At 45.4% G+C, this 288,358-nt stretch overlaps 2 protein-coding genes across 5 annotated transcripts; one reads left to right on the top strand and one right to left on the bottom strand.

Annotated features, from left to right (window-relative positions):
• The first annotated feature begins 120,556 nt into the window (after positions 1-120,556).
• KDELR3 (KDEL endoplasmic reticulum protein retention receptor 3) lies at positions 120,557-140,134 on the top strand. The gene is made up of 5 exons (XM_040359523.1): positions 120,557-120,933; positions 131,519-131,619; positions 134,058-134,216; positions 135,958-136,210; positions 139,931-140,134. The coding sequence occupies exons 1-5, from the start codon at positions 120,843-120,845 to the stop codon at positions 139,969-139,971; spliced, it is 645 nt and encodes a 214-aa protein (XP_040215457.1). The 5' UTR covers positions 120,557-120,842; the 3' UTR covers positions 139,972-140,134.
• A 19,684-nt stretch (positions 140,135-159,818) lies between these two features.
• On the bottom strand, positions 159,819-278,405 carry LOC120945388 (probable endonuclease 4). 4 transcript variants are annotated; one of them, XM_040359520.1, is made up of 11 exons: positions 278,321-278,405; positions 272,774-272,871; positions 263,741-263,872; positions 259,160-259,240; positions 253,240-253,407; positions 250,193-250,402; positions 225,632-225,814; positions 219,898-220,029; positions 219,707-219,811; positions 211,195-211,324; positions 159,825-162,121 (listed from the first exon to the last, which is right to left on the bottom strand). In XM_040359520.1, exons 2-11 carry the CDS (start codon positions 272,862-272,864, stop codon positions 162,019-162,021), a joined length of 1,335 nt encoding a protein of 444 aa, XP_040215454.1. In that variant the 5' UTR covers positions 272,865-272,871; positions 278,321-278,405; the 3' UTR covers positions 159,825-162,018. The 4 variants fall into 4 exon arrangements, with proteins under 4 accessions (XP_040215456.1, XP_040215455.1, XP_040215454.1 ...); XM_040359519.1 differs by lacking the exon at positions 278,321-278,405 and adding an exon at positions 278,028-278,132; XM_040359522.1 differs by lacking the exons at positions 253,240-253,407; positions 278,321-278,405 and adding an exon at positions 278,028-278,132 and having other exon boundaries at positions 159,819-162,121.
• Between the last annotated feature and the right edge of the window lie 9,953 nt (positions 278,406-288,358).

Here is a 288,358-nt window from a genome sequence, read left to right as displayed (position 1 = left end):
TGTGGTAATACAGGAGAGGAGGCTGTGCCTGTGTACTGGTGGGCAGGTGATGAGTAGGGAGATGTAGCAGAGATTGGAGAAGTTCAGCACAGAAGCATGGCACTTCTCACTATATATATATACACTGTGTATGTATACAGTGCATGTACGTGTGTATACCAGGGGGCGGTCCATCCATTAAGGGCACCTCCCCCTCTATGTAGAATGTATAGATTCATGCATTGCATGAATCTATCCATGGCCACCCCCAATTCAGGTGTCCATCCCCTTTTAGGACGCTGGGTGCCTACTTTGCGGGGGGGGGGGGTTTGAAGCACCTGATTAGAGCCATAGGCTCTAATAGGCTTCACATTAGGGTGGGCTTGGAGCGCAGAGCACTCAGAGCCCATCCAGGTGGGTTTAGAAAAGCAAATTAATGTTTGCTTTTCTAACAATGAACCGGCACTCCGCCAATCAGGAAGTGCGGGTCTGATACCCATCATGTGATTGGCTGAAAGGACAGGCACTCCTATTGGACGCCTAGCAGGAGAAAAGAAGAGATGCAGGGAGTAAGCAGCTCGCCGCTGCCCGTCCCACATCTCACTGCCGTCACTCACTGCCTGACCTGCCACAAAGATGGGGCAAGTGTCGGTCAGACAACAGGGGGGGGTGCTGAGGGTCACAGTGGCTGCATTTAATGGCACGGTGGCTGCATCTGTGCCCCATCAAATGCAGCCAACTGTGCCCCATGTGGGGGGGGTGCTGAGGGTCACAGTGGCTGCATTTGATGGGACACAGTTGGCTGCATTTGATGGCATAGTTGGCTGCATTTTATGGGGCACAGTTGGCTGCATTTGATGGGGCACAGTGGCTGCATTTGATGGGGCACAGTAGCTGCATTTGATGGCACAGTTGGCTGCATTTGATGGGGCACAGTTGGCTGCATTTGATGGGGCACAGTTGGCTGCATTTGATGGGGCACAGTTGGCTGCATTAGATGGGGCACAGTTGGCTGAATTTGATGGGGCACAGTTGGCTGCATTTGATGGGGCACAGTGGCTGCATTTGATGGGGCACAGTTGGCTGCATTTGATGGGGCACAGTTGGCTGCATTAGATGGGGCACAGTTGGCTGCATTAGATGGGGCACAGTGGGCTGCATTTGATGGGGCACAGTTGGCTGCATTTGATGGGGCACAGTGGGCTGCATTTGATGGGGCACAGTGGGCTGCATTTGATGGGGCACAGTGGGCTGCATTTTATGGGGCACAGTGGGCTGCATTTGATGGGGCACAGTGGGCTGCATTTGATGGGGCACAGTTGGCTGCATTTGATGGGGCACAGTTGGCTGCATTTGATGGGGCACAGTGAGGCTGCAATTGTTTGCCCATGAGAGGCTTCTGGTGAATTTAGTGGGTCACCAACTCTAAGCCACTCGGCATGTCACGGAGCTTGGTGCCTCTCCGCATGGGTTTGCCCACATTCATGTTGCATCAAAAAAAGATGGCGGCCGTCTCTAAGCCTGGGGGCCCCATAATCTCCTATTGTCCGGGGGCCCCATGAGTTGTCAGTCCGCCCCTGGGGCCTACGATTACAAGGGGGATCCCAAGCTGTCTATCCAAGTGGGGGAAGCTACTTAATGAAGGGAAACGGGGGAGGACCTGCCCTGGAGGAGACCAAGCAAGGCAAGCTGACGTTATAAAGGGATCCACTATTCTATTTGTCTTACAGTCCGCCGGAGCAGCTTAAAGGCTCTTTTACTGTAAGGCTGGAAGTTCGGGACTTAAATCCTGTGGCAGAGGATTCCTGGCTATACATCTTTCATTCTCGGACAGTCTGTGGCAGAGAGGGGTCTATTTGGGTGAGCAATACCCACTCAAGAGAGAGTGGCGATTGTGAATACTGGAACTTAAGATATTTTTGTGTGCTCTGTACCGCGTACCTGAACCTTTCCCTTCTCTCCTTCTACCTTCTACTTTCTTTACAAGTTTTATGCAGCAAAAATAAAACCTTAGGCCCCTTTCACACGGACGGCTGTTCTGCCGCAGTTAAAAGCATGTTTATTTTCTGTTGAAATTCAAGACTCCAGGCACAGCGATCAGCTGCATTTGTAAAGTGCGATTAGCTGCGGTTGCGTTTAGCCGTGGCACAATATTGAACGGGGATCCGACCTGGATCCCTGCCAATACCAGGCACTGTGTATGGTATGAATCTTGAGGGGGAACTCCATGCCAAATTTTAAATAAAAAACCGGCATGGTTTCCCCCTCCAAGAGCATACCAGGCCCTTGGGTCTGGTATGGATTTTAAGGGGGACCCCGTACGCCAAAAAAACAGTGTGGGGGTACGCCAAAATCCATACCAGACCCTTATTCGAGCATGCAGCCCGGTTGGTCAGGAAAGGGGGTGGGGACAAGCGAGTGCCCCCCCTCCTGCACCGCACCAGGCCGCATGCCCTCAACATGGGGGGTAGGTACTTTGGGGCAGGGAGCGCCCTGCGGCCCCCCACTCCAAAGCACCATGTCCCCATGTTGATGGGGACAAGGGCCTCTTCCCGACAACCCTGGCTGTTGGTTGTCGGGGTCTGCGGGCAGGGAGCTTATCGGAATCCGGGAGCCCCCTTTAATAAGGGGGCCCCCAGATCCCGGCCCCCCCACCCTAGATGAATGAGTATGGGGTACATGGGGTACCCCTACCCATTCACCTGGAGGAAAAAAATGTAAAAAAAACACACTACACAGGTTTTAAAAGTCATTTATTTGGCAGCTCCGGGGGTCTTTCGACTTTGGGGGTCTCTTCTTCTGCTTTCAGGTGCCTTCTTCCTTCTGCCGGGCTTCTCCACTGTCTTATTGCATGCTGTGCCCTGGATGCGAGGGACTGATCATACAGATGCGCCCATTCGGACAATGCCTATCCTGTGGAGAATAACTGTTCGAGCTGAAACAACCCACTGTGCCACCCCGCGCCTATTGGGTGGACTGGATTACACGCACCGTAACTCTAGAGGAGGCCGCCTTTGCCCCTGTGGTGCAGCCTACACACACTGCATCTACTGTAACAAGTGAATCCAGAGTAGATGTCGCTGCCTCTATGAAGCCTCTAGCGGTCTTTGCAGCGGATACTACTGCCACGACATGTGCCCTCGTCCCACTCGTGAAATGGAAGGTAGGATACGGCAAGGCTTTCCGCGGACACGGTCAAGGCCTACCCCAGCGCCTGCCGGAACCGGACCTTGTGAGCAGTGATGTCCGTGGGAAGTCCAAGATAGGAAGGAGACTGGGGATGAAGTGATTGGGACTGGTTTCACCTACTTGCCGGGCGGGGAGAAGAAATTCATATTATATGATCTCCGGGCTGTAGGAAAGACCATGGTTCAGGAGTTGTTACAGAGCAAAAGTGAGGTTGTTGCTCCCACATGCAGCTTTGCGGAGTGGATGGCCATCAACTCCAGAGAAACACCCAGAGTGGAGACCCCGGGTGATGACATATGGACTTTGCCAGTTAAAAAAATGCCACGTAAACCTGCTAAGTCCTTGGCGAAGAGATCCCCAGGCTCATGCGTGTTGCCTGGGACAGGAAGTCGCCAGTCATTGCCTAAAATGGCCCTTTACAGAGAATGGCCCGTTTACAGAGAGTAACCAAAGAGTATGGTTTAGAGTTCCCGTATGTACCAAGAGATGTGATGCAGGAAATTGAAGAAAACAGGGAATTATGGCCGGCACATTTATGCTGATCGGGTGGTCATCTGCAGTGAATGGAAATAGGATGTTGTGTACTCTATCACCACCCTGGACATACAAGGAAACACCCTGACCTTTCCGGATCCCACGTTTTACCTGTAACTGTGAACAAGCAGATAGACTTTTTGGCCCAGATTCACAAAGAACTTACGCTGGCGTATCTCAAGATGCGTGGCGTAAGTGTAAAAATGCGCCGTCGTATCTATGCGCCGTACCCACAGAACCAGATACGCCTTAAAATAGGCTTCTTCCGACCGACATAACTTTTCTACGCCGGCGTAGCGTGGGCACATATTAACGCTGGACGCATCTGGCGCTCCCATTGTTTTTGTATTCAAATATGCAAATGAGGGAGATATGCCGATTCCCGAACGTACGTGCGCCCGACGCAGGCTACGCGGGTTGCGCGTAAGCTGTACGTCCGGCCTAAAGTTACCCCTCGAAAAGCAGGGGTAACTTTGCACGAGATGTGCGCAGGTCAGCTGGAGAACAGCTTCAGCAGCACCGTTATGGACGAGCTGAGCAACCACACTTGCAGGACAACACATCCATATGCCAACATGCCAGGGGCAGGCATGGTCATAGCACTACTAGTGTGTTCAGATGCGCGTAGAAGGAGGAGGGCACAGGAGAGGATATACCGAACGCGCATGAACGTCTTTGGCATGGGGGATTCGGAGGTGTATCGCATCTTCAGATTCAACACTGCTGCCATCCTGGAAATAGCCACAACCCTGCATGATGACATCACCAGCCCGACACACCACTCACATGCAGTGCAGCCACTGGTCAAGGTACTGGCAACACTGCATTTCCTCGCCAGTGGATCATTCCAGCGTACAAGTGGAGTAGTGGCTGGGATGTCACAAACCACCATGATGTGTGCACCAGGTTGTCCCCGCAATCCTCAGACGCATGTCCCACCACATCATCAGACCCACCCATGAGCATCTGCGGCAGAAGGCAAGGGGTAATTTTGTCAGAATTGCAGGATTCCCACGCACCGTGGGGGCCATTGATTGCACCCATGTTGCACTACGGCCCCCCCATGCCACAGAGCACCTATACCGCAATTGTAAGCACTGGCATTCCATCAACGTGCAGGTGATAGCCGATGCCCAATGCCTCATATGGCACGTCCGTGCCAAACACCCAGGGGCCAGCCACGACAGCTACATATACCGTCAAAGCAACATCCCAACAGAATTTGAACAGAACGTGTACGGGGACAGCTGGCTGGTTGGTGAGTGACATGGGAGTCAGGCATGACTGTCCTACCCCATGATGCAGACATCACGAGCGGCACATGCACGACTAACATCCTCCTGTTTTTTCCCTTCCAGGTGACTCTGTCTATGCACTTGGGCCCCATCTCATGACTCCATTCCAGAATCCCCCAAACCAGAGGAGAGAGAAGATATAATGATGCACACATACGTACCCGTGCAGTGGTGGAACGCACATTTGGCCCTCTGAAGTCCCGTTTCCCATGCCTGGATAATTCCGGGGGGACCCTGTTGTATTCCCCAAACTTTGTGTGCCAGATCATCGGTGCATGTTGCATGCTGCACAACTTCGCCATGAGAAAGGGCCTGGAGATTGACATATGTGATGACCTGACCCCCGAACCAGACATTCCCCCCCTGCCCGAGGCTACCCCGTCTGCTGAGGGAACAGCAGTCAGGAGTTGCCTCATGGAACGCATCTTTGCACGTTAAACACACACATTCATAATGGCACAAGGAGAATGCACGCATGCACACCACTGTGGTCCCTAGCTCACACACCACATCCACATCACATTGGATTAGCCCAAGTCCACCATGCAGGACTTGGGTGCAGCTACGCCACGCCAAGGCCCCAATTATGTCGCTGTCCATTCATTCCACATTCACACACCAGTCACACTATTGTCTACACGTGCAGTAATGAATAAATAAAAAAAACTCACCACCTGAGCAAAACACACAACACGGGCCCTTAATTGTCTGGTGGGAGCCTCGGGTGGGGGGGGGGGTGGGGCATCAGGTAGAGGAGCATTCCATGGTCCCTCCCTGGCTGGCTGCCTGCCCTCCAAAGCAACGACAATGCAGGTGAGTATGGCATTGGTCTCCGCCTGCACCAGCCGCTTCTGCCTTCCCTCCGCCTGGGACTTTACCTCTGCCACAAGGTTTTCCGTTGTGGCTTGCAGCTCCCCCAGGCAGGTGACCATCGCTGCACTGTTGCCACTGACATCCAGCAGTGCATCATTTATGTGGCCCGAGGAGGCCAGGCTGTCTGCCACCCGTTGCATCTCTACGGCAATATTACCCATATGGCGGGTCTGGCGGTCCTGTTCCCTCCTTAAATCTTCCGGCAGGAATTCAGGAACCCCCCTTGTCTTCCTGGTAGCCTTCTTGGGGCCAGGAGAGGCTTGGGGCCTTCTATATGGGAAGACCCTTGAGGGACTGGTTCTTATGGCGATGGACCCTGAGGGGCTCGAACTGATGGCGATGGACCCTGAGGGGCTTGACGAGATGGGAGTGGAAGTGTGCGACGGCCCAGCCAATAGGGAGGAATCCTCCAAATAGAGGCCCACCTCCTGATCCATATGGACCACATGCTCCTCAACCACCTCTTGGGTTGAGGTCTGGGCACTCCCCTCCACCAATGACTCTTTGTTTCTCAGGGGGTCAGGCTGAGGTACAGGATGTTCCGGGGATGATGGCGTGGGACGGGCACCGGCAGCAGATGGCCCCGCTCCCTCCTGCACATCTGTGGATGACACAAAACATTCACATGTTGGTGGACCCAGACACTTGTCACATGTTCCCTTCCACCCCCTCACATGCTACACACCAGATAGGAGATAAAACACACTTACCTGTCCTCAAGGCCGGTTAAATGGAGTCATAGCCCTCCACTCCCTCCACTCCCACCACTTGCTCCCTCTGAAGGCACCGGGCAACCACCTGCTCCTCAGGAGTCAGGCTAAGTGCAGAGGGTGGTCCACCTCTAGTGCCCCTGGCATGCTTCCTCATTGTGCCAAGTTTATCTTTGACCACACGACGCAGGTCATTCATTTTTTTTTTAAATGTCCTTGGGGGTCCTTACCTCATTCCCAAGGAATGACCTGTGTGGTGATCTTCATTAGAATCTCATCCCTCTTGGCCTTACTAGTTGATTTACTCTCTGCCCCATGGAGGCCCCATGGCCGAGATCACAATGGCCCTCTCTTGTAGGGAGAAGTTCTTCTTCCTGCTCTTATCCCTCCTAGACGCTGGAGCAGACATGGCACAATGCAAAAGTACTTACACCACCAAAAACCAAACGAGTGTACTTTTGCACTCGACGGGCGCATGTCTGGGCGTATTTATGCACTTGGCGTAAGCGGTGGGCCGGCGTATCTCAGGGGTTACGCCGGGTGTAGTTGTGAACATGCGCAGAGGGGGGCAGGACAAAGGACCACGTCACGGCGCATGCGCCGTTCGTTCGGCCCTTCATTTACATGGGGTCACGCTTCATTTAAATGGATCACGTCCACTTCCTTCCTACTTTGAATTACGCCAACGAATTTACGTTACGCCGGCGCAAGGTTGGGCGCATTTGCTCTGAGAATATGGTGCTTGCCTCTCTAAGTTACGTCAGCGTAGCGCATATGAGTTGCGCTACGCCGGCATAAAGATGCGCCGATCTACGTGAATCTGGGCCTTTGTTTTTGCTTCTGCTATTTTCCCACAAAGGAGAGAGGATGCTCTGGATATGGAGGAGTTTGTTTTTGTTGTTTCCCTCCTGTGCTATACTACTGGACTCTGGGGAATTGGATAGACAGAATAGGGTGATGAGAACGTCGGGTTCAAGATGTGTTTTTTTGTTTCAGCCCCTCCTTAAAGAACTTTTTGTACCTCTGACACTAGGTGGCAGTGGTCGTCAGAATAGAAATGAGACTCTCTACAGTTGATACATATGGCTAGATTCACAAAGAGTTACGCCGGCGTATCAGTAGATACGCCGTCGTAACTCGAAATCTAAGCCGTCGTAACTCGAAATCTAAGCCGTCGTAACTCGAAATCTAAGCCGTCGTATGTTTAAGTGTATTCTCAAACTGAGATACACTTAAACCTAGCTAAGATACGACGGCTTGTGCTGTCGTATCTTAGCTGTCTAGTTCCGCCGACCGCTAGGGGCGTGAACGCTGATTTACGCCTAGAATGCGTAAATCAGCGAGATACGCCGATTCACGAACGTACGCTTGCCCGTCGCAGTAAAGATATGCCATTTACGTAAGGCGATTCCCGGCATAAAGTTAGTCGAACAAATAGCTGGACTAGTCAATGTTAAGTATGGCCGTCGTTCCCGCGTCGAAATTTGAAACATTTACGTTGTTTGCATAAGTCGTCCATGAATGGGCCTGGATGTAATTTACGTTCAACGTCGAAACCAATATGTCCTTGCGGCGTACTTTGGAGCAATGCACACTGGGATATGTCCACGGACGGCGCATGCGCCGTTCGTAAAAAACATCAATCACATCAGGTCACAAGTAATTTACATAAAACACGCCCCCTCATCCTCATTTGAATTAGGCGCGCTTACGCCGGCCCATTCACGCTACGCCGCCGTAACTTAGGAGGCAAGTGCTTTGTGAATACAGCACTTGCCTCTCTGACTTACGGCGGCGTAGCATAAATACGATACACTACGCCGCCTCAAAGATGCGCCCAGCTACCTGAATCTAGCTAATAATCTCTAAGGAGGAAAGTTCCACCTCTCCGGAAGTGCAGCTCTGCTTCTATGTAAATATTATTGATGCTTTAAAAGTTTTTTTCTATGTATATTTGTGTTTTCTTTTAGGTACCAGATCTGCTGTCAAGACCATCGGAGAATGTTTTTTTTTTTTATGTATGTCATTGTAATTCTTTCTTTCTTTTCATTTCCCCATCCAAGTTTTTTTGTTCAGGTACCCAACCCTCAGGCTTGAGGTGTGTTTTTTTTTCAGACACTGAGGACAGTGTCTTTTTGTAGCAGGGGGTGTATGTAGTGCCCTGCTCCAAACGACTGGGGTGCTATTCTAAATTTAGAGGGCGTCTGAGCCAATAGTGGGCTCAGACTTTGTTGAATTCCATTGAAATTAGCCTCTGTTCTGGCTAATGCTTATGCTTGGTAGGATTTTCCCCTGTTGCCTGTAGGTGGCGTTACCACCTCAGGCCCATGTTGGAACACATGGTGTGTTAAGTGACCCTTCTCGGCAGCAGCCAGGGCCGGCCTTAGGCCTTTAGGCGCCTTGTGCGAGAAAGCATTACAGCGCCCCCTAGTGACCACGCCCCTCGGTAACCACGCCCCTCAGTAACCACATCCTTTCAGTGTCCACACCCATTTCTCCAATACCGGCTCCATTTAAAGCCTTCCATTCCGTTAACTTCCCAAAAAACTGATTACAAGCTATGATAAAAATACAACTTTTATTCACATGGTATAATAACGCCACCTATACTATAAATCACACGGTATAATAACACCACCTATACTGCAAATCACATGGTATAATAATGCCTCATATAAAGTAAATAGTGATGTCGCAAACCTAAAATTTCACGTTCGCGAACGGCGATTGCGAATTTGCGCATATGTACGCAAATGCGCAAACCGGGCAAACCGCCATAGACTTCAATGGGCAGGCGAATTTTAAAACCCACAGGGACTCTTTCCGGCCACAATAATGATGGAAAAGTTGTTTCAAGGAGACTAATGCCCCATACACACCATCACTTTATGTGATGAAAAAAAATGAAGTTTTTAAAAACGTCACTTTAAATGACCGTGTGTGGGGGAAAACGTTGTTTTATGTCTTGTAAAAAACGACAAAAATAATTGAAGCATGCTTCAATTTTATGTGTCGTTTTTCAAAACGTCATTTTTTACTTCACAGAAATTGACCGTGTGTAGCAAAAAACGTCGTTTAAAACGATGTTTTTTCACCCGCGCATGCCCAGAAGCTACTTATGAAGCAAGCTTCAATGGAAAAACGTGGTGAACGTAACCTCGCTTTGCTAGAACATTGTGAGAAAAACGATGGTGTGTAGGCAACTTCGTCTTTGAAAATTGAAGTTTCAAAAACTTCATTTTTTACTTCACAGAAAATGTCGTTTTTTTTCATCACATAAAGTGATGGTGTGTACGGGGCATGACACCTGGACTGTGGCATGCCAGAGGGGGATCCATGGCAAAGCTCCCATGGAAAATTACGTAGTTGTCGCAGAGTCCGTTTTTAATCCACAAAGGGCATAAATCACCTAACTTGTTTGGAATAACGTGCTTTAAAACATCAAGTATTATGTTATATCGATCAGGTAGTGTAAGGGTTAGGGTTAGGGTTACGGATAGGGTTAGGGTAGGGTTAGGGTAACAGATAGGGTTAGGGTTAGAGATAGGGTTAGGGTAACAGATAGCGTTAGGGTAGGGTTAGGGTTAGGGTTACAGACAGGGTGAGGGTTACAGATAGGGTTAGGGTTACAGTCTGTAACCCTAACCCTATCTGTAACCCTATCTGTAACCCTAACCTAACCCTAACCCTATCTGTAACCCTAACCCTGTCTGTAATAGGGTTAGGGTTCACAGTGACAGACCAAACTCTGACAGATCAAACTCCCCATTTAACGCACCGCAAACACCTGCAAACAGTCCATTTGCACAACCGCATACTCCCCATTTACACAAGGTTGGATACCAAGCTAGCCATGTCCCGTTCCTTGTCCTCACTGACGTCAATGAACGTTTTGGAGATTGCAGACGATGGGGGTTTTTCAAAGCCTATGGTCGTGCTGAGGTAGTTCAGTAACAGTTAAGTGACCCAGAAAACAATGATTCTGCAGTGTGGGCCCATAGTTGGCCTCGTAGGCTTTAATGATCACCTCAGATGATCACAAAGAAAATTAGTTTTTTCTATGCAAAATTATCCAGCCGATCGCTTTTGGTCTGATCACAATGAAGCAACGACCTTATCATCTGGGGTGTGCCAACATTGCCATTGCCAACACACTCATAGAGGTGGTCGCTTCATTGTGATACGCAAGCCACTTCACCACAACAAGGTATCGATCACGAAGGGGAATGTGCCTTTTTTTTGTTTTGTTTTTGCAGCCACAGTGCAGCACCAGAGGCCAGAAAAAATAGGCATGTACACATGCCTGAAAAAGTAGGTATTGTTGCAGCTGCTGCTGTAGCAGCGGCCAGAAAAATTTATGTTTTCCAGGCAGAAAGTGCACTAAAACATTGCGGCTTGAACCCTATTTGGTGGCGGATAAGTCACGCAAGTCATCTGGCATGCAGAGATAAAATACAGCAGCGTGTGGACCATTTGTAGCCCAAGGAAGCTCATCTCATCAGGCCTTTAGTCAAATGTATCGCCCACTGTCAGTCCCTTCGGGATCCATGCCTCATTCATCTTAATAAAGGTGAGGTAATCTAGACTTTTTTGACCTAGGCAACTTCTCTTCTCAGTGACAATACCTCCTGCTGCACTGAAGGTCCTTTCTGAAAGAACACTTGAAGCGGGGCAGGCCAGAAGTTCTATCGCAAATTGGGATAGCTCGGGCCACAGGTCAAGCCTGCACACCCAGTAGTCAAGGGGTTCATCGCTCCTCAGAGTGTCGATATCTGCAGTTAAGGCGAGGTAGTCTGCTACCTGTCGGTCGAGTCGTTCTCTGAGGGTGGACCCTGAAGGGCTGTGGCGACGCGTAGGACTGAAAAAGCTCCGCATGTCCTCCATCAACAACTTGTCTGTAAAGCGTCCTGTCCTTGCCGGCGTGGTCATGGTAGGAGGAGGAATACTTTCACCTCTTCCACTGTTAGATTCCCGTTGTGCTGTGACATCACCCTTGTATGCTGGGTAAAGCATACTTTTTAATTTATTTTGGAACTGCTGCATCCTTTCCGACTTCCGGTAATTTGGTAACATTTCAGGCACTTTCTTCTTATACCGGGGGTCTAGTAGCGTGGCCACCCAGTACAGGTCGTTCTCCTTCAGACTTTTTATACGAGGGTCCCTCAACAGGCACGACAGCATGAAAGACCCCATTTGCACAAGGTGTGATGCCGAGCTACTCATGTCCCGTTCCTCATCCTCACTGATCTCACTGTAGGTCTGTTCTTCCTCCAAGCCACGTACAACACCACGGGTACCAGATAGGTGACAACGAGCACACTGAGATGCCTGCTGTGGTTGGTCTTCCTCAAAGCCAAATTCCTCCTCTGACTCCTCTTCCTCACACACCTCTTCCAGCGTTTCTGCAGGTCCAGCAAGTGATGCTGATGAGGCTGTTTCTGGTGGTGATGGTGACCACAACTCTTCCCCTTCCTCTCGCTCATCTACGGCTTGATCCAGCACTCTTCGCAGGGCCTGTTCCAGGAAGAAAACAAATGGAATAATGTCGCTGATGCTGCCTTCAGTGCGACTGACTAGGTTTGTCACCTCCTCAAAAGGACGCATGAGCCTACAGGCATTGCGCATGAGCGGGCCAGTAACGTGGCAAAAAAATTCCCAGCTGCACAGAGGCTGTCCTAGCACCCACGGTCATACAAATACTCGTTGACGGCTTTTTCTTGTTGGAGCAGGTGGTCGAACATTAGGAGTGTTGAATTCCAACATGTCGGGCTGTCGCAAATTAGTCGCCTCACTGGCATGTTGTTTTGCCGCTGGATATCTGAAAAGTGCGCCATGGCCGTGTAGGAATGCCTGAAATGGCCACACACCTTCCTGGCCTGCTTGAGGACGTCCTGTAAGTCTGGGTACAAAGCGTTGTACAATCAGATTCATCACATGTGCCATGCACGGGACATGTGTCAACTTCAATGCCGCCAAAAAAAATTGCTTCCGTTGTCGCACACCACTTTGCCGATCTCCAGTTGGTGCGGAGTCAGCCACTGATCCACCTGTGTGTTCAGGGTGGACAGGAGTGCTGGTCCGGTGTGACTCTCTGCTTTCAGGCAAGTCAACCCCAAGACGGCGTGACACTGTCGTATCCTTGATGTGGAATAGCCCCTGGGGAGCTGGGGGGGTGCAGTTGATGTGGAGCAAGACGCAGCAGCAGAAGAGGACTCAGCCGAGGAGGTTATCGAGTAGGAGGAGTAGAGGAGGTGGCAGCAGACCTGCCTGCAAGTCGTGGCGGTGTCACCAACTCCTCTGCAGAGCCACGCATTACATGCTTGGCAGCCGTCAGCAGGTTTACCCAATGAGCAGTGTAGGTGATATACCTGCCCTGACCGTGCTTTGCAGACCAGGTATCAGTGGTCAGATGGACCCTTGCCCCAACACTGTGTGCCAGGGATGAGATGACTTCCTTTTGAACAATAGAGTACAGGTTGGGGATTGCCTTTTGTGAAAAGAAATTTCGGCCGGGTACCTTCCACTGCGGTGTCCCAATAGCTACAAATTTTTTGAAGGCCTCAGACTCCACCAGCTTGTATGGTAAAAGCTGGCGGGCTAAGAGTTCCGACAAGCCAGCTGTCAGACGCCGGGCAAGGGGGTGACTCTGTGACATTGTCTTTTTATGCTCAAACATGTCATTGACAGACACTTGACTGTGGGCAGATGAGCAGGAACTGCTCAAGGTGAGAGACGGAGTGGCGGATGGTTGAGAGGGGGCAAGGAGGACAGCAGTGGTTGACATGACTGAAGATGCTGCACCAGGAGGAGGATGGTGGCTTTGAGCTTGTGTGCTGCTTGTACTCTTCATCATGTGTTGATCCCATAGGCGTTTGTGATGTGCGATGCAGACAACTAACTGCTATTCTATTGCAGTCAAAATAGATTTTTTTCTTTTTAAATTTAATATGCTATGCCACCAGATATATGAGTGGTGGCACTGGGCAAGTGGGCACAGTTTACACTATGAGCCTGACACACGCTGGCAACTGACTACTATTCTATTGCAGTACAGTTTTTGGGGTTTTTAAATGTTATGTACTGTGCCACCAAGATAGATGAGTGGTGGGTGGCACTGGGCACAGTGTACGCTGTACCCCTGACACGCGCTGGCAGCCAGGCAACTGACTACAATTATATTGCAGTAATCATTTTTTTTTTTAAAGGTTATGTACTGTGCCACCAAGATAGATGAGTGGTGGGTGGCACTGGGCACAGTGTACGCTGTACCCCTGACACACGCTGGCAGCCAGGCAACTGACTACAATTATATTGCAGTAAGATATTTATTTTTTTATGTTATCTACTGTGCCACCAAGATAGATGAGTGGTGGGTGGCACTGGGCACAGTGTAAGCTGTACCCCTGACACACGCTGGCAGCCAGGCAACTGACTACAATTATATTGCAGTAATATATATATTTTTTAAATGTTATCTACTGTGCCACCAAGATAGATGAGTGGTGGGTGGCACTGGGCACAGTGTACGCTGTGATCCTGACACACATACACTGCCTTCCTAGCAGGCAACTGCAATTAGATTACAGAGAAAAAAAAAAAGCTGACTGATATACTAGCCCTAAAAGGGCTTTTTGGGGTTACTAGCCCTAAAAAGGGCTTTTTGGGGTGCTGTCCTTACAGCAGAGATCAGATGAGTCTTTCAGGACTGGAGTGGACACTGAAAACACTAGTCTAGCTATAGCTTTCCCTATCAATTCAGCAGCAGCAACACTATCCCTCCTCTCACTAAGAATGCAGGTTCTGAATGAATCTAAAATGGATGCTGGGAGGTGGGAGGGTCAGGGAGGGAGGGTATGCTGCTGATTGGCTGGAATGTGTCTGCTGACTGTGAGATAGAGGGTTAAAGTTTGCTCAATGGTAATTAATAGGAGGCGGATCGAACAGCGCATATGTTCGCGCGGATCAGCGAACGCGCAAAAATCGCCGCGAATTATTCGCCGGCGAACAGTTCTGTACATCTCTAAAAGTATAAAACACATGGTATAATACCACTACCTGTAAATTTACAATCAAATATCAAACATAATTACAATAAAGTATTTTTTAACTTTTGTATTTACTGTTCCTTTAAGGCCTCATACACACGACCGAACATGTCCACTGAAACTGGTCCGCTGACCAGTTTTAGCGGACATGTTCGGTCGTCTGTACGTCCGACCGGACAATTTTCCGGCGGATCGGACAGGTTTCCAGCGGACAAATGTTTCTTAGCATGCTAAGAAACATGTCCGCTGGAAGCCTGTCCATCGGACATGTTCGGTCATCTGTACAGACTCACCGGACATGTCCGATCGGCCGAAAGCCCTCGCATGCGTCGAAGTGATTCGACGCATGCGTGGAAGCATTCAACTTCCAGGGCCGCGCACGTCGCCGCGGCGACAGCGTATCGTGTCCGCGCGGATTTCTGTTTGATGGTGTGTACATCCATCAGACAGAAATCTCCGAGCGGACATGTCCGCTGAAAACGGTCTGGTGGACCGTTTTCAGCGGACAGTCCGTCCGTGTGTACAAGGCCTAAGAAACACCGGGCCAGATTCAGATAGATTAGTGGATCTTTAGATCCGCGTAATCTATCTGATTTACGATCCGCCGGTCCAATTTTGCGAGGCAAGTGCATGATTCACCAAGCACTTACCTCGAAAATTGCAACTCCCCCGACGGAATTCAAATTCTGCGGCTAGGGGGAGTGTACGATTTAAATCAGGCGCGTTCCCGCGCCGATTTAACTGCGCATGCGTCGCCGGCGAAATTTGCCAGTGCGCATGCTCCAAATGACGTCGCTAGGACGTAAATGTTTTCGGCGGCTACGTAAATTCCGGCCATCTGTATTCCCGATCGACTTACGCAAACGACTTAAAAATTTGAATCTCGGCACGGGAACGACGGCCATACTTAACATTAGCTACCCCTCATATAGCAGGGGTAACTATCCGCCGGAAAAAGCCGAACGCAAACGACGTAAAAAAAAAGCGACAGGCGGGCGTTCGGTCTTGAATCGGCGGTTCTCCTCATTTGCATATCCGACGCGTAAAAAACTGTGACGACACCTAGCGGCCGGTGGTAGATTGCAGCCTAAGATCCGACTGGTGTAAGTCCCTTACACCAGTCGGATCTAAGGGAGATCTATGCGGAACTGATTCATATGAATCAGTCGCATAGATCCGACCGTCGGATCTCAGAGATACGACGGCGGATCAGGAGATCCGCCGTCGTATCCCCTTGATGAATCTGGCCCACCCTATTTAACCACTTAAGGACCGCCTCCTGCACATATACGTCGGCAGAATGGCACGGCTGGGCACAAGCACGTATATATACGTCCTGTACTTGTACCCAGCCGTGGGTCGCGGGCGCGCGCTCCCGCGACCCGGTCCGAAGCTCCGGGACCGCGGGTCCCGCGGACCCGATCGCCGCTCGAGTGCGGCGATCGGTCCCCGGAGCTGAAGAACGGGGAGAGCCGTGTGTAAACACGGCTTCCCCATGCTTCACTGTGGCGGCGTATCGATCGCGTCATTCCCTTTATAGGGAAGACACGATCGATGACGTCACACCTACAGCCACACCCCCCTACAGTTGTAAACACTAACACAGTGAACCCTAACTCCTACAGCGCCCCCTGTTGTTAACTCCCAAACTGCAACTGTCATTTTCACAATAAAGAATGCAATTTAAATGCATTTTTTGCTGTGAAAATGACAATGGTCCCAAAAATGTGTCAAAATTGTCCGAAGTGTCCGCCATAATGTCGCAGTCACGAAAAAAATCGCTGATCGCTGCCATTAGTAGTAAAAAAAAAAAAAAAAAAAAAAAATGCAATAAAACTATCCCCTATTTTGTAAACGCTATAAATTTTGCACAAACCAACCGATAAACGATTATTGCGATTTTTTTTACCAAAAATAGGTAGAAGAATACGTATCGGCCTAAACTGAGGAAAAAAAAAAATATTATATATGTTTTTGGGGGATATTTATTATAGCAAAAAGTAAAAAATATTGCATTTTTTTCAAAATTGTCGCTCTATTTTTGTTTATAGCGCAAAAAATAAAAACCGCCGAGGTGATCAAATACCACCAAAAGAAAGCTCTATTTGTGGGGAAAAAAGGACGCCAATTTTGTTTGGGAGCCACATCGCACGACCGCGCAATTGTCTGTTAAAGCGACGCAGTCCCGAACTGTAAAAACACCTTTGGTCTTTAGCCAGCATATTGGTCCGGGGCTTAAGTGGTTAAATAAGAAAATACAAAACAGACATTAGGCAGTACACTGCATTTATAAAAAAAGAATTTACTTACAGAAAAAAGTTTTTACATCTGCTGTCTGCTTCTGTGGATTCTTGCCCTCCTTTGTCTTCTCAGTGTGCATGGCATATGAGCTCCTGCTCCTCATTCCTGCTCCTCATAGCAAGGCAGGGACAGCCGCCCACGCCGTCTTTCCGGCAGAATCCGCCTACAATACAGAACCCCCCCTCCTACAATACAGAACCCCTCCCTCCTACAATACAGACACCCCCCTACAATACAGACACCCCCTCCTACAATACAGACACCCCCTACAATACAGACCCCCCTACAATACAGAACCCCCTCCTACAATACAGACCCCCCCTACAATACAGAACCCCCCCCTCCTACAATACAGAACCCCCCTACAATACAGAACCCCCCCTAGTACAATACAGACCCTCCTACAATTACACAGCCCCCCACAGTTCTGTAGGAACAATACAGACCCCCCTGCAATACAGAAACCCCCCTCCTACAATACAGACCCCCCATACAATACAGAAACCCCCCTACAGTGCCGACCCCCCTACAATACAAACCTCCCTCCCTTCAGACTCGTAAAGCAGGCTCAGATAATGTGCTTGCCGCGTGCTGCACACAGTCACACACAGCACAGTGCAGAAAAGGGGGAGGCGGCTTCACTGCTCGGCTGCATGACTGTGAGACAGTCACAGGCAGCCAAGACTCATCAGACCTGTGGCGCTGTCACAGAGAAGGGGGATCATTGCGGCCGGGTCCCGGGTGTGCCGACGGCTCGCTCGGGTGCACCCCCCCCCGCAAAGCCAGGCATCTGTCATCACACCATGCCGCCCAAAGTCCTCTTCAGTCGCGGGGGGTGCCGGCACGCCCCCCCGCCCAGTGCCCACTTAGTACGCGGGCGATATTAAAGAATTTGTGCCGGTCGCCAGGCGCCCACCCGCCCCCCGCACACCCCAAAGGCCGGCCCTGGCAGCAGCCCAGGGGCCTACGATTACAAGGGGGAGCCCAAGCTGTCCATCCAAGTTGGGGAAGCTGCTTAATAAAAGAAAACCGGGGAAGGACCTGCCCTGGAGGAGACCAAGCAAGGCAAGATGATGTCTCGGGATAGGCCTGGTGCTTTCGTTATAAAGGGATCCACTATTCTATTTGTCTTACAGTCTGCCGGATCGGCTTAAAGGCTCTTTTACTGTTAGGCCACGTACACACCACTGTTCGTAAAAAAACGTCAAATACGTGGGGTCACACTAAATTTAAATAAAACACGCCCACATCATCCAAATTTGAATTAGGCGGGCTTACGCCGGAGCACATACGTTACGCCGCCGTAACTTAGGGCGCAAGTTCTTTCTGAATACGGAACTTGCGCCCTAATTTACGGTGGCGTAACGTATCGGAGATACGTTACGCCCGCACAATAATATGCAGGGCTACATGAATCCGGCCCTGTGTGTACAAACGGTCAAGTCCTCCCGACTAGGTTCGCCAAACCCTTGGCTTCATCAGGGGATTATGACGTGACCAAATCAGTAATTAGCTCTAAAGAAACAAAAGTTTAGACAAAAATTAACAATAAGCATTACAATAATATATACAGTATGGCTTAGATAGGTGGCAGAACCAAAACGCCAATGGCTCAAATAAATCCCAGAAAAGTGCACCACCCCAAACAAACCCCAAGGGGTGCATTAAATGCACCACTGCCCAACCTACCCCATGTCCCCGCAGGGATCAATCAGGAAAATGCAGACCCCATAGGGGCTGAAGACAGATCCACAAAGCCCAACGCGTGGCTGTAGAGGGCAATAAATAGGACCAGAGTTAAATTTTTGATGTTAAAGGTCCCTAAGGGAAAATAAAACCCATAACTTATTATCAAAACATCATCAAAGAGTCACAAACCAATATACGCCTAAAAACTGGCCACCCTAAGCCGACGTATCTTTCACACGCCGGCGTAGCGTGGGCGCAAATATGGGCTGGACGCATGTTGCTTCTCCCATTGATTAGGCATTTAAATATGCAAATGAAGGAAATACGGCCATTCACGAAGTGGGTGCGCCCGGCGCATGTTATGCGGGGCGCGCGTAAGTTGTACGTCCGGCACAAAGTTATTCCCCATAAAGGAGGTGCAACCCGGCAACAGACGTGCACAGGTCAGCTGGAGAGCAGCTGCAGCAGCAGCACCGTTATGGACGAGCTGAGCAACCACACTTGCAGGACCACATCTGTATGCCAACATGCCAGGGGCAGCCATGGTCATAGCACTACTGCATCCACAGGCACGGAGGAGGGCACAGGAGAGTATATACCGAACGCGCATGAACGTCTTTGGCATGGGGGAATGGGAGGTGTATCGCATCTTCAGATTCAGCCCTGATGCCATCCTGGAATTAGCCACAGCCCTGCATGATGAAATCACCAGCTAAACAGAACGCTCACATGCAGTGCAGCCACTGGTCAAGGTACTGGCAACCAGTGGCGGCTGGTGCTCAAAATATTTGGGGGGGCGCAAAGGAAAAAAAAAATTGCAGTCTCACTGTGCCCAAACGCAGCCACTGTTACATGCCATCAAACGCAGCCACTGTTACATGCCATCAAACGCAGCCACTGTGCCATCAATTTGCACCACTGTGCCATGCCATCAAATGCAGCCACTGTGCCATCAATTTGCACCACTGTGCCATGCCATCAAATGCAGCCACTGTGCCATCAATTCGCACCACTGTGCCATGCCATTAAACGCAGTCACTGTGCCATGCCATTAAACGCAGTCACTGTGCCATCAATTTGCACCACTGTGCCATGCCATTAAACGCAGTCACTGTGCCATCAATTTGCACCACTGTGCCATGCCATTAAACGCAGTCACTGTGCCATGCCATCAAACGCAGCCACTGTGCCATCAATTTGCACCACTGTGCCATGCCATCAAATGCAGCCACTGTGCCATCAGTTTGCACCACTGTGCCATGCCATCAAATGCAGCCACTGTGCCATCAATTCGCACCACTGTGCCATGCCATTAAACGCAGTCACTGTGCCATGCCATTAAACGCAGTCACTGTGCCATGCCATCAAATGCAGTCACTGTGCCATCAATTTGCACCACTGTGCCATGCCATTAAACGCAGTCACTGTGCCATGCCATCAAATGCAGTCACTGTGCCATCAATTTGCACCACTGTGCCATGCCATTAAACGCAGTCACTGTGCCATCCATTGTCACCACTGTGCCATGCCATTAAACGCAGCCACTGTGCCATCCTTTGTCACCACTGTGCCATACATTATCACCACTGTGCCATACATTGTCACCACTGTGCCATGCCATTAAACGCAGCCACTGTGCCATCCATTGTCACCACTGTGCCATGCCATTAAACGCAGCCACTGTGCCATACATTGTCACCACTGTGCCATACATTGTCACCACTATGCCCTTTAATGGTCGCCGCTGTGCCAATTGTCCCCACTGTGCCCTGTAAATTGCTTTCTTCCCCCCCCGCCCGGCACTTACCTTTACTGGAGTCAGGCATCCACGTCCCACGATGTCTTCTCCCGCCCTCGATGACTGACAGGCGTCTAAGTCAATCAGGTTACTGGTAGCCAGAACCGGCCAACCTGATTGGCTGAGGCGCCTGTCATCTTATTCAAGGGGCGTACAGTCTGTGCGCTCCGAGAATAAGCTTCCGGGACCCGAGGGCTGTATTGGGAAAGCCTATCAGAGCTGTTGGCTTTGATAGACATTTCCCTACAGCCAACCAGCTGGCGTTATTCAGATGGCCGGACATTGAGCGCCGACCATCTGAATAAAAGCGGCAGCGGCGAAAATAACATAGATTCGTGCAATGCATGAATCTATGTTATTTCACTCAGTGGCGGTGAGAGCCAGAGGGGGCGGCGCTCCAGCGCCCTCTATGGACGAACCGCCACTGGGGGGGAGGGATGGTGGGATGAGTGCCCGGGGGGGTGGTGGGATGAGTGCCTGGGGGGAGGGATGGTGGGATGAGTGCCCGGGGTGGGGGATGGTGGGATGAGTGCCCGGGGAGGATGGTGGGATGAGTGCCTGGGGGGAGGGATGGTGGGATGAGTGCCCGGGGGGAGGGATGGTGGGATGAGTGCCCGGGGGGAGGGATGGTGGGATGAGTGCCCGGGGGGGGATGGTGGGATGAGTGCCTGGGGGGAGGGATGGTGGGATGAGTGCCCGGGGGGGATGGTGGGATGAGTGCCTGGGGGGAGGGATGGTGGGATGAGTGCCCGGGGGGGATGGTGGGATGAGTGCCTGGGGGGAGGATGGTGGGATGAGTGCCTGGGGGGAGGGATGGTGGGATGAGTGCCCGGGGGGGGATGGTGGGATGAGTGCCTGGGGGGAGGGATGGTGGGATGAGTGCCCGGGGGGGATGGTGGGATGAGTGCCTGGGGGGAGGGATGGTGGGATGAGTGCCCGGGGGGGAGGGTGGGATGAGTGCCTGGGGGGAGGGATGGTGGGATGAGTGCCCGGGGGGGGATGGTGGGATGAGTGCCTGGGGGGAGGGATGTGGGATGAGTGCCCGGGGGGGATGGTGGGATGAGTGCCTGGGGGGAGGGATGGTGGGATGAGTGCCCGGGGGGGATGGTGGGATGAGTGCCTGGGGGGAGGGATGGTGGGATGAGTGCCCGGGGGGGGATGGTGGGATGAGTGCCTGGGGGGAGGGATGTGGGATGAGTGCCCGGGGGGGGATGGTGGGATGAGTGCCTGGGGGGAGGGATGGTGGGATGAGTGCCCGGGGGGAGGGATGGTGGGATGAGTGCCCGGGGGGGGATGGTGGGATGAGTGCCTGGGGGGAGGGATGGTGGGATGAGTGCCCGGGGGGAAGATGGTGGGATGAGTGCCTGGGGGGAGGGATGGTGGGATGAGTGCCCGGGGGGGGGATGGTGGGATGAGTGCCTGGGGGGAGGGATGGTGGGATGAGTGCCCGGGGGGATGGTGGGATGAGTGCCTGGGGGGAGGGATGGTGGGATGAGTGCCTGGGGGGGATGGTGGGATGAGTGCCTGGGGGGAGGGATGGTGGGATGAGTGCCCGGGGGGGATGGTGGGATGAGTGCCTGGGGGGAGGATGGTGGGATGAGTGCCTGGGGGGAGGATGGTGGGATGAGTGCCTGGGGGGAGGGATGGTGGGATGAGTGCCCGGGGGGGGGGATGGTGGGATGAGTGCCCGGGGGGGGGATGGTGGGATGAGTGCCTGGGGGGAGGGATGGTGGGATGAGTGCCCGGGGGGGATGGTGGGATGAGTGCCTGGGGGGAGGGATGGTGGGATGAGTGCTCGGGGGGGATGGTGGGATGAGTGCCTGGGGGGAGGGATGGTGGGATGAGTGCCCGGGGGGGGATGGTGGGATGAGTGCCTGGGGGGGGGGATGGTGGGATGAGTGCCCGGGGGGGAATGGTGGGATGAGTGCCTGGGGGGAGGGATGGTGGGATGAGTGCCCGGGGGAAGGGATGGTGGGATGAGTGCCCGGGGGGGAGGGATGGTGGGATGAGTGCCTGGGGGGAGGGATGGTGGGATGAGTGCCCGGGGGGGAATGGTGGGATGAGTGCCTGGGGGGAGGGATGGTGGGATGAGTGCTCGGGGGGGATGGTGGGATGAGTGCCCGGGGGAAGGGATGGTGGGATGAGTGCCCGGGGGGGAGGGATGGTGGGATGAGTGCCTGGGGGGAGGGATGGTGGGATGAGTGCCCGGGGGGGAATGGTGGGATGAGTGCCTGGGGGGAGGGATGGTGGGATGAGTGCCCGGGGGAAGGGATGGTGGGATGAGTGCCCGGGGGGGAGGGATGGTGGGATGAGTGCCCGGGGGGGTGGGATGAGTGCCGGGGGGGGAGGGATGGTGGGATGAGTGCCCGGGGGGGAGGGATGAGTGCCTGGGGGGAGGGATGGTGGGATGAGTGCCCGGGGGGATGGTGGGATGAGTGCCGGGGGGGAGGGATGGTGGGATGAGTGCCCGGGGGGTAGGGTGACCACGTGTCCCGGATTGCCCGGGACTGTCCCTTAATTAATGCTTGTGTCCCGTGTCCCGGACACACTCATTACGGGACAATACAGAGTCCCGGAATTGGCCTGGGCAGATCTAATGCCCCCTAAAATAGCCTTTGTATACATCATCTCTGTCTCAGCCTGTGGTGGACCCCTAGCTGACAGAGAGTGAGACCCCTTTTTCTTTATTCACCGCCCCTGGCTCAGTGCCCAAACTGGTTGCTACCTGGCTGCCTCCCGCTTGGCGTGTAGCAACCAGTGACGTCAGAGCAGGAGAGAGGCAGAAACCTATCACAGCGGAGGAGAGTTTAACTTCCTCCTCCGCGCCTTCTGTTCAGCTCCACCCACCTCCTCCTGTATGTTCTGGAGTCCAGCCAGCAGCCAGAAGAAACATCGGACTGTGAGACAGACTGCAGTGTACAGATGAGAGATGGTACAAACTAAGGCAAGTAACATTGCAAAGCACTGACCAGCAGATCCATCCGTGTTATAATCCTGTCGGCTCTCCCTCAGCAGTCAGAGTTCAGCACTTGTAAGAAGCTGGAGTGTCTGCACAGGACACTCAGAGGCTTGCTCCAGGCTGAGTAAGATAAGGCAGATAAGGGTCGGCAGGAGAGAACAGATTACACATGACACCCTGGATGGAAGGAGGAAACATCCTTAGATATCAGGGCAGGGTTCATGCTGGGACTTGTAATCCTTCACTTTTGGGGATGTGACCCCCCCCAAAAGTGAAGAACTACAGGTGCCAGCATGAACCCCTCAGAGCTGAAGATGTTTCCTGCACACATGATAACTCCTCACAGCCAGTCCTGTCCGGCTGCTCAATGTCTCTTCTCTCCCACTACTTGTTTGCCTCTCACTGCCCCCCCCTCCTCCCTCCCCCCTCAGCCTTTCATGTTCTGCCACCTTTTCACCTACTAGTATTGTTACCCCCCTCTGTTTACCAAGCAATCCTCTCAGGAGTGGCTCATCAGCGACTATCACAACCTCAGAATCCTGCCAGCATTCCATTCATTGCTCCTTCAAACTGCCAGAAATGTTTTAGTTACTCCACTGCAGCGGTGTAACTACAGGGGGCGCCATTGCAACCCAGCCTCATACTCCAGGATGGTCCATGCAGCTTCCCTCTAAACCTGGATAGGAGAGGCGGCATATAGAGGAACTGATGCCCCCCATGTTCTTCTTGCAGCCACTGAATGCCTGCAGGAGGTAAAGGAGGAAAAGCGGGCATTCAGTGGCTGCAAGAAGAACATGGGGGGCATCAGTTTCTCTATATGCCACCCCTCCTATCCAGGTTCCTTCTGCTGCCCACAGGTCCCTCAACACTCTCCTGGCTGATCTTCCCCAGTAACTTCTCTGCTCTCTCCCACCTCACCCCCCATTCGCCAACCCCCTGCTGTCCTCTGGTCCCACCCTGTGCTGTTCTTCAGTCCCCCCTCCTGTGCTGTCCTCTGGTCCCACCTGTGCTGTTCTTCAGTCCCCCCCCCTCCTGTGCTGTTCTTCAGTCCCCCCTCCTGTGCTGTCCTCTGCTCCCACCCTGTGCTGTTCTTCAGTCCCACCCTGTGCTGTTCTTCAGTCCCACCCTGTGCTGTTCTTCAGTCCCACCCTGTGCTGTTCTTCAGCCCCCCTCCTGTGCAGTCCTCTGGTCCCACCTGTGCAGTCCTCTGGTCCCACCTGTGCAGTCCTCCAGTCCCCCACCTGTGCTGTTCTCCAGTTCCCCACCTGTGCTGTTCTCCAGTCCCCCACCCCCTGCAGTTCATCAGTCCCCCCCTCCTGTGCTGTCCTCTGGTCCCACCTGTGCTGTTCTTCATCCCCCCTCTTGTGCTGTTCCTGATTTGGAGGAACTGTCCCTCATTTAGAGCATTGTCCCTCTACCCCTCTGTTCCTCTTTCCTCCTTGTGTGTCCCTCAAGGAGCCAATATAAAAGAATAGTAGTGGTAAAAAAGCACCTGTGGGTTTAACCAGTTTTTCTTTGTTTATAATTCTCCTACATATTTAATATTAATATTAATATTAATATTTTTGCTAATAGGTGTCCTTCATTTCCATCTCAGAAAGTTGGGAGGTGTGCCTCTATCCATCCCACTGCCCCTCTGACTACTCTGTGCCCCGACCACTCAGTTGTTTTTCTTGATGCCTAGGGCCCACTTTTGATCTCGCACATGGGCCCGCTGATTTCATACGCCCCTGCCCCAAAAATCTGCAAAAAAATGGGGGGGGGGGGGGGTGTCCCTGAATGGCAGTTTGGAAATGTGGTCACCCTACGGGGGGGTGGTGGGATGAGTGCCTGGGGGGAGGGATGGTGGGATGAGTGCCCGGGGGGGATGGTGGGATGAGTGCCCGGGGGGGGATGGTGGGATGAGTGCCTGGGGGGAGGGATGGTGGGATGAGTGCCCGGGGGGGGAGGGATGGTGGGATGAGTGCCTGGGGGGGAGGGATGAGTGCCGGGGGGGGGGATGGTGGGATGAGTGCCTGGGGGGAGGGATGGTGGGATGAGTGCCGGGGGGGAGGGATGGTGGGATGAGTGCCCGGGGGGGGGGTGGTGGGATGAGTGCCTGGGGGGAGGGATGGTGGGATGAGTGCCCAGGGGGGAGGGATGGTGGGATGAGTGCCCAGGGGGGAGGGATGGTGGGATGAGTGCCCGGGGGGAGGGATGGTGGGATGAGTGCCTGGGGGGAGGGATGGTGGGATGAGTGCCCGGGGGGGATGGTGGGATGAGTGCCCGGGAGGGATGGTGGGATGAGTGCCTGGGGGGAGGGATGGTGGGATGAGTGCCTGGGGGGGGGGGGGTGGGATGAGTGCCTGGGGGCTGAGTCCCTTAACATTAGCAGCCCCCTTTAGAGATCCCATTAGCTGAGTGAATATCAGTGCTGTGGCGGCAGGACTCTGAGTGAACTGCGGGGGGAGGGGGGGGGCCGCTGCTGGATTGTAGCTGAGAGCCCACGGCCAACACAAACACAGGTATGCTGCTGGAATCCCCCCCCCCTCCTCTCCCCCCGCAGTTCACTCAGAGTCCTGCCGCCACAGCACTCACCAGTCCGGAGCACAGTGCGTGCTTGAAATTCCCCCCTCCATCTCAATGTGCCGCTGCTGGAAGAGAGCTCACGGTTGGCCACAAACACAGCTATGCTGGTGGTGGCGGAGCTGGCTGGCAGTACTAGCGGCGGCGGGACTCGGGAGTGCTGATGCGGGGGATGGAGCCGGGAAGTAACACTTACCTTCTTGGCGCCGCTCCTCAATAATGCCCCCACACGCTACAGAGAGATGCCGCCGAAAGTCATGTGACGATCCGCCCACTGACCTCTGCTCCGGTCCTGCCAATCCCATGATAGCTAGCGGACATGCTAGCAAATCAAATGAAGTGGGAGTGTGTGCGGGCGCACAGCTTGCGCCCTGCACACGCCCTAAACACGGGCAAATCAGCTTCCCAGCCTGCGATCAGCTGATTGCAGGCTGGGAAGCTTCCCATAGACCGCCGCATGTCCGGCGCCTGGTCACTCTTAAAGTGACATTTAAAAAAAAAAAAAAAAAATGTTTTCCTTCCACAGCTTGGGGGGGCGGCGCCCGAGCGCCCCCTATGGGCGGGCCGCCACTGCTGGCAACACTGCATTTCCTTGCCAGTGGATCTTTCCAACGTACAAGTGGAGTCGTGTCTGGGATGTCACAATCCACCATGAGCAGATGTGTGCACCAGGTTGTCCCCGCAATCCTCACACGCATGTCCCACCACATCATCAAACCCACCCATGAGCATCTGCGGCAGATGGCAATGCAGGATTTCTACAGAATTGCCGGATTCCCACGGACCGTGGGGGCCATTGATTGCACACATGTGGCACTACGGCCCCCCCGTGCCACAGAGCACATATACCGTAATCGTAAGCAGTGGCATTCCATCAACGTACAGGTGATAGCCGATGCCCAATGCCTCATATGGCACATCCGTGCCAAACACCCCGGGGCCACGACGGCTACATATACTGTCAAAGCAACATCCCAACAGAATTCGAACAGAACGTGTACAGGGACAGCTGGCTGGTTGGTGAGTGACATGGGAGTCAGGCATGACTGTCCGACCCTATGATGCAGACATCACGAGGGGCACATGCACGACTAACATCCTCCTGTCTTTTCCCTTCCAGGTGACGCGGCATATGCACTTGGGCCCCATCTCCTGACTCCATACCGGAATCCCCAAACCAGAGGCGAGAGAAGATACAATTCTGCACACATGGTGGAGCGCACATTTGGCATCCTGAAGTCCCGTTTCCGATGCCTGGATAAGTCCGGGGGGGCCCTGTTGTATTCCCAAAACTTTGTGTGCCAGATCATCGGTAAATGTTGCGTGCTGCACAACTACGCCATGAGAAAGGGCCTGGAGATTGACATATGTGATGACCTGACCCCCGAGCCACACAGTCCCCCCCCTGCAGTTGTAGTCTGCGCTGCTGCACTGTTCCTGGTGGCAGTGGGTGGAACTGAGCAGCACAGCAAACTACAACTCCCAGGAGTCTCGGAGGCAGGCAGAGGCAAGGCATGGCAGGGGACGCATCCTGTGACTGGCTCAGGCTGGGGGCTGGCTGGACTGTGAAATTTTTGGCCGCGCCGTGAAAAAGGTCCCGCCCTCCTCCTAGAGCAGCTTGTGTGATAGACAGAAAACACTGTGTCTATCACACAAACTGGTCTAGGAGGAGGGCAGAACTTCCGTCACAACGCGGCCGAAAATTTCAGAATGCTCTGTGACACAGCGTGAGATGTGTAGTCCACGCACTGACTGGCACAGTGAGTGTGATGATGGTGATTTACAATGATAATGGTGAGGCTGCAATGAGGACACAGAAAGGTGGCAATAGGGCACAGTAAGGTGGCAATAAGGGCACAGTAAGGTGGCAATAAGGGCAGAGTAAGGTGGCAATAAGGGTACAGTAATGTGGCAATGATGGGCATAGTGAGGCGACAATGATGATCACAGTATGGATGCAATGATGGGCACAGGGAGGCTGCAATGAGGGAATGGTAAGGTGGCAATGATAGGCACGGTGAGGCGGCAATGATGGGCACGTTGAGGCTGCAATGATGGGCACAGTGAGCCGACCATGATGGGCACGGTGAGGCAGAAATGAGGACACAATGAGGCTGCAATGAGGGCACGGTAAGGCGGCAATGATGGGCACGGTGAGGCTGCAATGATGGGCACAGTAAAGCTGTAATAATGGGCACAATAAGGTTGCAATGATGGGCACAGTGAGGTGGCAATGAAGCCACAGTGAGGCTGCAATGATGGGCACAGTGAGGTGGCAATGATGGGCACAGTAAGGCTACAATGATGGGCACGGTGAGGCTGCAATGATGGGCACTGGTGAAGCTGCATTTATGTCCACTGGTGAAGCTGAATTTATGGCCACTGGTGAAGCTGCATTGATTGGCACTGGTCAGGCTACATTTATGGACACTGGTGAGGCTGCATTTATACACACTGGTGAGGCTGCATTGATGGACATTGGTGAGGCTGCATTTATACACACTGATGAGGCTGCATTGATGGGCACTGGGGAGGCTGCATTGGATGGGCACTGTTGAGGCTGCATTGAAAAAACAGGTGGGCATGAATGGTGAGCTGATTCGGAGGTTCAAAGGGCCACTTGACTTGGACTTGCCCCTCAGGCCTAAGGCTGCCAGCCCTCCCCTGTGTGTGAGCAATATATCATTTAGTGACAACTTTTTTTTGTCATTATTCAATCACTTGGGACAAAAAAAAATATTCAATGGGCTCAACATGCCTCTCAGCAATTTCCTTGGGGTGTCTACTTTCCAAAATGGGGTCATTTGGGGGGGGGGGGTTGTACTGCCCTGCCATTTTAGCACCTCAAGAAATGAGATAGCCAGTCATAAATTAAAAGCTGTGTAAATTCCAGAAAATGTACTTTAGTTTGTAGACGCTATAACTTTTGCGCAAACCAATAAATATACGCTTATTGACATTTTTATTACTAACATGTGGCTGAATACATTTTGTCCTAAACGTATGACTAAAATTTAGCTTGTTAGATTTTTCTTATAACAAAAAGTAGAAAATATCATTATTTTTCAAAATTTTCAGTCTTTTTCTGTTTATATCGCATAAAATAAAAATCGCAGAGCAATCAAATACCATCAAAAGAAAGCTGTATTTGTGGGGAAAAAAGGATGTAAATTTCGTTTGGGTACAACATTGCATGACCACGCAATTACCAGTTAAAGCAGCGCAGTGCCAAATTGTAAAAAGACCTCTGGTCCTTAGGCTGACAAATGGTCTGGGGCTGAAGTGGTTAAGGTGTTGATGATAAGTAGCAGCGACATCCTATTGTGGATAAGCCAAAATATATAATAAACCTGTTCCTGAGTGGAGGGACCAACCTTGAAGGAAAAAAGATAGATTCTCATAGAATGGATGAGAAATTTTGAAATCCTGTTGGAAAAAATTATAAGGAGACTGTGACGGTCACCACCGTTTACAATCCAACATCTTGCAGTATCTCAAAAGCCTGCAATATGAACTATCAGTGATGTCAAATCTCATGTAATACATGAATTATGATTCACTTGCCACTCCATGCCCAAAGGGCACAGAGTGGACTCAGACCCAAGAGTTATCAGTGACGCTGACACAGGAGTATCCTCCATCCTCACAAAGTCTTTGGGTGTCATGGGTCATTCCGTTACAGAGACAAAAATAGAAAAATAGAAAAATTCTGAAAGTTGAAGAAAAACTTTGAGTCGCCATGCAACTGTAGGGTGCACCAATTTACCATTTCCTTCCGGGGTAAAAGTTTCCCTGAAAACAGATAGGTTTGAGGGTTTAGCAATACCATAGTTATCCAGTGAGTTTAGGCATGACCAAGATGCTCTTCTTGTGCGATTTATATTGCAGATTAATTGCTCTGTGAGTTATCTTCTTCCATAGAGAGCAACCCCCGTTTCCCCAACAACTTCAGGCCATCATCCAGTGTATGGATATTGTAGGAAACATCATTACAATCGATAATCAATTTGGTGGGGAAACCCATCTATACTTGAGATTATGATTACGGAGTATCATAGTAATGGAATTCAGGTTTTTCCGTGCCAATAAAGTTGCTTGTTAAAGGTCTGAGTAGAAAAAAATACCTGCATATGGATAGGTAGTGGGACATGTTGTCGTGCGCTTTGCATCAGGAGATCTTTAATATGATAGAAATGAATCCTCGCAATAATCTCTCAGGAGTTTTTCTAGTATATGCAAAGATTTTGGCAATCGATGTGCCCTGTCAATTGTCAGCTCCTGATGCAAGATTTTGGGGAGTAAATCAGACATCATTTTTTTCAAAAATTCCTGCAATTCAGTTTTTTTGACAGTTTCTGGGATTACTCTGAATTTGATATTATTGCGTCTGGATCTGTCCTCGATAACTGGCACTTTCAGCTTAAGTTGCCTCAATTCTACTATTGGCTTAAATGGGAGTCTACCAATTTTATTTTCCATATCATCAATTCTTGCTCCTAGACCTTCTATTGCCACATTAGTTTTGTGCATATATGACTGCACATCTTGTTGAATCACTCCTCTCAGAGACAAAAGCATTTCTTTGATATCTGTATCAAGTATAGGCTGTCCAGATGTGGGGAAGGCAAGCAGTTTATCAGCACAGGGATTATTAACAGGTGGCTGGTCATAATCAGGCAGTGAATAGGGATGAGCTTTGTTTTCGAGTCGAACGTATGTTCGTACGTTCGACGAAATTCGAACAAAATTCGAACAAAACGGGTCGTTCGCGTCAAATTCGAGTGACGCGCAACGGCCCATAATTCACTGCGGCATTGCGCGCTGATGATTGGCCAAGCATGCACTATGACCCGCATGCTTGGCCAATCACAGCGCGCAAAAAACGGAGAGCCATAATTGGCCAAAGCCAGGGTGGCTTTGGCCAATTATGGCTCAGGGCTTTAGCACACGCCCCACACTATAAAAGGTTGCCTGCAAGGCGGCCGCGTGTAGTGTGTTGTGGCGTTGTTAATGAGAGAAGTCCTATGGAGAAAGATAGAGAGACAGTGTCTTTTCTACCAGATAGATAGATAGAGCAGGCAGGCTAGTCAGTTTAGTTAAATTTACAGTGTGTAAAGTATATATATACATCCTAGGAGTTGTACATATATTTATACACTGTATAGCTTAGCTAGATCAGCTATTCATATTTGTCAGGCAGTAGATTGTGCTAGCTGAAGTGTTCTAACGTGTTGTATTGCCTGTGTGCTGTTTAATTTACACCTAAACGTACTCGGTGTTACTGCACTTTTCCTGTTTATTTGCACCTAAACGTAGTTGCTGTTACTGCACGTGTGCTGTTTAATAGCACCTAAACGTAGCTGCTGTTACTGCACTTGTGGTGTTTAATAACACCTAAACGTATTTGCTGTTACTGCACGTGTGCTGTTCATTTGCACCTAAACGTAGTTGCTGTTACTGCAAGTGTGCTGTTTATTTGCACCTAACGTATTTGCTGTTACTGCACGTGTGCTGTTTAATAGCACCTAAACGTAGTTGCTGTTACTGCAAGTGTGCTGTTTATTTGCACCTAAACGTAGTTACTGTTACTGCACGTGTGCTGTTTAATAGCACCTAAACGTAGTTGCTGTTACTGCACGTGTGCTGTTCATTTGCACCTAAACGTAGTTGTTGTTACTGCAAGTGTGCTGTTTATTTGCACCTAGACGTAGTTGCTGTTACTGCATGTGTGCTTTTTAATAGCACCTAAACGTAGTTGCTGTTACTGCAAGTGTGCTGTTTATTTGCACCTAAACATAGTTGCTGTTACTGCAAGTGTGCTGTTTATTTGCACCTAAACGTAGTTGCTGTTACTGCACGTGTGCTATTCATTTGCACCTAAACGTAGTTGCTGTTACTGCAAGTGTGCTGTTTATTTGCACCTAAACATAGTTGCTTTTACTGCAAGTGTGCTGTTTATTTGCACCTAAACGTAGTTGCTGTTACTGCACATGTGCTGTTTAATAGCACCTAAACGTAGTTGCTGTTACTGCACGTGTGCTGTTCATTTGCACCTAAACGTAGTTGCTGTTACTGCACGTGTGCTGTTCATTTGCACCTAAACGTAGTTTCTGTTACTGCAAGTGTGCTGTTTATTTGCACCTAACGTATTTGCTGTTACTGCACGTGTGCTGTTTAATAGCACCTAAACGTAGTTGCTGTTACTGCAAGTGTGCTGTTTATTTGCACCTAAACGTAGTTACTGTTACTGCACGTGTGCTGTTTAATAGCACCTAAACGTAGTTGCTGTTACTGCACGTGTGCTGTTCATTTGCACCTAAACGTAGTTGTTGTTACTGCAAGTGTGCTGTTTATTTGCACCTAGACGTAGTTGCTGTTACTGCATGTGTGCTTTTTAATAGCACCTAAACGTAGTTGCTGTTACTGCAAGTGTGCTGTTTATTTGCATCTAAACATAGTTGCTGTTACTGCAAGTGTGCTGTTTATTTGCACCTAAACGTAGTTGCTGTTACTGCACGTGTGCTATTCATTTGCACCTAAACGTAGTTGCTGTTACTGCAAGTGTGCTGTTTATTTGCACCTAAACGTAGTTGCTGTTACTGCAAGTGTGCTGTTTATTTGCACCTAAACGTAGTTGCTGTTACTGCACATGTGCTGTTTAATAGCACCTAAACGTAGTTGCTGTTACTGCACGTGTGCTGTTCATTTGCACCTAAACGTAGTTGCTGTTACTGCACGTGTGCTGTTCATTTGCACCTAAACGTAGTTGCTGTTACTGCAAGTGTGCTGTTTATTTTCACCTTAACGTAGTTGCTGTTACTGCACGTGTGCTGTTCATTTGCACCTAAACGTAGTTGCTGTTACTGCAAGTGTGCTGTTTATTTGCACCTAAAAGTAGTTGCTGTTACTGCACGTGTGCTTTTTAATAGCACCTAAACGTAGTTGCTGTTACTGCAAGTGTGCTGTTCATTTGCACCTAAACGTAGTTGCTGTTACTGCAAGTGTGCTGTTCATTTGCACCTAAATATAGTTGCTGTTACTGCACTTGTAGGGGTAGATTCACATACCTACGCTGCGCCCGGCGCAGATGTCAAATACGCTACGCCGCTGTAACTTACTTTGAGTTGGTTTGAATCCTCAACGAATTTGCGCCGTAAGTTACGGCGGCGTAGTGTATCTCTCGCGGCATAAGGGCGCGGAAGTCAAATTGGACGGGTAGGGGCGTGTTTCATTTAAATGAAGCGCGTCCCCGCGCTGAACGAACTGCGCATGCGCCGTCCCTAAAATTTCCCGGCGTGCATTGCTCTAAATGACGTCGCAAGGACGTCATTGGTTTTGACGTGGACGGAAATTACGTCCAGCCCCATTCACGGACGACTTACGCAAACAACGTAAAATTCTCAAAATTATACGCGGGAACGACGGCCATACTTAACATTGAGTACGCCACCATAAAGCAGCTTTAACTATACGCCGGAAAAAGCCGTACGGAAACGACGTAAAAAAATGCGACGGCCGCTCGTACGTTCGTGGATCGTCGGAAATAGCTAATTTGCTTACTCGACGCGGAATACGACAGGAACGCCACCTAGTGGCCGCAGAAAAATTGCATCTAAGATCTGATGGCGTACTAAGGTGTACGCCTGTCGGATCTAACACAGATGCCGTCGTATCTTGTTTTGTAGATACCAAAACAAAGGTACGACGCGCAGCAAAATTTGAAATTACGCGGCGTATCAACAGATACGCCGGCGTAATTTCTTTGAGGATCTGCCCCGTGGTGTTTAATAGCACCTAAACATAGTTGCTGTTACTGCAAGTGTGCTGTTTACTTGCACCTAAACGTAGTTGCTGTTACTGCACGTGTGCTGTTCATTTGCACCTAAACGTAGTTGCTGTTACTGCAAGTGTGCTGTTTATTTGCACCTAAACGTAGTTGCTGTTACTGCACGTCTGCTTTTTAATAACACCTAAACGTAGTTGCTGTTACTGAACGTGTGCTGTTCATTTGCACCTAAACGTAGTTGCTGTTACTGCAAGTGTGCTGTTCATTTGCACCTAAACGTAGTTGCTGTTACTGCAAGTGTGCTGTTTATTTGCACCTAAACGTAGTTGCTGTTACTATACTTGTGGTGTTTAATAGCACCTAAACATAGTTGCTGTTACTGCACGTGTGCTGTTTATTTGCACCTAAACGTAGTTGCTGTTACTGCAAGTGTGCTGTTTATTTGCACCTAAACGTAGTTGCTGTTACTGCAAGTGTGCTGTTCATTTGCACCTAAACGTAGTTGCTGTTACTGCAAGTGTGCTGTTTATTTGCACCTAAACGTAGTTGCTGTTACTGCACTTGTGGTGTTTAATAGCACCTAAACGTAGTTGCTGTTACTGCACGTGTGCTGTTCATTTGCACATAAACGTAGTTGCTGTTACTGCACGTGTCCTCTCCAGTTTGCACCTAAAGGTACGAGGTGTGTGTATTGATTTTGTCCGGTGCAGGCCATTACAATGTCTGGAAGGACAACAAAGAGAGGCAGAGAGTCACGAGGGCAAGCAGGCTCTGCATCTAGAGGCAACGCTGGTGGTGGACACGGTGCATCCTCTTCAGCACGTGGCCATTTGACACGCTCGTCCTTTTCGAGAGCTGGCCGTGTTGAGCCTCAACATGCAGAGCAATTAGTAGAGTGGATGACCAAGCCATCCTCATCCTCTCTCACCCAGGCTGAGCTTAGTTTGTCTGCCAAAGCAGCTGCCAAGGCGTCCTCTTCCCTCTGCACAATGGCATCACTCACTCCTTCCCTAGTCCAACCATGTCCCCCTGAGGAGTCTCCCAAACTGTTTCAACACAGTGTTGGGTACATGCTGCTTGAAGATGCGCAGCGTTTTGAAGGCTCTGATGATGGAACACAGATAGAGGAAGGCAGTAATGTTAGCCCAGAGAGAGGGGGTGCCCGAGAGGGACAGCAATCTGGCAGTCATGTTCCCCCAGCTGCAGCATACTGCCAGGTTTTCGACAGTGATGAGGAGGGAGGGGATGATGAGTTCACTGACTCTACGTGGGTGCCTGATAGGAGAGAGGAGGAGGAAGAGGAGGTGGAGGAGGAGGAAGAGGCACAGGCACATCTCCAAAAAGGAAAGATGCCCTCCAGGGGCCAGCTTAAGGGCAGCACACCAACTGCATTACATCGCAGAGCTACGCCTGTGCAGGGCGCTGCTGTGTCTCAATGTTACTGCAAAAGTTCTTTGGTGTGGGCCTTTTTTGAGACATGTGCATCAGATCGCACCGTTGCTATTTGCAACATATGTCTCAAGCGTATCTCGCGTGGCCAAAACATCACCCGCTTGGGCACCACATGCTTGACCATACATATGTCGACCTGCCATGCAGTTCGTTGGCAAGCATACCTGAAAGACCCACACCAAAGAACAAGACGGACCTCCCCTTGCCCCTCATCAGCTGGGACCTCCAACCCCACTAGACCCTCAGTCCTCTCTGAAGCCTGCACTGATATGACTGAAGGTGAAGAAATAGGTGTGTCACAACCTAATAGTACAAGCGGGCAATCTACTGATGGTACCAGACAAATTTCCCTGCCCCAGCTGCTGCAGCACCGAAAGAAGTACTCTCCCAGCCATCCACATGCCCAGCGGTTGAATGCTAGCTTAGCGAAATTGCTAGCACTTCAACTGCTGCCTTTTCAGTTGGTAGATTCTGCCCCCTTCCGTGAGTTTGTGAAATGTGCGGTACCTCAGTGGCAAGTCCCCAAACGCCACTTTTTCTCACGGAAGGCGATTCCGGCTCTCTACCGCCATGTGGAAGGCAATGTCCATGCCTCGCTGGACAGGGCGGTCAGTGGTAAGGTGCATATTACCGATGACTCATGGTCCAGCAGGCATAGACAGGGACTTTACCTCTCTTTCACGGCGCATTGGGTGACTCTGCTGGCAGCTGGGAAGGACGCAGGGCAAGGTACAGTAGTGTTGGAGGTTGTTCCGCCACCACGCCTCCAAAACACTACTACTGGTTGTGACACACCTCTCTCCTCCACCCCCTCCTCTTCTTCTTCCTCTGTGGCTTCTTCCTGTGTTGATGTTTCCTCGGAACCAGCCGTGCTCCGTAGGCGTATGAGGGGCTATGCAGGAGGGCAGGCCAAGAGATGCCATGCGGTGCTAGAGCTGGTGTGCTTGGGAGACAGGAGCCACACTGGGGCAGAGGTTCTGTCAGCTCTACAGGGGCAGGCTCAGAGGTGGTTGACGCCACGCCAGCTTAAGCAAGGAATGGTGGTTAGCGACAATGGCACCAACCTCCTCTCTGCCCTGCGACAGGGACAACTGACCCATGTGCCCTGTTTTGCTCATGTTCTGAATTTGGTGGTGCAGCGGTTCTTGGGCAGGTACCCGGGCTTACAGGATGTCCTGAGGCAGGCCAGGAAAGTCTGTGTGCATTTCCGAAGGTCATATAATGCCAGCGCTCGGCTGACAGACCTCCAAATGGAATACAACCTGCCCAGGAACGGCCTAATCTGTGACATGCCCACCAGATGGAACTCTACATTGGCCATGCTGCAGCAGCTGCACACGCAGCAGAGGGCCATCAATGAGTACCTGTGCCAATATGGCAGCAGAACTGGGTCAGGGGAGCTTGTTTTTTTTCCCCACGCCAGTGGGCCTTGATCAGGGATGCATGCACTGTCTTGTCACCATTTGAGGAGGCCACGAGGATGGTGAGCAGTATCAGTGCATGCATCAGTGAGACTGTCCCTCTTATTCACCTGTTGGAGCACATGCTATGTGGAATAATGGACAGGGCCCTTGAGGCAGAACAGAGGGAGGAAGAGGAGGACTTCCTTACCTCTCAAGGCCCCCTTTATCCAGACAGTGGTCCTGCATGCCCGCCTACCACACAGGAAGAGGACGAGGAGGACGAAGTGGAGGAGGAGGAGGATGATTGTATCAGCAGCATGGAGGTGGAGCCTAGCACTCAGCAGCAGCAGTCTTCAAGGGATCACTTACAGTCCCAAGGAACCCATGGACTTTTACGTGGCTGGGACGAGGTGGCTGCGGATTCTGACCCAGAGGACTGTGCCCCGAATGCCTCAGCAAACCTACGCTGCATGGCCCCCCTGATCCTGCAAAGCCTGCGTAAAGATCCTCGTGTTCGTGGTATCAAGGAGAGGGATTATTACTGGCTGGCAACTCTCCTTGATCCACGTTACAAGAGTAAGGTTGCAGAGCTTATCTTGCCGTCGCAGAGGGAGCAGAAGATAAAACATCTTCGGGAGGCCTTGCAGAAAGATCTGTGCAACGCGTTCCCAGAACCTGGGGGATTACCAAATCCAGGTCCTGGACAACGTGTTGCTGAGGCTTCGGTGAGTCACAGAAGGAGCGGTGGAGAAGGTGGCCGTCTGACCAATGCGTTCAGACAATTTTTTAGTCCGCAGCCCCAAGGTATGACCGATTCCAGCAACCATTGCCAGTGCGGGAATACCTAGGGGAAAGATCAGACTTGGACACCTTCCCCACCGAAAATCCTCTGGCTTACTGGGTCTTGAGGATGGATCACTGGCCAGAGCTTGCACAGTACGCAATTGAGCTACTGGCTTGTCCTGCATCCAGCGTTTTTTCAGAACGCACATTCAGTGCTGCTGGAGGCTTTGTGACCGATCACAGGGTGCGCCTCTCCACCGACTCAGTCAATCGACTGACCTTCATAAAAATGAATCAGGCTTGGATCAACAACAGCTACCAAGCACCTGATGCTGATGTAACAGAATAATTTTGAAATGTCAGATCCCTTGTAGACTGCCTATGATGATGCTGAGTGACTGTCCTGTTATGCTGCTGACTCAAAATCCTTTTCCGCCTCAATGATCTTGCTGATAGCTAGTAAGAACATTGTTGGTTCTGTCCACCGCCACCAGTGCCTAAGGCCCAATTTTTCTGCCCCTGTTTAACAGGGGCGCATAATAACAATTTGTGATGCAATACTTTGCATGTGGCTCTTTGCTGTGCTCCAAAGACATTATCTGTGAGGGGTTGCAGTGTTGTGGCACCGCCACCAGTGCCTAAGGCCCAATTTTTCTGCCCCTGTTCTATATTTTTCTTTGATTCTTTTCTAATTTGAGTTCATTCTAGCTTTCTCCTACGTTATCATAGTGTCATGTTTATTTTCCTGTACTAAATACTCATCATTGTCAATGTAAACACCACAAATCTAGATTTGTTCTTTTAGGCAGCATTGATATAATAATAAGCCACACATTGTTGAGTATCCAAAAATATTTATTGTTTCACACTTAAAATGTGTCATTTTTATTTTTTCCAAAAATATCTTAACAGAAATTTTTTAATTTTTTATTTTTTTTGTCAAGAAATATATTTTTGCTTTGAAATACTTGTCTACATCTATTTTTTTTTATTTTATTTTAGTTAAGTTTTTTTTTTTTTAAACCCTCCCCATCAATCAGATTCTTGAGTTTTTGGTCCACCACTTGGGTTTTCTTTTTAAGCTGCCCTAAGGCGAGGTTTAGGTCCTCTATTTCTGCCCTGCAGGACAAGATCTCCCCAATTAAGACCTGGGCACTGTAGGTGTCCAATCCTCCCCCAACAGCACGAACACCTCCTGAAATTTGGGGGGAAAAAACATGTATTACAATTATGCAGGCCTACATCTATTACCTGAAGCTGTGCTGTATGACACTGACCTGATGTGGTGGCATTTTCCACTTCCTGCACATCCGGCGAGGGTGGGGCTTGGCTCTGTGTGGGGTTGGTAGGCTCCACTGCTGAAGCTTGATTGCGCCCTATGAGATTGTAAAAAAAGGGATACATGAATCAAAAAGATTAGAGGTCTAAAAGAGGAATATCAATCATTCTTTTTATAAAGTGTGGTACAATTGTCTGTTTTTACAATCCTTCAAAGCTTAACACAGGATTTTATCCATTACCAAAGCTGCTGCATTTCTCTATCTTTGGCCAAGTTTCCTACATGGAAAAACACCAAGTATCCACTATATGACCTCTGTGTGACACCCTAACTAGGTTGTTCTTGTGGCCAACACTCAGTGCCGATCCTGACCTCCCTGGGGCCCTAAGCAAAATTACATGGCACATTAAAAATGAGAAGCGGGGGGCGCTGACGACAGTGACATGTCACATTAAAGAAAGTTGAGAAGTGGGGGGAGGGGGTGTTCTGCTGTTGAAAATGACATCTTACATTAAATTGAGAAGCAAGGGGTGCTGACTTCTTGCCTCTTCTCCCATGCAGCCAGCGAGTTGAGAAGCGGGGTGAGGGGGCGAAAATGACCTCTCACCAGGTGGGGCCTCTAGTAATTTGGGGGGCCCTTCGCAGCTTTGCAGGGCCCTAAGCGTCTTGCATAGTGAGCCTATAGGGCGGATTGGCCATGACAACACTTGTGCTACTGAGTCCATATGTGTAACCAACTGCTGAGCTGAGCATACTCTCCTTTTACTGTATATTGACTTAAAGCGGTGGTTCACGCTGCTGAACAACATTTCAGCATACAATTCGGCATCATAGCGCGAGCTACAGTATGCCGGTCTTACATTTTTTATCCCCGTACTCACTGTTTAATCGTACCTAGACGATTCCGTCTGCCGCGGGGAATGGGCGTTCCTAGCAAGAGGGAGGGTGATTGACGGCCGACTCTGGCACGTCACGCTCCCCGAAGACAGCCGGAGTAGGTCTTGGCTCTTCACGGCGCCTGCACACAGGCTATGCGCAGGCGCCGTGAAGAGCCAAGCCTATTTCGGCTATTTCCGGAGAAGCGTGACGCGCCAGAGCCGGCCGTCAATCACTTTCCGTCTGGATTGGAACGCCCATTCCCCGTGGGCAGTCGGAATCGTCTAGGTAGGATTAAACAGTGAGTACGGGGATAAAAAATGTAAGACCGGCATACTGTAGCTCGCGCTACGATGCCGAATTTTTTTTTTTTAATAGGGTGAACCCCCGCTTTAAGTTGGATTATTTAAATCTAGTTAATAACACATCTACATTAAATAAAAAATTGGTCTCACATAAAAAGATCATAAATAGAATGAACAACCAATTACTATGCCCACAAACATGAACCTTGAGACATCTATTCTTGAACTGTATATATACACAACCTGAAAGAAAAAGCACATGCCGCAAAATAATAAAAACAAATAATCAGAGTACACATGAAAATTACTTACGTCTTCTGATGACTCTTCGAATCCTCTCCATCTGCTCCGGCTCTCTTCTTTTAAGGTCAGACCACCTTTTCCTTAATTACTCCCTTGACCTCTGCACCTTGAATTTCTGATGGATAGTCCTCTGAACCTTCTCCATTATCTGGGCCTTGACCTTCTTTGGGTTCTTGTAAGGCCCATTTTCATCTAAGAGTGTGTATTGAAGTGCCTTGTGGGTGGAGTTGATTAATTAGTCACTTGGTTTTTAAAACTGTAAATAAGAAAGCTAAGTTACCATTAAAAGTATTCATACGTTTTGACTCTTGAACACAGAGCGTATGCCTCGTCTTAATTCTGGGGGGAATTCTTATGGAAGGGATCGGGTCTGCTGGCTTAGCTGTCGGATAAGCTGTCATGGTTGGTGGAATGGGAGATCGTGAACGGTGTTAACCCCTGACCGTTACAATTGTTGGCTAGCAGTGAGATGATCCCACAGCCTTAAAGGACAGCTACAAGGACTTACTGGAGAACCGTGGCAGACCGGCCAGCAACTGTAAGAAGATGGACATGATCACAGAACTTGTCCAAATGGATGGAGCTGAAAGACCCAACCTAACGGAAAGGCCCAGCGTAACAGACAGGACACCCGAGGAGGAAAGTTTTGATTGGGCTGTTAAACTAAGACTGGCACACTATGGTCCTAACCCTCCACCGGAGATCATAGACCAAGTTATAGCAGCTGTGGACGCAAATTGGTTACAGCAAAGAGGTTCTGCAGCAGCAGAAGTCACAGCAGCACCAACTGAAAGGAGAAAGATACATTTTGCTGCTTTTAAGAATTTCATTGAAACTGAAGGGGAGATTGATGGGTACCTGGCTTCAGGGCCATCCCAGACAGGGATATTATGAACTATGGACTGGTAAAAGAAGCACTTTTGGCCAGGTATGCCGTCACACCAGAGGCATACCGGAGGCGGTTCCGAGAGATGAGCAAGCAGACTGGAGACTCATATACCGAGTGGGCATGCCGCCTACACCGCACTGCATCCCACTGGGTCGATGGATGCCAAGCAGAATCCGGGGAAGAGGTGCTGCAGATGTTCCTGCTGGAGCACTTCTTTGACAAACTGTCCCGGGAAGTCAGAGAGTGGGCCTGGGACAGAAACCCTTTCTCCTTGTCTGAAGCAGCTCTCCTGGCGGACGAATACACAGATGCCCGCAAACTGGATAACTCTGTGGTCAAGACAACAGCTCGGGTGGATTATCGATCGGCAGCACCCCCTCCGGCTATTGCCTACAAACCCCAGTCGGACCGTCCTACAGCACCACCTCCAGTGGCCACTTATCCTCAGAAGCCCAGGTTCAACTCCCAGGACTACTCACAGCCCATCAGGTGTTTTGGGTGTAAACAGCTAGGACACAAAAAGCTAGACTGTCCATTGAATCCACCCAGGCAGTCACAGTCAGGGAGACAGCCAGAAAGGGGGAACCCCCACACATCCATGCCTGCGGCCCACTGCGTTGAGGAGGATGAACATTGGGGCGTCCTGCACAAGGCAGATCCGATACAAGCAGCTAACCAGGACAACAGGCAGCAACACAGGCAGACAGTCTGGGTCAATGGAAAGGTAGCCAATGGGCTACGTGATACTGGGGCCACCATGACCCTGCTACAGAAGAAACTCATCCCAGAGAGCCAGCACACCGGAAGACACTGTAGCCGTAAGAGTAGCGGGAGGCACCGTCTTCCGGCTAACCGTTGCCCGGGTTCACCTGGATTGGGGGGTTGGTTCGGGACATGTGAATGTGGGGGTGATGAAGGATTTACCAGCGGATGTACTACTGGGGAATGATTTGGTCCCCCTTGTTTCTGCTTACGTCCCGATGTGCCCCGCTGAAGCCCACACAGTGACTACCTGTGCCCAGACCCGTGCTGCTAGAACCAACCCGCTTGCTGCAGAGACCCGGGTAAGACTATCTTCCCCGACAGGTACCGTAGATCCGGCACAATATCACAGTCTAAAATGTGAATGTGACAAGTTGGCCACAGGTTGTGTCTTATCTCTCCCAAGAGCATCAGCAACAGGTTTTGGGAGCCATTGAGGGAGCAAAGCAATTGACTGTTCCAGAAGTGAATTCCATTATTCACCTTCACCATCAGCTACCGACCTGGTAAGCAAGATGGCAATGCTGATGGGTTATCCCTGCAAACAAACGTCATCCCGGTCTCCTAGTTCCGGACATCCCCAAGTTGACATAAATAGGATCAAGTTGGGTCTGCCGGAGTGTCCCACAAGGAGGGAGCCATGTAACGGGAGTCCCTTTTTGGGCATAGGGTGACTGAGAACTGATATCTCGGATTACATGAGATGGGACATTAATGATAATTCATATATTGCAGGATATCTTGAGATATTACAAGTTGTTAAAGTCTGACTCCAAATGGAGTGTTTTCATTTAATGGGGGGACACATGCTTTTGAGGTGTTATTTGGGTCTGCTCCAAGACCTTTCATTATGTATGCTAATGTGTGCTAATGTATGCTGTGTGAAGATGCAATTGATGATAGATATGTGTTGTGAGTTAGCAGTCTAAAGGTCAGATGTCTCCTTTCAGGGGTAGGGAATTAGCATGTCAATTATGTTTAGTAAAGGAATGTGTTTGTGTAAAAAGTCTATTGATGATACTATGTGGTGAGAGTCATAACGTCTGACTTCTCAGCTGTAGTAATTAGGTCATGTTAAATCGGTGCCAAAATGTCTGACATAGAAATGTGTATTATGCAGGTGAATCACTTAGTATCGGAGTCCGGATGTCTGGGGATAATTAACTCAACTGAATGTCATTGTCTAAGAGTGTGTATTGAAGTGCCTTGTGGGTGGAGTTGATTCATTGTTCACTTGGTTTCTAAAACTGTATATAAGAAAGCTAAGGGCCTAATCCACAAAAGGGATACGCCGGCGTATCTACTGATACGCCGTCGTATCCCTGTTTCTATCTATGGAACTGATCCACAGAATCAGTTTCACATAGATAGGCAGAAGATCCGACATGTGTAAGGGACTTACACTGTCGGATCTTAGGATCTCGTCGAAATGCCGCTTCGGGTATGCAAATTAGCACTTACGGAGATCCACAAAGCTTTTACGCTTCGTTTTTTTCTCCGTAAGTATTAGTTTGCCGTCGCAAAATTAGGTCTGCTTTTACAAGGTGTAAAGTTAGTACACCATGTAAAAGTAGACCCTTCTTTCCCACGACGCTGTCAAATTTTTTTTTTTTTTTTCCGCCGCATCTCTTTTTTTTCCCGACGCAACTTTTTTTACCCGGCGCGATTTACAAAACTCGGCGTAATGTAATTTTGCGCAATGCACGTAGGGAAAATGATGTCGGGAGCATGCGCAGTACGTCCGGCGCGGGAGCGCGCCTAATTTAAATGGGACTCGCCCCATTAGATTAGGAACGCCTCTACTTAGGTAGAGATTTTGCGGCAGTGTAACTTAAATGGCAAAAGTTACGTTGCGCCGGGTTTTGTGGATTAGGCCCTAAGTTACCATTAAAAGTATTTATACATTTTGACTCGGAACACAGAGCGTATGTCTCGTCTCTCTGAGGGAATTCTTATGGATCGTGTCTGCTTCCTTGTCGGACAAGCTGTCGTAGGGGCGATGGAATGGGAATATCGTAAACGGTGGTGACCGTTACACTGGTTTTCAAATTTTCTGATGGGAAAAGTTCTTGTCGGAAATTCTGATCGTCTGTATGCAATTTCGACGCGCAAAAAACACGCATGCTCGTAATCAATTTGACGCATGCTCGGAATCATTGAACTTAATTTTTCTCGGCTCGTTGAAGTGTTGTACATCACTGTGTTCTTGACGGTCGGAATTTTGTGTGACCGTGTGTATGCAACACAAGTTTAAGCCAAATTCAGTCGGAAAAAAATACCACGGTTTTCTTGTTGGAATTTCCGATCATGTGTACGCGGCATAACAGGATGTGCACTTTCTACAGGATATATAAAGCTGAAGACAGCAGATATACAAGTAAAACTTATGTAGGGAGATGTATTTAATCTCTTTGTATCATCTGAGGCTGTTCACTTCACTGAGTATATGTGGGGGTTTACATATAACATTTTAATAGCACATCTCTGGTTGATTTTTTTTCTATCACTAACATACATCGCCTGTTGATCTTTGAATCAATAGTACATAGTTTAAGTTTACAAAAAGTTATTTAATTAAAAATCAGTGTATTATTTTAAAATACGGAGGCACTGAAATCACTAAAAGAATCCAGAGTTGCTGATATGCAGACCAAGCACCCTCTCAAACTATCAGAATCACTTATGAAAACAAATTCTCCCCATCTCAGTCTTTTCATCAAAGAACTCATACTCGTTACTCTGACCATCAAGAAAGCCTTCCGATAAAATACTTGACTTGTTCTGGCCCGGCAAAGCTTATAGGGCCAGATTCAGGTAGAATCGTGGCAGCGTAACGTATCGTAGATACGTTACACCGCCGCAATTTTTCATCGCAAGTGCCTGATTCACCAAGCACTTGCGTGAAAAATTACACCGGCGGACTCCGGCGTAAGCCCGCGGAATTTAAATGGGCGTGTACCATTTAAATTAGGCGCGCTCCCGCGCCGGACCTACTGCACATGCTCCGTTTCGAAATTCCCGCCGTGCTTTGTAAAGTTAAGGCACCCAAAACGACGACTAACTTTGCGACGGGAAACTAGACTAGCGGCGACGTAGCGAACACGAAAAACCGTTGTGGATCGCCGTAACTCCTAATTTGCATACCCGACGCTGGTTTACGATGCAAACTCCCCCCAGCAGCGGCCGCGGTACTGCATCCTAAGATCCGACAGTGTAAAACAATTACACCTGTCGGATCTTAGGGCTATCTATGCGTAACTGATTCTATGAATCAGTCGCATAGATACTCTGAGAGATACGACGGAGTATCTGAGATACTCCGTTGTATCTCCGCTGTGAATCTGGCCCATAGTTTCTGGCACAACATACTCCAATTTAAATACAAGGCATTACTTTTGCCATGAAGAAATCCTCCTTCTTATTTGAATACAGTGCTGCATCAATCTGAACATGGGCCATGCTATAATAATGCACATTTTATTAATCTAATGAATAATGATTTAGTCAACACATGCAATAGACTAAAGTCAGGGCCAGAACAGATTTCCATTGATCTCTATAGCCAGACCTGTACATAGTACCCTACCTGCTCACATAAACGAAAATAGTAAATAAACCCACCACACCATACATACAGTAAAGTATTTTATCAAAATAATAATATCTCACGATGTATAATAAGTAATGTCACACGATATTCAAGAATCGGGGATGTGTCATTGGCTGCTCTGACACTGACGGCTGCCAGTATCCTAGCAACCGCAGTCTTGAACAGGAAGCTGTCGTTCATTAGTGGCAATAGTAAAACCACCAATAATAAATGACTTCCTGCACAGCCAGAGATTCACACCAGAAGGGCGGTGAACAGGGCATTTAGTTAAATGTTGTAGCACAAACAGGTTAAGTTTATTGTGAACCTTGTCCTCCCCAAACTTTATCCTATCAATAGTCAAGAGTGCATCTCATCTTGGAACCAAATAATTGTCCCTGAATGATATGCTTTTCCTACAAAAAGATTTTCAGTTTGGGCCAGGATTTTTACAAGGTTCTTACATTTGAAGTGGTCTTGTCTGTCTATAAGGCCCCTTTCAGACTGGGGCGGGAGCCGCGGTGGCGGTATAACGCTGCTAAAAATAGCGGCGCTATACCGCCGGGATTGCCGCGGGAATCAGCCGCTAGCGGTGCGGTATTAACCCCCGCTAGCGGCCGATAAAGGGTTAATACCGCCCGCAATGCGCCTCTATAGAGGCGCATTGCGGGCGGTATTGCCGCGGTTTCCCATTGTTTTCAATGGGAAGGAGCGGTGAAGGAGCGGTATACATGCCGCTCCTCTCACCGCTCCAAAGATGCTGCTGACAGAATCATTTATATGGAGCACTTTAAAATCTCGAATCTCTCCACACACCCTATACCTCCCTAAACTTAAAGGAGGTTTAGGTTTCCCAAACTTTGCCACTTATTTTCATGCTGCGCAAATAGCAAATATTCCCAAATACCATGTAAGCCACGAAATTCCACTATGGGTAGTAATTGAAACCATTGATAGCGACCCAATCTCTATACCAAATCTCATATGGTCCACCTCCTCTAACCACAAAATAATCGACAATAAGATTACAAAACATACAATCACTATTTGGGAAAGATTTAAAATGACCCAGGGTTTACAATCCCCACATGTACCCCTTATATCTTTTATGAGAAACTCAAAGTTTTACCCAGCCCTCACATTTCCTAGAACCTTCACAAGATGGATTTCAGCGGGTCTAACACAATGTTGTGACTTTTTAAAACCTGCCTCATTTAAAACATTTCCAGAAATACGTGAAAGTCATAAACTTCCGGCATCAGAAATTTTTCGCTATTTACAAATTAAAAATTTCTTTGCACCATATTTACAAGGTATAAATAATTTGAGTGACATGACGCAGTTTGAACGAATATGTAAACGAGATCCTCATTCAAGAGGACTCATTTCAATACTATATAGCCAACTAAGTACTAAGCTTACCGCAAAATTACCTTCATATGCTGAAAAATGGATGAACGACCTTGGTTTCAATATAGATATATCTACCTGGAATAAAGTATGGTCAAATACTAAAACGTCCTCCCAAAATATACTTGCTATGGAAACAAATTATAAAGTTCTCATGTACTGGTATTTGGTTCCTGTTAGAATAGCAAAATTTGCTCCCCATTATTCCCCGCTTTGTTTTCGCGGCTGTGGTGATCCGGGAACACATTTACATATTTTCTGGGAGTGCCCTGTTACAAAAAATTACTGGAAAGAAATATTCCTCATGATTTCAGCAGTTTTCAAGAAATCCATTACTCCTGATCCAACTACCGCACTCCTAAATTTAAAACCGGATTGTATTTCCTATGCTCAATTTAAACTGTTCCTACAAATCACCACAGCCGCAAAGCAAACCATCTCCAAAGCTTGGAAAACAGCTACGCTTCTAGTTTCTGAAACCAGAAATAGAGTACATCAAGCCATGCTCCACTCAAAATCAGAAGCCATAACCAATGATTCCATAGACATATATGAAACAATATGGAACCCATGGGTGACCTATACTATCTCATCTAACCCAGATGATTCTCTATTGAGACCTTGGTAGGATATTGTAAGCCAGTAACATTCTGGATACAGTCCCTCTATATTATTACTATCTCTATTATGTAACGATCCCGGAGCCTTTCCTCTATCCTGTACTGCCTTTCCTATCCTATTGTTTTCATCACTTTCCACTTTTTATACTCCACATTCTGTCCTTTTTCTTTCTTTTATCTCTCACTTCTTAAAATATATAGCTCAAGCTATCTCATTATATAAAATGGTAAATGTGAATATGTAAATACGATATCTAATTTTGCTCCTATTGTTTTAATATTTAACATGAATAAGATCCTTCTCCCCCCTATTTCGGCCAGTTTTTGAACCGATTCATTGCTAAAATTACAATTACTCAATAGCTATAGTTCATATCATAATTATATCCAGTTCCATTTATATCACAATATTCTATAATATTTTATATGAGTTCAAATGCAATAGACTAACATGATTGGTTTGACTATAACCTGCTTTAATGATTCCTTTAATATTCCTCATAGGATCTACAAATATTTATTGGATTTGTCTATGTTTCAAATACTCTCTTATTACATGATACCATTTTTATTTTTCTGTAATCTTTTATTGTCAATTGTATCTACTGTTTTCTCTTTACTTTAAACCCAATAAACTAATTTGACAAAAAAAAAAAAAAAAAAAAAAATGCTGCTGACAGGAGATTTTTTTGTCTCCCGCCAGCGCATCGCCTCAGTGTGAAAGCTCTCGGGCTTTCACATTGAGTCTGCAGTGAAGGAGTTTTTCAGGCAGGATAGCAACGCTATTTTTAGTGCTGTACCGCCTGAAAAACTCCTCAATGTGAAAGGGGCCTTATGCACAAAAAGGGAAAGTCTTTCAAATGGACGACTTCAATGAGCGGTTAATCAAATGATGTAAAGCTGAAGGTTTGGGTTATTTTAGCTAGTGTGTTAGCGGATGGTTTAATATTGACATGTACAAAAGAGAATCTGCATCCTTTGCACAAGGGCACTGAGCTAGTTAGCATGAAATTTTTTTTTAGACATGCATATAAACTGAAAAGAATGAGATTTAAATGCTAAGGAATTTATTTTTGCCTCAGCAGGTAGAAACAAATGTAAGGACTTGGCTGATTGAGTGGTTAAAACAGTTAAAGAGTCTGTAACTAAAAAATACAAGAATAGTGTTTGTTACATCACCTGTACTAATGCCTGTAGTTTAGGTAACAGCTTGTACGTCTAAGGATACCCTTGAAACTCTCTGGGTCTGCCTAAAAACCAGATAGGGATCTTCCCTTTGAATTGGTGTACTATACAGGCCCACAGGATAGTCTGAAGACTATGATAACATGTTGAATAAAAAGATAACTCAAATGACAATGAAGGGAGATATTTTAATTATGGGTGACTTCCATATGCCAGACATTAGCTAGAGGTTTACAGTTAGGAGCAGAGATGAGTTGGAGGCATTAAATGGGGTTTCTCCAAAACTGTTTTATATTATAAGGTCAAAAGAGCTCCTCTTGTATTGAATTATATTGTAACTGTACAGCTTGCCCTCATGTTGTAAAGCACTGCCCAAACTGTTGGCCTTATAAAAATTCTGTATAATAATAATAATAATAATAATAATAATAATAATAATAATAATAATAATGCTAATAATAACAGTTAATAACTGACAAATGGGGATCTATTGTTTGATTTTGAGGTGGAAGAAAATTTGGGTTCTAATAATAACCAATGTCTTTGGTTTGAGATGAGAGCAAGAAATGATAAATCATTTGCAAAAACTAAAGTTCTAGATTTCAAAAAGGACATATTTTGCTGAAATGGGTGCACTTCTAAAAAAAGGTTGGTGTAAAACAATCAGTCAGTAATCAGTTGGCTCTGTTAAAGTCTACCTTTTGGAAGCAGCTAGATTATACTGTATGTCAAGCAACTTTGTAAGGGGAAATGTAAGAGAAAATCATCATTGTTTACTACAGAGGTAAGTAGGATAGTAACGGATAGGGATGAGCTCCGAGTTCGATTCGAACGTATGTTCGACTCGAACATCGTCTGTTCGAGCGTTCGTCGAAATACGAACAAAACGGGTCGCGCCACGACCCATAATTCACCCGCATGCTTGGCCAATCACAGCGTGCAAAAAACGGAGAGCCATAATTGGCCAAAGCCAGGGTGGCTTTGGCCAAATCCGCGTTGAGTATGCAAATTAGCTATTTACGGCGATCCACAAACGTACGTCGGCCCGGTGCATTTTTTTCCGTTGTTTGCGTTCGGCTTTTTCCGGCGTATAGTTAAAGCTGCTGTTCTGAGGCGTACTCAATGTTAAGTATGGCCGTCCTTCCCGCGTACAATTTTGAATTTTTTGCGTCGTTTGCGTAAGTCGTTTGCGAATAGGAATTTGCGTAGAATAACGTCACCGTCGTAAGCATTGGCTGGTTCCGGTTTAATTTCCAGCATGCGCACTGGGATACCCCCAGGGACGGCGCATGCGCAGTTCCAAAAAAACTTTGTTTACGTTGGGTCCTGATGTATTAACATAAAACACGCCCCCATCACTTCCATTTGAATTCCGCGCTCTTATGCCGCAACAGATACACTACGCCGCCCTAACTTACGGCGTAAATTCGTTGCGGATTCAAACCAAACAAAAGTATGTGGATCTGCCCCAGTGTCTTTTTTTCTAGAGAGCAGGCAGGCTAGTCAGTTTAGTTAACCACTTCCCTACCGCGTCATTGTGAAATGACGGCGGCAGGAACCCCTCCTCGATCCAGGAGGACGTCATATGACGTCCTGGGCTTTGCGGGTGGATATCTGAATGATGCCTGCAGCTAGAGGCATCATTCAGATATCCTTCTCTTGTGCCGGCGATTCTGCACAACGTAAGAATGATCATAGCGGCGATTCCGCCGCTAGATTGTTCTTACAGGCGCCGGGAGGGGACATCCCCCCCTCCCGCCGCCATCCGGTGCTTCTCCGGGCTCTCCCGTGCCATCGGGGGCCCGGAGAACGAATCGTCCGGCGCTGGCAGGAAGCATAGATATGACTGGTGACCAGATGGTCACCAGTCATCTCTATGATCGTCGGAGGACCCGGGCGTGATGTGATGACGTCACGCCCGGGTCCCCGTAAGTAAACAAAGCCGCAATTGCGGCTGCTAAGCAACAGCAAGCATGAGATCGGTTAATTTTTTTTCACCGATTTCATGCTTTCCAGCCTGGAGGAGAGATGTGGGGTCTTATTGACCCTGCATCTCTCCATAAAGAGTACCTGTCACACACATTCCTATTACAAGGGATGTTTACATTCCTTGTAATAGGAATAAAAGTGATAATAAATAAAAAAAAAAAGTGTAAAAAAAGAAATAAATATGTTAAAAAAAAAAAGAAATAAAAAAAATTTTTTTTAACGCCCCTGTCCCCAGTAGCTCGCGCGCAGAAGCGAACGCACACACAAGTCCCGCCGACATATGTAAACGCCGTTTAAACCACATATGTGAGGTATCGCCGCGTGCGTTAGAGTGCCAGCAACAATTCTAGCACTAGATCTCCTCTGTAAATCTAAACTGGTAACCTGTAAAAAATGTCAAAGCGTTGCCTATGGAGATTTTAAAGTACCGAAGTTTGGCGCCATTCCATGAGTGTGCGCAATTTTAAAGCGTTACATGTTAGGTATCTATTTACTCGGTGTAACATCATATTTCATATTTTACAAAAAAATTGGGTTAACTTTACTGTTTTGTTATTTTTTTAATTCATGAAACAATTTTTTCCCCAAAAAAAGGCGTTTGAAAAATTATTGCGCAAATAGCGTGCAAGATAAAACGTTTCAATGACCGTCTTTTTTTTCCCTAGGGTGTCTGCTAAAAAAACATATATAATGTTTGGGGGTTCTGCGTAATTTTCTAGCAAAAAAATTATGATTTGTACATGTAGGAGAGAAGTGCCAGAATAGGCCTGGTATGGATGTGTGTATAACTGCCCTGTATGGAAGTGGTTAAAGTTACAGGGCCAGATTCAGGTAGGGAGCGCGTAACTCTGTGCGGGCGTAGCATATCCTATTTACGCTACGCCTTAGCAACTTTGACAGGCAAGTGCATTATTCACAAAGCACTTGCTCCGTAAGGTGCGGCGGCGTAGCGTAAATTGGCCGGCGTAAGCCCACCTAATTCAAATGTGTAAGATGTGGGCGTGTTTTATGTAAAATCATTGTGACCCCACTTAAAAGACGCTTTTTACGAACGGCGCATGCGCCGTCCGTGAAAGTATCCCAGTGCGCATGCTCCAAATTAACCCTCAAAAAGCCAATGCTTTCGACGTGAACGTAAATTACGCACAGCCCTATTCGCAAACGACTTACGCAAAACGACGTAATCGACAGAAAATTTGACGCTGGCCCGACGTCCATACTTAACATTGGCTGCGCCTCATATAACAGGAGTAACTTTACGCCGGAAAAAGCCTTACGTAAACGGCGTATCTGTACTGCGACGGCCGGGCGTACGTTCGTGAATAGGCGTATCTAGCTGATTTACATATTCTAGGCATAAATCAGCGTACACGTCCCTAGCGGCCAGCGTAAATATGCAGTTAAGATACGACGGCGTAGGAGACTTACGCCGGTCGTATCTTAGCAACATTTAAGCGTATCTCAGTTTGAGCATACGCTTAAAATTGCGACGGCACGGATTCGGACTTACGACGGCGTATCTACTGATATGCCCATCGTAAGTCTTTCTGAATCAAGACCACAGTGTGTAGAGGATATATATACATCCCAGGTGTACATATATTTATACACTGTATAGTTTAGCTAGATCAGTTCTTCCTATCCTAATTTACTGTCTATCAGTTGATTGTGCTAGCTGCAGTATTCTCACGTGGTGTATTGCCCGTGTGCTCTGTAGTTTGCACCTAAAGTTACTTTGTGTGTACCAGTACTGCACTTGTGCTCTGTAGTTTGCACCTAAAGTTACTTTGTGTGTACCAGTACTGCACTTGTGCTCTGTAGTTTGCACCTAAAGTTACTTTGTGTGTACCAGTACTGCACTTGTGCTCTGTAGTTTGCACCTAAAGCTACTTGGTGTGTACCAGTACTGCACTTGTGTTCTGTAGTTTGCACCTAAAGTTACTTTGTGTGTACCAGTACTGCACTTGTGCTCTGTAGTTTGCACTTAAAGTTACTTTGTGTGTACCAGTACTGCACTTGTGCTCTGTAGTTTGCACCTAATGTTACTTGGTGTGTACTGCACTTGTGCTCTGTAGTTTGCACCTAAAGTTACTTTGTATGTACCAGTACTGCACTTGTGCCCTGTAGTTTGCACCTAAAGTTACTTGGTGTGTACTGCACTTGTGCTCTGTAGTTTGCACCTAAAGAAACCCATGCTACTTTTCTCAGTGATTTTCATCCATATTGCAGGGACCAGACATTACATTAAAGCCGCAAGCAGTCTTAAATTACTTTTTTCTTACAGTAATCTCATTGTAACGGGAGTCCCTTTTTGGGCATAGGGTGACTGAGAACTGATATCTTGGATTACATGAGATGGGGATAATTCATATATTGCAGGATATCTTGAGATATTACAAGTTGTTAAAGTCTGACTCCAAATGGAGTGTTTTCATTCAATGGGGGGACACATGCTTTTGAGGTGTTAATTGGGTCTGCTTCAAGACCTTTCATTATGTATGCTAATAACACCGTTTGTGTGAAGATGCTATTGATGATAGATATGTGTTGTGAGTTAGCAGTCTAAAGGTCAGATGTCTCCTTTCAGGGGTAGGGAATTAGCATGTCAATTATGTTTAGTAAAGGAATGTGTTTGTGGGAAAAGTCTATTGATGATATTATGTGGTGAGAGTCATAACGTCTGACTTCTCAGCTGTAGTAATTAGGTCATGTTAAATCGGTGCCAAAACGTCTGACATAGAAATGTGTATTATGCAGGTGAATCACTTAGTATCGGAGTCCGGATGTCTGGGGATAATTAACTCAACTGAATGTCATTGTCTAAGAGTGTGTATTGAAGTGCCTTGTGGGTGGAGTTGATTCATTGTTCACTTGGTTTCTAAAACTGTATATAAGAAAGCTAAGTTACCATTAAAAGTATTCATACATTGTGACTCAGAACACAGAGCGTATGTCTCGTCTCTCTGAGGGAATTCTTATGGATCGTGTCTGCTGCCTTGTCGGATAAGCTGTCGTAGGGGCGATGGAATGGGAATATCGTAAACGGTGGTGACCGTTACAACCAGCTTTCAAATTTTTGCTGTCGGGAATTCCGACAGAAAAATTCAGATGGGTTCTACACACGGTCGGAATATCCAACCAAAAGCTCACATCAAACTTTTCTTGTCGTAAATTCCAAACGTGTGTACGCGGCATTAGAATTTTCTCTTCCTGTTCCAGCAGGGGAGGGGAGTCTTACCATACACTGTGAGACAGCTGATTGGAGGAAAGCCACACACCCCCTCCCCTCAAAGGCAGAGACTTTCAGAGCTGTGCTGTAAATTGACCATCTGTCTGCTAATCTATTTATAGCACCCTCCCTGACACAAATTTCAGGCTGGTTTTATCTCCTGGCTGTGTCAGAGAACTTGTCAGAAGTTATCAGGCTGATAACAGAAGAACTGAGAAGGAGAAAGCCACAGGATTTAGGGGCCAAATCCACAAAAACCCTGCGTAACTTAACTTTTGACATTTAAGTTACACCGCCGCAAAATCTCTACCTAAGTGCCCGATCAACAAAGCACTTACCTAGAAATTTTGAGCGGTGTAACTTAAGTGCCTCCGTCGCAAGGCGGTCCTCCTCTCCGGGGGGCGTTTAAAATTTAAATGAGGCGCGCTCCCGCGCCGGCCGTACTGCGCATGCGTGTGACGTAATTTTCCCGACGTGCAGCGTGCGAACGTAATTTACGCCGGGCTTTGTGGATTGCGACGGGACACTAAAGTTGCGACGGATGAAAAAAAAAAAAAGCGCCGGGAAAACAAAAACAAAAAAGAAAAATTGTCAGCGTCGCTCGGCATGCATTCCTGAGAGGGAGAACTCCATGCCAATTTTCAAAGAAAAAACCGGCATGGGTTCCCCCCCCAGGAGCATACCAGGCCCTTAGGTCTGGTATGGGTTGTAAGGAGACCCCCCTACGCCGAAAAATCGACGTAGGGGGTCCCCCTACAATCCATACCAGACCCGTATCCAAAGCACGCTACCCGGCCGGCAAGGAATGGGAGTGGGGACGAGCGAGCGCCCCCCCCCCTCCTGAGCCGTGCCAGGCCGCATGCCCTCAACATGGGGGGGTTGGGTGCTCTGGGGCAGGGGGGCGCACTGCGGGCCCCCCCACCCCAGAGCACCCTGTCCCCATGTTGATGAGGACAGGACCTCTTCCCGACAACCCTTGCCGTTGGTTGTCGGGGTCTGCGGGCGGGGGCTTATCGGAATCTGGGAGTCCCCTTTAATAAGGGGGCCCCCAGATACCGGCCCCCACCCTAAGTGAATGGATATGGGGTACATCGTACCCCTATCCATTCACCTGGAGGCAAAAAGTTAAAGTTATTAAACACACAACACAAGGGTTTTTAAAATAATTTATTAGTCTGATCCGGAGGCCCCCCCTGTCTTCTTTATTAGCTCTAATACCAGGGGGGGCATCTTCTTCCACTCTCCGGGGGTCTTCTCCTCTCTCCGGGGGGGGGGGGTTTCTTCTTCCGCTCTCCGGGGGGGGTCTTCTCCACTCTCCGGGGGTCTTCTTCTATCTTCGCCGCTCTCCGCTGTTGACTCGGCGCACCCCGGTTCTTCTGCAGCTGTCCGGTGCCTTCTTCTTCAGCGCTAGCTGCCTGCTATCTTCGTGTGTTAGCTCAATTACTAGCAGGCAGCCAGCGCGGTCTTCTGTGACGTCAGGTTCTTCTTCTCCCTTCTTCCGATGTTGACACGTCGCCTCTTCTCACTGCAATGATGGAAGCGCGCCTTGCATCCCATTTATATAGGCATCACCATCCCATCATGCTCCGGTAGGTACCCACGTGGTGGGTGCCTACCCACGTGCACCCACCACGTGGGTACCTACCGGAGCATGATGGGACGGTGATGCCTATATAAATGGGATGCAAGGCGCGCTTCCATCATTGCAGTGAGAAGAGGCGACGTGTCAACATCGGAAGAAGGGAGAAGAAGAGAAGAAGATGATGTCACAGAAGACCGCGATGGCTGCCTGCTAGTAATTGAGCTAACACGCGAAGATAGCAGGCAGCCAGCGCTGAAGAAGAAGGCACCGGACAGCTGCAGAAGAACCGGGGTGCGCCGAGTCAACAGCGGAGAGCGGCGAAGATAGAAGAAGACCCCCGGAGAGCGGAGAAGACCCCCCCCCGGAGAGCGGAAGAAGAAACCCCCCCCCGGAGAGCGGAGAAGACCCCCCGGAGAGTGGAAGAAGAAGCCCCCCCTGGTATTAGAGCTAATAAAGAAGACAGGGGGGCCTCCGGAGCAGACTAATAAATTATTTTAAAAACCCTTGTGTTGTGTGTTTAATAACTTTAACTTTTTGCCTCCAGGTGAATGGATAGGGGTACGATGTACCCCATATCCATTCACTTAGGGTGGGGGGCCGGTATCTGGGGGCCCCCTTATTAAAGGGGACTCCCAGATTCCGATAAGCCCCCGCCCGCAGACCCCGACAACCAACGGCAAGGGTTGTCGGGAAGAGGTCCTGTCCTCATCAACATGGGGACAGGGTGCTCTGGGGTGGGGGGGCCCGCAGTGCGCCCCCCTGCCCCAGAGCACCCAACCCCCCCATGTTGAGGGCATGCGGCCTGGCACGGCTCAGGATGGGGGGGGGGGCGCTCGCTCGTCCCCACTCCCATTCCTGGCCGGCTGGGTAGCGTGCTTTGGATACGGGTCTGGTATGGATTGTAGGGGGACCCCCTACGTCGATTTTTCGGCGTAGGGGGTCTCCTTACAACCCATACCAGACCTAAGGGCCTGGTATGCTCCTGGGGGGGAACCCATGCCAGTTTTGATTTTACAAATTGGCGTGGAGTTCTCCCTCGGGAATGCATACCAAATGCCGTCGCTTGAATGTGCTTTTACATGGTGTTACTAACTTTACACCATGTAAAAGCAGCCCTAGTTTTACACTTGGCAAACTAAAACTTACGCCGAAAAAACGAAGCTGAAAAGCTTTGTGGATCGCCCTAAGTGCTAATTTGCATACCAGAAGCGGCATTTCGACTCGAAATGCCCCCAGCGGCGGATGCGGTACTGCATCCTAAGATCCGGCAGTGTAAGTCCCTTACAGATGTCGGATCTTCTGCCTAACTTTGGAAAACTGATTCTGTGGATCAGTTCCAAAGTTAGAACCAGGGATACGACGGCTTACGCCGGCGTATCTCTTTTGAGGATTAGGCCCTAGGTCTTTAACCTCCCTGGCGGTATGATTATTTCAGAAAAAAGGTGCTGAAAGCGGTACCATTATTTGCAAGGAAATTTGGCGTTTTATACTGTAGGCCTGTAATTCTTAGGAATAACTCACTTAACCACTTGCCGACCTCCTCATGTAGATATACGTCAGCAGAAAGGCACGGACAGGCACATCAACGTACCTGTACGTGCTCTGCTTGACGTGGGTGGGGGGTCCGATCGGGACCCCCCCCCCCCCGCTACATGCGGGGTAAGCCTCGGGGAGCGATCCGGGACGACGGCGCGGCTATTTGTTTTTAGCCGCTCCGTCGCGATCGCTCCCCGGAGCTGAAGAACGGGGAGAGCCGTGTGTAAACACGGCTTCCCCGTGCTTCACTATGGTGGCGCATCGATCGAGTGATCCCTTTTATAGGGGAGACTCGATCGATGATGTCAGTCCTACAGCCACACCCCCCTACAGTAGTAAACACACACTAAGTGAACACTAAATGTTACAGCGCCCCCTGTGTTTAACTCCCAAACTGCAACTGTCATTTTCACAATAAAGAATGCAATTTAAATGCATTTTTTGCTGTGAAAATGACAATGGTCCCAAAAATGTGTCAAAATTGTCCGAAGTGTCCGCCATAATGTCGCAGTCACGAAAAAAATCGCTGATCGCCGCCATTAGTAGTAAAAAAAATAAAAAAAATAAAAATGCAATAAAACTATCCCCTATTTTGTAAACGCTATAAATTTTGCGCAAACCAACCGATAAACGATTATTGCGATTTTTTTTACCAAAAATAGGTAGAAGAATACGTATCGGCCTAAACTGAGGGAAATTTTTTTTTTAATATATGTTTTTGGGGGATATTTATTATAGCAAAAAGTAAAAAATATTGCATTTTTTTCAAAATTATCGCTCTATTTTTGTTTATAGCGCAAAAAATAAAAACCGCAGAGGTCATCAAATACCACCAAAAGAAAGCTCTATTTGTGGGGAAAAAAGGACGCCAATTTTGTTTGGGAGCCGCGCAGTCCCGAACTGTAAAAACCCCTTGGGTCTTTAGACAGCATATTGGTCCGGGGCTTAAGTGGTTAAATCTGACCAAACAAGAGACTAGTAGGCATCCCGGGTATGACATTTTTTTAAAAACAAAATTATAAATTATAATATAATAAATAATTATAAATAATTATAACAAGTAATAATATAATTATAATAAAAATTATTCAATAATGTAATCAACTCAAAATCACTGAAATTTGCTCAGTTGCAGAATTGTCACTGTCATTACTTTTATTTTTTTTATGACGAATTTCCCCACAAATCGCTATCGCACAATTCTGCAAGTGATTATAATTTATTATCGCTGTTTTCTAGCTGCTCTAAAACCATTTTTGACATAAAGGGACACTTTTGGTTGCTATGGACAATCCAAAGTTTGCAGGGAGAAAGAACCTTTTTTATTATATAAAAGTACATGTAGGGCACTGGGCAGACCACTAGGGACAAGGGGTGTGTGTATTTTTTACATACAGTACTGTAATCTATAAGATTACAGTATACTGTATGTAATGTGTTTGTTTACGTTTTTGAATTTGGTGCCGTTCTCCGCTCCCGTGCGTCGTAACGTCGCAGGGAACGGAGATCGGCGGCACAGGAGGACACTGTGTGAATCGAGCGAGGTCCCGCTCGCTCACACAGCGCGGTGGCATCGCTGGATCCAGGGACAAGGTAAGTAACTTTGTCTGCTGCTGCAGCGAGGCAAGCCCGAGTCTGACTCGGGGTTACCGCTTTTGGTATAAAAATCTCACCCCGAGTCAGACTCGGGAATACCGCCAGGAGGGTTAAAGAGAGATAAGAAAACACTGCAGATATATGTGCCCAGCTCAAATTTCATGAATTGCGTTTACATCCACTTTAACACCATACTTGTATATACTGACAGCCATCTACTACAATTCTTTTTTTGTGTTTTAAAGTTATCGTTAACACATAGTACCCCTCATTAGTAACAGCTTTCAGTGCATTAAAAATTGCATGAAATTAATTTGTAGTAATGTAAAGTTAATCTAACTAGCCATTTGTTTTGTAGTTAGTATCACTACCTTTAAAAGGGTTAAATAACATGTTTAATATAACTCAAAAGAAAATGATCAATTTCAGAATCAATCTGTCAGAGAAATAAAAATAAATTATTTTTCTTTTACATATCTACTCAATTAGATAAAAAGCTATATTTAGCACCTAGAAAAAAATAAAATAGAGAAAAAAAACACAAGATCTTTTGCCAAATTCGGTCACTGTGGAAATAATTCTAAAGCAGGGCCTAGTTACCGTGGAAACGGAGGCGCTGCGTGGTGGGGAGAGAGGACCAATATAGATCGGGAGAAAATGTTGTCAAGTCCCCCCCCCCCTTTCACTTTCCTAAGTTTGAAATGTATAAATGACCCTTATGTAGAGAATGAAACTGGAAATAGGGCAGTATCTACTAAGCAGCATTGCACAATCATGTAATTTGCCTTGCATGACAACTATCTACTGGTGAATACAATGTGCTCACATAACGAAAATTAATGAGTGCAAACTATAGTACAGAAGTAGCGCTTTCCAAATGACATAGTATCAAAAATGCTTATCATTATATGGATACTATGATGCTTATGTAATTACAGTGCAGAGTATAGCATTTCATAGCTAACAATCAACACTCATAAATAATTTTTATGATTGTTCTGAACTGATAAGGCGTAGAATGTAATTGGTTTATATGGGTTACTGCACATTATTGCTCTTTTGCAATGCCTTATTACATTTCATATGCGACCACTAAAGAGTAGTTTCCTAATCTACGCCAACAGTAAATTTGACTGAGAGTTAAACGAGTTGGTGCTGTCAGGGTGCCCTACCAACAGTACACTTAGCAGGCAATCTGTTATCAAATCAAAGGTCACCATGCTCTGTATTGTACTAGGGAAGTTCAGATCTTCCATTGTTTACAAAGAATGGGGCAATTAGCGAGCATTCCTTATATAAAAAAAATGCTAAAAAGCAAAAATATGCTATAAAGCTAATATAATTTGTAGAAAAATAGTCCCCAAAATTATATTACAGCCTTATTTGTAAAGCATGATGTGAGATACCTTCAACTAAACACTGCAATTTTGCATTTGCATAGTGTAATCACGATCCCTGCCTTTGTGGGAAACTTTTGGCTCAATTTGTAAACACAGACAGAAATAAGATTTTTAAAACACCTAACCTGTGAAATCATTTTCTTGGAAGTACATCATGGGACACAGAGCACCATGGTCATTACTATGTGGTTTATGCGCCACCTTTAGGTGATTGGACACTGTCATAATCAAAGACAGGAAGTCCCCCTCTATATAACCCCTCCCATACAGGGAGTACCTCAGTTTTTGTAGCAAAGCAATATATATATATAAATAGCCCAAAAAAGAGAGGAGGGACTGTGTCCCGTGATGTACTTCCAAGAAAAGGATTTTACAGGTAAGAATCCTATTTTCTTTATTTTCTTACAGGTAAAAATCCTATTTTCTTTATCGTACATCACGGGACACAGAGCACCATAGTCATTACTATGTGGGATGTCCAAAAGCAATGCCATCTGAGGGGAGGGAGACACAAAAAAATAAAGCAGACCGCCATCAGACGCGATACCTATACTGATGCCTGCAGTACACTGCATCCTCTTGCTGACCTACATCTACCTGGTAGAATTTTGTGAATGAATGTACTGACCATGTTGCGGCCTTGCAAACCTGAGCCATGGAGGCCTGGTGACACACTGCCCATTAAGCACTTACTGCCCTGGTAGAGTGTGCTCTAGGTTGAAAGGGCAGGTTCTTCCCCTTTACATCATAAGCCTGAATAACAACCTGATGTATCCATCTCGAAATGGTCGATTTTGATGCGGGCCTGCCCTCTGCTGGGGCCTTCTGGCAGCACAAAAAAAGCGCCAGTCTTCCGTATCTGAGCAGTTGCTTCCAGATAAACCCTAACCACTCTCACTACATCGAGAGAATGTAATAACTTTTCTTCTTCAGAACAGGGTTCTGGAAAAAACGAAGGTAGGACAACATCCTGATTCATATGAAAACTGGATACTACCTTACGCAAAAAGGAAGGGCGAGGATGTAACACCACCTTATTCTTATTATTAATAAAGTATGGCTCTTTACAAGAGAAAGCTGCCAGCTCCGAAACTCTTGATGTGGTGGTTACCACAACCAAAAATACCAATTTCTTTGTCACAAGGACCAAAGGCACATGGCGCATCGGCTCAAAAGGCTGTCCTTGTAAAGCCGTCAAGACTAGATTCAAATCCCATGGGCACAAGGACGATTTGACCGGCGCATTTATACGTGCTACACCCTGTATAAAATAACGGACTAAAGAATGCAAGGCCCTTCATAGTACTCAAGGTTTGCTTCATTTCCACTCCTAATTGTAGGAAGGCAAGAACTCTACCTATTCCTTTACTTTCACACCAGGAAACATAGGCCCTCCAGACTATATAGTAAATGGCCCCAGGGGCCGGCTTCCTTGCATTAATCAGGGTAGTTACCACTGAACCTAAAATTTAGCATTTGTAAGGCAGGATGGAACACTGGCCTTTGTGAAAGCAGATCGGCCGGGATGGAAGAGTCCAAGGATCCCCTACCACCATCCTTAGGCTCTCCGCATACCAGGATCTCCTGGGCCAACCTGGGACAACTAGAATAACCAGCTTCCATTCCACCTTGATCCTGCGTAAAAGACATGGTAGCAACTGAACTGAAGGGAATGCATAAATCAGTGAGAGCTGACTCCAAGGAGTCATTAATGCATCCGTCCTGCAAGCGGGATACAAAGCTGTCCAACTTCTTGTTGAACCTGGATGCCAATAGGTCTACGTCCGGGGTACCCCATTTCTGGCAAATGGTCAGAAAGATGTCAAGATGCAGAGACCACTCTCTCGGGAACAATTGTTAGCGGCTTAAGAAGTCTGCCTGCCAATTCTCTACCCCTGGAATGAAAACCGCAGACAGGCAAGACACATGCTCTTCTGCCCAAGCCAGAATATGGTTCACCTCTTTCTGGGCTGCGTGACTTCTGGTGCCGCTTGGTGATTGATATAACTGCTGTGGCATTGTCGGATTGGATCCTGACAGGATAGTTCCGTATACTGTCTGTCCAGGCCCTTAGCGACAGACGTGCTGCCCAAATCTCCAGAATGTTGATGGGCAGGGTCTGGTGACACCAGACGCGCTGCCCGAGTCTCCAGAATGTTGATGGGCAGGGGCTGGTGACACCAGATGCACCTTACAAGACTTTCTGACCTTGATGAATGGGGACAATTTCTGCAATCCAGCAATTAAGCTGCTCATTGATCTTCATTTGCCAATAGCAGAAGCTGCAGCCAAGCTGAGAGAAAAAGCAGGAGGCGCAGACATCTTCCCTAACAACCTCATGCAAAGGCGGACAGAAGGGCCTTCCCTTGACCTGACCGCATGCACCAGATCTCTTAGAGTGCTGACCTTTGCCTGAGCTAAATAGACTCTTTTGTGGGCTGTGTGTATAACCAGACCCAAATACTCCAGCCTTTTTACTGGTCGTAGTGCATATTTCTCTAATTTGAGAATCCAACCTAGATGTTCCAGATACTTGATTGTTGGACCACACTTTGGTCTAACCATGTTACGGACTGATCTATCAGCAGCGGGGCGTCTAAGTATGCCATTACCGCTATACCCTGGGCCCTTAGCCTTGCCAGAAGCGGAGCTAGGAAATATTGAAACATGCAGATATGCATCCTTGATGTCTATTGACGCAAGAAGTTCTCCTCCCCGAAGGGTGGACACTACTGACGGAATTGATTCCATGCGAGAAGAGCGAATGTTCAAGAACCGATTCAGACCCATGAGATCTGACATCTCCATTCGTTTTGGAACCCGATGCCCTGCTCCTCTGAGGGGGTCTCTATGATCACCCCTTGAGACAACAACCGGTCTAGCGCTTGCAATAAAGACCCTCTTTTTATTGGGTCCTTGTGAACGCTCAATTTTAGGAAGTGAGATGGTAGAAACTCCCGGAATTCTAGCCTGTATCCCAGAAATACTGTGGAGATGACCCATCTGTCAGAGAAGTCGCCGTTCTAGACCTGGTATTGGCCATTTTGGCGCGCGTTTGCGCACGTCGGTGCGCACTCCTATGCACACTGTTGTGCATAGGAGCCGCGTACGGCTGCATGCGGTGGTGTGCCTGTGCGTGCGGATGCGTCACTTGGCACCAATCAGTCCATTTAAACGGTTGGAACCCTCCTAGCCGGTGCTGTCTGATCTGCAGCTTCCTGTTAAAACTGCTCTTGTTGTCTGCCTGAACCTTGACCCTCTGACCTATAGGCTTGTGTCTTCTGCCTGTACCTGACCACGGATTGCCTTCGTCCTTGAACCTGACTGCTCCCCTGTACTGCATTGCCCGACCGCTGCCAACCTTGCCTGTTACTTGACCACTCTGTTTGTTCCTGCTTAGCTTTACTCTCCAGTGGACCTACCTACCTGCCTTCTGCCTGAGTGGATCATCTGCCCTTCTGCATCAGGATCATGAGCCGCCCTTCTGCAACTTCTCACCAGGCTCTCATACCCTTCCGCATTCCTGTGCCTCCTGTCTCCACTACCAGGGACCGTGAGTCGGATCCGTAAGGGGGATCTTCCTCTGCTCTTTTGGGCTCACCGATCAGGTACGTGCAGTCTGACACCATCTGTCCTGAATTTCCTCCCGCCAGGCACCTGTAACTGCAGAAGATGGTGTCAGACTGCACGTACCTGACTCGATCGAGTGGGGGCGCCTCTTCCTAAGGAGGCCTTGGGACTCTGTTTTGCAGATTTCTGCCCCCAGGGCTCTTTCTGGCCCTAATCTTGGTTTTGAGGCCTCCCTCTCAGAGCTGAGGTTGTCGTGACTGCCTGGAGGCCATCGCCCGAGCAACAGAGAGGCAGAATGTTTAAAAAAAGGACGCCTATTCCTTCGTTTAACTGGAAGAAGAGTACTCTTTCCACCTGAAATTTTCTGGATGTACTTATCCAAGTCATCCCCAAACAAATGTTCCCCATGAAAGGGAAACCCAGCCAACAGCTTCTTACAAGGAAACTCAGTTGACCAATGCTTAAGCAACAAAACTCTTTGCAAGTGTACTAACAGGGCGCGGCGCGATGCCTGACGAATAAAATCTTTAATAGTATCAACTGCAAAACAAAGGACCCTTGCCAGCTCTGCTAGGTCCGGGACCTCTTCCCCTTTGACAACCTTGCTTAAGTTTGTCTTAAAGGGATTGACAAATGCCTATTGCTGCTACCGCAGGTTGTGCTACTGCCCCAGCCATAGTAAAGGAGGCTTTAAGCAACGATTCCAGCTTTTTATGAGCTGGATCCTTGAAGACCTGGACATTGTCTACGGAAAAGTGAGACTCTTATTCAGGGAAGAGACAGCAGCATCCCTTGCGGGCACACTCCATTTTTTAGTGAATTTCTCCCCCATAGGATAAAGTTGAGAAAACCTCTTAGGAGGAATAAAATGCCTGTCTGGATGATCCCAGTCAGCATATATAAGCTGTTCCAGCAATGGATGCATAGGGAAAGTATGAGAACCCTGAGGAGGCTTTAGAGAACCAACATCAGTGGCCCAGCCCACTCCTGGTCTGCAGATGATGGGCACGGGGCAGGGGAAGGGGCATACCAGCTATCTTCCCCTCCAAACCAGCTAATGCTGCAGCCAAATCTTCCTTAGTGACGTATGCAGAGGCTGGGATGTTGGAAGTTGCTACAATGCCTGATACTTCAGGTCCTTGTGGAAGCAAGACTAGGATCCTCCGACCCTGACTGCAGCGCCTTTGCTTTCCTCTTCCCTGTTTTTTTCTCTCTTTCGGGAATACACCATGCATCTATTGCTGAACTCAGTCCAGCAATGGTTAATATGCCGCTATCAATGCTTCAGCCAGATGCTGAGTAGATGTGCCTTGAAATGCCTGTACCCAACACCCACAGCTCTTACGTGCCCCTGGAAATGTGTCTGTGTCCCTCTGTCAGCCACCACATAAACACTGCTTGAGACTTTTAAACAAGCAGCGGGTTCGTGCCTGCGCTGTAAGAAAAACGTGCATGCTGGCACACATACAAGCCGGCGGCGCCGAGTCCCCCCCATGATGTCCTCTCTCTCTTCACAAAAGGAGGGTAACTCCCGCGCGCAAGCGTGCGGCAATTCCCTTTGTGGGAATCCCAGGGTGAGGGAGGGAGGGGAGAATGCAGAGGGGTCCCAGCCGTCATCGGAACTAGCCTCCCATGCTGCGGGTGGCAAGGTGGGCACCGCCAGCCTTGTCGGGGGTGGCCGCAGTGGACTCGAGAGGCAGGCAGGCCCGGGTCCCCCAAGTCTCCCCCCCTCCGCCAGGCGGCTGACAAGCAGAGTGAGGAAGTACTGTCCACAAGTGCTGCTGACACATTACATCAACCAGGCAAGGATGGAAAGTTGACACCAGGTATGTTATAAACTTACACCGTCTAGTGGTAAACCAAGGCAGGACATCATCTACTCATTGAAGAAGTTCAAAGAAAATTCACAGAATCTTCTAAACTCACCCTCTCCCACCGCAGGATACTGCTGGAAAATCACAGCAGACCCAATCTTAACCCATCATGGCGGGTTAGTGTCATGACAGACCTTCAATAACCAGGTCCCCTTTGCATATATGGTCCACTCCCTTGGACCTGTACAGTGCCCTGCCAGAGCAAACCTGTGGTATAGGAATGTGACCAAGGTGCTGGATCACAGGGCCCAGCTCTCAGAGAGAAACGTTACAGGAAAAACCTTGTTCTTCTGTTCCGAGCGACGGGTACTGTTGCAAGGAAATAATATCTGAGTTTTGAACATAGTCTGTTTCCAGTCCCAACGGTCAGATAAGCCCCCCCGCAGGAATGTAAGCTGTTACACCCGACCCAACAGTCTTTGATTAGCCCCTTGGCAGACAAAAGGGAAGTGCTACCATCAACATAGTTGCAATGATGAAAGGACCAGCAATCTATTGGAGATTATATGGGCAATATCGCCCCCCAGAGGCTAGGTATGGCATGACAATCAGGAACAAGGATGTGAATCATGGAAGTGCAACGATTGGTCGAACATCAGATGGGCGGGCAATGGGAGGGAGTTTGAATGAGTAATGAGTGAGTTTTTGTAAAAAGAGTTTGAAACACAGAGCTCAGCCTATTCTCTTTGACGCAAATTTGAGTGAGGACCACGGCTGGAGAAGACCTCCAGCATGTGCTTGGGCCTAACTGAGGCCCAGACTGGCCTGGGCCTAAGACATGTGGTCAAGGCCTAGGCTTTCCTCTTGGTACGTCTGAGCATAGCCAAGTGAGGACCCTAGCCGAAAGGAAGTGTTAAGTATCTTTCATTATTATTACCAGTATTGTTATAGGATGTATAGATGTCTGAATGTGATATTCCTATTTTGAAGGAAATAAATATAATGGCCCGGATTCTTAAAGCACTTACGCCGACCTATCTTTATATACGCCGCGTAAGTGCACAGATGCGCCGTCGTATCTATGTGCCTGATTCTTAATGCTAGATACGCCTGAAATGTAGCTTCATCCGGCCGACGTAAGTTTCCTACGCCGTCGGAGCCTGGGCGCATATTTACGCTGGCTGCAAGGGGTGCTTTCATTGATTTACGCGTCGAATATGCAAATGACCGAGATACGCCGATTCACAAACGTACTTGCGCCCGTCGCAGTAGTATACGCCGTTTATGTAAGGCGTATGTCCGGCGTAAAGTTATTCCACCTGTAGGAGGCGCATTCAATGCAAAGGTATGGACGACGGAACAGCCGTCGTATTTTACGTCGTTTACGTAAGTCGTACGTGAATGGGGCTGGGCGTAGGTTACGTTCACGTCGTAGGCATTGAGCCGTTGTATCTTAGGGAGTATATTTGACGTGATTGCATGCACCGTTCGTTCGGCCCTTCATTTGCATGGGGTCACGCTTCATTTAAATGGATCACGCCCACTTCCTTCCTACTTTGAATTAGGCGGGCTTACGCCGACCAATTTACGCTACGCCGGCGCAACGTAGGGAGCAAGTGCTTTGTGAATACTGTTCTTGCCTCTCTATGTTACGTTGACGTAGCGCATATGAGATGCGCTACGCCCGCACAAATGTACGCCGCTCTACTTGAATCCGGGCCTTTGTGTGTATCTAGCAATTGTGTCAGTCTTTATAACTAGCATTGTAGGATTAAGCCTAATACACTCTGGTCATATATATTAACAAACAAGGGACAAATACACATTAATACATTTATGCGATAGCTACGGTATATATATTATAGGTTACAATAGAGGGTATATATATTATTATATCACATTTTACAGGTACCATCCATTTTAGCCTTTGTTTTTGGCTCTTTGAATGGATCTGATGGCATTCTTGTACCAGAATAGGGAACCTCCTTCTTGACAAATAGGGATGAATCATTTGATCATTGAAATCCACCCCCCCATGTAAAGATTATAATCTTGGACACATGTTGGCTTTTCAATGGGACCTTGTCTTCTCTGAACTTCAACTGCATGTCATCATGTGCATGTTCCTGTTATCTTTCCATCTCAGTGCTGCTCTTTCCCCCCTTCGCAGCTTTTTGTTCACTAGAGATTGTGGAAAGCCCATCCAATTCTTTCTGAAGGTTCCGCCGGCAAGGGTTTTTGCGATGTATAAGTGTTTGAAAAGGGGCAGGCTGGTATAGAAGTTGTCAGGGTATATGCGATATCCTTTTTTCAGAAGTGGGTAAGCCAGGTCCCTATGATTTTTCCAGTGGTGCCCATGTAGGCCGGGCACTCAGGGGGCTGGAGCTGGGAATTTCTTCCTTCATATATGCGGAACGCATAAAGATATCCAGTGACTCTCTCACAGAGCTTGTAAAATTTTACTCAGTATCTGGCCCTTTTGCTAGGAAGGTATTGTTTAATTCCTAGCCGGGTACCAAGGACTCATCTACACATATATGCTTCTCGGGGACATAGAGTCCTGCAAATCATTGGTAAAAGAAATTTGTCAATGGGCAAATTTTATATAGCTTATCGTAATTTGGATGATTGCGGGGAGGGAACTGGGAGTTGTCGCTAAAATGAAGGAATCTCATAATCACCTGGACATTACGGCAGAATAAATGGGCATGTGGTGGATGGGTTTGGTGGACCAATAGGCATGTCCTTCATTTTTTTTTGTAAGCCCCATGTTTATGGTAAGGCTCATGAACAATTTGAACTCCTCCAAATTCAGATCTCTCCACTCAACGGATGGGCATATGATCACTGGGGGTTGTTGGCAATATACTGCTGGGCATATAAATTGGTCTGGTCCACAATAAATTGCAGCAAAGTGTTGGGCAAAAACAGATGAAAGCAATCGATCTCTGTGAAATTTTGGGTGTTGGCCTGCACACCTGGCTGTACTGTGAAAGGGGGAATAATTGATAATCCTGAGTCTGAAGGCAGCCATGTTGGGTTGGCAAGACCATCTGACATTTATGTAGCATCCCTGGCTCTTGGGGGATGTGACACTCCAGTAGTTGGGGAGTTGAATTTCCTTTCCTGGTACTCAGGAGTGATGTGGCAGCACTGGTACTGGGCCTGGGCATTTGTTTGTGGGGCCTATTGCAGAATTTGATTTGGGTGACAGGACACGGATGTGACGGGTGATGGGCGACAGGCCACAGTCACTGATGGGTGACGAGTGATGGGTGACAGGCCATGGTCACTGATGGGTGACGGGTGCACTGCTGACAGTCACTGATGGGTGGTAGGTGATGGATGACAGGCCACAGTCACTGATGGGTGACGGGTGCACCACTGACGGTCACTGATGGGTGATAGGTGACAGGGCACAGTCACTGATGGGTGACGGGTGCACCGCTGATGGTCATTGATGGGTGCCGGTTGATGGGTGACAGGGCACGGTCACTGATGGGTGACAGGCCATGGTCCCTGATGGGTGACGAGTGCACTGCTGACAGCTATGAGTAAGCACTGATCATCAGTGCGAAACATCAGCTGTGTATCCCTTTTCACATTTTGCTGTGGATTGTAGTGTATTCCATTTTACCATTAAAGGACAATTCAGGAATCTTTTCCAGGAGTGCGGCTGTCCAAATATTGTCTTTTTTGTTTTTTGCACCGCTGACAGTCACTGATGGGTGGTAGGCGATGAATGACAGGCCACGGTCACTGATGGGTGACGGGAGCACTGCTGACGGTCACTGATGGGTGATGGGTGATAGGGCACGGTCACTGATGGGTGAACCGCTGATGGTCATTGATGGGTGGCGGGTGATGGGTGACAGGCCATGGTCACTGATGAGTGACGGGTGATGGGTGACAGGCCACGGTCACTGATGGCTGACGGGTTATGGGTGACAGGCCATGGTCACTAATGGCTAACGGGTGCACCGCTGACAGTCACTGATGGGTGGTAGGTGATGGATGACAGGCCACGGTCACTGATGGGTGACGGGTGCACCGCTGATGGTCACTGATGGGTGACAGGGCACGGTCAGTGATGGGTGACGGGTGCACCGCTGATGGTCATTGATTGGTGGCGGGTGATGGGTGACAGGGCAGGTCACCGATGGGTGACGGGTGATGAGTGATAGGCCACGGTCAATGATGGGTGATGGGTCATGGTGACTGATGGGTGAGGGGTGATAGGGTACAGTCATAGATGGGTGATGGTTGCACCGCTGATGGTCACTGATGGGTGACGGGTGCATCACTGACAGTCACTGATGGCAGTCTCGTATGTGACAGGTGCACTTTATGGGGTGACTGTGTTAACTGTTGGGTGACAGATGGCAATTGGGGGGGCGATGGGACAGGTGTGGTGTTGGTGCAGACACTACTAAACATAGATCTGTAACTCACTGCTCCTAGCTCTTCTCTCCTCACACTGGAAACAGTGTGTGAGGAGAGAAGAGCTGGTAACAGTTAGTCACAGCTCTATGTTTACATTTAGTGATCAGCTGTGAATGGATCCCAGCCGATCACGTGGTACACAGCCGCCGGCCATTGGCTGTTTACTACCATTGGTGACAAGCAGTGTTCCTGGGAAACCCCCAGCTACTGATGGACACGCGCAGCGCACTCGCGATCGCGTGAATGCGCCCTGAAACCTGGGGAGTTACCATCTGTGATCGGCCGTGACTTCATCACGACCGATCACGCGGTAAACAGCCATGCCCAATGGTTGTTCACCCCGCGTCGGTGACGAGCGGTGACACGCCGCCACCAACAGTACAGGGCTGCACGGACGGATGTCATGATGCCCGACCAGAACGAGAGCCGCACCATCTAGCCATTATATGGCGGCCGGCGGACGGTAAGCCATTAAAAACTAATTTGGAACTAAACAAATTGCACATGTCTAATTTGCATTTGCCTCAACTTCTTTAAGAAACACTTTTAGTAAAGGATGTTGATGGGATGAGAATACCCTAAGAAAGTTGATGGGTTTCATGATTTCTGCAAACTTTTCTAAAAGAATGGCACACAGAACAGTCTGGTGAATGATGCAGTGATAAGCAATAAGTTTAGGGTTGCCCTCTTTTAGCCATGCCACAGCTCCTCTCTCCTTTCTTACCATGGCAGGGGCACCATCTGTGGTCACTGAGACCACTTTTTCAGACCTATCTTCCTCTTCCTCAGAATCTCCCTAAGTGTCTCATATATGTATTTGTCCTCTTGTATGTATCTCAAGTGGTGTTACACCTAACAGGTCCACAAAGAGTACATTTGTTTCTTTGTGAAAAAATCTTACATACACCAAAAGTTGGGCATTATCAGTTATATCTGTTGATTCATCAATGGCTAAAGAAATGTATACTGCAATCTAAATAGCTGCATCAAGTTGTGCCAGTACATCCTCTGTTAATATTTCAGTCTTTTTTGTTGTTTTTGACAGTGACAGTGGGATTTGGTTGATTTTTTTCACACAGTTCATCTTTTTGTTTACCCTTAAATAAAAGTTTCAGCAACAGCATTCAAGTACTCCTTTACAAATGTATCATCAGTAAATGGTCTTTTGTGTTGCTTCCTGAAGACACCAATATGGAGAAACATATGTTGAAGCAGAGGAACAGCCATTCCAGGTCCTCATCCTACATCCAATCTAGGCTTTGCCTTTAGGAGAGATGCGGACTCCACGCTATCCCTCTAGGACTAGCCAGCTTGCATATGCTGATTACACCTGGTGCCTGGTTCGGCACTCTAACATGTGAGTGTAATCGCCATTTGTTGTTGTGATATATTTTTATTTTGATGTGTCCGCCACAATGTCGCAGTCACAATAAAAATCGCAGATCGCCGATGTATTGGAACCCCAAATGGGACAGGGGTTAACGCCGTTTAAGATATTTCATCCCCGAACCCAAGACAGCTATCGACACTCCACAATCCGGCGAATACGAATTCCCCCATTAACGAGACACACACAGCTCTCTATGAAGTTCAAGCAGGTCTGACAATCTTTACTGAGACAGTGGGCTCTTATATACACAAAAAGAATACTGCAGTAATCAAATGAACAATGACCCAACTCCACCCAAAACATTATACAATGGTTCCTAACGAGCCCCCGCAATACACATTATTTTAGTAAACATAATTTACATGAGCTAATTAACTACAGCTGATAAGTCAGACATCTGACCTTTAGATTGTCTGTTAACTTGCAATACACATTCATCATCAATAGCTCTTTACACAATACGGGGTCAATTAGCACCACAAAATGGAAGATACTTCAGAAGCCATACTAGATTCATTTACATCACAACAGACAACATTAACACCTAACAGTCTGTGTTCCCACATTGAATGAGTCACTCTTTCAATTAACCTGTTGAGTTCAGAATCAACAACCTGTAAAAAGTTCTTCCAGATCTCCTGGGATATATTGTGAATTACCAGGGGCGGACTGACAACTCATGGGGCCCCCGGGCAATAGGAGATCCTGGGGCCCCCTGTCCCCGACCATGTGTTCCCACCCGTACTCAAGCCACACCCACACAAATCATATTGTACTGCCCACACTACATGCGTTCGTCACAGAATTTCTCTACACTATGTTCAAAATAAAATGGTAATTATAGAATATAAAGAAAAATAAACTTATATTAAAGAAAGTGCAACAACGATACATTTCCAAAATGAAAGTGATTGTAAAGGCTCTCTTTTTTTTAAAAAAAAATAACAAACATGTCATACTTACCTCCACTATTCAGTTCGTTTTGCACAGAATGGCCCTGAACCTGGTCTTCTGGGGTCCCCGCGTGGTTCTCATGGCTCCTCCCCCAATCAGATAACCCCCTAGGAGAAGCGCTCTCCCAGGGGTTACCTTGAGGGACATTCTTCCCACTGACCCCCAATGCAAGGAACATTATTCGCACAGACCACCAATGTAAGGAACATTCTTTCTGCTGACCCCCAATGCAAGGAACATTCTTTCTGCTGACCACCAATGTAAGAAACATTCTTTCTGCTGACCACCTATGTAAGGAACATTATTCGCACAGACCACCAATGCAAGGAACAATTTTTTCTGGTGACCCCCAATGCAAGGAACATTCTTTCTGCTGACCACCAATGTAAGAAACATTCTTTCTGCTGACCACCTATGTAAGAAATATTCTTTCTGGTGACCACCAATGTAACGAACATTATTTGCACAGACCACCAATGCAAGAAACAATTTTTTCTGGTGACCACCAATGTAAGGAACATTATTCGCACAGACCACCAATGCAAGAAACAATTTTTTCTGGTGACCACCAATGTAAGGAACATTATTCGCACAGACCACCAATGCAAGGAATATTCTTTCTGGTGACCACCAATGCAAGGGATATTCTTTCTGGTGACCACCAATGCAAGGAATATTCTTTCTGGTGACCACCAATGCAAGGAATATTCTTTCTGGTGACCACCAATGCAAGGAATATTCTTTCTGCTGACCACCAATGTAAGGAACATTCTTTCTGCTGACCACCAATGTAAGGAACATTCTTTCTGCTGACCACCAATGTAAGGAACATTCTTTCTGCTGACCACCAATGTAAGGAACATTCTTTCTGCTGACCACCAATGTAAGGAACATTCTTTCTGCTGACCACCAATGTAAGGAACATTCTTTCTGCTGACCACCAATGTAAGGAACATTCTTCCCACTGATGGTTCTTTTTGTCCAAGTGTACAGATATATCAGTGTTGTATACAAGGAAAAGCTCTCAATATACAGATATCAGTGTCAGGGAAAACACTCAGTGTATAGATGTCAGTTATACACCAAGTGCTATTCCTTATGTGTTACACTGACATCTATACACTGATTGTTTTCCCTGACACTGATATCTGTATATTGAGAGCTTTTCCTTTTATACAACACTGATATATCTGTACACTTGGACACTCAGTGTACAGATATCCGTGTGTCAGGGAATAGCTCCTGGTAGATGGGCACTGGGGAAGAAGGAACACTTAGCCTGGCTGATGATCACAGACACTAACCTGCTGCTGCAGACAACAAGGCAGGTCAGGTGACTGTCTCCGACATGATGACTGCACTGTGTCTTCCCTCTCCAGCCTCCAGCTCTCTCACTGGCTTTCCCCCGCGGCATGGATGTATACTGTGGCCCCGCCCCTCTGCTGAATTCCCTAGGAGGATAGGTGGCCAGAGCGCCTGTCATTGCAATAATCCTCATGGCTCCATGATCGCTCTGTAATCCTGGCCAGCATCTAGTCCTCTCATACAGCCTCATCATCTGCAGGCAGGGTTGACATCACTCACTACCTCTGCGGTGCACAAACTTAGCTAATCTTACATAATAAACTGTGGGCACATCCAGGGGCAGACTGAGCCAGCCCGGGCCCTCCCACCACCGGGGCCCTCGGGAACTGCCCGAATGACCGCATGGTCAGTCCGCCCCTGTGAATTACATACCCATGTTAAAGCAATCCAAGATATGTCCATTATTTCCTGGCTCATACTTTGTAAGAGCTTCTGGATTCCACGGGCCCTCCCGTTACATTTCTCCCCTTTCGGCAGGAGACTAACACAGGAGAAGACCCCAGACGGGTTGACTCCGAAGTTAGTCCATAGTTCCATTCCTCTAATGCCTGGACAACCCATCAGCATTGCCATTTTGCTTACAAGGTCGGTAGCTGATGGTGAAGTTGTAAGGTGGCAGGGTGAATAATGGAATTCAGTTCTGGAACAGTCACTTGCTTTGCTCTCTCAATGGCTCCCAAAACTTGTTGCTGATGCTCTTGGGAGAGATAAGGCACAACCTGGATGCAAATCCCATTTAACCTTTTGACAATTGCAGCCTGTTCGTGCATTTCAATGTTCAAGCCACGGGACATCTCATAATACATGACGTAGTGTCGTTGCATCTCCGATTTCTCACTGGCCAACTTGACACATTCCAATTTTAGACTGTGATATTGTGCCTGATCTAAGGTACATGTCGGGGAAGATAGTCTTACCCAGTTCTCAGCAGCAAGCGGGTTGGTTTCAGCAGCACGGGTCTGGGCACAGGTAGTCACTGGGTTGGCTCCAGCGGAGCACATCGGGGCGTAAGCAGAAACGAGGGGGGTCAAATAATTCCCCAGTAATACATCCGCTGGCAAATCCTTTATCACCCCCACATTCACGTGTCCCGAACCAACCCCCCAATCCAGGTGAACACGGGCAACGGGTAGCCAGAAGATGGTGCCTCCCGCTACTCATTACTAATAAAAAAATAATAATAAAAATGCCATAAATCTATCCCCTATTTTGTAGACAATATAACTTTTGCACAAAGCAATCAATATAGACTCATTGTGATTTTGTTTTACCAAAAATATGTAGAAGAATACATATCAGCCTAAACTGAGAAAGAAATGTGTTTTTTTTATATATATTTTTGGGGGATATTTATTATAGCAAAAAGTAAAAAATATTGCTTTTTTTTAAAAAAATGTTTGTTTATAGCATAAAAAATAAAAACCGCAGAGGTGATCAAATACCACCAAAAGAAAGCTCTATTTTTGGGACAAAAAGGACGTAAATTTTGATTGGGTGTAACGTCGCAGCTAAAGCGACGCAGTGCCGTATCGCAAAAAGTGCTCTGGTCAGGAAGGGGGTAAATCCTTCTGGGGCTGAAGTGGTTAAAATTACTACACTATGAGACCTATCTCTATGTCTCTTGTGAAGTAATTTTTCCTATCCTAGTTACATCTCGAGGGGCCAGGGGAGTGGAACTGGGCTGTTAGTGGAATCTGTTGTAATTCCAAAAGCGCTGTTTGACATTCCTGTAAAAAGGGGTAAAAATTTTCTGGTGCGTGGCCATCCATCTTTTGGGCACTCGTGGTGAAGAACTAGAAAACTAATTTGAGCATCACTACTTGGTGTTGGAATTCATCATTATGGACTTTTAGCTTGCTATTTATTTTTTATTTGTATCCATTTTGATTTACTGGACATTATTAGCGCCTCATCCTTTAATATATTTTTCCAAAATCCATGCTGCTTTAAATGAACATTCATTTGCATGCTGTTAGGTTGTATATGAATGTGAGAGGACCAGGCCTGGACTGGCCATAGGGGCCACAGTCCGATACTTGTTTATGACCGGGCCACACAGCGGGAGGTAAGCGGTGACCGCGGCCTGGAGAGGGTTAACACAGGCCGTGGTCACCGCTTACCTCCCTCTATGCAGCTGTGCCTGTGTCTCCTCTCCAGGCTCTCCTGCTCTGCCGACAATGTCATCTATCAGCAGAGCAGGGCTGGGAGAATCCAGAGACACTAGACAGCATGAGTGCAGGGATCCGTGGTTGCTAGGCAGCAGGTCAGATCCAATCAAAACAGCTATTGCTGTCCCCGCACACGCGCTGCTGCCTGCAGAAACTAGGCAACGCGGACGCTGCCAGGGCTGGGGCCGCTGATGACACGGAAACGTATGACGTCTGGAGACCCCGCCCACCCAGGCAGATTACGTCCATTCAAAAACCAACAGGAGAGAGGAAGACACGTGTGAAGTGAAGCCATCAGATCGGGAGACAAGTAAAGGAGACACAGAAGCAAAACAGGTAAACGAGAAAGGGGGTAATGGAGGACACAGGAAAGTGTAAATCGATAAAGATGAATGGCGGCAAAAAGGAGATAAGAAAGGGGGAAGAAGAGGGAAAAGAGGAAAGAACAGATAGAAAAAAAGAGGGCTATATAAAGAGAAAAATAAGGAAAACAGAAAAGGAGAGGAAAATAAGAGAAAAATACGAGTGAAAAATAAAAAGATGATAGAGAAATGAGAATAGGAAAAAAGGAAGAAATGAGTGGGAAAAGGAGACAAGTTAAGAGGATAAGGTACAACTGAGAAAAATGTATGAAAATAAACTTAAAAAAAAAAACGGTAAAGAAAATTACCTAAGTAATATAAAATAAAAATAAAGTGTGAAAAAATAATAAATATAAAAATAATAAAATATAAAAATAAATATAAAGAATAATAAAAAGAAAAGGGAAAAAAGGAGAAATAAAAAATAATAATAAAGGATAAAAATGAAAGAACACAAAGAGTAACAAACCCTAAAGAGGAAAAAAAGAAAAATGGGAAAACCTAAAATATTACAGGTGAAAAAGGAAGAGAACAAAGCCGGGGTGCAGAAGGACCTAATCAATGGTAATACAGATTCAATAAAGCAGCAGTCCTTTCATATCAACAAGCAGGTAATCACCCGTTTGTTAATATGATCCTGATCTACAGCTCCTCCCGCCCCCTACCCTGCTGACGGGGTGACATCGTTGGAAGGGTGGGAGAGACAGTAGAGGATACACAGGGTGAATCCTGCCTCTGCCCTGCCAAAGGTAGGACTGTGCAGGGGAGGCAGAGAGTAAAAGGGGCCACTGTGATTACTGAGAAAAAAGAGGGGGCATGACTGCAAGGGGCACTGTAATGGGGAGGTGTGATTGGTAGGGGCACTGTGATGAAAAGGGCACTGCACTGTAAAGGGGGACTGTAAACCTTACAGCTTCATTTACAGTGCAGTCTCCTTTCTATCACAGTGCCCAATGGAGTGCGGAGGAATGACTCCGTGATTATCCCGTCACCAATCACCCTCGCGAATGGGCGGTTGCTGAAAAATTGGCTGCTCAGTCTAAATTGCCTGGGCCTATTTTTTGTCCCAGTCCGGGCCTGGAGAGAACTTTGGTGGATCTGTCATACTGGGCTTTCAGTTCAGTTATTTAATGTGCCCTCACCCTGGAATGCTGTGGATATGTTTGCTCAAACGAACCGTGTTTTGTTTCGTAGTGGCGCTTCACATTGGTACTTTTTATTATCGCTCACGGTTTCACAACAAATGAGACAAACTGGTTTTAAACATATATTAGTCTGTCAATTCATCTTTGAAGGCCTGATTTTCACAATCTACCTTCCTTTTCTTGGCACATGCTCTCTCGCGCTTTGTTACAGTTTCCTCCACACACTCTGGTAATACTCTGTAAATGTCCCCATTAGTGTTCCCCATTACATCAGTTGCCCCTATCAGAGTAATTTATTACAATGGGTGCAGCCATCAGACTACCCCCATAAATCTGTCAGTGAGAGATGGTAGTCGCAAGCAGCATGGGAGTTGGGCTCGCAAGCAGCACATATGGGTATTATTTAGTGCAGTCTGCATGCAAATGTATTCTCTATTCTCTCCCCTTCCCTTATATAGCTGATGACCACTCATTTGCCATTTGGTTGTGACTGCTGGGTCCTTGGATTTTTTTTCAGAGAGTTGGTGGGTAGTAGGCCATTTATTTACAGCAAGGGACAATTTTTGAGGACTTTTCAAACGTTGGGTGTCTTTATTTTTAGATTACATTTTTTTTGTGTGTAAATAAGTAGGGGTGCTATGTATCTCTTACTCATCCACAAAGGAAGTAGGCCAATATCTGGAGGCCTCCTTATTTTTAAAGGTAGCTTCCAGATCCTTGTTCAAAGTATATAAAAATACATCACAAAAATCATTGTTCAGAAAAAAGAGATAGGATGCAAGATAACATTGTAGGCAGTAAACAAGCGTCTTCTGGTATAGAACAGCAAATATATAGTAACCTTCAGCTATGCCTAGCTAAAAGACAGACTTAGAAGGAAAAGCCTCAAGCAGAGAAGGTTAATCTAAAGTACAATTTAGGTTAAAAATATAGAGTAACAACAACTAAACCAGTCAAGAGAGAGACATTCTCAATAAATGGTTATGAAAAGAAGCTCTGCACAGGATGTTAGGAGTATAATACGGTCCCTTGACTGGGGGAGATGCTCAGTCACTGCCCAAGAGATATGGCCTTTGAGTTGATTTGAGGACCGTGGTGTCCCATGAGTCCCATAAAAAGGGGAAGATATGAGAAGAAGGAAGGAGGTCCGTGGCCTCTACTTACGCAAGCTAAGAAAAAAGGAAAACCAGAGGAATGCACAGACTGTGGGGGAAGGAGTAGTAGAGGACAAGAATGGGCAAGTTAGTCTAGAGAGAAAGTAGAGAAAAGGAGTCCAGGTGACAGACGCACACCGTTGGAGTCAGGAGTGCACTGCTAAGGTAGTGGACCCTACGGCTGACTGCTGCGGATGGAACTCTGGGTGGTTCAGTAAGGCAGGTCCACTGGAGCACCAACACAGATACCACTGGGAGCTAGAGCATAAGATTCCCCAGGGCGTGGAGCCAGCAGGTGTTCATCAGAGCCTCTAGTGGTGAGGATGGACTGCACTGCAACTGGTTCCAGGTCACGGCCCCCAGGGTCCCCCAGCTCATGCTCATGGTAGGCTACTGGAGGATAGAGGGGAAGCAGCAGTCCAGGACAACAAGGGATAGTCAGGAGATAAGCCAAAGGTCGGGGCAAATAGCAGACAAGGATAGAGACAGAGAACACGCCAAAGGTCAGGGTAAAAAGCAGGCAGGGATAGTCAAAGAACAAGCCAAGATCAGTAAACAGAAACAGACGTAGAGCACACAGCAAGAATCAAACAGGAAAGCAAGAGTGCGCATGCGCGCGGCGCCGACATCGGACATGTTCTGAGGAGCTCCGCACACCTCCGGCCCTGATAAGCTATAATTCGCATATAGAGCGAGCGGATCGATTCGTCCACGGCTTCCCCCTACGGACAATGCAGCGGAGGACAGCTGGGAACAAACATCACCAGCGTAGGTCCTCACAGTGCGCCCGGCAGACCCGATCTTCACAGGCCCAGAAGCCGTCCCCGCCAGGCAAGATGGCGCTGGGGAAGGGAGATACAGCGCGCGGCGGCTCTCAGGTCCAGCCTTCATCTCCTTGGACCGCTGGGATGCAGAACAGAGGGGACGGGGAGCAGGAGGGCTCTCATCTGCTTCCAGGCACCCAGTGGATGACACAGCAGCCGACGGAGATGGTGGAGGACTTCCCACACCTGCAGCCCCCCATGGCTCAGATGGCGCCGAAGGACTCAGGTACTGGGAGAGGGGGCAGCATGCATTCTGCAGCCGCAGCCACAGCGTGGGGCCCTGGCCCTGTGGTCTCTGTCCAGGCTGAGATCCACAGGGATCCCTTCTCCTCACAGTCTCAGGACCCGATCCCCTCCCCACAAAATGGCTGCTCACAGCATTCTCTATCCTCTAGCTCCCCTGACAGAACACTGCTGTTCTCTGCTTCCCCTGCCTCCTCCACTGATAGGCAAATGGCGGAACTTGTTGAACTGACCTATAGCCAGGCTAGCCAGGCTAGCTCTGTGCCTTCACAAGCCCCAGTGACTGCTGCAGCCCATTACTCAGGGGATACGGTGCTGCTGGCTAGATTCTCTGCCCTTTTACAACAAGAATTGACAAAAGCATGCACAATGATCACTTCCGGAATGAAGGCTGATTTTCAGAATATTGGAGTGCGTTTGGACAGTATTGAGACCAAAGTGGATGGCACTGTTAAGCGTGTGAATCAAAATTCCAGGATGATCACCTCCCTACAGGATCAACTGGACCAGGCCAATGCGAAGATCGAAGACTTAGAAAACAGGTCTAGGCGGTACAATTTCCGCGTGCGGGGTCTTCCGGAGACGGTCCTTGATCTGGAGGAGGCTGTCCATGCCTTGATGACACAGCTGATACCGGACATTTCCCCCCACCAGTTGGAGTTAGATAGGGTCCATCGTGCCTTGACGGCTCCCAGACCTGATGGCCTGCCACGCGATGTTATTGTCAAGCCACATTACTATAGAATTAAGGAGAAGGTGATGATGGCGGCTAGGTCGCAGGGAAACGTGCCTGTCCTGGAACATTCAGTTCAGATATTTGCGGACATCTCCCAATCGACGATTCAGAAGAGGAGGGCGCTAAAGCCTCTTTTGGGTCATCTAATCAATCATCGTATTAAATACCGCTGGTCGTTCCCGTTCAGACTCTCATTCTCGTACAAGGGGAAATCCCATTCCTTTTCTACTTTCCAGTCCGGTGAGGAGCTGCTTCGGGAATTGGGGCTGCTCTCGACGGATCTGAGGGCCCCCTCCGTCGCCTCTGAGATGAGAGACAGGCCGGTGTCCCCCCTCTGGTCCCAGCAAGGCCATTCTAAAAAGAGCAAGAAGCCCACCTTGAACACTTGATTGCCTGTGATTTAATTTGTTTTCTTTTACAGGCTGTGGGGGTTTGGCCCTCTTTGAACTGCGGCTGTGGTTCGGTTGGACAGGGGTGGCGACCGTTTCAGGATTGCATTTTGTGCCTAAACCTTTAATTTTTATACTTTATGTTTTTGGTTCTCAGTTTATAGCAATTTTTTAGCTTCTCGCTTAGGTGGTAGATCTGGATACGGCCTTTGGGCCTGGGTCCCCCCCTTGCTCTCCCTACGGAGTTCTATTGGCCGATTCAGCCCGCTCTTTCCATTCAGTGTCTGAATTGGGCTGAGGTGGAAACGCGTGCCACTCGGGGTGAACTTGCCTCCCTCTAGTTGGTGGAGGCAACTTTGCGTTGAGTGCTGGGAGTAGTTTGCTCCTAGGGACACACTGGGTCCACAGTGTGTTACAAAAACTACAAAACAAAAAAAAAAAAGAAGATGGAGAAAAACATTTTTTTTGGCTTCAGTTATTGTTTATGCTCTAGTGTCTTTTTTCTTCTCTTCTCTTTTTTCTTCTTTTTTCCTCTTGAGAGGGGAGGAAAGAGAGAAGAGAACACAATGTTGATTTTGATTTTGTCTTATTTGTACCTTTTTTTTTCTAACCTGTCCTCTTTTTCCTTCCTCCGAGCTTCTCTCTTCTGGGGTGCACTCCTACATCGAAACGAGATATGGTGGGGGCTTCGGGGGACTTCTGAAGTTCGCTCTCTGGGGCTTCTAAACCGTGAGTACAGCAGACCGAACCATTATGGCTCCTAGACATCTGGTAAATTACACTATTTTGACCCACAATGTCCAGGGTCTTAATTCCCCCACCAAACGATCTAAAGCATTCCAGCAATATTACAAAATGGGGGCGGACGTCCTGCTTTTACAGGAGACGCATTTTTCTAAGACCTCGGCCCCTAAATACTTAAACCCGAGATACACAACGTTTTTCCTGTCTAACGGCCCCGACAAAAAACGAGGTGTCGCGATCTGCTTCGCTAAGAAGGTTCCTTTCACGCCTTCGACTGTGATCAGAGACAAGGAAGGCCGCTATGTCATGGTGGTAGGGAAAGTTAATGATAGGGAGGTGACCTTCCTTTCCTACTACGCCCCTAATGTAGGCCAACTGCCCTTCTTTCGCTCCATGTTGGAAGTAATAATGCCTCATGTGGCGGGTCACGTAGTGTTTGGGGGGGATAGTAATACCTCATTAGACCGGATTCTTGACAAAACTAATCCTGGGAGAGCAGTATTAAAACATGTCCCTAGACGGAGTAGCGCTATGGCACGTCTCCTTCATAGCTATGATCTGATAGACGTGTGGAGGGACTTCCACCCTACTGCTAGGGACTTCACGTATTATTCCCATGTCCACAGAACATACTCGCGTATAGACCACCTGTTCACGCTCTCTCCTCTGCTTCCGTATGTCTCGTCGGCTAAAATATCCCCTGTGGCGTGGTCGGATCACTCGTCGGTTCAAATAGTGCTGACGGACCTTTGGTCTAAGTCAGGCCCGTCGCCGTGGAGATTAAATGAGTCGCTGTTGAGTGACCCTGTCCTCGAAAAGGAGGTGGAGAGGGCTATTCAACTTTACTTTCAGGAAAATTCTTCCCCGGGGGTTTCTCCGGGAACAATTTGGGCTGCGCATAAGGTCACCATTCGGGGTACATTACTGCAATTGGCCTCCAGGGCGAAACGCGAACGGGAGCAAACTATCCGGCGTCAGGAGGAGGAGCTGAATCGGCTTATGCACGACCAGACAGCTAATCCACATATGGATTTTAGAAATCGGATCGATGAGGCCCGGACAGCCCTGAACTTGAGTCTGACCACGAAGGCGGAAAAATCCGTCCGATGGGCCCGCCACCGGTATTACACCTTAGGCGATAAACCAAACACACTATTAGCGAGAAAGCTAACTCCTCGGCCGTTTAGTCCTGCTCTCCCTAAACTGAGGTTGAGGTCTGGACTGACCACCCAAAATCCCCAGTCCATACTCCGAGAATTCTCTGCGTTCTATTCAAAATTATATACACCCCCGAGGGCCTTCGATGTGGCTGAGGCGGAAGACTTTCTGCGAGACTTACCCCTCCCCATGTTGTCTACAGACCATGTCGAAATAATGGAGGCGGAGTTTACGACGGGTGAAATTGCAGCTGCTATCAAATCCCTGAATCCATCGAAATCGCCGGGTCCTGATGGCTTCACAGGTCATTACTACCGCAAGTATGCCGAGATATTGATCCCGCATATTTGTGCCTTTTTCAATGAACTGAGGAGTGGTTCTTCCCTTCCGCCACACGAAAATAGGGCCTTTATACACGTCATTCCCAAACCCAATAAGGATCTCGGCGATTGTGCGAACTACCGCCCTATATCGCTAATAAACGTCGACCTTAAATTACTGACGAAGGTATTAGCTACACGTATGAATTTGTTTTTGTCTAAATACATCCATCCGGATCAGGTGGGCTTCGTGCCTAATAGGCAAGCCTCAGATCAGACCAGACGCGTTATAGATATAATATCGGCCCTAAACTCTGGTTGGGATGGAGGGGGGAAACGGGGAGCCTTGCTATTGTCATTGGACTTGTGTAAGGCCTTCGATTCCCTGTCTTGGGACTACCTTTTTTTCATACTTGAACGTTATGGGTTTGGGTCAAATTTTTTGACGACGCTTCGCTCGGTTTACACGGCCCCTACTGCAAATCTTTCGGTTAAGGGCTACCGATCCCCGGATATACACATAGGTAGAGGTACCCGGCAGGGTTGCCCTCTATCCCCCCTGTTATTCATTATGGCCTTAGAACCTCTTGCTATTAAGATTAGAACTCACCCGGACATCCTGGGGGTCAGCTGTGGGGGCCGAGAGCATAAATGCGCGATGTTTGCGGATGACATTTTACTGCTCCTCTCCTCCCCAGTTACCTCCTTGCCTCATTTGAATCGCGTCTTAGGAAAATTCGCGGCATTTACGGGACTGTCTGTGAATCATTCTAAATCTCAGGCCCTCAATGTTTCCCTACCACCTCACATAGTTCGAGCCCTTCAGCAGTCATTTTCCTTTAGCTGGCAAGAGGATGCCCTGCCTTACCTGGGCATCTTCCTGACTCCGACCCTCTCCACGCTTTATAAGAGGAATTACCCCCCCCTGTTCCGAAAATTATTGGACGATCTCCAAAGATGGTCGAGAAATCCTCCGTCGTGGTTCGGTAGGCTGTATTCTATTAAAATGACAATTCTTCCCAAGGTGTTGTATTTATTTAGGACCCTTCCGATTGCAATAGTGGGTGCGGATCTAAAAAGATTTCAAGCTAAATTGCTGGATTTTGTGTGGGAACACAGGAGACCCAGGGTGAACAGACGGACATTGTACACTCCTAAATTGGGAGGGGGTTTGGGTGTGCCTGATCTTCTTCGGTACTATCATGCAGCTCAATTGGCTCATCTGATCCGCTTCCATACAGATCGACCTAAGCCGCTCTGGATGGAATTGGAATCCTCCATATGCCCGGATAGAGAGATCTCCCACTTAATGTGGCTTAGAGGGAGGGATAGACCGGCCATACTGTGTCCGTCTCTGTCGTTCTCTCTCAGCTTGTGGGACCGCCTAGCGGCCAAACATAAATTTAGGTCTCCGCATACGCCTTTGGCGCCACTGTTTCATAATCCTCTGTTTACCCCGGGTCTCCGTCCCCAGGACTTTTCCTGGTGGACCAATAAGGGTCTGTTGAGGATAGCGGACTACTGTGACCATAGAGGAGCTCTCTCAAGATCGGTCCTGCAGGAGAAGTATAAACTCCCAAATACCGAGTTTTTCCGCTATACTCAAATTGCCCATTTATTGGCATCACTGAGTCGTGCTTCTGATATTACTACTAGTACCCCTATGGAGCACCTTTGTACGACCCTTGACAAACATGCAGGCCATATATCCCTGATCTACGGTATCCTATCCTCCAGCTCTCAAAAGTTAGATTATATGTTGAAATGGGAACAGGATACTGGTGTGTCACTGGACCTTGCTGAGTGGGGTGCATTGTCACAAAGTGCCTCTAAGACTTATATTAATACCTCTTTGATAGAGGCAAACTATAAAGTACTACTGAGGTGGTACATGGTCCCTGTGCGAGTGGCAACCTTTGTCCCTGGGGCGTCCCCGCGGTGCTTCAGAGGTTGTACTGCGGATGGTACTATGTACCACGTTTGGTGGCAGTGTCCGAAGGTGAGACGGTTTTGGATTCGTACGTACAACTTTATATACTCACTAACCCATGTCAATCTCTGTAAGTCGCCTCTGAGTGCACTGCTGGGACACCCGGTCGATGGAGCACCGAAATACACGAAAAAGCTGATCGCCTACATATTTACAGCAGCCAGGATTTCTATAGCAAAGTCCTGGAGGTCCCCTACTGTTCCTTTTTATTTGCTGAAAGCTAAATTGTCTTGGATAATGGTGAATGAGAGACTATCTGCTATTCTGGCGGACAGGGTTGCTGTGTTCCACAGTGTTTGGGACCCTTGGATTGACTATCTCACTACTACGTGAGAGGTAGACTGCTATTGGAGGGTGGCCCCTTCAGATGGGAGTGCTCCCCCCTTCTTTCCTTCCTTCCTTCCTTCCTTTCCTTTTCTCTTCTAGTCTTTTCCCTTTCTTTTCCTCCTTTTGTGTTCTTCCTTATTTCTTATTATTATTTTGTTGCTAATATACATTATTCTGCTGAGTGACGGGTCCTTGAGGTTGGTTGGGCTCTCCGTTGAGAGGCCCCGTAGTGGTCCCGATTTAGCCCCTTTTCTATATGTCCGTTGACAGTTTGAAGTATAAATCCGGGAAAATGTCATATGAGAGTTATGTTGTTTTGTCCTTATTGACTTGCACCTGTAACTTGAATTTTATTGCATGGACAGATCATACCTGTCTTTCTATTGTATCTATTATTTTGAAATTCAATAAAAATATTGGAATACAAACAGGAAAGCAAACACACAATATTGCTCAGCAAGGCAGCTTGGAGAACACAGTGTTAAATAGTGGTTCCTGTTGAGGGTGAATCCATCCTGAGGGAAGATTACTTAAAGCGGAGGTTCACTCTAATAACATGTATATCTGACCAACTCCCTTAGGCTTCATTTCCATGGACGTTTTTGGACGTTTTTGCAGCCACTTTTCTGAGCTTTTTTTTCAGCTTAAAAACGGCTCTCCATGTTAGTCTATGGCCTCATGCCCACCATGACGTTTTTGAGCTGTAGATGGCTGAGCCGTTTTTAAACAGCAAAAAAAATAGGACCAGTGCATTCTGAAGCTCCAGCCTTAGAGCTGTAAAAACGGCAGACATTAAAAAACGCTCAAAAACCGCGCAAAAATGCTAAAAAACGCTACCGCTGCGTTTTTGAGCTCCAGCTAAAAAAAAAAAAAAAAAACATGGACAGGCATTTTTAAGCGGTAAAAAGGCTAGAAAAAGTGGCTGTAAAAACGTCCATGGAAATGAAGCCTTATAGTCGTAACAAGTACTGTCCGCAATTCAGTTTTTTTTATGCTTTACGTACCTTGTAAACCATTTTTTCAATCTACTTCTCCCCGCGGGAGTAGGCGTTTCTATGCCTAGGGGGATTGTCATCTGGGAGGTCGCCCAGATGATTGACGTCTGTTCGCCCTGGCAGATAAGGCCCCGCCCCCGTATTGCGTAGGCGCGCACGAGTTACGGGGCTTCCGAAAAAAGCCGAACATGCGGAGATGTGAGTCGGCCCTATACGGCGCCTGCGTCCTCCATGTTCGGCTTTTTTCGGAAGCCAGAATTTTTATTTTTGTCCTTGTAGAAAAAAATGGCAAAAAAAATAAAAAATCAGCAGTAATAGCAATGGTAAACGTCATACATTTATCTCTCTACAAACGTATTGAAGATTTCAAATACTGTGTCATTCCCACTATGTGAATCATATGTACGTTTTTTTTCAGGATTTACTGAAGTATGCTAGCCTAGTCATTTTAACCACTTCAGCCCCCCCTTCCTGACCAGAGCACGTTTTGCGATTCGGCACTGCGTTGCTTTAACTGACAATTGTGCAGTCGTGGGACGTTGCACCCAATTTTTTTTTATTTTTTTATTTATTATATGGTTATTTAAATTTTTGTTTTGCTGTTCAAAATTAATATAAGCTGTTGCTTGGGTACTGTGCCACATGAGTGTAGTAATGTGTTGTTCAATGGCATTAGTTCATTTTTTTTTGGAGGGGGGGGCCCCCATACAACATTTTGCTATGGGGCCCTGTGATTTCTAGTTACGCCCCTGACCCCGGAGATTGTTATTCCTGGTGGAAAGCCAGACCTTGTCTTAAGGCTGTAGAGAAGGCAGTTTACGCCTACAATGGATCGGCAAAACCTTTAAAATTATCAGCAGCTGCCCGGAGGGAATCATGAACATTACCCCAAATAGAATTGAATGATTGTTGAACGATAGCCAAAACTGGAATATCCGGAGAACTGGTCATAGGGATTCTGCCCATTGGAGTAGAGACAATCATCATGATGAGCAGAAACTAATGCCCGACCGTTTTTCGGGTTGTAAAAAATGAAGGTTTTTTTTTTTGTCATTAAAAACGATGGTGTGTGGGCTCCAGAACATTTTTCACGATGTAAAAAATGGCCATTAAAAATTTAGAAGATGCTCTAATTTTTCACAACGTTTTTAATGTTGTCGTTTTTAACGTCATAAAAAATGGTCGTGTGTGGGCTTTACCGACGTGAAAAAAACGCGCATGCTCAGAAGCAAGTTATGAGACGGGAGCGCTCGTTCTGGTAAAACTAGCGTTCGTAATGGAGTAAGCACATTCATCACGCTGTAACAGACTGAAAAGCGTGAATCGTCTTTTACTAGCACGAAATCAGCAAAAGCAGCCCCAAGAGTGGCGCCATCCGAATGGAACTTCCCCTTTATAGTGCCGTCGTACGTGTTGTACGTCACCACGCTTTGCTAGAGCATTTTTTTTTCACGATCGTGTGTAGGCATGGACGTTTTAACGATCGTGTTGAAAAAACGGTTGCGTGTACGCGCTATAAGGTGTGGAGAAAGACCTCTAACTCCTGATTAACCCTCTCAGTCTGTCCTTTGGATTGAGGATGGTACGAAGAGGAAAAATTCAAGACAATATTGTGGGATTTGCAGAAGGATCTCCGAAAACGAGATGTAATTTGAACAAATCTGTCAGAAACAATATGGGAAGGAACCCCATGGAGGTGGATCTCTTGAACAAAAAGGGTAACCAAAGCGGGAGCAGAAAGGACACCAGGAAGAGGAACAAAATTAGCAATCTTGGAGAACCGATCGATTACTACCCAAATAGATAGCGGTAGCAGCGCATTGGCACACACGAGTGCGCGCATGAGCAGTAGCGGCACATCGGCGCGCGATGATGCGTGTGTGCGTTATCGGCGCGCTGGCGCCATTTTGGTGCCGAACGGGGTTATTTGAAGGGACTGATGCCTGGGCTTCTTGCTGTTCGGTCTACAGCGTTCCTGAGACCCACCTGCTACTCGTTAACCTGTTTGCCTATCCGTTCCTGTGACCCGGCTTGTTCCTGACTTCTGCCTGCCTTTGACCTCGGCTTGTTTGACTATGCCTCTGCTTCTCTCTCTGGCCTGACTGCTGCCCGCCTGTTGCTGACCCGGCCTGAACCACAACTCTGTTTCTGCCTTTGAACCTGTCTGGACTTGCTTGTGTCCTATACTACAGAACACCTTCCCCGGACACCATCCTGTCTTCCGGGAACTTTCTGCTGCTACAAGGGGACCTACTGTCTCAGATCAGGCAAGCTTCTTCAGGAATTCCCCCTTTATCAGGTATGGATCTGCAATCTAAAGATGGACTGCTGTGGTACAAGGACAAAATCTTCGTACCAGAGGACTTACGGGTCAGTGTCCTTAGTTCTTGCCATGATCACGAACTGGCCTGCCACTTCGGGGTACTCAAAACCTCTGAACTCTTGCAACGCACATTTTGGTGGCCTCAGCTTTTATAGGACTGCAGGAGCTATGTGGAGTCGTGCACCACATGTATGCGAAATAAGGGGAGCAAGGCTAGAGCTTGGGGACTACTAAAACCATTGCCCGTACCGGAGAGACCATGGAGGATGATCTCCATGGATTTCATCGTAGAGCTCCCCCCTTCTGAGCGCTTCACCACTATCTTTGTGGTAGTAGACAGACTATCCAAGATGTCACACTTCTTGCCCATGAAGGGTAAACCCTCTGCTCCCGAAACAGCTAAAATCTTTATCAAAGAAATCGTGAGGCTCCATGGCATCCCTGCAAACATTGTATCGGATCAGGGGGTGCAATTTACTTCTAAGTTTTGGAGAGCACTCTGTGAATCCCTTAAGATTGGTCTGTCATTTTCATCCGCCTATCATCCACAATCAAACGGCAAGACTGAAAGAACAAACCAGACACTTGAACAATATATACGTTGCTTCTCATCTTTTTCACAAGGAGACTGGGTATCTCTTTCGCCTCTGGCTGAATTTGCATACAATAATTCAGTCCATTCCGCTACAAAGCAATGCCCATTCTATGGGAATTATGGCTTTCATCCGTTATTCATGTCCAACTGCGTCCCGGAGTGTGCGGTACCCGCTGTTCAGGAGACATTGAATTTCTTCAACAAAAATAATAAATTGTTACAGGAGACAATGACAAAGACACAGGAGTACAAGAAAGAAATATTTGACAAAAGAAGAGGAGAACTTAACCTAGCACCCAGAGATCAGGTGCGATTGTCCACCCTAAACTTAAGACTTGCCTGCCCTTTAAAGAAACTGGGCCCTAAATTCGTGGGTCCCTTTTCAATCAAGAGGAAAATCAACAGCGTAGCCTATGAACTAGAACTACCAGAATCATTTTGTATCCATCCGGTCTTTCACATCGCTCTTCTTAAGCCCAATGTTCTTGATCCCTTCCCTGGGCGAAACACCGGTCCTCCTGAACCAATCCTAGTTAACGACGAGGAGGAATTCGAAGTTGAGTCCATCTTGGAGTGTAGGAAAAGGCGCAATCAAGTTCAATTCCTAGTAAAGTGGAAAGGATATGGTCCCGACGAGAACTCATGGAAACTGGAGTGCAATATCCACGCCAAAAGATTGATCCAGTCCTTTAAAGACTCTCATCCAGTTAAGGTGGCCCAGTTGGGCATCAAGAGACTGTCCATTGGAGAGGGGCAATGTCAAGAAGGGCAAGCCAGTTTGCAAGATGGTGGTAGCAGCGCATTGGCGCACACGAGTGCGCGCATGAGCGGTAGCGGCCTGTTCGCGCGCAAGAGTGCGCGCATGAGCTATAGCGGCACATTAACCTGTTTGCCTATCCGTTCCTGTGACCCGGCTTGTTCCTGACTTCTGCGTGCCTTTGACCTCGGCTTGTTTGACTACGCCTCTGCTTCTCCCTCTGGCCTGACTGCTGCCTGCCTGTTGCTGACCCGGCCTGAACCACGACTCTGTTTCCGCCTTTGAACCTGTACCTGATCCGTCTGCCCGTGTATGACCCGGCCTGTCTGGACTTGCTTGTGTCCTGTACTACAGAACACCTTCCCCGCTGCTGCAGCTTCCAGCTTCCTGCACCTCTGCCTCCAGCGTGTCAGCTGTTCCAGTCATCACCTATACCACTGACATATCCCCGGAGTCCCCGGAAGTCCAGCTCAGCTCCAGCACCAGCGTTCCTGTGAGGCGCTTGTGCGACTCTGCACTCTCGAGTTCCCTGTCCGCACTACCAGGGGTTCTGGAGTCAGAGGAGTAAGAGTAGCCGCTCCCTGCATATCGGGCTCTACCATCAGGTACGTCCACTTAAAAAAAAATGGATTCCTAGGATCAGGTCGCCTCAACAAAGGTCCAGACATAAAGGCCTGTTTCAAATCATGAAAGGCAGAGACAGCTTCAGGGGGCCACTCCTTGGCATTAGCACCCTTCTTGGTCAAGACAATAATAGGTGCAGCAATAGAGGAGTAATTCCTAATGAACTGCCTGTAATAATTAGTGGACTCAAGAAAGCGCTGTGTGGCCTTGGGGCCGACAGGAAGAGGCCAGTTGGAAAATGGCCGAGACCTTTCCAGAATCTATATGAAGACCAAAGTTAGAGACAAAGCATCCCAGAAACAGGACCTCAGAACATTACAAATAACATTTCTCCAGCTTGGCATACAGATTATTTTCTCGAAGGCGCTGAAGTACAATCCGGACATGGTATCTGTGAACAAACAGAATTTCCGAAAAGATGAAAATGTCATCCAGGTAGATGGCAACAAACTGGTAAAGCAGATCCCTGAAGATTTTGTTAAAAAAGTTATTTGAACACCGCTGGGGGGATTACACCAACCAAAGGGCATGACCAAGTATTCATAATGCCCATCTCTAGTGTTAAATGCAGTTTTCCATTCATCACCCTCCCATATTCGGATCATATTGTATGCATCCCTGAGATGCCCCCACAATAGAGACACAGGCCCAGAGTACTGCGCCTAGCCTGTTTCTTGGGCGATAGCCTGATCCGGCCAAGCTGCATGGGTTCCTCAACTGGCAGGGGATGCTCCACAGGTCGAAGAGAGGGAATCTCAGGCTGACTAAGGACCAAGGAGTGCAAGGAAAGGCAACAAAGCTAATAAAGGGTCTGGATGATTTTAGTTATGAAGAAAGGTTGCAAGCACTGAACGTATTCTCTCTGGAGAAGAGAAGATTGAGAGGGGGTATGATTTCAATTTACAAATACCATACTGGTGACCCCACAATAGGGATACAACTTTTTCACAGAGTTTAATAAGACACGTGGCCACTCACTAAAATTAGAAGAAAAGAGGTTTAACCTTAAACTGCATAGAGGGTTCTTTACTGTAAGAGCGGCAAGGATGTGGAATTTCCTTCCACAGGCGGTGGTTTCAGCGGGGGGCCACGATAGTTTCAAAATCTATTAGATAAGCACCTGAACGTCCGCAACATACAGGGATATACAATGTAATACTGACATTTAATCACACACATAGGTTGGACTTGATGGACTTGTGTCTTTTCTCACCTCACCTACTATATAACTATGTAACTGTTATAATGTTGCAGAGAATCAAAAGAGAGGGTTCATTCGGAAATCGTCATCCCAGGCGGAAACATGTTTTTTTGACTATCGAGACTTATATGCTCTGACGATCAAAAACCGATACCGGTTGCTCTTAAAACTGGAACTGTTCGACAGATTGAAAGGCTCCTCCATTTTGACTAAGTTGGATCATAGGGGTACATACAATCTGATCTGGATACGGAGGTGTGATGAATGGAAAACCGCGTTCAACAACTAGAGATGGGCATTATGAATACTTGGTTATGCCATTATCAATTTGTTGTCATCTATCTGGATCACATTCACATCTTTTTGGAAAAACTGCTTGTTCACAATCCATGTCCGGATTGTACTTTAGCTCCTTGGAGAAAATAATCTGTATGCCAAGCTGGAGAAATATTCTTTCGAATGTTTCAAGGTTCTGTTTTTGGGATGCTTTGTCTCTAGCTCGGGTCTTCGTATGGATCCTGGAAAGGTCTCAGCCATTACCAACTAGCCTCTTTCTGCAATAGGGATGAGCCGAACACCCCCCGGTTCGCATCAGAACCTTCGAACGGACCAAACGTTTGCGCGAACTTAGAACCCCATTGAAGTCTATGGGACTCGAACGATCGAAATCAAACGTGCTAATTTTAATGGCTAATATGCAAGTTATTGTCCTAAAACAGGTTTGGGGACCCAGGTCTTGCCCCAGGGAACTTGTATCAATGCAAAAAAATGTTTTAAAAATTGACGTTTTTTCTGGGGGCAGTAATTTTAATGATGCTTAAAGTGAAAAAAAATTGAAACATTCCTTTAAATGTCGTACCTGCTGGGTGTCCATAGTATGCCTGTGAAGTGGCATGTGTTTAGAACTAGGGATGAGCTTCGTGTTCGAGTCAAACTCATGTTCGACCGTTCATCGAATTATGAACGTTATGGGCCGTTCGCGCCAAATTCGAGTGGCATGTCACAGCCCATTATTCACTGCGGCATCGCAGTGCATTGCTGGCTGATGAATGACCCGCATGCTTTGGCCAATCACAGCAGGAAAAAAACAGAGAGCCATAATTGGCTAAAGCCAGGGTGGCTTTGGCCAATTATGTGTCAGGGGGTTTAGTACACGCCCCACACTATATAAGGCCGCCTCCGTGGCGGCCTTGTGTAGTGTGTTGCGGTGGTTAAAGACAGATAGAGAGAGAGTGTCATTTATTTTGAGTTAGATAGAGCAGGCAGGCAGGCGGGTACGCCGTCGTATCTCTGAGTTCCGTCGGTCGGATCTATGCGCCTGATTCATAGAATCAGGTTCCGCATAGATCTCCCTAAGATCCGACAGGTGTAAGTGACTTACACCGTCGGATCTTAGGCTGCAATCTCACGCTGGCCGCTAGGTGGCGCTTCCGTTTGTATACGCGACAAATATGCAAATGAGGAGTTACGCCGATTCAGAAACGAACGACCGCCCGGCGTTTTTTTTTTTACGTCGTTTGCGTTCGGCTTTTTCCGGCGTATAGTTACCCCTGGGTCTATGAGGCGCAGCCAATGTTAAGTATGGCCGTCATTCTCGCGCTGAGTTTTGAAATTTTTACGTCGTTTGCGTAAGTCGTTTGCGAATACGGATGGACGTAATTTATGTTCACGACGAAAGCAATGACGTCATTTAGATCAATGCACACTGGGAGATTTTACGGATGGCGCATGCGCCGTTCAAGTAAAACGTAAAAAACGGGTCAAGGGAAATTTTTATAAAACACGCCCCCTACATCCCCATTTGAATTACGCGGCCTTACGCCGCAACACATACGCTACGCCGCTCTAACTAAGGGCGCAAGTTCTTTGTGAATAAAGAACTTGCGCCCAAAGTTAGAGTGGCGTAACGTATCGGAGATACGTTACGCGGGCCGGACAGATACGCCAATGTATCTGAATCTGGCCCATAGTGTGTAGAGGATATATATGCATCCCAGGTGTTGTACATATATTTATACACTGTATTGAGTTTAGCTAGATCAGTTCCTGTATGCTCTTCCTAATATACTGACAGGCAACCAGGTGATTGTGCTAGCTGCAGTATTCTCACTTGGTGTACTGTGTCCTCTGCACAGTGTGCACCTAAAGCTACGTGAATACATTTGCTGGTGTTCTCATATTAATACCACAGGCAGTGACTGATCAGCAAGTATTCTCACTTTGTGAACTGTGGGCCTAATCCTCAAAAGAGATACTCCGGCGTAAGCCGTCGTATCTCTGGTTCTAACTTTGGAACTGATCCTCAGAAGCAGTTTTCCTAAGTTAGGCAGAAGATCCGACATCTGTAAGGGACTTACACTGCCGGATCTTAGGATGCAGTACCGCATCCGCCACTGGGGGCATTTCGAGTCGAAATGCCTCTTCTGGTATGCAAATTAGCACTTAGGGCGATCCTCAAAGCTTTTGTGCTTAGTTTTTGCGCCGTAAGTGTTAGTTTGCCTGGTGTAAAACTAGGGCTGGTTTTACAAAGTGTAAAGTTAGTCACACCTTGTAAAGGCCCATTCGAGCGACGGCATTTGGTATGCATTCCCGAGGGAGAACTCCACGGCAATTTGAAAAATCCAAACCGGCATGGGTTCCCCCTCCAGGAGCATACCAGGCCCTTAGGTCTGTTATGGGTTGTAAGGAGACCCCCCCACGCCGAAAAATTGACGTAGGGGGTCCCCCTACAATCCATACCAGACCCGTATCCAAAGCACGCTACCCGGCCGGCCAGGAAGGGAGTGGGGACGAGCGAGCGCCCCCCCCCCTCCTGAGCCGTGCCAGGCCGCATGCCCTCAACATGGGGGGTTTGGGTGCTCTGGGGCAGGGGGGCGCACTGCGGGCCCCCCCCCACCCCAGAGCACCCTGTCCCCATGTTGATGAGGACAGGACCTCTTCCCGACAACCCTTGCCGTTGGTTGTCGGGGTCTGCGGGCGGGGGCTTATCGGAATCTGGGAGTCCCCTTTAATAAGGGGGCCTCCCAGATACCGGCCCCCCACCCTAAGTGAATGGATATGGGGTACATCGTACCCCTATCCATTCACCTGGAGGCAAAAAGTAAAAGTTAGTAAACACACAACACAAGGCTTTTTAAAATAATTTATTATTCTGCTCCGGATGCCCCCCCTGTCTTCGTTATTAGCTCAATTACCAGGGGGGGCTTCTTCTTCCGCTCTCCGGGGGTCTTCTCCACTCTCCGGGGGGGGGTTTCTTCTTCCGCTCTCCGGGGGGGGCTTCTCCGGACTCCGGGGGGCTTCTTCCATCTTCTCCCCTCTTCCGCTGTTGACTCGGCGAACCCCGGTTCTTCTCCAGCTGGCCGGTGCCTTCTTCTTCAGCGCTGGCTGCCTGCTATGTTTGTGTGTTAGCTCAATTAGTAACAGGCAGCCGGCGCGGTCTTCTGTGACGTCAGGGTCTTCTGTTCTTCTCCCCTCTTCCGATGTTGACTCGTCGCCTGTTGTCGCTGTAATGATGGAAGCGCGCCTTGCATCCCATTTATATAGGCATCACCGTCCCATCATGCTCCGGCAGGTACCCACGTGGTGGGTGCACGTGGGTAGGCACCCACCACGTGTGTACCTGCCGGAGCATGATGGGACGGTGATGCCTATATAAATGGGATGCAAGGCGCGCTTCCATCATTACAGCGACAACAGGCGACGAGTCAACATCGGAAGAGGGGAGAAGAACAGAAGACCGCGCCGGCTGCCTGTTACTAATTGAGCTAACACACAAACATAGCAGGCAGCCAGCGCTGAAGAAGAAGGCACCGGCCAGCTGGAGAAGAACCGGGGTTCGCCGAGTCAACAGCGGAAGAGGGGAGAAGATGGAAGAAGCCCCCCGGAGTCCGGAGAAGCCCCCCCCGGAGAGCGGAAGAAGAAACCCCCCCCCGGAGAGCGGAGAAGACCCCCGGAGAGCGGAAGAAGAAGCCCCCCCTGGTAATTGAGCTAATAACGAAGACAGGGGGGGCATCCGGAGCAGAATAATACATTATTTTAAAAAGCCTTGTGTTGTGTGTTTACTAACTTTTACTTTTTGCCTCCAGGTGAATGGATAGGGGTACGATGTACCCCATATCCATTCACTTAGGGTGGGGGGCCGGTATCTGGGGGGCCCCCTGATTAAAGGGGACTCCCAGATTCCGATAAGCCCCCGCCCGCAGACCCCGACAACCAACGGCAAGGGTTGTCGGGAAGAGGTCCTGTCCTCATCAACATGGGGACAGGGTGCTCTGGGGTGGGGGGGGCCCGCAGTGCGCCCCCCTGCCCCAGAGCACCCAAACCCCCCATGTTGAGGGCATGCGGCCTGGCACGGCTCAGGAGGGGGGGGGCGCTCGCTCGTCCCCACTCCCTTCCTGGCCGGCCGGGTAGCGTGCTTTGGATACGGGTCTGGTATGGATTGTAGGGGGACCCCCTACGTCAATTTTTCGGCGTGGGGGGTCTCCTTACAACCCATAACAGACCTAAGGGCCTGGTATGCTCCTGGGGGGGAACCCATGCCGTTTTTTTCTTTGAAAATTGGCATGGAGTTCTCCCTCAGGAATGCATGCTGAGCGACGCTGTCATTTTTTTAAAAAAATATTTGTTTTCACGGCGCGTATATTTTTTTTCTCCCGTCGCAACTTTAGTGTCCCGTCGCAATCCACAAAGCCGCCCGGCGTCAATTACGTTCGCGCGCTGCACGTCGGGAAAATTACGTCACACGCATGCGCAGTACGGCCGGCGCGCGCCTCATTTAAATTGTAAACGCCCCCCGGAGAGGAGGAACGCCTTACGACGGCGGCACTTAACTTACACGGCTTGAAATTTTTACGTAAGTGCTTTGTGGATCAGGCACTTAGGTAAAAACTTTAAGTCAGTGTAACTTAACTGCTGAAAGTTAAGTTACGCCGTCTGGCTGAGGATTTGGCCCTGTGTCCTCTGCACAGTGTGCGCCTAAAGCTAGGTGAATACATTTGCTGGTGTTCTCATATTAATACCACAGGCAGTGACTGATCAGCAAGTATTTTCAATTGTTGTAGTGTGTCCTCTGCACAGTGTGCACCTAAAGCTACCTGTATACATTAGCTGATGCTCTCATATTAATACCACAGGCAGTGATCAGCAAGTATTGTCAATATTTGTGCAGCTACATCTCCCTGCAGGCCATCAGTATGTCTGGAAGGACAACAAGGAGAGGCAGAGAGTCACAAGCCGATAAAAGAGGGCAAGCAGGCTCTGCGTCTAGAGGCAACAGTGCTGGTCGTGGACACGGTGTATCCTCATCAGCACGTGGCCGTGGGACACGCTCGTCCTTTTTTTCGGCGGCTGGCCATGTTGAGCCACAACATGCCGAAGACTTGGTAGAGTGGATGACCAAGCCGCCCTCATCCTCCTCATCCTCTCTCACCCAGGCTCAGGGTACTTTGTCTGGCAAAGCAGCTGCCAAGGTGTCCTCTTCCCTCTGCTCAATGGCATCGGTCACTCCTTCCCTAGCCCCACCATGTCCTCCTGAGGAGTCCCCCAAACTGTTTGACCACAGTGTTGGGTACATGCTGCAGCAGGATACGCAGCGTTTTGAAGGCTTCGATGATGGTACACAGCTAGAGGAAGGCAGTATCGTGAGCCCAGAGAGGGGGTTCCCAAGAAGGACAGCAATCTAGCAGTCATGTTCCCCCAGCTGCAGCATACTGCCAGGATTTCTACAGTTATGAGGAGGGAAGGGATGATGAGGTCACTGACTCCACGTGGGTGCCTGATAGGAGAGAGGAGGAGGAGGAGGCACATCTCCAACGAGGCAGGATGCCCTCCAGGGGCCAGCTTAAGGGCAGCACACCGACTGCATCATAACTCAGAGCTCCACATGTGCAGTTATTCCAAAAGTTCTTTGGTGTGGGTCTTTGAGACGAGTGCATCAGATCGCACCGCTGCTATTTGCAACATATGTCGCAAGCGTATCTATCTTGGCCAAAACATCACCCGCTTGGGCACCACATGCTTGACCAGACATATGTCGACTTGCCATGCAGTTCGTTGGCAAGCGTACCTCAAAGACCCACACCAAAGAACAAAGCAGACCTCTCCTTGCTCCTCATCAGCTGGGATTTTGAAGCTTGCACTGATAGGACTGAAGGTGTAGAATTAGGTGTGTCACAGCCAAGTACTTGCGAGCAATCTACTATCACCGACGTCAGATTGTACCAGGCAAATTTCCCAGCCCCAGCTGCTGCAGCCTCGAAAGAAGTTCTCTCTCAGCCATCCACATGCCCAGCGGTTGAATGCTAGCTTAGCTAAATTGCTAGCACTTCAACTGCTGCCTTTTCAGTTGGTTGACTTTGCCCCCTTCCGTGAGTTTGTGGAATGTGCGGTACCTCAGTGGCAGGTTCCCAAACGCCACTTTTTCTAACAAAAGGCGATTCCAGCTCTCTCCCGGCATGTGGAAGGCAATGTCCATGCCTCGCTGGACAGGGCGGTCAGTGGTAAGGTGCATATTACCGCTGACTCATGGTCCAGCAGGCATGGACAGGGACGTTACCTATCTTTCACGGCGCATTGGGTGACTCTGCTGGCAGCTGGGAAGGATGCAGGACAAGGTACAGTAGTGTTGGAGGTTGTTTCGCCAACACTCCTCCAAAATGCTACTACTGGTGATTGTGACACACCTCTCTCCTCCACCCCCTTCTCTTCTTCTTCCTCTGTGGCCTCTTCCTGTGCTGATTTGTCCTCGGAACCAGCGGTGCTCCGTAGGCCTTCAAGTGGGTACGCAGGCAAAAAGATGCCATACGGTGTTGAGCTGGTGTGCTTGGGGGACAGGAGCGACACTTAGGCCCCATACTCACGAGCAAACATGTCTGCTGAAACTGGCCCGCAGGCCAGTTTCAGCAGACATGTTTGGTCGTGTGTGGGCGCGAGCGGGCCGAATTCCAGCAAACATTTGCCCGCCGGGCCTTTTCCCAGCAGACAAATATTCCTGGACTTGTTTTAAAACAGCCCGCTGGAATTCAGCCCGCTCGGACATGTACGGTCGTCAGTACAGACCTACCGTACATGTCCAGGCGCCCGCCGTCCCTCGCATGCGTCGAATGACTTCGACGCATGCGTGGAAGCATTTTAAAGGCGGGCCGCCCACGTCGCCGCGTCATTGTCGCGGCGACACCGCGTCATCGACGCGGCGACACCGCGGACACGCCCCGCGTATTGTTTACGCGCGGACTTCTGTACGATGGTGTGTACAACCATCGTACAGAAGCCCTCTGGCAGACATGTATGGTGAAAACGGTCCGACGGACCGCTTTCACCATACATGTTTGTCCGTGTGTACCCGGCCTTACTGTAACGGAAACCCAAATGGGACAGGGGTTAAATCCATTCACGATATTCCATTCCACCCAAGACAGCTTATCGAGACTCCACAATCAGGCAAACGAACACGACCCATAAGAATTCCCCCCAGACACGAGACACACAGCTCTGTTCTGGTTTCAAATGAAAGACAACTTTAATGGTTCACTCTCAGCTTTTAAGCAGTTACAGCATGTTACAGTATTTAAAGGAACAAAACCACACCCCACCCATACATTACATGATGAGCTTCAATCACATTCTTTTAGATAATTACATAGGGGTTATTATCCCCCAGACGTTACGTCTCCGACAATAAGTCATTCACCTGCACAATACACATTGCACAGACGTCTGACCTTTAGAGTCACAACACATCTATCATCAATAGCACACAATGAAAGGTCTTTCAGAAGCCTGACTCAATTAACAACTCACTAGCCAGGGCTAATCATTGAAAAGAGTCATTATTGACCGGTAGAGTCAGAATATTCTTTACAGACATTAAAGAATATATTGTAGATTACTGTCCATGTTAAAACAATCCAACATATTTTCCCTTATTTCCTGGCTCAATCTGTGCCCAAAAGTGACTCCTGTTACATGGCTCCCTCCTTGTGGAACACTCCGGCAGACCCGGCTTGATCCTTTTCGGGTCAACTTGGGGATGTCCGGAACTAGGAGGCCGGGATGACGTCTGTTTGCTGGGATAACCCATCAGCATTGCCATCTGGCTTACCAGGTCGGTAGCTGATGGTGAAAGTGAATAATGGAATTCAGTTACATAGTTAGTTACATAGTTACATAGTTAGTCAGGTTGAAAAAAGACACAAGTCCATCCAGTTCAACCACAAAAAATAAACAAACAAAATAAAAAACACAATACAATCCCATACACCCAACTCCATACCCACAGTTGATCCAGAGGAAGGCAAACAACCCCAGCAGAGCATGATCCAATTTGCTACAGCAGGGGAAAAAATTCCCTCCTGATCCCCCGAGAGGCAATCGGATTTACCCTGGATCAACTTTACCTACAAGTCTTAGTAGTCAGTTATTTTATGTACATTTAGGAAAGAATCCAGGCCCTTCTTAAAGCAATCTACTGAGCTGGCCAGAACCACCTCTGGAGGGAGTCTGTTCCACATTTTCACAGCTCTTACTGTGAAAAAACCTTTCCGTATTTGGAGGTGAAATCTCTTTTCCTCTAGACGTAAAGAGTGCCCCCTTGTCCTCAGTGTTGACCGTAAAGTGAATAACTCAACACCAAGTACACTGTATGGACCTCTTATATATTTGTACATGTTGATCATATCCCCCCTAATTCTCCTCTTCTCAAGAGTGAATAGATTTAGTTCTTCTAATCTTTCCTCATAGCTGAGCTCCTCCATGCCTCTTATCAGTTTGGTTGCTCTTCTCTGCACTTTCTCCAGTTCTCCGATATCCTTTTTGAGAACTGGTGCCCAAAACTGAACTGCATATTCCAGATGAGGTCTTACTAATGATTTGTACAGGGGCAAAATTATATCTCTGTCTCTGGAGTCCATACCTCTCTTAATACAAGAAAGGACTTTGCTCGCTTTGGAAACCGCAGCTTGGCATTGCATGCCATTATTGAGCTTATGATCAACTAAAACCCCCAGATCCTTCTCCACTACAGATCCCCCCAGTTGTACTCCCCCTAGTATGTATGATGCATGCATATTCTTAGTCCCTAAGTGCATAACTTTACATTTATCAACATTAAACCTCATCTGCCACTCAGTCGCCCAATTAGACAGAGCATTGAGGTCGGCTTGTAAATTGGAGACATCCTGCAACGACGTTATTCCACTGCATAGCTTGGTGTCATCTGCAAAGACAGAAATGTTACTTTTGATCTCAGACCCAATATCATTTATAAATATATTGAAAAGTAAGGGTCCCAGCACTGAACCTTGGGGTACACCACTGATAACATTGGACCATTCAGAGTAAGAATCATTAACCACGACTCTCTGAATTCTGTCTTTCAGCCAGTTTTCTATCCATTTACAAACTGATATATCCAATCCTGTAGACCTTACCTTACACATGAGCCATGTGTGCGGAACTGTATCGAACGCTTTTGCAAAATCCAAATATATCACGTCCACAGCCACTCCTCTGTCCAAGGTTTTACTTACCTCTTCATAAAAGGAAATCAGGTTTGTCTGACAACTTCTGTCTTTCATGAATCCATGTTGTCTGCTGCTTAAATAGTTTTTTTCCAGCAAGAACTCATCCATGTGGTCTTTTATTAAACGTTCCAGTATCTTCCCAACTATAGAAGTTAGACTAACAGGTCTATAGTTACTTGGTAAAGACTTTGTTCCCTTTTTAAATATAGGCACCACATTGGCTCTACGCCAATCCAGTGGTACTATTCCTGTCATTAATGAGTCCCTAAATATTAGATACAGTGGCTTTGAAATGACAGAGCTCAAGTTCTGGAACAGTCACTTGCTTTGCTCTCTCAATGGCTCCCAAAACCTGTTGTTGATGCTATTGGGAGAGAAAGGGCACAACCTGAGCGCAAATCCCATTTAACCTTTTGACAATTTCAGCCTGTTTGTGCATTTCAATGTTCAAGCCGTGGGACATCTCATAATACATGACGTAGTGTCGTTGCATCTCCGATTTCTCACTGGCCAACTTGTCACATTCCCATTTTAGACTGTGATATTGTGCCGGATCTACAGTACATGTTGGGGAAGGTAATCTTACCCAGGTCTCAGCAGCAAGCGAGTTGGTTCCAGCAACGCGGGTCGGGGCACAGGTAGTCACCTTGTGGGCTTCAGCGGTGCACATTGGGGCGTACGCAGAAACAAGGGGGGCCAAATCATTCCCCAGTAGTACATCCGCTGGCAAATCCTTCATCACCCCCACATTCACATGTCCCGAACCAACCCCCCAATCCAGGTGAACCCGGGCAACGGGTAGCTGGAAGACAGTGCCTCCCGCTACTCTTACGGCTACAGTGTCTCCGGTGTGCTGGCTCTCTGGGATGAGTTTCTTCTGTAGCAGTGTCATCGTGGCCTCAGTATCGCGTAGTCCATTGGCTACCTTTCCATTGACCCAGACAGTCTGCCTGTGTTGCTGCCTGTTGTCCTGGTTAGCTGCTTGTATCAGATCTGCCTCATGCAGAACGCCCCAATGTTCTTCCTCCTCAACGCAGTGGGCCGCAGGCATGGGTGTGCGGGGGTTCCCCCTTTCTGGCTGTCTCCTTGACTGTGACTGCCTGGGTGGATTCAATGGACAGTCTAGCTTTCTGTGTCCTAGCTGTTTACACCCAAAACACTTGATGGGCTGTGAGTAGTCCTGGGAGTTGAACCTGGGCTGCTGAGGATAAGTGGCCGCTGGAGGTGGTGTTGTAGGACAGTCCGACTGGGGTTTGTAGGCAATAGCCGGCGGGGGTGCCACTGATCGATAATCCACCCGAGCTGTTGTCTTGACCACAGAGTTGTCCAGTTTGCGGGCGTCTGTGTATTCGTCCGCCAGGCGAGCTGCTTCAGACAAGGAGAAAGGGTTTCTGTCCCGGACCCACTCTCTGACCTCCCAGGACAGTTTGTCAAAGAAGTGCTCCAGCAGGAACACCTGCAACATCTCTCCCCCAGGTTCTGCTTGCCATCCATCGACCCAGTGGGATGCTGTGCGGTGTAGGCGGCATGCCCACTCGGTATATGAGTCTCCAGTCTGCTTGCTCGTCTCTTGGAACCGCCTCCGGTATGCCTCTGGTGTGACGGCATACCTGGCCAAAAGTGCTTCTTTTACCAGTCCATAGTTCATAATATCCTTGTCTGGGATGGCCCTGAACACTTCACTGCCCCGGCCGGACAATTTCCCAGACAAAATGGTAACCCATTCCTCTGTGGGCACCCGGTGTAGGGCACATTGCCGTTCAAAATCAGCAAGGTACCCATCAATCTCCCCTTCAGTTTCAATGAAGTTCTTAAAAGCAGCAAAATGTATCTTTCTCCTTTCAGTTGGTGCTACTGTGACTTCTGCTGCTGTAGAACCTTTTTGCCGTAGCCAATTTGCGTCCACAGCAGCTATAACTCGGTCTATGATCTCCGGTGGAGGGTTAGGACCATAGTGTGCCGGTCTTAGTTTAACAGCCCGATCAAAACTTGCCTCCTCTGGTGTCCTGTCTGTTACGCTGGGCCTTTCCGTTAAGTTGGGTCTTTCAGCTCCATCCATTTGGACAAGTTCTGTGATCACGTCCATCTTCTTATGGTTGCTGGCTGGTCTGCCACGGTTCTCCAGTAGTCCTTGTAGCTGTCCTTTAAGCGATGGAATTATCCCACTGCTGTGCCACCACTGTAACGGAACCCCAAATGGGACAGGGGTTAAATACGTTCACGATATTCCATTCCACCCAAGACAGCTTATCGACACTCCACAATCAAGCAAACGAACACGACCCATAAGAATTCCCCCCAGACACGAGACACACAGCTCTGTTCTGGTTTCAAATGAAAGACAAGCGGCGGCCATCTTGCTCCACCCCAGTGGAGACAGCGTGACACTCCTCAGCGCGCCGACTACAGACCCGGGAACTGCAGACATGTGGAGACAGCATCTCCGAGATCTGCACCTGCCGGTAGGAGACACCATCACCCGGGGAGCATGGCTGTTTATGCTGAGCGGAGGAGGGGGACACCCAGTGACACCGGAGGAGGGGGACACCCAGTGACACCAGAAGAGGGGGACACCCAGTGACACCAGAAGAGGGGGACACCCAGTGACACCAGAAGAGGGGGACACCCAGTGACACCAGAAGAGGGGGATACCCAGTGACACTGGGTGTCCCCCCTCTTCTGGTGTCACTGGGTGTCCCCCTCTTCTGGTGTCACTGGGTGTCCCCCTCTTCTGGTGTCACTGGGTGTCCCCCTCTGGGTGTCCCCAGAAGAGGGGGACACCCAGTGACACCAGAAGAGGGGGGGACACCCAGTGACACTAGAAGAGGGGGGACACCCAGTGACACCAGAAGAGGGGGGACCCCCCGTGACACCAGCAGAGTGGGGGGACCCCAAGTGACACCAGCAGAGTGGGGGGGCCCCAGCAGAGTGGAGGGGGGACCCCAGCACCTGCCGGTAGGAGACACCATCACCCGGGGAGCATGGCTGTTTATGCTGAGCGGAGGAGGGGGACACCCAGTGACACCGGAGGAGGGGGACACCCTCTTCTGGTGTCACTGGGTGTCCCCCTCTTCTGGTGTCACTGGGTGTCCCTGGGTGTCCCCCTCTGGGTGTCCCCAGAAGAGGGGGACACCCAGTGACACCAGAAGAGGGGGGGACACCCAGTGACACTAGAAGAGGGGGGACACCCAGTGACACCAGAAGAGGGGGGACCCCCCGTGACACCAGCAGAGTGGGGGGACCCCAAGTGACACCAGCAGAGTGGGGGGGCCCCAGCAGAGTGGAGGGGGGACCCCAGCACCTGCCGGTAGGAGACACCATCACCCGGGGAGCATGGCTGTTTATGCTGAGCGGAGGAGGGGGACACCCAGTGACACCGGAGGAGGGGGACACCCAGTGACACCAGAAGAGGGGGACACCCAGTGACACCAGAAGAGGGGGACACCCAGTGACACCAGAAGAGGGGGACACCCAGTGACACCAGAAGAGGGGGACACCCAGTGACACTGGGTGTCCCCCCTCTTCTGGTGTCACTGGGTGTCCCCCTCTTCTGGTGTCACTGGGTGTCCCCCTCTTCTGGTGTCACTGGGTGTCCCCAGAAGAGGGGGACACCCAGTGACACCAGAAGAGGGGGGGACACCCAGTGACACTAGAAGAGGGGGGACACCCAGTGACACCAGAAGAGGGGGGACCCCCCGTGACACCAGCAGAGTGGGGGGACCCCAAGTGACACCAGCAGAGTGGGGGGGCCCCAGCAGAGTGGAGGGGGGACCCCAGCAGAGAGGAGGGGGGACCCCAGAAGAGAGGAGGGGGGACCCCCAGTGACACCGGAGAGGAGGGGGGACCCCCAGTGACAACGGAGAGGAGGGGGGACCCCCAGTGACACCGGAGGGGAGGGGGACAATTACTAGAGTAATTATAGTGATTAGGGGCAAGCGGACATCTTGTTACACCCAACAGAGTTTTAGATTCAGTTATTTTCAACACAAAACGGAGCTTAAATACAGTGGGCCAGATTCACAGAGCAAGTACGCCGGCTTATCTACTGATACACCGGCGTACTTTCAAATTTCCCGCGTCGTATCTTTAGTTTGAATCCTCAAACCAAGATACGACGGCATTTGGGTAAGATCCGACAGGCGTACGGCTTCGTACGCCTTCGGATCTTAGATGCAATACTTTGGCGCCCGCTGGGTGGAGTTTGCGTCGTTTTCCGCGTCGGGTATGCAAATTAGCGATTTACGACGATCCACGAATGTACGCACGGCCGTCGTATTTTCTAACGTCGTCTGTAGTCGGCTTTTTCCGGCGTATAGTTAAAGTTGGTATTTTGCGGCGTATAGATAGACTTGCCATGTTAAGTATGGCCGTCGTTCCCGTGTTTTTTTTTTTTTGCGTAAGTCGTCCGTGAATAGGGATGGACGTAACTCACGTCTAAGTTCAAAAAATTTCTGGACGACGCATGCGCAGTTCATTCGGCGCAGCGACACGCTTCATTTAAATGATACCCGCCCCCTGATCGCCGATTTGAATTCCGCCGCCAGAAATACACTACGCCGCCATAACTTACGGCGCAAAATCGTTGAGGATTCGAAATTCCGCCAGGTAAGGTACGGCGGCGTAGCGTATCTCTGATACGCTGCGCGGATCCAATTCTCTCTGGATCTGGCCCAGTATATGTAAATCTGACAGACTGTTTACATGTTAAATTTTAAAAGCCGCAGCAAACCTTACATGTTTGCTAATGTGACAGAACACCTCTGATTTTCAAACATGTAAGGTTTGCTGCGGCTTTTAAAATTTAACATGTAAACAGTCTGTCAGATTTATATTTAAGCTCCGTTTTGTGTTGAAAATAACTGAATCTAAAACTCCGTTGGGTGTAACAAGATTAGTCTTTTTTTTTTTTGCTGATCTGAAAAATGATCCGATCCGTGACTCCTGATCCGAGGATCGATCCGTGAGTTTTTTGATGCGTTGCACCCCTACTAGCCAGGGCTAATCATTGAAAAGAGTCATTATTGACCGGTAGGGTCAGAATATTTTTTACAGACATTAAAGAATATATTGTAGATTACTGTCCATGTTAAAACAATCCAACATATTTTCCCTTATTTCCTGGCTCAATCTGTGCCCAAAAGTGACTCCTGTTACACTTACCTCTCAAGGCCCCCTTTATCCAGACAGTGTACCTGCTTGCCCGCCTATCACACAGGAAGAGGATGAGGAGGATTGTGTCAGCATGGAGGTGGAGTCTAGCACTCAGCATCAGTCTTCAAGGGATCAATTACAGTCCCAAAAAAAACATGAACTTGTTCATGGCTGGGACGAGGTGGCTGCGGATCATGTCGTCCTCAGTGACCCAGAGGACTCCGCACCGAATGCCTCAGCAAACCTACGCTGTATGGCCTCCCTGATCCTGCAAAGCCTGCGGAATAATCCTTGTATTCGTGGTATCAAGGAGAGGGATCATTACTTGCTGGCAACCCTCCTTGATCCACGTTGAAAGGGTAAGGTTGCGGACCTAATCTTGCCGTCGCAGAGGGAGCAGAGGATGAAACATCTTCGGGAGGCCTTGCAGAAAGGTCTGTGCAACGCGTTCCCAGAGACTGGGAGGTTAAAAAAACCTGGTCATGGACAACGTGTTGCTGAGGCTTCGGTCAGTCAAAGAAGGAGTGGTGGAGAAGGTGGCCGTCTGACCGATGGGTTCAGACAATTTTTTAGTCCGCAGCCCCAAGGTATGATCGGTTCCAGCAACCATCGCCAGCGTCTGGTTTACATGGTGCAGGAATACTTAGGGGCAAGATCAGACTTGGATACCTTTCCCACTAAAAAACCCTCTGGGTTACTGGGTCTTTAGGATGGATCACTGGCCAGAGCTTGCACAGTATGCAATTGAGCTACTGGCCTGTTCTGCATCCAGCGTTCTTTCAGAACGCACATTCAGTGATGCTGGAGGCTTTGTAACTGCTCACAGGGAGCACCTGTCCCCCGACTCGGTCGATCAACTGACCTTCATAAAAATGAATCAGTCTTGGATCACCACCAGCTACCAAGCACCTGATGCAACCAAATTTTTTTTTTTTAAATGTCAGATCCCTTCAAGACTGCCTATGCTGATGTTGAGTAACTATCCTGTTAGGCTGAGTGACTATCCTCTTCCTCCTCAATGATCATGCTGATAGCTTGTAAGAACATTTTTGGTTAACAGGGGCGTGTAATTACGATTTTTGATGGAATAATTTGCAGCAGGGCTCATTCCTGCGCTCCAACTAGAGTATCTGTGAGAGGTTGCTGTGTTGTGGCACCAGTGCCTAAGGCCCAATTTTTCTACTCCTGTTCAACAGGGGCATGTAATTACAATTCTTGATCTAATATTTCACAGCAGGGCCCATTCCTGCACCCACCAAGAGTAATTGTGAGAGCTTACAGTGCTGTGGCAACACCACCACCACCACATAAGGCTCAATATTTATGCCCTTGTTCAACAGGTACATGTAATTACAATTCTTTATATAATATTTCACAGCAGGGCCCAGGGCCCATTCCAGCGCCCACCAAGAGTAACTGTGAGGACTTACAGTGTTGCGGCACCAGCACCACCAGCAGGGCCCATTCCTGCACCCAACAAGAGTAACTGAGGGCTTACAGTGTTGTTCAACAGGTGCATGTAATTACAATTTTTGATATAATATTTCACAGCAGGGCCCGTTCCAGCGCCCACCAAGACAAACTGTGAGGGCTTACAGTGTTGTGGCAACACCAACACCTAAGGCCCAAATTTCTGCACAGTATATACAGCAGGCCCCTACTTTCAAGCATCCAACTTACAAACGACTCCTACTTGCAAACAGAAGAAGACAACAGGAAGTGAGAGGAAATCTACCCCTAGGAAGGGAAATTCTCTCCTGTAAGAATTAATATGGGGAAAGGGTGTCTCCTCTCCACTGATGCTTTATCACCAATCCTTTTTTCACTAAAAACCCCAAATTTTCAAAAAAAATTGTCATTGGGACAGAAAGTGAGGTGAAATCTTCTGAACAGGTGCACAGACAGCAAAACAAATGTTACAGGGGTGATAACCCTTCCCTATGTTTTCTAAAAAGCTTAAAAATAGATTTTTTGGATGGAGCTACACTTTATAAATGTACCAGTTCAAAATTACAGATTCTATTTAAAAACAAACCTACAGTCCCTGTCTTGGTTGCACCGCCTGTATACTGCTGTTCAGAGTATATAGGGCCTGGGGGCCCCACGCCTTTCCTTTTTTTAATTTGGGTCTTAATATTCATACAAGACCCAAAGGGGCTGGTAATGGCCTGGGGGGGGGGGGGGACCATGCCATTTTTCTCAATGATTTTTATCCATATTGCCGGGACCAGACATTACATTAAAGTCGCAAGCAGTTTTAAATTATTTTTTTTGCTATAGAAATATCTTTTTGTGCAGGACAGTTCTAATCACGGGAAACATGTGCCACTTCACAGGCATACTATAGACACCCAGCAGGTACGATATTTAAAGGAATGTTTCACTTTTTTTCCACTTTAAGCATCATTAAAATCACTGATCCCAAAAAAACTGTAGTTTTAAAACTTTTTTTGCATTGATACATGTCCCCTGGGGCAGGACCCGGATCCCCAGACCCTTTTTAGGACAATAACTTGCATATTAGCCTTTAAAATGTTGAATGTTTGAGTCCCATATACTTTAACGGGGTTCTAAAGTTTGCACAAATTTTCGGTCCGTTCGCAGGTTCTGGTGTAAACCGAACCGGGGGGTGTTTGGCTCATCCCTAGTTGTTAGTAGGATGTATAGGAGATGGCTCTGTATCATTGCAAACATTATGCTTTAGTACATATTCACTGGTGCGTTCAACTGGGTCTTGCAGTTCCGGGATGGAACAGTCTGAGTTGTCACTTTCTCCCATCGCTTGTTCGAGGACATTCAGCCTTGCTAGGGCAGCTGCTTCCTCCCTTTCCATTTGCAGAATCTTTATTTGGGAATCTGCCTCTGCTTGTTGAGCTTCCATCTCTGCTTGTTGAGCTTTCATCTCTGCTTGTTGAGCTTTTATCTCTGCTTGGTAAGTTGCTTGCTGAGCTTTCATCTGTGCTTGGTAAGCTTGCATCTTTGCCGTTTGTGTTTCTATTTCTGCTTCCTTTCTGGTAAAGGTTTGTACTCTTTTTGATTCCGCATCAGCACGGGCCTCTATTATCTTATCGCTTAATGTTGAACTTCTGGGGCGAGAGGATCTAGAAGAACGTGCAGTGTGCTTAGTCTCCTGCAGTTGAGCAATGCAGAGTTCTGCCTTATACTGAGCCTTTTGCACTAAGAGATCCCTTTGTTGGTTTAGTGCATCACTGGTCAGTTCTGCTGAAGAGTCCTCTATATTACAGTCCTACAAGAAAGCTGTGTACTTTGCAAACAGCCGCTGGTAGCATTCATACACGACAGATAAGCGATCTATAGAGTCTCTTAGTTCAGCTGGTTGATCATTAAAGTGTGACAAAACTGACATGCAGTTTGAAGTTCTGTCCCATAAGGGCTCTTTCACACGGGTGGCCCGTTCAGGTCCGCCTGACATTTTTTTTTGCGGACCTGAACGGGCGCTCCATGTGAAAGAGCCCTTATGGGACAGAACTTCAAACTGCATGTCAGCCGTGGAGCCGCGGATGTCAGCGGTGACATGTCCGCTGACATACGACCCGCTCCGATCCGCCGACATACGACCCGCTCCGATCCGCCAAAGTGTGACGGAGGAAAAACCTACTTTTCCATCCGTCTGGCGGATCGGGTGAACACGGACAGACAGTCCGTGTTCATCCGATCCCCCCATAGGGGAGAGCGGAGAAAACACAGGGCGGTCCCTGCACAGTGTGCGGGGACCGCCCTGTCATCCGCCGGCTCAGCGGGGATCAACGGAGCGATCCCTGCTGAGTAAGCAGAGGTTCACAGGGCGGATCATTACTGATCCGCCCCATGTGAAAGGGGCCTAAGTCTGACAGATTGCTGGAGAACTCATTTCTCATTTCTAGTGGTTTCATAGTTTTCTCCAAGTTTCTGTGTCGGTTTTATTGTACATTTGGGTCTTAGGCCCCATACACACGAGAGGATTTATCCGCAGATACGGTCCAGCGGACCGTTTCCACGGATAAATCCTCTCAAAGATATCCGCTGATTTCGATGGGATGGAGTGTACACACCATCCCATTGAAATCCGCGCGGAAATCCTCTGCCGATGACGTGTCGCGCCGTCGCCGCGATTATGACGCGGCGACGGGCGCGACGCTGTCATATAAGGAATTCCACGCATGCGTCAAATCATTACGACGCGTGCGGGGAATCCCTTTGGACGAATGGATCCGGTAAGTCTGTACAGACGAGCGGATCGATCCGTTGGAATGGATTCCAGCAGATGGATATGTTGTGCAGCACAACAAATATTCGATCTGCTGGAATCCATCCCAGAGGAGATTTCTCCGCGGAAACAGATCCGCTGGCGTGTACACACCATAGGATCTATCCGCAGAAACCCATTTGCTGGGATTTATCTGCGGATAGATTCTATCGCGTGTACGGGGCCTAACACTCTGTTCGGTAATATCTGCAGAATCTGCTCCCTGGACGTCTGTGGGTTCAGAGGCATGATGAATCTGCATTGATTCAACCACAAAAAGGTGCTCAGAGTCTTGTCTAGAAATGTTTCAAGTTTTTGCAAAAAATTGTACTGTCACCTTTAACCAGTTAATCACCGCCTCATAGACAAAATACGTCTACAAGGCGGTTCCTTAACTCTGGGAGGACGTCCATGGACGTCCTCCCAGAATCACGCTCCCACGCCCCCCCTGGGGCATGCACACGGGAATGCTGATAGCGGCTGTTTACCACATGATCGCTCTGTCCAATGACGGAGCGATCACATGTAAACAAACCGATCGGTACAGTGTGAGAGGAGAGCGGGTGTCAGCAGCGCTGTGGGCCGGATCTGTGACTATTGCAGTCACAGATCCAGCCATCCCTGCTCAGCCATCCCTGCAATACCCTGCGCAATACTGTGCAATACCCCCGCACAATACTCTGCAATACCCCCGCACAATACTCTGCAATACCCATATTCTGCAATACCCCCTTCGCAATACTCTGCAATACCCCCTGCGCAGTACTCTGCAATACCCCCTGCGCAGTACTCTGCAATACCCCCTGCGCAGTACTCTGCAATACCCCCTGCGCAATACTCTGCAATACCCCCTGCTCAATACTCTGCAATACTCCCTGCGCAATACTCTGCAATACCCCCTGCGCAATACTCTGCAATACCCCCTGCGCAATACTCTGCAATACCCCCTGCGCAATACTCTGCAATACCCCCTGCGCAATACTCTGCAATACCACCTGCGCAATACTCTGCAATACCCCCTGCACAATACTCTGCAATACCTTCTGCAAAGTACTCTGCAATACCCACTGCGCAATACCCCCTGCGCAATACTCTACAATATCCCCTGCGCAATACACCCTGCGCAATACTCTGCAATACCCCCTGCGCAATACTCTGCAATACCCCCTGCGCAATACTCTGCAATACCCTCTGCACAGTACTCTGCAATACCCACTGCGCAATACCCCCTGCGCAATACTCTACAATATCCCCTGCGCAATACTCTGCAATTCACCCTGCGCAATACTCTGCAATACCCCCTGTGCAATACTCTGCAATACCCCCTGCGCAATACTCTACAATATCCCCTGCGCAATACTCTGCAATACACCATGCGCAATACTCTGCAATACTCCTGCGCAATACTCTGCAATACCCCCGCGCAATACGCTGCAATACCCCCGCACAATACTGTGCAATACCCCCGCACAATACTGTGCAATACCCCCGCACAATACTGTGCAATACCCATACTCTGCAATACCTCCTTTGCAATACTCTGCAATACCCCCAGCGCAATACTCTGCAATACTCTGCAATACCCCCTGCGCAATACTCTGCAAAACCCCCTGCGCAATACTCTGCAATACCCCCTGCGCAATACTCTGCAATACCCCCTGCGCAATACTCTGCAATACCCCCTGCGCAATACTCTGCAATAACCCCCGCACAATACTCTGCAATACCCCCGAACAATACTCTGCAATACCCCCTGCACAATACTCTGCAATACCACCGCACAATACTCTGCAATACCCCCGCACAATACTCTGCAATACCCCCGCACAATACTCTGCAATACCCCCGCACAATACTCTGCAATAGTCCCTGCACAATACTCTGCAATACCCCCGTACAATACTCTGCAATACCCCCGCACAATACTCTGCAATACCCCCTGCGCAATACCCCCGCGCAATACTCTGCAATACCCCCGCGCAATACTCTGCAATATCCCCTGCGCAATACTCTGCAATACCCCCTGCGCAATACTCAGCAATACCCCCTGCGCAATACTCTGCAATACCCCCCGCGCAATACTCTGCAATACCCCCCCGCGCAATACTCTGCAATACCCCCCCGCGCAATACTCTGCAATACCCCCCGCGCAATACTCTGCAATATCCCCCGTACAATACTCTGCAATACCCCCGCACAATACTCTGCAATACCCCCACACAATACTCTGCAATATCCCCCGCACAATACTCTGCAATACCCCCGCACAATACTCTGCAATACCCCCGCACAATACTCTGCAATACCCCCTGCGCAATACACTGCAATACCCCCGCACAATACTCTGCAATACCCCCGCACAATACTCTGCAATACCCCCGCACAATACTCTGCAATACCCCTGCACAATACTCCTGCACAATACTCTGCAATACCCCTGCACAATACTCTGCAATACCCATACTCTGCAATACCCCCTTCGCAACACTCTGCAATACCCCCTGCGCAATACTCTGCAATACCCCCTGCACAATACTCTGCAATACCCCCTGCACAATACTCTGCAATACCCCCTGCGCAATACTCTGCAATACCCCCTGCGCAATACTCTGCAATACCCATACTCTGCAATACCCCCTGCGCAACACTCTGCAATACCCCCTGCACAATACTCTACAATACCCCCTGCACAATACTCTGCAATACCCCCTGCGCAATACTCTGCAATACCCCCTGCGCAATACTCTGCAATACCCCCTGCGCAATACTCTGCAATACCCATACTCTGCAATACCCCCTGCGCAACACTCTGCAATACCCCCTGCACAATACTCTACAATACCCCCTGCACAATACTCTGCAATACCCCCTGCGCAATACTCTGCAATACCCCCTTCACAATACTCTGCAATACCCCCGCACAATACTCTGCAATACTCCCTGCACAATACTCTGCAATACCCCCGCACAATACTCTGCAATGCCCCCTGCGCAATACTCTGCAATACCCCCTGCGCAATACTCTGCAATACCCCCTGCGCAATACTCTGCAATGCCCCCGCACAATACTCTGCAATACCCCCGAACAATTTTTAGATATTGGCACCATAGCTTGTGGATGCTATAACTTTCACAAAGACCAAACATTTTCACCAACTTGTATTTATTTTTACCAAAGATATGTAGCAGTATAAATTTTGGCTAAATTGTATGAAGAAAAATTACAAATTTGCTAAATTTTATAACAGAAACAAAGAAAATTCATTTTTTTTACAGAATTTTCAGTCTTTTTTCTTTTCGCGCAAAAAATTTAAAACCCAACGGTGATTAAATACCACCAAAAGAAAGCTCCATTTGTGGGGAAAAAAGGACAAACATTTCATTTGGGTACAGTGTTGTATGACTGAGTAATTGTCATTCAAAATGTGAGAGCACCGAACGCTGAAAATTGGTCTGGTTATTAAGGGGGTTTAAGTGCCCAGTGGTCAAGTGGTTAAGAAGACGAACAGCAGCTTAGACAGGTGGGGGTAACACAGTTCAATATAGAGAAACAGGGCTGGATTCAGGTAGATCGGCGCATCTTTCTGCCGCCGTAGCGCATCTCATATGCGCTAAGCCGACGTAACACAGAGAGGCAAGCAGAGTATTCACAAAGCACTTGCTCCCTACGTTGCGCCAGCATAACGTAAATTATTTGGCGTAAGCCCGCCTAATTCAAAGTAGCTGGAAGGTGGGCGTGATCCATTTAAATGAAGCGTGACCCCATGCAAATGATGGGCCGAACGAACGGCGCATGCGCCGTACCGTGGACGCATCCCAGTGCGCATGCTCAGAATCAAAATATAAAATATAATCAGCGCAATAAAACACATAAAACAACAAGCAGCTGAACACTGGGATTCAATTAATAAAAATTCCTGAGCATAAATATAAAGTAGGTAGTGCAGCGCTAAAAGTCCAATATTAGAAAGTCCAGAATCAAATCTTTTCTAAAGTGACTGGTGATGAAATAAAAATCATGCAGGTGCTGTAGCGTGGTAATGAGTAGAAACACCTCCACCTATAGTAGTAATGGCCGCTCACCTCACCAATATGACCCTCTGTTAGATAAGGTCATAAACAGCATTCCCATATGGGTATCTCCAAAGGGGGTAGATCCAGCAATGATATGAATGGTCTCGTCCGTTGTCAGCTGTCCGGAGCGTCCAATGAGGAGCCTAGGGGGCGGGCTGTGCTCAGCGTGCTCGCAGAGTGTAGCAAGATGGCGGTGATGAAATGCCACTTCCGTTACAAAAAAAACTGACGGGTTCCTCATGCTCAGAATCACATCTAAAATACTCCATAAGATACGTCGAATCACTGCCTACGACGTGACGTAACCTACGCCCAGCCCTATTCACGTACTGCTACGTAAAATCCGACGGCTGTTCCCTGGTCCATACCTTAACATGACTTACCCCTGCTTAATGAGGCTTAACTTTACGCCGGATGTACGACTTACGTAAACCGCGTATATGAATGCGCCGGACGCAAGTACGTTCGTGAATCCGCGTATCTCCCTCATTTGCATATTCGATTCGTAAATCAATGGAAACGCCCCTTGCGGCCAGCGTAAATATATAACGGCGTAGGAAACTTACGTCGGTCAGATGAAGCCTAATTTCAGGCGTATCTAGTTCTATGGGCACGGCGCATAGATACGACGGCGCACATTTACACTTAAGCGGCGTATCTGTAGATACGTCGGCGTAAGTGTTACGTGAATCCAGGCCACAGTTTTTAACATTCACATGAGGTGCAGTAAGCTTGTGCGACCATGTGATTTCATAAGATGGCGGATGGCACTGAGCTTGATTGCAGGTCAGGTACACACATATACACAACAGGCTATAGGAATTCTATACATCTTTTGATTATTCTGACTCCGATTGTTGTGAAGCGATCTCTCCCTTATGAGACTTCTATGCCTGGCCTGTAAAAGCAGATATAATCACTGAGGACAATCCTCATCAGATAGCTTGAACTCACCAAGTACTGATTCTATTCGCAGAAGTGCTTTAATTCTGAACATGGGCCCAGATTCAAAGAGCAATTGCGCCTGCGTAACCATAGTTACGCAGCGCAATTGCTTACTTGCCCCGGCGTAACGACTTCTCCTGATTCAGAGAGCTCGTTACGCCGACTGCAGCCTAAGATATGCGTGGCATAAGGCTCTTATGCCCTCATATCTTAGGCTGCATTCTTACGCAGGCCGCTAGGTGGCGTTCCCGTTGTGGTCAGCGTATAGTATGCAAATTGCATACTAACACCGATTCACAACCCTACGCGAGCCCTGCGTATGCAGTTTACGTCGTTTGCGTACGTCGGGTTTCGCGTAAGGCTGCACATGCTAAAAGCAGGGGCAGCCAATGCTAAGGATACCCGTCGTTCCCGCGGCGCGAGGTTTAAATTTTACGTCGTTTGCGTAAGTGAATCGTGAATGGCGCTGGACGCCATTCACGTTCACTTTGAAGCAAATGACGTCCTTGCGACGTCATTTACCACAATGCACGTTGGGAAAGTTTCCCGACGGAGCATGCGCTCTACGTTTGGCGCGGGAACGCGCCTAATTTAAATGATTCCCGCCCCCTACGGGATCATTTACATTAGGCGCCCTTACGCAGGGCATTTTTGAGGAGCGCCCACGCAAATTACGTGGCTACTGCTTCATGAATGAAGCGTAGCGCAAATAATTTGCGTAGGCGCAGGGTAAAAAGGGTACACTGCGCCTCCGTAAGGAGCGCGCAGCTGTACCTGAATCTACCCCATTGGGTTACAGCAGATGACAGGTTACAACAGATGAATAGGTTGTGGTACTTTTGCGGTCAAAAGATGTTACTGTCTGTAGCTTACTATGCAGAATACATGTGCCCATGTTACATGTGGCCTGTTAGCTGTCTCCATTACACAGGAAGTACAAAACTCAGGAAGAAAGGGTGGAGCATTACATAGAAAGGAAGTGTGTCAAATCAGACAAAAGAAACGACGAAAAATAGATGCATTACCGCAAAGGGTCACTAGATGGCAGCATGTGAACTAAACATAGCGTACATAGAAAATGGTTCAGAGAAACAATGGCCCGGATTCACAAACAGCGGCGCATATTTATGCCGCCGTAGCGTATCTTCTTTACGCTACGCCGACGCAGCGCATAGAGGCAAGCACTGGATTCACAAAGCCAGTGCTGCCAAATCTGCGCTGGGTTTCCAAGTCGGCGTAAGTGGAAGTGGACGTGAGCCATGCTAATGAGGAGTGACCCCATGCAAATGATGGGCCGAGCGACAGACAGATACGAATCGACAACCGCGCATGCGCCGGGACGTGGACGCATCCTTCTGCGCATGCTCAGAATCACGTCGGAACAACTGCCTAAGATACGACGGATCACTGCCTACGGCGTGAACGTAACCTACGCCCAGCCATATTCACGTCCAATGTAAACAATGTAAAATACGACGGCTTGTGTTCCCTGGTCCATACCTTTGCATGGGTTGCGCCTCATATATGGGGAATAACTTTACGCCGGACGTACGAATTATGCAAACCGCGTATATTATGCGCCGGGCGCAAGTACGTTCGTGAATCGGCGTATCTCCCTCATTTGCATATGTGCATAGAAAATCAATGGGAGCGGCAAATGCGCCCAGCGTAAATATGCGCCCATGCTACGACGGCGTAGGCAAGTTACGTCGGTTGTAGGAAGCCTATTTTTAGGCGTATCTTAGTATGTGGGTCGGAGCATAGATACGACGGCGCACATTTGTACTTACAATGGCGCAAGTGCTTTGTGAATCCGGGCCATGTATATATATATATAAATTCTATGCCCCATTATGGCGGCACAGACGCAGTTCTTTTCCATTTTTTTCCAGACATGGCTGGACTTGAAAGTGGGCGGGTGTGAACGGACACAAGTCCATTTACATCCACTTCCATGAAACTGCATTGAGCTTCAGATCTTTTTGCATTCTATGTCCATTGGGAAGATTTCCCTTTGCTTCTTGTCTCATATCCAAAGCAGGAAGTGAGAGGAACACCCTCCAAAAACGATTTCAACTCTGGTAACAACCCAAAATGCGGAGGATTCTTTCACTTTTGTCAATAAATAGACACAGCTCAGCTCGGATCAAGCCAAAAAAGTGGCATCCTATGGGAGATGGTCACCAGTCATCTCTATGACCATCGGAGGACCCGGGCGCGATGTGATGACGTCACGCCCGGGTCCCCGTAAGTAAACAAAGCCGCAATTGCGGCTGCTAAGCAACAGTTATCATGAGATCGGTGAATTTTTTTTCTTTTTGCATTCTATGTCCATTGGGAAGATTTCCCTTTGCTTCTTGTCTCATATCCAAAGCAGGAAGTGAGAGGAAAACCCTCCAAAAACGATTCCAACTCTGGTAACAACCCAAAATGCGGAGGATTCTTTCACTTTTGTCAATAAATAGACACAGCTCAGCTCGGATCAAGCCAAAAAAGTGGCATCCTATGGGAGCACTCGGGAGAGAGGAAGAGCATGAAAAGAAGGTTCGAGGACACTGCAAAACCACTGCCAGGGATACCCTCCAAAAAGAGGGAATCCCTGGCTGTCACCAGTGTCCCCACTATTCCAGCTCTGGTGACAACCCTAAATGTGGAGGTTTCTTTCACTTTCATTGATAACAGTGTCAATAGACGCACACAGCCCGGATCGGGATCAAGCCAAAAAAGTGGCTTCCTATGGGAGCACTCGGAATAGAGGAAGAGCATGTAGCACCACCAGAAGACCCCTGAAAAGAAGGTTGGGGACACTGGGCCAGATTCTCGTAGAATCCGCGGCGGCGTAGCGTAAGCCATTTACACTACGCCGCCGCAAATTACTGGAGCAAGTGCCGTATTCTCCAAGCACTTGCTCCGTAATTTGCGGCGGCGTAGTGTAAATTGCCCGGCGTAAGGCCGCGTAATTCAAAGGGGGCAGCTTGTATTTAACCACATCAATACCAGCCCATTGTCATATGACGTCCACAAAGGACCTCTACCGATCCGGGTGGACGTCATATGACGTCCTGGGCTTTGTGGGGGGATATCTGAATGATGCCTGCAGCTAGAGGCATCATTCAGATATCATTCTCTTCTGCCGGCGATTCTGCACAACGTAAGAACGATCATAGCGGCGGTTCCGCCGCTAGATCGTTCTTACAGGCGGCGGGAGGGGACATCCCCCCCTCCCGCCGCCATCCGTTGCTTCTCCGGGCTCTCCCGTGCCATCGGGGGCCCGGAGAACGAATTGTCCGGCGCTGGCAGGAAGCATAGAGATGACTGGTGACCAGATGGTCACCAGTCATCTCTATGACCATCGGAGGACCCGGGCGCGATGTGATGACGTCACGCCCGGGTCCCCGTAAGTAAACAAAGCCGCAATTGTGGCTGCTAAGCAACAGTTATCATGAGATCGGTGAATTTTTTTTCACCGATTTCATGCTTTCCAGCCTGGAGGAGAGATGTGGGGTCTTATTGACCCTGCATCTCTCCATAAAGAGTACCTGTCACACACATTCATATTACAAGGGATGTTTACATTCATTGTAATAGGAATAAAAGTGATAATAAAAAAAAAAAAAGTGTAAAAAAAAAAAAAATATGTAAAAAAAAAAAAAAAAAAAAAATTTTAACGCCCCTGTCCCCAGTAGCTCGCGCGCAGAAGCGAACGCACACGCAAGTCCCGCCGACATATGTGAACGCCGTTTAAACCACATATGTGAGGTATCGCCGCGTGCGTTAGAGTGCCAGCAACAATTCTAGCACTAGATCTCCTCTGTAAATCTAAACTGGTAACCTGTAAAAAATTTCAAAGCGTTGCCTATGGAGATTTTTAAGTGTGCGCAATTTTAAAGCGTGACATGTTAGGTATCTATTTACTCTGTGTAACATCATCTTTCATATTTTATAAAAAAATTGGGCTAACTTTACTGTTTTGTTATTTTTTTAATTCATGAAACAATTTTTTTCCAAAAAAAAGGCGTTTGAAAAACTATTGCGCAAATACCGTGCAAGATAAAACGTTTCAATGACCGTCGTTTTATTCCCTAGGGTGTCTGCTAAAAAAAACATATATAATGTTTGGGGGTTCTGCATAATTTTCTAGCAAAAAAATTATGATTTGTACATGTAGGAGAGAAGTGCCAGAATAGGCCTGGTATGGAGGTGTGTATAAAAGCCCTGTATGGAAGTGGTTAAATTAAGCGCGCCCCCGCGCCGATCGAACTGCGCATGCGCCGGGTGTAAAAATAGCCCAGTGCGCATGCTCCAGCTCATGACGGAAAACGTCAATGACGCCGACGTGAGCGTCATTGACGTAAAGTCCTATTCGCGAACGACTTAGGAAAACAACGTAAACGACGGAAAAAGACGACGCTGACCCGACACCATACTTAACATGGCATACGACGGACCTTGGTAAACGTACCCCTCATATAGCAGGGGCAAGTTTACGCTTACGGAAACGACATAAATTCACTGCGTCGACCGCGTGTACATCCGGGAATCTCGCGTAAATAGCTAATTTGCATAGACGACGGGGAAAACTACGAGGCGACACCTAGCGGCGGGAAAAAAAATTGCATTTAAGATCTGACAGCGTAAGAGCCTTACGCCTGTCAGATCTAATGGATATCTATGCGTAACTGATTCTTAGAATTAGTCGCATAGATACGACGGCCCAGATTAGGACTTACGACGGCGCAAATGGCATTGCGCCGTCGTAAGCCCTTTGAAAAATTTGGGCCACTGTGCTAAACCATTGCACAGGTAGATATAACATATTTATTTATTTTATAACTTTTACAATCAGACTATAACTCTCCTTTATAAAGGAAATCCTGGCGCCTTTTATCTCTTCTCTCTGTCAGTACAACCCCCCTGTACTCGGACACGTGTGAGAGACCTCAGAAGTGCCATATTTCGGGAGCAGGGTGTAGAATTCGGAAAAGTAGTGCACATTCCTCCGTTTTCTGTCGGCAGTCTTCCTCATCCCCTTTAAACAGGCTGATGTGGTGATGTGTAACCTCCCAGCTCAGGTCCCCTCCTTCTCCTCCTCCTCATGCATTGCCCTGTGTACAAGGCATCCAGCAGCCACGTCACCCGCCGCCACTACAGCAGAGGAGCAGCTCCCTCCCTCCTTCCCTCACAGCCCGGCCACTGCCGTCCATCCTTTTCGGAGTAACACGGCGCCGGGAAGTCACGGTTTGCCCTCAACTAGCGAATGTCCAACTTTCTATAGAATATATAGGAGAGAACGCCGCGCTGAGCCCGGTCCGGGGACTCTGAGGGGACTTTGTGGGAAAACTTTCAGCGCTTCTGCAGCAGCTCTGCTGAATTTTTCCTCAGAACTTTTTGCACTGTTGCAGGAAGATGAATATTTTTAGAATTTCAGGGGATTTATCCCACTTACTAGCTATTATCATCCTGCTGATGAAGATGTGGAAGACCAAGTCCTGTGCTGGTAAGATATTGCTGGGCTCTGGGGGGTTGTAGACTGTATTATACAGGTCAATGATCAGATAAAGGATGGAGGGGGTCGGTAGATTTTGTATAACATTATTGGAAGGCCCCATACACACAGACACTAAGTGATTGTTAAGGATGTTTTTTTTTTTAATAACAAATATGTTATACTTACCTGCTCTATGCAAGGGTTTTGCACAGAACACCCCCGATCCTCCTTTTCTGGCGTCCCCCCAGCGACGATCCTGGCCCCTCCTCTTTATTGGGTGCCCCCTCGGAGAGACAATTTCCATGGGGACACCCGTGCAGGCACGCTCCCGTTGCTGCGTCCATTGACACAGACAGCAAGACTCAGCCGTGCCCCCCGTGTCACTGGATATTTATGACAGCAGCGGAAGCCAATGGCTGCGCTGCTGTCAGATTATCCAATGATGACCCGAGATAGCGGCTGGAGCTGCTGGAAGCGTCCACGTAGCTGAAACGATCGGGTACAGGTAAGGAAAAGGGGGGCTCTGGGGGGAAACTGCAGCACAGAAGGTTTTTCACCTTACTGCATAGAATGTACTAAAGTGAAAAACCTTGAGGCTTTACAACTACTTAAAGCGGTTGTAAACCGCGCAAACTTTTTTTTTTTTTTTTTTAAACCTGCAAGGCAAAAGGCATAATCAGCTAGTATGCACCGCATACTGGCTGATTATGAAATACTTACCTCGGAACGAGGTGAAGAACACTTACCTGGTCCACGCCGAGCGAGATGTCATCTTGCTCCGGCGTGTCTTCCGGTTATCGTGTGATTGGCTGGAGCGGCGATGGCGGCGATGACGTCACTCCCGCGCGTGCGCGCGGGAGATTTAAATTCGGCAAGGTCCGGCGGCTGCCGGTCCTTTCGCCGTGGATCCCCCCTGCACATGCGCCGCTGCAATCAGCGGCGCATTGCGAGGGGAATATCTCCTAAACCGTACAGGTTTAGGAGATATTCTTTATACCTACAGGTAAGCTTTATTATAGGCTTACCTGTAGGTAAAAGTGAAAAATAAGGGTTTACAACCTCTTTAAAGGGGTTGTAAACCCTAGCAGTTTTTCACCTTAATGCATTCTCAAAACTTCTGTAGTGCACCAGAGCCCCCCCTTTTACTTACCTGAGCCCGATTGTTTCTGTGCCTCGAACAAGCTCACCCCCTCCAGCCAGTGTCTCAGGTCCTGATTGGATAGTAGCGCAGCCATTGGCTCCCGCTGCTGTCAATCAAATCCAGTGACGTGGGAGTTGAGGGCGGAGCCAAGTCCTGCTGTCTGTGTTAATGGACGCAGCAGCAGGACACGGGTGCACGCCCGCATGGGTGCCCAGAGGGAGAGTACTTCTCTGACGAGGCACTCAAGAAGAGGAGGAGCCAGGAGTGCCGCTGAGGGACCCCAGAAGAGGAGGATCGAGGCCACTCTGTGCAAAACCAACTGCACAGATGAGGTAAGTATGACATTTTTTTTAAAAAGAAAGGTTTACATATCCTTTAAAAGTGGTAGTAAACTCCTCTTTGTGTTTTTTTTTTTTTTTTACGAACGGTAAAGCCTATAGTAAAGCTTACCTGTAGGTAAAATGAATATCTCCTGAAAAAGGTTAACTCATGTAGGGTGGCATGTAGTTGCCATTATCCCTTAGTTAGTCAAAAAACTAAAAAGACCTCAAAAGTGGTGGGATTTTTAAGGCAACAAGTATTCAACTCAAAAATGTCATAAAAAAATTAAAAATGTATTTCACAATATATAAATAGAAACAATCTCAATAATAAAACATGAAGATGTACAAAGGAAAATTGTATATCAAAATTATACTGTCTGTCAAACAATGCCCGTCACCACAGGGCTGGTGGCAAGTAAGACGGATGATCCGACGCGTTTCGAATGTGTAACATTCTTCTTCAGGGTAATTTAACAGTATCAAAATCTAAAATGAGAAAAACAAATAAATACCGTATTTATCTTCCTATAGCGCACACCGGCGTATAGCGCGCACCCATACTCTAGAAGGGAAATTCCTGGAAAAAAAAAAGAATTACTTACAACAGGGTTTGACAAATTTGCTTGGAATTTAGGAGCCAGCTAAAAAAGTTAGGAGCCAGAAAACGCACCCCGTCCCGACGAGCTTGCGCGCAGAAGCGAACACATACGTGACCAGCGCCCGCATATGTAAACGGTGTTCAAACCACACATGTGAGGTATCGCCGCGATTGGTAGAGCGAGAGCAATAATTCTAGCTCTAGTCCTCCTCTGTTACTCAAAACATGCAACCTGGAGATTTTTTTAAACGTCACCTATGAAGATTTTAAAGGGTAAATGTTTGTCGGCATTCCACGAGCGGACACAATTTTGAAGCGTGACATGTTGGGTATGAATTTACTCGGCGTAACATTATCTTTCATAATATTAAAAAAAATGGGGATAACTTTTACTGTTGTCTTATTTTTTAATTAAAAAAAGTGTAATTTTTTCCCAAAAAAGTGCGCTTGTAAGACCGCTGCGCAAATACAGCGTGACAGAAAGTATTGCAATGATCGCCATTTTATTCTCTAGGGTGTTGGGATAAAAAATATATATAATGTTTGGGGGTTCTTATTAGAGGGAAGGAGATGGCAGTGAAAAATAGTGAAAAATGACATTAGAATTGCTGTTTAACTTGTAATGCTTAACTTGTAATACCAACGGCCACCACCAGATGGCGCCAGCTCACCTTTTTTTGCCCACCTTCCAAGCCAAGTCGCCAGGACACCATTTCTAGTCGCCATGGCGACTTGGCGCCCGGGATTTGTCGAGCCCTGACTTACAGTTTGTCAGTGTCTTGCCCGGCATCCATCGGCGGCCTTGTCCGGTCCGGCGTCCGTCTGCGGTCTCGGTGGTGTCCTCCCCGCTTCTCCCGCGCTGTCTCTGAGCACGACATATACCGAGCGCAGTACACTCGGCTATGCCCGGCTACGCTTGGCTCCTCTCGCATAAAGGCTAGGAGGCGGCACAGGGCGTGACCACGAGCATAGCCTCAGAGACAGCGGATCGGCGTATAACGCGCACCCGCGATTTTCCCCTGATTTTAAGGGGGAAAAAGTGCGCGTTATACACCGATAAATACGGTACATCTCAAATATTCCAGAAAAATAGCTGTCACCATCCCATATCCCCAGATGTAGATATAATGATGACTCTCTAGACAAATATATGTATATACCCAGTGTCTCAGGCCGTGCCCTTCACTATATTCCAGGTGGAAAATATTCACTTTTCGTACCAGACGCTCAAGAAGCTCTCAGTCCCCACAACCCATAGGGGGGCGGAATAAGAAAAATTCAAGCAGTATGGTGTTTAAAATTCCTTTCTCATATCACTACAATGGAGGGACAAAAACAAAAAACAAAAATAAGAGGGTTACCAAATATATAGGAAAAAAACGCCAATGGAGAAGGAAACCCAAATTTTCCTCTATGTATCCAAAGAAGGCTTGCCAGATACAGGCATACCCCACTTTTAAGTACACAATGGGACCAGAGCATGTATGTAAAACGAAAATGTACTTAAAGTGAAACAATACCTTTTTTGACTTATAGGGTGTAGTTGGGGGTGTTAGGAGCTGTAGTGGGGGTGTCAGGAGCTGTAGTTAAGGTCTCAGGGGCTGTAGTGGGGGTGTCAGGGGCACACTGGAACAGGGCAGGCTATGCTCTCTGAGCTTCAGCTCCTTCTATTGCGGCTGCAAAATGTCTGTACAGTACTTGTAAGGCACTTTACATACACTTGGGGGTATGTCCTTACTCGCGAGTGTATGTAAAGTGAGTGTACTTAAAGCGGGGTATGCCTGTATTTATAGAAGGAATCACAAAAACGGGAGTCTTTAGGATGAAACAAACGGGACCGGTGTATCCAAAAGACAGGGAGCCAGGTCCAGGAAGGAAACCCACCAAACAGCAAATGCTGGTATGGCTGGAGGAGATACCTATTTATATATTGTGTAATACATTTTGTATTTTTTTTTTTCACATTTTTGAGTTGAATACTTGTTGCCTTAAAAATCCCACCACTTTTGAGGTCTTTTCAGTTTTTTAAATGAATATGTCCTATTCCTAGTCACCATTTAGGAGATAGTCGCTTGTCTGACAGCCAGTGATATCACCAGCTCCGTGCCATGGCCATAACTCCTGTGCGCATGCACGGGAGTGACATTATTGCGGCTCGTCCATTCAAACAGGCGCAGCCCGTGAACCCGGAAGGAAGGCCGGGTGAAGATGGAAGCCTTGTCAGTGGTGACAGCGCGCCACTGGAGGGCTTCGTCTCAAGGTAAGTCTTTTATAATGTGCTAGTATGCCATGCATACTAGCACATTATGATATTAGCTTGCAGAAACATTTTTAAGTTTACAACAGTAAAGTTAGCCCAATTTATTTTATATTGTGAAAGATAATGTTACGCCGAGTAAATTGATACCCAACATGTCACGCTTCAAAATTGCGTCCGCTCGTGGAATGGCGACAAACTTTTACAATTTAAAATCTCCATAGGTGACATTTAAAAAATTCTACAGGTTGCATGTTTTGAGTTACAGAGGAGGTCCAGGGCTAGAATTATTGCTCTCGCTCTACCAATCGTGGCGATAACTCACATGTGTGGTTTGAACACCGCTTTCATATGCTGGCGCTGCTCCAAATGCGTTCGCTTCTGCACGCGAGCTTGGCGTTCCTGGCTCCTAGATTTTTTTTAAGAGGGTTTACTTCCATATATATATATATATCAAATTTGGACAGTTCAGCAGTGACTAGCCAAATTTCGATCCATTTATGGCTACTCAAGAGAAGTTAAACTAAAGATCAACATCCTTAATTTGGGAATGTTGGAGAACTTTCCTTTCGATCAGTGCCTGAAGCCAATCACCTGCAGTGCTGATCAGTTACTTCTGACAGTGGACTATACCATGGCACAGCGGGGAGAATTTCCTCCATCCATCATGATTGTGTGGAAGAGGGAATCCATTTGGATTTTCTCGTTTTTGTTTTAATAGCCCACCGGTTGATTGAAAAAAAGATCCATGTATGGCCAGCCTTAGCGGTGCAAAATTCCTGGCATTTTCCAGTGTCCATTTATAGCCACCAATACAAGTGAATGGCTGTACATGCTTGGGTAAATGCCAATGGCAAAAGTGTCACATTCAGGTTGAAGCGCTGTATGCGCATAGGTAAATGTTATTGTAGACACCAGGGCCAGAAGAGCTTTGGCCCTAAATCTTCATTATTCCAGGGAATGCATTAAGACCCCTTTCACACTGGGGGGGTGTTTTTCATGCGCCTTTGGGCTAAGAATCGCGCATGTAAAGCATCTGAAAATGACCCCCCCCTGAGGGCTTTCACACTGAGGTGATGTGCTGGCAGGACGTTAAAAAAAACTCCTGCAAGCAGCATCTTTGGAGTGGTCAAGGAGCGGTGTGTATACTGCTTCTGCACCGCTCCTGCCCATTGAAATAAATGGGCAGCGCGGCACTTTGCGGGTGGTTATAACCCTTTTTTGCCCGCTAGCAGGGGGCAAAAGCGCCCCCGCTAACGGCCAAATACCTCCACAAAAATTACGGTAAAGCGTCGCTAAAAATATTGGCACTTTATCGTCATCGCCTAGGTGTGAAAGTAGCCTAAGATAAAAAATGTCCTGCCTTTAGAACCACTTTAAGCACATCTAAACCCAGGAACTGCTAAACAGATTGTTTTTCCTTATCCTTCCTGCCCAGCCCTGGTTGTCCCCTTACACCTGAGGGACAGGAAAGACCAGCTGATCACATGATCACTGTGAATGACTGTCACAGTGATCACATAATCGGGAGCTTATCCTACTGGTCCCTGATCGTTAGTTCATCTGTCTTTGACATCTCAGTCACTGTGCTGGGAGCACAACCTCAGCACAGAAAGCTCTACCGCGCATGAATGCTAATGTGCGGCGTGTGGGCCCATCATATTTGCTGAAGCATATGTGCGTTATGTAGGTGACAAGAGGTTACAGGTTGAGTATTCATAGACTCTGGTTTATAACCTTACCCACTCCATGGGTCTTCACACTTTTTTCCCTTTATTTTAGCCTTTTTATTATACATTTTTCTTTTTAGTAATGGCGGCGATCTGCGATTTTTATCATGACTGCGACATTGTAGGGGACACATCAGACACCTTTGACACTATTTTGGGACCACTCACATTTATACAGCGATCAGAGCTATAAAAATGCATTGATTACTGTGTAAATGACACTGGCAGGGAAGGGGTTAAACACTATGGGGCAATCAAGGGGTTGTAAAGCTTCCTGTTTTTTCACCTTAATGCATCCGGGGCCGAACTGCACAGTGGAGGTAAATATGGTATGTTTGTTATTTTAAAAAAAAAAGTGTGTCCTCCTAGGGATGGCCTCACAACAACATGACAGATCACTGCTCCCGATGACAGGGAGCAGTGGATCCCTGTCACGTTGCTAGGCAGAACAGGAAAATGCCTTGTTTATTCTGTGACATGATCGCGGGCCGTGGGGACGCTCTGAGCATGCAGCAGGCGCATGCACACACAATGCCGCGATTTAAAGGGGACGTACAGGTGCGCCCATTTGCCCACCACTGCCATTGTGCCAACGTATATAGGCGTGCTGTGGTCGGCAAGCGCTTAATAGTGAGAGACAGAATAACAACAAAAATATCCAGAAAAACTCATTTAAAAAAAGTTATACATTGATTTGCATTTTAACCTCTTCAGCCCCGGAAGATTTTCCCCCCTTCCTGACTGCATCGCTTTGACTGACAATTGCGTGGTCTTGTGACGCTTTACCCAAACAAAATTTGCGTCCTTTTTTGGGACTATTGACATTTATACAGCGATCAGTGCTATAAATGTGCAGATTACTGTGTAAATGTCACTGGCAGGGAAAGATTTAACACTAGGGGATTAACTGTGTATTTCTTGGGTGTGTTTCAACTGTGGATGGGACTGACTAGGGGAGAAAACCGATCAGTGTTCCTATATACTAGGAACACACAATCTGTCACCTCTCCTCTGACAGGACAGGGATTTGTGTGTTTACTGTTGATACTAGGTTGCCATAACAATGGGGCGGGCACTTCCGACGATGTCGCCCCATTGTTATGGTCATTCAGCTGCACCGTCTCCCGGAAGATAATGCTTGTGGGCTTCACATGCCCACAAGCAAAATGGGAACAGCCAGGACACAATTATATAACAATTTTTTTATTTTAAAGCGGACATCGGGGGACGAAATCTTCTAAACACGTGCGTGTTATATTTTAATGTTCTGACCTTTAGAAGTGTTTAAAAAAAAGTAGTTGGAACTCCACTGTAATAATATTAACCACTTGCCGACCTCCTCATGTAAATATACGTCAGCAGAATGGCACGGACAGGCACATGCGCGTACCTATACGTCCTCTGCTTGACGTGGGTCGGGGGTCCGATCGGGACCCCCCCCCCGGTACATGCGGAGGTCGGTAAGCCTCGGGGAGCGATCCGGGACGACGGCACGGCTATTCGTTTATAGCCGCTCCGTCGCGATCGCTCCCCGGAGCTGAAGAACAGGGAGAGCCGTATGTAAACACGGCTTCCCCGTGCTTCACTGTGGCAGCGTATCGATCGATGATGTCAGTCCTACAGCCACACCCCCCATAAGTTGTAAACACACACCAAGTGAACACTAAATGTTACAGCGCCCCCTGTGTTTAACTCCCAAACTGCAACTGTCATTTTCACAATAAAGAATGCAATTTAAATGTATTTTTTGCTGTGAAAATTACAATGGTCCCAAAAATGTGTCAAAATTGTCCGAAGTGTCCGCCATAATGTCGCAGTCACGAAAAAAATCGCTGATCGCCGCCGTAGTAAAAAAATAAAAATGCAATAAAACTATCCCCTATTTTGTAAACGCTATAAATTTTGAGCAAACAAACCAATAAACGATTATTGCGATTTTTTTTTACCAAAAATAGGTAGAAGAATACGTATCGGCCTAAACTGAGGAAAAAAAAAATTATATATGTTTTTGGGGGATATTTATTATAGCAAAAAGTAAAAAATATTGCATTTTTTTCAAAATTGTTGCTCTATTTTTGTTTATAGCGCAAAAACTAAAAACCGCAGATGTGATCAAATACCACCAAAAGAAAGCTCTATTTGTGGGGAAAAAAGGATGCCAATTTTGTTTGGGAGCCACGTCGCACGACCGCGCAATTGTCTGTTAAAGCGACGCAGTCCCGAACTGTAAAAACACCTTGGGTCTTTAGGCAGCATATTGGTCCGGGGCTTAAGTGGTTAAAGAAATTTCCAACTCATCCCAAACCAGCTCAGTGGGCTTTAGGCCGCATTCACACTTGTGAGTAGCGGTAACCAGGGCTGTGGATTCGGTAGATAAATGTTCCGACTTTTTTATTCTAAAACATGATTTTCCTAGGAGAATCCCATAGTCATGTTTAAAGTTTAAGCTAACAATCAGAGTTTACAAGTTTTTATAGCCTTAGCTAAATGACAGCAGTTTTTCCAATGGTTTACAGCTTCAGTCTTGAACTATTGGCCCTCCATTCCCTTCACTTATACAAGTGTCTCACTCTCTAGTCCTGCAAAAAACATATTTATTTAACCCCCTATCAGTGAGAGGCTAGGTTACACATGGACGCTGCGTTCCCTGTAAAAGCAGAACACATCACTATGGAAAGTAGAAGTATTGCAGCTCCTAATTGTGCGTTGCGTGCCATATAGTGAAGCACATGAAAAGCATGCTTCTTCACGGTCACTTAACGTGTTCGTTTTGCGGTTACGTGAGGCACTGCATGCATTGGTCTTTATTCTTACAGTAGAGAAGTCATTAATTATAACTTTTTGTGAATTGGGACATTTAAACTTGCTTTTTTTTTTTTTTTATTCCAATCTAAATTTAGTAGGAGTCGGAGTCGGTGCATTGTTTGCCGACTCCGACTCCAGGTACCCAAAATTTCCTCCGACTCCTCGACTCCACAGCCCTGGCGGTAACACGCATTCCCATTCAAGGTTTTTTCTCTTTTTTTTTGCCTTTTTCACATGTTTCTGCATGACATGCATAGGGAAGCCAGTTCACTTGAATGGGCTGCTCTATGTGCAACAAATGCACTAGCTCTAGAACCTTTTTTGGGATGGAGTTTTGCGTGTTTGCCTCGCATCTGCTAACCATATTTGGGATGGCATTATCTATTAGTGGCACCGAAAGCACGTTGCGTGTTTGCAGCATGTTTTCGAAAAGTGAGGCAAAATGCACGCTTCATGTTCAGGAAACACAAGGTTTGAATAGAGTGCTAAAGGCTAACTCAATCTTTCTGAACATGTTTCTTCATGTTACACTTATATTATGGGTAACCCAAAGAATAGTCTTGTCTGCAGCCCCCCACCCCACCCTAAAGCCATTACCCCCCTTACAGAATCTGGGGTGTCTTCCCCCCACTGGATCCTATTAAGTTTGAAATAGGCGTGGCTGTGTGTGGCTCTGCCCACACAGCTGGATCATTCATTCAGAAGACTCTGTGAATGAAAAAACGTCATGTTCTGTCTGCCACCGCGGCAGAGGGACTCTTATTTCTCAACGGAACACAAGCAACGTGATCTTTGTACATGCCAGCTGCTGCAAATATATTTTGTGGGGGTCAGTCCGTTGCACCCATGATCCACTAATCGTGGTTGCAATGTTTTCCAGGCCCCATATGCAAAAAATAATAAAATGCACTTTTTTAAAATTATATGGGTGTGTTTATTATTTGTTGCAAAAGGTGGACTTATGCAGCGTACACAAGACCGTTTTTCGAGTTGTAAAAAATTACGTTTTTAATGGTCTAGAAAAAACAAAGTTTTTTCAACCGATCATTAAAACGGCCATCCCTACACAAGATCGTGAAAACAAAAAGCTCTAGCAAAGCGCGGTGACGTACAACACGTATGACGGCACTATAAAGGGGAAGTTCCATGCGGATGGCGCCACCCTTGGGGCTGCTTTTGCTCATTTCGTGTTAGTAAAAGTTTGGTGAGAGACGATTCGTGCTTTTCAGTCTGTTACAGCGTGATGAATGTGCTATCTCCATTATGAACGCTAGTTTTACCAGAACGAGCGCTCCCGTCTCATAACTTGCTTCTGAGCATGCACAGTTTTTTCACGTCGTTAAAGCCCACACACGACCATTTTTTACGACGTTAAAAACGTTGTGAAAAATTAGGGCATGTTCGAAATTTTTAATGGCAAGTTTTTACATTGTGAAAAATGCTCTGGAGCCCACACACGATCGTTTTTAATGACATAACAAAAAAAAACTTCATTTTTTACAACCCGAAAAACAGTCGTGTGTACGCGGCATTAGCCTTTGGGTCTGAAAACTGATATTAATGACTATTCCAGCACTCCCCAGCGAATGCTGGCAACTGCTTACGGCTCTGCCTATTTGTACAAATATCTTCTTATTTACTTGGAAGGTGGGTAGACTCTAAAATGGAGGTCTTACTATTAAAAACAATATTTTAAATGACTATGTGGAAAAATCTAACCTTATATACCTTGTCTTACAGGAATATCAGGGAAAAGCCAGCTATTATTTGCTCTTGTGTTTACCACACGTTACTTGGATTTGTTTACTTCATTCATATCCATCTACAACACTGTCATGAAGGTAAGCAACAGTAAGTGATGCATGTAAAGGTACTGAAATTTAAGGCATGAATAATGCTTTCTTATATTGAGTTGAGCCTCTAGCATAACACTACATTACATCATGGGTTAGCATTCGTTTTGATGCGTTTCAATCCATTTCAAAGGAAAATATATCAGCCAAAAAAACACATAAGTGTGAATGAGACCTAGGTTTTTTTTTTTCAGTCATGTCAGTTTTGTGCCAACTAACTTCCTGCATTAGTAGTAGGCTGTACTAACATATCCCCCCCTTTTTTTTTAGGACAGATGACTTAAATTTTTTAGCTGATATACAGTAGATACACAAATAAAAATGTCACTGGAGACACTTAACCATGACATGATCGCTAAATAGTACAGAGTAAATACTCACAGCTTTCATGGTGTCACTCCTTCGCTGATGGAAACAAAGCAAAATAAGACTATTGGGAGATTTCCTGTTTGCTAAAAAGAATATGTACAAATAGTAACAAAACCATTCAAAGATTACCCAAAACTGATTATTTTGGAACAAGCAAATAAGTTTAGTGGGTTAATAACCTCATACTTATTCCATCAGAACACTAAAACCTGTGCCAGCCGCAGGTGAACTCAGAGCTGAACTGCACCTTAACCTCCCTGGCGGTATGATTATTTCAGAAAAAAGGTGCTGAAAGCGGTACCATTATTTGCAAGGAAATTTGGCGTTTTATACTGTAGGCCTGTAATTCTTAGGAATAACTCACTTAAATCTGTCCAAACAAGAGTCTAATAGGCATCCCGGGTATGACATTTTTTTAAAAACAAAATTATAAATTATAATATAATAAATAATTATAACAAATAATAATATAATTATAATAAAAATTATTCAATAATGTAATCAACTCAAAATCACTGAAATGTGCTCAGTTGCAGAATTGTCGCCGTCATTACTTACTTATTTTTTTATGACGAATTTCCCCACAAATCGCTATCGCACAATTCTGCAAGTGATTATTATTTATTATCGCTGTTTTCTAGTTGTGGATTCAGCGAGGCGAGCCCGAGTCTGACTCGGGGTTACCGATCGCAGCACAGAAATGTAACCCCGAGTCAGACTCGGGAATACCGCCAGGGGGGTTAATGCCTGTCCTCACCATAAGTTTCTGACAGGCATCTGACTAATCACAAGACCCAGAAGGCATAAGCAGGCACTAGTCAGACACTAGCAGGGGACCTATAAATATCAAATTTCAGATCTCAAACTTTTAGTAAAGTTTAAAGTCATTCTAAATGCAGAAGGTTTTTCAAGGTAATGCATTCTACGTATTAAGGTTAAAAACCTGGATGCAGCTCCCTCCCTGTTCCCTTATACAGTACTGACTGACAAGCCCCATCTTGATCCAGTGATGTGTGTGAGAGCAGTGGCTCTCCCTGGTCTCTCTCTCCTCATTGGTTCAAACAGCAGCAGGGACCATTGGCTCCTACTGCTGTCGATCACAGCCAGTGAGCCAATGAGGAGGGGCAGAGCCGAGCCACGCTGTGTGTGTGAATAGACAATGTCCATTCACTGGGGCATGGCTCATAAAACAAAACCTGCTCAAGTGCCTCCATAGCAAGAGGCTTGTTATTGGAGGCACTTAGCAGGGGGGGGGGGGGGAGCCTGGACCATTGGCAGAGGACTCAAAAAGAAGAGGATGTGCAAAACCATTGTACAGAGCAAGTAAATATAACATGTTTGTTCTTTAGACCCCTTTCACACTGAGCGCTTTGCAGGTGCTATAGCGCTAAAAATAGAAACACTCCTTGAAACACTGGCATTGTTCACTCCAGTGTGAAAGCCCAAAGACTTTCACACTGGAGTGGTGCGCTGGCAGGGCGTCAGAAAGAGTCCTGCCAGCAGCTTCTTTGAAACGCATTAGGAGTGATGAACTCACCGCTCCTAAAGCACCCCGGCAAAGTGCCACTGTAGCGGCACTATGCGGGCGCTTTTAACCCTTTTTTGGACGCTATCAGGGGTTAAAAGTGCCCCGCAAAGTCTGCAAAAACAACGATAAAACACTGCTAAAAACAGCCGCGTTTTACTTCCGACGCCTGGGCGCTTTCAGTGTGAAAGCAGCCTAAAATATAAATAGAAAACAAGCTATACATGGATTGAAATTCAGTCGGTTCAGCAGACAATGGACAAATTTTGATCCATGTATGGGTAGGTTAATTGTACCCAAGTTGATCCATCAATCGACTTGGGGACTACCAGCCTGTAGGGCTTTTCTATATGCTATTACTGCCAGCCAGGCAGGCTCCCCGCACCACCCCCGCTGGCAGAATACACTGACTGTGTTGATGGGGCAATCAAGCCATCTACAGATTTTGTAGCTGCAAATTTTGTTATAGAAACATGTTGTAAATGAAAGCGTGTTTAACCAGTACTATATAACGTTTGTGCTTCTTTTACAGTTCGTCTTCCTTATCTGCGCATATGTCACAGTTTATCTTATCTATCTGAGGTTCCGAAAGACATATGATAGTGAAAATGATACATTTCGCCTGGAGTTTCTGCTGGTACCAGTTGTTGGGCTGTCATTTCTAGAAAACTATGAATTTACACCTCTGGAGGTAAGAAATACTGTCTAGGAAATACAGTTTCAGTTTTAACTAAAGTTGAAAGTCTTAATTCAGTGTACAGTTATGCATAGTTTGGGGCTGAAGATGTGGTTTCTGTTTAATAGCGCATAGCTGTACCTATTGGTGCTAATGCTACACTAGATGTTACTAGCGGCAGTAGTTTTCACATAACTGTGCATTAGAGAGCAGACCTGTTCACCTTTAAAGCTTCACATGCAGTCAGGTCTGGAGTTCGTGTATGATGTGGTGTGTGCCAGAAAACTGTGCTTTATGTTAGTGGGCTAGTCTGGTTTGGAAGCCAAAGCAATTATCATAATCATACAGCACAGGACATTGGCTGGATATTCCTAGACTCTGGGTTATAGGCTAGTACCACCAGGTGGCTAGACACTGGAAAAGCTTTGTTGAATATTTCCTCCTGGGCATACCCTTATTACCCTACCACACTCTGTGAGACTTCATTTTTTTTTTATGTCATAAGATGCTGGACCTCATCTCCCTTGCTACTTTGTGAGCCGTACCCAGACCCAACACTATGGGGAGGGTCTGTAATGTTTCTTTGGGCATTGGATTCTGCATGGGCGCTCACCTTGGCACAGGGTGCAACACATTGAATTAGCTGTAGGCTGCTATACAGGACCATGGTCTATCCCTATGGAACTAAGAAACAATCATCAGGGGGTATACCCACTGTGACGGGTTAGGCATGAATGCCTGAGTAGGGACCAGTGAGATGCACAGGTAAGACAGGTTTACCCTTTACTGGATACTGTATCCTCACTTATTATAGGTTTATTAAATAGTATTCATTCTAAATTAAAACTTTCCGGAAACCAGGAATTATGTTTGAAAATGATTCACTTGTGCAGTGTTAAACTTTGCAGTAAAATTCCACAATTCAGAGCATAGGCTTAGGTGGATGACTAGATGTTACATCACACCACAGATCGCACTTTTACCATCACTTCAGCCTACAGCCCTATGAGGGACTTAGGCACTTCCTACTGCTACGAGGCCTTCAATACAGGGCGATCTATACCTGGTACTGCTTCGAGGACATGCTTAACCAATTTCAGCACTATACTTCATGGGTTTCTCATAGGGGAATACCCTCAGCGACTCGGTGCGGCATGTTACATGCACTACATTTTGTGCAGTCTAGTGCAATTTGTAGCCTATTCAAATGAATAGGCGGCCAAATCACACAGCAGGGGAGCGGACAGAAATCACACAGGAATGCTGAACGCATTCCTGTGTGATTCTGGTGTGAATTGGCACTCAATCCGTTACAACAACTAAGACTACTGTAAATATGATTATGATCTAAGGATTACATGATGGCTTTCAGCCTTATATGGATCAGTGATTTCGAAATCTGAAGGAAGCCATCTTCCATCTTGGATTGAAGACATCTTTAATGCTTTACTGTGAGTTGCTGGAGGTGTGTGTAGATCATAGCAATGTTTGGACATCAGTGTCCTGTTGGTGATTGGTAGCATTGATTATTGAATTATTATTTTTTGTAAGGGTAATAGCCTGTAATGGTGCCTACATTCAACCTTTCACTTTTTTCTTTTGATAAACTTAAAACAATTCATTTAGTTTATGTCCCACTATATTGTACTTGCATTACTTAGTTGGCGGTAAATTCTACAATTAGATTGTAAGAAATTTGCGAATCTTTATATGCCAACCATACTTTTCATTGTGACCATTATATTATTCTTCCTAGATCCTCTGGACTTTTTCCATCTATCTGGAATCTGTGGCCATTCTGCCACAGCTCTTTATGATAAGCAAGACAGGGGAAGCAGAATCGATCACTACGCACTACCTCTTCTTCCTGGGGCTCTATCGCCTGCTCTATTTGGCCAACTGGATTTGGCGTTTCCACACTGAGAATTTCTATGACCAAATAGCTGTCGTGTCTGGAGTTGTGCAGACCATCTTCTACTTTGACTTCTTCTACCTCTACATAACTAAAGGTAAGGAGGTACCAAAACTAGCAAAAAATGTAAAGAACCAAAAATGGCCATAAAACAAGAGGAAACAAAAGTGCTCTTTCTCATTAGCTTACTGGTTTGCAATTCCAATGATTCTGCCCTTCTTTCCTTTAAAGCTGAATTTTAGGTATGGCAGTTTTTACATAGATCCATTGGTCAAGCTTGGACCAATGTAAGTATGTCCCATACCTGTGGTAGTTGGTATCACTTCTACAGTAATCCGCCTTAGCTTCTAGGTCCCATGCCGAGACACTGCACTGCATGCTCACGGGTGGTTACCCGCTCAGCATGGGTGCCATTCAGAGAACACTAAGTATTCTCTGAGTGGGTGCATTTTACATTCAATGAGAGAAAGAAAAGGGTTACCTGAATAGCACCGGTGCCAAGAAGGTGACTTCTTGTGTAGACAATGCAGCAGGGCAACCACTCAGCACTGGACCCAGAAGCTACTAAATGATGGATGGAGGTACCTATTACATTTATTTAGCTTTAGATTTATGAAGCTTGCTGGGTGTATGAAAGAAATATATGCAACTATGGCCAGCTTTTATAGATATCCAGTGACTCTTAACGGTGTTGGCATTTCCAGCCTTTTTTTACTGTTCCTTAACTACTTCCCACCCGGCTGTCATTTGTCTATAGGCTGAGCAGGAAGCTCTCTTGTTCTTGGTGGACATCATATGACTTCCTCCCCAGAACACTCCTTGCGTGGGCACCAGAGGCCACGCAGTGACGCAATGTCCATAAGAAACTGCCTATGACAGATCAGTGTACCAGTCCACTGCCGGTACCATGCGATTGCTGTGACCAATCACATGACAATTATACACAATGCATGGCTTTCAATCATTTTGTACATTTGTGTTGCTTGCTGTGATTGGTCACAGCGATCACATGGTACAAACATGGCTAATCACAATAGGAAACACTGAATGAATACATTTAATTCAGAAAAAAATGGTTGCTTATAACAGTGAAATTTACAGTTATATGCAATCGCAGTGTGTAAAAAAAAAAAAGAAATCCTGATCACCCTCCCAGAGTACTACAGCAGTACAGTTACCATGGAAACACTGTATTGCTCTGGTCACAGTATGAAAAAAATGGTACATACTTTTACCAGTCAGTATCCCTGCTCACCACCACACCAGTTATATGACGACGCTGTACTGCACTGGTAACAGTATGTAATTTTTCCAAAAAATTGTGACAAAAATTGCAACTTCAAAAAACATGCCTCTTACTAAATACCTTGGAATGTCTACTTTCCAAAAAAGGGTAATTTGGGGGATATTTGTACTGCCCTGGCATTTTTGGGTCTCAAGAAATGAGAAGGTTGTCAGTACATCACAATTGATCAATTTTCAGATCTGTATACCATAGTTTGTAGACTCTAGAAAACGTTCCTACAGCAATAATATACACTGATTTGGGTTATTTTCACCAAATAAATGAAGCAGATTTTTTTTTACCTAAATTTATGAAGAAAGATTATTTATATGCAACATTTTATAACAGAAACAAAGAAAAACTTGTTTTTTCCCCAAAAATAAAAAACCCAGTGGTGATTAAACACCACCAAAAGAAAGCTCTAGTTGTCTGAACGAAAATTATAAACATTTCATATGGGTACAGTGCTACATGGCCGTGCATTCATCATTCAAAATGTGACAGCGCTAAAAGCTGAAAATCGGCCTGGGCAAGAATGAGATATAAGTGTCCATTATTAAAGTGGTTAAAGAGAAAAAGTCACAAATGGGTTTATTATGCAAGAATCTGAATATTATCACAACTTTACTGTCTTGCTTTTTAAAGATTATTTTTTCTTCCTGGTTATCTTTATTTTCTCTGTCTGAGAGACATTTCAGCTGTTTTAGGGGGTAAGATGTCATCTGTCCTTAACCCTTTCATGACTAAGCCTATTTCTGACATTTGGCATTTACAAGTTAAAATCCGTATTTTTTGCTAGAAAATTACTTAAAACCCCAAACATTATATATATTTTTTTAGCAGAGAATCTAGAGAATAAAATGGCGATTGCTGCAATATTTTATGTCACAAGGTATTTGTGCAGCAGTGTTTTAAACGCAACTTTTTGGGAAAAATTTACTTTCATGAATACATTTTTTTTTTAAAGTAAAGTTACCCAATTTTTTTATATAATGTGAAAGATGATGTTACGCTGAATAAATATATACCAAATATGTCATGCTTTATAATTGCACGCACTCGTGGAATGGCGACAAACTAAGGTACCTAAAAATCTCCATAGGCGACGCTTTAATTTTTTTTTAACGGTTACCAGGTTAGAGTTACCGAGGAGGTCTATGGCTAGAATTATTGCTCTCGATCTGACAATCGCAGCGATAGCTCACATGTGTAATTTGAACACTGTTTACATATGCGGGTGCGACTTCCGTATGCATTTTCTTTGCTGCGCGAGCTCGCGGGCTTTAAATTTAATTTTTTTTCTTATTTATTTTATTTATTTTTATAATATCAAATTATGTTTTAAAAAAATAAATACAATTTTGATCACTTTTATTGCTGTCACAAGGAATGTAAACATCCCTTGTGACAGTAATAAGTGGTGACAGGTACTCTTTATGGAGGGATCGGGGGTCTAAAAGACCCTCGATCCCTCCTTTGCACTTCAAAGTATTCAGATCGCCGAGAACGGCCATTCTAAATACTGTGTATTTTTTTTAAATTTGGCGCCATTGGCAGCTGAGTAACCCGGAAGTGACGTCATGACGTCACTTCCGTGTTTACATTAAAGACACTGAATCAAAGCCATTCGTGGCTTCGATTCAGTCTCTCTCTAGGCGCCTGAGGTGGCGCATCGTAAGTCGGGTCTCCCGGTGGTACGGGAGGCCTGGTAAGAGCGGAGGAGGCGGCGGGAGGGGAGGATGTCCCCTCCCGCTCCTCTGGGATAACAACCGAGTGGCTATTAGCTGCATCGGCTGTTATCACCGGAAAGCCGATCGCTTGCTCTAAAAAATGATACCGGGATGATGCCTGCAGCTGCGGGCATCATCCTGGTATAACCCCCAAAAGCCAAGGACGCATATGTGCGTACACTTGGCGGGAAGGGGTTTTTAAACAGTTTCCTAACAGCTGAGTCAGCAATAAATAAGGTGGCAGATATAAACATTTCATAAGTATTGCACAATTATAATATTTAAATCATCTGGCTGTACTTCTAATTTGTTCTGCACTCCTGTGACTTGTTTTCAGCAGAGAGTGGGCTGGAGTCCGCTCTGCTGACGTCACCAATGTCAGTCCAGGCACCGCGTCATCACGACAATGGAAGTCAAGATCTGCCAGGTGCCTGGACTGACACCCGGCTCAGCCTCTCGGATGACCGCTGAGAGCCTGAGCCAGCTGCCCCCGCCCCCTCCACAGCCAGGCGCTTTAATGAGCAAGGAGGGAGCTGTGACTGACAGTCTACAGCTCTCTGCTCAGGGAGCGCTGAAAACTGAGCGATCAGTGTTGTTTGATCGCTCGGTTCTCAGTGCAGAGGCACCGGGGGACCGATGCTGCATCCACCGAGGTAAGTATTATTCCTAAAAAAAACAAAAAACTTTACTTCTCTTTTAATATGCTAATTTTTGGGAGTTTATTTAAGAAATCAGTTTAGTTTAATATTGACAGATATGCTTTAAGGTAATGGCTGATTTGTGCATATTGCTGTACTTACAGTTCTCCGTGGAAAGAAACTGAGTCTTCCAATGCCAGTGTAAAGGACCAGGATTTCAGCTGATGGAGCAATGGACTTAAACAGTGCACTTTCACTCCGAATGAAGTGTGCTCTGTAACGCCTTCCACAACAAAGCCAAAATGGTACACTTGTTTTCAGTTTTTTTCTTTTACCGGTCAAGTGTAATAAAATATATTTGTAATACATACTGTAAATACCTTTTATATATACAAAAAACATTGCATAAGCAAACCAAATACTCCAATAATTTTTTTATTGACTACCAGTGAAGTCTTCTTAGTGCATTGGAAGTCTAGACTGGGTTGTGTTGTTACTGTGGGGTTTTAAATTGCAAAGCTTCTCACTGTTTGTAAATATATAAAAGCAATAATAATTAGGTAATCTGACTGTATTTTTGTGCTCATTTACACAATTGACAGCCCTTGCCATCCCTCTGAAAAGCAGTCCACTGTTGATCGCTTTTCAAAGGCAGGTAACAGGCATCTGGAAGGAAATATGTTGACTCCTCAGCGCCTGTATGAACCCTGAAAAGGCTGCACCACCATAAAAAAAATCACATTCATTGCACAGTGATTGCAGTGTGGCCTTATTCACTTGAATGAGTTTGCATTTGGAAGTGGCACTGCCTGACAAATGTGACTGGGAGTATAATTTTTGCCTTAGCATATGATCAGACTCCTCTGGGTTCTGTGTTGGTTTGGTGAGCAGTAAAACTGTGGGTCAACCACATATATTTACTGCTCCATGGCCACAAGTGTAAACAACCCCCGAGGCATATTCTGATGATTAGGAAAATAAAAGCTATGAATGGAACGAACATACAAGATATTGCTGAAGTGCTCACCAACAGTTAGAGTACCTATAATGTCTTTCTCTCTCCACCAAACAAGACTTCTCTTTTAATCTTTCCCAAAGTGAAGAAGATGAAGTATGGTCAAAGCTATTTTGGCCATACTTCTATCCTATGGAGTTCACAACAAAGTGCAAAGCACAAACGGTACAAATGTTTTCAGTCAACAGCATGCTTTACATATTTTAAGGAAGAACAATATCTCACCCACAGGGTGTTGCTTTACACTGGTAGCTAAGTAGGAAGTACATACGCCATGCTAAAAATTGCACAGTGAAGTAAGGCATTAGTTTGTCCACCAGAAAACAGAGTGGTTCCAGGACTGTTTTATAAAAGTTTAAAATATAACAGTTTATCAGGTGAGTCAGAGATTTACCATGACATGGGACTTGCAGTTTTGATCAATGGGTTTACATTTCTGCCCGAACTTTAATTTTCGCATTCTTTCCTACACTAAGGCCCCGTACAGACGACCAAACATGTCTGCTGAAACTGGTCTGCGGGCCAGTTTCAGCAGACATGTTCGGTCGTGTGTAGGCCCGAGCGTGCAGGATTCCAGCAAACATTTGCCCGCCGGGCCTTTTCCCAGAGGACAAATATTCCTGGACTTGTTTTAAAACAGTCCGCTGGAATCCTGCCTGCTCGGACATGTTCGGTCGTCTGTACAGACCTACCGTACATGTCCGAGCGCCCGCCATCCCTCGCATGCGTCGAATGACTTTGACGCATGCGTGGAAGCATTTAACTGGCAGGCCCGCCCACGTCGCGGCGACACCGTGTCATCGACGCGGCGACACCGCGGACACGCCCCGCGTATTGTTTACGCGCGGCTTTCTGTACGATGGTTAGTACAGCCATCGTACAGAAAGCCCCGGGCCGACATGTACGGTGAAAACGGTCCGGCGGACCGGTTTCATCGTACATGTTTGCTGGTGTGTACACGGCCTTACAGGTTGTTTTTAATGTATTTGTTGCTGCATTCATTTTCTGCAATTTTACCTATATTATATATATATATATTATAAACACATTAAGAATCCACGAGAACTACCAAGATAATCATGAGTTTGGGAAATACTGGCTAGACCATTCAGATCTCTCTGTTCTAGTGTGTTGTGTTAACGCGTGTTGCTTTAAACGCATCAGAAAAGACCAAACATCAGATGTACCATACTTTCCAATGCAGAGGTGCATTGGGTTAATGTATTGGGGTGCTGTTTACAATGATTGGATAACAACATGTTAATATGTGCTAATGCATGCAGCATTCCTGCAGTGCACCACACTAGAGAGGCCTGAATAGGCCCCAATGCAGGCTGCACTGCAATTTTCTCTGTAGAAGAAATTCGATTTTTGTTTTTTTCTGGTTGGAACCAAAAATATTAGTCATATACTATAATAGATAACTAAACCCTAGTACAACCCCAATTCCAAAAAAAGTTGTGAGAAAAAAAGCTGTTCAAAATCTACATAAAAACATATTGCAATGATTTGCAAATCTCATAAATACATATTTTATTCACAATAGAAAAATATCAAATGTTTAAACCAAGAAAATGGACAATTTTAGGAAAAAATAAGGTCATTTTAAAACTATTACATTTTTTTGGTTTAGATAGAGGAATGTGTCTTCTTTTACAAGTCTGGCTCACTTTTTTTTATAGGGGCAGGGTCACTTTTTTTTTTTTATAGGGGCAGGGTCACTTTAACTTTTTCCTGTTTAAAAATTTGACAAACATTTGCCAGACCAATAACAATCTTCCTGCTGCTGGACACCACCTTTTTAGATGTGATATCAGCAGTCCCAGCAGAAGGTTATGTAAGTAGTGGAGTCAGCACATGCAAGGCCTGATCCACACCTATGCAGGTTGCGGTTTGCGTATTCCAGGTGCGTTTTTGATCCATTGAAGTCTATGGAACCAAAAACCAGAAAAAAATTCCCTGGCCCTTTCCATAAAATTCACAGATGTGAACGTGACCCATAGCAAACCATGTTAAATGGACTGTAGTGTGTTTCTGCAAATCTGAAAGCGCACAAAAATATGCATAGGTGTGAACCAGGCCTAAGTGGAGATGCTGGGTCAGCACAGAGAGTAATCATATACTCCCAGAAGAGGGCTATGACATGGCCATAGAAAGGGGGCGGTGCGAAGGGACTGACTAGTAAAATTTGCTAGCAGGTTCAGCAGCACATTGAAAGTTAATAAAAATAAAAATAAAGAAAAAATGCTGCAAGCATTTCAAATATTTGGTTTTTCCATATATTGTATAGCAATTTTTTTAAGTTAGTAACTGGATCTCTTTAGGAAAATGTGGGAAGGGAGAGTGTAGCAGCATCAGGGTCCTTGAGTTATTTATTTTAATTGTAAAGGGCTATTTTGTTAATGCTTTGTATGGATGTGTATGGAAGTATATTGTTTTGAATGCAAATGCTTTTCTTTGTCAGCAATTGGCAAAATTCAACACAGATTTCATTGAAAATATATTGGAAACTGACAAAACAGCTTTCAAATGTGGGTGGTAGCATTGTATGGGAAAGAGAAACTATGCTGTTTGTCTATAAGAAAATGTTTCTACTAAATAAAATCTTTGTGTAAATTATTGCAATGTGAATAGATTTTTTTTATTTAAGTTCTGGCTACGTGGCTTTCTTAAAGCAGAAGTAAAGTCTATGAAAGTCTAAAAAAAGTTTCCTCCTTCAAAGTAATATCATAATGTGCTAGTATGCACCACATACCGTCTTTTTCTTAAAAGGAAGCCTTCCAGCGGCACGCTGTCACCGCTTTAGAGGCTTCCATCTTCACCCGCTTGTTCATCAGGTTGTCTGACTGGCCGAACCACGATGACGCCACTCCCGCACATGGTAGTCTCGGCCATGGCACTCAGCTCTCAATCAACTGCACGGGTACGCCGTTCCTTCAGCGTGCATCCGCTGGTGACGTCCCCAGCTGCTGCTCACTAGAATATCTTCTAAATGGTGCACGTACAGGTAAGAGTTATTATAAGCTTACTAGTAGGTAAAAAAAAAAAACGAGAGTTTACTACCACTTTAAAGTAAACCCATAGTCAGGGTGTGAACATTTAAGTATTTACATATTATTTTTAACAAGGTAGTTTGACTGAATTCAGACATATGCAGCCTACTATGAAAATGCATGTTGCTGTAACACACAACACTGAATGGTGCATTGCAGTGCTATTCAATTTGAATGGTACTTTAATGCACCTAGCCAGTGTAACATAATGTATGTGTGTTATCGCAAAGCAACACGCAACGTTAAACTATCTGTACATTGTTGTGCCCTGCTTCAGATCAGGTGCATGTCCCTGAAAATGACCATTCCACAGATTTGGCAGCCCATTCAAAATATTTAGGCTGCCTTAAGGCAATGCATGATAATGTGTTTGTGGTAATGCACATCTACAGTGTGTATCCAGCCTGAATGAGTACTAAATTAAGACCTATGTAGCTGCAGGCACTTTGAAGAATTGAATACGCAAACAGTGTATTGAAACCCCAATGTGTTAGCACTCAATCCCATTTTACGGAGCCCGATCCTCTGTATTTACATTGGAGGTTAAAAGGCTGGAGAGTACCTCAGCAGTAGTCACTGCTAAACTAAACTGGCATAGACAAGGACTTCATTGATTCTTCTGTAAACTTTGAGGATTAATTGCTCAATGGGGCCTGCAGCCATAGAGATCCATGAGGACTGTTTAAAAGCCAATTTACTGCTTGCTAGGAATATGTAAACATTTGAAGTTCAAAAACTTGGTTCACTTTAAAGTAGTTCTGCTGTTTGAAAAAAGTTTGTATATTGAGTCCACACACGGTTCAAGCTGGTTACAACTACCCCAGTTACATTTGCAGAATCAAACATAGGCAGTCTCTCTGCAAGAAACAAAACGACATGTACTACACAGTTCAAGTAACTCAATGACCAGGAAATGTATCCTTGTGTGCAGCTCCACAATACACAGCCTTCTACTCATATGACTGCCATCACAGTCTCTGGGCAAGCCATCATACAGAACAGACAATGATGTTAAAGGGTCACTAAAGGAAAAAAATGTTTTAGCTCAAATGACTGTTTACATAAAAGTTAACCGATTCCTTTTAAAAATGATAAAAATCAATCATATAATGTGCCTCTAGTTTCACTTTCGGTTTTAAACTGGTTTCATGTTCCTGTGAACTAGAGAGACACACAGAACAAAAACAAACAAATCCAGGGCAGTGTTTTGTTTTTAAAATGAATCTGATTGGTTCTGTTAAGTTTTAGACACACAGTAATGACAGCTTAGACCACCGTGAAAAGCTCCCAGTACTGTGGTTATAAGGAGCCAGATAAGCAGGAAGTGTGGAGATCAGAGCAGAATTACAGCCACTTCAAAGCAAAAACGAACAATAAGGACATGAAACCAGGACTGCAGTAAGGTAAAGGAAGCTATTTAGCTAAAAAAAAATCCTTTAGTGATCCTTTAATTTACTCCCTCTGAAAAGATAAACCACAGTATTTGCTTATTTAGACCAGGTACACCAAAAATCTGGACCATCACTTTCACTCTTTCCTTTATTACAGGAGTCCAAAATCCCTCTTTTATAGAAGTCACACACACTCTCAGGTTAAACTGAATAAACTGGTGTCTTTATTTAACCTTACCAACTATGGAACTCAGTAGTGCAAACAACACCAGCAAGATTAAAGGGGTTGTAAAGGTACAATTTATTTTTTTCCTAAATAGCTTCCTTTACCCTAGTGTAGTCCTCCTTCACTTACCTCATTCTTTCTTCCATTTTGCTTTTAAATGTCCTTATTTCTTCTGAGAAATCCTCACTTCCTGTTCTTCTGTCTGTAACTACACACAGTAATGCAAGGCTTTCTCCCTGGTGTGGAGAAAGCCTCTTGAGGGGGGAGGGGGCGAGCAGGCAAGTCAGGACACTCTCTACTTTGCAGATAGAGAAAGGAGCTGTGTGTTAGTGGGTGTCCTGACTCTCCTGTAGTCCAAAGGAGGGGGCGAGCACGACACTCCACACCAGGGAGAAAGCCTTGCATTACTGTGTTGAGTTACAGACAAAAGAACAGGAAGTCAGGATTTCTCAGAAGAAATAAGGACATTTAAAAGCAAAATGGAAGGATGAGGTAAGTGAAGGACTGCACTAAGGTAAAGGAAGCTATTTAGGGAAAAAAAATTGTACCTTTACAACCTCTTTAAAGCCAAATAGGACCTTGAGCAAGGTGGCAACTTTGAGCCCTAATCCAGCTACCAACTGACTGATCTGCAGTCTGAGTAGATTGATACTTCTGAGCAGCACTAGACTAGCAGGTAAGTAATTACCAACATCAGGGGCACTTTACTGACCACTACTGGAATTGCAAACTTTTCCACAACCAAAGTATATATACCCACAGGCGCAACCATGTATCTTTTAAACAAATAAAAAGCAGCTGCTCACAAAGTGGCTGATACTCTGTGCATATATCAAAAGTAAATATATAACAAGAGCCACGCCGTATGCAATTTTTATTACGGTAATAATTATTATTTATGAAAATTGCAGACAGCAAAACTTTTCCTCAAACCAGAACTAATGGTGCCCTGATGTAATGTAGTGCACATGCTATATGACGTGATATACATCAGGAATGCCAAACTAAACTGCTAAATATATATGCTATGTTATACATTACATTACACGGTATTGTACATTTATACCACAAGGAAGTTTTTAACGAATTCTGTATTTTATCCCATTCAATGTACAGGCAACTTTTGCTAGTCTTGAAACAATATAGCTTGCATTAAAGCCTTTATTAGGGTACTCTATGAAAACATTGCTATGTTTAATCCCCTTTATATATGGGCCATAATAAAAGTCTCCAACAACAAGGTGACTTAACACTGTTTTTACACTTTGTTAACAATTGGCAGAAGCTACTAAAAGATGGTGAATTCTCATACAGTTTTAGGATGTTATACCTGGGACCATCTTTCATCATCTGCTTCTGTAACCTGAGTGATGTCGACTTCAAGTTTTCAAAGTCCATTAGGGTCCTTAGCTCATGAAAAACAGTACCACTGGATTTTAAACCATCATGTCTCATATTTACTGATATGTATTAGTAGTGTATGAGGCTTAACAGGACATCCACTTTGGGCTCCATCACTCATAGCAGAACCAGCAAGTGGCACTAGTACTGACTCCTGGTGTCCTTCCTGGCTGAGCAACCAATTAGCAGCAGCATAGACCCATCTTTAGCATCAGTAAGTGCACAGGATCACTGCCAGCTAGTTTTATAGGCAGTGAATTTAGCAAGCCAGACATAAGAGGAAGAGCTAGAAATAGCATAGAGCTTAGCACCACCTCTGCAACTGTTCTTGTTCCTCCGGTTGTGCAAGGCAGGCTTTCCACCTCAAATGGTTTTCTTAGGCTATCTTTAATTAATAGAAGCTCTCCAGTTTGTTCTTTAATGACCGTATGCAGGTTGTCAAAGAGGTTTCAGTATGTGTGCAGAGTTGCAGGCAGATTTTATCTGACCTGTCCTGCCTGAATGGCTACTTAAACCCATAAATTGCAGTGCTAATGAGGAATGTGTGGAACCTGAAAAAAGTTGGGCAAGAAACCTGTAAAACAGCTATTCATCTACCAATTCCAGTGACTCAGATTTTAATAACTGTTTAAAGGAGGTTCCGCCGATTTTTTTTTTTTTTTTAAGTCAGCAGCTACAAATATGGCAGCTGCTGACTTTTAAAAAATGGACACTTACCTGTCCAGCGTGCCCGCGATGTCAGCAGCCGAGGCTGAGCAATCGCTCGGTCCTCAGCTGCTTCCGCCGCCATCCTCGTGAGGGAATCAGGAAGTGAAGCCTGGCGGCTTCACTGCCTGATTCCCTACTACGCATGCGCTAGGGTTGCGGCGCGCTATCACTGGTCCCCGCTCTTTCCTGGGAACAGTGTTTCCAAGAAGACAGCGGGGAGAGTGACGTCACAGGCTGGATTTCCTGCGAGGATCAGACCCAGAAGTGGTGCAAATACCGGTCTCAGACAGGTATCTGCACCCCCTCCCCCCTGAAAGGTGCCAAATGTGTCACCGGAGGGATCCAAAAAGCGGAGGTTCACTTTTTGTGTGAACCTCCGCTTTAAGCCAGCCACTACACTGACTCCATGCAACTGTCTGATCAAATATAGATGGCCCAGTGCTTACAGAGGGAGTGGTAAAGAAGGTAATAGTGTCCTCTTGTCCGGGGCTGGGCATCTCTGGTGTGCAACACCTGCCAGTTCAACAGCATAACAGAGTTTTGGCCAGCTGCAAGTAGTGAGAGATTCTGATAGTGTGTAGAGAGGCCACTGACAAGCCATCCATACACCTGCAGGGCCCAAGACACATGCCTAGGTCACCTTGGGGATGATTCGACTATACAAAAAACATTCTTGAAATCTAATCTCATCATCCACAGCACTTGCTGACATTTTTCTCCACCCCAGTTCCTATGTTTTTGTGCATAGGACACGGAAACAAAGGTAAGCAACTCAACTATGCACAAAAACATAGGAACTGTGGGGCAGAAAAATGGCAGCAGGTGCTCTAGACCAGTGTTTCTCAACTCCAGTCCTCAAGGCGCCCCAACAGGTCATGTTTTCAGGATTTTCCTCAGATGAAATGGCTGTGGTAATTACTAAGGCAGTGAAACTGATCAAATCACCTCTGTAAAATAATGGAAATCCTGAAAACATGACCTGTTGGGGCACCTTGAGGACTGGAGTTGAGAAACACTGCTCTAGACTGATGAAAATGTGAAAGATTTGGCTGTAGCAGGAGGCTGCTTGTTTGCTGAAGGACAGTACAATAATGAATGTCTGCAGGCAATAAAGCATGATGTAGGTCCCTTGCAAATTTGGTGCTGCATTTTTGCAAATGGAGTTTGAGATTTGGTCAGGATGAATGGTGTCCTCAATACTGAGAAATACAGGCAGATACAGTGCATCCAGAAAGTATTCACAGCGCTTCACTTTTTTATGTTACGGCCTTATTCCAAAATGGATTAAATTCATTATTTTTTCTAAAATTCTACAAACAATATGCCATAATGACAACGTGAAAGAAGCTTGTTTGAAATCTTTGCAAATTTATTAAAAATAAAAATGAAACAATTCCATGTACAAAAGTATTCACAGCCTTTGCTCAATACTTTGTTGAAGCACATATTACAGCCTCAAGTCTGATGCTAAAAGCTTAGCACATCTATTTCTGGGCAGTTTCTCCCATTCTTGGGGAGCGTCGTTACACAGCCATTTTCAGATTTCTCCAGAGATGTTCAAATCGGGTTCAAGTCTGGGCTCTGGCCGGGCCACTCAAGGACATTCACAGAGTTGTCCCGTAGCCACTTCTTCATTATCTTGGTCGTTGCCCTGTTGGAAGATAAACCTTCATCCCAGTCTGAGGTCCAAAGTGCTCTAGAGCAGGTTTTCATAACCAAATGTAAAAAATCCTAAGGAAAAACCAGAGGAAAACACTGCGCTAATACGTGATGAAAAAAATGATGATAGTAAGTGACAAAAGCAGCTAGTACCTATTGCTCAAAATACCCAAAGCAAAAAAACGTACAACCAAAAAGAAGGTACAGCGCTGATGTGAATGAATTAAGTTGTGAATAAACCAAATAAATTATGAAAAATAATCAGTGACTTGATGAACAAAACAAATTAATTATGTAGTGAAAAAGTTCATAAAAAATGTCCAAAAGTGAAAGGGTAAATATGCTGATCCTCCACCAATCAATGATTGAATATAGGTGATAAAATAGCAAATATGAATCAGTGAAAAAAGAGTCCAATGGTAAAAACAAACGAAATTCTTAATCTTCCACCAAGAGAAAACACCCGTGTGATGGTATTCCAGTCTGCTTACCAGATTCCCTGACCGTTAATGCGGTCAGATAGAGCCCAGAGATCTTTTAAAGTCCTCTCAAGTGGACTATATAACAGCAGGTTACACAGATCGAATCGTCTACTGCTCCAAAACTCCAGATAAAATGAGGATGCGCTCATGTATTCAAAGAGAAAGAACGAGAAATAGCTCCATAGTGAAGTACTGTATGTAAGGATTATTTATTAAGGAAATAATTGCACTTACAATTCGGTCGATATAAAAAGGCTTGTCATAGATCCCAGCGCATGCAGCGCGTACTGAGAATCGAATCCTGGTGGCTGTGCTCAGTGTGTATAGCTCTCTCCGTACGAGCGATGACAAGGTACGCTTTAGGCCACTCCTACGTACGTTTCGTTGTAAGACGTCGTCGGGGATGGACCAATAGCGCGCCGGCCATCGCTAGAGCATTATATAGTGTCAGGCCGCCATTTTGATTGTGGGCGAACACTAAGGGCAGGCGGAAATGGCTGTATACACACTAAGAAAGAACTGATGGAGAATCGAATCACGATGCAGATGACTGCCATCTTGTGGAGAAATAGGAGAAGAGTCTTACCACACACGGAGACACAGCATCAGGAAACGAATGGGACATGGTGTACAATATATAATTGCATAAATTGGATAGACAAATGATGGTCCATTAATACAATTACATAAAAAAGCCTAAATATCTTAATGTAACATTATGAAATCTATAATAATATCTTTAATTAAATAAAATTGATTAAAACATTTATATATATCACATATTAAAAATATATAAAATATTAAAAAATTAAAAAATATTATAAAAATACAGTAAAAAATGGAGAAGCTATGTATTGCTGAGGAAACAATTTATGTCCCACTCTACGTTCAACCCGAAAGGGACAAAGCTTTTCATATTAAAAATCCATTGAGTTTCAGATTTGGATATAGAACGTACTTTGTTTGTACCCCTCCAGGGAGCATTAAGTTTTTCAATAGGAAGAAATAAAGTTCCTGCAATCTGTTTATTATGGTATTTAGCATAATGCTTAGACAGATTGTGTTTAGAAAACCCTCGCCCTACATTGCCAACATGTTCTTCCAATCTGACATGTAATGCCCGTTTTGTACGTCCTATATACTGTTTAGAACAGGGGCATTGTACAAGATAGACTACATGATCACTGGTGCAAGTGATGAATGAGTCTATATTATATGTCCTTTTAGTCTGAGTGGACTGGAAAGACAAAAGCTTACGTCCGCGGAAAGAGTTGATTTTACAAATATTGCACTTTCTGCAAGGATAGAAACCTTTCATATCTTGGAAAAACCCTATTGTATTTGGCGGGTCAATTACATTCGGGGCAACTTTTAAACGCAATGGCGGTGCTCCTCTAAAGATGACAACTGGTTGATCCGGAATTACTGCCCCCAAAACGCGATCATTTTTTAAAATCTTCCAATGTTTCTTTAAGATTTTTTTAACAGAAAAGTGCTGATTAGAATAACCAGTAATCATTGCATAACTAAATTTTGGATCTATATTATTTCTTGGAGCTCTCTTAGTGTCAAGTAACTGATTTCTATCGATTGTCCCCACTTGTTGGACAATCTCATCAATAGTGGCCTGATCATAACCTTTTTCCAAAAATTTAGTTTTTAAAATGCCAGCCTGTTGAAAATAATCGTCTGATGATGTGCAATTTCGCCTAATCCTTTGGAGTTGGCCCTTTGGTATGGCTTTAAGCCATTGGGCATGATGGCAACTATTCAGAGGAATATAGGCATTGCGATCTGTCGGTTTGAAATGGGTTGTGGTTTTAACAACTCCATCGTGAACCAAAATGTTTAAGTCTAAGAAGTGAATCTCAGAATCGCTTGCCTCATACGTTAAAATTATGCCCTTATCATTCCTATTCAGTCTGGCAAAAAAACTTTCCAATGAAGGGAGATCACCTTCCCAAATTATCAAGACATCATCGATATATCTTTTCCACAACCTCAGCTCGTTGGGGGGATTGATGTCTATTAGATCTCTCTCCCAAAAAGCTAAAAAAAGGTTAGCTAGGCTCGGGGCAAATTTAGCCCCCATTGCCACGCCCCTTGTTTGTAAATAAAAATTCTTTCCAAACAAAAAATAATTATGAGTGGTTGCAAAAATTAATAAATTAATAATGAAATCTCTTTGAATAATAGAAAGAGTAGAGTCTTGTTGAATATAAAAGCGAACGGCCTCTAATCCATCATCATGCGAAATGATCGTGTATAAAGAATTTACATCCGCAGTTGCGAGGATATAACCATCCCTCCAACCACATTCACTGAGCAAATTGATCACTTGTGTTGTGTCACGCAAATATGATGGTGTGGTGATGACCAGAGGTTGTAGGAACTCGTCAATATATTTTCCCAGACGTGCCGTTATTGAGTCCAATCCACTAATAATTGGACGCCCTGGCGGATGGGTAGAGTTTTTATGCACCTTGGGCAGGTAGTACATAATAGGAATTCTTGGTGCTGAAGGCACCAAAAAAGCTGTCTCTTTCTTATTTAATACTCCAAGAGAATAACCCTCGTTGATCAAAGTTTTGAGTTCCTTTTTAAATTTAACCGTGGGGTTAATGGCAAGCTTGCTATAAGTGGCAGTATCAGACAGCAACCTTTCCATCTCAGAAATGTAGTCAGCTTTATTTAATATCACGACACCACCACCTTTGTCCGCTGGGCGTATGACGATGTCATTGCGTGCACAAATTAATTTTAAATTGTTATGAAATTCAGTATTGTTTTTGATCCGCGGGATTTTAAGGTCTATTATATCCTTCATAACTAACTCTTTAAAAGTTTGAATGGATGGGGCTGTGAATCCTGGGGGGTTAAACACAGACGCATTAGATAAACGTGAGTGTTTAATTGGAACAATGTTGTCGTTCAACATAGAAGCCCTGGGCTGAAGCCCAATGTTGTGGGAAACAGATTGAGCTGTGACTGAACTCCCATATGGGTTGAGCATAAAGTGTCGCTTTATACTCAATTTGCGTATCAGTTTATGTGCATCGATAAAAGTCTCAAATTTATTCAATGCTCGTGGGGGTGCAAATTTGAGGCCATGACTTAGCACCGACTGTTCCCCTGTAGTTAATTGGGCGGAACTCAAATTAAACACCCCACTGATATTCACTGTTTTCTTCTCTTTGGCCCTGATACGCCTCCCCCCTCTGAGGCCCCTCTGTCGTCGTGAGCCCTTTTGGGGGTGGCGTTGGCCCTGGGAAAAAAATGTACAGACTCATTTCTATTCAGCATAGACGGTGAGTCATGTTCTCGTCTGAATCTGGTAGAGTGGTTAATGTATTGAACCGGGTGTCTGGAAATAGTTGGATCAGTTACCGGTTCATCTCTTTGATGGTGCATAAGGGGTGAAAATCTATTATGCGTAGTGGTTCTATTTTCCCTGGGATAAAACCTGGAATTACGATCCCTTGAACGATCTCTATGGTCATCTCTAGGATGACTGTGTTCCGGCTGACTGCCATAGAAAGAACCATGGTCGTCACGATAATCTGCATGTCTTCTGTTACGTTGATAATCATCATGGTCAGAAGGACCACGGCGACCATCGCCCCTTTCAGCATAGTATCCTCTATCACTATTGGGTGGCCCTCGAACATGGGTAGCCCGAGGGCTCTCTCTATGGTGTACATGGTCGTATTGAGGGCCAGGTTTCTTTTTTTTGCCTTTATTGTTTTTAGGTCTCACCGTAGTATAACCCGGTGGAATCTGAGTTGGAGGGTTAAAAACAGCCTTTCCTGCCATATCCATGGCAGGACCGACCGTTGAACGTTGATCCCCCTGTTCAGAAGGTAATATCACCGGAGTGCCAATCCACGAGGGTAAAATAGGGGCAGAAGAAGCCTCCATTTCCTCGACTAACTTAGCTTGCCATTTGAAAACCATGCCATTAGAGTAATCGAGAAAATCTCGATTATATTTCTTCTTTTTTGATTTCTGTTCCTGATCTTCTTTCTCTAAATATGTTTTCAAGGTATCAGATTTGTGTTTATAGCTGTCAAGTTCTTTAAAGGGGATGAGCTTCTCCTTCAACAGAATTACCTCATCATTGAGTGATCTGAGCTTACTCTTTTTTTTATCAATCAAAAACTCTAAAAATCTAACACCTGTGTCATTGAAATACAGATACCAACTTTCAAGATCAGTTTCCCCCTTTTGCGGGCTAACTTCCCATCTTAAGCTCCGTGGGACCATTTTTTGGGTCACATATTGCTCAAGATAGGCTATGTCCCAACCGGTATGTAACTCTGAAACAAGTAAATTCTTTAATCGCAAAAAAATTCCTCCTATTTCATCAGTCTGGATGGCATTGTTACCATCGAACACACCTTCAGAGTTCAATTTATATTGAGTGCGAAATTCAAAAATGTCCATGATGGACAGTGAGCAGCAATGTTGTGGTATAGAAAAAATCAAATGTAAAAAATCCTAAGGAAAAACCAGAGGAAAACACTGCGCTAATACGTGATGAAAAAAATGATGATAGTAAGTGACAAAAGCAGCTAGTACCTATTGCTCAAAATACCCAAAGCAAAAAAATAAATAAAGCTGACTACATTTCTGAGATGGAAAGGTTGCTGTCTGATACTGCCACTTATAGCAAGCTTGCCATTAACCCCACGGTTAAATTTAAAAAGGAACTCAAAACTTTGATCAACGAGGGTTATTCTCTTGGAGTATTAAATAAGAAAGAGACAGCTTTTTTGGTGCCTTCAGCACCAAGAATTCCTATTATGTACTACCTGCCCAAGGTGCATAAAAACTCTACCCATCCGCCAGGGCGTCCAATTATTAGTGGATTGGACTCAATAACGGCACGTCTGGGAAAATATATTGACGAGTTCCTACAACCTCTGGTCATCACCACACCATCATATTTGCGTGACACAACACAAGTGATCAATTTGCTCAGTGAATGTGGTTGGAGGGATGGTTATATCCTCGCAACTGCGGATGTAAATTCTTTATACACGATCATTTCGCATGATGATGGATTAGAGGCCGTTCGCTTTTATATTCAACAAGACTCTACTCTTTCTATTATTCAAAGAGATTTCATTATTAATTTATTAATTTTTGCAACCACTCATAATTATTTTTGGTTTGGAAAGAATTTTTATTTACAAACAAGGGGCGTGGCAATGGGGGCTAAATTTGCCCCGAGCCTAGCTAACCTTTTTTTAGCTTTTTGGGAGAGAGATCTAATAGACATCAATCCCCCCAACGAGCTGAGGTTGTGGAAAAGATATATCGATGATGTCTTGATAATTTGGGAAGGTGATCTCCCTTCATTGGAAAGTTTTTTTGCCAGACTGAATAGGAATGATAAGGGCATAATTTTAACGTATGAGGCAAGCGATTCTGAGATTCACTTCTTAGACTTAAACATTTTGGTTCACGATGGAGTTGTTAAAACCACAACCCATTTCAAACCGACAGATCGCAATGCCTATATTCCTCTGAATAGTTGCCATCATGCCCAATGGCTTAAAGCCATACCAAAGGGCCAACTCCAAAGGATTAGGCGAAATTGCACATCATCAGACGATTATTTTCAACAGGCTGGCATCTTAAAAACTAAATTTTTGGAAAAAGGTTATGATCAGGCCACTATTGATGAGATTGTCCAACAAGTGGGGACAATCGATAGAAATCAGTTACTTGACACTAAGAGAGCTCCAAGAAATAATATAGATCCAAAATTTAGTTATGCAATGATTACTGGTTATTCTAATCAGCACTTTTCTGTTAAAAAAATCTTAAAGAAACATTGGAAGATTTTAAAAAATGATCGCGTTTTGGGGGCAGTAATTCCGGATCAACCAGTTGTCATCTTTAGAGGAGCACCGCCATTGCGTTTAAAAGTTGCCCCGAATGTAATTGACCCGCCAAATACAATAGGGTTTTTCCAAGATATGAAAGGTTTCTATCCTTGCAGAAAGTGCAATATTTGTAAAATCAACTCTTTCCGCGGACGTAAGCTTTTGTCTTTCCAGTCCACTCAGACTAAAAGGACATATAATATAGACTCATTCATCACTTGCACCAGTGATCATGTAGTCTATCTTGTACAATGCCCCTGTTCTAAACAGTATATAGGACGTACAAAACGGGCATTACATGTCAGATTGGAAGAACATGTTGGCAATGTAGGGCGAGGGTTTTCTAAACACAATCTGTCTAAGCATTATGCTAAATACCATAATAAACAGATTGCAGGAACTTTATTTCTTCCTATTGAAAAACTTAATGCTCCCTGGAGGGGTACAAACAAAGTACGTTCTATATCCAAATCTGAAACTCAATGGATTTTTAATATGAAAAGCTTTGTCCCTTTCGGGTTGAACGTAGAGTGGGACATAAATTGTTTCCTCAGCAATACATAGCTTCTCCATTTTTTACTGTATTTTTATAATATTTTTTAATTTTTTAATATTTTATATATTTTTAATATGTGATATATATAAATGTTTTAATCAATTTTATTTAATTAAAGATATTATTATAGATTTCATAATGTTACATTAAGATATTTAGGCTTTTTTATGTAATTGTATTAATGGACCATCATTTGTCTATCCAATTTATGCAATTATATATTGTACACCATGTCCCATTCGTTTCCTGATGCTGTGTCTCCGTGTGTGGTAAGACTCTTCTCCTATTTCTCCACAAGATGGCAGTCATCTGCATCGTGATTCGATTCTCCATCAGTTCTTTCTTAGTGTGTATACAGCCATTTCCGCCTGCCCTTAGTGTTCGCCCACAATCAAAATGGCGGCCGGACACTATATAATGCTCTAGCGATGGCCGGCGCGCTATTGGTCCATCCCCGACGAAACGTACGTAGGAGTGGCCTAAAGCGTACCTCCTTGTCATCGCTCGTACGGAGAGAGCTATACACACTGAGCACAGCCACCAGGATTCGATTGTCAGTACGCGCTGCATGCGCTGGGATCTTTGACAAGCCTTTTTATATCGACCGAATTGTAAGTGCAATTATTTCCTTAATAAATAATCCTTACATACAGTACTTCACTATGGAGCTATTTCTCGTTCTTTCTCTTTGAATACATGAGCGCATCCTCATTTTATCTGGAGTTTTGGAGCAGTAGACGATTCGATCTGTGTAACCTGCTGTTATATAGTCCACTTGAGAGGACTTTAAAAGATCTCTGGGCTCTATCTGACCGCATTAACGGTCAGGGAATCTGGTAAGCAGACTGGAATACCATCACACGGGTGTTTTCTCTTGGTGGAAGATTAAGAATTTCGTTTGTTTTTACCATTGGACTCTTTTTTCACTGATTCATATTTGCTATTTTATCACCTATATTCAATCATTGATTGGTGGAGGATCAGCATATTTACCCTTTCACTTTTGGACAGGTTTTCATAACCACTTCCAGCCCAAGGACGTCATATGACGTCCTGGACTTTCAGCGGGGATATCTGAATGATACCTGCAGCTACAGGCATTGTTCAGATATCATTATTTCCAGCCGGCGATTCTGTGCACGATAACAATGATCATAGCGGCAGTTCCACCGCTTGATTGTTCTTATAGGCGACGGAAGGGGACTTTCCACCGCCATCTGGTGCTTCTCCGGGCTCTCCCATGCCATTGGGGGCCCGGAAAAAGAATTGGCCGGCGTCAGATGACGATGATAGAGATTTACAGTCATCTCTACGACCGTCGGAGGCCTAGGCGTGGGTTCCCTGATGTAAACAAAGCCGCAATCACGGCTGTCAGCATGAGATCATTGAAATTTTTTTCTCGATCTCATGCTTTCCAGCCTGAAGGAGAGATGTGGGGTCTTATTGACCCCACATCTCTCCATAAAGAGGACATGTCACAATAGATTACTATTACAAGGGATGTTTGCATTCCTTGTAATAGGAATAAAAGTAATTAAAAAAATTTAAAATGTAAAAAAAAAAAAAAAAAAAAGAAGTGTAAAAATAAAACAAAATTAAGTAAAAAGAAAAATTAAAATGCCCGTCCCCAGTAGCTCACGCTCAGAAGCAAACACACACGTAAGTCCCGCCCACATATGTAAACGCCATTTAAACCACAATGGCCAGCACCGCCGAAGAGCCTGCAAAGCGCCTTACCCTTAATTCGGCATCTAGCAGGGGTTAAAAGCGCCCCGATAGCGACCGAAAATCGCCTCTAAAACTATAGTAAAGCGCCGCTAAAACTACCAACACTTTACCGCCAACGCCACCATGCCTCAGTGTGAAAGTGCCCTTAGACTACTTCATGGCTTGGTTTGTGCGCTGACATGCTGTGGGACCTTATATAGACAGGTGTGCGCCTTTCCAAATCATGTCCAATCAACTGAATTTACCACAGGTGGACTCCAATCAAGTTGTAGAAACATCTCAAGGATGATCAGTCAGTGGAAACAGGATGCACCTGAGCTCAATTAACCTCCCTGGCGGTATGATTCTTTCTGAAAAAACATGCTGAAAGCGGTACAATTATTTGCAAGGAAATTTGGTGTTTTATACTGTAGGCCTGTAATTTTTAGGAATAACTCACTTAAATCTGACAAAACAAGAATCTAATAGGCATCCCGGGTATGACATTTCACTGAAATTTTCTCATTTGCCGAATTGTTGCTGTCATTATTTTTTTTTTATGACGAATTTCCCCGCAAATCGCTATCGCACAATTCTGCAAGTGATTATAATTTATTATCGCTGTTTTCTAGCTGATCTAAAACCATTTTTGACATAAAAAGACACTTTTGGTAGCTATGGACAATCTACAGTTTGCAGGTTTTTATTATATAAAATGACATGTAGGACACTGGGCAGACCACTAGGGACAAGGGGGGTGTGTTTTTTTACATACAGTACTGTAATCTATAAGATTACTGTATACTGTATGTATAGTGTTTGTTTACTTTTTTGAATTTGGTGCCGATCTCCGCTCCCGTGCGTCGTAACTTCGCAGGGAACGGAGATCGGCGGCACAGGAGGACGCTGTGTGAATCGAGCGAGGTCCCGCTCACTCACATAGCGTGGTGACATCGCTGGATCCAGGAGAAGGTAAGCCAGCGCGCGCTGTAGGCTCTGCATATCTACCCCGAGCGTGACTCGGGGTTACCGATTTTGGTAGAAAAAATCAACCCGAGTCACGCTCGGGGATACCGCCAGGAGGGTTAAGAATGTCATGGCAAAGGCTGTGAATACTTATGTACATGGGTATTTTTTACTTGTTATTTTTAATAAATTTGCAAAGGATTCAAACAAAACTTTTTTTCCCATTGTCATTGTGGGGTATTGTTTGTAGTATAAAAGAAGGGGAGTCAGATTGTTTGGGTATTGTTTGTAGAATGTTGAGGAAAATAATGAATTTAATCAATTTTGGAGTAAGGCTGTACCATAACAAAATATGAAAAAAGTGAAGCGCTTTGAAAACTTTCCGGATGCACTGTACTTATCCATCATGCCATGTCATCATTGTGATTGGCCCCAAATTTATTCTGCAGCAGGACAACGACACCAAACATATAGCCAATGTCATTTTAAGAATCATCTTCATTGTAAAAAAGAACAAGGTGTCCTGGAAGTGATGATTTGGCCTCCACAGAGCCCTGATCTCAACATCATTGAGTCTGTCTGGGATTACATAAAGCTGACAGAAGGATTTGAGGCAGCCAACATCCACAGAATATCTGTGGTTAGTCATCCGAGATATTTGGAACAACCTATCTGCCGAGTTCCTTCAAAAACTGTGTGCAAGTGTACCTAGAAGAACTGAAGAATTGATGCAGTTTTGAAGGCAAAGGGTGGTCATGCCAAATATTGATTTGATTTGGATTTTTCTTCTGTTCATTTAATTTCCATTTTGTTAAATAATAAAAATAACCTATTAACACTTTTATTTCTGAAAGCATTCCTAATTTACAGCATTTTTTTTACACCAAAGACTTTTGCATACTAATATGTAAATATATATATATATATATATACACACACACACACACACACACACACACACTTTCCCTCCACAGAAAAACAATATTACTAACGTTTTGTTAATGTAAATGAAATATATTTATTTAACAAATTATACAAAAATACCCTTCTAGAAAAGCAACATACAAAGGCACTGACAATAAACTTAAAACAATTAGATCAGTGTGACCAAACATATTTATGAATTACTATAGAATTGTTGAATATATGATGTGCTAATAATAAATGCCCCAACATTTGATATTCCATATATATGAATCAAACAACAAAAAAATGTTGTTTGACATTTATATTGATACACTGTTGATGCAAACTAACTCAAAAAATAAGAGGGCTGGATGAGTTATGCTGCTGGGCTTGTAGGCATTCTATTGAGAAATATACAAGGACAGTGCTGCCTGGCTTTATGTCCCGACAGAGGCTTTTTCTACTGTGTTTATATGAGTGCATTACTTTATTCGGTTTTAATTATTAAATGTTTAAATATGATATTATTAAATATTTGTAGGTGAGCACTATGTCCGTCCTTTGTTTTCCTTGAGCTTTATGGCATGCTATGCATCAGAGTGCCTGGGTAGGACAATCCACCTCATTTCTGGTCCTGGAGAGAAGTACACACTGAAGCCCCATACACGCTATTCGATTTTCTGCAGATTTTTGTCTTCAGATTTACCAAAGCTATGTAGTTCAAGGACCTGCCTGATAATATGAAATCAAACCTTAAGACAAAAATCTGCAGAAAATAGAATAGTGTGTATGGGGCTTTCTTATCAATGAGGGACAATGCTGGTTCCATTGACTTGAACTTGGTTTATACTGTGCCTGGATTTAAAGAAACATGCTTATTTTTTACCTTTAGGATAAGGGTCAAATAAGTAAGGCGAGCGTGTGTCCGAGAGGGGTCAACGAAGGTCTCACGTGGAGAGTAAGTTATATTAACTCACAAGTGGTTTGGACTGTTTTAATCTTTTTGTCACAGACTTGCACAAAAGGTATTTTTGGAGATGTTTCACATTTATATTGATACACTGTTGAAGTATGTAAGTAAATATTAATTTTTGTTGTTGTTTGATTCCTATATGATATGGAGTATCACATTTATTAGTGCAGCACACAGTTCTTTGGCACTTTAAGCATTTTTAGCTTGCTTAAGTTTTTTAGGTCTGTGCGCAAAATTATTACTTTACACATTTGTGAATTATTTGCTCTTTTGTTTTTTTCAATCGACATATGGGAGGGATCAGCAAGGCCCCTACATGATTAAGATGTGAGGCTGGGTGCCCTGCAGACTCCTCCTCCTGGTGGCCGCTAATATCTCTTTTGTTGATCAGATTATTTTAACAACAGTTAAAAGATGAATTTCTTATGAATAACTACACCCAAGAGCCCTCAGGCTTTGTACATGCAGTCCATCCTCAGGGACTTGGGAGTCTGAGCAGAGCTGGTAGGAAGCTGTGTTGTCAGTGAAAGGGGAGGGTCATGCACCTGCTCTCAGCATGTTTGCGAATATATTTAACATTTCCGTCTTGCGGAAAAAAAAGTATTTAAAAGCACACATTACTTTACCTTGCTTTAATAAAAAAATTATCTTTGTCCTGCCCTCCTGGCTCCTGTTTTGCAGTCTGCCCTAGCAATGACAATAAAGTCTGCTGATGGCATTCTCAGTACCTTTGCAACAACGAACTGAGGAATGATGTTGTGCTGAGCAGAGGGGCAGAAAAGGGAGAGGCTGGGAGAGGGGAGGTTACTGAACTGGGTAATGGGGCGACCGGTCACCCAGTGCACAACAACAAGGCAGGGGTGACCGGTCTCCTTAACATGTCACCACTTTTCCAAGAGGTTATCTTGTACCTGCTGGGAGCCACAAACTCCTTTCATTCCTAAAATCTGTCCACCCTTGGGACAAATAGGTGATGGCCTTGCCAAAGGAATGAATTAAGAATGAAATCAGAACCAGGCTAGGGGACTTTTAGTGGAGAAGCTGTGGGGCTCCCAACAGGGTTCACATTAAGACGGGTAAGTATAAAGAAATGGGACGAAGAGAGATATTTAAAGGATACATTTGCTAAAAGTAGTTATCCTTTAAGACCTAGGAGCAACTATTGTATTGTTGTCTCAGCTGGACATCCACAATGCACCTGGTAAGTATATTCAATAATAAGAATGTTTGATTTCTTGTTCAATAACAAAATATAACAACTGTTAAGTTACAGGTTAGGTAAACCTGCAGCACAGAATTTTCAGATTGTTGTGTACTATTATATGGGCCCTATTGTAGAAGATGGTTTCTTGGTATTACGTTTTGTGGTCGCGCCCTCTACACACAGCGAATACAGCAGTTCAATCTCATCAAAATCAGCACTGGAAAAAAAAAGATAAAAGAACAATAGTAAATTTGTCTAGACAGTAAACAGCTCAACATTACAATTTGTAGCTTAAAAAAAAACAATTGGTAATGCAAATATGCGCAGATCTCTTATCAAGGATGGTGGGCGAAGAACAAGCTGTTCATGCTATGTGAATAGCTGGATACAATGCAACGTTTTCCCCAGCTTGGCTTATGAAGAGATTGCTCCTTTTATTTCAAATACAATCTGAGCAAGTCTGTATGTACAATGAATTCTTTCAATGTTGCAATATGCGTTTTTTATTCACTAGTTAGTTTTGCCATATAGGACCCGTTAGACGAAGAGATGCTCAAATCTTTTGCATGGCTTGCTTTTATTAGGTATGTACAATTTTTTTAGGACCCAACAGCTTTTGCAGTAGTTGCACAATTTAGGACCTTTTTTTCCTAAAAATAATGAACCGAAGTCAACAAAAAGTCTGTTACAGCAACCTTCATGACGGTGTTTGCAGCAACTGGATCTAGCTTGAGAATTGCCATCTTCAGTAGCTACACTTAGAATATTATAATATAGCTGCTGATGATCATGTCAGCAATTTATATCTGCTTAGAGAAGCATTGTAGCTGCATAGAGAAGCCAGCTACAGCCGCAGCTTTAATCATCTGCTCTGAATGGCTGCTGATGACTTTTTTTTTTTAGATAATATTAAAAGGTCACTTTTGGAAGAGTTTGCAACACACGTAGTAAGTATGTATGTTTTGTGCGATTTTTTTTCCTTAGCAAAAACAAATCTTATTCTTACAGGATTCAAAACAGCTACAATATTTTTACTTGACTCACTGGGGTTGATTAAAACTGGAGAGTGCAAAATCTGGTGCAGCTCAGCACAGAAACCAATTTGTTTCCAGGTTGCCTTTTTTTTGTCAAGGTTAAAGTGTTTGTAAAGGTTCATAAAAAAAAGAATCAAAACACGTCATACATACCTCCCACTGTACAGTTCGTTTTGCACAGAGTGGCCCCAATCCTGCTGTTCTGGGGTCCCACAGCACTCTTGCGGCTCCTCCCCGCAATAGCCAACCCACTCTGGGAAGCTCCTTCCCAAGGGGGTTACTTTGCAGGCGCGCTCCTGTTTCATACAGTCGGTGTCCATAGCAGCCGAGTGTATTGCCGCGTACACATGATCGGTTCGTCTGATGAAAACGGTCCGATGGACTGTTTTCATCAGACGAACCAATCGTGTGTGGGCCCCATAGTTTTTTTTCCCCATTGGTGAAAAAACTTAGAACCTGTTTTAAAATTATCTGATGGTTAAAAAAACGATAGAAAAAAACGATCATCTGTGGGAAAGTCCATTGGTTAAAAATCCATGCAAGCCCCCTTGGCGTCATGGGTCGGATTAATCTCATTACGATGGGCCTCCTCCCCAAGGGCCAGATCCACAGCCAGCCGCCGTAACTTAAATATTCCCATTTAAGTTACACTGCCGCAAAATTTCTACCTAAGTGCCCGATCCACAAAGCACTTACCTAGAAATTTTCGGCTGTGTAACTTAAATCCGGCCGGCGCAAGGCGTTCCTATTCAAATGGGGCGAGTCCCATTTAAATTAGGCGCGCTCCCGCGCCGGACGTACTGCGCATGCTCACGACGTAATTTTCCCCGACGTGCTTTGCGCGGTTTTACGTTGCGCCGGGTTTTGAGAATCGCGACGGGCGTAAAAAAAAATACGAGTTGCGGCGGGAAAAAAAATATTTGAAACAAAAAAAAGACGGCGACGCGGGATAGAAGGGTCTACTTTTACAAGGCCTAAACAGTTTAGGCCTTGTAAAAGCAGCCCTAATTTTGCGTTTGCAAACTAATACTTACGGAGAAAAAACGAAGCGTAAAAGCTTTGTGGATCTCCGTAAGTGCTAATTTGCATACCCGAATCGGCATTTCAACGAGAAATGCCCCCAGCGGCGACCGAGGTACTGCATCCTAAGATCCGACAGTGTAAGTCCCTTACACATGTCGGATCTTCTCCCTATCTATTGGAAACGGATTCTGTGGATCTGTTCCAAAGATAGAAACAGGGATACGACGGCGTATCAGTAGATACGCCGTCGTATCCCTTTTGTGGATCTGGCCCTACGTTTCTATATGTCCTCTGGCATGCTCCAGTCTATTTGCCTCTTAGACTCTTTAAATCTATTGAAGCCCTTCTGAATTCATTTGTATGGGGTACTGCCCGTCATAAATTATCCTGGCAAACGTTGAAGAACCCCACTGAGCTGGGGGGCGCAGCTTTGCCCGACTTTAACATGTATTATTTGGCGGCACAACTCTCCCACTTTTTCTACCTAGATAAACAGGATAAGGATCACTACCTGGCCCTGATATGCTCTCAGTATGCCACTGAGATCTCTCACCCCTTCCAGATTATCCTAAGGCATGGGTCTTCAAACTACGGCCCTCCAGTTGTTCAGGAACTACAATTCCCATCATGCCTAGTCATGTCTCTGAATGTCAGTGTGTTACAATGCCTCATAGAATGTGTAGTTCTACAACAGCTGGAGGGCCGTAGTTTGAGGATCCCTGTCCTAAGGGATTTGACTAACTCCCGGACGGTGGGGACCAGGCAGGGACTGTTGTACAATAATTGTAGGGTTTGGGAGGTGGTGAGGCGATCGCTGAATGTGTCACATACCCACTTTTATACACCCCTATGGGATAACCCTGGCCTACGTGAATTGCTGACCGTACCCGACCATGCCCTGTGGCTGGGGGGTGAGGTTTCTGTCTGATGCTTATCGTAATAATATCCTAAAGTCGTTCCAACAATTTAAAGATGACTTTGGCCTCCCCAACTCCATGCACTTTAGTTTCCTCCAGCTCCGCCATGCCCTCCAGACTCAATTCCGAGATGCCCCCCCTGATGTTGACCGGTTGGACATTCTAGGTGTCCTGACGGGTCAAGATTCCCCTAAACTTATTTCAATCATTTACAATTCCCTTCTTCGCCCGTCCGCGGCAACTCTCGCATTTCAGCTGAAAGACCGCTGGTTGGGGGATGTGGGTGGGCTGGACGACGACGAATGGGAGGATGCACTAGACACATGCAAGAAGGTTTCAACCAGGCTCTCTGACCGCCTTACACATCTTTATATCCTGCACAGATCATACCCGACTCCAATCCGACTGGTCAAGTACAAGCCCGACCATAATCCCCTTTGTCCTAGATGCAGTAGTCCAACCCATGCCCAGTCATACAGGATTACTGGACTCACATTGTTAAATTCATCCACGATGAGATGGGCTCTCCCCTGACGTTGTGCCCCAAACAATGCCTGCTGGGGGTTTTCCCAGATCCGGACAAATTTCTTTATTGCCAGATTACTCATAGCAAGAAAATGGCTTCAAGCTGTGCCCCCGTCGCTCCAAGAGTGGATATCCGCTGTCAATCAGGTTCTACCTTATAAAAAAGAAATTTATGTCCATAGGGGCTGCCCTGCCAAGTACGGCAAGATATGGGACACCTGGTTAGGCAATGCTGCTACTTGTGATGTGATACCTGACTAATACTCTCAATACCCAAATGTGTGTAAAATATTGTTTAATTATACTCTGTTCATAGCTCCACTTTGTTTAACTTGCAAAATATACCACTGATCTATCAATGTATATCCTGTCAATTGCTATTACTCTTCTTAATAAAACACCACGTTATTTGTAAAAAATAAAAAATAAAAAAAATCCACACATGCTCAGAATCAAGTCGACGCATGCTCGGAAGCATTGAACTTCATTTTTCTCAGCACGTCGTAGTGTTTTACGTCACCGTGTTCTGACACGAACGGATTTTTAACTGATGGTGTGTAGGCAAGACTGATGAAAGTCAGCTTCATCGGATATCTGATGAAAAAATCCATCGGTTCATTTTCATTCAACCGATCGTGTGTACAGGGCATTAGACTTGGCCCCGCCCCCTGGCGGTCACGTCATTAGATTTGATTGCCAGCAGTGGGAGCAAATGGCTGCGCTACTATCAATCTATCCAATTAATGCCGAGACTCCGTAGAGAAGAGGACGCCGGCAGAAAGCGCAGAGCAGGTGAACTGGCTCAGGTAAGTAAAATGGGGGGGCCCATGACAGACAGGTGTTTTTTTTCACCTTAATGCATAGGATGTATTAAGGTGAAAAAACACGAACCTTTACAACCCCTTTAGTTGAACAAGGTGAAGTTAGAAGCCGATTGGCTACCATGCAGAGCTGCACCAGATTGTGCACTCTCCAGTTTTACTAAATCCACCCCACTTAGTTTTAGCGGAATATGTTTTTTACAAAAAAATATAAAAAAAAAAATATGGCCAAAATTAGTTATAAAGTTTTGTCAACATGCTGGATAATACTTGTTGAAGCAACAATGAGAATTTCAATTACATATCCCTGAACCAGGATTTCCCAAACATCTATATAAATGATTATTTCTCTACAATTCATTAAAACAAAGAGAAACAAAATGTAGCCTACTACACAAGCCTGAGGCTGCATTTACACTACATCGTTTTAAGTCACAGGCAGATTTGCCGCGGATCTGCCCACGATTTGACAGCGCGGAGATGTGAATGACAAAATGCGGGACTCGCATCTGATTTAAATGGCACCTCAAATTGCTGTGTGGATCTGCCACGATTCTCATGGGATAAAACGTGCTGCAACCTGCATCGCAGGAAGCACGTGGCCCAAAAATAGTTCAGGAGCTACTTTGGGGTGACATGCCTCAGATCTGCACAGCTATTTGAGGTGCCATTATCAAAATGCGAGTCTTGCGTTTTGTCATTCACATCTCAGCGCTGTCAAATTGCGGGTAGATCCGCGGTAAATCTGCCTACGATTTAAAACACTGTAGTGTGGTCATTCTCCCTGAGCCTCTGGGATCGCCTAGCAAAAACATATCGATTTAAATCGCCACACACCCCGATGGCATCACTATTCCACAACCCCGTGTTCACCCCGGGTCTCCGGCCCCAGGACTTTAATTGGTGGATTAATAAGGGTCTACTGAGGATAGCGGATCTATGCGACCACAAGGGGGCTTTGTCAAAATCGGTTCTACAGGAGAGGTATGATCTTCCAAAAGCTGAATACTTTCGATACGCTCAGATTGCTCACTTTTTGGGGACTTTGAACCGCACTTCGGACCTCTCCACATCAACGGCTATGGAACACCTTTGTAGAACCTTTGACAAACACTCCGGTCACATATCAATAATCTACAACTTGTTGTCCTCTAATACCCAAAAGTTGGTTTATATGCAAAAGTGGGAACAGGATCTTGGCACGGCGCTTGAAATGGCGGAATGGAGCAAGCTGGTACAGGGGGCGTCTAGATCCTATATTAACACCTCTCTAATTGAGGCCAATTACAAAGTGTTGTTACGGTGGTACATGGTCCCTGCGCGAATAGCCACCTTTGTCCCAGGGGTGTCTCCGCGGTGCTTTAGAGGGTGCAATGAGGACGGCTCCATGTACCACACTTGGTGGATGTGTCAAAAGGTGAGACGATTCTGGATACGCACCTACAACTTTATCTATTCTATAACCCAGGTGAACCTCGTTAAGTCGCCTCTGCATGCACTGCTGGGACGCCTGGTGGAGGGTACGTCAAAGTACTTGAGAAAACTGATAGCTTTTATTTTTGTGGCAGCTAGAATTTCCATCGCCAAGTCATGGAGATCCCCCACTGTCCCTTTTTGCCTCTTGAAGTCTAAGTTGTCATGGATTATGGTGAACGAGAGGTTGTCAGCCATTCTGAACGACAAAGTCAAGGTTTTCGATAAGGTGTGGGATCCCTGGATCACTTACCTCACAAATGTACACTGATCCAACTCAATGCTGGTGGATGGGGATGCGCCATCCCTCCCTTTTTTTTTTTTTCTCTTCTTTCTCTCGCTCCTCTTTCCTTTCTCCTCTTCTATCCTTTTTCCTCCTCTTCTTCCTTCCTCTCTGCTCTACTATTGATATGTTACCAATTCAGAGGTAGTGGGCTGGGGTATGTTGGCCCTTGGGCCTGGATTGCGCCACAACTGGGTGATCCCGGGCTAAGTTGATGATTGTCCCTGTTAAGCGATGGTTCTGGGGGGAACGCTTATGGATACTAGATACTAGATGTGTAACTGTTATGTGTGAACATGCAATAATCTGTATTGGATTAATAGCCCCCCAGATGTGGACTGTGGGTGCATACCTTCCCCCCCCCCCCACTCCTAATTATCTTTGTATACCCCTCTCCCTGATTTTTTTTTCTCTTTGAAAACTCAATAAAAAATATTGGAAACGAAAACACTGTAGTGTGAATGCAGCCTAAGTGAGGGACAACGTTTTATGACACCATCACATGATGGGCCATTGGCTCCAAATAATCATTTTTAATTAACAGCAAATATAAAAGTCCCTATCTGAGCAATTACTGTGTATTGCAAAATCTCTGTTAACGGGTTAACAATTAGCTTTGCATCGCCATAACAACCTGATATTTAACATGTTTTGCTTTTAATTATTATTAGAATCATCAAATTCATTTGCATGCATCCCCCTCCCCCGATATCTTTGCTAATGAGTATAAAGCAACATCTATGACTGGATTTACTTGTAAGGAGATCAGTAGTTTAGCTTCCTGCTGAGGTTGGAGATCAAACCTGGAGCTAAAATTATAGGCTACATCTATATATACATACACGTACTAGTCTTTGTCTTCACCCAGGTTTAATCTTATTAATGTTTGTAAAGGTCGTTGCATTATCAAACAGCTGTTCTATATGCAGTTATGTGTCCATATGTCAAATGGTTTATTAACTAAAATTTAGATCTGTGTGATCATTCTGTCATGCCTACAAATGTACTTGTCAAAGAAAGCAATTTGTCTATTCCAACATGGCAATTCCCTTTAAAAAGATCCTGACATGACAAACATAGGAGCTGCCATTGCCGACTTATTTTTGTAATGTAGGTACATTCTCCATGGCTGTCATCCCTACCTTCTTTTATTGCTTGATGAGTTAATGACCTAGAGCAAGACATGTGCATATCACCCGACCTACAGATGTGGTTTCAAGATCAGTGGCTCATTAAAGCGGAGGGCCGACTTAAACAAAATATATTAAAAGCCAGCAGCTACAAATACAACAGCTGCTGATTTTTAATGTATGGACACTTACCTGTCAATGATGCCCGCGATGTCGGCAGCCGAGGCCGAACAGTCGCTCGGCTCTCGGCCCCCCGCCACCATACTCGATGAGGGAATCAGGAAATGAAGCGTTGCGGCTTTACTTCCCGGTTCCCTACTGCGAATGCGCGATTTGCGCTGCCCGTCTTCACTGGTCCCCGCTGTGTGTCTCCCAGGAGGCAGCGGGGGTACAGAGTAGGCGCCGGAAGTGGCGTAGATCACCAAGGTGATCTATGCCAGGAAGTGGGAGCAAAAACCTGTATTAGACAGGTATCTGCTCCCCCTTCCCCCCTGAAAGGTGCCAAGGGGAGGGTTCCAAAAAGTGGAAGTTCCATTTTTGGGTAGAACTCCACTTTAAGTAGTGTAGCAAGGATGGCATTACAGCTCTGAAGCACACAGTTTCACAAACAAGTTCCCTGTGTTTTTATTTGGACAGGGGTCTCAAACTGGCGGCCCTCCAGCTGTTACGAAACTACAAATCCCATGAAGCATTGCAAGGCTGACAGTTACAAGCATGATGCCCACAGGCAGAGGCATGATGGGACTTGTAGTCTCGCAACAGCTGGATGGCCGCCAGTTTGAGACTTATGCTTGAGCCACTTGCCGACCGCCAATATACGCCAGGACTGCAGAATGGCACGGGTGCACAAATGAGCGTACCCGTACTTCCCTCGCTCCCGCGGGCAGGGGGCACGCACCTGGGGTGGTTAGATTTGTTACAGAACCGATCAGTCCTCATGTCCAGGCCAATGATTTCTGGCCTGGACCTGCTGATTGGTTCTGGCAAATGAAAATGCTTCCCCTGCCTGTAAGTGTAAACACAGGCAGGGGAAGTAATATCATCTCCCTCTCTGGAATTCTTTTTGGTTCCAGAGAGAGGAAAGAGGATGTCTAAATGTGAGTTGCACAACACTACACTAACACCAGTCACCCCCTAATTATCCCCCCAGTTAACCCCTTCTCTCCCTGTCACTGTGTCACCAATTGCGGTTATCAGATATTTCACTGATCACTGCATTGGTGTCATTTGTGACTGTAATAAGTGTTAGGGCAAGTAGTAGTAGGCCCAGGTAGGTCTAGGGTACCCCCCTAATAAAGGTTTAACCCCTTGATCACCCCCCCAGGTTAACCCTTTCACCGCCAGTCACCAGTGTCACTAATATTAGGATTTTACCTGTAAAATCCTTTTCTTGGAGTACATCACAGGACACAGAGCAACAATAATAATGACTATATGGGTTTTACGCCACCTACTGGCAGATAGTCAAACAGGAAGTCCACCCCTATATAACCCCTCCTACACAGGAAGGACCTCAGTTTGTAGCAAAGCAATGAATATCCAAAAAAGATGGGAGGGACCTCTGTGTCCCGTGTTGTACTCCAAGAAAAGGATTTTACAGGCAAGTATGACGGAAAAATTTGAATTTCTTTATCGTACATCACTGGACACAGAGCAACCATAATAATTAGGGTTGTCCCGATACCGATACTAGTATCGGTATCGGGACCGATTCCGAGTTTTTTCGGCGGTAGTCAGACGCCGATACCCCGCCCTGATACACAAATAGAATACTTAACCCCCCCCCCGCGCCGCGCCGCCACCGGAGCCGCAATTCGCCGCTGCGATCCGCCGCCGTTACGCCGCTGACTGTGTAATACGGGCGGGAACATTACAGCTTTGAATAGCTGTAATGATTTGCACCACGCATAGACACTCCCCCTTGCTCGGGTGAACTGTCCAATCCCGAGCGAGGGGGAGTGTCTATACACGCAGCGTGGCGCCAATCAAAAGCTATTCAAAGCTGTAATGTTCCTGGCCGGCCGTAGTACACAGTCGGCGGTAGCAGGTAAGCGGGCCATGGCTGCATATGGGGGGAGACACACACGGCTGGATGGGGGGAGACACATACGGCTGGATGGGGGGAGACACACACGGCTGGATGGGGGGAGACACACACGGCTGGATGGGGGGAGACACACGCGGCTGGATGGGGGGAGACACACGCGGCTGGATGGGGGGAGACACACGCGGCTGGATGGGGGGAGACACACACGGCTGGATGGGGGGAGACACACACGGCTGGATGGGGGGAGACACACACGGCTGGATGGGGGGAGACACACACGGCTGGATGGGGGGAGACACGGCTGCATGGGGGGTGACACACACGGCTGGATGGGGGGAGACACGGCTGCATGGGGGGTGACACACACGGCTGGATGGGGGGAGACACGGCTGCATGGGGGGTGACAATGGCTGCATGGGGGGTGACAATGGCTGCATGGGGGGGTGACAATGGCTGCATGGGGGGATACATTGCTGGATGGGGGGTGACAATGGCTGGATGGGGGGATACATTGCTGCATGGGGGGTGACAATGGCTGCATGGGGGGTGACAATGGCTGCATGGGGGGTGACAATGGCTGCATGGGGGGTGACAATGGCTGCATGGGGGGTGACAATGGCTGCATGGGGGGTGACAATGGCTGCATGGGGGAGACAATGGCTGCATGGGGGGAGACAATGGCTGGATGGGGGTATACATTGCTGGATGGGGGGTGACAATGGCTGGATGGGGGGTGACAATGGCTGGATGGGGGGATACATTGCTGCATGGGGGGAGACAATGGCTGCATGGGGGGTGACAATGGCTGCATGGGGGGTGACAATGGCTGCATGGGGGGTGACAATGGCTGCATGGGGGGTGACAATGGCTGCATGGGGGGTGACAATGGCTGCATGGGGGTGACAATGGCTGCATGGGGGGAGACAATGGCTGGATGGGGGTATACATTGCTGGATGGGGGGTGACAATGGCTGGATGGGGGGTGACAATGGCTGGATGGGGGGATACATTGCTGCATGGGGGGAGACAATGGCTGGATGGGGGGATACATGGCTGCATGGGGGGAGACAATGGCTGGATGGGGGGGAGACAATGGCTGGATGGGGGGGAGACAATGGCTGGATGGGGGGATACATGGCTGCATCTGTGGGGGGACATCGCTGCATTTGGGGACACATTTTAAAAAAAGTATCGGTATTCGGTATCGGCGACTACTTGAAAAAAAGTATCGGTACTCGTACTCAGTCCTAAAAAAGTGGTATCGGGACAACCCTAATAATAATGCCTATATAGGATGTCCTAAAGCAATGCCCTTGAGGGGAGAGAGACACAATCACAGAAACCGCCACCTGAGAAGGACTCCTTCTGCTGCCCAAAGAAGTATCCTATGTGGCTTTAACCACTTGACAACCGGCCCATTGCCAAAATACATCCTGTGTTTAAAGATGGATATCTCGGTAACGGCAGCAGCTGCTGCCACAACCGAGGTATCGATCTTTAGTGCCAACGGTCCTGTAAACGATAACGGCGGTCTCCGCGGCAGATTCGCCGCGAGATCGCCGTTATCGGTGGCCGGAGAGGGGCCCCCCCTCCCGCCGCTCTCCCGCGCCCTCCGCCGCTTACCGGAGCCGTCGGTAGCGGCGGAGGCGATCGGGACCGTTCGGCTGGTGACTGGGGACGAGACTGAAGGAAAAATCTCCTTCGCCCGTCCCCATAGCTCTGCTGGGCGGAAGTGACGTCAAAACGTCAGTCCCGCCCAGCCTCTTAAAGCAACATTTTTTTTTTTGTCATTTGACCCCAGATCTCATATTTAAGAGGACCTGTCATGCTTTTTCCTATTACAAGGGATGTTTACATTCCTTATAATAGGAATAAAAGTGATCATTTTTTTTTTTTTTTTATTTCAGTGTAAAAAATTATAAAAATAAATAAGAAAACAAAAAAAATTTTTTTAAAAACGCCCCGTTCTGACGAGCTCGCCCACAGAAACGAAAGCATACGCGAGTAGCGCCCGCATATGAAAACGGTGTTCAAACCACACAAGTGAGGTATCGCCGCGATCGTTAGAGTGAGAGAAATAATTCTAGCCCTAGACCTACTCTGTCACTCAAAAAATGCAACCTGTAGAATTTTTTAAACGTCGCCTATCGAGATTTTTAAGGGTAAAAGTTTGACGCCATGCCACGAGCGGGCGCAATTTTTAACCGTGTCATGTTGGGTATCATTTTACTCGGCGTAACATTATCTTTCACAATATAGAAAAAAATTGGGCAAAAATTATTGTTGTCTTATTTTTTAATTCAAAAAAGTGATTTTTTTCCCAAAAAAAGTGCGCTTGTAAGACCGCTGCGCTGTGACAAAAAGTATTGGAATGACTGCCATTTTATTCCCTAGGATGTCTGCTAAAAAAAAAATATATAATGTTTGGGGGTTCTGATTAATTTTCTAGCAAAAAATTTTTGATTTTTACATGAAGGAGAGAAGTGCCAAAATAGGCCTGGTGATTAAGTGGTTAATATCCATTTTATAAAATTCTGTGAATGCATGAACAAAAGACCATGTAATGGCCCAAGATTCCCCACACACAACTGGTAGCGAGCACCTTTATAAAAAAAAAGGGGTGGGGGACCTTTCCCTTTCAAGCCATAGGCTTGAATAATTAACTGGCAAATCCAATGAAAACAGTTAACTTGGATGCCTCCTGCCCATCCTGGGCTCTACTGGCAGCACAAACCAGGATTCCTGGCCTGTACCGACAAATCAAGCAATTCTGACCTCCAGAACTACCTCCGGAGTATGCAGTGATCCAACTCCTGCCAACTGAGGATCAGAAAAGAAGGCAAGACATTGTCTTGATTGAAGTGAAAACCAGATACTATACTAGGCAAAAAATGGATGTGGACGCAACATCACCTTAATATGATGCAAGACCAAAAACAGCTCCTTGCATGAAAGAGCCAGCCAACTCTAACACTCCACTTAGCAAAGTGATGGCTACCAAAGAAGCCACCCTCCAAGATAAAGGACTAACAGAATCTCTCGATTGGTTCAAAAAGTGGCCTCTGCAAGGACAGTCAAGATCAAATTCAAGTCCCAAGGACACAAGAATGGCCTGACAGGCGAGACTGTCTACGTTACTCTGTATGAATCAAGGAGTGAGAAACAACTGCCCCTGGGAAAAAATGTATAGAGACGAACCCTGACTGTAAAACGGTACTGAAAGCCAATCTCATTTCCCCTGCCGATTGGAGAAAGAAAGAGAAAATCTCCCATTCACATATTTTTGCGGGGGCCACTTCCTGGCTTCCCCCCAGACAAAAAAAATATTTCCAAGTCCTGTAATTGAAGTTCCCCGAAGCTGGCTTCCAGGGGCTCAACAGTGCTGAGATACAAGACTCAGCACTATTAGATCCCGCTAGACTGGGAGTGTTCAAGAACGACCCCCAAAAGACTTACTATGTCGGTGTACCAAGCCCTCCTGGGCTGATTCGGCTAACACTATTATCAGTGTCACCACATCCCGGATTCTTTGCAAAAGATGTGGGAGAAGTTAAAACAGAGGGAAGCTTCAAATAAAAGAGAACTGGTCCCTAAGGTGTTAACAGTGCATCTACCCCTATTGCCAGTGGGGCCCTCGTCCCAGACATAACCTGTCCCAACTTGTTGTAGAACTTGAAATTTTGTAGATTCGCCTGAAGAGTTCCTTTTGCCACTATTCTATATCTGAAATATGCACGGATGATAGAGACAGTCCTTGTGCTGTCCCAAACAGAATGTGGTTCACCTTCCTGAGCCACATGACTCCTGATGCCGCCCTTGTGGTTGATATATATGCCCCTACAGAGGCTTTTCCAGATAGAACCTACAACTGGTTTGTACCATAATCCAGAGCAAGGCGTACTGGCCAAAAGCTTAAAGATATTTATGAGAAGTATACTCTCCTGTGGAGACCAAATTCACTGAACTGTAGCCACCCTCAAACCAAATGAAGAAACTGGCATCAGTGGTTATTATCTTCCAATACCTGAAAGGAAGAATTCAACCTTTCTAGATTCCGAACCATCAACCACCAATCTTAAGGGAACAAAGCCCTTCAGCAATCAATGCCTGGATCTTCAAGTTCCAAACAGAGAAAGAGAATAATCCCCTCCAAGACCTGAAGTAGGACTGTACATAAAGAATGTGCTTAAACCTAGATACAGCTTCCTACTGCAAAATTAATCAAAGAAATATCTAGACCAACTGCTTCCTGATCAAAGGGTTATTAAGGGTATACTGAGATTGACACCCCCTGCATCTTTAGCAAGTCCAGCACCGAAGCTAGGAGCTTTGTGAACCTCAGAAGCTGTGGCCAGCCCGAAGGATGGTCACAAAAATGAAAACAGACAACGTTCCACTGCAATTAGAGAAATCTTTGATAAGACTGGAAACAACCCAGGACATGAAGCGTTTCCTGATGATTATGGGCCCCGCAATCTTCCTCTTGCAGAGAGGTCATCACTGAACAGACTGAGGCTATCTGAAGCAGAAGGATGCCCAGCTGGAGATCTAAAGACCTCATGTCCCTATTCCGTTTTGAAGCGGTTACCATTTAATTGTTTTAAATAATGAGCCCATAACTTTTGCTCCAAGACCCAACGCAAGGCAACGACTGACCCGGCTAAGGAAGGAGCAACTACCTCAGAGACTGCTCTAAAATCTTATGGTCTGAGATACTCTCAAACACAGCTACCTCAGATGCCAACTTCACATAGGAGGGAAATCTGGGCAGTCTCCAATCCAAGTACTAACCAGGCTTGATCCGAGATCAGGCGCCACAGTGGCTCAGATCACCCTCATGCCATTGGTGCAACAGGAGGCGTGAATGAACATGGCCAGACCACTGAACCTGAGGGCGGTGGCACCCTTCTAAGTAATTTAGCTAGTCTAACAGATACATAATAAAGTGACTGTATTAGACAAACTAATACACAGTTCCACAAGGATGCAGGCCTAGACAATATTAGTCTACCGCTATACAACCCTGTAAGTATGCAGGTACCCAGGTATGCAAACATGCAAGTATACAATTATTTTTGCCATTCATGCATCTATGTATGCAGCTCAAGGCAATAAGCACGTATGTATGAATTCCTAGGCAAAAAAAACAGATATGTATGTAGTCCTAGGCAAACAAGCAGATATGTATACATTTCACTGTAACTAAGCACATATGGATATAGTTTAATGTAAATAAGCACAATGTATACAGTTTAATGCAATTAAGCACATATGTATGCAGTTTAAACTAAGGATATAGGTATGCAGTACAAATGAAAACATGCCAGCATGCGTTTAAGCAATATGCATTTATGGAGGCATGCGTTTATGAAAGCATGTAGGTATGTGCTTAAGCAAATATGTGTTTAGGCAAAACACAAAAGCGTGTCCATGCAAACACGCACTTATGTAATACGTGCCCATGGAGACATGCATTTACAGAATAAGCAAGCATGCGTTTATGAAACGTATTTAGGCAACATATATTATGCAACACACATCTATGCAAACATGTCTATGTACCATGTGTTTATGCAAACACGTATATCTATGCAACATGCATACACACTTATGCTCACACGTCTATACAAACAAACCGTACTAGTGACGCTCATCCTTCTGGTGAACTGACAAGCACCAGCAGCCTAGTACACCCTTTTTGTAGTCAAGCCAGCACTGCAGTATTACTTGGTAACAAGGCGAGTCCCATAGGTGCAGTTCAAGCTGGTGCAGTGGCTAGGACAAGAGCATACCTCCCAACTTTTTGAGATGGGAATGAGGGACACCTACCAGCAAAAGTATTCAGGCATAGGACACACCCCTTGCCACGCCCCCTTAAAGGAGAATTGTACAAAAAAACAAGATTGGTTAAACCCACAAGTGCTTTTTTTTTACCACTACTATTCCTTTTGGAATTTACAAATGCAGCAGTTTAGAAATCAGATGAAAGATGTTTAGTGCTGGAAAACACTTTTTGGTAGATAAAAACTGTGTTTTATATACAACTCTATAGATCAGACCAAAATGAGGGACAAGTGAGGAGGAATGAGGGACAGAGGGACATTGCTCCAAATCAGGGACAGTCCCTCGAAATCAGGGACAGTTGGGGGCTATGCAAGAGTACCGCAGGTACCAAGAAGACAAAGACAGGCGCCTTGAGCCCATAGTTCCCTTCCTGCTCCATTTTTCATTCCTAATTGGGAGCCCACCACTTCTGCTGCACCCGTACTTCCCCATTCACTGGCCGACCCGGAATTCAGGTGGAAACAGTTAATTTTATGTCACTTGATTTTTACTCAACGTTTTTTCACGGAAGATCTCTATAGTTCTATTGTGGACCAAAGCAATTTGTATGCTGGTCAATTTATTGCCGCTAATACGCATTTGACCCCTGCCAGGGATTGGAAACCTATTACGGTTTCCGAATTTAAGACCTTCCTGGGCCTATCCCTCCTCATGAGCATAACTAAAAAGTGTGAGTTGCGGTCATATTGGTCCACTGACCTAATTCACCATATGCCTGTGTTCTCTGCCTCAGTTGCCAGGGCTAGATACGAGCAGATCTTGCGTTTCATGCATTTTAATGACAATAAACTCTGTTGTCCTCGGGGTGACCCTGAATACGATCGGCTCCACAAAATTCAGCCCCTCGCAAACCATTTCAACCAACAGTTTGCAGCCTTGTTTACCCCTGATCAAGTTGTCTGCGTTGATGAGTCCCTGATTACGTTTTCTGACCGCTTGTCAAACATTATCTTCCCAGCCAGCGTGCCAGATATAGGGTCAAGATGTATAAGCTCTGTGACAGGGCCACAGGCTATACATATTGTTTTATGATTTACGAGGGAAAAAATAGTTACCTAGAGCCGGAGAACTGCCCAAACTACATAGGAAGAGCTGGTAAGATTGTGTGGGACTTGGTGTCACCCATATTCGGAAAGGGGTACCACTTGTACGTGGACAATTATTACACGAGCATGCCACTTGTTTGTCACTTGTTTGATCATGGAATTGGCGCACGTGGCACCGTGCAATCTATTTGCCGGGGCTTACCCCAGCGGCTGGTAGATTCCCATCTTAGGCTGGGGAAGGGAGCCTGCTTGAGAAGTAATAATTTGCTTGCAGTAAAGTGAAGGCATAATCCTAATGTTTTTGTTCTGTCCACCTTTCACGCAGACATGACGGGCCAAATTCAAATGGCAACTGGTGTTGTGGAGAAACCCCCTCTGTGTCCACGAATACAACCTTAACCGCTTAAGCCCCGTACCATTTTGTTGCTAAAGGACCAGGCCCCTTTTTGCGATTCGGCACTGCGTCGCTTTAACGGACAATTGCGTGGTCATGCGACGTGGCTCCCAAACAAAATTGATGTCCTTTTTTTTCCTACAAATAGAGCATTCTTTTGGTGGTATTTGATCACCTCTGCGGTTTTTATTTTTTGCTCTATAAACAAAAATAGAGCGACAATTGTGAAAAAAATTCAATATTTTTTACTTTTTGCTATAATAAATATTCCCCAAAAATATATAAAAACATTTTTTTTCCTCAGTTTAGGCCGATAGGTATTCTACATATTTTTGGTAAAAAAAAAAAAATCACAATACGCGTTTATTGATTGGTTTGCGCAAAAGTTATAGCGTCTACAAAATAGGGGATAGTTTTATGGCATTTTTTATTGATATTTTTTTTTACTAGTAATGGCGGCAATCAACAATTTTCATTGTGACTGAAACATTATGGCAGACACATCGGACGCTTTTGACACCATTTTGGGACCATTGTCATTTTTACAGCGATCAGTGCTATAAAAATGCACTGATTACTGTGAAAATTACACTGGCATTGAAGGGGTTAACCTGTAGGGGCGCTGAAGGGGTTAAGTGTGCCCTAAGGGAGTGATTCTTACTGTGTGGGGGCATGGCTTGGCGTGTGACGTCACTCGTTGTTCCCTATTTCAGGAAACAGACAATCAGTGACACTCTCACTAGGAAGAACGGGAAAAGGTTTGTTTACACTTACCTGCCCCCGTTCTTCAGCTCTGTGACCCCATCGTGGGACACCAGCGGCGATCGGGTCCATGGGTCCCGCGGTCACGGAGCTCAGGACCGGGTCGCGAGTGCGCCGCCGGCGGTGCGCACGCGACCCACGGCTGGGCTCTTAAAGGCGAAGTACCTGTATGTGCTTATGCCTAGACATGCTGCTCTACCGACGTATATCAAAGTTAGGCAGTCCTTAAGTGGTTAATATGGGAGGGGTGGACATCAATGACCAGTTTATGGCACCGTACTTAATTGCCCGTAAGGCCAGACGCTGGTATAAAAAAAGTGTCTGTATATTTATTCCAATAGGCTCTGCTGAACGCTTATGTGCTATACAAGGCATCAGGACGACCTGGATGTTTCCTTAAAATTCCTGGAAGAAATCGTCACAGCCCTTCTGTTTCTAGACAGTGCTCTGCCCCACCTTCCCAATACAAATACAGTAAGCCAGGTGCATGAGAGGCAGTTTCCGTATGTCCTCCCTGGTACCCCTACCAAACGATAACTCCAAAGAAAATGTTGTGTCTGTAGGAAATGTGGATATAGGCGTGACACCCGCTATTATTGTCCCTCCTGTCCTGACCAACCTGGTATTTGCATTGGTGAATGTTTTGAATGCTACAACACTAGTGAAGTATTAGCGTAGGGTACAGCACTGCACTGACTAGGACACACTTACACAGGGTCTCCAAAGATGCCATCGAGTTTCGAGAGACCCGAACCATTACAGTTATAGTTACAAATAAAAATGTAAAAAATATATATATATATATATATATATATATATATATATATATATATATATATATATATATATATATAAAAAATATATATTGTCCTCTCTCTATTGTTCTGCTCTTTTTTACTGTATTATAAGGGGAATATATGCCGAAGCATTGGGGCAGGGGTTAATGCCATAGGCCCCAATAGGTTTCAAAATAGGGTGGGCTCAGAGCGAAAAGCATTGCGCCATGAGCCCACCTAATTAATATTCGCTGTAGTAACACTGATCCTCAGTCCTGGCAATCAGAAGCAGGGCTGAGACCCGTTTTCCGATTGGCCGAAAAGAGAAGAGTCCCAATTGGCTGCAGAGAAGGGAGTAAACGGAAGCTGTTGATGCCATGGAGAGCAGGGGAAGTGAGAGCCGTCGGCGCCGAGGACCAAGGGAAGTCGCAGGTGAAGTGGGGGGTGGGTTGGTTTTGCCGTTTGCTGCCCCCTCCAAAAAATTACCAACAGTTAGTGTACTTTTGTAAAACTAAAATTTCCCAAATACATTTTCTTTTCCCGATATCCATGCCACTGAAATCTTCTCCACTTCTTCTGCAGTAACTAACAAGTCAGGAAGGGTAAGCGTCATGTTTCCTTTCTGTGCTCAGTGGTTCTTTCTGTAGATCTCCACATCAACAAGGACATAGTAGTTGAGTCAGGGCCAGTAAGAGTTGCCACAGAATGCTGCAATGGACCAAGAGAACCCTCTTGCAAGTGTATATTCCTGCAGAAGAGTTTAGTCAGGATTATCTCTGGATCAAAATGACAGCTGGCAGCACAAGTATCAGGAGATATACGTTTTCCCTTGCTTCTTTACAGGTACGGCTGATTTGGAAAATTTTCATTCGACAGAGACACTTTAAAGCAGTGGTTCTCCACTCCTAATCTCAGGACCCACTAACAGGCCAGATTTTATGTGTTACCTTGGGGAGATGCAGACTGGAATACTGCAATCACTGAGCAGCAAATGATATCACCTGTGATGTATTTCAGTTATCTTGCAAACCTGGCCTGTTAGTGGGCCCTGAACACAGGAGTTGAGAACTACTGCTTTAAAGGATAAGTTCACCTGTAATAACATGTTACAGGTTACACCCATATTCAGGGTGTAACATGTTACTAATGCAGCAGCCTCTCTCCCCCTCCCAAATCCACCATTGTGACAGCCGGGCGGGGATAATCTCGCTGTCACAATTTTAAATCAGTGCAGCCATGCAGTGCTTCACTCACACAGTCACATCAGCTTTCTGTGAATGAATAAGCTGCAAGTCCTGTCGCCGACCATGGCAAGTGGATTGTAGTTTTCAATGAACTGCGGGGGCGCTGGTGAGCGCTCTCCTAGTTCATTCATTCTTTCTGCTCTTCAGTAACTGTCTACCCATACAGGAGAGTCAGCCGCTCGGACAGGTTTTCCTGTTTACGTCCGGCCGGCGCAACAGGTTTAAGGCGGTACTTACACTTAAGAAATGTGAGTTTTTTACCGTTTGTTTTATATTTTAATCAAAGTCATTTGTTTTACACTATCGAGGCATCTGCTTTCTTTGCAAGATACCATACCAATTGACGTTTATACTGAGGAGTTTGTCGTACCATCACATCGTATCATCGCTATGGATGCAGTGTTCTGTCGTGTCTGCTGAGTTTAACACTTATGCTGGTTTTGGTCCTACATCATAAGGGACCTTTGGCTCTGGTAAGCAGTTTCACTTACACTAGGGTGGTGGAATTCACTTAAAGTTGCGGATCTTGAGAAGAAAGAGCAGCGGTCAATTTGATCATCACTGGGTGTTTCCTCATATTCCCCATTGCAGGGCTCATAGTTCATGTTTTGTTCATAACAATCTATGATCCGTATTTGGTTTTTGCACATAGGTTTATACCATGGCCTACTTCATGATTTGTCAATTTCACGTTTGAGAATTTGTGTACTGGTTATGCAGACAGGCATTTTAATTTGATTCATGTAACTTTCACATCTATGGTCACCTTCTCCGTAAAGGTTTCCTTTGATATTAGCGCAACTATATATATTTTTCTCAAGAATTTAAAAATACTTTTCTGTGCCTGTAAATCTTTGGTTGTTGACAGGGTCTGTTTAACGGATTTCAGGAAACAAACCGCTCTGTCTTTGGCCCGGCCTAAGCCCGGTGGATGGGGTAAAAGGCATCACATACTAGCCCTCTGAATTGGTATAATTTTTTTTTAACAATCTTTGACAGTCACTGCCACAAAATCATTTAGATGTACAGATGATAAAATAAATGTGGTCAAGGCACCAGTTGGTGTCAATGTTTAGTGATCATTTCAAGTACATTCAGATATTGCAGTTGTCAGAGGTACTTTCACACAGGAATTTGGCCATAGAGAGTAATGACCATCACTGTGTATGCCGAAATTGATATCAACCAGCCAAAAAACGTTTAAAAGGTAAAATCCTGCATAAAAGCAGACACTGCAGTGTTTGTTGTATTACTTTTATTAGCCAGAAAACAACTTTTATTCACTTGAAATGTGTCTTTGAACTTGCTAGAAAATTTGACTCCTTCAGGAAGACTCAATCCCTTAGCCCCGCCCCCTCTCTCAATGCACATCATAGCCCACTCTCCTTCTGTGGATGTCTAATTACTCTGTGATGGCCCAGCTCAACTTCCCCTCTCTTCACCATCCAGCAAAGCCTTTAATGCTGCAGATGAAAGCGAAGTTAAATAAGCCACTGTCCTGAATATGTTGGGACTGCTGCCATAAAATATGTTAAAGTGGTTTTAAAGCCTGAATTATTTCTACCCTAATGCATTCTCTGCATTGATGTAAAAAAACATCCGTGTGACAACCCCCTCCCGCTTATAATGATATCTTTGGCTCAGACACAGCAGCGGGGCTGAGACTAGCTCTCTCTGTCTTATGGACATAGAGCGCTGGCTCTGGAATGAGCATGCACGAGTGCCCCCATAGCAAGCTGCTTGTTATGGGGCACCTGGCAGGGGGAAGGAGTCAGGACCGCCAGCAGGGGACCCAAGGATCAGGGCTGCTCTGTGCAAAATCATTGCACAGAGCAGGTAAGTATGACATGTTTGTTATTTAAAAAATAAAAAATATGAAGCTTTACAATCACGTTAAATACAAATATCATTATGGGAAGTTTTTTAATGACATGCATAGTCTGGCGACAGGGTCCCCTTAACTTGTGCCTTAACCAATGTTTGCCTCTAATGTTTTAATCTTTGGAATTAAAAATAGGCAATGTATACTGTGCCAGTACAAAGGGTGTTTCCCATCTCTCTACCAAAAACTGGTGAGATTATAATTCTGGCAAAACATTTCACTAAGAATGCTTCAACAAAAATGTAAGGTACTTTCTGCATAATTTCTAAACTATGATAGACTTCATTCCCAAAGGCATTAGTTAGGCATTATTTTCTTTACCATACACTGCTTCTTTTTAAAAGCACTAAATTAAAGACATTAATGTATGCAATAAATCTATACGTGTTATAGTAACACACTTTTTTTTTTCTAGGTATTTTGTACGTAAAAGACATTTCACAAGCATGACCAAACAGGTTATTACTCCTTAAAATGCTGCTAGCGAATGCAAATATACTGCATTTCAGTGAGTTGCCTAGTGAGAAAAGTAGGAAAAGGTTTTGAAGAAAATAACTTATCCAGGTAAATGAATTAAGCCTAGTGCTGTTTATTTAAATAAATTTGATGTGCAAATTATTTCTTTGTCAATATTATATTCTCTATACTTATTAAACCCACCAAAATCAAAACAAGACAAGCGATCTCATGAAATTTTGGTGAAGCAACATGTGCATCACATATTATGAATTGTGATGAAAGGCTTTGACTACAGTAACCAGTATTGATGTGGTCATGTCAAACATGTAGACACAAAATCTTGAGTATTTCTTTAAGACTGCTTTACATACATCTTCGATTTCTTTAGGACAGGTGATAAAACACCACCACCTAAAGCAGGAAAGAAGGTCTAGGTCTCAATACAACTTTACCTTTGTAAAGAATAAGTTAAGGATAAGCTTTGCAAAACCATGTTCAGAGGATGTAGGGGAAAGGTGCTAGATACTCAGGCCCAGATTCTCGTAGGAGATACAACGGCGTATCTCCAGATACGCTGTCGTATCTCTCCGTTTACGTTAGGCTTTTCCCGGCGTAAAGTTACCCCTGCTATATGAGGCGTAGATGAGGCGTAGCAATGTTAAGTATGGACGTCGGAACAGCGTCAAATTTTTCACGTTTTACGTCGTTTGTGTAAGTCGTTCGCGAATAGTGCTGTGCGTCATTTACGTTCACGTCGAAAGCATTGGCTTCTTGCGGGTTAATTTGGAGCATGCGCACTGGGATACTTTCACGGACGGCGCATGCGCCGTTCGTAAAAAGCATCATTTACGTGGGGTCACATTAAATTTACATAACACACGCCCACATCTTCCACATTTGAATTAGGCGGGCTTATGCCGCCGCAACTTCGGTTTGAGAATACTGCACTTGCCTGACAAAGTTGCGGAGGCTTAACGTAAATAGGATAAGTTACACCCGCACAAAGATGCACGCTTCTACGTGAATCCGGGCCTCACTTTTAATTGTTGATATGTGGTTGGTTACTTGTAAAGAGTGAAGTATCTCAGGTTAATCAGCGCACAAGAATGGGTCTCTACAGGGGACCCAGGATGTAGACCATATGATATTTGAAATAGGAGTCCTACACCAAATGTATACAGTTTAGCAAGCATTTATTTCTTCATGTAAGTTAATAAAAGATATTATTCTCACAAGAATCATCTATCCACTCTTGATATTTTATTGCATTGATTCTTTGGGTCACATATTAGTGTTTTTGGAGGTCTGAAGAAGATGGATTCTTTCATATCCCTGAAATGTATTGGATTATGTATTTAAACTTACAGCAAGGGATAAAATGCATGTTGGACTCTGTTGCACCCCTTTTCTTCTAAATATTCCTATAAAAAACAAGACGATCATTTTAGAGACTGTCCAGGTCAAAGTTTTTGCAAAAAGGGAAGCGGCCTTCGGGGGCAAAGTCAGAACAGGAATCCCACTAATCAGCTCTAATGGGGCCTCTGCAGTACTGGGAGAACCAGGTTAAGGTTTAACAGAGAAAGAGGGGCCCAAAATTGAGGGGCTATATCCGTGTATGGACTCTGCTTTGCTCAGCAGGGATCGCTCTGTTGATCCTTGCTGAGCAGGCAGATGACAGCCCTGTCCCTGCACACTTTGCAGGGACCAACCTTTTAGAGCGCTGCTCTCCTCTATGGGGGATCGGATGGAAAAGGACCGCCTGTCCTTTCTCATCAGATCCGATCCACCAGACAGATGAAAAATAGAGTCTGCCCATGTGAAAGGGGCCTAATACTATGGACAACAGTATCAAGCATGAAATGTGTAACTAATTGTCGGTTAAACAAAACTGTTAAGGCTGCTAAGATTACTCAGCTTCAGGCAATAATCCATCCTAGATTCAAGGAAGCGGAGGATCTGGGGAACTGCATAGGGCCAAGACCAAGTGACACTCGCCACTTAAAATACAATGGTAAATGTTGTGAGTAGAAGTTTTTCTGGCACAAAGCAAACAAATTGTAGTGTCTGAGAGCTATTTCTTTCTCCACAACTGGGCCTCAACAGCCATACAATGCCAATTAGTGACTGAGAAGCAAGTCTTGAGACTAAAACCATACAAATGTGATCTGTGCAATAGGTTGTTTTCGTCCAGAACCAGACATATGAGAATCAAAGAGATGCCCTCTAATTTCATCCTTTGTGGAAGCTTTGGGAAAAGTTTAGTAGGCAGAAACGCATACATCAGGGAGTACTATACATGTAGAACAGAAATGGCACCCGCTAGTGCATCCCTTGCCCTGGAAATGAACTTTTCTACCTTGGTGTTGAGTAGAAATACTATAAGATCTATGTCTAGCAACACCCATCTTTGACGGATTATCTGGAACATAAATGTAACTCTGGCAAAGAAACCAGTTACCCAAGTATATGCAACACAGGAAGTGCTACTGCCCACTGTCCATCCCTAGAATGTGGATCACGAGAAAGCTGACTTTCCACCCACCAAAAGTTGTGCTTGACTTCTAGCAAATTGTCATAGATTTTTATACTGCCTTTATGATTAATATATGCCCACCTTTGAAAAGTGCCCGCACATGCGCAGAACAGAATGGCACTGCAGTTGATTTCCCAATTAGCTGGAGAGACATCACCATAGCGCATGTACACATCATTTTTCGACGGGAGATACCATTTCTCACAATTCCACTCTTTGCATAGCTTTGAATTGTGCCCGTGAAATGGCATTTTACACAGAAAAACCCCTCCTACTATGTGCGCATGCGCTATGGTGATGTCACTCCAGCTGATCGGCAAATCAGCTGGAGTCACCTGGAAAATTTGTGGACTAAAGCCGTCAAGCACAGAAGCAAGTGAGTGCATATTGCAACTAGTCAAGATGAGTAGCAATTGACCCACCTAAAACTAGCAGGATACACACAACAGTTACAGCTTTACATTTGCCCCTATGTCCCTAGGAGGTAGACAGACAATCACCAGCACACATACACTGTTTTTATATGATTTTGTTTATTTTGTATGTGTCTATAATAGGATTTTTATAACGGCTTATCTGTAAAATCCTTTTCCTGACGCATTCATGGCAGCACATACTGGGTTGCGACTCTGCCCCCACAATCTGACAGGATTGGTTAGCTATAAATTTGAAGGGGAGACGCCCCGCTCCATTCTCTTTTTTTATCCTCACCTGACAGATTGGACGGACATGCAGCAAATGCCTCTTACCGCACATCGCCCCAGCAGGTTCAAGCCTCTCCTGTTTGGAAGTCCCTCCTGTACAGTCTCTAAAGGAGCTTTTACGAAGGGAACCCCGTTCTGGTGGTCTCAGGGACAAATGGAAGTATACCGGCACTACTTTAAAGAAGCTTCAATTTTCACAGTGGCCCCCACTTTTTTCCTTTCCTTTTCTTCCCATTTATGACATTTACATTGGCCATCCAGTGTTTTTATGCATGTCTGGTACCTTTTTATATTGTATCAGCTCTCGCTGAGCTATGTGGTCCTTCTGGCACCCCCATACTCTGTATATCACATCCGCGTCCTTCTCGCCGCTTTGCGCATCTGCGCAGCACAATGATGATGCTGCCTGTCCCCTCTGCCCTCTTCCAAGATGGCGCTGGGCGAGCAGGACTCTTCCACGGATGCGCGAACGCGTCATTTGCGCCGCGACAGCAACACCAGGTTTAAAAACACATCACTATGGCTGTGTACTAGAGGCTGCCGCTCTGCTGCTCTGCAGTAGTCAGAGTAAGGATCTTCACAGGTACGTACCATGGATGTCTCCAGTGGCCAGGCTTTTATTGACAGGCAAAAAAGAAAAAAAAAAAAAAAGGGGGGGGGGGGGAATATATATAATTAATTAAATAATTAAATTAATAAAAAAAAAAAACCGGGAAAATATATATACAATTAAATAATTAAAATCAAACTAAAATTATATATATATATATATATATATATATATATATATATATATATATATATATATATATATATATATATATATATATATATAGGGGGGGGGACATATATATTTAAACGTCTTACTTTCCCTCTTCTTTCCCCATTTTTCCAGGCTGTCTCTCTACTATCTCCTCATGGAGGCCACTGCATCAGCAGACCACCACCAGCAAACTAGGTAAGAGGCCATCCAGATGGTGGTAAGTAGAGAAGAGACAAAAAAGAGAGCCTGACCACTAACGCAGCATTTTTTGTAGCCCTATCAGGTCAAGAGACGCAAGTTCGCGGCACAGAGGGAGATCAAGCCATGCTTCCAGCAGAAGATCACGCAGAAGTCGCTCAAGGTCACCCTCTTACTATCATCGCTCAAGACATAGCCGCTCCCGTCACAGCCGCTCCCATCATAGTCGGTCCCACCACAGACGATCACCTTCATCCCACCACGAATGGAGCTATCATACCCGCCCCGCGGCAAACGCTTGCTGGGTATGCGGGGCTCCAGCCTTGCCAGGGAAATTGGCTTGCCGCTCTTGCTTCAACGAAGCAACCAAAGAAAAGGAATCGAGTGCCAGAGTAGCTACAGAGCTCTTTTTTTTTTTTAATCAAGAAAATATTTTTATTGAGACAGAGTAAACATACATTACAATAAGTGCAGGATGTGAATCAATGATCAAGGATACAAACAAAAAGATTACGTACTTTATCAAGGCAAGTAAACAATAATAGTAGAAGAGGGAATTGCTCCCCATCCCCTTCCACCAACCAACCCATTGTAAGCTCCCTGATACTACCCCGATCTTACTTCGGGGACCATGGTTATGTGTCTCTAGAACATGGTAAGTAAAAGAAATCTGAAGCTTAACCTTAAACACACGGTCTAGCCAAATATAATAGTTGCATTTCCTATACGCCCATGATCAGTGACCTTTAACGCAAACCCCAGTCAAACTGTTAACACAAAGTACTATAGACCTGAACCCCCATCCGTATTGCAAATTATTACACAACCCCCAGTCGACCTTTGTCCTATCACATTTCTCATTATGACCTATTAACCCTGCAATAGCCTATCCATGACCAATTCCGTCGGTCCCAGCCCAGGAGTGTCCAGCCAAGGCTGCCATAAGGAATAGAATTTCTTTGACGCATTCCTATGCTGCTATGTAATTTTTTCCCGTATCAACATGTTATTTACCATCTTAACCCAAAGTCCTTCCGTAGGCACCCTGGAGGTAATCCAGAATCTAGCAATGGCTCTCCGGGCCGCATAAAGCAGCCGAAGCACGGCCGTGTGACCATGGGGGGAGAGAGAGGGCACTTCAAAGGCTCCAATACCACTGGATCATGCGGTGCGGGAAAGCCATACGCCTGTGATATAGTATTAGTGACATAGTTCCAATATCTACAAAGTTTCGGACATTTCCACATCATATGTAGCAAGTCCCCCTCCTGCACTTTACATTTTGGGCATAATGGAGATTCCCTCAGACCCCACTTGAATAGACGAGCTGGTGTCCTATATACCCTGTGAAGCAGAAATAAGTGTGATAATCTGTGTTGCGCTGATACCGACACCAAGGGGGCGGAGGTCAAGCATAGTTCCCATGTATCCCCGTCTATGGGACCCAAATCTTTTTCCCACCCTTTTCTGCATGGTAATGCCGTTGCGTCGTGGGTGATACCAATCAGCCTGGAATAAACCTGTGAGATCATACCCTTCTTGTCTCCATTCATTAATACGTCAGTATGCAGGGGGTGTTTCACTAACGAGAAAGGGGAGAGCCCACTCTCACTCTGGATAGCGTGTCTTAATTGTAGGTATTTGTAGAACTGCGTTCTAGCCAACGGAAACTCCTACAGAGCTCTTAAGAGTCACCACGGGGGTCAATTTTGGGAACTACGGCTCCTCTAGTGGATGATCCTACCCCAAGCATGTCGCCAGCACCCGGCCGTTACGCCCAGGTTTCAGAAACCCTCTCTGAGAATAAGGATCATGAGACGGCGTCAGGCTTCCACTTCTGTCTAGTCGAACCATTTGTCCGCTCAGTCAAGGAAGCGATCGACTGGGAGGAGGATAAGGCAGAACCTCAGAAGGTTCGGAAATATTTTACGGAACTAAAAAGGGATCCTGAATCGTTTCCCTTCATTGAGGAGCTGGAGGACCTCATAAAGGATGAATGGGAGAGATCGGATAAGCGGCCAAGATCGGGAGAATGGGAGAGATCGGATAAGCTTAGCAACAAGTTTGCAAAATTGCATCCCCTAAAGGAGTAAAAAATCAACTCCTTGAACAATGCACCTACGGTCGATTCATCTTTAATGCGTCTTGCTAGACATGTTACCCTGCCGATTGAAGGTGCAGTTACCTTCCGGGACATACTTGATCGGAAAATCGATCTAGAACTGAAAAAGGCTTACTCCACAGCAGGAGGTGCTTGTAGGCCGGCTATCACCACGGCTGCAGTAGCTAAAGTCATCTCTGCATGGGCGGCTAACATTGAGAAGTCCATTCTAGAAGGTGCTGACCAGGAGAAAGTAATTTCCTCCCTGCAGGAAATTAAGTTGGCGGGCGACTTCATGGCAGGAGCCTCAGTCGACATTATCAGATTTTCAGCAAGGGCAATGCTAGCCTCAGTTATGGCAAGAAGAGGCTTGTGGCTGAAGCCCTGGATAGCGGACGCAGCATCAAAATCAAACTGGTGCAAGATTCCATATGACGGCTCAAATTTATTTGGCGCAAAGCTGGATTCAGCCATCTCCAAAGTTCCGGAAGGAAAATCAGGGCTGATCCCCTTCAATAGGTGACCTAAGTCCCAGAAAGGTCCCGCTTTCAGGCTACATCTCCCTGACAAGTACAGGGATGTTAGATCCTACCGTCCCGGCAGGGAATTCAGGAGAGACTGGAGGAATACTCGACCCTTCTTCACGAGGGTACAGAAGGCCAAGGCTATCACAGCTGGGGAACAGCAGAAGTCCTTTTGAGGGTTCGCCCGCCCAGCTCAGGTGGGCGCCAGGCTCAAGAGATTCGCTCAAATAGTCAGCCATGACTAAGCACTGACGCCAGTGCGAAACGTTGGCCATACTGATTTTTGTGGGCTTGCAGTGACTGTATGCACAGTTGAAAATAAAGACATCTCTTTTAAAGAAAATTTTGGAGTGCGGCTGTCTAGCTTTTGTTCTTTTGTTTTTTGCCGCTCAAATAGTCACATATCAGATCCATGGGCATTATCCACTATCAAGACCGGTCACAAATGGAAATTCATGGGCACATTGCCGGAGAACACATTCCAGTCTACCAAAGTACCATCTTCCCCAGACAAAAGAAGGTTACTTCTACAATATGTAACAGAGCTTATACAAAAGGGGGCAATAATAAAAGTACCACTGCATCAAAAAGGGAGGGGGTTTTATTCCCCTTTATTTTTGGTACGAAAAAAAAAACAGGGGACCTACGTCCAGTCCTGGACCTAAAAAGGCTCAACAAGAAGATCAAAATAGAGGCCTTCGAAATGGAAAGCCTTCAGTACATTTTGTTGGCGGTAAACGTGGGAGACTGGATGTTATCGGTAGATTTATCGGACGCTTACCTTCACGTCCCAATTCATCCCACCTTCCAATAGTTCCTTCGGTTCTCAATCAATCAGTTATTTCCAATTTCGGTGCCTCCCATTCGGCATCTCCTCAGCACCCAGAACATTCACCAAAGTTCTCTTACCCCTGATCGCACTTCTCAGGGATAAAGGGTTGCGAGTGCATCATTATTTGGACGACATCCTGCTCCTGGCAGAAAATCAGGAGACCTTGATTAATCACCGGAAGATATTGCTCACGACTCTGCAAGACTTCCGAGTGGCTAGTCAATTGGAAAAAGAGCAGTCTCCATCCCACGAAAGTCATGGTGTTCCTAGGGGCAGAATTAAATGCCAGGTTGAACCGGATACAACTTCCTCAGGAGAAGCTGAAGCCCTTAGTCCAGAAGATGCAGAATCTATTATCATCCAGACGCCTACCGGCCAGAGCCTGCCTCAGTATCCTGGGGTCCATGTCTGCGACCATACCCATGGTACAGTGGTCCCAGTGGCACATGCAAGTTTTACAAAACGCCTTTCTCAGGCAGTAGAATGGAACGTCAATGCTCCAAACCATTCACATCCCAAATTGGGTAAAACAATCAGTATGGTGGTGGACGCACCCATCCAACCTCAGGAAGTTCAGACCAATAGTTCAAGTCCAGAAGTAGTAACATCGGACATCAGCCAGAGGGGATGGGGAGCACATTATCTGGACCAAGTAGCCCAAGGCCAGTGGCACTTTCGAGCCCAAGGCATAGTGTCAAATATTTTAGAGCTCAGGCCAGCCTTTCAGGCTCTCGGGACCTTTGCGCCTCTTCTAGAGGGGAAGAGTGTCCTTTTTTTCTTGCACCCCCTTCTTGATGGACAACAAAGTAGCGGTGTCATATATCCAGAGACAGGGAGGTACCAGGAGTCGGACGCTTCTGGAGGAAGTTCGCCCCATATTGGAATGGGCACAAGTGCACCTGTTAGATCTGAGGGCAGTGTATGTCCCGGCAGCACAGAATTTGTTGGCCGACTACCTAAGCCGAGAGACAATTTCAAACATTGAGTGGTCCCTGAACCAACAGGTATTCTCCATTCTTATGAAAACTTGGGGAGTACCAGAAATCAACCTAGCGGCCACGCGGAAAAACTACAAGTGTCAGAGGTTCCTGTCCAGAGCCCACTTTCCATCAGCCGAAGAAACAGACTGCCTAGTCCACCCATGGAACCTTCGAGCTGGGGTATATTTTCCCTCCAACTCCACTGATCGAGAGATTCCTGTCCCGACTTCGGAAGTCCTCAGCCACGGTTATAGCAGTAATACCGTTCTGGCGGAGGAGGCCGTGGTTTACGACCCTGTTAAAACTCAGCACGCAGCCTCCAATTCATCTTCCAGTAACCAGGGATCTCCTATATCAAGGGCAATTATTCCATCCAGCCCCAGAGAAGCTGCATCTGGCAGCCTGGAAGTTGAGAGGGTTAGGTTAAGGGAACAAGGATTCTCCCAGGAGGTAATTTCGACCCTAATGCAAGCTAGAGAGAGCTCCACTAATGCCACCTACACTAGAATCTGGGAGAGGTTTGTGTCGATGGCACAGCAAAGAGATTGGAATCCTATCTCACCAGAACCATCTCAAATTCTTGAATTTCTTCAGTCAGGGCTTAACAAAGGCCTAAGCTCGGGTAACCTGAAGGTTCAAGTATCCACCCTTTCCGCCAAGACGGGTACTAGATGGGCTCCTCATCCTCTGGTCACTCAATTTCTGAAGGCCTGCATGAAGATCAGACCACCTAGGAAGCCAGCCTTTCCAGCATGGGATCTCGCAGTAGTACTCGAGGCCTTGTCAAATCCACTCTTTTTTCCGTTCAACTTAGTCTCACTATGGAACCTAACTCTAAAGCTTACTTTCCTTATTGCTATCACTTCAGCTAAAAGGGTGTCGGAGATTCAAGCACTTATGGCTATGGAACCCTATTTAGTGTTCTTCCCTGACAGAGTGGTACTGAAACCTTCAGACCGGTTTAGACCAAAGGTAGCTTCCTCCTTTCATTATAACCAGGAAATCGTCGTTCCGTCTTTCACTAATGAGAGGGGCGAGCCCCATGCCTTGGATGTCAAGTCAACCATCTCCAGTTACCTAACAGCTACATCTCACCTGAGGAAGAAGGATTCTCTCTTAAAGCGGTTCTCCACCCTAAAGTGGAGTCCCGCTGATCGGAACCCTCCCCCCCTCCGGTGTCACATTTCACACCTTTCAGGGGGGAGGGGGGTGCAGACACCTGTCTAAAGACAGGTATTTGCACCCACTTCCGGCCACACGCTACGGGCGAAAGACGGGCATTCTGTCACATCCCGTCTGTCGTCCGTTGTGTGCTGGGAACACTCGGCTCCCAGCACACAGCGTGTGAGCCAATCGGCGGGCGCAACGCGACTCGCGCATGCGCCGTAGGGAACCGGGCAGTGAAGCCGCAGCGCTTCACTTCCTGGTTCCCTGAGCGTGGATGGAGGGGGGAGCAGCAGAGAGACGAGCGATCGCTCGTGCTCTGCTGCGATCAGCGCTGGACTCCAGGACAGGTAAGTGTCCTAATATTAAAAGTCAGCAGCTGCAGTATTTGTAGCTGCTGGCTTTTAATATTTTTTCCCCGTGGCACATCCGCTTTAATCATCCCACACGGAAGCAGACAAGGTCAGGCAGCTACCTCCCGTACCATCGCCTCTTGGTTAGTTAAAGCTATCAAAGAGGCCTATAACATTCAGCAACTTACGGTTCCTGAGGGCATCAGGGCTCACTCGACAAGGGCAGTGGCCACTTAATGGGCCACTTATATGCAGAGCAGCAACTTGGTCTTCCCGGCACACCTTCATTTCTCACTACAGAGTGGATTCTGCTCACTTGGTTACTGCCGACTTTGGCAGATCTGTTGTTAGAGCCAATTCCTAAGCGCTATAAAGAATAAATATTACGGTTTTCTTGCACCCTCCCGACTGGCGAGTTATTTCCCAGTGTGTGCTGCCATGAATGCGTCAGGAAAACTGAAAATTGTATACTTACCTTTCCATAATTTTCCTTTTCTGACGCATCTTCATGGCAGCACACAGATGCCCACCCAACTGTTTAATGATGATATATACAGAGAATGGTGCTGGGCGTCTTCCCTTCAAATTTATAGCTAACCAATCCTGTCAGGTTGTGGGGGCGGAGTCACAACCCAGTGTGTGCTGCCATGAAGATGCATCAGGAAAGGAAAATTACGGAAAGGTGAGAATACAATTTTCTGTTTTCTTGGAGTACACCACGGGACACAGAGCCAGTCATTACATAATGGGTTAAGGGTCACCAGCGGTGATTGGACACTGGCACAACCAATTGAAGAGAGTTCCCCTCCATATAATCTCTCCCATCAGGGAAGTACCTCTGTTTTGTAGCAAGCAATAAGGTTCCCATAAGAAGGAGGGGACCTCTGTGTCCCGTGGTATACTCCAAGAAAAGGATTTTACAGGTAAGCTGTTATAAAAATCCTATTTTCTTTATCGTACACAATGGGACACAGAGCCAGTCATTACATAATGGGATGTCCCAGAGCAATGCTCAATGAAGGGTGGGAGACACAGATCAAACAGGCTGCTAATGGACAAGAAGCCCTCCACTGCTGCCTGCAGCACACCTCGTCCAAATTCGGTATCCCCATGTCCTTTCACATCTACTCATGGGCGTCCGCTCCATAGGGCAAGGGGGGGCAATTGACCCTCCCTGGAAAATCGAGAAGGTGTTGAAGAGTCTTGCGGCCGTGGGCTGTCTGAAGAGGGGTATGTGCTGAAGGGGGAGGCTATCTGTGCTAAAGGGGGGGTCTGTGCTTAAAGGGGGGTCCATCTGTGCTGAAGGGGGGGGGGGAGTCTGTGCTGAATGAAGGGTCCTGTGTGGAATGGGGGGGTCTGTGCTGAAGGGAGGGTCCGTCTGTGCTGAATGGAGGGGTCTGTGCAGAATGGGGGGGTCCATCTGTGCTGAATGGAGGGGTCTGTGCTGAAGGGGGTCCATCTGTGCTGAAGGGGGGTCTGTACATTCTCTAGGCTATATTTATATGGGCATGGAGTGAAGCTGAATTATCTCAAGAGCTATTTCACACTGCCAGCTGGCCAAAGCGCCCCCCCCCCCTGAAAAAGTTTCAGCGGACGCCCATGCATCTACTTGACATCTACTTGATAGAATTTGGAAAATTTATGGACTGAAGATCAAGTTGCAGCTTTACAGATCTGAGTCATCGAAGCGTGGTGATGCACTGCCCATGAAGCACTTATCGCCCTGGTAGAGTGCGCCTTAACAGAAAAAAAAAGGAGTCCTGTTCTTTAAACCATAAGCTTGAACAATTACTTGTCGAATCCACCTAGAAATGGTGGATTTTGATGCTGCTTGGCTCTTCTTGGGACCATCTGGCAAAATAAACCAAATATCTGTCTTATGTATCTGAGAGGTTGCCTGCAGATACATCTTTACTGCTCTCACTAGATCTAGGAAAAAAAGAAGGCAGAACAATGTCTTGATTCAAATGAAAAGCCGACACCACCTTAGGCAAAAAGGCAGGATGGGGACATAGTACAATTTTGTCTTTGTGACAAATTAAATAAGGCTCTTTACAAGAAAGAGTTGCTAATTCTGATACCCTTCTAGCAGAAGAGATAGCAATCAAAAAGGCCAGTTTCCTATTCAAAGGAATCAAAGGAATATGGCGAATAGGTTCAAAAGGTTGCTTTTGCAATACTGATAATACCAAATTAAAATCCCATGGGCACAAGGGAGACTTGACTGGCGGATTAATCCGCAGTACCCCCTGAATGAAAGCCAGAACTAGGGAATGAGATGCCAGCGGTCTTTGAAAAAAGACTGATAGAGCCGATATTTGACCCTTCATGGTACTAAGGGCTAAATTTCATATCCACTCCTAACTGGCAAAAGGCAAGAATCCTACATACTTCTGAGGATTCCATCTTCTGGTTTCACACCAGGAAACATATGTCTTCCAGACTCTATAGTAGATAAGTCTGGAAGCTGGCTTTCTAGCACTAATGAGTGTAGAAAAAACTGGACCATCTTGGCATCCAGGTTACTTCTGAACCGCAAGATTTTATCTCACTTAACTTGACACCGCTATTGAATAGAATTCGAGATAGAGTTAAAATTTGGTCCCGGCTTAAGATGTCCTTGGTGGGAAGGGTTAATCTTATAAAAATGATCTTCATGCCCCAGCTCTTATACCTCCTACACAACACTCCTCTGGCCATCCCTCTAAAAATGTTTAGGATTATTAACTCTCTTTTTAGGACCTTCATATGGAAAGACAAGTCCCCTAGGGTGAAACTGGAGCAGTTTCAAAAGCCCAAGACAGCGGGAGGCCTTGCCCTCCCTAACCCTTGGGTCTACTATTTGGCGGCTCAGGCGCAGCATATCGCCAGGGCTATGCCGGAAGAGCAGGTTCTTGAGGGGGGTAGCAGGCAGTCGGTCCCTATTAGGGCCTTAATGTGTTACGCCACTGGCCTCAACAGCGTAACCCACTGGTATGGAGGCCTTGGCGTATGCAATGTCCAACAAACGATTTCCTACGTATGTGCTGATGCAAAAAGTTTGAAATAAACTCAGACAGCTGCAGGAGGTAGAGGGATTCACCAGTTACAGCCCGATATGGGACATTGGGTACTATGAGGAGCTGCTCTCATTGGATAGTGGAGTGCGGTGGAGTGGACATGGTGTCACACATATGCGACATATCTTTGCGGCGGGTGAACTGATCCCCTTCCCAGAACTGAGGGAGCGATTTCACCTCCCACAGTCCATGTTTTTCTACTACATGCAGTTGCGTCATGCAGTGAAGGCACAGGCAGGGGGACCCCCTGGGGTCTTTCGCAGACACCAATATTCAAACCTATGGCTGAAGTGTCTCAGTTTCAGGGCTTCATTTCTAGAACCTACTCCATGATTCTCCATGAATGTATACCTGGAGGGTTTTCCCCTTACAGATTCCACCAAATGGGAGAGGGATGTAGGGACATTCGAAGATGAACAATGGGAGGAAGCACTCCAGGCAGTGCAACTATGCTCATTAAACGTGGCCCAACGATTACCTCAACTGTACATTGTTCTCAGAGTACATTACACGCCTGACAGGCTGTTTAGAATGGGTTTGAGACCGGACTCCAACTGTTCTAGATGCGCAAGGGATCATGGGGGGGCCTAATCCATTTGTTGTGGTGGTGCCCCAAGCTTCATTTGTTCTGGATGGGGGTTGTAGCCACCATTAACAGACTTTGTAAATAGAAAGTGATTACTGCGCTAAAGGAACTACAAAATATATAAAGTAAAAAAGTTAGCTGCAACAAAATTGTGATATATACACAAGAATACAAATAAAATAAAAAATAATAAGCTGCGCTAATAATAGTGAATAGTTGAATTTGATCATTCAAAATAACTGAGTCCAAACAATAATAGTCCAATCAAGTCCTTAAAAATTGTAGGGAAAAACGTGCAAAAAATGTGCAAGTGAAACCAACGTGATCGGCACCAGAAGGTAAATAAGATGTATGCTAAACAAAAGGCAAGCAATAAGAAGCTTGCGGCTCAACCCCAGCCAGGGCCTTTAAGTGAAGCTGTAATCCAATTCTGAAATGGAAATCCTTCCAATAGATGGAGTAACATAGAAATATCGGGAGAGAGAACTCATAGTGATGTACCGTAAATAATGACGTCAGATCTTATGATAGCACACCGGAATAAAGAACCTCCACCGACAGGGAACACCACAAATATATACTCTTACCAGACTGATAATACAAAAATGCTTGTGGCTGCACCCCAGCCAGGGCCTTTATGGAGCTATCCTCAGTCAGTATGATATAGGTCTCCCTCGATTTCAACGGCAATTTCAACCACCGAAAAAGATAATGAAATGACCCAACAATAGTGAAGTACCATAGGGACAGATATTTAATAGATAAAAAGATACACTTACAAAAAAGTCGACCAAAATGGGATAAAATATAAGCCGGCTGGCTTAAGCGAACACCCGTCCTAGAACGCTGTAGAACGCAGTGCGTCAGAGCGCCTCCTCCCCGACGTACGTTTCGTCAGATGTGACATCGTCTGGGGAACGGGTGACGCACTGACGCATCGCGTTAAATAGTACACAGCATGAAACCAAGCCTCGAAGTGGAGAGCGGCCTGTAGGTGTCACATGATGTGAACAACCAATGCCAGGAAGCCACAATACACCGCGAGGCCCGGACACAGAAAAGCTGACAGCCACGGTGTCCCGAAAGGTCACATAACAACATCAACACAAAAAAGAGGAAAAATTAGAAGCCCTGAACTGAGTCAAGAAATCCGACTTTGAGCTCATAACTTTCAAATTTATTTTTTAAATTGCTTTAAAAAACGGGAGTAAGGAAAAATGAAAAAGTGAAAAATAAAGACATAAAAAATAAAAATAAAAATGCTCTAACCTCAAAAGGCGTCACAAATATAATACATATATGCAGATGTTTTAAAGAGCATATATTGCTGAATAAAAATCAGACTCAAAATATAATAATGAGATTAATTATGACAGAATGATTTTATGTCATAAGAAAGTATATATATATATATATATATATATATATATATATATATATATATATATATATATATATATATATATATATATATATATATATATATATATATATATATATATATATATATATATATATATATATATAAAAACCAGGCAAAAATAGAAATAATAATTTTTAATCATATGTAGAAAAACCTCTAACCTATCAAGTAAATACAGGTATGAGATTAAGCATATAGAACTGTATATGCAGCCTGCATTGCTGCATGTTAAAGGGGTGGTTCCCCCTTAAAAACAACTTTTTTTTATTCCACTGGCCCCCCACATTACAATCGAATTAAGGCTATTATTTTTTTTTGTCTGCTGTACATACCTTGATACAGCATCTTCACCCGTGCATCCGGGTTGCGAGTCCCGCGGGAGTGGGCGTTCCTCACCTGTGTTTGATTGACGTTTTTCGGAAAAACGAGCTCCCCCTGTCGCGTAAGCCGCGTCACGGTTTGCGAAAGGAGCCCGAACGGCGAGTCGGCGCTATACTGCGCATGCGCATCGCCGTTCGGCTCCTTTCGCCAATCGTGACGCGGCTTACGCGACAGGGGGGAGCTCGTTTTTCCGAAAAACGTCAATCAAACACATGTGAGGAACGCCCACTCCCGCGGGACTCGCAACCCGGATGCACGGGTGAAGATGCTGTATCAAGGTATGTACAGCAGACAAAAAAAAATAATAGCCTTAATTTGATTGTAATGTGGGGGGCCAGTGGAATAAAAAAAAGTTGTTTTTAAGGAGGAACCACCGCTTTAAATAAAAATGAAAATTTAATATATAAAAGAAAAGAGAAGAAAGAAAAAGAGTACCATATAAAAATTGTACCAATTTTCGAGAGAAAATATGATATAGTAATTATTAACTTTCTCTCATTAGTTTGGGAGCTGAGAAAAAAAACAAAAAACCCACCCCATTAGGTAATATAGCAAAAAACAGCCCAAACTTGACTCAGTTAGAGTTCACATAGATACAAAATAGATTATGAATTGTCTAAAAAGTAGGGCTGTTACTGATCAAAATGTTTCTGTTTGATTAATCGTTTTGTTTTTTAATCGATTAATCGACTAATTTCGATTAATTATAACGCACATACAGATCCAACTACTTTTAGCTGATCTCCTTGCAGGCCGATTCCCAACCACTGGAAAAATGGATAGCAGGATACAAAAACCACACAAAGGCAGCGCTCGATGGGAATAGCATTACAACTTTTATAGTCTTCAAGTAGGTAACAAAATAAATATTGCACTGGAGATAAAATCGATGTAGCTACATAAACTGTAAAAATGGTGCGCATAATACCAAACAGTACCAAAAGCAGTCATAAAAACATGTAGCCAAGTATGATACTGGTATAAAAATGTGTACAACGATGCCACTGCTGAATCCAGATGAGGAGAGGTTAACATCAGTCCGTCGGCATGTAGATGTCCCATGAAGGGAACTATCACAACTCCCAGTGGATGGCTGTAGAATCCCAGGTTAATAGAGGGAAGTGTAACAGCCCTTGCATATGGCAGATAGTAAGGTCCCGCCGGCATGCAGATATGAAGGCACAGCAAAGGAGCCCTTCAGATGGACGCGGCAAGCCCCGCCGGTGTCCGTGACGTTACTGGATCTCCAACGGAACTCCCTGAAGGCCCAGAAGCCGGCGGAGAGGTGAGTACCAATCAAAAGAATTTTAATCGATCAAAAAGATTTTGATCGATCAAAAAAATTAAAGATTAATCGATTAATTAAAAGTTAATTTGCACAGCCCTACTAAAAAGGCATTCAAATCAACCTCAATGTTCAATCCAAAGGGAGTACAACATTTAACCCTGTGTATCCAAGTCATCTCAAGCTTGGAAATACTTCTTACTAGGGAACCCCCTCGCCAATGCGGGGTATATTTGTCTATACCTAGGAAGATGGTTTTAGAAGGATTTTTGTTGTGAGCCAAAAGGTAGTGCTTGGAAACTGAATGGTTGGTAAAACCACTCAGAATATTGGTGATGTGTTCATTTAATCTGACTGATAAGGGTCTCTTTGTTCTACCGATATACTGTAACCCACAAGGGCATTGGAGTAAGTAAACAACCCCTTCACTAGAACAGGTAATAAAAGGTTTAATTTTAAATTCCTGTGATGTTGACGTCGAAATGAAGCTATGTGATCGTCTATGGGTGCAACCATTAAGGGAACACACGTGACAATTTCTACATTGAGGCCGGAATCACACTAGTGCGTTGCTTTTTTGAGCTGCGTTGTCGTTGCAGATTTCTCTAGAGGGTGTTCTGCAGATCAACTGCGGTTTAGCTGCAGATCAGGTGCGAATTTGGAGACCTGGGAGAACTTCCGGGTGAGAGGAGAGTGGGGGAGAATTGTATTGAGCTGAATGAGAGAAACTCCTGCAGAGAACTGAACACATGTGCGAATCAGATGCGTACCCATAGAAGATAATGGGACTGAATTCGCACCGCAAGACATAAAAACCGCATGCGGTTTGGAGGCAATACGCAGTGCGGATGCATCGCACATATGTGAACCAGCCTCATTGAAAACAATGTATTTTGAAATGTCCTGCGAATTAGATGCGGTTTAAACCGCACTCAATTCGCATAGGTGTGAACCTGGCCTGATAGAAACCTGTAAAGGTGTTAAGAAAGGTCATTTTAGTGGGTGGAGGTTTTATGACATTCGGGGCCAGCCTATGTCTGAGTGCTGGAGCCCCTCTAAAAACTACCTGGGGAACCGGAGGTAAGGTGGACCCAAGTACAGAATCATTCCTCAAGATATGCCAATGTTTTTTGACCAATTTTTTAATACTATGATGTTGGGCCGAATAAGTGGTCAAAAATGGTACCATTGAAAGATTTTTGTCTTTAGGGGGCCTAGTTACAAGAAGGTTATTCCTATCAATTAGTTTGACTTCTTCAAGAGTAGCACTAAGAGAGCTAGCTGTATAACCTTTCTCTAGAAATCTTTGGGTGAGAATGCTCGACTGATCAAGAAATTCCTGATCTTCAGTACAGTTTCGTTTAATTCTTAAATACTGGCTTTTAGGCACAGATTCTAACCAGGGTTTATGATGACAGCTGTCTACTGGTATGTATGAATTCCGATCTGTGTTTTTAAAGTGAGTCGATGTGATAAACTCATTATGACAGATGGAAATTTTCAAATCTAGGAAATGAATATTAGATTGGCTGGCTTCAAAATCAAGATGTATACCTCTGGGATTGTTGTTTAAGGACTCCATAAAAGACTGAAGGTCTTCTAGAGAGCCATCCCAGAGGAGGAGGATGTCCTCGATGTACCTTCTCCACAGCTTGAGCTGTGGTTTCTGGCTAACATAGACGACATCCTCCTCCCATAAGGCCATGAAAAGGTTGGCCAAGCTGGGGGCATATTTAGCCCCCATAGCGACGCCTCTATCCTGGCGATAAAACTGATTTTGGAACCAAAAATAGTTCCTTGAAGCAGCAAAATAAAGTAACTCCAAAATGAAACATATTTGTTCATCACATAGGCCAGAATCACGTCTTAGGTAATATTCTACTGCAAACAACCCGAGATCATGGGGAATTATGGTGTACAGCGATGTCACATCAGCTGTGACAAGCCATACACCAGGAGTGGGTTTAAGCTCTGACAGGATGTTAATAACATGCCGTGAGTCTTTGAGGTGCAACGGCATAGTAATCACCAAGGGCTGGAGAAAAAAAATCTATATACCTGTCCACCCGGGAAGTGAGGGAGTCTACCCCACTCACTATGGGGCGTCCCGGGGCGCTGTACACCATAATTCCCCATGATCTCGGGTTGTTTGCAGTAGAATATTACCTAAGACGTGATTCTGGCCTATGTGATGAACAAATATGTTTCATTTTGGAGTTACTTTATTTTGCTGCTTCAAGGAACTATTTTTGGTTCCAAAATCAGTTTTATCGCCAGGATAGAGGCGTCGCTATGGGGGCTAAATATGGAGGAGGATGTCGTCTATGTTAGCCAGAAACCACAGCTCAAGCTGTGGAGAAGGTACATCGACGACATCCTCCTCCTCTGGGATGGCTCTCTAGAAGACCTTCAGTCTTTTATGGAGTCCTTAAACAACAATCCCAGAGGTATACATCTTGATTTTGAAGCCAGCCAATCTAATATTCATTTCCTAGATTTGAAAATTTCCATCTGTCATAATGAGTTTATCACATCGACTCACTTTAAAAACACAGATCGGAATTCATACATACCAGTAGACAGCTGTCATCATAAACCCTGGTTAGAATCTGTGCCTAAAAGCCAGTATTTAAGAATTAAACAAAACTGTACTGAAGATCAGGAATTTCTTGATCAGTCGAGCATTCTCACCCAAAGATTTCTAGAGAAAGGTTATACAGCTAGCTCTCTTAGTGCTACTCTTGAAGAAGTCAAACTAATTGATAGGAATAACCTTCTCGTAACTAGGCCCCCTAAAGACAAAAATCTTTCAATGGTACCATTTTTGACCACTTATTCGGCCCAACATCATAGTATTAAAAAATTGGTCAAAAAACATTGGCATATCTTGAGGAATGATTCTGTACTTGGGTCCACCTTACCTCCGGTTCCCCAGGTAGTTTTTAGAGGGGCTCCAGCACTCAGACATAGGCTGGCCCCGAATGTCATACAACCTCCACCCACTAAAATGACCTTTAACACCTTTACAGGTTTCTATCAATGTAGAAATTGTCGTGTGTGTTCCCTTAATGGTTGCACCCATAGACGATCACATAGCTTAATTTCGACGTCAACATCACAGGAATTTAAAATTAAACCTTTTATTACCTGTTCTAGTGAAGGGGTTACTTACTCCAATGCCCTTGTGGGTTACAGTATATCGGTAGAACAAAGAGACCCTTATCAGTCAGAATAAATGAACACATCACCAATATTCTGAGTGGTTTTACCAACCATTCAGTTTCCAAGCACTACCTTTTGGCTCACAACAAAAATCCTTCTAAAACCATCTTCCTAGGCATAGACAAATATACCCCGCATTGGCGAGGGGGTTCCCTAGTAAGAAGTATTTCCAAGCTTGAGATGACTTGGATACACAGGGTTAAATGTTATACCCCCTTTGGACTGAACATTGAGGTTGATTTGAATGCCTTTTTAGACAATTTATAATCTATTTTGTATCTATGTGAACTCTGAGTTTGGGCTGTTTTTTGCTATATTACCTAATGGGGTGGGTTTTTTGTTTTTTTCTCAGCTCCCAAACTAATGAGAGAAAGTTAATAATTACTATATCATATTTTCTCTAGAAAATTGGTACAATTTTTATATGGTACTCTTTTTCTTTCTTCTCTTTTCTTTTATATATTAAATTTTCATTTTTATTTAACATGCAGCAATGCAGGCTGCATATAAAGTTCTATATGCCTAATCTCATACCTGTATTTACTTGATAGGTTAGAGGTTTTACTACATATGATTAAAAATTATTATTTTTATTTTTGCCTGTTTTTTATATATATATATATATATATATATATATATATATATATATATATATATATATATATATATATATATATATATATATATATATATACTTTCTTATGACATAAAATCATTCTGTCATAATTAATCTCATTATTATATTTTGAGCCTGATTTTTATTCAGCAATATATGCTCTTTAAAAGATCTGCATATATGTATTATATTTGTGACGCCTTTTGAGGTTAGAGCATTTTTATTTATATTTTTATTTTTTATGTCTTTATTTTTCACTTTTTCATTTTTCCTTACTCCCGTTTTTTAAAGCAATTTAAAAAATAAATTTGAAAGTTATGAGCTCAAAGTCGGATTTCTTGACTCAGTTCAGGGCTTCTAATTTTTCCTCTTTTTTGTGTTGATGTAATACTATACATTGATTCTTGTTATGTGACCTTTCGGGACACCGTGGCTGTCAGCTTTTCTGTGTCTGGGCCTTGCGGTGTATTGTGGCTTCCTGGCATTGGTTGTTCACATCATGTGACACCTACAGGCCGCTCTCCACTTCGAGGCTTGGTTTCATGCTGTGTACTATTTAATGCGATGCGTCAGTGCGTCACCCGTTCCCCAGACGTCACATCTGACGAAACGTACATCGGGTAGGGGGCGCTCTGACGCACTGCGTTCTACAGCGTTCTAGGACGGGTGTTCGTTTAAGCCGGCCGGCTTATATTTTATCCAATTTTGATCGACTTTTTTGTAAGTGTATCTTTTTATCTATCAAATATCTGTCCCTATGGTACTTCACTATTGTTGGGTCATTTCATTATCTTTTTCGGTGGTTGAAATTGCCGTTGAAATCGAGGGAGACCTATATCATACTGACTGAGGATAGCTCCATAAAGGCCCTGGCTGGGGTGCAGCCACAAGCATTTTTGTATTATCAGTCTGGTAAGAGTATATATTTGTGGTGTTCCCTGTCGGTGGAGGTTCTTCATTCCGGTGTGCTATCATAAGATCTGACATCATTATTTACGGTACATCACTATGTGAGTTCTCTCTCCCGGTATTTCTATGTTACTCCATCTATTGGAAGGATTTCCATTTCAGAATTGGATTACAGCTTCACTTAAAGACCCTGGCTGGGGTTCAGCCGCAAGCTTCTTATTGCTTGCCTTTTGGTAAGCATACATCTTATTTACCTTCTGGTGCCGATCACGTTGGTTTCACTTGCACATTTTTTGCACGTTTTTCCCTACAATTTTTAAGGACTTGATTGGACTATTATTGTTTGGACTCAGTTATTTTGAATGATCAAATTCAACTATTCACTATTATTAGCGCAACTTATTTTTTTTTATATTAACAGACTTTATCTGACTGCTATACCCAATGATCCGAAACCATGCTTACTGGGGATTTTGGACGACATCTCCACGGATGACAATAGCAGGCAGGCCATAGCGAGGGCTCTGTTTCAGGCCCGCAGGCTGATCCTTCGATGTTGGAAGGCGGTTGAGCCCCCAACGTTGAAGGAATGGATTACCCAAAATAGGTGATACCATAAGAATGGAGAAGTATATCTATCAACACAGGGATTGTTCGGGAAAATTTGATAGGCTGTGGGCTCCATGGTTGGATACCCCTGGTCTGTCCCCGGTTGATTTGGTCATGGATAGGCTGTTTAGATAGTTGATGGGTGGACAGGCGGGAGGTAGGGCGGACGGGGAATAAGACTCATTACGTGTATGTATTTTGAATGCCGGGGCGATCTGTTGCAGGAATGGCACCTTTTAACTGTAATGATTGACATGTATAATATGTGATGGCAGTGGTTGCTATGTAAACTGTCTGAATATATCTTTTGAGCTGATATCTGAACTGTTGGAATTATTTTGTGTCCTATATGTGAGCTGTGCACTAGCTGTGGATTTATTTTCTGTTTCTTTTTTGTCTCAATAAACATCTTTGATTAAAAAAAAAAACTGGACCTGAGATCCTACGTTTCTTCAAAATGTGGGTCTCAGTAGCCAGGCCATCAAATTTAGTTTTTGTAAGGAAGGATGGAACACTGGACCCTGCGACAGCAAGTCGTGCCGAAGCGGAAGCTTCCAAAGTCTTCCTACCGCCATCTTTATGATTTCGGCATACCAGGGCCTTCTGGGCCAATTTGGAGCGACTAGGATTACTGGAATTCCCTCATCTTTGATCCTGCGTAGTAGTCTTTGTAAGAGGGGGATCGGAGGGAATGCATAGATCAGTGGGAACCGATTCTAGGGAATTATCAGAGCATCTGACCCATAGGCCAGAGGATCTCTCGTCCTGGACACAAAGTTGTCCAACTTCTTGTTGAACCTGTAAGCTAGCTGGTCTACATTCAGGGTCCCCCATTCCTGACATATGTCCTGAAAGATGAAAGAAAGAAAGGGTTGGGACTTTAAATGAGATGCGTGTTGATGCAAACAGTATGTATAAGTAAATAAGTAAAATTGTATGCCTCATTGAGGAAACTAGAAAAGTTTAGTTAGGACCACAGTAATGCAGAGAGCCTTGTAAGCGGCCTGTGGCTTATCCATATATTTGCAAATGTGTGCAACCAATCCTCTGCTTTTAACATACGAAGTTAGACAGTTGAATTCGGCTTGCAATTTGGTTGGCAAGTTTGAGCCTGGTTATTACGCTATACAATTTTACTTATTTACTTATACATACTTGTTTGCATCAACACGCATCTCATTTAAAGTCCCAACCCTTTCTTTCTTTCAACTTTTAGGGATGGAGGCATGTGTTATTCACATGCCTCATTCTAAGTCCCAAACCCAGTTCCATGTTATGTCCTGAAAGACATCGGGGTGGAGAGACCACTCTCCTGGGGACAGCGGCTGGTGACTTAGATAGTCCGCTTGCCAGTTATCTACCCCTGGAATGAAGATTGCAGAGAGACAAGGAACATGATCTTCTGCCCATGCCAAAATTCGATTCACCTCTTTCTGAGCACCTTGACTGCGGGTGCCTCCTTGGTGATTCATGTAAGCTACTGCAGTAGCATTGTCATATTGAATCCCAGGGTTGGAGCAATCCTTGGGAGGATGGCCGGACCTCCTTGAATACGACAGCAAAGCTTCATCAAGACGCTTTTTTGTACTCTTTTACTGGTAATGATCGATTTTAATCAATATTTCTTATATCACCTATATACTGCAATGTTTTCCTTCCTCCACCCCCACCCCTTTTCTAAATGAAAGGTGTCTCTACATATATGGAGATTAGGGTGGGGCAGATGTGTGGATTAAAATATGCGAATATGTTTAATATAATTTTTTGCAATTTTCTTTCAGTCACAACCTAAATACCTGAAGAAGACCATTATGGTCGAAACGTGTCAGGATTATTGTCTATATATGCAATGTTTATTGTATCTAGCTGTATAAATCATTTGTTGTGTACTGTAAATATTATGTGAATTTTTAATGTCCTTTGTGATGTTGCAACTCATATCCTATTTATACCCCCCCAGTCCCTCTTTGATACATGTGAATAAATACTATTTTCACAAATTGCATTTAACTCGTCACTTTAGCTGCCTAAAAACCCCACTTGGGAAACTTTCTCCGTTGAGGAACATGATCTTCTGCCCATGCCAAAAATTGATTCACCTCTTTCTGAGCACCTTGACTGCGGGTGCCTCCTTGGTGATTGATGTAAGCTACTGCAGTAGCATTGTCAGATTGAATCCAAACAGGGTGGTCCTGTAACCTGTGTGTCCAGGTTCTGAGGGCTAGATATACTGCCCAGATCTCCAATATGTTGATGGGCAGGCTCTCTTTGGTCTTGGCCCAGGTTCCCTGGGCTGAAGATTCTTCTAACACTGCTCCCCAGCCCAACAGGCTGGCAACCATAGATACCACCTTCCAGGTGACTGGGAGAAAGGATCTTCCTTTCCGCAAGTTCTTGGTCTTTAACCACCAACTGAAGCTTTGGCGCACTTTGGAGACAGGCGCATGGGTAAATACAGAGCTTGGGTCTTCCTGTTCCAGGCGGCTAAGATACTGCCTTGAAGTAGTCTTGAATTAAACTGGGCGTAAGGGACAGCCTCAAAGGTGGCCACCATCTTCCCTAAAAGCCTCATGCAAAGGCAAATAGACGTTCTCTTTTTTGCCTTGACCTTGTGGATCAGGTCCTTTAGAGACTTGATCTTTGGCTCTGGCAGGAATACCCTGCTTTGGGCTGTGTCTAGGATCATGCCCAAACACTCTACCCTTCTTTGGGCTAGTAGAGAGGATTTTTGTAAGTTTACAATCCCTCCTAAATGCTCCAAGTACTTTACTGTAGTGAGCACAGCCTGATCTAATCCTGCCACTGACTGATCTATCACAAGTAGATCATCTAGATAGGATGTTACTGCTATGCCCTGTGTCCTCAGATTTGCCAACAGAGGAGCTAGTACCTATACTATACTCTGGGTGCGGTAGCCACACCAAAGGGTAGAGCCACAAACTGGAAGTGGCGATGTTCTACTCAAACCTTAGGAATCTTTGGGGAGCAGGATGGATAGGCACATGTAAACATGCGTCCTCGATGTCTATGGACGCCATGAATTCTCCGCCTTGTAGAGTGGCGACCACTGATTGAAGAGTTTCCATTTGAAAATGGTGAATGTTCAGAAACCGATTTAGAGATCTTAAATCCAGAATGGGTCCGACGTCTCCATTTGTCTTTTGAATCACAATGAGGTTTGAATAAAAACCTAAACCTTGCTCCTTTAGGGGTACTTCTGTGATCACCCCTTGAGACAGCAAGTGATCCAATCCTGAAAAATGATTCTCTTTTTAGTGGATCTTTGGAGAGTCTTGAACTTCGAAATTTGAGAAGATGGGATCTCTTGAAATTCCAGCTTGTACCCTAGGGATACTGTGGATACTACCCATTTGTTCTGGATTTCTATCTGCCATGCCGATGAAAACTGACAAAGCCGTCCCCCCCACTCGGCTGAGCGGGGGCGCCCCTTCACAGAGAGGCTTGGAGGGTCTTGCTTATACGCTCTTGAACCCCACGGCTTCTTGTTCTTCTGAGCCTGATTTCCATTGGCCTTTGTGGCTGGCTGAAAATGCCGTCGCCACTGGCTGGAGGCAGGTTTTCCAGGAATCGGGGAAAGAGAGGCCCAGGCTTTATCGGAGAAGCTGGTATACCTGATCGCGATAATGGCTCATCCTGTACAGGTGTGTCAATTAACACTGGTGATGAAGGTACTGAGCCAGCACTGTTAGAGCCTTCCGTCTCAAGCAGCAATGCTTAAGTAAAGCCGAGGTACCCCAAAGCATACTACTAAGCTCAGTTTAGCAATCTACATAAAGTAGTAAAGTAAGTATGCAAACACACAGTTTTAATGCATAAGTAAGTGTCTTCCCGGTAGTACCCAGCCCATCCACCTGGAGTATTACTTCCCTGTAATGCTGCTGTGTCCTTCAAAGAGAGAGCTTGCTGGCCTATGCATTTGCAGACGTTTTTCCCATGCGCACGTGCCCCCGTCGACAAAGCAGGCTCGCGCGACCTGGGGCTATGGCGGCGGCTCAGGGGTGAGGAAAGCTCTCTCCTTATGGCTGCAAGGTTCCCCTGTCCGAAGGAGCTGACACTACTAAGCATTGTGAATTTTTCAAACTCAACTCTACTCCCCCCAGTGGCGGCTTTAGAGAAGACACTCCCACATAGGAAAAGGTCCTTAACATATACAATTTATGACTCTTAACCACTTACCTTTATCCCTGCCGCAGGTTTGGTTTTACTTCAGACAGTTATCAAACTTTACCCCTCATGGCGGGCATTGTGTGCCAGCCTTCAGGGATATGGGTTCCTATTTAAAGGATACCTCTCCCCTGGGCCTTGGAAAAGACTCTGACCAGGACTTTTTGCGAAGTAGCGAAAGTGCTGGATTCCCAGAGCCCAGTCCTCCAAAGAGAGACATTACAGGCGACGCCTCGTGCATGAGGCCCGGATCCCATCCAGTTTTGGCCTATTTTGGCATCTTGGATGGGTCCAAAAGCATAGCTCTTTTTAACCCCAAAGGGTCTCTTTGGCAGAGATTTCCATTAGCATCCTATCCAACACCTTTTGACACTGGCGAAAAAACTGAGGTACTTCACTGATGGTAGGGGAACTGTCTTCAATTGGTTGTGCCAGTGTCCAATCACCACTGGTGACCCTTAACCCATTATGTAATGACTGGCTCTGTGTCCAGTGGTGTACGATAAAGAAATATACTTTTATATAAGGTCCAGATTATATTGTTAAAATTTCTACTCGATTTAACATTTCTATCTATTGTTTTAGATGCATTTATTAATTACCAAGCAGGAGAGCTTTAGTAATTCAGTAATATATTCAACTAAAGGTACCAAGACAAACTGCTGATAATTTTTTTTTTATCACATTGGTACTGTCGGACAATTTTCTATTATATGTTCACATGTACATCTGTATTTATTTTCCTATATCTATGTATTTGCATTTTATTTTCTATATATGAATGCGTTGCTATTTCCATGTTGTTAAACTTAAGTCTACACAATGCATTTTACATCCTTATATATATATATATATATATATATATATATATATATATATATATTTATTTATATTTTTTTTTTATGCACTTGCTGTATATATGAAAATTCATGTAGCTCCCCACCCCCTCAGTACAATTATATTTTATTACCAAGATTTAATATCAGCTACACCAAAAAACAAAATTTCTAATTGTTTTACAGGCTGTGACCCTGACATAATGTCATAAGGAGTACAAAAAAAATGGGTTGGGGAATACTTTCACCAACATAGTCATATAGCACAATAAAAATGTGACATACGATCTAACTATAAAATATATGTTTTTGTTGGGCTTTAAAAAAAAAAGCTACAGAAATAGTTACTAAATTTATATTAACTCACGTGTATGGTGTCTCGAGGATCATAGGAATTTCATTAAAGCGTGGTTCATTCATAACCTGTCTGAACCCCATTACACCAATGTGACCTTGGCCAATATTTTCATGGCGATCAAGTCGGCAGCCAACCTTACCTGTAATGAGATTATAATTAGATTAGAATGTGAGAAGCTCCTATAACATAAAAGCGGAAATTTTTCTTCTTAGGCCAGCCATACACAGAATCTTGGACAGTTTACCAGGAACTGGCCAAGATTCCAATCTTTAATGGGCAGGCTGAATGTACCAAGTTAATTAAGTTGATTATCGCTAGCTGCTGCTATATTTTGTACCATTGTACATTGTTTTTCATATTAAGAGGTAATACAATGTTTAATGTTGAAAATGACCAGAAACATTTTGAAATTCACAGGGCTATCAAATGTTAGATCGAAATACTTTTTTATTTTTGTATGAATACTAAATTTCTTTTAATCTATGTATGGCCAACTTTAGAAATGTAATGTTATGTAAACACAGAGTAAAAGGTACACTGAGTAAAAGGGATGTTAACCACTTAAGCCCCGGACCATATTGCTGGTCGAAGACCAGGCCACTTTTTGCGATTCGGCACTGCGTCGCTTTAACTGACAATTGCACGGTTGTGCAACGTGGCTACCAAACAAAATTGGCGTCCTTTTTTTCCCCACAAATAGAGCTTTCTTTTGGTGGTATTTGATCACCTCTGTGGTTTTTAGTTTTTGAACTATAAACAAAAATAGAGCGACAATTTTGAAAAAAAAATATATTTTTTACTTTTTGCTATAATAAATATCCCCCAAAAATATATAAAAAAACATTTTTTTTTCTCAGTTTAGGCCGATACGTATTCTTCTACATATTTGTCGTAAAAAAAAAAATCGCAATAAGCGTTCGTTGATTGGTTTGCGCAAAAGTTATAGCGTTTACAAAATAGGGGATAGATTAATGGCATTTTTATTAATATTTTTTTTTACTAATGGCGGCGATCAGCGATTTTTATCGGTACTGCGACATTATGGCGGACACTTCGGACACTTTTGACACATTTTTGGGACCACTGGCATTTGTATAGCGATCAGTGCTATAAAAATGCATTGATTACTATAAAAATATACAAAGAAAAAAGTTGCGCTAATGTGCATATAAATAGATGCACTGAAACCAGTGCAAATAGTACAAAGAAAATAAGTGGAAAACAGTGATTAAACCGTGAGCATCTATAAAATATTAAATCTAGTGAACAGTTATAATTTAACCATGGTCCACCATACACCATAAAGTCCAAAAAACGTAAAGCCGATGATAGATGATAGATTGATGATAGAAGCACCTCCACCTCAGTCGCACACTGACTCTTACCGGAACTATAGGATCTCTTAATTACAGGAGATCATAGACAGCAAATAATGATGATATCCTTGAAGCGTGTCTCCAGAAAGGGTCAGTCACAGTGTTGAATTGCCTCAAACCAGTGTACCAATGCGGGAGAAGGAAAAAGAAGGAACTCGCATAGCGTAAAATCCTTGAGATTTATTGTAAAATAAAAAGATGTACACTTACATCAAGCTGTAGATATAAAAGACATCCTCCTCCCACTTGGCCATGAAGAGGTTCGCCAGACTTGGGGCATATTTAGCCCCCATAGCGACACCCCTATCCTGCCTGTAAAAATGGCCATTGAACCAAAAAAAATTATGGGTAGCCGCATATTCCAGCAGCTTCATAAGATGCGGCTACCCATAATTTTTTTTTGGTTGGATGTGGGAGGAGGATGTCGACTGTGTTCAAACTAGGCCACAGATTGTTCTGTGGGCCCGGTACATAGACGACATCCTCCTCCTATGGGATGGCAAAGAGAGCGATTTATCGCTATATTTATGGAGTCCCTCAATATGAACAATAGGGGGATCCATTTGAGCTACGAGGCAAGTCAAGAGATGGTTAACTTTTTGGATTTGACCATTTCTGTCGGTGGTGATAGCTTTATTACATCAACATTCTTTAAAGCTACAGACAGAAATGCGTTCATACCCAAGGATAGTTGTCATCATGCCTCTTGGCTAAAGCCAGTACCCAAAAGCCAATATCTCAGTTTAAAACGGAATTGTACCGAAGAAATAACCTCTGCTAAACAAGCTAAAGTCCTAACAGATAGGTTTGTAGAAAAGGGATATTCCACAGAATTTTTGTCCAACACCTTGGATGTGGTTAACAATGTAGAGAGAGCTGATCTGTTGAGAGAGAAAACAGACCGAGAGAAAGATAACTTTCGGAGTCCTTTTGTTACCAATTATTCTTGCCAGCATGCCAATGTGAAACATATAGTGAATAAACATTGGCACATTTAAATAAATGAGAAAGTTCTTACTAACATACTACCAGATAAACCCCAGGTGGTCTTTTGGGGAGTGCCCTCTCTAAAGGATAAATTAGCCCCTAATATATTGAATCCTCCCAGTATTGGTTCAATGTTCCTTTCTGGCTTAACCGGATATTATCAATGCAGGAGATGTCAGGTTTGCTCCCTGAACGGATGCAGAGCCAGGAGAACCATCATGTTTAGCTCTATGTGTACTTCAAAGAGCTATTCCATTGAGCCATGTATTACCTGCTCTACTACAGGGGTAGTCTATATGCTTCAGTGCCCATGCGGCCTGCAGTACGTGGGCAGGACCAAACGCCCTCTGCAAGTATGCCTAAATGAGCATATTAATAACATTAGAAGAGGGTATACCAAACATTCAGTGTCCAAGCATTATTTAGTTGCACACAAAAGGGATCCTACTAACACCATTTTTTTGGGTATCGACAAGTTTAGCCCCCATTGGAGAGGTAGTAATTTAGTACGAAACATTTCTAAATTAGAAATGTCATGGGTGTACAAACTCAAGTGTTATACACCCTTTGGCCTAAATATAGAGGTTGATGTCAATTGTTTTATTGATAACTCTTAGGCCCCGTACACACCAGTGGATATGTCCGATGAAAATGGTCGGCGGACCGTTTTCATCGGACATGTCCGCTGCCGGATTTTGGTCTGATGGCTGTACACACCATCAGACCAAAATCCCAGCAAAAAAAAAAGGAGGTGACGTGTCGCGACGTGGCCGCGCCGTCGCCGCAACGACATGCGCGACCCTGGAAGGTCAATGCTTCCACAAACGCGTCGAATCACTTCGATGCATGCGAGGGATGGCGGCCGATCAAACACGTCCGAAGGACAGGCTTCCAGCGGACATGTTTCTTAGCATGCTAAGAAACATTTGTCCGCTGGAAAAAGTCGGCTCGGCCGGGAATCCGGTCCGGTCGGCTGTACACACGACCAAACATGTCTGCTGAAACTGGTCAGAGGACCAGTTTCAGCAGACATGTTCGGTCGTGTGTACGAGGCCTTAGGGTTCATTTATATTATCATTACTTTTTGTCTGATTGTTTGTTGATATTGTTTGGCATACATATAAATTCCCCCTTGTTTGGGCTTTCCGACGCCACCCACCGGTATAGGAGAGAAGTTTATGAGCCAATGTTCTAATTTGTGAACTCGATGTGAGTCCTTTCCAGCCGTTGATTTTAACGGATTTATTTTATTTAATATATCAGTACATGAAGCTGCCTGGGATAATGTGATGCCATCGGTTTGATGTTGTCCCTAGGCTTTGAGAGGTGAAGGGTGTTGAGCGCAATTATTTAATTCATATATTTTTTTTTTGCTCCTCCTCCCCCCTCCCCCTTTCCTTTTATCACTTTTACTGTATTTTATTAATTTCAGAAGTGATTGGCAGTTGCTGAAATCCATTCCGATCTGCCTGAGTGTATAAGCTATGATGGATTGGCAGACTTTAATAAGGCATGCCATCCCTTATATAGTTAAAATTTTATATATGAATTATTTAACGTTTATGTTCGACATTGGATGCAGCGGTGAATGGTCATGTCAGGGGATTGTGTTTTGTCTGCGTGAGATTGCTGGGTGTTATTTTCCTTTGCCCTTAATTTTGGCAGGATAACCAGTGTTAACTCACTCAGACATATATCCCTTTCCCTAAGTTAAAATGGCGCTGGTGTGGCTGTTACAGGACTCACAGCGAGGCTGCACTATACCATTTGTGTTTAAATGCAGTGATTCAGAACGCCGCCTGTATCCCGTGACCACGTCCCCATCGAGACGAAACGTTGGGAGGCGACGTTCTGACGTCACCGCGTCAAGTGATCAGACCTGGAAGATATGGGCTGCATGTTCGAGGAGCCGGCCGGCTTGTGTTTTTGATACTTTTATATCCACAGCTTGATGTAAGTGTACATCTTTTTATTTTACAATAAATCTCGAGGATTTTACCCTATGCGAGTTCCTTCTTTTTCCTTCTCCAGCATTGGTACACTGGTTTAAGGCAATTCAACACTGTGACTTCCCCTTTCTGGAGACACGCTTCAAGGATATCATCATTATATGCTGTCTATGATCTCCTGTAATTAAGAGATCATAAAGTTCTGGTAAGAGTCAGGTGGAGGTGCTTCTATCATCACTGTTTCCAGAAAATTGGGGAATATATACACTTTATGTGACCATCGGCTTTACGTTTTTTTGGACTTTATGGTGTATGGTAGACCATGGTTAAATTATAACTGTTCACTAGATTTAATATTTTATAGATGCTCATGGTTTAATCACCGTTTGTCACTTATTTCAATTTTCTTTGTACTATTTGCGCTGGTTTCAGTGCATCTATTTATATGCACATTAGCGCAACTTTTTTCTTTGTATATTTTGCTTGATGTTGTATAACATCTTTTAGTTGCAGCTTTTTTTCTATATGCCACTTAGAATAAGCGCAGTATCCCTTTTTCCATTATTACTATAAAAATACCACTGGCAGGGAAGGGGTTAACACTAGGGGGCGAGGAAGGGGTTAAGTATGTTCCCTGGGTGTTTAAGGCCCAATTTTTCTGTCCCTGTTTAACAGGGGCGTGTAATTAAAATTTTTGATGCAATACTTTGCAGCGGGCTCATTCCTGCGCTCTAACTAGAGTATCTATGAGGGGTTGCAGTGTTGTGGCACCAGCACCACCACCAACAAAGGCCCCTTTTTAACAGGGGCATGTAATTACAATTCTTGATCTAATATTTTACAGCAGGGCCCATTCCTGCACCCACCAAGAGTAACTGTAAGGACTTACAGTGTAGTGGCATCAGCGCCAGCACCAAAGGCCCATTTTTTCTACCACTGTTCAACAATGGCATGTAAATAGAGTTCTTAATATAATAGTTCACACAGCAGGGCGTTCCAGCGCCCGCCGCTCACCAAGACGAACTTAGGGCTTACAGTGTTGTGGCAACACCAACACCTAGTGCCCAAATTTCTGCAGAGTATATACAGCAGGCCCCTACTTTCAAACATCCAACTTACAAACGACTCCTTCTTGCAAACGGAAGGAGACAACAGGAAGTGAGAGAAAATCTACCCCCTAGGAAGGGCAATTCTCTTCTGTAAGAGGTGTCTCCTGTCCACTGATGCTTTATCACCAATCCTTGTTTCAGTAAAAAAAACAAATTTTCAAAAAATAATTTGTCATTGGGACAGAAAGTGAATGCAATCTTCTGAACCGATGCACACAGACAGCAAAACAAATGTTACAGGGGTGATAACCCTTCTCTATGTTTTCAGAAAAGCTTAAAATAGATTTTATGGCTGGAGCTACACTTTAAAAAAGTACCAGTTCACAATTACAAACAGATTCTACTTAATAAACCTACAGTCCCTGTCTTGTTTGCACCGCCTGTATACTGCTGTTGAAAGTATATAGGGCCAAAGGGGCTTGTAATGACCTGGGGGGGAAACCCATGCTATTTTTCTCAATGATTTTCATCCATATTGCAGGGACCAGACATTACATTAAAGCTGCAAGCAGTTTTAAATTACTTTTTTCTTATAGTAATCTCATGTTGTGCAGGGACAGTTCTAAACATGTGCCACTTCACAGGCATACTATAGACACCCAGCAGGTACGATATTTAAAGGAATTTGTCTTTTTTTTTTCACTTTAAGCATCATTAAAATCACTGCTCCAGAAAAAACGACCGTTTTTAAAACTTTTTTTTACATTGATACACGTTTCCTGGGGCAAGACCCGGGTTCTTAAACCCATTTTCCGACAATAACTTGCATATTAGGCTTTAAAATGAGCACTTTTGAAATTGAACGTTCGAGTCCCATTGACGACAATGGGGTTCTAAATGTTCGTGCAAACGTTCGAAGGTTCTGGTGCGAACCGAATGGGGGGGTGTTCCGCTCATCCCTAATATATATATATATTAGTGTTTTGGAAACACATAAAATAATAAAAGACTCTGGAAGAGTCTAGGTTCTGAGTAACCTCCTTATATGGCGTTTTGGAAACACAGGAAATAATAAAAGACTCAGAGAGTCTAGGTTCTGAGAAACCTCATTTAAGGTAATAAGACAGTACTGTATTTTGAAGCTGACCGACAGGTTGAACCCGTAAGATTCAGACTACTTTCTTTGCTTTTATTTCTGTCGCTTTTACAAGTATAAGATAATCTGTTTGTTTGTATGGATTTGTCCAGAAACCAAGGGTGAGGCGGCCTCTGTCCACTGTATTGCAATTATGGGGAAGGTACAACGAAAGCCTATACCTCCCTGAGCCAAGGTGTTCTATAAGTTAATGTGAGTCCCACAAATGCTGACAGTGAGGGTCAGTTAATGTTACTGTGATACAATCCAGTGGGTTCCCAGCCAGAGACACGAAAGCTCACATTGAGCAGAAATGTGACCACAGTAAGAAACGGTTATTCTTACTTATTCTCTGTGGCGAGTAATTAGTCGGTGCCTGGGGTCCATTGGCTAAAGGAGTCTGATCATTTTTTCTAATACTACGTATGGATAATTGTGGAGTACTCAGCCCCCACTCTTGGGGTTATGTTAAAGGAGTAAGGTGCCCCTCCCTTAGAATTCCTGTGTGAGAGGACTATTTGTAAAATGTTAACTCTTGATTAGCTATGAAATTACTAATATAACATGTGACCGGGTTGATTTGGTATTTTAGCATGCCAGAATATTAAATGAAGCACATGCTAAATGTTATCAGAAAGTTATTGATGGTTTTAAGCAGTAGATGGAAAACATGGAAGTGAATTGCACTATAAAGAAAGTAGACTGTTGTAGAATTATTAATGAGGATTGCTGGATGTAAGACAAGGAAGACCTGAGGATGTTTTTGATTACTTTAACCACTTACCCCCCGGACCATATTGCTGCCCAAAGACCAGAGTACTTTTTGCGATTTGGGACTGCGTCGCTTTAACAGACAATTGCGCGGTCAGGCGACGTGGCTCCCAAACAAAATTGGCGTCCTTTTTTTCCCACAAATAGAGCTTTCTTTTGGTGGTATTTGATCACCTCTGCGGTTTTTAGTTTTTGCGCTATAAACAAAAATAGAGCGACAATTTTGAAAAAAATTAATATTTTTTACATTTTGCTATAATAAATATCCCCCAAAAATATATAAAAAAAAATTTTTTTTCCTCAGTTTAGGCCGATACGTTTTCTTCTACATATTTTTCGTAAAAAAAAATCGCAATAAGCGTTTATTGATTGGTTTGCGCAAAAGGTATAGCGTTTACAAAATAGGGGGTAATTTTATGTCATTTTTATTATATTTTTTTTACTAGTAATGGCGGCGATCAGCGATTTTTTTTTCGGTACTGCGACATTATGGCAGACACTTCGGACACTTTTGACACATTTTTGGGACCATTGGCATTTTTATAGCGTTTACACACACAGCTCCCGGTCCCCACTCTGTACCGAGCGATCGTGTGTGCCCGGCGGCGATCGCGCCCGCCGGGCACACGCACGGGAGTCGGGGGCGAGCGGGGGGAGAGGACGTTATACTACGTGCTCTCGCCCAGCCGAGCCAACTTGCCGACGTATAACGGCGGTGGGCGGTCGGCTAGTGGTTAAAGGTGTCCAGTCCATGGCAGAGACAGTGTTGTAGTCAGTCAGATCTACTCCTACTAACGTAACTGCCATGGGTTGTATATTGTTGTTGCATTCCTAGTAGTGCTGTTGGAAGGAGATGAGGGATTTATGCATAGCAAAACAACCTAGATGTGGGTTGGAGGTGGAGGAGCACTGGCTTGCAGAGCAGACGGGAGAAGAATAAAAGAAAAATGCCAGGCCCAACTTCCCCTAGTGGACAAAGAGGATGATTTAATTTGTTGCACCCAAAGACCGCCTCCTTATAATAGCTCCCCCTCAGGTGCAAGCCACTGCTCAGAGTACCACCCTCCCTGTGACATCCACCCCTGTCAGAGGAACCGCCTCTAAACAAAACCCTACCCCTTGTGATTATTGACCCTACTGGCATGGGATCAATAATTCAACACAGCTTCAGGATAATACTTAATTGCTGACCTTATTTTTTTTTTAAATACCTTAATCAAAACTTGCTAAAAAAAAAAAAAGAAGAAAACTGACCTTTAGAGTCATTAAGATGAACTGCTCTGAGGTATAAGAGCCCAACAACTTTATCAAACTCATCTAGCATATGCTTGAGGCCTTTTTCTTCTGACAAGTTGTGACCTATGGTAAGTAGGCCAGAGAGAAGATAATGTTGTATATTACAACTATAAAAATATTACACAAAAACAGAATAACATGGTACTAACCAGCAGCAAAAGCATGACAGGTATCTAGACACACGCCAATTCGAGTCTTGTCTTTGACAAGGTTTATAATTCCATGCAGCTCCTCAAAGCGACCGCCAACTGTGCTACCTTGACAGCTCATATTCTCCAGCACTGTAAAGGAGAGGAAACAGTACTCAGCAGGTTGCATCGTGTTTGGATAGTGGGCAGATCTATGTTCAAATTGAGAGACAAAAACAGCCTAATTTCCATTAGAAATGGTTCAATGCATATAAAAATATATTGGGTGAATAAAAAGTCATAATAGGTATAATTTACTACAGATGAAACTCGAAAAATTTGAATATTATGCAAAAGTTCATTTATTTCACTAATGCAACTTAACCACTTAAGCCCCGGACCATATTGCTGGTCAAAGTCCAGGCCACTTTTTGCGATTCGGCACTGCGTCGCTTTAACTGACAATTGCGCGGTCGTGCGACGTGGCTCCCAAACAAAATTGGCATCCTTTTTTTCCCACAAATAGAGCTTTCTTTTGGTGGTATTTGATCACCTCTACGGTTTTTAGTTTTTGCGCTATAAACAAAAATAAAGCGACAATTTTGAAGAAAAATATATATTTTTTACTTTTTGCTATAATAAATATCCCTCAAATATATATATAAAAAAAATGTTTTCCTCAGTTTAGGCCAATACGTATTCTTCTACATATTTTTCGTAAAAAAAAAATGCAATAAGCGTTAATTGATAGGTTTGCGCAAAAGTTATAGCATTTACAAAATAGGGGATAGTTTTATGGCATTTTTATTAATTTTTTTTTTCCTAGTAAATGCGGCGATCAGCGATTTTTATCGACATTATGGCGGACACATTTTTGGGACCATTGGCATTTTTATAGCGATCAGTGCTATAAAAATGCATTGATTACTATAAAAATGCCACTGGCAGGGAAGGGGTTAAGTATGTTCCCTGGGTGTGTTTTAACTGAAGGGGGGGGGTGGACTGACTTGGGGAAATGACTGATCGCTGTTCATACATTGTATGAACAGAAGATCAGCATTTCTCCCCCTGACAGGAGCGGGAGCCGTTTACACACACAGCTCCCGGTTCTTGCTCTGTAACGAGCAATCGCGGTTGCCCGGCGGGGCACGTGAGTCAGGGGCGAGCGCCCCTATTGGCTGAACGGCGAGATGACGTAGATCTACGTGATCTCGCCCAGCAGAGCCGACCTGCCGCCGTATAACTGGCGGCTGGTCGGCAAGCAGTTAAAAGGTGAAACTAATATATGATATAAACTCATTACATGCAAAGCAAGATAGTTCAAGTCGTGATTTGTCATCAATTGTGATGATTGTGGCTTACAGCTCATGAAAACCCCAAATCCACAATCTCAGAAAATGTGAATATTGTCAAAAGGTGCAATATTCTAGGCTCAAAGTGTCTCACTCTAATCAGCTAATTAAGCCATAACACCTGCAAAGGGTTCCTGAGCCTTTAAATGGTCTCTCAGTCTGGTTCAGTAGGAATCAAAATCATGGGAAAGACTGCTGACCTGACAGTTGTGCAGAAAACCCATCATTGGCACCCTCCATAAGGAGGGAAAGCCTCAAAAAGTAATTGCAAAAGAAGCTGGATGTTCCCAAAGTGCTGTATCAAAGCATATTAATAGACAGTTATGTGGAAGGGAAAAGTGTGGAAGAAAAAGTGCACATGCAGCAGGGATGACCACAGCCTGAAGAGTTTCACCTGTAATGCACCTGCCAGATTTGACAGATCATGTGCTTACACTTACTCTACACTATGCCATATTGTAAGATTTTATTTACAATTTCAATGAAAGGCCAATAACTGATACAACTGCCTGATGCTACAATAACAGGTCCTCTTTGATGACAGTAATATACACCTGCCCAACGTGGTCTTCTTTGCTGGCATTTGCAGTTATTGTTCTGGTTATTTGTTCTGTCAGTTAGGACAACCTGCCAAAATAGCATTGGGTTGATTTATCAGTTAATTAAAAATTTACACCTGCCTGTTGCTGTCTATTTTACTGGCATCTGCAGACGATGGTACACCAGCATGATGCCAAAAGTCACAGGCCCTGTATAATGACCATTTCAGTAACTGATAAATCAACCCATTGCTATTTTAGCAGGTTGTCCTAGCTGACAGATAAAACAAATAACCAGGTTCACGGTGCTGCTGCACAATTGGAGGTATTATTTTCCAGACAAAAGACATGGACAGCCATCCACCAACAAGAAAACCTTAATGTGTTATAGTTATTAACCACTTAAGGACCGGCTCACGTACATATATACGTCGGCACTTTAAAGATGAATATTTCGGTAACGGCAGTAGCTGCTGCCACAACCGAGAAATCCATCTTTTCCGTGGCCGGTCCTGAAAACTATAATGGTGGTCTCCATGGCGAATTTGCCGCAAGATCATTATCGTTATCGGTGGCGGGAGAGGGGCCCCCCCTCCCACCGCTCTCCCGCGCCCTCTGCTGCTTACCGGAGCTGCCGGTAGCGGCGGAGGCGATCGGGTCCTTCTTGCTGCTTGCCATGGATACGAGTGAGGGCAAGATGGCCCCCATCCGTCTCCATAGCATAGCAAGGCAGAAGCGACGTCAAAACGTCACTTCCGCCCATGCGTCTGAAAGGCACATTTTTTTATCGACATTTTTTCAAATGACAATTTATTTTTATTTTTTTGCATTTTTGTCTAAATATGAGATCTGAGGTCTTTTTAACCCCAGATATCATATTTAAGAGGACCTGTCATGCTTTTTTATATTAAAAGGGATGTTTACATTCCTTGTAATAGGAATACAAGTGACCCTTTTTTTTTTTTTTTTAAACAGTGTAAAAATAATTATAATCAGGTAAAATAAATAAGAAAACTAAAAAAAAAAAAAGCATTTTTTAAAACGCCCCGTCCCGATAAGCTTGCGTACAGAAGCGAACGCATACGTGAGTAGCGCTTGCATATGAAAACGGTGTTCAAACCGCACAAGTGAGGTATCGCCACAATCGTTAGAGCGAGAGCAATAATTCTAGCCCTAGACCTCCTCTAACTCAAAAGATGCAACCTATAGAATTTTTTAAACGTCGCCTATGGAGATTTTTAAGGGTAAAAGTTTGACGCCATTCCATGAGCGGGCGCAATTTTGAAGAGTGACATGTTGGGTATCATTTTACTTGGCGTAACATTATCTTTCACGATATAAAAAAAATTGGGCTAACTTTACTGTTGTCTTATTTTTTTATTCAAAAAAGTGATTTGTTTTCCAAAATACGGTGTGACAAAAGTATTGCAATGACCGCCATTTTATTCTCTAGCGTGTTAGAAAAAAAAATATATATAATGTTTGGGGGTTCCAAGTAATTTTCTAGCAAAAAAAACAGTTTTAAACTTGTAAACACCAAGTCTGAAAAACAAACTTGGTCCTTAAAGCGGGAGTTCACCCGAAATTTTTTTTTTTAACATTAGATTGATGCTCATTTTGTCAAGGGGAATCGGGTAGTTAAAAATCGAAGCAGTTATTACCGTTTTAAAGAGCGATCTTCTCCGCCGCTTCCGGGTATGGTCTTCGGGACTGGGCGTTCCTATTTGATTGACAGGCTTCCGACGGTCGCATACATTGCGTCACGAGTAGCCGAAAGAGGCCGAACGTCGATGCGGCTCTATACGGCGCCTGTGCACCGACGTTCGGCTACTTTCGGAAAATCGTGACGCGATGTATGCGACCGTCGGAAGCCTGTCAATCAAATAGGAACGCCCAGTCCCGCAGCCCATACCCGGAAGCGGCGGAGAAGATCGCTCTCTACAATGGTAAGTACTGCTTCGATTTTAAAAAAACTACCCGATTCCCCTTGACAAAATGAGCATCAATCTAATGTTAAAAATAAACTTTTCGGGTGAACCTCCACTTTAAGTGGTTAAATGGCCCCTTAGTGTGAAAAGTGTTGAAAGCTCTTTTTGTTGATGGTTGAATGTCAGTACCTGGAGAATAATACCTTTGAATGAACAGCAGCACCTTTGCAAATGTCTGGCCAAGTAAATTTCGGAAGCCACAAATTGTTATTAGATATAGTGTATGAAAGCGCTGGACTTCATGGCAATAAGTGTTATTGGTGTTTATGTATATCCAGCTTCAGTAATAAACACACCAGCTGATTTTATCTTAACAAGCCATTTTTTTTTCATGCTTTTAATTTTACCTTTTTGGCCTTGCCATATAACACTTTTCCTGCCTTTAGATTGATAATGCTCACTCACCATATTGTATATGTAGGCCCGGATTCACAGACACTGGCGCACATTAATGCCGCCGTAGCGTATCTCCTTTATGCTACGCCGACGTAGCGCAGAGAGGCAAGCATGGAATTCACAAAGCACTTCTTCACAAAACTGCGCTGGGTTTCCTAGGCATGCTAATGAGGCGTGACCCCATGCAAATGATAGGCCGAGCGCCAGACAGATACGTATCACCAACTGCGCATGCGCCGGGACGTGGGCGCATCGTTCTGCGCATGCTCAGAATCACATCGGAACAACTGCCCAAGATACGCCAGATCACTGCCTACGGCAGTTTACGTTGGACGTGAATATGGCTGGGCGTAGGTTACCTACGCCCAGCCATATTCACGTCCAACGTAAACTACGTAAAATAGGCCGGCTTGGGTTCCCTGGTGCAGCCCTTTGCATGAATGCTGCTGAGTTACACCTCCTTTATGAGGCAAAACTTTACGCCGTACGTACAACTTACGCGCACTAGTCGTAGCCTGCGTCGGGCACAAGTGCGATCGTGAATCGGCATATCTCCCTCATTTACATATTTGAATAGAAAATCAATGAGAGCGCCACATGCGTCCAGCGTAAATATGCGCCCACTCTATGCCGGCGTAGGCAAGTTACGTCGGTGGAATGAAGCCTGTTTTAAGGCGTATCTTAGTTTTGTTGGCCCGGTGCACAGATACGACAGCGCATATTTGCACTTACGCGGCGTATCTTGAGATACGTTGGCGCAAGTGCTTTGTGAATCCGGTCACCCCTCCTTACCCTCCTGTTCACAACAAAGACAGGAAAAGTCCTTGGAAAGAGCTGGGAAAAGTGCTAACTGATAACTGTCAGCAGAGACAGAGGGCAAAGAAACTTATACGACCAACAGATTTTTGGCAGGATCAACAAGATTTTTTTAATTGAATTTGGGGGGGGGGGGCATAGAAGAAAAGCCAGGTACAAAGAAGTTGCTTTATTGGGTGAAGGTCTGCTCTGACTATACGGACCAAAACGGTCTGGGGTTTCTAGTCCTCACACTCAGACACAGCTTTCTCAGGTTGGGTATTGACTATGCCGCTATCAAACTTTAGTTGCAGGTATTATTTTAATGAGATCTAAAACCACTGATTTAATGGTTTCCCAAAACAGTTCCATTGAAGGCATGCCATAAATGATACCGGTCACAGTTGCTTTTTAAGCCTTTAAATAGCTAGTGTCACATATCACATGTGCAGCACCATGGCAACTACAGATCAAACAGAGGTTAAAATGGCAGCTTCCTTGGCCATAAATGATAGAAGGGTTTAGTTTCATTTCTGAGGGACTGAAAATTACTTTTAGAATAAAATTAACATGTTAAAGATTTTATTAGTTGAGTTTTCAGATCTACTTTAACTGTAGAACTGTGAGCTAGGGATGAGACACATACAAGAATATACCATCCAACACCTGCCGTGAGAACACTTACCCACTGTGATGTCAGGCACTTGTGAGTGCGCATGGTTAATGCCATCAGCAATGAGCTCAAGGCACTTGTTTACAGGCATTTCTCCTAAATGGGATCCAGGGTGGATATTGTATAATGTAAGGCCCAGTTGATGGCACCGGCTTAATTCATCAACTAACATGTCACGACTCTTCTGACGTACATCTGTAAGAAAATGGATAGTTTAAGAACACCATAACAAAATACAGGTCTCTGGAGAAATTGAGCAGAATCATAGCATGTATGTACTGCCTTTTATACCTTTCAATTTTTACAATTTCTTAAACCAGCTGAAGCAGTTCACGGTTTTTATAGGTACACTTTTACTCAAACTCGAGTATTCCAAATCTGAACTAACTTAAAAAGAATCATGCATACCTACTGGATGGCTCTGTATATTATTCGGGCAATTACTTTGGATGCCCCACTCACCAAACATTTAGGGTTTGTTAGCTTTATTTTCTGATTTTGAGAAAGTAAAAATGTAGTATGTGTTCCTTAGTTCTAAGCACCACCCTCTGCCCTTTCCCATGAGTTAAAGTGCACAGAAGTAAACATGGCTACATTACATATCAATTAGATGCCCAGGTATAATGTTTCTTAGATTAAATAGATTTCTTATACTTGCTGCCGAAAATGGTTTATTAATCTGACATAATATCGTGTTTCCTTAACTACGTCCTGGCTATACAGTGGTAGATTTGTATTGGATTTTTTTTTCGAATGTTTAGTAGGGTCAAATCCATGTTTGTTTTTGACCACAGTGACAAAAAAATTTGAAGAAGCAAGACGAAAAAATTTTCTTGAAAATAACACATTTCTAACAATGTATGTGGTTTTCTTTCAGGAAATTAAATTAAAATTCCAAAATTGAATGTTGAACGCAAACAAAATTCTAAAGTACTTTCACTCCCTTGTAAGTAGTGGATGATGGGTGGGACGGTGGGTGATCCTGGGTCCCTCCCCCTCTCCTCCTCCCGCCCCTCTCCTCCCCCGCCTTGTCTTTCCCTTGTCCCCCCCCCCCCGTTATATGATTTCCCTCCTACCCCCCCCCCCCTCTTGGGGAGGGGGTTCATATGGTTGTAGGATGGTATTCGCACTGACTTGACAAGCTGATCCCTTTGTTCAGTCCTGCTGTCTCTTCGCTTATTTGTCCATCTCACTTTGTGCCCTCTTACCTTATATCTTTGACTTCCTAACGGATTTGCTGATGTAACCTGTAATGGAGTGTAAAGATTTTGCCTTTGACTGTCATTGCATTGTAACTTGCTATTGTGTGAATAAAAAACTTTACTGTTAAAAAAAAAAAAAAAAATACTTTCAAATAACATTCGCCCAGTCACCATATGTATGTACAAAGACTTTTCATGCAAATGTTTGTACAAACATTAGCACAAAAATGTGTTAAAAAATCTACTAGTGTATAATCAATTTTGCACACTTTAGATCCGTTAGGGCGTTTCCTGGCCAGAAGCATCCTGATTCTTGCAAGTAATTCACCCAGTTTCGAGACAACTGGTGAGGACTGGGTCATATAAAGGTTTGTACAAGTGGATAAAGTTTATTATCTATTCTAAGGGACAAGTATTTCAAAATGTGTGAAAAACTGAGGTGGAGTAGCAGAGATGACTATACTGAATGACAAGCCTCAGGCCCGGTACACACGACCGAGTTTCTCGGCAGAATTCAGCCAGAAACTCGATCGGAGCTGGATTCTGCCCAGAAACCCGGCCGTGTGTACACTTTCAGGCCGAGGAAACCGACGAGAATCTCGTCGGGCCAAATAGAGAACATGTTCTCTATTTCCTCGTTCCTCAATGGGAAAAGTTGGCCCGCCGAGATCCTCGGCGGCTTCACAAGAAACTCGATGAGCAAAACTATGTGTTTTGCTCGTCGAGTTTCTCGGCCGTGTGTACGGGGCCTTACAGTTTACGACACCCAAAAACAAAATAATAATACAGCTTACCAATTCTTCATGTAGTAGCTGCATTAGTTTTCTTATGGTTTTGTTTCCTTTATTTTCACCTGGTACTCTGGTCAGTATGTCTGTTACTTTTTAACTTTCTTAACTTGACCAATTGAAAAATGGACTCACAATAGTATAATGTGGATTTTATACTAAATGTGAGTGCATTTTTTTTTTTTATTAAAATAAAGGTTTTAAATTAATTTACTGCATTATGGATTGGCATTTGCTCACTTTTATGTGGTATGTCTTGAGCAAAGGAAAGCAGTGGAGGAATGTATACAGCAGATCCCTGAAGGTCTGAGAGACATCTTGTGGCCATTTACGATTATAACACCCTGACTCATTTGCGGCATATGGTCATATATTCATGGTGAGAGTCCAATTATAATTGTTTGTGCTGCAGTGGTAAATCATTAGTTGGAAGGAGATTGTCACTTTACTGTGGACACATTTTCATTGTTAGGATCCATGCAGCTGGGCTTAAAAAAAATATATATTTTGGCAAATGCTCATATAGAGTGTTTTCTACAGGCACTTAAGAGCTTTCATTTTTTTTTTCTGACAGAAAACCTCTCAAAAATGCAAACCAGAAGGTTTTTTTTCTGCCTCTAAACGTGACGCAGACAAAACACTACTCCAGTAGAAGCAACATGATCGGAAAATCCGTCAAGAAAACCGTGGATTTTTTTCCGATGAAATCTTGGCTCAAAATTCCGACTGTCAAGAACGCGGTGACGTACACCACTACAACAAGCCGAAAAAATTAAGTTCAATGATTCAGAGCATGCATGTAATTGATTCTGAGCATGCGTAGGATTTTTGCATGTCGGAATTGCATACAGACGTTTGGAATTTCCTCCAAGAACTTTTCTTATTGTAAAATTTGAGAACCAGCTTTGACACGATTTTGTGTTTTTTGATAGTACACGGTTCAAGGTTCACGTTTCACATCAATAATTTGTTAGAAGTTTTTCACCAAGCATAGTACTTACATTCACATAGCACCTAAACTCCCTGAGATCAGCCACACCTACATACCTGGGAAGAACGATTTACAGGGTGGTTCTCACTTCAGGGGTGGTTTTGTTTTATCTTTTTTTCTTTTCTTTTCCTTTATCTAGTTTTGGTTTATCTAGCTTTCATGTGCTTGTTTACATTCACTTACACTGTGAAGCATCTATTTGATTTAAGCATCACCTGAATGAATGAATGAATGAATGAAAAACTTATATAGCGCGGCACATGCAAACCAAATCGCCTCTGGGCGCTTGTTGTTCCTGTCTCCTTTGATATCAAAAGAGATGAGTTTTGATCTTTTTCCTGAACGCCAAGTGATTTTCCTCCATAGTCTGGGACCCTGGACCGCGAATCTTCTTTCTCCTTTGGACTTGTAATTGGCTTTTGGTATTTGGAGCAGATTTTGGTTGGTGGATCGCAGAACGCGATTGGAGTTGTGAGCTTTTATTTTTTCGCATAGATAATGGGGAGCATTCCCATGGATACATCTATGCGTTAGACAGAGTGCTTTAAAAACAATTCTGTCTTTAATTGGCAACCAATGAAGGGTTCTCAGTGAGGGTGAGATTGATTCCCAGGGGTTTTTCCCAGTCACTAGTCTGGCGGCCGTATTTTGAACGACTTGCAGACAAGCGATTTGGTACTTTGGGAGTCCGAGGTAAAGGGCGTTTGCATAATCCAATCTGGAGTTTACAATTGCTCCCACCACGGCCGCTATATCTTCTTTTGGAATAAAAGGAGTGAGTTTGCGTATTAGAGCGCAGCAGATTGTGAGATACGCTGACTACTGACCCTATTTGTGCATCCATTGTCATGTAGGAGTCAAAGATGACCCCGAGACTTTTGACTTTGGCGCTAGGGGTGATGATTTTGCCCAGAATGGGCGGGGATATCCAAGTTGTTGCAGGTTGATTCATACGCTTGGCGTGAAAGAGGAGAAGTTCTGTTTTCGCTCCGTTGAGTTTAAGATAACTCTTTGTCATCCAATTTTCTATCAAAGAGAGGCATGTCTCTAGATTGAGGTGGTGATCCTTTTTGTTGCAAATGCGGAAATACAGTTGCATGTCGTCTGCATATGAGTGATAAAGCAGTTTTTGGCTGCTGATGATTTCAAAAGAGGACGAAGATAGATGTTGAACAGCACTGGCGATAGGGGCGATCCTTGAGGGACTCCGTACGATACAGTGCGTTTCTCAGAAGTGAAAGGTCCCAATTTCACTATTTGTGATCGGTTTTCCAAAAAAGAGGAGAACCAATGTAAATCACCTTCTGCGACTTTGGCTACGTCAGCTAGCCGAGTCAGTAACAGTTTGTGGTCTACAGTGTCGAAGGCAGCGCTTAGGTCCAGCAGAACCAGGAGACAAGATTCTCCTTCGTCTGCGGTCTCGAGAGCGTTGTCCCATATTTTGAGCAATGCTGTCTCTGTACCGTGTCCGGGGCGGAAACCCGATTGAAATGGATCAAGTAGGTTATGGGTATCTAGATGCTGTTGCAGCTGTTGTACCACTACTTTCTCCATTGCCTTGGAGAGGACGTTTAGGCCTGTTATGGGACGGCGATGAAGTGGGTCCTTGGGGTCTAGGGTGGGTTTCTTCAAGATGGGCTGAATTATTCCCTCCTTCAACTGGGAGGGCACTATACATTCCTTGAAAGACTGGTTTATAAGCTGCGTGATAGGAGGTGCCAGGATGTCGGCGCATTCCTTCAGCAGTTTGGTGGGAATGATATCATTTGGCGCTGTGCTGTTTCGCAAAGTACCGATGATATTTTTTGTGGCCTCGATGGAGATCGGTTCTAGAGTGAACTTTCCTAATTGTGGTGAATTTCTATGGGTATTGTGTGAATGATTGCGGGGGGGGGGTTGAGGGGGGTATTGTTTTGTTGAATGCTTTCCCGGATTCCCTCAATTTTATTTCTGAAGTAATCCGACAATTCATCGCAGAACTCTTGGGTGTCTGAATTGGGGGCTTCAAGACAGACGGGATTCATGGTCTGAGTGACCATCTTGAAGAGTTCGCGGGGGCGGTTTAGGGCGCTGTTGATAGCCTTGGAAAAATAACCTGACTTGCGAGGAGGATTTATCAATGCAAGCAGTATATTTTTTAATCCTATTGCTTAATTGCACCTAGCACTTTGAGTCCCACACCACTATGCCAGTGGGCGGCAGCGCCACTCACCCCCCTTTTTAATTTATATTACACAAATACCTAGACCAGACCTGGGCAAACTACGGCCCGCGGGCCGTATACGGCCCGGCGGACCTTTTAATCCGGCCCACCCCCGCCGCCGAAACCGCCGCCGCTGCCACGTTAATCACCGCGGCGGGGAACAGTAGACAGCGTTCGTTTGAACAGCTGTTTTCCCCGCCGCGCATAAACACTCCCCCTTGGACGGATCTGTCCAATCGCGAGCAAGGGGGAGTCACATAGACACTCCCCCTTGCTCGCGATTGGACAGATCCGTCCAAGGGGGAGTGTATGGCACAGACACTCCCCCTTGGACGGATCTGTCCAATCGCGAGCAAGGGGGAGTCACATAGACACTCCCCCTTGCTCGCGATTGGACAGATCCGTCCAAGGGGGAGTGTCTATGCGCAGTGGGGAAAACAGCTGTTCAAACGAACGCTGTCTTTAATGTTCCCCGCCGCGGTGATAACAGTAGGCAGGGCCGGGAGGGGTCACACGCAGCCACTTGTGCCAACACATGCAGCAACTTGTGCCAACACATGCAGCCACTTGTGCCAACACACGCAGCCGCTGTGCCACCATAAATTGTCGCCAATGTGCCAATCACACGTAGCCACTGTGCCAATCACACGTAGCCACTGTGCCAATCACACGCAGCCACTGTGCCAATCACACGCAGCCACTGTGCCAATCACACGCAGCCACTGTTCCCAAACACAGCCACTGTGCCAATCACACGCAGCCACTGTGCCAATCACACGCAGCCACTGTGCCAATCACACGCAGCCACTGTGCCACCATAAATTGTCGCCACTGTGCCTATCACACGTAGCCACTGTGCCAATCACACGCAGCCACTGTGCCAATCACACGCAGCCACTGTGCCAATCACATGCAACCACTGTGCCAATCACATGCAGCCACTGTGCCAATCACATGCAGCCACTGTGCCCATCAAACGCAGCCACTGTGCCAATCACACGCAGCCACTGTGCCAATCACACGCAGCCACTGTGCCAATCACACGCAACCACTGTGCCAATCACATGCAGCCACTGTGCCAATCACATGCAGCCACTGTGCCCATCAAACGCAGCCACTGTGCCAATCACACGCAGCCACTGTGCCAATAACACGCAGCCACTCTGCCCATCAAACGCAGCCACTGTGCCAATCACACACAGCCACTGTGCCCATCAAACGCAGCCACTGTGCCATCACATGCAGCCACTGTGCCAACACACGCAGCCACTGTGCCAACACACGCAGTCACTGTGCCATCAATTGTTGCCACTGTGCCCATCACACGCAGCCACTGTGCCATCAATTGTCGCCACTGTGCCCATCAAACGCAACCACTGTGCCATCACACGCAGCCACTGTGCCATCACATGCAGCCTCCTGTGTCATGTCCCCAGCGTCTGTCCCCCTCCTGTGTCATGTCCCCAGCGTCTGTCCCCCTCCTGTGTCATGTCCCCAGCGTCTGTCCCCCTCCTGTGTCATGTCCCCAGCCTCTGTCCCCCTCCTGTGCCATGTCCCCAGCCTCTGTCCCCCTCCTGTGCCATGTCCCCAGCCTCTGTCCCCCTCCTGTGTCATGTCCCCAGCCTCTGTCCCCCTCCTGTGTCATGTCCCCAGCCTCTGTCCCCCTCCTGTGTCATGTCCCCAGCCTCTGTCCCCCTCCTGTGTCATGTCCCCAGCCTCTGTCCCCCTCCTGTGTCATGTCCCCAGCCTCTGTCCCCCTCCTGTGTCATGTCCCCAGCCTCTGTCCCCCTCCTGTGTCATGTCCCCAGCCTCTGTCCCCCTCCTGTGTCATGTCCCCAGCCTCTGTCCCCCTCCTGTGCCATGTCCCCAGCCTCTGTCCCCCTCCTGTGTCATGTCCCCAGCGTCTGTCCCCCTCCTGTGCCATGTCCCCAGCCTCTGTCCCCCTCCTGTGTCATGTCCCCAGCCTCTGTCCCCCTCCTGTGTCATGTCCCCAGCCTCTGTCCCCCTCCTGTGTCGTCCCCAGCCTCTGTCCCCCTCCTGTGTCATGTCCCCAGCCTCTGTCCCCCTCCTGTGCCATGTCCCCAGCCTCTGTCCCCCTCCTGTGTCATGTCCCCAGCGTCTGTCCCCCTCCTGTGCCATGTCCCCAGCCTCTGTCCCCCTCCTGTGTCATGTCCCCAGCCTCTGTCCCCCTCCTGTGTCATGTCCCCAGCCTCTGTCCCCCTCCTGTGTCGTCCCCAGCCTCTGTCCCCCTCCTGTGTCATGTCCCCAGCCTCTGTCCCCCTCCTGTGCCATGTCCCCAGCCTCTGTCCCCCTCCTGTGTCATGTCCCCAGCGTCTGTCCCCCTCCTGTGCCATGTCCCCAGCCTCTGTCCCCCTCCTGTGCCATGTCCCCAGCCTCTGTCCCCCTCCTGTGCCATGTCCCCAGCCTCTGTCCCCCTCCTGTGCCATGTCTATAACAAGTACTCGTACCAGTTTTCCAACAATGATATTTACTGCTTTTTATAAAGAAATACAATTGATTTTATGCAGTATTGAGTTTAGCCTTTTGGCCCGGCCCTCCAAAATATTTTTAGTTTCTCATGTGGCCCCATCGAAAAAATAATTGCCCACCCCTGACCTAGACCCTGGTCTCAGGGACTTTGAGGGGAGGCAGCAGATGATTTACATCCTGAGAACGGACATATTTAATCACTAGCTCTCAAATCTTGCTTTTAGAGGAAATTCCGACAGAAAAATTCCAATGGAGCCTACACACGGTCGGAATTTCTGACCAAAAGCTCACATTGGACTTTGCTTGTCGGAATTTCCGATCGTGTGTGTAACGGAACGTCCCGCACTCCGCTTGAGTGCTTCCGTCATATACCGCTTCCTATCAGTCTGGATATAGATATCAGATATTCCATCTGCTCTCAAGCATACGAGACGAGACTTGTTTGTCTGCTGAACCTGGAATGTATATTAGAACTAAGAATACAACCTTATATACAGTTAGAGGAGGTAACCAGAACATAAATTAACATGAGCTAATTAACTAATCATTTACCCAGACTAGGTGACTAATAGATATGTCCTTTCATGGTAGACGTCACGTCTCCTCGCTCACCTGCTATACAATACACATTGGCCCAGATTCAGGTAGATTGGAGCAATATTTGCGTGGGCAAAGAGCAAAGATTTTTCTCTGCGCCCACGCAAATATTTCAATTTGCCCAGCGATTCACGGAGCAGTAGCTCCGTAAATTGCGCGGGCGCTATGCTAATTAGCCCTGCGTAAGGGCGCCTAATGTAAATGATCCCGCCGGGGGCGGGAATCATTTAAATTAGGCGCGCTCCCGCACCGAGTGAACAGCGCATGCTCCGTCGGGAAACTTTCCCGACGTGCATTGCGGCAAATGACGTCGCAAGGACGTCATTTGCTTCTAAGTGAACGTGAATGGCGTCCAGCGCCATTCACGAATCACTTACGTAAACGACGTGAAATTTAAAGGCTTATGTCTGTCAGATCCTAGGCTGCAGTCGGTGTAACGAGGTTCCTGAATCAGGAGCACTCGTTACACCGGAGCAAGTAAGCACTTGCGCCGCGCAAGGGCGCAAGTGCTTCTTGAATCTGGGCCATTATCATAAGTGTAAACAGAGGACATCTTCACACAACAGCAGGGTCAATTAGCACAGAGAACAGACAGATGGCTGGAGGGGATGGCATTAGCATCTCCTTACACTGCATGTCCCAACAGTATGAATCAGTCACTCTAATATGGTATATACAGGGTCCCCAGGCATACAGCTCACAAAGAGCACCGTTCCCCCAAATGCCAGGGCCCATGATCGCAAGGCAAGAGGCTAGCATTCAGTCCCCTCCAAAGGCCTCTGTCTCGGGTGAGTCTGTCACAGTGTGTATGCGGCATTAAAGTGTTTTTGATCACTTGAGGGTCTACACGGGCAACACATTTGGAGTGTATTGTGTATCTGATAACCGGAACGCTAACACTGGGACTGTCTTATATTCAATTTATTAGACCATTGGAGTGTCTACACTGGAACACATTCGGAGCGTCTTTGTGTATTGGTTGGAACTGGGATAGTTTATTACTAATAGATGTGAATACATATTTTTCTTATTATCACATTTTTAGTTTATGTGAATTGTGTTAAGAAATTAGCATTTTTGGGGTCGAACTTGAGCTCTGGCATATTGTGCGTTTCATATTAGGTAATGTATACTTCCTAGATAACTAAAGGTAAAATAAATAAGGGAAAAATATAGGAGGGGAAAAAAAAGGAAATGAATGCACATTGAAGGCCAGTAAGCTGCAATATAGTCAATTTCTATTTTTGGGTTTAATACTGCATTAACTCTTTCAAAATACAAAAGCAGCTAATACGAAAAACATATTCAACACACTAAGAATGCGGTCTGGTTGAGTTGTTATAATCTCTCAATTCAAAATATCTTACAGCAAAGACAGACAGGTAGCAAGGTCATGTGTGGTGGTGACCAGGCACAACAAAGTATAAGTGCAGGGTGGCGACACAGTACAGCAAGTACAGAGTCCAGGAGCCCAATTCAGAGTTATTAAAAGGCAAGGAGAAGTCAAAGGGGCACGAGGGAACGGGGACAGCGGAGTCCAACAGCAACAGAATACAGCATGAATCAAGTTCAGCGTCACAAGGTAAAGATCCGGACATCACATGGGGCAAACATCCAACGTATATGGCAAGAACTGTGTCCAGGATCAAAGACCAGGAGTCCAGGCAAGATGCAAACATAACCAGGATACAACAAGGATTGAGTCCAGGGTCACAGGGCAGAAATCTGAACACAGTAAGGGGGCAAACAGCAACAGGATACAACAAGGATTGTACCAGAAGCTTCTAGGCACATGAGGGGGATCACAGAAGGAAGGCCTTGAATGGTCTGGGCTTAACTCGGGATCCACTCAGGTAGCACATAACAGGAGGGGGAGCACAGTAGGAGAGGGAATACAGCAGGAGGGTCTTGTGTGGCCTCAACTCACAGTCCATTTAGGTAGAACATAACAGGACAGAACACAGTGAGAAGGTACTCACAGGGCAGCAGATCACATGGCCCGTGTGTGGCTTGGCACATCACAGGAGTGGGGAACACAGTAAGAAGGCAATTGTGTGGCCTGGCCTCAACTCAGGGTTCAAGTAAGTACCACATTGCAGAAGGGGGGACACAGCAGAGAGGTAATCACAGGGCAGCAGATGACAGCATCCTTAGGTAGCCTGCCTCAACTCAGGGTTCATGCAGATAGCACATCAAAGGAGGGGGAACATACAGGTAGTACTCACAGCACAGTAAAGTCACAGGGGTACAGGTTTTGTGCCCTTGGGCGCAGCTTTGTGTGCAAGCAGCAATCACAGGGCAGCAGGTTAGAGGGCACCCAGCAACAGCTCGGTGTGCCCATGGCCATCAACATCACAGGAGGGAATTGGCAGCCAGGAGCCTCTGGAAGATCTAGAAGATCTAGAAACTGAGCAATTAATATGCACAGCTGCTTCAGATTCTGTCTATTCTGGTTTTAATAAATTCCCTCTTTTGTTTTTGGGCACTGCACAGCACAGGAAGCGATTGCCGCTCTGTGCCTGCCAGAAGACAATGCGCACCTGGGGAAGGAAGACATCTTCAAGCGAGCACACTGCCCAGATCCCTGCACGTAGGTGGTGTGGGGAGGCAGAATCTACGTGCAGGCGATGGGGATTTAGATGGCTGCTGGCTGGGCATCTACTCACAGTACTTGTAAGTGGTGGAAGATTTCCAGAGAGCCAAGGTAGGGAGAAGGGGGCACCCAGCGGAATACCTAAACCTTTAATCTGTCTTAAGTTTCGTGGGATTTGGCCATATCCTGGAGCTAAATGTGGAAGCGCTTATTTAGGCACTAAATCTAAATAAGCACTGCTGGGCAGAGTTATTCTTTTATATACATCTTTGTTCATTAAGGCCCAGATTCTCATAGGACTTACGACGGCGCAGCGCCATGTACACCGTCGTAAGTCCTAATCTTTGTGAATAAAGCACTTGCCTGAAAAACTTGCGGCAGCGTATCGTAAATCGGATACGTTACGCTGCCGCAGAGATACGCCCAGTGTACAAGAATCTGGGCCTAACTGTTTTAATGATGTTTATTTTTAAGGTAGTATCAGGCAAAGTGTTAGCTATAATACAGTTGCAATAAAAAGTATGTGAACTCTTTCGGAATTATATGGATTTCTGCACACATTAGTCATAAAATGTGATCTGATCTTCATCTAAGTCACAACAATAGACAATCAGTTTGCTTAAACTAATAACACACAAAGAATTAAATGTTACCATGTTTTTATTGAACACACCATGTAAACATTCACAGTGCATGTGGAAAAAGTATGTGAACCCTTGGATTTAATAACTGGTTGAACCTCCTTTGTCAGCAATAACTTCAACCGAACGTTTCCTGTAGTTGCAGATCAGACGTGCACAACGGTCAGGAGTAATTCTTGACCATTCCTATTTACAGATCTATTTCAGTTTAGCAATATTCTTGGGATGTCTGGTGTGAATCGCTTTCTTGAGGTCATGCCACAGCATCTCAATCGGGTTGAGGTCAGGACTCTGACTGGGCCACCCCAGAAGGTGTATTTTCTTCTGTTAAAGCCATTCTGTTGTTGATTTACTTCTATAGTTTGGGTCGTTGTCCTGTTGCAACCCATCTTCTGTAGAGCTTCAGCTGGTGGACAGATGGCCTTAAGTTCTCCTGCAAAATGTCTTGATAAACTTGGGAATTAATTTTTCATTCGATGATAGCAATCCATCCAGGCCCTGATGAGGTTTTGATGTTGGTGTGCTGTGCCTCTTTTTCTCCACACATAGTGTTGTGTGTTTCTTCCAAACAACTCAACTTTGGTTTCATCTGTCCACAGAATATTTTGCCAGTGCTGCTGCATATGCCAGCGACTTTTGTAAGTCTTTAGCTGACACTCTACGATTCTTCTTTACCTCATTGAGCAGTCTGGGCTGTGCTCTTGCAGTCATCATTACAGGATGGCCACTCCTAGAGAGAGTAGCAGCAGTGCTGAACTTTCTCCATTTATACACAATTTGTCTTACCGTGGACTGATAAACAGCAAGGCTTTTGGAGATACTTTTATAACCCTTTCCAGCTTTATGCAAGTCAACAATTCTTAATTGTAGGTCCTCTGAGAGCGGTTTTGTGCGAGGCATCATTCACATCAGGCAATGCTTCTTCTGAAAAGCAAACCCAGAACTGGTGTGTGTTTTTTATAGGGCAGGGCAGCTGTACCCAACACCTCCAATCTCATCTCATTGATTGGACTCCAGTTGGCTGACACCTCACTCCAATTAGCTCTTGGAGATGTCATTAGTCTAGGGCAGTGATGGCGAACGCGTGGCACGCGTGCCGCTCCCGGCACGGCAAGCTGTTTCGGTGGGCACGCCATGAAATGAACGCATACAGTGAAAAATCTAATTGTCCACACCGCACTGCAAACTACATCCCCCATAGTTCTATCTATTGGCTAGCGGTGACGTACCTGAGTGGGAGTGACAAAGAATAAGCGACGGGGGGGGGGGGGGGTGACGTGCGCACGCTAATCCAATCCACACTGCACCCACCAATCAGCGGCTAGCTGCCGAAATAATCAGATCTGCGCTTCTATTATTTGCTTCACCCACCAGCCAATCAGTATTGCTGTTACCCGCCCTCCTCCTGCAGCCCGCCACATTTGACAAGAAGATGCAGGCAGAGATGAAAGCGTGGCTGTGCTGTATTGATGTGGGCGGGAGTGTGCTCTGCTCGGCTCTGTTCCCTGCACTTGCCGTGTTGTAGAGAGCCTGCTTCTCCTCTGTCAGGACCAGAGCTGCTGTGACTCTGACAAGAGCCATCACAGAGCAGGCTTTCTGTGATGGCCCCCCCTTCTCCGGTCAGCAGCACCAGCAGAGAGACCTTCCTCGGCAGGACTGAGTGGTTTGCAGAAGGGGACTGAATTACAGGTAATCATTGTTCAGTAACTTTTCATTATGCAGTAATTTTTCAGTGTGCAGTAATTTTTCAGTGTGCAGTCATTTTTCAGTGTGCAGTATGTTTTATTATGCAGTCAGTTTTCAGTGTGCAGTCAGTTTTCAGTGTGCAGTCATTTTTCAGTGTGCAGTCATTTTTCAGTGTGCAGTATGTTTTATTATGCAGTCAGTTTTCAGTGTGCAGTCAGTTTTCAGTGTGCAGTCATTTTTCAGTGTGCAGTCATTTTTCAGTGTGCAGTATGTTTTATTATGCAGTCAGTTTTCAGTGTGCAGTCAGTTTTCAGTGTGCAGTCAGTTTTCGGTGTGCAGTCAGTTTTCGGTGTGCAGTCAGTTTTCGGTATGCAGTATGTTTTCAGTGTGCAGTCATTTTTCAGTGTGCAGTCATTTTTCAGTGTGCAGTATGTTTTATTATGCAGTCAGTTTTCAGTGTGCAGTCAGTTTTCAGTGTGCAGTCAGTTTTCAGTGTGCAGTCAGTTTTCAGTATGCAGTCATTTTTCAGTGTGCAGTCAGTTTTCAGTATGCAGTCATTTTTCAGTGTGCAGTCATTTTTCATTATGCAGTATGTTTTCATTATGCAGTATGTTTTCATTATGCAGTATGTTTTCATTATGCAGTATGTTTTCATTATGCAGTATGTTTTCAGTGTGCAGTCATTTTTCAGTGTGCAGTCTGTTTTATTATGCAGTCAGTTTTCAGTGTGCAGTCAGTTTTCAGTGTGCAGTCAGTTTTCAGTGTGCAGTATGTTTTATTATGCAGTCAGTTTTCAGTGTGCAGTCAGTTTTCAGGTCATTTTTCAGTGTGCAGTCATTTTTCAGTGTGCAGTCAGTTTTCAGTGTGCAGTCATTTTTCATTATGCAGTATGTTTTCATTATGCAGTATGTTTTCATTATGCAGTATGTTTTCATTGTGCAGTATGTTTTCATTATGCAGTATGTTTTCATTGTGCAGTATGTTTTCAGTGTGCAGTCATTTTTCAGTGTGCAGTCATTTTTCAGTGTGCAGTCAGTTTTCAGTGTGCAGTCATTTTTCATTATGCAGTATGTTTTCATTATGCAGTATGTTTTCATTATGCAGTATGTTTTCATTATGCAGTATGTTTTCAGTGTGCAGTCATTTTTCATTATGCAGTATGTTTTCATTATGCAGTATGTTTTCATTATGCAGTATGTTTTCATTATGCAGTATGTTTTCAGTGTGCAGTCAGTTTTCAGTGTGCAGTCATTTTTCATTATGCAGTATGTTTTCATTATGCAGTATGTTTTCATTATGCAGTATGTTTTCAGTGTGCAGTCATTTTTCAGTGTGCAGTATGTTTTCATTGTGCAGTAACCTAATGTAATTCTGAAACCTACATTCTGAACAAATTTGGCTGAAACGTAAATTTTTGGTCCTTTTGGGGTGAATTAAGAGGGATGATCAGTCCCATCCTCTGTACAGAGACGCTGCCAGGTTTAATTCTGTGTTGGCACTTTGAAAGAAATAAGTTGGTTTTGTCGCGGTTTGGGCACTCGGGCTCAAAAAGGTTCGCCATCACTGGTCTAGGGGTTCACATACTTTTCCACCTGCACTATGAATGTCTACATGGTGTGTTCAATAAAAACATGGTAACATTTAATTATTTGTGTGTTATTAGTTTAAGCAGATTGTCTATTGTTGTGACTTGGACGAAGATCAGATCACATTTTATGACCAATTTGTTCAGAAATCCTTATCATTCCAAAAGGGTTCACATACTTTTTATTGCAACTGTATATGTCAATTGAATAAAGCAAGTTGTTTGGTTAGCGTTGGCTCAATACTTCAAAAGCTGATATCTCCCTATGATGGAATCAAAGCGGTTGTGGGGGAGACACCCCCACCATGCTACACTAGTTCGAGATCAACCCCGCTTGAAGGGGTGGACTGTTTGGTGCCCGGTTGGCACTGAGTCCCAGAGACTATGTTCGTTTATTTTTGTGTTTTCTTTTTTTGCTCACCTCAGTAGACGTTTTGCTGCCTCCCACCCCCCTCCCCTTGTATCTGTGCTCCCCAGCACACCCCACGTGCGGATAGACTTCTACAGGATCGCACGCCCCACTTCTGACATTAGTGCTCAAACTCAGCGACCCATACCAATGACTTGGCTCAGGACCGATCCGCCGGGGCGCACACCCCATGGCGCTGTTACTTTTTTTTCCGTATCATGGCTACCACACCAATAGTGACGTGGAATGTCTGGGGAGTTCATGACCCTTTGAAGCGTACCATGATCAGCTCCTGCCTGAAAAAATTTCACCCGGCCATCGTGGGCCTACAGGAGACGCACCTCACGAGGGACACATCAGGCTGCCTGGGTTTTTCCTGGGTGGGCAAGGCTTACCACTCCACTCACACCTCCTATTCTCGGGGGGTGAGTGTGCTGGTACACAAATCCTTGGCTTACCAGGAAATTGATTCGACAGTGGACTCTCATGGGAGATATGTTTTTTTATATTGCAAAATTTTTACCGTAACAATGATACTTGCTTTTGTTTATATCCCTCCTCCGTTCTCTAGAGAAGTTATGCAGTGCCTTTTGTCATACCTAGTGAGTAAACCAGATATGCCTGTTATGATCATGGGGGACTTCAACGGCTGCCTTGACCCCAGACTAGATAGGCACCCGCCGGTCTTACCACCGCTAGGGGGAAGAGGTACCATTCTGAGCCGCCTGTTGGCGGAGGTGGGTTGGATAGATGTGTGGAGAGCCAGACACCCGACGACCAAACAGTTCTCCTGTTTCTCTAAGACCCACGGGTCGCTATCCCGCATTGATTTGTGCGTTGGGTCCCCCCATATGTTACACATGGTCTCCAAGTCAGAATACCTGCCCAGAGGGGTGTCAGACCACTCTCCCCTGGCGGCACACTTGATTACCCGCCCGGCGTCCTCCCTGCCCAGGGCTCCCTGGAAAATGAATGCCTTTTGGCTAAAGCTATTCACTTCTCACGAAAGGGTAGGACGGCAGATAGAGCAATACTTTGCAGAGAATGATCAGGGTGGTATCACAGTAGAGGGATGGGATGCATTTAAGGCGTGCCTCAGGGGCACTTTCATAGCGGAAATCACCTCTGTTAAACGCAATTCTGCTGCCCTTTTGGAACAGGTTGGGGATCAGGTACAGAGGTTGGAGCTGCAGTTTGTGACGGATCCCTCGGACTCCGCGAGGGAGGCTTGGATATCGGGCCAGGACTCTCTGGACCAGTTAAGGGCCTCCACCGCGGAAAATAAGCGCTTCTTCACAAAGCAGGCCTATTATGAGGAGGGGGAGAAGACAGGCCGACTTTTGGCAAGGATTGCTAGGTCCCAACAGGCGTCCCCAGCCATAGGAGCAATCCGTGACTCTCAGGGACGGTTAGTGAATGACCCCGAGCAGATCGTTGCCACATTGGCGTCTTTCTACTCGGACCTGTATAGGCCCCGGGACGATTATACTGATAGTGAATTACAGGCGTACGTGGATGCTGTGGCTCTCCCGACTCTGAGCGGGCGGGCCCGGGCGGAGATGGACGCTCCACTGACCCTTACTGAACTAACAGAAGCGGCAGCCTCCTTTCCTACCTGTAAGACCCCGGGAGATGACGGGATCCCCATGGAGGTATACACCCAGTACGGGGGGGGGGAAATCCTCCCCAGGTTGCTGAGAGCATTCAATGCCTCATTTGATCTGGGGAAACTTCCTATATCTATGACAAGGGCCAATATTATACTATTGTTGAAACCAGACAAGGACCCCCTCGATCCAGGCTCTTACAGGCCCATTTCCCTGCTGCAAAGCGATGTTAAAATCCTTGCAAAAGCGCTAGCCATGAGAGTAAACAAGGTCATCCTATCCATAATCCATCCCGACCAGGCAGGGTTTATGCCTCGCAGTTCCACGGTGACCAATCTTAGGCGCCTATACCTGAACATGCAGACTCCGTCGGATTCCGCCGGCCACCGGGCACTGTTGTCACTTGATGCCAATAAGGCTTTCGACAGTGTCGGCTGGCGGTATCTGTGGGCTGTATTGACCAGGTTCGGCTTTGGCCCCAACTTTCTCAGGTGGGTGAGACTACTGTATGAAGCACAAGCGACCATGCATTTATCAGACAGGATGTCCCAGCCCTTTGCTCTGGGCAGGGGGACCAGGCAGGGATGTCCCCTGTCCCCCCTGCTCTTTGCTCTGGCAATTGAGCCACTGGCGGCCCTGGTGCGGGATTGTCCTGCAGTCAGGGGCTTCCGCTACGGAGACATGCACGAAAAAATCATGCTTTACGCAGACGACATGCTCCTGTTTTTGGAGGATGCGGAGGAATCCTTGAGCCGGGTGATGTCCCTTGTGGAGAGGTATGGCCATTTTTCGGGCCTCACCATCAACTGGACTAAGTCAGCCCTAATGTTTCTGGACGGGTCTCCCCCGTCCGACGTTGGTCCCACATGCCCTGTTCCCGTGGTGACCACCTTTAAGTACTTGGGGGTATATGTCTCCCCTAGGGTGACCGACTACTGTAGCCTGAATGTCTTTCCCTTGCTGACTCGGTTTAGAGACAAAATCCATATATGGAATAGGCTGAAAATGTCCCTAGCGGGTAAGACCAACCTCATCAAGATGATTCTGATGCCGCAGTTACTGTACCTGCTCCACAATTCCCCAGTAGTCATTACCCTCAAAACGTTTAGAGTGGTCAATTCACTTTTTAGGCAACTGCTTTGGCATGTTAAAACCCCCAGGATAAAACTGGAACAACTGCAGCGCCCCAAGGAGGGTGGGGGGCTGGCCCTTCCTAACCCATGGATCTACTATTTAGCAGCACAGCTACAGCACCTAATCGGTGCCATGTCCCCGGCTCCGGCTGGCTCCTCGGCTAGGCTTTTGCTGCTTGGCTCGGGGGCTACGTCGATACCAGAGGGACTTGAGGCCCAACAGTTTCAAAAACCTAATAAGAAAATGCCCACCTTCGCGCTTACCCAGAAGGTGTGGAATAAGGCGAGGCAGCTTCAGGGGGTCACAGGATTCACTGAATTCAGCCCGATTTGGGGGAACAATTCTTACCCCGAACTGGCCAAAACTAGATCAGGGCCCAAGGTGGTGCCTTCAAGGCATAACGCTTCTTAAACAGATATTCCGAGGTGGCGCGCTGCTCCCGTTTGATACCCTCCGGTCCAGGTTTGCACTCCCCCAATCCATGTTCTTTTTCTACTTACAACTGCAACATGCAATTAGAGCCCAGGGGGACGCGGTGGAGTGGGCTCAGTCCCCCACTCCGGTATTCCGCATCTTGAGGGCCGCATCTGAGACTAAAGGTGTTATTTCGCAATGTTACAACATGCTGCTGGACACATTCTTAGAGGGGCACCCCATGAAGGTGGCAGACCAGTGGGAGGCAGACGTGGGCCCGATGACAGGAGACATGTGGGAGGAAGCGCTGCTGGCGGTCAACAGCTGCTCGCTTAATGTAGCACAGAAGGTATCCCAGCTATATATTTTATTGAGGGTCCACTTTACCCCGGTGAAACTTTTTAAGATGGGTGGGGTCACCGACCCAATGTGTAACAGATGTAAGGTAATGTCTGGTGATCTGATTCATCTGCTGTGGCGCTGCCCCAAGCTCCATAGGTTCTGGAGCGGGGTCCTGGAAACGCTTAATTCTGTGTTCCAGGTCTCTGTCCCCCTGGAGCCGATACATTGTCTGCTTGGAGTACTGGAGGGAGTAATCACGGAGGAGCTGACTCGACTGGCTTTTAACAGAGCACTGTTCCAGGCCAGGAGGGCCATTCTCCTGAAATGGAAACTAGAGGCTCCCCCCACACTTAAATTTTGGTTGACACACATGGGCAAGATGCTGGTTATGGAGAAATATATCTTTCAACACAGAGGGAACGCGGGCAAATTTGACAGGCTGTGGGACGCGTGGCTGGCCACACCTGGCTTGAGCCCTATGGAACTAGTCCAGGGGAGACTGTTGGGTGGTAACTAGACTTGCCAGTTATGGGGAGGCGGGATTGGAGGGAATGCCATCGGTAATTGCTAAACATGTGCTAGATGTTGGATGAAGAGGTTTGGGCAAAGTGTACTGTATATACTACTGCTGTCGTGTCATACTGTTTCTTTTCTATGTATGTTTTATGAGCAATAAAAACTTCTTTGATTTAAAAAAAAAAAAAAAAAAAAAAGAATAAAGCAAGTTGTCTCAGACTTTTATGTAATCATGGTCTTTTAAGCCAAACCCAGGATTCAGAACAATGTAGCCATGCCTAATTTTTTCGATACAGAGCACCGTGCATGCCACATGCCATCTGCATCAATGCATACCTCTTCCTTGAGTTCTAAAGGTGGTATTTAAAAGAAAGTGGCATAGTCAGAAGGCATTTTTTTATTAATGCACAGCAGCCTTTCAAACCAGTAATTACATAGACGATAGTTACTGTTTTCACTGAGAAACAAGCACCAAGAAAAGCTGCAGAGCAACATTACACAAAGATAAAATCGCTCTATTTCTGTACAGTTGTGAATGTTTTAATATACAGAGTCGAGAACTGTACAGCAATATATTTTTTTTCTATTGTAAAACATGTAGAACAACTTTTTGGAATTCTTTAAAGTTGTAGTTTGGAGATATATATATGTATTTGTACTACGATATTAGCAAAACTTTAAAAGACATTCACTTCACTTACACTACCATGGTTTTTGGTTAATTTACAAGTTCATAAACTCATATTTCATGGTGTTTTTTTATTTATATAAAATTTTTCTCTATTAAATATTTACTACAAGGGACATTAGTGACACTCAATTTGCCCCCCAACCCCCTTCATCTGGGTCATCCTTGTCTATGCTTCTTTCTGACTTCCCAGCACCCCCCTGTGCTTACCTTGGCAAATCCCCATCTGCAGCTGACAATTCTGAAGCCCACCATCAACAATTCACCATATCCCCCCTCCCCACTCCCATTTCAGGTAACCGCTGCACCTTTATCCACACGTCTCCCCAGTTAATTTCCACTACAGTTTACCGACACAACCCCTGCTCCCCTCACTCTCCCTAGCTGTGTCCTTCCTTCAAGCAGCCGGGCTGGTTCTTTTATGACCCACAATGCTGGTGGCAGCATTGTGCTACTTGTGCCTCTGCCTCATGCCTGTACAATACAATGGTAGCTGCTCAGCACATGTGACAGAACTTCCCTATTCTGGCCATCAGGGAAATAAAAATGATCAAATAAATATTCTGCACACCTAAAAATTATGTTAAAAGTTATTAAATAAAACCCACTAGCAACTGTACAAACATCACAAGGAGATATATATATATATATATTTTTTTTTTTTAAAAAGGACACCAATATACAGAGCTATAAATAAATAAAATAATAAACCCTATACAGTTCAAAAATCTTAAATATACGTAAAAATCATTAACTCAAACAATGTATAGTGAGAATCAAATCATTTAAACAAATGGTCAGTGCATATAATATTGATACCCAACAACTAAAACTGTGTACAATAAACATATTATATCCATAAAGTGTTTTAAAAACAGTGATAATCAAGAAAAAATGGTCAGTGCATATCCACTAATGAACTGTGCACTAAAACACACATGTATGGCCATAAAACATGTCTGAGCTAAAGAAAAAAGAAAACATGGTGGTTGCAGCTTTCTGGGCACCTGGGTCACCAGCAAAAGATGCACGGCATGTGCCCAGCACTACAGACACCCTTCACCATGCAAGAGATGTAGGGCATGTGTCCCAGGTGCCTCAACACCCTTCTTTGGCAGCTTTGGGGATAGAATGGCCTGGTGCTCTACTGCAACTAATGGATAATACACTACTTTACTGAGCAGAAAAGCTATCATTTCCATATGCATTTTAAAGAGTATTTTTTATTGTTATACAGTATGTTTTTAATCTTAGTTTTGTTTTGGATTATAGTTAAGATGTTCCATTTTCTGATAGGAGTGATGGTATCCTGTCCCTCCACTGACTCATTCAGCTATATATTTTTAGCATAATAACTGAGTAAGAGCCTCTAGGTAGCTTACAGCTTGCGTAGGTTTTGCTACCTGCTGACTTAAGTGGTAAATATGGCATAATTATATGCAGGATTTCATATTTATTGGATTGAAAATAAATTACCAATAAAAAAGTTTTTTTGTACTGCACATAAAATCCTTTTCTTGGAGTTCAGTGAGGGACACAGTATTCAATGACTATGGGCTATATTGCTGTCTGCAGGGGGATTCAGACACTGGCAAAACAGTGACCAGCCAGGTGTAACCTTTACCACTCCTAGCAGGACTCAGTTTGTAATAAAACAGTGCAGAGATCAGGATCATAAACACAGAGGGGTGTGACCTGTGTCCCTCAATGAACTCCAAGAAAATAATTATACGATGAGTACAAAAATCCTATTTCTTTTTCATTCAATGGGTTCTTGGGACATACAAAAGCAGTACAACTGAGGGGTGGGCAACAAAGCAAACAAAACACTAGCAATCCCAACTATACCAAACTGGGGACTGCCGGCAGTTAAAAAGGTCCCTTATGCCCAAAGCTTGCACCAGAAGAGACCAGAAGATCCACCTGGTAAAACTTTTATTGCTTCAAAAAAGCTTGTAAAAATTTCAGGATTCATCCCAGAAAATATTTTCGGGATGAAATTTTCCTCACCAAGCCTTCCAAATAGGATGCTAGGTTTTGCAGGAAGTGAACTTCCAGGCTTTTAACATTGTGGGGATTACAGAGTCAGAGCGACCCATAACCCTCAAAACCTGGGGTTTAACAGCAATGTCATTAAAGCCAATGACTGAAGTAGGATGGTAAACCAGTACTTGGGAAAGAGGATCGGGTTGATCTGAAAGAGAGCACAGAGAGTCTGATTAGGTAAGGCTACAAATCTAGCTGGGCCAGACTAGAGTTGTGATTATCTCTGGACGAGATATGTAAGTGTAAGTGTTCTGACGTCATTAAACTTTTGATATGTAATATAGAGTTACTCTATGTGGCCGTTATTTTCTTCTATTATATGACACAACCCTTCTACATTTGGAATTCCCTGGACCATCATTTCTATGAGACAACCCACTAGGAAGTCACCTTTCCCTGAGATTCTCTCTATCCTGCTGGTGTTTTGTCATCTCTGGCACAGCATCCTGAAGTCCATAGAACCGCCCAAATTACATTGTGGTTCCACCATGAAAGCCTTTTTGACCCATTGAATGTAGGTTCTCTAGGGTCCATACATTCTGGTAAGCCTTTTACCTGTGGGGTGGTTCCCTTCACTTCATCACTTCTTCACTTGCACAGATCTGCATGGTTTGAAGTCGTCACCATATTTTGAACTTTGTCAACACCAAAGTTTGATCACTCTAAGGACAGATAGTCTTTGCATTTTTGCACCTGTTTTGAATTTCCTGCATATAGACTTTCATAGTGTGCTTATGGGGACATTTCTATTTACATTGTTCACTATCAATATTTGAGCAGTTTATTTATCAAGTTTTTACGTGTTTATTCATTTTTTACGTATTTATTTATTTATATATTTTGATTAGCACTACACTTTTTTGTTTCCACATTGTTGCAATTTATCTACTTGGTGTGTCAGCAGCTTACCCTTAAAGTGGAGCTCCGCCGTAAAAAAAAAAATATTAAAAGCCAGCAGCTACAAATACTGCAGCTGCTGACATTTAATAAATGGACACTTACCTGTCCTGGAGTCCATCGACGTCGGGCGCAGAAGACGAGCAATCGCTCGTCACTATGCTGCCCCCACCGCCATCCTTGGTGAGGGAATTAGGAAGTGAAGCGTTGCGGCTTTACTGCCCGATTCACTACTGCGCATGAGTGAGACGTGATGCGCTGTCCTCTGCTGTGTTCTGGGAGCCGTGTGTTTTCCAGAACACAACGGGGAGGGGGGGTAGTGACGCACTACCCGCAGGTTCCCGGAAGTGGGTGCAGATACCTGTCTGCACCTCCTTCCCCTCTGAAAGGTGCCAAATGTGACGCCGGAGAGGGGGGGGGGGGGTTCCGATGAGCGGAAGTTCCACTTTAGGGTGGAGCTCCGCTTTAAGGCAGCGCAGAATTATTCTGTATACCACTTAGAAGTAACAAAAGGAATTCTTTTTTTCCTCAAAAGGAGAGGTGATTCTTCTTAGCTTGAGGTTTAACTTCTTCCAGTAACATCCTTGATGAGGATGTCCAAAGCAACTCCAAAGAAATGTTTACCCTTGAAGGGCAAGTGCAAGCAAACCTTGCTTATATTATAACATATGAGTTCCCCACATGTTCATTGATTGGATACTCAAAGGAAATAAGATAGGAGACATCCACTAGTCTATCTACACAGTAGTAGAGGGTTTTTGGCATAGACTCTAAATGTGCAACAAATAAAGGATTACTGTGCAGTCAAGTTGGATCTACTGCCTTGAGTTTTGTCCATTTTGCCAGACTAACACCATAGCAAGTTGCAATACAGGGCCTGTCAGTGAAAACAAGGTTTTGGAAAGTGACTCCTGCTGTTTTTCTATAGGATCCTTATTCACTAGTGCATAAGCAGTACACAACTTATGCAAACAGCATGTGCACTGTTAACGTTTTAGTGGCCCCAGGCCCCCTGAAAGACCTTAGACTGACAGCAGTACTAGTGGAAGCTACAGGTTGCACCTCTATCTTTATGTTGACAAGCGTCACATCCATAGAAGTCAAAATAATCTCTCCAAGCCTGGGAGTTAACCCCAAGGAGAGAGTCATAATCAATGGAACCAAAGAGTGTAAAAACTCAAGTTGGAAATAATGTTCCAGGCGGTCAGTTTCTGGTCCTTGAAAGAGAACACTGTAAGCCAATCTGGATCCATCAGTGGATCAAGAGCTAGAGAGACCAAATTGAGCGGGGCTGCTCCCCTTATGCATATGCTCCAATATGTCATATCACAATGAAAACAACTAAGCTGAGTATACCTAGTAAGGCTTTGGGTAATAAGAACCAACAGTAGAGAGCAGGAGAGGTTCCATTTGCTGGAGGAGATCAGGTCACTGTAAGCAGCAGCAATAACTAACCTAGGTGAAACCGTGTGTCTCTTAAAAGTAGGAGCAGTGTTGGAAAGTTGCTAATCAAGCTACTTGCATGTCTGACACCCCAAATATTGGTGCAGCATTCAATACCTCAGTGTTTTTACCCTTTCTGTGGGGGCTGATGGAAAAATAGGGATAATAATGGCACCCAATGATTCTAAAAGATATAGTAGCTCCCAATGTTCAGCTCGCATGTTCTTTTTTATAGTAAAATTACATCTTTGTACAGTGAAACAGTTCAACTTTTCATTTGTAAAAGGCAAAAGACCTATACCTGGTTTTGGTGAGCCCAGATTCATAAGATAAGGACTATGGGGCAGTATAAAGCGAGCATCAAACCCAAACTCTTTACAAGTTTCTCTAAATTTCTCAGCAGCACTTTTCTCTAGAGGCTTGCCGCTCCACATCCTCTGTGACCTCAGAAACAGACCAAATGCTTTTGCACCAATGCGACCTGCCTCCAATGCAGCATTCCACAGTCCACCTGTAAAATAAATTAAGCAAATACATCAATCTATATTAAAGCTGAACTCCTTGCAAACAGGTTATACACAATGAATATACCCCGTATATATTGGAGCTCTTTACCTGCCAATGGATTAGTGTTTCTGCCCATTTAACTTTACACATCCCTAAATGAAAGCAGAACCAGGTTGGTGGCCAAGCTTTCCTGTACTACAGTTGTTGCCAAACTACACACACAAACACAAAGTACACATACAAAATACATGCAATGCAGAATCTGTGATACCTTCCAAATGATTTGTATTTCTGTCCATCCAATCCTGAGATTTACACAGCTCTGACACACATAACAAAATCCTGCCTGTAATGCCGTGTACACACGATAATTTTTCAGGCATGAAAAAATTTTTTTTTAAAAAAATGTCATTTAAAATGATCGTGTGTGGGCTTCACATAATTTTTCGGCTTCTGAAAAACGACAATTTTTATTTTTTTCGAGCATGCTGTATTTTTTAACGACGTTTTAAACTATGTCGTTTTTCGGGTTGTAAAAATGATCGTGTGTGGGCTAAAACGACGTTAATAACCCGCGCATGCTCAGAAGCAAGTTATGAGACAGGAGCGCTCGTTCTGGTAAAACTACCATTCATAATGGAGTAAGCACATTCATCACGCTGTAACAGAGAGAAAAGCGTGAATCGTATTTTACTAACACGGAATCAGCTAAAGCAGCCCCAAGGGTGGCTTCATCCGCATGGAACTTCCCCTTTATAGTGCCGTCGTACGTGTTGTACTTCACCGCGCTTTGCTAGAGCATTTTTTTAAAACAATGGTGTGTGGGCGACGTCGTTTTAATGATGAAGTTGAAAAAACTTCGTTTTTTCTACATGCCGAAAAACGCAGTTTTTTTTTTCATGCCGAAAAATGATCGTGTGTACGTGGAATTAGGGCATGAGACCTACTATTTCTCTGCTAGAGTTAATTACTGTACTATTTAGAGGTCTTGTCCGTTTCCCATCCTGTGAGTGGACCACGAAAAGAGATGCAGAGGACGGATGACCTCATCTTTCTGTGCTCTCTCCCCTTATCAGTATGTCCCTTGTTAGCACATAAGGACAACAGCACAACTCTATGTCTCATTGTGCTGATTGTTCCCCTCGGATTCAGGCACACAGACTGAGTTAAAAAAATATATAAATACATTTGAAGATGCATCAATGAATGCAGGGCTGCATTATCTGTGTCTTGTATAGCTGCCCAGATTTTAGCTTTAGGCAATACAGCTTGATCACCATGCTTGTCCCCAGCCTGTGTTTGGCAATGAAAAAGCAGTGGCACACCAATGAGCTCATTCTTCTGCTCACTTTGTTTGGTCTCCTCCTGTCAGCATACTCCTTGTCAGCACATGTGCATGTAGTGCGCATGATTTGCTTCTAAGGATCTCCCCTCTTCTCCCAGTTCTACTATACATGTTGTCAAAGGAGATCAATATCATTATATATTATTTGCATTACATAGTAGGCGAGGTTGAAAAAAAGACACACGTCCATAAATTCCAACCTATGTGTGTGATTATATGTCAGTATTACATTGTATGTCCCTGTATGTTGTGGTCGTTCAGGTGCTTATCTAATAGTTTTTTGAAATTTTCGATGCCCCCCGCTGATACCACAATAATTGCTGCTTTTACAGTAAAGAACCCTCTACATAGTTTAAGGTTAAACCTCTTTTCTTCTCATTTTAATGAGTGGCCAGGTGTCCTATTAAACTCCTTTCTGTGGAAAAGTTGTATCCCTATTGTGGGGTCACCAGTATGGTATTTGTAAATTGAAATCATATCCCCTCTCAAGCGTCTCTTCTCCAGAGAGAATAAGTTCAGTGCTTGTAACCTTTCTTCATAATTAATATCCTCCAGTCCCTTTATTAGTTTTGTTGCCTTTCTTTGTACTCGCTCCATTTTCAGTACATCCTTCCTGAGGACTGGTGCCCAGAACTGGACAGCATACTCCAGGTGCGGCCAAACAAGAGTCTTGTAGAATGGGAGAATTATTGTTTTATCTCTGACGTTAATCCTCTTTTTAATGCATGCCAATATTCTGTTTGCTTTATTAGCAGCAGCTTGCATGCCATTGCTGAGCCTATCATCTACTAGGACCCACCAGGTCCTTTTCCATCCTTGATTCCCCCAGAGGTTCTCCCCGGTTTGTGTGCAATTCCAAGCAAAGGGAAGTACAAGGCAGAAAGAGAGAACTGCTGCTCCTACAGTATACTACCACCTAGGTGGAGTACAGATAAATTAATTAAGAGTCGGTGTAGGTGTGGCGCTGTTCCTTTTAGGAATACCAATGTGTATGGAGATTTAAAGTGCTTGGAGGAAATAAAGTGACAAGTTCTAGATAATACCCAAGAAAATCTACTTATGCAGTGAAATAAAAAACGATCAATGCACATAACAGTGTTTTCATGTAGTGCAGGGTGATTAGTACTTATGCGTTATACCCTTGAATGGTTGCCAGCCAATCATGGGAGCAGTTGAACAAAGTTTCTGTAATTTCTACAAAATCCTCCCCGTACAACAGTAGCTCTAGTTCTCCAATCTTGTCCACCAGACTGTTGGCATACTATCTCCCTATTGGGTGCTCTGGGGTTGCAAATAGGACTTGTTACTATACTTACCTCAGGTTTAGGTGCTTTAGTCAACCTACCACTAATGCCTCCAATACTACCTTCTGGAATATGTTCTGCGCTGACTATCTGTACCATTGATTGGAGTTTTTTAGATTTGCCTAAAATTTACATCGTAGTATTAAATATTCTGTTATAGAAGCAATTGAAAAATGTATTTCTAAAAAATACCTTGAATGGAAACATGAGCGCCGACATACTTTTTGGAAGTTGAGCAAAGCTGTAGACGTCTTGGTATTAGATCTGTGACTTCAATACTTTCTTCAACTTTCTTGGTCTTTTCACTCTTCGATATCTTTGTCTCATTTTTCTTTCTCTTAGATATTTTAGCCCCCTTCGCTATCATAAAATACAAATTAAATAATTCTGATGTCTCTTTTTCCGATTTCTCTTAACAATAACAAAAACAGTACCGGGCCAGCATGCAGTAAAGTGCTACAGTTTAAATATTGTCTAATCAATACATAGGATTAGCAGCGTTGCAACTGTAAGTACCGTATTGTTAGTCTTTTCAAGTTAATGCAACTCAACCACAATTTCAAAGTCTGCTGGCCTGTAATTAAGGTATATGAATAAGCTTTTCCATGTTTGGAGATTACATTTTCCTCCAGACGTAAAAAGTGCCCCCTTCTCCTCTGTGATGACCTTAAAGTAAATAACTCAACACCAAGTTCACTATATGAACCACTTATATATTAATACATGTTGATCATATCCCCCCTTAACCACTTAAGCCCCGGACCAAAATGCTGCCTAAAGACCCAAGGGGTTTTTACAGTTCGGGACTGCGTCGCTTTAACAGACAATTGCGCAGTCGTGCGACGTGGCTCCCAAACAAAATTGGCGTCTTTTTTTCCCCACAAATAGAGCTTTCTTTTGGTGGTATTTGATCACCTCTGCGGTTTTTATTTTTTGCGCTATAAACAAAAATAGAGCGACAATTTTGAAAAAAATTCAATATTTTTTACTTTTTGCTATAATAAATATCCCCCAAAAACATATATAACATTTTTTTTCCTCAGTTTAGGCCGATACGTATTCTACCTATTTTTGGTAAAAAAAATATCGCAATAATCGTTTATCGGTTGGTTTGCGCAAAATTTATAGTGTTTACAAAATAGGGGATAGTTTTTTTGCATTTTTATTATTATTTTTTTTTTTTACTACTAATGGCGGCGATCAGCGATTTTTTTCGTGACTGCGACATTATGGCGGACAATTCGGACAATTTTGACACATTTTTGGGACAATTGTCATTTTCGCAGCAAAAAATGCATTTAAATTGCATTCTTTATTGTGAAAATGACAGTTGCAGTTTGGGAGTTAAACACAGGGGGCGCTGTAACATTTAGGGATCACTGTGTATGTGTTTACTAGTGTAGGGGGGTGTGGGTGTAGGAATGACGTCATCGATCGTGTCTTCCCTATAAAGGGAATGACGCGATCGATGCGCCGACACAGTGAAGCACGGGGAAGCCGTGTTTACACACGGCTCTCCCCGTTCTTCAGCTCCGTGGAGTGATCGCGACGGAGCGGCTATAAACGAATAGCCGCGCCGTCGTCCCGGATCGCTCCGGAAGCCACGGGGACCGCCGCATGTACCGGGGGGGGGGTCCCGATCGGACCCCCGACCCACGTCAAGCAGAGGACGTATATATACACGTTGATGTGCCTGCCTGTGCCATTCTGCTGACGTATATGTACATGAGGCGGTCCTTAAGTGGTTAATTAACTTTTCTCAAGAGAGAATAAATTACTTTCGGACAAAAATAGAAAAGGAAGCACTCATGGTGCCACATCCGTAAATTGAGACAAGAACAAAAAAGAGGTTACTTCTGACAGTAACCAGGGGTCGGACATTTAAGGCGTGGAAACAATGGAGAGGTATATGTAAAAAAAAATGGTGTTAATTAGAAAAAGTACAAAAAGAATAACAGTATTCAAGAGTTAAAATCAATTACATCATATAAAATTAAAATAGTTTGTACAATAAGCCCTTGTGTGTCTACGTGTTTCGCCGTTGGGCTTCTTCAGGACAACGATCAAGGTTCAAAAGGGATGACAAGAAAAAAGAATGAACGAGTCTCGCAATCTTAAAGTGGACTGAGCATCACGTACAAAATCCGATAGATGGAAAAATTATTATCATATTCTGGAAAAGTTCCAAGAGTTAGCACAAAGAGTGAAGGGCAAATAGATGACTCTATTCATCAATCCAAAAATGATACCCAATGGAATATGAATTCACAAGGATATGTCAAACACTTTCAAGAGACTTCAAAATGTAATGTTGGTTTCGTGCTTAAAGTAAGATGAAATTGGAAACGGGGGCAGCTATATCTCACATATCAGAAGGCAGAAGCAAAATCGCTAAAAAATCCAAGATCCAACAAAAGAGGGTATATGAAACGTATGAGCGCTGGCAGGATATTATAATAGCCCAGCAAACGTGCACTGCCAATGGAGAGATAGTATATATCTCAAGGTGAATAACCTGGCCCCTGGGAGACAGCGTCCTGCTGTACACATTAATAAATAAATTAATTTCCTCTAATCTTTCCTCATGCCTCAGTTTGGTTGCCCTTCTCTGTACTTTCTTCAGTTCCCTGATATTTGTGAATTGGTGCCTAAAACAGAACTGCATATTCCAGATGAGGTCTTACTAAATGATTTGTACAGGGGCAGAGGCAAAATGAAATCTCTCTCTCTCTCCGGAGTCCATACCTCTCTTAATACAAGAAAGAATTTTTCTTGCTTTGGAAACTGCAGCTTGGCATTGCATGCCATTATTGAGCTTATGATCTACCAGAACACCCAGATCCTTCTCCACTATGGATTGCCCCAGTTGTGCTCCCCTAGTATGTATGATGCATTCATATTCTTAGCCCCCAAATGCATAACTTTACATTTATCAACATTAAACCTCATCTGCCACATATTTGCCCAATTAAACAGAGCGTTGAGGTCGGCTTGTAAGTTGGAGACATCCTGTAAGGACGTTATTCCACTGCATAGCTTGGTGTCATCCATTTATAAATATATTAAAAAGGGTCCCAACACTAAACCTTGGGGTACACCACCAACAACCCTAGACCACTCAGAGTATGAATACTTAATTACAACTCTCTGAATTTGGTCTTTTAGCAAGTTTTCTATCCATTTATAAACAGAGTTTTCCAAGCCTGTAGACTTTACCTTACACATTACCTGTGTGTGGGGAACTGTGTCAAATGCTTTTGTAAAATCCAAGTATACTTCATCCACTCCTTTGTCTAAGGTTTTACTTACTTAGATTTGTCTGATAACTTCTGTCTGGTCTTTTATAAATCCATGTTGTTTGTTGCTTAAAATACTTTTTCCCAGCAAAAATTAATCTATGCAGTCTTTTATTAACCGGTTCCCGACCGGCTCATGCAGATATGCTGCGGCAGAATGGCTCTCCTAGGCGAAATCCCATACATATACGTCTTTGCACAGAAGAGCCACCAGGGTGCACGCACCCGTTGCACAACGGGGGGCACGATGCGCAATCCCCGTCGGACACGCGCGATCACGTGCACAAGCAGCAGCATGGGGGTTTGTGTGTGTAAATGCACAAATCCCTATGCTGTCAGAGGAGAGAAGACAGATCATGTGTTTCTATAAAGTAGAAACAGCAATCTGTCATCTCTCTTACTTAGTCCAATTCCCCCCCCCCCCCAGTTAGAACACACACATAGGGAACACAGTTAACCCCTTTATCGCCCCCTAGTGTAACCCCTTCCCTGCCAGTGACATTTACATAGTAATCAGTGCATATTTATAGCACTGATTGCTCTGTAAATGTCAATGGTCCCAAAAATGTGTCAAAAGTGTCCGACCTGTCTGCTGTAATACCGCTAAAAATCGCAGATCACGCCATTACTAGAAAAAAAAAATACGCCATAAATCTTTCCCATAGTTTGTAGACGCTATAACTTTTGCGCAAACCAGTCAATATACGCTTATTGCTTTTTTTTGTTACCAAAAATATGTAGAAGAATACACGTCGGCCTAAACTGAGGGGGAAAAAAATGGGATACTTACTATAGCAAAAGATAGTGTTTATTTCAAAATTATCACTCTTCTTTTGTTTATAGCGCAAAAAATAAAAATCACAGAGGTGATCAAATACCACCAAAAGAAAGCTCTATTTGTGGGGAAAAAAGGATGTAAATTTTGTTTGGGTACAACATTGCACGACCGCACAATTGTCAGTTAAAGTGCCGTATCGCAAAAAATGGCCCAGTCATTGAGCAGCCAAATCTTCTGGGGCTGAAGTGATTAAACTCTCCATTATCTTCAGAACTATAGAGGTTAAACTAACAGGTCTATAGTTACTTGGTAAAGACTTTGATCACTTTTTAAATATAAGCACCACATTGGCCTTATGCCAATCCAAGGGTACTATTCCAGTGATTAAATAGTCCATTGGCTTTGAAATAACAGAGCTCAATTATTTTAGGATCCGTGGGTCTATGCCATCTGGTATAGGTTCTTTATTCACCATTGTTGCAATATTAATATATACAGTATGTGTATGTATTTTATATATTGTGTTATATGTGGGCATTCTAGGACAAGTCTATTGTACAGGCCACATAATCCAATTACACATATCAAAAGGGGACTTGTTGATGTTAATATGCAAGAATGAAAATTAGGGTAGTTGATGACTGCAGCCGTTTACGGCTGGGGGTTATTATCTGTCACTCTGAAAGACAAAGGCTAGATCAAAGAACTAATGGAGACGGCCAATCAAATTGCTCAGCCATTCAATGTATAGGCAATATAATCTGGAGTTCAGTCTTGTCTCTCCCATGATTATGAAGGCACAGATCTCGTTGTCATATTTACTCTGTGGGATTTTTGTCATCTGTTGCAAGTATTGGACTTTGTTCTGTGTTGGAAGTCAAAATAAAGTGCGTCTCTCTGGAAGAATCGGGTTGTTGCTGCGGAACATAACTAATATCATCATTATAATAACTAAATCCTAATTATCTACACACAATATTATATATCACTACAACCTTTATTCTGTCTAAATATTTCTGGACCATATAAATTTTTAGCCATTGTGGATCATTTGGGGTTGTGCGAGTGAGTGAAAAACGTATATAGCGCAACACATGCGAACTGGGCGCTGTAACCATTCCGTGGGTAGAACCCTTTGACCTCAGAAGAGGTCAATATCATCCCCATTATACACAGAGTTAAAGAAAGTATTTAATAAATTTGCCTTCTCTTTGTCCCAATTCACCCACTTCAGCCTACATGCTCAGACGATTTGCTAATAGGAAAGATCAAAATAACTCTAAAAGGTATTGCAGTGGTTGAGGACGACGGAAAAGGCTGGGACTTCCTGTTATCAAACTGAATTTTGTCAGGGAATTTGTGAATTGCTATAGGGTTTTCCCTATATGAACTTTTGTACAGTAGCTGTCTCTGGATACAGCCCCTGAACATGGGAGAAAGAGGTCACACTTTCCAAAAGTGTCTTTGAACACATTCCTCAAATGCAGGACAGGCATTTTTCTTCCACTTCACAATTATGTGCCACTTTGTGTTGGCTTATCACATAAAATCCCAACATGATACATTTACATTATTGGTTGTAACAAGGCAAAATGTGGAAAATGTCAAGGGGAGTGAATACTTTTTCAAGGCACTGTATCAAAATGTTAACCACTTTGCAACTAGCAGTAGTCATTTTACTGCTTTCAGGCAGCTCTGTTATTTCCAGACACAAATGTCGTTCTGCTCACGTGCCCTGGGGGTGCAAGCAGCAGCGCGATCTGCAACCGCTGTGTCTAAGGTGTCGCGGTGCTTGGTATTGGGTCGTTGTGATTGACCAGACACATTTTTCCGAAAATGGGTCATTTGGGGGGGAACTGCTATCCATTAGTAGCCAGATTTAGGTTCCCACGTAAAAGGAGTTGAAAACTGATTTGTGACTGCAACATCCTTTGTTCCTAAATTAATTTCCTCCGTTTTTTTTTTATAAATATGCCTGTCACAGTTAGAGGTGGAGGGCAATATTGGCTTAAGAGACTAACAAAGTTCTCCAACTCACATTTGCCTGCTTCCTCATTTATAGATAGGTATTCAGTATTCGCAGTTTCATCTTTTTTTCTCCTCTGCGTCTTCTGAAGTTCTGATGTGACAACAAGAACTATTAATTATTTAATAAAAATATTTAAAAGATTCCTACCCACTTCTATACAGCTCAAAACACATTTACACTTTTCATCAAACATTATACAACCTAATGAAAAAACACTTCAGTCTGAATAGTACCAGCTTTTATATCACACCACTGCAAGTCATTACAATTGATCCAGAAATGTATGCAGGAGGAGTTTTATTAAAAACTAAAAACAAAAATCCGAAAGAAAAATTAAATGTAACTGTGGCCGCTGCTGTCCAAACCTCATAGACAAACGAGGACAGAAGATATAATCAAAGGGGTGAACAGCGCTGATCAGCAGACATAAATAGGACCCTCAGAGGCAAAATATTTTTTTTTTTTATTATTGTTAAAAAAATAAAATTTAAAATGAAGATGTTCACTGTTAAGACCTGCAGTGGTTATGGTACTGCAGCCTTCTTTCCATCCCTCAATCGCCGAGCTTAAGTGATTATCGCTACCATAGGAGGTAGAGGGATAGTGGAGATGAATGCAGTTTCCAGGATGATTCTTCCCAATGGTTAGAATATTCCCCCAAACATGAGCCAAGACTTTATGAAGGGTGTACCAGGCATAGAACAACTTTATTGAGAAGGCAGGCTCCTATATACACCAAAAAGTAATCGGATGGACAATGACACACTTCACCCACAACATCATACAATGGGTACCACAACGAGCCTCCAATACACATCTTTTAGGAGACAGACATTCTGTCTCTGAGATAATCTACATGAGTTAATTACTAATCATTCAGGTGACAAAAGATAAGCTCTTCTCACCTGCTACACAATACACCTTTATCATCAATCAAAATTCACACAATACAGTGTGAATTAGCATCACACCATGAAAGGTTCCTGAGAGCCAGACTAAGGTTCATTTACATGACAGCAGCAGACAACATTACCACAGCAAGCTTTTATAGTACACCCGCCATCTCTCTGCCTGGGAGATATTGAGATCAGGTAAGGAATAAAACGATTATCTCCAGGCAGAGAGCACACAATTTTCCCAAAAGTTGGAACACCCCTTTTCCACACAAGTTATCCCTACCATTACATATCCCCTGATAGCCCCGATCTGGGGGACCAACATATCCAAATTTCACCCAGATCGGTCCAGGGGTTCTTAAAAAACAAACCGAACCTATGAGAAAATACAGAATAAAGTCTATTTTCTTCACATTCACCAAGGCATACAGCAGTCAATTGATGGTCATGCAGAGACTTGGATTAAAAAAAACTGACAGCACCTGGAGGCTGGAGCCACATGGATGACACAGGGGCTCAGGGAAACCCAGCACAAAAACTGAAATAACCTGAAGAAGGGACGTGTCCCCGAAACATGTAGTGTCTCCAGTCAGCGATTTGTGACTCTCTTTGCTCCCTTGGCATCAGCAGATACTAATTGGCCCCAGCAGCAGGGTTTTCTCATACTCTTTGGATTACCTTGGCTGACTTCCGGAAGTGACGTCACTGACAGGCTTCGTACACAGTGCAAGGAGCTGCTGTATACTGGCCCCAAACAGTTCCTGTGCCTGCAGTTTGGTTCCCCCTTCATCAGACCCCTGGCCCCACTGTCCTGGACGGGCCCCCCCACCAGCGGCGCTCCTGTGCTCTTTGTCCAACGGCTTTGTGCTGGGTTTCCCTGAGCCCCTGTGTCATCCATGTGGCTCCAGCCTCCAGGTACTGTCAGTTTTTTAATCCAAGTCTCTGCATGACCATCAATTGACTGCTGTATATGCCTTGGTGAACATCTTCATTTAAATTTATTTTACTTTTTTAACAATAATAAAATGTTTTTACTTTGCCTCTGAGGGTCATATGTATGTCTGCTGATCAGCTCTGTTCACCCCTTTGATTATATCTAGATGGAGTTATACAAATCTTGAATTTTTCTGTAAAATTCAAACTTGGCGCCAGTCACTATTGGCATTTGACCTGCTTAAAGTAGGTTTTGCATTCCTAGAGACTTGTATGGGAATGCAAAATCTATTGTAGAAACCAAAAGCCCAATGATACAAGCCTCTAATGTGATTGGAGGCCTCACTGACCAATAGTGAGACACAGAAGGGCAGGTAAAGAGGTCAACTTGAGAAATGCTAAAATTGACACATCATTTTGTTAAATTATTTATTAACCACATCCCGCGCAGCCTTGGGATGCACGCCGATCGGTAGTATGGTGTGCCGCACCGACACACAGCATCTCCGATCACGGTAAAGAGCCTATGACGAAGGCTCGTTACCATGTGATTAGCTGTGTCCAATCACAGTGTAACTAGGAAGTGCCTGTTATCAGAGCGTAAGTAGAGGAGAGCCGATAAGCGGCTCTCCTGACTGGGGGATCTGCACTAATAATCAGCGCAGTGATTATCAGTGCAGCCTCACCAGTGATGCCAATCAGTGCCCATCAGTGATATCCGTCAGAGCCTCCTCATAAGTGCCGTCTGTCAGTGCCTAATTGTGCCATCAGTGCCTATCAGTGCTGCATATTAGTGCCTCCTAATCAGCGCCGCCTCATCAGTGCACATCAGTGAGGGAGAAAACGTACTTAAAAAATTGTATAACAGAAACAAAGAAACAAAATTGTTTCCAACATTTTTGGTCTTTTTTTATTTGTTTAGCAAACAAACACTGTGGTTATTAAAAGAAAGCTCTATCTGTTTAAAGAAAATGGTAAAAAATGTAGTTTGGGTACAGCGCTGCATGAGCACGCAATTGTCAAACTGCAACAGCGCTGAAAGCTAATAGGTCTGGGCAGGAATGGGGGGGGGGGGGTGACAGTGGCCGTTATTGAAGTGGTTAAAAATACCTGATTGCTAAATCATCTATGAGACCAAGGATTTCATTTCGGAGGAAATAACAAGAATTATACACCTGCCAAATCTGTGCAAGAATAATGTTTAAAACAGTACAAGTATTTAACTTGGTGAATATGAGATCATTTTTATTATTTCATATTTACCATTGGGAGACACCAGGTAACCAGAACAGCAGTATATGTAAACCTAAAACTTGTGTTGTTTTGGGTTTAGATATGGTGGGGAAGAGTTATCCAAAAGTGAGGGAAAAAACTAAATTTTATGGTGGAACAGAGGGAAAAAATCCCAGTGAGGACCAAGGACACCTGTTCTGGTGACAACTTCAAAAGAAAATTTCCCTTCATTTTGGAAATATTTCTGTTTACTTCATGTGGTGTGCTTAGAATAGAAAGTAAGGCATTTTTTCTCCAAATGGAACATAGCAAAAATAAAACTCAACAAGAGTTACAACCACCCCTACTTTATTTAAAATTAATTGAAAAAAAAAATTTTGCTTTTAGATGCACTTTAAATTATAACGAAAGGCCGAACTTTTTTAGATTTGGATAAAGTGGTGAGACTTTAGATCCGGTGTCAGGTTCTTATGGCTCTCTGTTTACCGGCTAGGACAATTTGTTCTCTCTAATTGTTCGATCACCAATGTCACTTAAAATGAGAATGAGAAATATAGAAGAAATCATCCAGTGGGGACATTTATTTCTATAACAACTTCCTAAGAGGGGATATCCCTTAAACTGGAAAGATTACCTCTCAATTCATGATGAATCTACAAAACAGGAAGTGAAAGTAAATCATCCTAATGAGACAGACACAGCAAAAACAAAAAATATATGCAAAATAAAGAACATTTTTTTTGGGTGTACAGTACAGTTTAAAGTAAAACTAGAGGCATTTTCATTTTGGATAGAGGGGAGGATTATATCCCTTGTCAATTTTATTCCCATCTGTGTCGCAGATATACCTTCACTTCCTGTCCCATAGCCAAAACAGGAAGTGAGCGAAAATATATATTTTTGTATATTTGCAGCCAGCAGATGGAGCTCTAAGTTCCCTTTTGCGTGTTAAGTGGCTCTACCTGAACTCTGATCCCACCTTCTTTGCAGACAATGTGACCAATACTCCTGCATCTGGTCAGTTTGACTAGCACTAAAGGGTGCGTTCACAACAGTTGTCACTTATTTTTGGTAAAGCTTCTTTATATGTTTAATTTCAGTAATAGTGTGTCCAATGTAAAACTGTAATCTAGGTATCAATCATCCATAATTTCCGCTTACAGGCTGTTTCATTACATTTGAATATAGTTTTAAAAGGAATCATGACCTGAAAGAAATAAGGAGGCTGCCTCTGTGGTCCCCTCATTAGAAAATGCTGGTTGTCTGGCCTTGGAAAAAGTAAAGAAAACCCAAAAGTGATGACAATTCAGAATCAATCTGCATACTTCACAAATAAAATTACTGGCAATTTCTAAAACATTCAGAACGTTTCATCTTCAATTCTATCCCACAAAATCAGTGAAAAGTATTTAAAATAGCAATGAAAAACTACTTCATACAAATATTCAAAGGATTGTTTCTTAAAACAATCGGATCAATAAGTGTTTTGCCAAAAATAGTAAGCATCCAGAAAAGACTTTAGGCTCACTTTTATCAGGTTTCGTGATCACAGACTCTTCTTCAGCATTCTGGCCTTCGGTTTTCTCTTCAGTTTCTTCTTTCTTTCTCCTCTGCTTCTTAGAAGGCCCTAATTTTGGTACGACATCTACAATGGAATGATCTAGCAACATAAGAACATTGCAAGTAAACAGGATGGAAATGTTTGCATACAAAAAGTATAGGACAAGATGCCTCAAAGTGTTTTAGTCTTTAAACAACTCAGTGACCAGTCTGTCTTCAGCCTTGAGTGTCTCTATGTGTACCTCTTTATCTCCAACATCAAACTCCTGCCATCGGTAAGGAAACTACATCTCAAAGTACATCTGTAGCCAGACTATGCACATTTAGGTCCTTTTAGATCCTATTCACACCTTTCCACTCTGGTGCAGTGCATTAATATAACGTTATGTCTTATGTTGCAATAAGGATGCTCATTCATTTAATTTGGCTTTCAACACACAACAACAGATCACAAAAGATACCTGTCCTATTTTAACTGCGCATTGCATTAGAATGCATAACCCATTGCAGCAATGCAGGTGTGTCAAAGGTGCATTCATTCAGAGTATTTGGGTACCATTAAAAATGAATGACACTAGAAGAAACTGAAGAAAAATTGGATCACCAAGCGGCCGAAGTGACAGAATTAAAAAAGCAGATGAAAGAGTTACAGAGGGAACAAAGGAACTTGAGGTACCGATTGGAAGATCAGGAAAACCGTAACAGGAGAAAAAACCTGAGGATCCGAGGACTACCAGATCAGCAAGGAGAAGATCTCCAAGAAAAATTGGATAAAGTATTTGGCCACTGTGAAGGATATGCTTCAGTGTAATTCTCCCTGCCAGTTTAATGCTGTATGTGTGTTAGAGGGAAGGTGATTTCAGGTGGGACTCACTCCTCTGCTAACAGGCTGTTGAAATGTTAATGACCCTTCTTCAGCCAGCTCCCTAGTTCAAAGGGGAATTGATCTATTGTGTGTGTGAAGGAGACCTGTGTTTACTGTTTACTGTGATTAGAAGTGGCTCATGTTAATTATTCTGATTGCTTCATTGTGGTAATTATCTCTTCTATATGCGGGGCCAGGCTGTCTAGATAATGTATTCTGTTACAACTAGTAATCACCTTCACTGATGTCATTATCTAAAGAAATGTGTCTTCAGGGTCGACTCCGAAGTGTCTGCCTATCATCTGTATGGGAGCCCCCAGTGTGAGGGGGGGCGGAGATTGTCATTGTAACAGTTTTGTAAATTACATATAAGCTGTGTGTTGTACCATTAAAATCTGTCTTGTTCCAGCAGTAAGCTCTGACTCATGTGTGGCTTATTGGGCGATCCCAGGAATATTCCTCATGGAATATTGGGTGATTTTCTTTATGGGAAGAAGGGAATCTTTGACGGGGATATCATTCTAATACCGTCACAACTGTTTGCCAGCAGTGGGATTTTCCCTTCTACTCTCCGTTACACCCGGATTCCAAGCAGACACTGGAAGAACTACTGGAAGTTCGTGGAAGGATTGCTAGCAACAAAACCAAGCTGGTCATCATAGCAGAATTAATGGAGCGAGACCAGGAGAACTTGGTTGCAGCAACGCCAGCAGTACAAGAGATGGAGACACCAGTGATTCAGGAGGAGGAATCGCCAGCCAACAAAGTAATGAGAGAGAAGCTAGCATGGTTCGGTCCGAACCCAACGGCGGATGTGGTGCTGAAAGTGATGGACCTGTTAGCGAAGGAGGCTAAACAAATAAGAGACGCAGAACTACAGAAGGATAAACAAATAAGAGACGCAGAACTACAGTTAAAACTGGCAGCAGTCCAACAAGCAGCCGCACATTCTCCAAACAGTGAGTACAGCACAGGTCTGCTGTGCTGTACTCACTGTTTGGAGAATGTGCGGCTGCTTGTTGGACTGCTGCCAGTTTTAACTGTAGTTCTGCGTCTCTTATTTGTTTATCCTTCTGTAGTTCTGCGTCTCTTCCGTTTAGCGCTTTTAAAGCTTTTGATGAAAAGGACTGTGAGATTGATAACTACCAGGCAGATTTTGAGCGACAATGTAACCTGCACCGAATAGCTAGAGGAGAGTGGGTTGCAATATTGTCAGGCAAACTGTCAGGCAAAGCTTCTGATGCTTTCCGGACCGTGCCAGATCAGGATATCCATAGCTACGCCCGGGTTAAAGAAGTGCTCCTGGCTCGTTATGCAGTAACCCCAGAGTCCCACCGACAGAAGTTCAGGGACTCACGCAAAACCACGAAAGACTCTTACGCGGAATGGGCATGGCAGTTATCCCTGTCGGCCTCTAACTGGGTTAACAGCAGCCAGGCCACCACCGCAGAGGACATTTTGCAACTAATGCTCCTGGAGCAATTTTACAATCACATCCAGATGGACGTCAAAGACTGGGTGAGAGATCGCAGGCCCATGACTCTACCAGAGGCCGCTAAGTTGGCGGATGAATTTGTGGATACTCGCAAGACGAACCAGGTCACACCACAGGTACAACCTCCACGACCAACGGTGCCCTCACACCCACCAGCCGCTAGATACCAACCTCCTAACAGACCGGTGACATCTAGCCCTCGCTATCCACGCCAGGAGGACAACGAACAACGCTGCTTCCGGTGCAAACAGCTGGGTCACTTCAAGCAGAATTGCCCCCTGAATGACAACACCAGGTCAAATTGGTCTCAACCTGGGTACCGCCCACCAGCAGCAGCCCATTGTGTAGACTCGGCTTGGAATCCCCAGGAGCTGGGTCAGGAAGAACCATTGGGCACCCCTTACGAAGCCCTCATGGTACAAACTGTTATTACGGACAGCAGGGAACACCATTGTCAGCTGGTCATGGGCGACAGCCATGAGCCGGAGGGGCCCTGGAGGGCGCTGGGCAGAAAGAGGCACCGCCGGCTACCCTCCAAGAAAAAGAGGTCCTGGAAGCCGTATAACAAGCTGACCTGGGAGGAGAAGAAGCGACTGGAGGAGAGAGAGTCGCAGCGGGCGTCCCAGAAGCGGGCCGAGATGTTCGCCAAGGGCCCACCGGTGGCCCCTTACACCACCACCCAGTTCCTGATGATGAAGGACCACGTGGAAAGCCTGCAGGACATGAGCAAGCAGGAGCTGATCCGTGAGTACATGGAGCTGGAAAACAACCGCCTGAGGTCACAGTAGGCCGACCCCCCCAGGCTCCATGAACTAGAGATGGAGCTGCAGAAGCTCAAAGAGGAGAACCGGCGGCTGCGGAGGGAGCAGGGGGTGGCTGACCCTATGGGGCACTGACCCCCCCCCCCCAGACTCGGAGCACCAGTGCTACAGCATTTCAACAAATATAACTTTTTCTTTTTATGAATCTCCTGGGATTGTCACTTCAGAGCCATAACCTGCCCCCTCCCATAGCGGGACACCTAGACGGCGGCGCACAGGCCCATTCGCCGTCCTCACGACTTCTGGTGACTCTGCAGATCGCACAAAGACTTGGGGACTGACCGGCGTGTGATCTGACGACCCGGTGGCATACCTGAGTCGGAAGCAGTTGCCAAGGGAGGTCAGTCACGCCAAACTGAGTTAACCTCGGACTAAAAGCTCTAAACCCGTCAACCCTACTGGACCAGGGAAGGTCCAACCGGGTTGCCGGAGCAGGGAGAAAAAGGGGGGCCATTGTGAAGGATATGCTTCAGTGTAATTCTCCCTGCCAGTTTAATGCTGTATGTGTGTTAGAGGGAAGGTGGTTTCAGGTGGGACTCACTCCTCTGCTAAATGGCTGTTGAAATGTTAATGACCCTTCTTCAGCCAGCTCCCTAGTTCAAAGGGGAATTGATCTATTGTGTGTGTGAAGGAGACCTGTGTTTACTGTGTACTGTGATTAGAAGTGGCTCATGTTTATTATTCTGATTGCTTCATTGTGGTAATTATCTCTTCTATATGCGGGGCCAGGCTGTCTAGATAATGTATTCTGTTACAACTAGTAATTACCTTCACTGATGTCATTATCTAAAGAAATGTGTCTTCAGGGTCGACTCCAAAGTGTCTGCCTATCATCTGTATGGGAGCCCCCAGTGTGAGGGGGGCGGAGATTGTCATTGTAACAGTTTTGTAAATTACATATAAGCTGTGTGTTGTACCATTAAAATCTGTCTTGTTCCAGCAGTAAGCTCTGACTCATGTGTGGCTTATTGGGCGATCCCAGGAATATTCCTCCTCATGGAATATTGGGTGATTTTCTTTATGGGAAGAAGGGAATCTTTGACGGGATATCATTCTAATACCGTCGCAGCCACATTTTGGGTAAAACAGAAGCTGAAAAAATTAAATTCGAAAGAATCCATCGGATCCAAAAACCTGCGGAAATGGCAGGGGATATACCCAGAGATGTGATCGCGAGATTTCATAACTTTCAAGACAAAGATCAGATCTGGCAGAGCCTAAAATCTAATAGGCCAGCTATATTTAATGAGATTAATCTACAGATATTTCCGGACCTAGCTACAGAGACTCTCTCCAAAAGGAGAATATTAAAACCACTACTTGATCATTTAAAAGCGCATAGCATCCAATACTCATAGGGTTTTCCATCCTGTTTAATTGGGAGGAAGGAGGGACAGTCCGCAACTTTAAGATTCCCCGAAGACACGACAAAGTTCTGTAGAAGATTGGATATTCCATTGATAGAGATTCAGGGCTGGAGTGAACCACAAGAGCAGACTCCCTATACAACTGAACAACTTACCTGGCACCTTATTTCAAGAAAACAAAAGGGGAAAATAAATAAATGAAATGGAAACAAGAACTAACAGGAACGGAAGGAGGGAAAAAAATTAAATAAAAAAATAGAGTGCCATTGATGTGGGAGCGGCATTATTAGGGGTTTCAGTGCGGGGGGTGGATGGGGGGGGTAAGGGGTAAATGGTAAATTAATTTTGTTTGTCGGAGTGGCGGGGGAATGGGGGTCATCCCCCCCATTTTTGGAGGGGCAGCGGTCCCGGTGGGGACCCACCTTTAGAGCTCAACCTCCGGGGGGAGAACAGTAGGGTCGGAAGAAGAAGAAAGGCCACGGATCTATGGGCCTTGGGAAGGTCGTAATCCCCCATTTAGAGAGGTAAAGGGGGGATGTAGGTGGGTTAGGGGGTTGGATAGGGGGTGGGACCGGGGAGGGAGGGAGGGAGGGTACAGTTCAGGGTTCTTTCCTACTTATAAGAAACAGGATACTGGATGTGTCAATGTACCAACGCCTATTAAAAACCTGCCAATTTACAGAAAAGAACTACAGGAAGCAATTTTCTCTCCGAATTATAAGAAATAGGACACTGGATGTGGCAATGTACCAATGCCTATTGAAAACCAGTCAATACACTGAAAATAACTACATGATCCAAATAGGATTAAACAGTAAAATGGCGAGTAGGGAGAGCGATCACCCAGTAGATACTATGGGTACTTTAAAAATACTTTCGTATAATGTACGGGGGCTGAACACTCCCATAAAAAGGGGTAATATTCTGAGAGAACTAAAATATCTCAAAGCGGATGTAGTATTATTACAAGAGACACATAACTCGCAGGATTCGAATCTTAAAATCTGCTCACACGATTATCCGCTATGGTACTATGGGGACTCCCCGACTAAACGAGCGAAGGGAGTCGCCAAAGGTTTCGCCAAGGAAGTAAGATTTGTCCCAGGGGAGAGAATAGTAGACCCAGAAGGGCGCTATCTTTTGCTTAGGGGCAAAATAAACAAAGTTGACTATTCCATAGGGAATATCTATGGTCCAAACAAAAACTCCATTCAATTCCTTAAAGGGGAGTTCCACCCACAATTTCACTTTTTAAATATAAATACCCCTGTAATACACAAGCTTAATATAGTCTAGTAAAGTTAGTCTGTAAACTAAGGTCTGTTTTGTTAGGTTGTTAGAGCATTTAGTTAGTTTATAATCTAGAAATAGACCGTGGCCATCTTAAGTGTGGGCATCATGAAGCCAGACTGTATGACTTCCTGGATTTCAGCCTTGCAGATCTCGCACATGCTCAGTGCTGCACAAGCTATGTAATAGGTTTCAGTCAGGTTTCCATAGCAACGGGAATGTCAGAGGAAGTTGCCGCCCCTTCTCTATGCAAATAGGCTATTTGCAAGGACTACTGGGATACATGATGCCTATCCCAGAAACCCTTGCGAATAGCCTTGTGACTTAATAGCCTAGGCTAATAAGGAGGAGGAAGTAATGAAGGACTACAAAATAAAGGTATTTACAAGCAACAAAATAAATAAAAATTGTCCATTCTGAACACTATGAGATTAGGGCATGCAGCACAGACAAACATAAAAAAAATGGGTGGAACTCCACTTTAAGGGGGTTATTGAGATGTTTATGGACTTTAAGAAAGGCGGGGTAATTATGGCCGGGGACATGAATCTCTGTTTGGACCCAGATGACGATTGTACGTCACGTGTGCAGCAGGCTGGGAATGCACAAGGGAAATCACTTAAAAATAAACTACATCAACACCAATTGATGGATGTTTGGAGAATTCAACATCCGAAAATTCGTGACTATACATTCCACTCCGCTGTACATGGGACGTACTCAAGAATCAACTTATTTTTGGTGGACCATAGATCACTGGATGCAGTGACAAGTTCTGATATAGGAATAGTAACCCTGTCGGATCATGTTGCTGTATCAATTAACTTAAAAATAGAGGGAGCACAAAAGAGAAATATTATTTGGAGATTTAATGAAGATCTAATACAAGATGAAGAGGTTGCAAATAGGATTAAAAAGTAATTTGAGCTGTATTTGCTATATAACCTAAAGAGTACAGTATATACATTATGTGAAAAAGCTACTAATTTAATAATTATAACTGGGTAGAAATTAAGGTATCCAATATAATGTATATCTAGATATACAATATATTCATTTCCTTTATCTGGCTGGGTAGGGTGCCTAGACTGGCAATATCCACACTGCAGCTATCTGTAGGACAAAGTGGACTAGCCCTCCCCAACTTTCAACAATATTATTCGGCGGCCGTCCTAGTGATGGTCCGCTGGTATTTTTCACAGCCCAAGGACAATCCGGCGGTGACCCTTGAGGCAGCGATCCTGGGGTTGTATGCCATGCTCAGCAACCTAATGTTCGGCTGGGTCAGGGACCACCCTGAGTTAACAACTTTAATGTGTACAACAATAACAATATGGCATCGAGCTAGGGCGTCTTATCGCACCTCGGAGACCTTCTCTCCTCACACCCCTCTGTGGGGTAACCCCAACCTCCCTCATTTCTGACCCTCAGGTATGGGCTTCTCGAGGCATAGAAGGGCTGAAGCACCCGGTGACAGGGGGTAGGTTGAGTATGTTTCCAGAACTTAAAGCAGCATATAATCTTCCCACTGGATGTTCTTCAGATATCTACAGATGAGACACGCCTTCCAACACCAATTTCCCAGTGGTATCACCCTCGAGTCGGATCCAGTGGAGTGGGTGTTGTCAACTAAAGTCCCGATAAGCCCCTTGTCCACACTATTCTTCCATCTCATGATGTCCCCATCTTCTAAATTGTCTAACGTCTATACAAAATGGCAACGGGATATCCCATCCCTCTCTGATAAAGACTGGGAAGGCTGGGTGTCCTCCTATGTTACAAATCTGATCTCTGCTAGGGATTGTTTCATACAACTAACATTTTTACATAGAGCTTACTATACACCACATAGATTGGCAGCTCCCTACCCGGAAAGATCCTCATCCTGCCCATGTTGCGGAGACCTGGAGGCTTCCTTTCTACATATGGTATGGTCCTTCCCCCTTCTGCAGAACTTTTGGGTTTGGAGGGATGTTAACCAGGTTGCGGGGACAACACTTTCACTAACAACTGAGGTCACATTGTTGAATGTGATCACCGACCCTACGGTGAGAAAATATGCTAAACTGTTCATAATATATCCACGTACTACGCTCTGAGAAATTTTACTGAAATGGAAGGCTGAAGTGTCGCTCACCATCACCACCTGGTGGAATACCCTGAATGATGTCTTACCTTTATATAAAATAACGTATATGAACAGGAACTGTCCGAGTAAGTTTGACAAAATATGGTCCTCCTGGATAGACTCATGGAGCTCCTTACAGCTGGAGACTTCTCCGCCAAGCCTGGAAGTGGACCCTTAGGTTTACCTGCAATACTGGGTCAGGCAGACCTTGGTCTGGTTGTCATCAGGCCCCCCCCCCCCCCCCCCAGGCTTCCCCTCCATCTCCCCCCCCCCCCCCCCAGTGGGGCTCCTCCAGACTCCTAGTAAATATTTGATAACCTCTTTCTCAAGTAGCCCTGTTTGCGGTTGACTGGTATTCCTCTATATAGACATATGTAAACAATGTATACTGAGACTATTTTTGTACATCCCTTACTTAGTTACCCTGCAATATTTTGTGATACTGACACAAAGATCAAGAGATCTATAAATATCCATCTACAGAACAGATAACAGTGTAAGTCAGTGATCAGTATAAGCCTTGGCCAACACCTGGCTGATAGTTTTGCAAACCTATTAAAAAGCACAATTAAAAATAAAAAATAAATGCATTTCTACTGTATGGAGCAACCTACTGAGGGGTCAGCAGAAACATATCTAACCTTAAGGCTGCATTCACACCTGAGCATATCGTTTTCAAGTGGAAAGATGCGTGATTTTTACCATGATTTTGTACAGGTCAAAAGGTCACCAATGCAAAAAGCAGAAAACCGCCTTTAATCTGCCTAAAAAAGAAGCTCATGTACTTTTTTTGAGCTTCAGGCGTTTTGCTTCAGGTGACAGAACGTTTAGATGTGAATAGGGGGCATGTAAATGAATGGGATTTTGCTTGTTGGGCATTTTGAAACTTTTTGAGATGAGCGTTTTCCGAGGTGAAAAAAGGTCAAGTGTGAATGGGCCCTAAATTAGGTGCTAGTGAGTTCAAATGATTTTATTAGCTATTAATAAATAATAACTACTTTCTTACCAAATATACAGTACAGCTAATACTCTTACCACTGTTTTCTTGTTTCCGCTTTATTTTAGCACATCCTACATTTTTTTTCATTTTTTTTTCTGCAGGTGCAACACCATCCTGTCCAGCCATCTTCTCTCTACAATCGGAAAAAAATAAAAATTGTATTAAATAGCGTTCAGTACAAAAGAGAAAAAACAGATATTTTAGAGAAAATTAATACGTATCTATTAACCACTTAAGCCCCGGACCATTTTGTTGCTAAAGGACCAGGCCCCTTTTTGCGATGTGTGACGTGGCTCCCAAACAAAATTGATGTGCCTTCTTTGCCCACAAATATAGCTTTCTTTTGGTGGTATTTGATCACCTATGCGGTTTTTATTTTTTTGTGCTAAAAAAAAAAAATAGAGCATCAATTTAAAAAAAAAAAAAAAAAAAAAAAAAAAAAAAATATATTTTTTACCTTTTGCTACAATAAATATCCCCAAAAATTAGATATAAAAAAAACATTTTTTTTCTCCTCAGTTTAGGCGATCAGCGATTTTTATCTTGACTGTGACATTATGGCAGACACATCGGACAGTCATTTTTTACAGCAATCAGCGCTATAAAAATGCACTAATTACTGTGAAAATTACACTGGCAGTGAAGGGGTTAACCTGTAGAGGGCGCTGAAGAGGTTAAGTGTGATTCTTACTGTGTGGGGGCATGGCTTGGTGTGTGACATCACTGATCGTCGTTCCCTATGACAGGGAACAGACGATCAGTGATAGTCTCACTAGGAAGCATGGGGAGAGGTTTGTTTACACTTACCTCTCCCCGTTCTTCAGCTCTGTGACCCGATCGCAGGACACTGGCGGCAATCGGGACCCGCGGTCACGGAGCTCAGGACCGGGTCACGAGCGTGCCACCCGCACGACCCACGGCTGGGATCTTAAAGGGGACATTACCTGTACACCCTTGTGCCCAGCCATGCCCTTCTGTCGACGTATATCGTCATGCGGTGGTCCTTAAGCGGTTAATATGTAAAATACAGACTTTTAAGAATAACAATATTTTGCAGGTTTTACTTTGACAGTCAGCTCTTACGATTCCTCTATCCTTTGGCAATGTTATACCCCATACACACGATCGGATTTTCCATCTGAAAAACCTTGGATGTATTTTCCTACGGAATTCCACTCAAGCTTGGCTTGCATACACACGGTCACACAAAAGTTCTCTGAACGCGGTGATGTACAATACTACGACGAGCCAAGAAAATTAAGTTCAATGCTTCCGAGCATGCGTCAAATTGTTTCCGAGCATGCGTCGGAATTTTGCGTGTCGGAATTGCTACAGACGATCGGAAAATTTGAGAATCAGCTCTCAATCTTTTGCTGGTGGTAATTCCGCCAGCAAAAGTCCGATGGAGCATACACAAGGTCGGAATTTCCGTTCAAAAGCTCACATCTGACTTTTGCTGGTGGAATTTCCGATCGTGTGTACGGGGCATTAGATATACGAGTTCCAGAGACAGTACAATTGTCTAGTCAGGTGAAAAGCAAATCCAAGTTTAATTATCCAATCATGTGCAGATAAAATAAGAAAAGTGAATATTCATACAATTTATGCAGTAAATGGCCAGGAGATAAAGGTACAGCATACAACCTTCTCTGAACCACTTCGATTTAGTTTCTCCTGGTTCTATCTTTTCCTGGCATTGTGATTAAAGTGGTTGTGGCCCTATAGCACTCGTCACGATCGGAATCCCGGAAGTAATTGCTTGTGGGCTTCACAATGCCCACAAGAAAAACAACAACCATCTGCACGCAATTTTATAAAGTGTTATATCGGAATAAGTATGCGGAGCGGCGGTGGATTGGAAATTAGTAAGTGACCGTATGTATTGCATGACAAAGACAGATGAAAGGACATACATTTAAAAAATGAAAAATGTGGATGGAACCCCGCTTTAAGGTCATCACAGAGGACAAGGGGGAACTCTTTATGTCTAGAGGAAAAAAGATTTCATTCTCCAAATACGGAAAGGTTTCTTCACAGTAAGAGCTGTGAAAATTAGTAGATTGCTTTAAAGCGGATTTCCACCCAAATATGGAACTTCCACTTTTTGGAATCCCCCCCCCCCCGGTGACACATTTGGCACCTTTCAGGGGGGAGGGTTGAAGATACCTGTCAGCATCCCCCCCCCCTGTCTCCTGGGAAACACACCGGTCCCAGGAGAGAGCGGGGACCAGTGAGGGCGCGCAGCGCTAATCGTGCATGCGCAGTAGGGAATCGGGCAGTAAAGCCGCAGCGCTTCACTTCCTGGTTCCCTCACCGAGGACGGCAGCAGGGGCAGCTGAGAGACCTGCAATTGCTCGGCCTCGGCTGTCGACATCGTGGGCGCCTTGCACAGGTAAGTTGTCCATTTTTTAAAAGTCAGCAGGTGCAGTATTTGTAGCTGCTGGCTTTAAAAAAAAAAAAAAAAAAAAAAACACAGGTGGACCTCTGCTTTATCAAAGACCTGGATTCTTACCTTAATGTACATAATATAATTGGGTACTAACATTTTTAGGTAAAGTCCGATTGCCTCTCGGGGATCAGGAAGGATTTTTTCCCCCTGCTGTAGCAAACTGGATCATGCTTTGCCATTTTGTCACCTTCCTCTGGATCAACTGTGGGGGTGTGTGCATATGGGACTAGATGGACTTGTGTTTTTTTTTTTAACCCAACTATGTAACTATTTAATCACATTTCTCATATTGAGCCACATTGCACAAGGATCAGATAAGAAGCATTTTATTGTTTACCGTTATATGCATTTGATGATATTGTTTATTTATTGCACTAATAAGCACTATTCATATTGCCTATATTGCATTACATGGCACAAGATATTTCTACCAAATGCACTAGCGCTGCACTTTTTGTTCCCAAATAGAAATCCATTGACATCTCGTAACATTTCAAAAAAGCTCTTTATTTTCTGTGGTGCCCGTTGACATCTATGCTTCATGACGCAATGCAACTAGGCAAACGGTGCAAGCGCTTATTTTGGTGTGCGTTTTGCCCTATTAACGCCAATGAAAAACACCTGCACTATGCATTTTCATTGCTTGCGTTTTGGTGCATGACAACAAGCTCCCACCCCCTAGCAACCAACACTGTAGTTTAACTTTACTGGCTAGAGAAAAAAAAACGCATTTAAAACACATTAAAACTCAATAATGCCACACTCACATGGACCTACCATACTGTACACCAGTGCTAGGGTTGTTTGCGCCTGCATGGGGATGCACAGGTCTTCCCAGTCATGTCATTTGGGACACAGAGGCTGCTCCCAATTTGACATTCTTTGAAAATGCGGGTGCGCGACGTTCGTTCCGGGCTGCGCACCAGTAATAACATGGCTTTTAAACTGGGAGCAAAGGTGTGCATTTTTACCATGTGGGCTTATTTTAGACCTTGTTAGTAAGGATGAGCTAAGGCGCGTTCGCAACCCCCATGTGCAGAGCCCGCTGGCCACGTCACCTGCCAAAAGTTGTGGATTGTTCACTGGCCACGTCACCTGCCACAAGTTGTGGATTTTCCACTTGCCACGTCACCTGCCACAAGTTGTGGATTGTTCACTGGCCACGTCACCTGCCACAAGTTGTGGATTGTTCACTGGCCACGTCACCTGCCACAAGTTGTGGATTTTCCACTTGCCACGTCACCTGCCACAAGTTGTGGATTGTTCACTGGCCACGTCACCTGCCACAAGTTGTGGATTGTTCACTGGCCACGTCACCTGCCACAAGTTGTGGATTGTTCACTGGCCACAAGTTGTGGATTATCCACTTGCCAAATCACCTGGCCACAAGTTGTGGATTGTCCACATCACCTGGCCATGTCACCTGCCACAAGTTGTGGATTGTCCACTGGCCACGTCACCTGGCCACATCACCTGCCACAAGTTGTGGAATGTCCACTGGCCATGTCACATGGTCACATCACCTTGCCACGTCACCTGCCACAAGTTGTGGATTGTCCACTTGCCACAAGTTGTGAATTGTCTACTTGTCACGTCACCTGCCACAAGTTGTGGGTTGTCCACAATACAATGCAAGCAATTACAGTTTTTTTTATGTTTTTTTTTTATGGTTTTTCATCATTTGCCATCATTTTTGAGATTTCTAATGTAAAAAAATAGGTCACCTTTAGAAACGCCTATAAACAAAATCGCGGCAAAACACCGGTACCGCGTTTTGCGTCTGAACCCATTTTTTTGCTTCTGAAAAAACAAGGATAAACGCAACTGCCGAAAAACGTGACTGTGTGCATGGACACATAGGATAACATTGAATGTGTTCAGGGGCAGTTGAAAAAGCTGTCCAACTGCCTCTGAACACGCGTTTACCAGCATCTCGTGTGCATGGGGCTTTACTTGTTCGCACCAAGGCCTGATTTTTCAGCAGGGACACAAAGATAACAACGTGCCATGTTCTAACCGCAGCATTGGTGTCCTGGGCGCTTTTTTTTTTCTGCGCAGGAAATAAAAGCATGCGACGACAGCGCTGTGCTGTGAACAGAGCATGTGACAATTGTTTTCTGTGTGTCTTTGCTAAGTCCTGTGTTAGAAAAATGCAAGTCCCCCCCCCCCCCCCCACTGGGCGTCAACAAGCCCATTAGATCTCATTTACACTAGGGATGAGCTCCGGCGTGTTCGCACAGTCCACCAGGAAGTCTGCATGGCGCTGCGCTAATCACAGGCAGGGAGACATTGTCTTGATGCTCGGCTGCAGAGATCGGAAAATGTTTCCCTGCCTGTGGTTAGCGCAGCGCCGTGCAGACTTTCTGGCGGGCTCTGCGCGTGGACTGTGCTAATATGCCGGAGCTCATCCCTAATCTACACTAAATGCAGCTGCACGCATTTTTAAACGCAGGACTAACGCATAGGCAAGAAAAATTTACGTATTTTATCAAGCCTTTTTTTTACACCACAGCTGAGATTTTGATGTGTGTTACATTTTTGTTGCATGTAAATGCATAGGAACACACAGGGAAGCACCACATGTAAATGCATTTCAGCAAAATATGTTAACAAATAATTAAATCACAATCCCCTTAAATACAGACTGTGAACGCAATGTAAACGTGCATGTAGGACTGCAGTTTAAACACCTCCATAGGTATGTCTGTTAATGACGTCTGTGTAGCTGACCTCACTGCTCCTCATAACATCGAATAGTTGCACAGCGGGCTGAAGACATCTACACATCAATCAAACACTGCTGTCCCGCTACTGGGCGATCACATTCACCAATCACATACCAAAAATAGACAAACTCCCAGCTCTCTGTCTACAGTCTAGCCGTCATTTTTGTGTAGACGTTTTAATACAGCGAGCCTCAATTGGCTCCGACAAAATGGCCGCAAAGACACACTCCTGTAGACATAATTGATGAAAGCGTATAAAATCCAGTGGGCCTGTTTCTGATTGGACACAGAATAGGAATACAATACACGCGGTAAAGCAGACACTTTTTCATAAGTATAAAATCATCAAATAATATAAAATGCTCGCATAATAAGTTTAGATAGGACAGAGAGTGACTGCGCCATACCGGGTTCAGCGGGCTCTACAGACGAGGAGCCCCCACTGGCTGGTTGGGCATTGTGTGCTGTGATTTGTTCTACACTGGCGCCCCCTGCTGGTGAACAATGATTATTTATTAAATGACTTCTTTATTGGCACTGTCTAGTGAAGGTGTCACAGCTTTTAACCACTTCAGCTCCAGAATATTTAACCCCCTCTTCTTTTTTTGTGATACGCCACTGCTTCGCTTTAACTGACAATTGTGCGGACGTGTGACGCTGTACCCAAATAAAATTGATGAGCCAGCCAGAGCCATGATAGATTGCCTGCGAGTTATCATAATGCTGATGATCTTAAATTGCTGACCTTTCCATAGCAGATTTTCTGCTACAGGGCGAAAGCGCTGCACAGGATCACTTGTATATACGTGATCCTGTATTTCTGGGTATTGGAGCCAATCAGCGGGTCCGATGCACTCGGTGACCACCAGTACCCGCTGATCGTTATGTACACAGGCAGAGCGGTGGTCTGCCTATGTAAACACGGCAGTTCTGCGTTCTGTCAGTATGGAAGACATTGATCATGTGTTCCTGCAAAGCAGGGACAGGGATCTATGCCTTCCCATAGTAAAAGTGAGAAAACACTTGTTAGGCACACATTTAACCCTCTGATTTTTATTTTTAGCACTGATCACTGTATTAAAGGGTCACTAAAGGAAAAAAAATTGCTGAAATGACTGTTTACAGGGTATAGTGACATAAAAGTTAACTGATTCCTTTTAAAAATGATTAAAAATAGATACAAATCAATCATATAATGTGCCTCTAGTTTCACTTTCGTTTTTAAACTGGTTTCATGTTTCTGTGAAGTAGAGAGAGACACAGAACAAAAACAAACAAATCCAGGGCAGTGTTATGTTTTTAAAATGAATCTGATTGGTTCTGAGGAGTTTTAGACACACAGCTTGGACCACAGTGAGAAGCTGCCATAAGCCAGACAAGCAGGAAGTGTGGAGATCACAGAAGAATTACAGCAACTTCAAAGCAAAAATGAACAATGAGGATATGAAACCAGGACTGCAGTAAGGTAAAGGAAAACAAATTTTTTCCTTTAGTGATCCTTTAAGCCTCATACACACGATCTGACTTCAATCAGACTTTTCCGTGGATTTTGCTCAGAATGGGCGTTGGCCATGAACTTGTTCTGCATACACACGGCAGGACTTTTTCAGCCAACTTTCACCAAATCACATGTTTTTTCAGCTCTTTACCGCCACCCTGTGGGCAACTTCTGCTATTGTTGTCTGCTCTTTAGCATTGGTTCTGAGCATGCGTGTTTGTACTTTGGACTTTAGACCGATGGACTTGTGTAAAGATGATAGGATTAGCCTCCATAAGGCCCCGTACACACGACCAAACATGTCTGCTGAAACTGGTCCGCGGACCAGTTTCAGCAGACATGTTCGGTCGTGTGTAGGCCCGAGCGGACAGGATTCCAGCATACATTTGATCGCCGGGCCTTTTCCCAGCGGGCAAATATTTCCGGACTTGTTTTAAAACAGCACGCTGGAATCCTGCCCGCTCGGAAATGTTCGGTCGTCTGTACAGACCTACTGTACATGTCCGAGCGCCCGCCATCCCTCGCATGCGTCGAATGACTTCGACGCATGCGTGGAATCATTGAACTGGCAGGGCCGCCAACGTTGTCTCGGCGACGGCGCGGCCACGCCACGCGTATTGTTTACGCGCGGATTTCTGATGGTGAGTACAGCCACCATACAGAAATCCCCGGGCAGAAATGTACGGTGAAAACGGTCCGGCGGACCGGTTTCATCGTACATATATGCTCGTCTGTACGCGGCCTTAGACATTTGTTCCTGGAAAATGTGTCTGTTTGCACAGCAAACATTTGTCCGATGAAAAACACAAAAACGTTGTCCGATGGAGTGTACACACGGTCGGATTGTCCAATCAAACAGGTCCGTTGGACATTTGTTTTTAAAACGTCCGATCGTGTGTATGGGCCTTTAGTGTCACTGGTTCCCACGAAGTGTCAAAAGTGTCACTTTGTGTCCGATTTGTCCAATATCGCAGCCCCGCTATGAGTTGCCGATTGCCCCTGTAGTGTCACCGTTTGCTCCCTATCACAGAATGCAGCCTAAGTCACGTGGCGTCGAACTGCGCATGCGCAATGCGTTCCAACGCCAAATGCGATGCGTTCCAGGGGATTGACGACACTACCGTTCAGTGAACCCATCACAATTTGTGACGGAAGTGACGAGGAAGCATACACAGAGCCTGGGCCGGAGAGAAAAACATACAGATGTAATGAGAACCATACAAAGAGCGGGGGGGCGGGAAAAAAAGAGACATACAGATATAATGAGAACAATACACGGAGCTGGGGGAGAGATAACGAGACATGCAGATACAGTATGGTTCTCATTACATCTGTATGTCTCTTTCTCCCCCCCCCCCCCGCTCTGTGTATGGTTCTTGTTACATCTGTATGTCTCTTTCTCTCCCCCCCCCCCCGCTCTGTGTATGGTTCTCGTTACATCTGTATGTCTCTTTCTCTCCCGCCCCCCGCCGCTCTGTGTATGGTTCCTCGTCACTTCCGTGACAAATTGTGATGGTTCACTGAAGGGTAGTGTCGTAAATCCCCTGGAACGCATCGCATTTGCCGTTGGAACGCATTGCGCATGCGCAGTTGGCCGCCACGTGACTTCCGCAGCATTCTGCGATAGGGAGCAGAATATGACACTGCACCGCCATTACTAGTAAAACAAAAATATCCCCGGATCTGAATAGTGATTGGATTTAGGGCTGAAAGGACAGGTCAGAGTCCAGGATTACACCTAGCACTCTGGCATTAAAGGAGGGACTGATGTTTGTATTATTGACCTTGATTGAGAAGTCAGGGGAGGCGGCACGGGCAGGAGGGAATATTATGAGCTCAGTTTGAGGAAGGGGTGTGACATCCATTCTGATATGTCAGTTAGTAAGTTGGTAATGCAAGAGGAGACTGAAAGAGTGAGGTGAGGAGTAGAGGGATAGATTTGTGTGTCATTGTGAATGCACTGTACAGTGTACACCTCCTCGCTTGCCAAAGTATTCACAGCGCTTTACTTTTTCCACATTTTGTTATGTTACAGTAGGGTGACCAGACATCCCCAGTTTCAGGGGACAGTCCCCTGATATAGGACACTGTCCCCGGACCAAGTCTGTCCCTGGTTTTGTCCCCAGATTGGATTTAATAGGAGGCAGGGGCAATTTCAAAGACAGTCAGTGCAGAATTAAAATAAAAAAATTAGAATTACACACCCCCCGCTCCGCCGTGCCTACTAGCATAGGGGGGTTTTATTTTTCCCATTATCTGTGCCCCTTTCTGATGATCATGTGCTGGTCGGAGTGGAGGGAATATTTCTTTAGTTTCGGGGGCATGCCCATTCAGCTTCGCTCGCATGTTCTTCTGCCTTGGCTTAAATCCTGGCCAGCCACCTGCCTATCTCCTTGCCTTCCCTGGCGGAGTGATCTTCCTCCGCTCCCCACCCAGTAGTAGCCGGGGCCCGAAGAGTAAGACTTGACAGGCGGGCGGCGACAGGCAGAGAGTTGTTGATTGTTGCCATTACTAGTAAAGAAAAAATATGTCCCCGGATTTCATTTTAAAAATCTGGCCACCTTATGTTACAGCCTTATTCCAAAATGAATTAAATTTGTTATTTTTCTTAAAATTCTACAAACAAAACAAGAAGTTTGAAATCTTTGTAAATTTATAAAAAAACAAAATCACATGTACATAAGAATTCACAGTCTCAATATTTTGTTGAAGCACCTTTTGCACCAATTACAGCCTCAAGTCTTTTTTGCGTATGATGCTACAAGTTTGGCACACCTATTTTTGGGCACTTTCTCCCATTGTTCTTTGCAGGACCTCTCGAGCTCCACCAGGTTGGATGGGGAGCGTCGGTGCACAGCCATTTTCAGATCTCTTCAGAGATGTTCAATCGGGTTCAAGTCTGGGCCCTGACTAGGCCACTCAAGGACATTCATAGAGTTGTCCCATAGCCACTGCTTTGTTATCTTGGCTGCGTGCTTAGGGTCCTTGTCCTGTTAAAGATGAACATTCGCCTCAGTCTGAGGTGCAGAGCACTGTGGAGCAAGTTTTCATCAAGGATTTCTCTGTATATTGCTGCATTCATCTTTCCCTTGATCCTGACTAGTCTCCAAGGGCCAGATTCACGTACCTGCGGTGCAGCGTAACGTAACCCGTTTACGTTACACCGCCGCAAGTTTTCAGCGTAAGTGCCTGATTCTCAAAGCACTTACCTGTAAACTTGCGGCGGTGTAACGTAAACCCGTCCGGCGCAAGCCCGCCCAATTCAAATGGGGCGTGTACCATTTAAATTAGGCGCAGAGGTTCACTGTAGGGATGGCATTGGCCAGGCAATGAGTGGTGCCTGGTTTCCCCCAGACATGACGCTTGCCATTCAGGCCAAAGAGTTCAATTCTCATTTCATCAGACCAGAGAATTTTGTTTCTCATGGTCTGAGATTCCATTAGGTGTCTTTTGGCAAACTTCAGGCGGGCTGTCATGTGCCTTTTACAGAGGAGTGGCTTCCGTCTGCTCAATCTACCAAACAGGCCTGATTGGTGGAGTGCTGCAGATTGTTGTTCTTTCTCTCTTCACAGGTAAACGCTGGAGATCTGTCAGAGTAACCATGGATTCTTGGTCACCTCCCTGACTAAGGCCCCATACACACGATAGAATCCATCCGCTGAAAAATCCCAGCGAATGGGTTTCAGCGGATAGATCCTATGGTGTGTACACTCCATCGGATCTTTTTCCGCGGATATTTATCCCCTGGGATGGATTCCAGCAGATCAAATATTTGCTGACATGCTAAACAAATCTATCTGCTGGAATCCATCCCAACGGATGGATCCGCTGGTCTGTATAGACTCACCGGATCCATCCGTCCGAAGGGATCCCCCGCATGTGTCGTAATGATTCGACGCATGCGTGGAATTCCTTACATGACAGCGTCGCGCATGTCGCCGCGTCATAATCGCGGCGACGGCGCGACACGTCATCGCCAGAGGATTTCGGCGCGGATTTCAATGCGATGGTGAGTATACTCCATCGCATAGAAATCCGCTGAAATCCTCGAGAGGATTTATCCGCGGAAATGGTCCGCTGGACCGTATTCGCGGATAAATCCTCTCGTGTGTATGGGGCCTATGGCTCTTCTCCCCTGATCGTATAGTTTGGTCAGGCGGCCCACTCTAGGAAGAGTCCTGGTGGTTCCAAACTTCTTGTTACAGATTATGTGCTCACTGTGCCATGTGCCACTCTGCTCATTGGACCTTTAATGCTGCAGAAATTTTCCTGTACCCTTCCTCAGATCTGTGCCTCGAAACAATCCTGTCTAGGAGGTCTACAGACAATGCCTTGGACTTCATGGCTTGGTTTGTGCTCTGACATGCACTGTTAACTGTGGGACCTTATATAGACAGGTGTGAGCCTTTCCAAATCATGTCCAATCAACTGAATTTACCACAGGTGGACTCCAAACAAGTTGTAGAAACATCTCAAGGATGATCAGTGGAAACAGGATACACCTGAGCTCAATTTTGAGTTTTAAGTGTGTTTATTATTTTTAATAAATTTGCTAAGATTTCCAACAAACTTCTTTCACGTTGTCATTATGGGGTATTGTTTGTAGACTATTGAGGAAAATAATTAATTTAATCCATTTTGGAAAAAGACTGGAACTTTACAAAATGTGGAAAAAATTTCCAGATGCACTGTATGTGTATACAGTAAAACCTTGGATTGCGAGCATAATTCCTTCCAGAAACGTGCTTGTATTCAAGGCCGGTGCAAGGATTTTTGCCAACTCAGGCGAAGGTGCATTTTGCCGCCCCCCTGCGCACGCACGCACAGGGCACAACACATCAGGGTACAGTGCACATCAGGGCACAGCACATCAGGGCATAGCACATCAGGGTACAGCACACCAGGCCACATCAGGGTAAAGGGCACAGGTCACAGTACATCAGGGCACAGCACATCAGGACACATGACATTGAGGCACAGCAGACTGGGGCACAGGACATCAGGACACCAGGCACATCAGGGCATATTGCAGCACATCGGGGCATATTGGAGCACATTGGGGCATATTGGAGCACATTGGGGCACAGCGTTTACCTGGCAGCCAGTATGCAGGAATCATCTGTGATAAGTTCTCTCTCATGTTACGCTGCCCAGACGGCCTCTCCTCTCTTCTCGTTCATCCCAGATAATGTCACAAGAAAATAGGATGGACGAGAAGAGAGGAGGGGCCGCCGGGGCAGCGTGACATGAGAGAGAATTTATCACACACACTGCCAGTGTGGCTGCAGCGCTCCCCTGCCTCCTCCTCTACACTTCACACACAGCAGGCATCTCCCGCTATGTGTATCGGAGCTTAGTGTGAAAACTTTGGCCGCGCTGTGAGAAAAGTCCCGCCCTCCTCCTAGATCAGCTTGTGTGATAGAGGCATTGTTCTGCCTATCACACAAGCTGATCTAGGAGGAGGGACCAAAGTTAACACAATAAGCTCCAATACACACAGCGGGAGATGCCTGCTGTGTGTAATCCTGGGACTCACAGAGACACTGACACAGTGACACTGTCAATTTTCTGCCCAGTTCCCTGGCGCCGTATGGCAAGTGCCCATGTTGCCTTGCGCTAGCGCCGGCCCTGCTTGTATTGTAATCCAAAGCACTCGTATAGCAAAGCGAATTACCACATCATAAATAATGGAAACTGAGATGATTTGTGAATACTTTTCAGATGCACTGTAGATGGAGAAGAGGATGGGTCTGAGGACAGAACCTTGGGGGATACCTAGAGGAAGTGGAGAGGAGGAGACAGAGTTATAGGTAACACTAAAGGAGCGCTGTGATAGGTAGGAGGAGAACAAGAATAGAGCAGAGTCTTGAAGGTCAAGAGAGTGGAGTTTTTTGAAAAGGAGGGGGTGGTCAACAGTATCAAAGGCCACAGAGAGATCTGGTAGTATGAGTAGTGGCCATTGATTTTAGCAGTTAGTAAGTCATAAGTGAGTTTTGGTAGGGCAGTTTCAGTGGAGTGTAGTAAGCAAAAGCCAGACTGTAAAGGGGTCAAGAAGGTTGTTGTCAGTGAGGTAGGAGCTCAGACGATTGTAGACTAAGCGTTCTAAAAGTTTAGAGGTAAAACAGGAGCAAGGTCTTAAAAGGGGTTGTAAAGTTAAATGTTTTTTTACCTTCATGCATTCTATGCATGAAGGTGAAAAAACATCCGACAATATCGGCCCCCCCAGTTATACTTACCTGACCCCTCGACAGTCCCATGCTCGCCCCCCAACATCCTCTTTGCCGCTCAGCCTGGCCATTGATTGGTTACAGTGGATGGATTGAAAGCAGCGCAGCCATTTGCTCCCGCTGCTGTCAATCACATCCAATGACGCAGCGCGCCAGGGGGTGGGGCCAAGTGATACAGTGAGCGGCTATGGCCGCCGGCTGTATCACAGGAGTGCGCCCGCAAGAACTTACCACCATGCGAGCACGCGCGCATGAAGGTGTTGAGTCCTTGCGGGGAGAGCCGACACAGCCGCCGAGGGACCCCAGAAGACCAGGTTCTGGGCCACTCTGTGCAAAACGAGCTGCACAGTGGTAGTAAGTATAACATGTTTGTGATTTTTTGTATATTATTTTTTTTTTATCTTTAGTTGTTCAGGCTGGTGGGGTCCAGGGGGGGCTTTTTAAATATGGGGCTGATCAGCACATGTTTTAAAGGAGAGAGGAAGATGCCAGTAGAGAGGGAGACATTGAAGATGTGAGTGAGGGAGCGATAGAAGAAGCGGGTGCCCGTAGTAGTTTTGAGGGAACAGGGTCCATCGGACAGGTGGTAAGGCGAGCTTCTGAGAAAACTGCAAGGTCAAAAGAGGAAACTGTTGAGGGTGGCTTTATACAGGATATTTAAAGTGGTTGTAAACCCACTGTTCCAACTTGCACCTACAGGTAAGCCTATATTAAGGCTTACCTGTAGGTGCAAGAAATATCTCCTTAACCTACAGTACATGGTTAAGGAGATATTTTTACAAAAATGGGCACCTCTGTCTATGGAGCAGGCGCACTGAGCGGTGCCGGTATTTTTTTTTCCGATGGGTTTACTTCCTCTTTAAGTGGGATAGATGTGCAGTGGGGATGTCCCCACAAATTGCATTTGTAGCATTACCCCCATTGGAGCTGCTGGATTTTTGGGCAGCATGTTACCTCATGGCTCCTCCGAATTCTCTAGGGCAGGGGTGTCCAAACTTTTTTTAAAGAGGGCCAGATTTGATGAAGTGAATATGCGTGAGGGCCGACCATTTTGCCTGACATTCTTTGAACCAATAAAAGTCTGTTTAAGTGTGTTCGTCCGAGCACCAATACACTGCCCAACAAGAATTTTCATAAGCTCAATAATGGCATGCAATGCCAAGCTGCGGTTTACAAAGTGAGCAAAGTCCTTTCTTGTATTAAGAGAGGTATGGACTCCAGAGAGAGAGATATAATTTTGCCCCTGTACAAATCATTAGTAAGACCTCATCTGGAATATGCAGTTCAGTTTTGGCCTCCAGTTCTCAAGAAGGATATCGGGGAACTGGAGAAAGTACAGAGAAGGGCAACCAAACTGATAAGAGGCATGGAGGAGCTCAGCTAAGAGGAAAATTTAGAAGAACTGAATTTATTCACTCTTGAGAAGAGGAGATTAAGGGGAGATATAATCAACATGTACAAATATATAAGGGGTCCATATAGTGAACTTGGTGTTGAGTTATTCACTTTACGGTCAACACTGAGGACAAGGGGGCACTCTTTACGTCTAGAGGAAAACAGATTTTACCTACAAATACGGAAAGGTTTCTTCACAGTAAGAGCTGTGAAAATGTGGAACAGACTCCCTCCAGAGGTGGTTCTGGCCAGCTCTGTAAAGTACTTTAGGAAAGGCCTGGATACTTTCCTAAATGTACATAATATAACTGGGTACTAACATTTATAGGTAAAGTTGATCCGGGGAATATCCGATTACCTCATGGGGGATCAGGAAGGAATTTTTTCCCCTGCTGTAGCAAATCGGCAACAGATTACATACAAGAGAATCTCCTGTTTACACAGCAGCCTCTTTAATACAATGTCCCGCCTTCTTATGATAGACAGAGGAGTCGTCCAATGGCAGCCCAGGAGACAGGACTTCCTATTACAGATACCACCAAGTAAACAGGAGATTCTCCTGTAGGTAATCTGACGGAACTTGGCCCCTGCCCCTCCCCATCCCCTCTGAGGCAGCGCCGATAAATACAGTATATATCTTTTGTGGCCCTGGGGGCCACAAAAGATATATATATCCAAATTACCAGGGGGACCACATTAAACCGTAGCGGGGGCCGCAATTGGCCTGCGGGCCGGACTTTGGACATGCCTGCTCTAGGATGAGTGATGCGTATGTGCATAAAAAGAAGTAAAGGAATGTCCACGACAGGTGCTCTTTTGCTGTGCTCTTTATTACCCAGCCAGGTAAAAACATTAAACTTGCGGTGAGGAAAGTGAAGTTGAAAGGAGGAAGGAGAACAGCAGATTCAGGTGTAATGATAGGAAACAGTCCTGCTCCCAAACGTAACACTTCTCTACACCACCCCCACCGGAATGGGTCTAGTGTACCCAGACAGGCCTCTCTCACTGACCTGGCAGCCGGAGTATCACTTGGACAATTATAGGAATAAGTCTCTGCCACAGACCCTCCTTGGTGAACTTGAACTTGGGAGAAAGTCTCTGCCACAGACCCCTCTCAATGAGCCTCAGAAGATACCTCTGCCACAGGTCCTCTCTGGGTAGAATTCTTGCCTCCTTGGTTGAGTTACATCTGGATCTCCTTCAACTTGTCGCCTAGGTACCGACTGACAGGTGATCAGTCCCGTAGTGTCCGATTACCTGTGATCCCCGGTGGTTTCGTCCAAGCCCTATTGGACCGCCAGCCTCTCAATGGCGCTCCTCAGACC

The sequence above is a fragment of the Rana temporaria genome, chromosome 7, assembly GCF_905171775.1.
Source record: "Rana temporaria chromosome 7, aRanTem1.1, whole genome shotgun sequence".
Classification (NCBI taxonomy): domain Eukaryota; kingdom Metazoa; phylum Chordata; class Amphibia; order Anura; family Ranidae; genus Rana; species Rana temporaria.
This window is presented reverse-complemented; position numbering and strand designations above follow the sequence as displayed.

Bases quoted from the DNA above. Each gene is read 5' to 3' on its own strand.
- KDELR3 (XM_040359523.1), top strand. From the start codon at position 120,843: ATGAATATTTTTAGAATTTCAGGGGATTTATCCCACTTACTAGCTATT. The intron at 131,620-134,057 runs GTAAGCAACAGT...CTTCTTTTACAG, and splicing joins TCTACAACACTGTCATGAAG to TTCGTCTTCCTTATCTGCGC. The intron at 134,217-135,957 runs GTAAGAAATACT...TATTCTTCCTAG, and splicing joins ATGAATTTACACCTCTGGAG to ATCCTCTGGACTTTTTCCAT.
- LOC120945388 (XM_040359520.1), bottom strand. From the start codon at position 272,864: ATGGCTGGACAGGATGGTGTTGCACCTGCAGAAAAAAAAATGAAAAAA. The intron at 263,873-272,773 runs GTAAGAGTATTA...TTATGTTGCTAG, and splicing joins GCGGAAACAAGAAAACAGTG to ATCATTCCATTGTAGATGTC. The intron at 162,122-211,194 runs GTGAGTTAATAT...TTTTTTTTCCAG, and splicing joins ATCCTCGAGACACCATACAC to TGCTGATTTTGATGAGATTG.